The sequence below is a fragment of the Alternaria rosae genome (genome assembly GCF_020736505.1).
Source record: "Alternaria rosae strain MPI-PUGE-AT-0040 chromosome Unknown BKA58scaffold_3, whole genome shotgun sequence".
Lineage (NCBI taxonomy): Eukaryota > Fungi > Ascomycota > Dothideomycetes > Pleosporales > Pleosporaceae > Alternaria > Alternaria rosae.
Genome location: NW_025763572.1, coordinates 3,069,100 through 3,293,700, shown reverse-complemented (window position 1 = coordinate 3,293,700; position 224,601 = coordinate 3,069,100). Strand labels below are relative to the sequence as shown.

The following is a 224,601-nucleotide window of genomic DNA, read 5'->3' as shown; positions in this document are numbered from 1 at the left end:
TCTGCTGAACTCTGGTCTGAACCTCAGACTGATACCTGGAAACGTTGTATTACAATACCTTGTACGGTTCAACAAGGCGGTGTTAAGAGTAACCTTAAAGCCTTAGTTGACACTGGAGCTACTGGTATTGGATACATTCACAGAGACCTCGCGCGCAACCTGAAACTACGTCAAGACCCGCTGCCCTACGTTATTTACCCGACTGGATTTACTGGAACTGTACTCGACGGTGGAGAAGTGTCTCACACTGTCACCCTGAAGCTACAACACAACAATCACAACGAATCTATACGACTCTACGTCACGAACACCGGCCGTCATAATTTAATACTTGGCCAACCCTGGATGAACAAGCACCGAGTAAACCTAGACTACGACAAGGAAGGACTAATCTTCACCGCTCAACGATGTAAAGAACGTTGTCTTAGAACTACTAGAACTCCTGTTCTCTCTCCTGAGGTACAGTGGAGCAACAACAAGCATGATGAAGCCTACCCTCAAAACCCAAAACTTAAGCATGTGCCACGACAACGGCACGACCACTGGCTACCTAAGATGAAGCGCCAGTTGAACGAACTTGTACCCGAACCTGTACCCGACCCTGATAGTGCCCAGCCAACAGACGAACAGAACGACTCGTCGAAGTTGCAGCCAGAACTCGACATCTACTGTATAGGTGCTGCTCCGTTTATGAGCCTAGCACGCAAAAGAGGCTATGAAATCTGTGCTGTTAGCATTGCCGACATTGACAAGGCACTAACTGAGAAGAAGCACACCGATCCACTCACGAAAGTCCCTCAGGAGTATCATGACCTGATAGACGTCTTTTCACGAGAAGAGTCTGATAAGCTGCCTGTACGACGGCCTTACGACCACAAGATTAAACTAATACCCGGCAAACAGCACGGGTTCGGCCCACTGTATGGCATGTCTCAGAACGAACTCAAAGTGTTGCGCAAGTACCTCGAAGATCACCTGTCGAAGGGATTCATTCGCGCAAGCTCCTCCCCAGTCGCCTCCCCTGTTATCTTTGTTAAGAAACCCGGCGGCGGACTACGCTTCTGCGTCGATTACCGTGCCTTAAACGCCGCCACTGTTAAGAACCGTTACCCAATCCCGTTGATCCAAGAGACCTTGAGCCGACTGAGCAAGGCCAAGTATTACACGAAGCTCGATATTATTGCTGCCTTCAACCGATTGAGAATTGCTGAAGGAGACGAATGGCTAACAGCCTTCCGCACTCGATATGGGTTGTTCGAATATCTAGTGATGCCCTTTGGACTAGCTAATGCGCCGAGCACGTTCCAACACTTCGTGAACGATGTACTACGCCCGTTCCTAGACGTCTTCTGCACGGCCTACCTCGACGATATCCTGATTTACAGTGAGAATCTCCATGAACATAAGGAGCATGTACGATCTGTTCTAAACGCCCTTCGAGAAGCTGGACTCCAACTAGACGTAGACAAATGCGAGTTTCACCAGACTGAGGTGACTTACCTTGGCTACGTAGTTGGAGTAGACGGAATACAAATGGATCCGAAGAAGGTGCAAGCTATTGTAAATTGGGAGTACCCAAACAACGTTAAGGACGTCAGAGCATTTCTAGGCTTCGCAAACTTCTACCGACGGTTTATAGACGGTTTCTCCTACCTAGCTGCTCCGCTAGTAGCGCTGACTAAGAAGGATACTAAGTTCCTCTTCAATGACGACTGCCAGAAGGCTTTTGATGCTTTGAAGCATGCCTTCACTACTGCACCAATATTACGACACTTCGACCCAGACCTGCCAATTGTTATTGAAGCTGACGCTTCCGACTATGTTACAGCAGGAGTGCTGTCCCAATCTGGACCTGACGGCGTCCTCCGTCCGGTCGCGTACTACTCGAAAAGAATGAACCCCGCTGAGAACAACTACGAGATCTACGACAAGGAGCTACTTGCTATTGTTCGCTGTTTCGAACAGTGGAGACCAGAATTAGAAGGCGCTGCCTTCCCTATCGACGTGCTCAGCGACCATAAGAACCTGCAGTACTTCGCCACTACGAAGCAACTGAGCCACCGTCAAGCCCGCTGGTCTGAATACCTATCACGATTCCAGTTTACGATTACATACCGACCCGGCAAGCACGGTGAGAAGCCTGACGCTCTTACCCGTCGCTCTCAGGACCAGCTTGCTCAGGAGGAAGCGAGACAAGCTCGGAAACAGACCCTACTGCGTCCTGACCTGTTTCGAGAACCCGTAGCAATTAGACTGGTAGAGACAGATAGATCTATCCAGCAGATTATCGACGATGAGTACCGTCCTACAGGCGATGGGCTACCTGAAGACCTGTTTATTCGAGAAACGCTGAAGCTGTTGCGCGACGGCGCACGACGGTCTAAGACAGTTACACTTGGTGACTGCGAAGACCGTGAGGGTCGCCTCTACTATCGCAACAAGTTAGTGATACCTGACAGCGACGAACTTAAGATCAAGATCCTGCGAACAGTCCACGATTCCCCATCAGGAGGCCACCCTGGCCGAGGGAAAACACTTGAACTAATCCAGCGGGAATACTACTGGCCCCGACTGTTTGAGACCGTTCGCCGTTATGTTTCTTGCTGCCACGTCTGCCGACGCTCGAAGGCTTCTCGTGAGAAGTACCACGGCCTGCTGAAGCCGCTACCCGTACCTGAACGACGTTGGGCAGACGTCTCTGTCGACTTCGTCGTTGACCTGCCAGAATCCGAAGGATGCAAGAACATCATGGTTGTAGTAGACCGCCTGTCTAAGTACCGATACATGATCCCCTGCGATAAGATGGAGGCTTCCGACGTAGCACGTATGTTCCTGCGCTACGTCTGGTGTAATCATGGCCTCCCTGATACGATAGTCTCGGACCGTGGCAGACAGTTCGTATCTGCTTTCCATGATGAGCTGTGTGCTCAACTAAGGATAGACCCGCGCTTCTCAACCGGCTACCATCCTGAGACAGATGGACAAACAGAGAACGCTAATGCTGCGATGGAACAAGTCCTACGCGCGTATACGAACTATCAACAAGACGATTGGGTTCAATGGCTCCCCACCGCTCAGTTCGAAGCCAATAATACCGTCTCTGAGTCTACTGGAGTAACCCCGATGATGGCCTGCTACGGTCAGAATCCCCGAATGGGCTTCGAGCCGCCTACCAACAAGACACGTCCCGCCTACCAAGCTCTCCAAGCTCGTGAGGTGAACGCGATGGTGGATAAGATGCGCGACATTACTGAGTTCATCCGTGAAGAAATGACATGGGCTCAAGCCCTACAGCAAGAGTACGCGAACCGCAAACGCCTACCTGCGCCAACATACGAAATTGGCGACGAGGTATGGTTAGACGCGCGTAACATCCGAACGCAACGGGCATCTAAGAAGCTTGATTGGAAGAATCTAGGCCCGTACCGAGTAGCTAAAAAGATCTCTTCCCACGCGTACCGTCTCGAACTGCCCGATTCCATGAAGATACACCCAGTATTTCATGTGTCCTTACTCCGGCCTGCTGCGCCAAAACAGGAGTACCTGCCAGGACAACTTGTCCTACCGCCCGAACCTGTTGTTGTAGACAACGAAGAAGAATACTTTGTAGAGAGTATCGAAGACCTCCGTTACAATAAGCGTCGTAGACGACATGAATACTACGTTAAATGGACAGGCTATGATGAGATGACCTGGGAACCCGCTGCAGACCTGAAGGATAACGCAGCCGTAGCCGGTTTCCATGAGAGGTTTTCTGACATCTTGGAGCCACCCGAAGTGATGCAAGACAACTAAACTGCTACACTACATGACATGATCTCTACTCACAGGAGCTTAAGAGTAAGAGGGGGGTACTGTTACGGTAACCACCGTGGTTCCCTTAACACCTGAACGCACAGATTTCGGGTGGCTCGCCAGTCCACCCGAAATCTGTTAATTGGCCAGCTAAGGCCTGAGCGCCGCGCACGGCCCTAGCTATATCTTTCACCGCTTCTCATTCTGCTCTGTTCCTTACGCAACGTCTTGTATTACACCAGATATCGTACGTAGCTACAATTAACGCTTCTTGTAAGCTCTTAAACACGTGCTCGTAGCGTCTTGTGACAAGACTAAAGCGGTAGTCCGTGAGGTTTGTCTGGCGATTCTGTGGAAAAGAGTTATCGTGGAATAACTGCAGGTAAAGACAATCCAATTCTATAAACGATAGAATAACTAGTTAACAATCTGTGTAAGAGATGAACTATTTGAGTTGACCACAATGAGTGTAATAATGAAATCCAACACATTCTTATACCCATTGCCTTAGGTCCTGTCCTCCCTGGCCTCCCATCCTAGAGGGAGGTTTGGGAGGACCGTGGCTTCCCTAGCCCCACTGGCCTCCCGGAGGCCTGGTCTTGGCGGGATGCCAATCCTGATCACGTGACCCCGAGCCCCGCGATCATCGTTGCGTTCTGACTTGGTCGTGGTTGGCCTTCAACCCCTTCACCCCATGTCAAGGAGAGAATCCTTTGTGTTACCTGTAACATTATCCCCCCTCTTAGGCGTATCGTCCCGATACCCTGGATTATTATTTTGCCGTGCCGATCGTTGAGGCGTGGGCTGCATATAAGGTCTGCGCGCCCCGGGCCATTGTAGCCGCCTCTTCCTGCCTCCAGCGTCCCTAACCATGCCCAAGGTTCAACCCCCGACTCGCCGTGTCCGTTCGCAAAACTCGACTCAACAGCGTCAGGCCCGGGCTGATCGCGTCCGGCAGCAAGGGAACGAAATGACGTTTCGTTGTAAGCGCTGTGAGGAGAAGAACCTTCGTTGCTTCGTGGACACTGCGTCTGGGCAGTGTGCGGGTTGTATTTCCGTGAAAGCTGAGTGCAGTTTGTTTGTAACCGAGGAAGAGTGGGAAAAGGTTGAAGCTGAGAAGCGTGAGAAGCGTTTAGCGCTTCTCCGTGCAGAGGCCGAGGTCGCGCGGCTTCGTCTAGAAGTCGCGGAAACTGAGGCCTTGGAGCGTTCGTACGCTGATCGAGATCACGCGATCCTGAGCCTTCAAGACCGTGCGAAAGAGCAAGCCGAGGGGAACTCTGCCCCTGGTACGGACTTTCCGACAACCGAACCATCGCTACCCGGACCGTCGACTGACTTGGGCTGGTTACAGGCTGACGCTTCTTTCGACCCTTCTTTTGATTACTTCCTTTCCCTCGAGGACCCGGTCCTTGCTTCTCTGGGTGTTTCCGGTGGTACTCAAGTACCAGTGACTTGCAGTTCGTCAAGCTTTCCTTTGGTTCCCAAGTGTTCTGACCCTCTGGCCATCCTTGCCACTTGACCAAGTATTTCCACTGACGACCGATTTTCCGCAGGTCCCTAATTTCTTCGACCTCGTACTCGTCGTCTTCGAGCTCTATATCCGTTGCTAGCTCGGCATCTGGAGGTGCTGGTTCCAGGAGTTTCTTGTGAAAGACAGGGTGGATGTGCATGCCTGGTGGCAGTTGGAGTTTGTAATTTACTGTGCCTATTTCCTCTAGGATTTCGAATGGTCCTACTCGGAGGTTATCCAGTTTCTTGCTTGGTCGCTTAGTTTTCAGGTTCTGTCGTGACAGGAAAACTTTATCCCCCTTCTTAAAGGTTGGTCCCTTAATCCTTTGCTTATTAGCCGCTTTGGCTGTTGTGAGGTTCCTGTGGGCGATGTTCTTGCTCAATTCCTCGTGTAATTCTCGCATGAGGCGGGCTTTATCATCTGCGCCTACTGCGATGCTTTCTACATCCTTTGGGTCTCGATGAGCAGTCGGCTCATATCCATAGTTTGCGTAGTGCGGCGAGTACTTCGTGGTCGCCGATCTTGTGCTGTTGTAGGCCAATTGTGCTGTCGGCAAGAGTTCAACCCAGTTGTCTTGCAGCTTGTTGGCGTACATCCTTAGATACTGTTCCAGTGTCTGGTTCGTTCGTTCCGTCTGGCCGTCCGTTTCAGGGTGGAAGCTAGTCGATAGCTTCTTCTTTACACCCAGTTTGGCCAGGAATGTTGTCCAATATTTAGACGTGAACAGCTTATCTCTGTCCGTTATGAATTCTTCTGGTATACCATGCTCTGATATCAATGCTTTGGAGACTTCATACGCGCAGTCTTCCGCCGTGATGGTTTCTTCTGTTGGTACGAACTTTGCTCCCTTAGTTAATCGACACACGATTACTAGGATTGTATCACAAAGTCGTCCTGATCCTGGTTCTAACGATTTCGGGAGCTTCACTATGAAGTCCATCGTTACGCTGCTCCATGGCTTGGTTGGTGGCTGTAAGGGTTGTAACAGGCCGTAGGGCTTATGTCTCTTGGGCTTGTTCTGATGACAAGCCAAACAGTTGCCTAGGACATCCTGCACCTTCGCTCGCAAGCGTGGTATCGCAAACACCCTTGATAGTCGCCTAGCCATTTCTTCCAGCGATGCGTGTCCGTATTCCTTGGACTCATGCAGTTCTCTGATGAGTTCTTCCCGTATGGGTGGAGCCACGTACGTTTTCCCGACTTGGGTCATCGCTCTGAGCTCCAACTCATCTTCTTGTATCTCCCGTGGGATTGGCCTTGGTTCTAGTTGCCAGTGCAACGCTTTCCTCTGCCATTGCTGCTGTAGTGTTTCCACCTGCTCGGCCACCTTAGCTACCTTAGCTAGTTCCGGCTGGTTGTATCGTAGTGTGCCATCGGGCATCTTCTTGAACATGGCGTCGTGTGGTTCTTCATGACTTTCTTCTCGTAGGTCAGACCTCCTGCTTAGAGCGTCTGCTGCTCCGTTAAGCGTTCCGGCTCGATGCGTTATCTTAAAGTCAAACTGAGCTAACATCTCAGCATATCGGACTTGTCGTCGGTTGAGTTTCTTGGTTGTCATGAAGCTTGCCAAGTTCTGGTGATCGGTAAAAACCTCGATCGTATGTGGTAGTCCCAGCAAATAGACTTCCCATTGTTCAAAGGCAGCTACTATCCCGAGTAGTTCCTTATCGTGAACGTCGTAGTTAAGTTCTGCTCCGGAGAACTTCCTTGAATGGTAGAACACTGGTCTCCATTTCTTGTCTGGGCACTGCTGTGATAATATAGCACCGAGTGCATAATCTGACGCGTCGGTCTCGACTCGCGTTTCCCGTCTGGGGTCGTACATTTCTAGTACGGGTGCTTCGAGGAAGATCTGTTTGATTCGAACAAAAGCCTCTTGATGTTCCTCGTTCCATTTGAACCCTATTTCTTTCTTCGTGATCTCTGAGAGGGGTGCTGTGATCTTCGAGTAATCCTTGATGAACTTCCGGTAGTAATTGGCAAATCCTAGAAAGGATTGCACATCTTTGACTGTTTTGGGTTGTGGCCACTCCTGTACAGCCGCGATTTTCTTTGGGTTCATCTTAACTCCCTCTGTAGATATAATGAAGCCTAGGAATTCCGTCTCTTTGACGTGGAATTCGCACTTTCCTGGCTGCAGGTACAGCTTGTATTCCTTGAGCTTCCTGAGCACTTTCTTGACATGTTCCACATGTTCTTCGAGCGATCCGCTGGAGTACACTAGTACATCGTCCAGGTACGCTGTGACAAAGATCCCAAGGTACTCGTGGAGAGCGTTGTTGATGACTGATTGAAAGGTTGCCGGCGCGTTCGTCAAACCGAACGGCATAACCGTATACTCGAACAGTCCGTATTTCGTTTTGAACGCTGTCATCCATTCGTGACCTTCTTTAATCCTGATTCGGTAAAATCCTTCCCGAACGTCGAATTTCGTAAACCACTTAGCTCCTTGGAGTCGATCCATGAGCTCTGTAATGAGTGGTAAGGGATATCGGTTCTTCCTCGTGACGCTGTTCAACCTTCGGAAGTCGACACATAGTCGCCACTTTCCGTTAGGCTTCTTTACGAACAAGATGGGTGAGGCCATCGGGCCTGATCCCGGTCGGATGAATCCCTTCTTCAGATTCTTCTGGATGTAGTCCCTTAGCTCAGCATCGTGCTCGGGCGCTATTGGGTACATTGGTCCTGGGCTTAGCTTAGCTCCTTCATCTAGGATGATCTCGTGATCCCACTCCTGATGGTCTGCTAGATCTGTAGCCTCGTTTTCCTCGAAGAGTTCCTTGAACTCGTCGGTTTGATACTCTCGTGGTATTTCTAGTGGTAAGGGTCCTTCCTTCGTGGTCGCGACTTTCCTTATCCAAATGACTCCTATTTTCTGAGGGTCCTTCGCATAGATTCTCGCGATCTTATGCGGTGAGATGCTGCCGAATCTCCCGTCCTGGGGTGAGCTCTGATTCGTCGGGCGTGTCTCGTGGCGTACTCCTGCAACCTTGTGCACAGGTTCTCTTTTGAGTATCGTCCTCATTCGCCAGTCGATGGCGGGGTTATGGGCGTCCAGCCAGTCATAACCTATCAACATATCTAGTCCTCCTAGATCCATGATATCGATGTCCATTTGGCATTCTATGCCCGCTATCCGTAGCTTGGTGGACTCGGTTTCCATTCGTATCATGCCGCTTCCATATTCCATGGGTTTTTCGTCGGCTAGTATTATCGGAATCGGTTTACTCTTGATTCGATATGGTATTTCGTATTTCTCAACCACTCGTGGGGAGATTAATGTCCGTGCGGCCCCGCTGTCTACGAGCGCCTGGATGTTCTGACCTTGTACAGATACGGTTGTGAGCAACTGCCTTGCTTGACCATCGGTATCCTGTACTTTCCTAAGGGTCGTTTTAGGTATGCCCTCGCCAGTGTGACCCTGTTTCTGGCGGCATCCTAGTTTTTTGCCTGCTTACCTTTCCTTTTCCTGGGAAAGTAGCCTGTGTCGGTTTTGGAACTGTAATGGATTGTGCATCTGTCGTCGTAACAAAAGCTCCAATGAAGGTTCTGATGAGGTATCTTTTCCTTGGTGATTTTCTTCCTTGGCTCCGCCTTCTTGGCTTCGTGGATGGGGCAGTCTGTTACTTCGCAGATGTTTGATGACAGGGTGACATGGTAGTAGTCGTCCACTTGTCGTGCTTTCTCGAGTTGGTCGCGGTGGAAGGAACATCCGTTCTTGCACTGTGGCCATAGGAGTCTCTCATGGATTCCTATTTTCTCAGGCTCATGGAGGTGGCAGTTGTCCGCTAGACACTCGTCTGCCCACAGGTTTAGGTGACAGCACCTTTCCTGGTCCTTTCTGCAATCCTCTTTATCCTTTTGGTGGAACTCGCACTCTACTTTGCAGTCGTACCAGCACAATCCTCGGTGTTCTCTGGTGTCCCTTTCTTCGGGTCTTTCGAGGTTGAGAACCTCTGTTCCTGGGTCCTCGAAGTACGGTTGTTGGTGTATCGCCTGATACCCAACTTCTTCGGCGTCCGGGCCGGTTATTACAATTCGGTCCCGCTTCGCACAGTCGTTGGCGTGATGTGCGGCGTCTCCGCATACCCAACACTGGTTCTTTGCTAGTCGTTCTAGTACGACTCTGTCCTCGACTTTCCAGTCGGTTTCCTTAGGTTTCTCCATCGTGAGGATGTCGTCGGCTCGCTTTGGTTGCTGGATGACCTCGTAGTCTTCCTCCATGCGGGCTTCCTCGTAGAGGTCCATGTCGCTAAGGTTGTCATCCGGTTCTATCTGAGCCGGGTAGGGCGTGCCCTGTCTGACCATCCCGATCTTGACAGCTGCTTGCTTACTTGCTTCACCCGTAGGGCAGTCTCGGGCGAAGTGTCCAACTTCACCGCATCGGAGACATGCTTTCTTGTCATAACGCCTCTGGCGTTCTTCCTTAGAGAGACCGTCGTGTCTCTTTCCTCGGGATTTCTTGTCTTTGGCCTTCTCTTGTACTTTGCCGGTCATGATGGCATCGCCATCCCTGTCATACCTTCCACGCTGTCTCTTTATGTTGGCCATGTTAGGGCGGAAGTACTTTTTCTGATCGTTTCGCTCCCATAGCCTGTTGTCGATGCGTGTAGCAAGCTCGATCAACGCGTGTAGTGTTCCGGGCTTGTCGTGGTGTACAAGGCCATCCTTGACATTTTCCTTGAGGCCTGCTTCGAAGACCGTTCGAAGTGCCGCATCATCCCAATCGATCCTAGCCTGTAGTTGCTTGAACTCCGCCGTGTAGGCTGATACAGACTTGGTTTGCCTCAGTTGAGTAATCCGTTTCTCAGCCTGATTCTTCGCGTCTACTTCTCCGAAGATGCGTCCCATTTCTTGTTTGAATTCCGTCCAACTCGCGAACATGGTTCGGGTTTCTTCCTTAGTTCCATGTTGCGTGATATCCGTAAGGTAGTCGTCCACGTATGGCTGCATCCAATTGGAAGCCTTTCCTTTCAGGTACGTGCTTGCCATGAGGATCTTTTCCTGGTCGTTGGGTACTTCGTTGAACTCGCAGTACAAGTCGATGTTGGTGAGGAACGTTCGCAGTTCTTCTCGACTTCCGTCGTACTTCTCGGGTGACGCCATCTTGGGTTTCTTCGTAGTAGATGATCGTTCGTTGGGGGTGGCCATCAGCTGACTTGCAAGCTGATTGATCATGTTCTGCATCTCGAGCATCTGCCGAGACTGAACTTGGGCCTGTTGCCTAAGGTGTCTGAGCTCCGTGGCACTGGGAGTATCTTCTGTCTCCGAGTCGGATGCATCCAGCATCTCATTGTTTGCTGGTGCTGGTGCCGAGGGTCCCGGACCCTGGGCCGCGTTGTTCTGAGTGACTCTTGGGGCTGACATCTTCCTTAATCGGGCAACCTGGTTGTTATTCACGTCCACTGAATCCGATGGTGGTCAAAGTGTTACACGGGGTTAGGCTATACTTCTCTAGGCTCGGTCCGTACTAAGGCGAGGTAGACTAAAGCGGTAGTCCGTGAGGTTTGTCTGGCGATTCTGTGGAAAAGAGTTATCGTGGAATAACTGCAGGTAAAGACAATCCAATTCTATAAACGATAGAATAACTAGTTAACAATCTGTGTAAGAGATGAACTATTTGAGTTGACCACAATGAGTGTAATAATGAAATCCAACACATTCTTATACCCATTGCCTTAGGTCCTGTCCTCCCTGGCCTCCCATCCTAGAGGGAGGTTTGGGAGGACCGTGGCTTCCCTAGCCCCACTGGCCTCCCGGAGGCCTGGTCTTGGCGGGATGCCAATCCTGATCACGTGACCCCGAGCCCCGCGATCATCGTTGCGTTCTGACTTGGTCGTGGTTGGCCTTCAACCCCTTCACCCCATGTCAAGGAGAGAATCCTTTGTGTTACCTGTAACAATACTATGTCTTACGTGCTCTAGCTACCCTAGTATAAAGGCCTCTTAAAACGTTATCTATTTATTAAAGGTAATCTTCTGTGTGTGTAGGCTGTCTAATCTCTAAGACAGCTCTACACTCTTCTCTAATAGCTTGCTAACAAGAAAGACCTTCTTAATATAGAACACAAGAAAGTAGGCATAGAGAAGCTATAGAGCGCTATATTAGAATAACTTCTTGCGGCGTTTTTAACGTTCGCTTCTTAATAGAAGCTCTTCTAGTGCGTTAGCAATAGAGTGTATTACAATAAACTACAACTCCTGCGTAGCAGCTGTAGCTAGCTAGAAGGTGCAGTACTCTAAGTTAAATAATAGGCTATAGATGTGCTTATTACTATAGAGAGCCCGCTAGTTCTTAAAGCTAATAGTTATGTTGTTAAAAAAGCGGCTAGACAGCTGCGTAATTAGCTAGAGCGGCTGTCTAACAATAATAAGAAGGTTAAGAAAGAAGAACAGTATGTACTTATTCTCTAACGCAGCGGCTTAGAAGCTAGCCTTTCTACTTCTATAGTCTATAGTGTATCGCCTCTAGAGCATGTTAATAGCCTAGCTGCTATTAAAAGAGGTGCTCTTAGTGGCTGCGATAAAGTCCTGCGCTACTCTGTTGTTAGCTGCTATTCGCGCTTGTATAACACGCTAACACACCTCTAAACTTATAGTCTTCTTTAGCGTAGTCTATCTTCTAAGAGTACTACTCTACTACTACAACTACTAGTTCTTTATAGCTAAAGCTGCTCTTGCTGTAGTTGTCTCTTAGTCCGCCTAGCAACGCGTTACTATAGAGCCTATTATTGTCTCTAGAATTGTTATTAAGGCTATTGTTACTTTGTAGAGCGTTTGTCTGTTGCGTTACTATAGTAGCAGGCGGCGAACTTAGCTATAGATTAGAAAGTAGACTTAGGTTTATCTATTCCTTGTTAAAGGCTTTAAAATCTATAACAGAACCTGTACATATAATGTACTTTTATTACATAAGAAGGCAAAGCGATCCCCTAGTAGAATAGTTACTAGAGTTTTATGCTATCCGCCTGCCTCTAGAGGTAAGCTATAGCAGATATACATTAGGAATCCTACTATAGTACACAATACGTAGGCTCTATGTATACTAGCGCTAACAGTACTAACTATTAGCTAGAAGCTAGACTGTAGCGTTAGAACTAAAACAGCAGGGTTTGCGTTTCTTTCTAGTTGTTATCTCTAGGGTCTCGCTAAGGCTAACTTTCTCTAGTGTTCTAAGCTAGCAGGCGTGCGTAACAAAAGAGAGATAGACAGATTTAGAGCGTAGTAAGAATCTGTAGTTAGAGACGCAAAGTACACGTAGGCGCGTTACTAGCTAATAGCGCTCTTAGAATAGTATTATTTTTAAAGAGTGTTTAGCCTAGCTACAGTAATGTTAAGTAGCTCTTAGTTTTGTACTTCTATACGCAGAGATGCCCCTGCGTCTAACGTTACTACTAACCTGCGCTTAGGTAATAGAGTAGCGGTTAGCTCCTTAATAGATCTGTGCGTATCTAATCCTTTCTAAATCCTAGGCAGAAGCATACACTTCTGCACTGCCGCTAATAGCTGCTCTTCTATAGTAGCATAGTTACGCTCCCTCTCTACGCACTGCTCCTCTGCTAGAGAAAGAGTAGATAGTTATCTATCTTTGTAGTAGCGATCTAGCACGTCTAGACGTTGCTTAGCAATCTATTAAGCAATCGCTAGCTGCATAATTACAAGTAGCTATTTAGCTACAGTAGTAGACTAAAGCGCTAGATTGTTCGTAATTTTAGAGATCTAATAGATAAGATCCCACACTGTTTAGGTAATAGTAGGCAGACAAATTATGCAAGTGTTCTCTAGCATTAGGCTAGCAAGGTACTTATACTGTAGAGTTAGCTCTACAAAGCTAGTAATAAGAGATAGCACGTCTCTCTACACCTTATGCCTAAAGCGTATACTATAGGCGTCGCTGTTTGCGCCTAGATACTTGTAGAGGTAGTGCTCTAGCGTAGTACTAGTAAAGTTGTTTGCGTTTGTACGTACGTTGTTAAGAATTCTCTACTTAAGAACGCAAGACGTCTTGTTAGCCTTGTTGCTATACTTAGCTTATAGTGCGGGGATTAGGTTCTTCCACAGCGCTAGCTTGTTGTTATTATAGTCTATAACCTTTTCTAGTTCTCTGTTTACCTACTAGCTAACATAAGACATAATAATGCTTATAAGCTTTCCTTTCTGCTTAGTAGTTTTTAGAAGCGCCTAGATGTTAAGAAACTAGCGTGCTAGCTCTACAAGCATAGATTAGTAGAAGGTAAAGTACGTATTATCGCCTAGGTTAGGGAAGAAGTCCTGTTAACGCGTGTTAGAGGGATAGAGTTCTACCTTATACTTACACTTAACACTAGAGTAGAACAGTTCTTGTACAGCGTGTACCCTTCGCTCTTGTAGTAAGCTAGCTAGCTTATTCTACTTAGCTAGAGGAACATCTACGCTATACTAACCTTAGATTTCTAAGGTAGTTTCTATAACCTTATAGAGTGCAGAAAACTAATACTAGCTTGTTGCTTAGCGCAGGTAGACAGAGTACGTTGTAATATAGATAGTACTTACATTGTCTATCCTACAGCTTGCTATCTACTTAAATGTAGAGATATTAAACATTACCTGCCTAATAGAGGTATAGCACTATTAGGTAATTATTAGTCTCTAGCTAATATTTCTCTATAGTATAGCTAGCTGTTAGACAGGGAACTTTACACAACTGCTAAGCCTAAGGTACTCTAGTAGCTTCTGCTCTATAGACCTACTAGAACCTTAGAACAGCTAGCTATAGTAGAAGAACAGAGTGGCTAGCTCTGTCTATATCTAGCTATAGCTATTAGAAAGAAGAATCTCTTCTTAATTAGCCTAAAGCTAGATGCGCAAGTAGGGCGGAAGCGTGTCTATCTTTTAGATTAGCTTCTTAGCTTGCCTAGTACGTGCAGGGGCTAAAACCTTTGTTATAGATACTGCACACCTACTATTACTTCTCCTCTAGCAACTTATAAAATTAAAGATACTTCTTAAAAGCTTCTACTTAATAGTAGCTTATAATAAGCTCTACCTTCTCTCTAATAAGGCTCCCCTACGCTTTAAATAACAGCTACTTTAAATCCCCTTCCGCGCTCTTAGCTATAGTTGTAGTAGTCTGCGCTAGACCCTCCTCTTTTAGGTAGTCTAGCATCTACTACACGTGTGCCTTTAAACAAGCAACCTGCAACTAGTAGCTTGCGTCTTGCTAAAGAACGCCTACCTTGTTAAAAATCTAGTAGAGGCGACGCTTATAGGCTTAGTTAATAGGTCTATTTACTCTAATACTCTATTTAGAGGTAAGCGCGTTAATTAGAAATTAGGCTGTTACTAGTAGGTGCAGCGCAGCGCAATTATAGACGCAGTCTACCTCTCTTATCTCCTTTACAGCTGTATGTTGCCTCTTGCCTACTTCTGTTAAGACGTTTACGCCTTTCCGCTTTATCTCTTCTGCTAGAAGTAGAGAGTATACACAAAGTAGTGTCTGTAAAGACAAAGGTTAGGTAGAGAGAAGCTACAGAGTGCTAACGTAGTTATAGGTAGGGTTAACGTATGTAACTTCTAGCACAGATCTCTTTACCTCTAGGGGTAAGCACTGCCTAGCCTTGTTAGCCCTTGTTAGCTTGTCCCGCTAGAGGTAGCTTCTGTTCTTTGCCTCTAGAGGCAGTCTTTGTCTCTTGCCTCTAGAGGCAGCCTTTGTAGTCTCTTGCCTCTAGGAGCAGCCTTTATAGTCTCTTGCCCCTAGAGGTAGCCTTTGTTGTCTCTTGCCTCTAGGGGCAGCTACGCTTTTCGCCCCTAGAGGCAACCTAACCCTACTCTATCACCACCGTTTCGGCACATAGTATTACGTGTTATCTTACTACACCACAATATAGATAATATAACTACTATTATAACTATTAATAGTTGCTATTTAGTTCCTCTTCGTCTAGCTCTTCGTCTAGCTCTTCGTCTAGCTCTCCGTCTAGCTCTCCGTCTAGCTCTTCGTCCAGCTCTGGATACCTAACCCCAGGGGGTAACCCAGCTTTAGTATCGCGTCCAATTTCCTTGAGGATCTTTTCGTAAATATAACGATTGCGTCCACGCTGCGCATAGGAGAGGATGTCTCCCCAATGCTTTTCGTACTTGTTTGCATTGAAGCCAGACTTTCTACGCAGGAGCAGGAACGTCTCAAAATCCCCTGACTCGGCTGCTGCAAATACTGGCGGTGGGCGTTGTCCTTTTTTGGATTGGACAGACGCGCCTGCTCGTATCAAGATCTGGCAAGTTTCTTCATCGCCATTCTTGGCCGCAAGATAGAGCGCTGAACCTTCGTCAGAGCAGTGGTTGATGTCGACTTTGCTCTGGAAGAAACCTCGTTCCGCGTTGAGTTTTAAGAGAACTTGAACGGTCTCTGTCGCTCGTGCTTTTGAGGCTGCGATCAGGGGATTGACTCCCTTCTTATTCTGCTCGGTGATATCGCAACCACGCCGTACGAGCATCTCGATACCTTTTGCAGGTAGACTACTAGCACCTAAAATGATCGGCGTCGACCTGGAAAGGTCTGTGACCTTGACATCGGCGTTGTTTTCTAACAGAAGCTCGACTATATCGAGGTGTCCTTCAGTTGCAGCTGCAAGTAGCGGCTTCCCGCGATCTCCGTCAGCGTCGTTCACATCCCAACCATTGCTCAGTAGCACCTTGACGATTTCCTTATGATTGCCGGAAACGGCGGCACATAAAGCAGTGCCAAAGCACCCACATGATTGCGTCTTCTTGTTGCTACCTGGCAAGAGCAACTTTACGTTTTCAATGTTGCCCTCGAAACATGCGGCTTGTAGAGCAGTCCCGTGCACTTTGTCTAACATGTTAGGATCTGCCTTTGCATCCAGTAGCATGCGTAAGATCTCAGTCGATCCACTCGCCGCAGCTATTGGAAGTGCATAACTGCTATGGGGTCAGAAATAACATCTCTAAAGCTATGAGACCTTACTCACCGAAGTCCATCACTACGTACTCCTTTGTTTGGATCAGCCCCCATCTGCAAGAGCGACTTGACAGTCGCTGTCAGGTCGCTCTCAGTTGCAATAAAGAGAGCTTCCGCTAGAGTACTGGCTTCCAGCCGATCTTTTGGGAACAGGTCGAACAGTTCGTGTTGTCCGTAACGAGCAGCGTTGGTGACTGGAACCCTCAAATCCAGATCTTGCGCTTTACCCAGCAGAAGTCTTGCGTTTGCGATGTTGTCTCTTCGCATCAAGGCTTCTTCGAGACCTGCTTGTCTGTGTTTTTTGTTTGCCCCATGCGCTATGAGTAGCGAGATTGCTTCCCCATCATGCGCGACACATTGAAGTGGGAAGGGACCGCCCTCACCCTGGACATTCACATTACAACCTCTCTCCACAAGGATTCGTAAGATTTCGATATTACCGGACATACAGGCGGCCACAACAGCATTTCCGTAAGGAAAACCTGCTTTTGTCTCAAGAGACACGTTAAGAGACAACAAGTACGCAACCATCTCGGGGGTTCCCTTCGCCGCTGCAACAAACAATGCTACACCTTTCGGAGCATCGAGATTGGCTTCTTGGCTTACGAGATACTTCACAAGATCCAGTCGTCCTGAATGGATGGCGTCGTGAATCACTGTAAATCCATTTTCCATACCCGTGCTCGTAGCTCGGATATCAGCGCCGTGTTCAATCAAAATCTTAGCAGATTCCAGGTGGCCTTCTCTTACTGCCCAAGATAATGGCCGACGACCAAGTGAGTCTTGTGACTCCAATTGCTGTTTGAATGCCCTGGAATTGAGCAAATGCTCTAGGAGGGATGTATAGTTGAAGTGCGCCGCAAGATGAACGACCGTTAAACCTTCGACAGAGGGTAGGTTCCTGGCTAGCTCTGATAACCTTGGCCACCAAGGGACAAAGGCTGCTTCCTGATTGTGCCACCAGTTGTTTTCCAAATCGAAATCCTCAACAACATCGGTATTGACGGCTTTCATTGCGTGATTGATCCAGTAACTCGAGGGGTAAACAATGGAGGAACTCATTTCCATACCATGCTCATTCAAGAGAGGTCCAACGCGATATTGTTCCATTCCAAACGAGCGAACTTGTTCCATAAGGTAATTGAGGCAGCGCAAAGCGAGCACTCCGTGTTGAGTCTCTTCGCTGGACAGCCCAAGAACGGATGAAGACTCTCGCTGCAGGTACTCGCGGGCGGAAACATCGATGAACTCAACGCGTAATGAGCTCTTATTCTTTGGGTCTCTCTTGTACATGAGAAACGATCCGCATCTATCAATGATCTCCATTATCTCTGCTGTTCGACCGTGCAGTTCATCGGGCAGATTGGCTAGTACAGCGAGCTCCTCGGGCGTAGGATGCTGAACAACGATCATCATCGTTCGCAAGATCTCTTTCGTATATTCGATGGTATCGTGAGCAGTGTGTAGAACCTGAAACCTTTAGTCTTAATAGAAGCATAGACCTTTTGACTTACGCGCTTTTCGATCTGCCGATATAGCGGTGTTAAACCTTGCCTTAGACCCTCTGCAAAGCTTCGGACGTCGATAGGCGATGGCTTGACGCACTCTATCTCATTGCAAGCAAGATTCACCCAGGTCAAATTACCTTCCGCACGTCGAAGTAGCTCGGTGCGTAGCCAAAAGATGATGTCTCGCTTGTAACCTAGTGTCCATGCGAGTTGATGGACCCGCCGTGCAACCTCGGGCTTGAGCGAATCACGCAATCTTTCCGGGCTTCCAAGATCTTCGGAAGTGATGTGTTTTGCAAGCCTCATCGCGTGCTTGATATCAGGGCGTTCTGCCCCCCGGCCTATACATATCCATTTGACCTTTGCGTCTTTATCAATGCTTCCAGGCTGGCCATTCGTCGTAATTGACAAGGAGAACGCGTGCAACAATCTTCTACGATCATCTTCGTCGACCATGTGTATATTGTTGATCAAGATATCGACTTTTCCGATTGACCTGTCTCTTAGCATTGCTAGGAACGGCTGAATCAAGGTGTCTGCATTGTCAAAAGTGACACGACCTTTCGAAGAATTTTGATCCCAAGGTAGATGGAGTGCCAGCCTTCTGGTATGCGCGATCATCTGACGTATGAACGCTTTCAGGATGGACAGTGTATTATTCTTCTTCAGATCTGTGTCGTCGCAAAAGAAATAGCACAGCTGTCGATCGTTCTGGTCGCTAGGATTTCGATCTCGTATGGTCTTCATTTCTTGATGCAACGCGACTGCCGTCATTGTAGTGTCCATTCCTGAATGGAAATCTACCCAGAGGGCACCCTGTTTTTCATTGTTGAGGAAAGACGATATCTCGGGATTTTCTAAAACGAGTTTCGATGCCGCTTCGATAGCGTCTTCTCGATCATGCCCGATTGAGAAGATATCTTCGTCCGGATCGCGTTCCGTGAGGCTCAGTGCATTCATGATCTGATGGTACTTTTCGTCATCGAGATTCTCTGGAAGTACTAGTTCTCCGTGTTAACAAATGAAAATTTGGAATTGTACTGGGTACGTACTGTTCTGCCGACTTTTCAAAATTCTGGCACTTTTTCGTACCATGTCCTTAATCTCGTTACACACAGACTTCCAGTGTTTGTCAGTAGGCCCATCGAACTTGTTGAGTCCACTGTGGTCAAGATTCAACGCGGTTCTGGGTCGACCGCGTAGGGTGGCGACCTCATCAGGGGCTATCACTGTCTGTTGAACGTCAGTAAGGCTCACTCATCATCACGACTTACTATACCCCTATATTGGCGAAGTTCATGAAGCCTCGGAGATATTTGGCACCCAAGTCGGTCTTCTTCAATTCGACAAAGCAATGCGTCAATATACCCGAATCAACGACGATCTTCAAGAAGTCGTCGAGCAGCGACACCAGATGCTGATTACCGGCTTTCAAGACCTCGAGAAGAGAGTTGTATTCTGCTTTCTCTATTCCTTTTGTCGAAAAAGCCCGAGCTACAGTCGCAGCGTATGATTGAGCTTCCGAGCCTGTGAAAGGTGTTCCAAGAAAAACGCAACCTGTGATGGAGTCAAAGATATCGGCGAATTCCGCACCTCCCACTTTGGCCCATAAGATAGTCTGTTGCTTGGTTAGCTAGGTATTAACTAATTGGGACAGGACAGTAACCCTTTCGACCACAATACCTCCCAGTGAATGGCCAATGAAGATGATAGGCCTCTTGGGACAGTCCTACACTTCATGTTAACTATCGCACTCTAGCACGAAGACGATTATAGCGAACCATTCGTTCGTGCTTTAAAGCCCTGGCTAGGTTCTCCGCAACCTGGTGGAGGTATTGATCGACTGCGCCCTCACCCCACCAGTCGGACACATAGTTGAAAATCATGATTCTCGACTTGGGCAACTCGGCCTGAAGCATCATCTCGTCTTCTATGCAACTTGGCCCGTGTTTGAACGTTGGACGATTGGAAGGCTTTCCACTGCCCGGCTCTTTGAGATCAATATCGGTTCGCTTTCTCCAGGTATAGTCAGGATGAGCGCCAAGCCCTGGAACTGCGACAATGTCGACAATCTCATCGACCCCCATGGCATCACCTTTCAATATCCCCTTACGCGGGTCGGCATCAGAACTTCCTTCCTTTGAACGAGAAGACAGAGTGTCATAAACAACTCTCAGCCCTTGTACAAGGTCCGCCTGACCCCGTTTCTTCTTCTCCTTGGGGGCGTTAGCAATTGAGTTGTCTCCTTCCGGCATGTTGTTTGGCGTTTGGCTAGAACTTGTGTTAATAAGACTAGATTGCTTTGTTGCGTAAGCAAATGCAGATATGGTTCTAGTTCGTGAAGTAAAGTCGTTGGTTATGGATGACAATACGAGTTTATAACTTTTGAGGATCTGTGGTGCTGAAAGCTGTGCCAACGCGATGGATCAGCCGCAAAAGCGCCCTAGGTAGCAACTAGTAGTACGCTAGTCCGCAGGCTGGGCCCAGACGCTTCGCGATTAACGTGGCACAAGCGATCGAGGTTCGGAGCGAATCTCCCGAAGGTAGAAGACGTGCGGCTGAGATAAGGCCAAGACATATCAGCGTGAGCTGGATTAATCTCATGCATGATGAGGAGCTTGTGAATTATCCACTCGTACATGCAGTCTACTATTCGCTGCTCGACGTGGCTCTATCGTGCGCTGAACAGCGTACTACGTAGGCTTCTGAGGCTGATGACTACCATCGGACCTCACGCATCACGTTATGATGTACCTTGAAACGACCTGTTCTTTCATTCTGCATCTAATTTGTCTATCTTGACCAAGCTAGGATTCTACAGTGAGCACCATTATACTTGGCTGAACCGTGAATTACAGACTCCGCTCATCAAACACCTTTGTTTGTACTCGACCTCGACTCAGCATTGCGGTTCCTGCGCAGAGTGTACAGGGCGTTGTCCACAAGCTTGTATAGCATTATTGCCGCAGTCAACGTAAGAACAGTAAGCGGCGCCACGATTGAAAAGATCGTGAACCCTACCGCGGCCCTTGTGAACTCTCCACTATCCTTCAAACGATCTGTTCCAAGTCCAACTTGCATTGCAGTAAGTGCGAGGGCCATGTATACTGTCGAGATAGTAAGCCCAGCGATGTTGCGCTCAAGGAACGATCTATAGTCTTGATATCGATTGAAAAAGCCTCTCTGCAGTTGCCCGTCTTCGCGCTTGCTACAAAAGCACAGCCGAAATATCCAGTTGAGTCGCTCTAGACGAAGCTCTCCATAACACCACCGATCGTATATTTTCTTCGTCTTGCCAGGTTTCCCGATTTCGAAGCAAGTTTGAAAAGGCTCACGCGCAATTGTGCGGCTGATTTGGCTCCACCGCTCCCAGTTGAGGTTCGTCGACACAAGCCCTAGCTCGTGGGCGATCTTGAGGTCGCTATTGCGTCGAACGAGCGATACGTAAGTTCTCAGAAAACCAAGAGCATTTCGGCGCAATTGCGCATCAGCTTCCAGGTATGTATCCCAGGTGTGTCCGAGCAGAAACTCAGGACATGGTTTGATAAATATCATGGCACCTCGCCATGTAAGATGAAGATGGCAGCTCTCCACTACGACTATTTCGCGACGGAGAGCCTTCTGCAGATGTAAAGGACGACAACACCCGCGCTGCCCTGCAAACCACAGGTGCTTTTCCATCTTGTTGACTTTGCTAACATCAAGCTCGTATTCAAAATAAGATCGAAGCTGTTGTTTATTTCCGGAGTCCAGAACAGTTATATCTTCACTGCTTTTGAAGATGGGCGGAAAAGTGACCTCTTTCGACATCCCTGAGCTTTTTGTCCGACTGAAGGGCCGCCGCAGACGTGTTCGAGGTGGTTGAGAAGTCTTGGACGAGATTGAACGAGCCAGCGAAGGATGGTATGTTTGTGAAAGAAGGTACTTTATTAATAGAAATGGTGCTCTTCAACGTTGTGGTGAACTGAACCCCCATCAATCATGAGCATCCACTGCGTCGGTCTTGCAGCACTAACGAGGCTTGCCGCTAAACATGAAGGGCTGGAAGGTCTCGCCTCCCGTCGCAATCTAATTTCAACCTTATCTGCACGGCTGGTTAACCGATCTCTTAGTTTGGGGCTACCTGTTCCAGGTGCCGAGAGGCCATACGGCGGTTTAGCCCATTCCATTCTACTCATGCATGTATATAGACTAGTCAACTACACTAGCGTGCTCTGGTGCTAACCGTATATCGCTGAACATCCAAACCAGCAATGAAGTGATCACAGACACATCATTAATATAGCGCAAGATAGCCCCCTAGGGCTATGGATGAACTGAAGCAATAAACATTTGCAGCTTTCATTGCCGAGGACACGCGTAGAATTCCAGTCCTATGAACACGCTACATACAATCATGGTCCGTTCAGCTGCTCCGCAATGGAACGTGCCTAGACCGCGCCACGTGCCTACGTCCCATGCAGCCGGAAAAACAACGCGATTCGACAAAACCTTAATCTCGACTAGATAAGCGAGCGATAGGGAGAACAACAAGATTACGATTGCATCTTCTCTTCATTGACACGACAAGAGTAGGAAAACAATTAGCTAATAAAACAAAAACGGCAATTCTCCATGAGCATGCGCACTGGTATGATGAAATCTGTGGTTCCCTAAAAGCAGTGTTTTGCAAGTTCACGTTGTTCTTCCGGCCGCGTCCGTCCCCGCGTCCGCCCCCGCGTGCGGCTCCACCTCAGCTGGCAAATAGCGCCGATCCGCTGCGCCTACCAAAAACTAATCATCTTAGACTGAGTCTAAGCAATCAATCAGCTACACAAAACTCAGCAAGGCGTCCCACGTGGAGGAAGTCCGCAAGCCTACAACACACGTACCTACCTAGGTAGTTAGTGCCTCACTCAGCTGGACATACAATCTCCACAAGCCTAGTAAAAACAGGTAACTCATCATCTCCCATCATACAGACTCTCATTGGCTAACCATCGATACAGTAGGCGTTTAATGAACGCATCATACTTACCTTAATGCCTAGCGCCTTCAACAAGAATGTTCATCTCCGCACATCTTCGGCTGCAGACCCTCCAAAATCTCAGTCTCAGCGAAGAGCGTTCCCCCCTGTTGTATCGCTTTCCCATGCCTTTATGACTCTTCTTGGGCTGCTGTTCGCCGGCTTCACTGCTCCGATTGCTCTTACTTCTGAGTGACAAAGTAGCGGACATAGCGCCGCTTGCAAAAGGTTTCTATCCTGACGGGCTTACAGAGTTGCGTTGCATGAACTTTATACGATGCTGCAACTGCAGACGACCAGCGCGTAAGCTTTAAGCTATGCTGCCGATGCATATGTTTCCGCATTTATAAGTAACTCGTAGCGATGTAGCGGCACGCGTTGCTAGTACCTAGGTACTACTACTATCCCTCTGCCCAACTCAACGGCAGAGAAACGCGTCTTTTGCTACGCCTAGCTCGGCTATCAACATACTTTATGGCTTAAGTAGCGACGCATCCTTTGGCGCCTTTAGTAGGAGGCCTTTATACGTCGCGAGCAGCTTTTTCGTACTTGCGATAGGGAGCCCGCACCTAGATAGGGCAAATCTTTACACGGACTAGTGAGCACACGCCGTACACACCTACGTAGTAGTAGCGGAAGGTCTAAAGGCAGAAATAAGCCGTGATGTTGCAAGTGATATAGCACAAAAGCTCGCACCTTCAGCAATGCTATGATTGATAATCGTCAAGCGCTATTGTTCGTATGTGAAGTGTCACATGTACCGACCAGTTACTTTAATCCCTTTTACTCCAAGTACTCCGGAGAACGACTTCTCTTTTCGACGATAACTTCGTACAACTCAAGTTGTTATTTTGTGCAAAGCTACAGTTCATTGCCTATGCATTCGCGGGTGATGAACGTGCTGTCGTTTCACGTCACTCCGTAGCCTGGTCAAGTCGAACCTGAGAAACGCCGCCACCACACCACCCGAACTCCCCGGATTTGCCGCCTGCGTAGCCGTCGTACTGTCCTTACTCCCACCAAACGATATCAAGTTCTGTACGCCCTTTGTATTAACATTATAAAGCCTCACCGCGCTTCCAGGCTTCCAGGCTTCCAGGCTTCCAGTCTTCCAAATCCACAATGTTGACCTGGCAGATACCATCAAGACCCAAACAAGCCGCATACCCGGGTCCGTTGGAAAAGACCCAAAATCCCATGCCATATAGCGCAAGGGAACGCGTGTCTGGGCCAGGGATACGGACAGACCACGACATGTAGCACTGGCTGATATTGCCTGAACAGCCCTCGAAAGTGGGATCGTACCAGGTAGCATTGGGTGTCCAGGGATACGGCGCCTGGGGCATAGGCTGCTAGTATGGTGTTTCGACCTGCATCAAGGAGGCCATGACGTTCTGCGCATTGTGCAATGTGTAGCCGTACAGCGTATGGTGCTCGCTACTCGTGCCGACAAGCCAAGTAGCCGTGGTGGCTTCAACGAACATGCCTCTTCCCGTGCCGACGGATGTAGGATTCGCGCCGTCCAGGTCGTGATCAGCGGTCCAGAGCCAGCTGTTCTCAATGTAAGCCGAACTTGTCTTTCTAAGGTGCATGACTAGGAACGCAGCTTTGCACGGTTGCGTCTCCGACTCGCATGCCGTTTCGGTGCGCGAATCGGCTGCTCCGACAATACGGTAATGCGTGTTGTGGAAGGACATGTCGCCTTGAATGCTGCCTCTCATGTTCACTTCGACAAGAATGGCGCCGGGTAAGACGTCGGAAACGGTAAAGAGCATGTCGCTGAGTTCAGCCAGTCCTACCTCGTCTGGTTTGCCGATCTGTATCATAGGTTGGGGATTGGCCTCGTCGCTGACATTGTTGCCCGCAGCGCTGATGACAGACCACGCTTCGCCGACAACTCTACTGCCGGGCGGGTCGTAGATGGTGTCTGTCACGCTGTAGACACCGTGCGGGAAGTAGGTGATCTTGCAGTCTGCGTTGTTTTTGAGTGCAGCGTTGATAGCGGCTGTGTTGTCCGTCTGTCCGTCACCTGTTTCTAATTAAACAAACTAACAACCACTTATTAGAGTTGAGAAGAGTACCTTTAGCGCCAGCATCCTTTACGGAAGCGAAGGCGGACGCAGGGTACTCTGTGTACTGCGGCTGTGGCTTAGTGAAGTAGCGTCCGGAAGCATCAGCCAAACTACCACGATCAGGATAGACTTGCTTAGTACCATTCGAAACTATGGCTTGACCATTGTTGTCCTTGTACACGTGTCCGGAAATGTACGTTTGCCCAACGAGGCTGCCTTGAGCTGTCGTCGTTCCGTTGATAACTAACAGTGGGCCAGAACGCTTGACATCAATATTCTCCAGGACGACGGAACTGGAGCCATTGACAACCATACCACGAGTATCACACCAGCTGTCAATAAGACTGAGCGAACCTGTTGCTCCTTAAGCACCTATTTCGACACAAATACCCACGTTGATACAGTTGATTTGCTGCATTGTGATGACCAAACCGTGCGTAATCGCAATAGCTGTGGCGACGTTGGTGAACTTGAGATTCTTCGGGCTGTACTGTTGGTTCCTGAATTGCAATCCGATGAGGCCGCCAGAGAACGTAAGATCTCCTATGAAGAGGCCCGATCCACCGCCGCTAGTACCTCCGTCCATCTCGATACCGATGTGATTGCTCCCATTGGGCATGTTGAAATTGACATCGATCAAGTTGGTTGCTTGAGAGACTGCCCAGTTCAATGCATAGATCGTCTTGGCTGCATCCGCAGCAGTAATATCGATATTGAAGTTGCGCAGACCGATGTAGAAGTTGTTTGTACTTTGCGTATCTTTATCGTAACCATCAACCACCGCAGTATTGTTAAAAGCGCTGGAGGCAGCTTTCAGAGTCGGCACATTGATAGCATCTTCGATGATCTGAGTGCTGATGTAAAGCTGGATGGTGGGGTAGATGGCATATGTTCCCGGCGGCACGTAGATGAGGGCAGGTTTTCCAGTACTACCACCGTTACACTGACTTCCGGCACATCGACTACCATCTGAATACTGTGAGCAGTGAACACCCGCATCAAACAAGGGTGCGTACAATCAATTGCGGCGTTGAAAGCATCTGTGTCACCATGGACACCATTCCCCACCGCGCCAAAGTCCTTTACGTTACGGTAGACGTGGTAGTTAGGCGCATTGAGTAAGAAAGGACTCTTCCCGTTGTGCGGCACATTCGGAAGCCAGAACTCCGACTGCGCGCCTGGACTCGATACGCCGCATTGTTGGTGAGGTGGGTAGTGAGGAGGTTGGTATGGTTCTAAATGCCACGGGGCTATAGAATCATTCTTGTCACCAAACATACCATGCACAGGATTGGCCGGTGTCCAATTGAGGTGGTATGCGAATGGGTTCTGCCGAGTCGCATCTGGCGGTGCTGGTGTGTTGTACGCGGTTGATAAGTGATGGAGTCCCGAAAACCACGCTAAAACCCGTAAAGACTTCATCGTCGCAGTCAACACCTACTACAAATCAGGGATCGTGATAAACTTGCAAAGTCAAGAGCTACAATCAGCGGATGGAGCCGGAATCCAGCATACTTACAGCAGCGACACTCCGAACGTTGCGCCGAGATGAGATGGATGTGTACGACGCACAGAATCAAGGGGTATCAACGTTTATGCGATACACGCTACAGCGATGCCGCATTTGCCGACTTCACCCATGATCATTCTCTCCAGTCCGCAGCCGCTTGTTGTACCGTTTAACTGGGTCGTGCTCATTGTGGTTCGACAAAGGTGTGGGTGGCAGGGAGATCGAGGCGAGGACTCTGGAGTCGGATTGAACGGAGGCTCTGGACGAGCCGATGGACTTGGTGGTCTTGGATTGCCGCTTGGGAAACTCAGTGCAGAAAGACGGTAGTGCGTCTTTTAGTGAGTGCAGCCGGCTACCTAGCGCGTAATCGATGTGATTCCACAGCAGCTCCCGCGCTTCAAGAAGGTGCTTTTCATTACGCAAGGTGCAGTCGAAGATGCTCTTCATGTAGTATGTCGCATCACCGGCCGCGTCCAGCTCGCGCCAGTGCAGCCAGATGTTGAGCGCCTGGTAATCGCAGGTGAAAGAGACGTGTGCGCATTCGAGCGCTGTCGCAGGTCGGCCATAGGCGATACTGTAGAACTCGTCGAGGTAGCGGACGATCGCGGCGCCATCACGGGCGCTCTGGTAGTGGGCTACAATGTGCGATTCGCCGGTAGCGGGTTTCCACTGGGAACTAAGAAAAGGGAAGACAAGGACAGGGTTAAGTGTAAAGTCGGCGAGCGCAGCCTCTTCGTCGGGCGTAAAGGCGGTCTGCAGCGTGGACTCGTAGGCCTGTGAATTGGACAGATATCCAATGATGGTATCGGCCTGACGCTGCGACAATCGGGGGAGCGTCTTGCCCGGAGGTGACAGGTTGAAGTCAAGTTTGCTGGAGATCATAGGCACGGGATGGATTGCGCTCGGGTCGTCTTCGCCGGCAAAGAGCAACAACGGCTCGAGGCGACGAATGCCTGTGCTCTCATTTTCAAGCGAGGCGGCAAGGCGATGCTGCACGACGCGGCGGGCGTTGGGCGAGCGAGGTCCATCTCGCTTGCACAACAGTACTGTGTCGAGGTGACTCCTAAGTTCGGCCGGCAATTCGCGATGCGTATCGACCTCGACGCGATAAGATTGCAGCGTGACGCGCGTGTCCAAGGCGCTCCGCGTTGGCGACCCAGATCGCGCCGACATGGACGGCGGGGGCCCAGATGGGGGAATAGAGCTACCGGTGTCTAAGACGGGCTCCGGTGGGTGTGAGTGCTGTAAGGATGTGCTGAGGGTATGCTCTGTGAGGTTTTCGCGCGTCAGAGGCAGCTTACACCCCCGAGTATCGAGGTTGCCGTTGACAGGTAATGGCGACAAGCTGCGGGGCGGAGCGGAATGCGCGCGGCGCTTCGTTGGGCCAAAGACGTTAGATTCTGCATTGTAGTCACTGTCCTCAGTCGAAGCAGTGCTACTTCTAGAGTGCGCGCGCTTTGGCATGTTGGCCGTTTAGTGCTGCGTCGTTGTGTTGTGATGCTTTGAGCCGGACGCTACCGTTAGCGGCTTTACTGTAGACTAGTAGAGAGTTTAATATAACGTGAGCGGCAAGCGAAACGCCCGGGTAAGCGAAACGCCCACCCTCTGCCAAGACCACCTCTCTCTATACCTTTCATCTCATGGCTTATCAACCCGATCTTGAAGCGCTTTCTCCTAAAGACAGGATTATCTTAGCTATTCAAGCAATGAAATCAGACGCGAATCTAAATAATCAACGCGCTGCTGCAACCTATAGTGTTAGGAGAAGAACCCTTTGTAATTAACGCGCTAGAACTACTTTACAACGCAATACCCACGCTAACTTATCAAGGTTGCAGAGGCATAAAGAGGAGGCAGTTATACAGTATATAAGAAAGCTTAACGCACAAGGTTTTGCCTCTACACTTAGCTACGTACGTAAAATAGCTAACTAACTACTAGCTACCTATAGTAGTAGCTAGGTTAAAGGAAAATAGGCTAGAAACCTAGTTAAGTAGAAGCTAGAGGTTAAGTCTTAGGTAACTAGACAGCGCGATTATTAGAGAGTTCTATGTAGTAATCTAGCTATTATTAGTTTCTAGTTTAACCTTGTACGCAACGTTAAAGCTAAGTACAGCATTCTAGACAAAGACACCTATAACTTTAACAAGACTAGCTTTTAGATAGGCATTAGAAGATTATTTAAGGTAGTAACAGCGTCTAAGAGACGTCTTAAACTACTTAGGGTCTAGCCTAGTGTTACACGGGGTTAGGCTATACTTCTCTAGGCTCGGTCCGTACTAAGGCGAGGTAGACTAAAGCGGTAGTCCGTGAGGTTTGTCTGGCGATTCTGTGGAAAAGAGTTATCGTGGAATAACTGCAGGTAAAGACAATCCAATTCTATAAACGATAGAATAACTAGTTGACAATCTGTGTAAGAGATGAACTATTTGAGTTGACCACAATGAGTGTAATAATGAAATCCAACACATTCTTATACCCATTGCCTTAGGTCCTGTCCTCCCTGGCCTCCCATCCCAGAGGGAGGTTTGGGAGGACCGTGGCTTCCCTAGCCCCACTGGCCTCCCGGAGGCCTGGTCTTGGCGGGATGCCAATCCTGATCACGTGACCCCGAGCCCCGCGATCATCGTTGCGTTCTGACTTGGTCGTGGTTGGCCTTCAACCCCTTCACCCCATGTTAAGGAGAGAATCCTTTGTGTTACCTGTAACACCTAGTAATAGAGAGTAGGTAACTTTAATTGCCGCTATTAACGCAAAGGGCTAGGTTATCCCACCCTTCTTTATCTTTAAAGCAAAGCACTACAACTAGGCCTAGTACTACAACTCTAAGGACTAGAGAATAGGCGTTAGTAATAGCGGCTGAACAACAAACAAGCTTAGTCTTACCTAGTTGCAGCACTTTATCTAGCATACAGAGGTAAGAATAGTAGGTAGCTACTAGCTATTAATTCTTAATAGCTACAAGAGCTACTAGTTACTTGCTTTCTAGAATCTCTGCGAGGAAAGCAAGATTATCACCCTCTATATACCCTTATACTTGTCGCATATCCTATAGCTACTTAACGTAAGTTGTTTTACGCCCTTAAAGTAGGCGTATAAGAAGGAAATTAATATCTTAGCAGACAGCTACATTAACTATATTAATAAAAAAGCCTTTCTAGCTACCTTTGCATAGGTATTTAAAAAGACATTTTTTGTCACAAGACGCTACGAGCACGTGTTTAAGAGCTTACAAGAAGCGTTAATTGTAGCTACGTATAATATCTAGTGTAATACAAGACGTTGCGTAAGGAACAGAACAGAATGCAAAGCGGTGAAAGATATAGCTAGGGCCGTGCGCGGCGCTCAGGCCTTAGCTGGCCAATTAACAGATTTCGGGTGGACTGGCGAGCCACCCGAAATCTGTGCGTTCAGGTGTTAGGGGAACCACGGTGGTTACCGTAACAGTACCCCCCTCTTACTCTTGAGCTCCTGTGAGTAGAGATCATGTCTCTTACTCTTGCATTACTTCGGGTGGCTCCAAGATGTCAGAAAACCTCTTATGGAAACCAGCTACGGCTGCGTTATCCTTCAGGTCTGCAGCGGGTTCCCAGGTCATCTCGTCATAGCCTGTCCATTTAACGTAGTATTCATGTCGTCTACGACGCTTATTGTAACGGAGGTCTTCGATACTTTCTACAAAGTATTCTTCTTCGTTGTCTACAACAACAGGTTCGGGCGGTAGGACAAGTTGTCCTGGCAGGTACTCCTGTTTTGGCGCAGCAGGCCGGAGTAAGGACACATGAAATACTGGGTGTATCTTCATGGAATCGGGCAGTTCGAGACGGTACGCGTGGGAAGAGATCTTTTTAGCTACTCGGTACGGGCCTAGATTCTTCCAATCAAGCTTCTTAGATGCCCGTTGCGTTCGGATGTTACGCGCGTCTAACCATACCTCGTCGCCAATTTCGTATGTTGGCGCAGGTAGGCGTTTGCGGTTCGCGTACTCTTGCTGTAGGGCTTGAGCCCATGTCATTTCTTCACGGATGAACTCAGTAATGTCGCGCATCTTATCCACCATCGCGTTCACCTCACGAGCTTGGAGAGCTTGGTAGGCGGGACGTGTCTTGTTGGTAGGCGGCTCGAAGCCCATTCGGGGATTCTGACCGTAGCAGGCCATCATCGGGGTTACTCCAGTAGACTCAGAGACGGTATTATTGGCTTCGAACTGAGCGGTGGGGAGCCATTGAACCCAATCGTCTTGTTGATAGTTCGTATACGCGCGTAGGACTTGTTCCATCGCAGCGTTAGCGTTCTCTGTTTGTCCATCTGTCTCAGGATGGTAGCCGGTTGAGAAGCGCGGGTCTATCCTTAGTTGAGCACACAGCTCATCATGGAAAGCAGATACGAACTGTCTGCCACGGTCCGAGACTATCGTATCAGGGAGGCCATGATTACACCAGACGTAGCGCAGGAACATACGTGCTACGTCGGAAGCCTCCATCTTATCGCAGGGGATCATGTATCGGTACTTAGACAGGCGGTCTACTACGACCATGATGTTCTTGCATCCTTCGGATTCTGGCAGGTCAACGACGAAGTCGACAGAGACGTCTGCCCAACGTCGTTCGGGTACGGGTAGCGGCTTCAGCAGGCCGTGGTACTTCTCACGAGAAGCCTTCGAACGTCGGCAGACGTGGCAGCAAGAAACATAACGGCGAACGGTCTCAAACAGTCGGGGCCAGTAGTATTCCCGCTGGATTAGTTCAAGTGTTTTCCCTCGGCCAGGGTGGCCTCCTGATGGGGAATCGTGGACTGTTCGCAGGATCTTGATCTTAAGTTCGTCGCTGTCAGGTATCACTAACTTGTTGCGATAGTAGAGGCGACCCTCACGGTCTTCGCAGTCACCAAGTGTAACTGTCTTAGACCGTCGTGCGCCGTCGCGCAGCAGCTTCAGCGTTTCTCGAATAAACAGGTCTTCAGGTAGCCCATCGCCTGTAGGACGGTACTCATCGTCGATGATCTGCTGGATAGATCTATCTGTCTCTACCAGTCTAATTGCTACGGGTTCTCGAAACAGGTCAGGACGCAGTAGGGTCTGTTTCCGAGCTTGTCTCGCTTCCTCCTGAGCAAGCTGGTCCTGAGAGCGACGGGTAAGAGCGTCAGGCTTCTCACCGTGCTTGCCGGGTCGGTATGTAATCGTAAACTGGAATCGTGATAGGTATTCAGACCAGCGGGCTTGACGGTGGCTCAGTTGCTTCGTAGTGGCGAAGTACTGCAGGTTCTTATGGTCGCTGAGCACGTCGATTGGGAAGGCAGCGCCTTCTAATTCTGGTCTCCACTGTTCGAAACAGCGAACAATAGCAAGTAGCTCCTTGTCGTAGATCTCGTAGTTGTTCTCAGCGGGGTTCATTCTTTTCGAGTAGTACGCGACCGGACGGAGGACGCCGTCAGGTCCAGATTGGGACAGCACTCCTGCTGTAACATAGTCGGAAGCGTCGGCTTCAATAACAATTGGCAGGTCTGGGTCGAAGTGTCGTAATATTGGTGCAGTAGTGAAGGCATGCTTCAAAGCATCAAAAGCCTTCTGGCAGTCGTCATTGAAGAGGAACTTAGTATCCTTCTTAGTCAGCGCTACTAGCGGAGCAGCTAGGTAGGAGAAACCGTCTATAAACCGTCGGTAGAAGTTTGCGAAGCCTAGAAATGCTCTGATGTCCTTAACGTTGTTTGGGTACTCCCAATTTACAATAGCTTGCACCTTCTTCGGATCCATTTGTATTCCGTCTACTCCAACTACGTAGCCAAGGTAAGTCACCTCAGTCTGGTGAAACTCGCATTTGTCTACGTCTAGTTGGAGTCCGGCTTCTCGAAGGGCGTTTAGAACAGATCGTACATGCTCCTTATGTTCATGGAGATTCTCACTGTAAATCAGGATATCGTCGAGGTAGGCCGTGCAGAAGACGTCTAGGAACGGGCGTAGTACATCGTTCACGAAGTGTTGGAACGTGCTCGGCGCATTAGCTAGTCCAAAGGGCATCACTAGGTATTCGAACAACCCATATCGAGTGCGGAAGGCTGTTAGCCATTCGTCTCCTTCAGCAATTCTCAATCGGTTGAAGGCAGCAATAATATCGAGCTTCGTGTAATACTTGGCCTTGCTCAGTCGGCTCAAGGTCTCTTGGATCAACGGGATTGGGTAACGGTTCTTAACAGTGGCGGCGTTTAAGGCACGGTAATCGACGCAGAAGCGTAGTCCGCCGCCGGGTTTCTTAACAAAGATAACAGGGGAGGCGACTGGGGAGGAGCTTGCGCGAATGAATCCCTTCGACAGGTGGTCTTCGAGGTACTTGCGCAACACTTTGAGTTCGTTCTGAGACATGCCATACAGTGGGCCGAACCCGTGCTGTTTGCCGGGTATTAGTTTGATCTTGTGGTCGTAAGGCCGTCGTACAGGCAGCTTATCAGACTCTTCTCGTGAAAAGACGTCTATCAGGTCATGATACTCCTGAGGAACTTTCGTGAGTGGATCGGTGTGCTTCTTCTCAGTTAGTGCCTTGTCAATGTCGGCAATGCTAACAGCACAGATTTCATAGCCTCTTTTGCGTGCTAGGCTCATAAACGGAGCAGCACCTATACAGTAGATGTCGAGTTCTGGCTGCAACTTCGACGAGTCGTTCTGCTCGTCTGTTGGCTGGGCACTATCAGGGTCGGGTACAGGTTCGGGTACAAGTTCGTTCAACTGGCGCTTCATCTTAGGTAGCCAGTGGTCGTGCCGTTGTCGTGGCACATGCTTAAGTTTTGGGTTTTGAGGGTAGGCTTCATCATGCCTGTTGTTGCTCCACTGTACCTCAGGAGAGAGAACAGGAGTTCTAGTAGTTCTAAGACAACGTTCTTTACATCGTTGAGCGGTGAAGATTAGTCTTTCCTTGTCGTAGTCTAGGTTTACTCGGTGCTTGTTCATCCAGGGTTGGCCAAGTATTAAATTATGACGGCCGGTGTTCGTGACGTAGAGTCGTATAGATTCGTTGTGATTGTTGTGTTGTAGCTTCAGGGTGACAGTGTGAGACACTTCTCCACCGTCGAGTACAGTTCCAGTAAATCCAGTCGGGTAAATAACGTAGGGCAGCGGGTCTTGACGTAGTTTTAGGTTGCGCGCGAGGTCTCTGTGAATGTATCCAATACCAGTAGCTCCAGTGTCAACTAAGGCTTTAAGGTTACTCTTAACACCGCCTTGTTGAACCGTACAAGGTATTGTAATACAACGTTTCCAGGTATCAGTCTGAGATTCAGACCAGAGTTCAGCAGAGATTCGGTGGGTGCGCAGTCCCGGGGAGCGACTTATCCTCGGGACGAGGCTTTTCCCTTCTGGGATCGGTTACGAGAACGTCGTCCTCGGGATCGCGAAGGTCGCGAGGATCCTGACGAGACAGAACTAGTAGACTGGGTACGGTCGTGGTCACGCGCGCTATAGGATCGGATATGCTGAGTAGGTAGGGGAGCGCTGCAATCCTTAGAGATGTGACCTTTCTGGTTGCACTTAAAGCAGCGGCCTTCCTTAATCCTCTTCTGTCGTTCGGAGGAACCAGCGGGGGCGTATGCTGATGCGTCTATCTCCATTGCGTCGGGGTGGGTTACAGGGTAGCGTCGTGGGCGGTCTGGTAGGAAACGGAGGTTATTATCGTACGTGGATATCAGGTTAGCGTAATCGTTAAGGTCGCTAGGCAAGGCTTCTCCAACCATTGCACGTTGAAGTTCGTGGGATAGAGAGTTCCGGAGGGACGCGATCAGGCCAATCTCATTTAACCCAGTGTCAGCAGCTAGTCGTCGGAATTCGGCGAAGTGGGAGGTGAAGCTGCGCTTTCCTTGACGGAGTCCGCTTAATCGACTAAGAGCTGTCAGCTCCTTGTTTGGGTCTCCGTAGGTAGCTTCAAGAAAGGTAACAAGCTGGTCTACATTATGGATATCCTTGTCCATAAGCGGGTCGATAAGAGCTACTGCGTCCTTCTCAAGTCTAGAGTGAGCGTATAGCAGGCGGGATCTTTCGTTCGGGTATCGGTCTGCGTTTCCCTCGAGCTTGTACCTAAGCTTGCGGACGAAGGCAGGGAGGTCCTTTCGTCGGCCATTGAACAGAGGCGGGTCAGGCAGACGGTCGGTTCGGGGAAGGTCCTTCAGGTTCGCGTTGGGCGGCGTCGCAGGATTCGAGCCAATTCCAGATAGCTCTTCTAGACGAACTTGATCTCCCTCAGCGCTGGTTCGAGTAATGGCTGGGGTAGCAGCAGGAGCAGACCTAGTCTTAATAGACTCAAGCTCTTGGCGAAGCTCTAGAATCTGTTGAGAGTGTCGGTTTTCTTGTTCAGCTAGATTGGCAAGTAGTGCTTCGTTGCTAGCTTTCAATGCAGCGGAATCAGCTTGGATAGCATTTAGCTGATTCAGGATCAATTGCAACGCGTCAGGTTGCCCTTGAGTAGTCATAGTGGTGTGACGCAACGTAATGTCACAAGACGCTACGAGCACGTGTTTAAGAGCTTACAAGAAGCGTTAATTGTAGCTACGTATAATATCTAGTGTAATACAAGACGTTGCGTAAGGAACAGAACAGAATGCAAAGCGGTGAAAGATATAGCTAGGGCCGTGCGCGGCGCTCAGGCCTTAGCTGGCCAATTAACAGATTTCGGGTGGACTGGCGAGCCACCCGAAATCTGTGCGTTCAGGTGTTAGGGGAACCACGGTGGTTACCGTAACATTTTTAAAGAGAAACATTATATTAAGCTTCTAAGCAACTAGTTTAGTCCTAGATAATCTAGAGGTAGTGCTATTAAAGCTTAAAGTAAAGCCTTATACGCTAACACTACCTGCACTAGGGCTAACCTCTTAGTAACCTAAAATACTAAGCAACGCCTAGAAGATAGAAGCTTAAACAACGCTAATTGTTAAGAGGATAAGAGACTATAAGAGCTTATTACCTAATTCTATTATTAAGATAGTCTTATAGGTAAAAAAAGAGTCAACTTTAAAGGTGTATTTACACGCGTTGCTTAAAGCTAGAGTAGCTAGTCTTAAGCAGGCAAATTAAGCTACAAGTAAGTAATAAAAGCGCAAGAAGAAGCAGATCTAGAAGGGAGGGACCCTATCACAGGCAGAGGCAGAGGATATAGTTAGTTAAAAGGATATTAAGGTTTAGTTAGAAGCGGAGAGGCGTTAAGAGAGGGTGCGCGCTGGTAGTAGTAGAGGGGGTGTTCGACACTGCAAAGGGTGCGGCGAGACAGGGCACAATAAGCGCACATGCAAGAAAGATGTAGAGGTTTTTGTTTCTTACAAAGTTTGGCGAGAGCAGATGCGACTCTTTTTTGGGTCAGACTCCGCCCCGTCCCTCGCTCGAGATTCTCCTGTTGTTTTGGCCAGAAAATCTCCTTGTTGACACAGCACCAGTCGACACAATTCAACACAGTGGCTATCTGAACTTCCGTCCATGGAGAGCCATCCGCTACGGTATGGTACGACTTCATCTCGCAAGAAGAAAGAAAAAGAACGAGTGGATAGTCAGATCCGGCTTTGATAGGCCATAAATAGTCGCTGCGGATGAATCAATACAGTACAAGAAGAGTGTGGGCAGAAAAAAGACAAAGACGCGTGCCTAATCAATGGCGAAGCAAGGAGTTCAACGCGACAAGCATAAACCATCCCTTGAAGTCCGACGCTGCCCCTGCAGGCTGGGGCGGTCCCGAGCCGAGCCCCGGCACCGCCGTCGACGAATGAACTGGGGATCTTCCAGCCCCCACACCCAATTGTGAGGCCATTCGAAGAGGAGCTGACGCCATCGCTATCTGTGAGAACGCCTTCGTGCCAAACATTTGCTATGATTAAAGCCTGGATAATCTCTCCTTCCTGTGTTATCACTTAAGTTTCCTTTCCTGTGAGCAAAAGGTTACGCGACTCGTTTGCAATATTGTACAAGCCTTCAATCTTGTTGAGGACGGGGTTGTCGCTGCGGGTGTGGTGTTCCTGAAGGATTTGCCACTTGTCAACATATATACATGTGCTAGGCAGCAGCGCCAAGACCCATCACGTGAGCAGGCAGGTGTCTCCAGCTTTATATCGATCATCAGCAAAGAGAGCCAACGATAGCCATGGCAACTTCTGGAAGATGGTTTGTGACTGGAGCGATGGCCTTGCGACGCGAGTATATTCAGAGTGCTCCTACAGGTCACGTTCAACGGCCAGACACAGATGCGCGGGATGGTGATGGGGCAAACGAAGGCCGATGTTTGACGCTATACCCAAATGATAGATGAAATTCAGCCAGCCGCTTACATCATGGCGCAATCTAATCTGCGCGCACCCCAGGGGAAACCGGTTCTGCGCTTGTCACCATACAACATGGTTTTGACCACTTACACATCAGTGCCACTGGCATCCCACAGGGCTCCGGCTCCAGCCTTCGACGATGAACACGGCGTCTTATAGTCTTCAAACTAGGCACGAACAAGCCTACCGCTAAGGCATCGGCCTCCCTCTCGACTTCGTCCTCGACAGCACCACCTGCTTCCCACCCACACGCTTGCGTTCGCGATCGGGCCTTCCCTCGCCATCATCCGCGGTAGCCTTCTCTGTAGGAATCGTTCTCAGATGCTCCCACTCCGATACTCTCGCTTTCCCAATACCCAGCGACAGTGCCGACCGTCGCACGTTCGCTTCAACATTGCTTCTATATAATAATCGGTTGTGGACCTAGAGAGGGTGTTGTTTGGCATGAGATCTTTGGGCAGCGCTTGCGAGCTTCTGGACACGCGTTCGTAGCCGTTGTCTGCTGGCCTCATTAGATGTAGCGGCACAAGCATCCTGTTTCACCAGGCCCTTTAAAGATGTCGGAGCCTCCACATCGGTGTTGCAGGCGTTGCCGGTGTCGTTAGAACTTTGCTGTGGGGGTTAGTTGCTGCTGTATGAGCACTGAAACGATTCCGTGGGAATGTACGTGGTCTTTGAGATTCTCTGGTTGTGTGATATGCAATCTAGCTCTAAACAACTTCGTCCATGTCCCTTTACGTGTGGTATCGTCTCTAGCGCACCCATATTGGCACTCACCGGCCGCAGAGTATACTGCTGATAGGCACTGCCGCTCCGCTCCTGCTTATGTTCGCAGCGCCGCTGCTATTGAATATCCTGATCACGTCCTGCGTAATAGCAACACAGCGGACTAGCGCAAGGGAAAGAACTTACTAACACGCGACGCTTACTTACTTCCCGTAAAACTAAACCAGTCTGTAACTCCTGTAGCTATGAAAGAGCTAGCCACTTCTAGTAGCGTGTTCTCTATAGAGATTACTCCTGCTAGCAGTTAGTATTAGACTAAGCTAGTTAGGCTACCAACATCCCTAGCGAGTGCTGCAGCGGCCTCCTCAGCTTAGTATTAGAGCAATTAGCAAACAGAGGCAAGAAAAATTCTCGTGAGGGGACCCTAGTGCCCTGCGCTGCTATGATAGAGATTGCTGGGATGCTATTAAGCACGCAGTTGTACTCCTCTTAACTGATTACGGCGAGTGGAAGCATTAAGAAAAGCGCTGTGGTCTTCATTCTGCAAAGATGTGTTTACGCTGCGATCTAGTGTTAAGGGAACAAGCCTCTTTATAATAGGCGCGTACTAAATGCTTAGTCGGTGTGGCTAGGTCCCAGAACTCTGCCTACCAAACGGGCTCTGTCTAGTGACTTGCGGGAACAAGAACCGCAAGAGCGAGAACAGTTGGTTGGGTCTCACAAACGAGGTAGAAAGCCTCAAATATCAATGAATGTTCATTACGTGTGGCTAGATTGATCGGGAACGTCGCGACGACTTGACTTGACTCCTCCAGACACGTCGCCGAAGAATGCACCGTCTTCAAGGTGAATGTATCTGCCTGCATTGACAGATCTAGGTCCATTGGCCGTTGGAGCAGAATAAGGTAAAGATTGGAAAGGAAGGCCAGGATCGTTAAGTGGGAAATCTCGAAGAGTATGACAGTAGTGTGCATTCAGACATGAGATTAACGTTTGTCGCGTACTACTTCCTGGATGTGCTATATCCGCACGCTGCGGATCTTCCACGTCATCACTCTTGCACTTTGGCAGCATTCATCCAAATGCGCTACTCAAGAGCTTCTTACCCTCCTCGTTCCGGGCACAACCTTCAGTCTCGGAAGAGGTTTCCCCGAGCCCAAATCTCGTCGTCAAGCAGCGGGTCTCTTGTCCCCTTTGCTAAGCAAACTCTGGGCTAATGCTGAACTCTCTCACTATCACGTGCTCTATGAGGGTCATAGGCAGCACGTTCCACTTCGCATTCACCCGCTCACCACAGTCCTGCTATTCTGACCTGCAAACAGTCTACTGCAAAACGCTAGATGACCGCCCCGCGGGTACTTAGGTCAATCCCAAACATAGTAAGTGCATTGTTCCTGGAAGTTGGTTACCCACTAACCGTCCAGGGTATGGTTTCTGGCGAGCACTTGGGACGCTGGTGAGATGCTTGATCACTGTGTGCGATGAGGTGAATGTACCTTGCTCTTTTTATTTCGCCAGATCTGCGACTCCAATACTGCATCCCATGATATGCCGTCACGTGAGAAAACGGGGCGGATGTAAAGAACAAATGCGAAGCTCTATCACCGGATCAACAAGATCTGTCTACTTCGTAGCACCACTAGGTAGCAGTCAAAACCCTTGAGGATTCTGAATTGAAGGTTGACCAGTGCTTGGAGGTGTTGCGGCCAGGTGCCTTTAAGGTATGCTGACAGGCTTTGGTGATGCCGCTATTAGGTGCCCAATATACGCAGATCATGCAATATGCACTGATGGAGTTAACGCTAGACTACATGCGGGTCCAAAAGCATGCAAACAATCAGAATGACTTTTCATACAGTACTCAGGCTGAAATGGTGTCTCTTTGTAGGCCTCCAAACGTCTTGCTGTGACTCGGTGTTGTTGGCTTTGTAATTTCTAGTGAGTGGCTGCACCGCACGAGTGCTCAGGTCGTTGTATGCTCTAGATTTTGTAGATGATAGGAGAAGACGCTTGAGTAGATTCAACAGATATGTCTGTATCAAAGTTTCATGGCTATCTTTTTGTGATAGTGATAGACTGTTCATACCGTACGCTGCTCTACCTCGCTCACCCTCACTCACCCTCACTCACCCTCACTCACCCACCGCTCACCCTCGCAGAATGATCATGAAGGCGCACCCAACGCCCTTGCTCAGGAATATAGCAGGACATCATGGCTAATTGGTCACTTCTTCAGGCCATAAGGCGCATAATCCAATTCGTTCAGCGTGAAACTTCTTTATGTGCATACTACTATCTGATCCATTTACTATCTGCAAACTCAATATCCATACAGAGAGCTGAAACCGCTCTGCTGCATCGTATATCCGCACGTTACGCTTCACAATATCTGCCAGGGCGTTTCACAAAACGATGCAACAGATAACTGGCGCTGCCTAGCCAGTCGCTGAATGTATCGTAGCCCGAACTCCACGGTCACCTGTAAGCGGCGTTGCTGATCAAACAGAACGCCGACCGGGCCCAGAGCTGAAACAGAATACTGTCCCTATCTTCCCATCCTTCCACATCCGCAAAGTCAGCGCCAGTAGCCTACGTGGCATTGCCACCAGGATGTAGCACGACTCGGCATTGCATGGATATATTTGTACATACACATGATGTGCGGCCCTTCCCGAGTGGTTCTGAACGAGTGGAGATGCTGACGTCATGCTTCGAATGATCGCCCAGCTCGGGGGCTAGCGCGTGTAGAGTAGGTCCGTGCGAAAGCCACTGATCGTTCTAACATGACTACTAGGGGTGGGGCGCCTTCGCAAACGCTACTCGTGATAAACATCTATTGCTGAACTGAGGCTGCCACAAGATGGCGCTAGAGAGAAACTACCTGGGCAACGATACCCAAGCGGAACGCCCGACCTCAGCTTGTTGGGACGACCCATGTGTCTGCTGTAGCACTGCCACTCTACGCTCACGTTCAGCTGGGTTCCTTTAGTCACACTAGACGAGCGGCGTAGAAACAGTATGGAAAAGTTTGCGTGGCCGCAATGATTTTGAAACGGTACAGTTTTCATTGGTGTACGTTAGATTTGAGGTGCTGCTGCTGGGGTGTACTCCTCAGCGCCTCCCGTTCGTATCTTCTGTCCTCCGTATAGTATGAAAAGATCTGGTTGTAGAGCAAACCCAAGTAGAATGGGTTGCATACTCCCCCAAGCACATTTCGCCCCTTCAAACCTGCTCAGCGGTAGCCGTGACCAGTGACTTCTTATCTTCTCTGAGCTCTACTGTCGCTGTCAAATCACCCTCAATGGCTCTTGTGTTTCTCAGCCAGGGCGCTTTTAGTCCGGGCAAGGAGGCGACAATAATAGCTAGAGTCAGCTCAACCATGCTCAGGATATCTGTGTAGCGTCGAGTTAGCACACAAATTTCAGTGGTACAGTAATGGTTGTCAAACCTACAAACAAGATTTTCCTGGCCTGTCCCAACTTTAAGGTAGATAAAGCGAACAATGCCTATAACTATAGGAAGTGTTCCTATAGCGAGGGTTAGAACAACTGCAGTAGATGTCTTAAGGATTCCTTAGACAAGGAGGGTTGTTAGGAGCACGTAGATAGCTAGATAGCAAGTTAAGCTAAGCGCGAAGTTGAGGATAAAAGGCTCCTAAGCATAGAACATAGAATATGCACCTTCTTCTTAAGACTACTGTATAGAGATGTCTTTGCCGCAGAAGAAAGTGTTGTTGAAGAGACTTGTTAGATAGTAGACAACAACAAAGGTAGTTACGAATAATAAGAGTTTCTGCACTGTTTGGTGACAGTTGAGGTTAAAGAAGGACTAGTAGAAAGCCAGCATGCTAAGCTTAGGCAGGCCCAGTCCGAAATCATAAAAATAGTTCGAGGCGAAGGAGATCTTTGAGCTGTCAGCGGCTATTCTCAGAGAACCACGCGGCTGATCTGTAGCGATTTGCGCCGTGGCAGAAGGTTGGCGACGGGAGCCTGTGTCCTCCAAACAGCGCGTACCTTGTATAGTCTTTCGGAAGCCTGATAGTCGTCTAATACGCCTATCTGAAAAGTGAGGGTGTTGCAGATAATTAGACCTAAAGCATTAAGGACAGACGCTACTAGCAAAATCTTGGACTAGTTTAGTCTCTTGCGGTGGAAATAAACGTGCGCGTGGATGCGCAAAGCGACGAAAGCGCAGGCGACGACTAGGAAAGTCCATTCTACGACCTGGAGAGTCTCGTCCGTCAGCATTGCTATGTCCAACGGGATTGCACCAGCAACTTACTATGCAGTCTCTACCGCCAATAAAGAATGCCATTGTAGAAAGCAGTGCTGTTGCGACCGACGTGTTGCTGGCGATGTCTTTGAACAAAATACTGTATTATTATCTTGCAAGATCTGCGACCTCAGAAGTCATGGCCAAGCATTATTAGGTCTAGGCGTGGTTGCCCGCGTAGTTCCCTGGGTGGTTCCCCGTGTGGTCAAGCCACAGCGTCTTGGGTGAATCTCACGTCTGCATGGTGCTCGGATCCACGATAGCGGGCAAAACAGCCGGCATGTGCAGCCATAGGAGACACTGTCGGTTTCCGGGCTGGACTGTAGCGCATCTGGTGGGAGACTATAAGAGCCCGAGTCCGCGTATAGATCCGTGACCTCAGGCACAAATCAGCCGAGACACTGTCCACACCATACGATTTCAGAACATGAAGAACATGAAGAACTCTGCGTACTTGCTGATTCTGTCGGGTCTGCTTGGAGTCATCGCTGGTAAGTAAGCCCTAGCGGCTAAGATCGCCCAGCGCTGACGTCTTCTGGATCCTTGTGCGCAAACAGATCCTACTCTAGATCTAGGGTATGACGAACTCTGGCGCCTCTAGCACAAGTTCTATGAGCGATAGATAATACCTAACAATGTAAAAGAAGCGGAGTTAATTAACTTAACTATATTCTCTAAAGACGTAAGCCTATTACTCTCGCACTAAGATGCTTGTATTAATTACTTAAAGATTCTAGGGCGCGTCTCCAACACGCGCACCTTTGCAGGCCGCGAGCTTAATACTAAGTATATCTTTAGGCTTTTTATGCCCTTAGATTCCCTATCTATTATTGGCAATCTAATAGAATACGAAGTGATTTAGTTTGTAGCGGTCTAGAATATTGCTTCAGCAACTACGCGCGTTAATTTTACTTTCCTAGCGTTTAACAATATTTCCCTTCTAGTAGTGATTAACACATAGATGACTTAGAACTTAGCTCGCGAAATAACGCAATATGACGTTGTGTTTAAGTGGTTTGGCAACCTCTTCCAGACTCTTATCCTAAGCTTGGGCGGGTCTTTTAAGGAGGCTAGCGGCAAGACGGTAGACAAGATTGCAACATTAATATGTAACTTGCATGCAAGACACTGCAGCGGCAAGAACGCACAATATAACTCCTAGGAGGATTGCTATAGTTTTCTAACGAAAGGAATATAGGTGAGATAGAGCTTTAAGCTAGGCAGAAACACGCTTATATGCCGTAGTATACACAAGCTTATAGTTAAGTATTAGCCTAAAGTTTACTGTAGCTATATTAGGCCTACAAGAGGAGGGGAGTGTGATAACGCGCTTACGTACGTTGAGAAAGTGGACGAGCGACTGAATGCGAACTCGCCGTGGATCGCTGAGAGATTGTAGAGACTTACTGCTAGAGGCCTGCGGGTGGGCTTTATCTGCACGACTCTCTGTTAGTTTGTAATAGTTTCTGCTCGTGCGTGAGGCTAGCTCACTCCCACTGTAACTGCTTTCGAACTACGTTGTCTTATATCAGGGTCCTTGAACACACGAACAGCGTTTGCATGCACTCGACCTGAATCATGTTCTGTACTCTAGTGGCTTTCAGGCGACTGTCGCCCACATACGGCGAGCCTCTGCTAGCGAGAGCACGACTCTATACATCCTGCCTACGCTGCGCGGACCCTGCTCAGCCAAGAACGATCTCTCACTCATCCTGTGCGACCAGCTTCGGAAGCCTCACTTCTTCAATATCCGCAGTGGGCAGCTGCGTGAGATGTTCGGTCATGTCAATACCCATGCAAGAGTAAGAGAACCGCACGTCCACTTGCAGCGATGACTGGGATCGGGTTCCGGTTCTCGCCTGTAGCTTCTCGTCAGCACAAAGTCATCTTACGAGCTACCTACTCGGCTTTGATCGTTGAGTTGCACACGACCCTGGCACACAATCAACCAAGATCCTAATCATGCCTTTGTGGCACGGCCACGCTATCTATCTATTGTTGGCTGCGCCATGTTCTTTGACATCACAATCGCTGTCACTGGTGCTAAGAGCAAGTAAAACAGTATGAAACTACAGACTGATTCGAGTATGTTTCACAACGCAGATCCTGATTACGTACACCACCTTCCCGCTGTCGTATCTATCTAGCTAGGGTACGGGCTCGCTTTCCTACGGCGACTGGTTGGCCTGCAGTCCAGAAGCAGAAACAACGACGATTGACAGAGTCATCTCGAGCATGCTGAGGATATCTGTGCAGACCAATCAGTCAAGTGACCCCGCTTCTTCCTCTAAGGGAAGGCTTACAAATCAGGTTTTCTTTGCGAGCGCCTATCGTTAGGCATAGGAAGCGAAAGACACCAGAGGCTATCGCGAGAGCACCCAAGACGAAGATCACAAGAAGTCCAGTAGACTCTCGAAGTGCGTGCTGCGATAGCGGGAGCAACGGCCATGCATAGATGACGACATAGCACGCTAGGCTGAGTGCAAAATTGAGGAGGAAAGGCGTCCGGGCATAAAACACAGAGCATGTATCGTCTGCCTGGGACCACTGTACCGACACATTCTTGCCACAGTAGAACGTGTTGCTGAAAAGTATGGCTAAGTAGCAAGCAGCAACGAAGAGACCGATGGCGGATAGCGAATTGCGTATGGCTCGGCGATCTTCGCTCGCGAAGAAGTTCCAGTAAAAGGCGAGCATGCTGGCCTTTGGGAAGCCCATGCCGAAGTCGTAGAAATAATTCGAAGCAAACAGTATCTGTGCTTGTGAGCAGCCCGGTCTCAGACTCGGTCTGGTTCGTAACAGCGATATAAATCTCTGGACGAGGAGCATTGGGACGAAAACTCACCTTGGACAGTTTCTGGGATCTCACATGTCCATCTAACGCGCCCGTTTGGTATGTAAGTGTGTCGCAGATGACCAGAGCCAGGGCATCAGCCGCAGAGACGATCAACAAACAGTCGGCTAGGTTCAGCCTCTTGCGGAGACGAGATAGACGACTGTAGATACGCACAGCGACGGCTGCATAAACGACGACGAGAAGGATCCATTCTGAGATCTGTTTTGCTTCTGGTCATTTCTCGTCGTCCTTCTCTGACTGGAGAATACAAAGATTTGTTGGTTGCTCACCATGCAGTGTTCTCCACTTATGGCATCTGTCATTCTGACCATGTGCAGGCCCAGATATAACGCAGTTCCTGGTGCGCGTGTTGAGAGATGAGGATGGTATGTGCTAGCGGCAACGCGGAACAGGGCAAGTTAGTAGTATAGACAGCGAGTTGTGAGCATATAGTATCTTGCGAGTGGGAAAGTGCTTCTGGCTGGTCAAGGAAGAAGTCGCGTTGCTGCGTCATAGTCATCGCACTCGGTGCAAAGAGGTGCAGACGGCCGCAGTACATTGCCGCCGCTATTTCCATCGCGCGTGCCCGACTTGCACAAACCGAGTCCGCGCTGCCCGACCCAGATCCCATCCAGACCCTCATGTGTCCTGGTCGAAGACGACGAGATGCTGGGACAGGCGCCAAGCCACAAACCACTTGGGATACTGGGTCTGCTCGCAAGTAAGACCAGATTCGTTGCCCTGCACCACAAGTGGTATCCTTGGTGCATGACGTCGGATGCGAGCTTCAGCGATGGCATGGCAAACGCGCGACGACTGGACTGAACGGTCTCGACAGATCGTAGCGGGTCTTTGTATAGACTGAACAGGTGGGGCCACTGTCCGCTGTCGATAGCGGATGGCTAGGCCCATCATCATAGAGGCAGACTGGTGCACGCGCGCTAAGGCGCGCGTTCAGGAGAAACTGTTCCGACTTCAGGTGCATCTGACGGAGGGCGTCCCTTCCCTGTCGACAAGACTGTACTAGTTGTATCGACGCCAAGGGTTTATCCTGATCTTTCTGCAGACCTGCAAATGCGCCTCCAGTCCATCTGTGTCTCACATCATTGCATCGACGACGATCAGATACAGTCACCGTGGATCGCACTGATGTCACGTCAGCGCTTCTGTTGCTATCGATGTCGTTCCAGTCTCTTCTGGCTCGCCCACGTGCACCGCTATCGGATGGGTCCTGCAAGCGAAGCTGCAGTGTAGCAAGCTGAGTGGATGCGCACCCCTGTACTGAGCCTATGTGCTTCTACCAAACCCAAGTGACTGATAACACCCTGGCGTGATTACAATTCTTAGCAAGAGGTGTAGAAAGAGAGGCTAAAATCAAGCGATGTCCAGTCCAAACTCGATCTCTTCGTGCTAGAAACCTCAGTCGCATTTGTTCTTATATCCTCTCAGCCAACTTTGATTATTTGCACGTCGCGCCGAACTCAGTTTTGTGAATTAGCCGTATATCTACTCGTACTCTATTATGCTCTGTCACAGCTTTTTGACCCTCCTTGCCTTAGGGGCTACTGTGGTCTAACCTAAGTGTTATGGAATAAGAAGCGATATGTATGGCTAGTTGGTGGACGGAGCAGATGCAGTCGTGGCAGAATTCTGTGACTATAGCTTAGCTAGCTACTTCGCCGAAGGTTAGGTTAAATATTGTTGCTATGAATTGTACTAAAACCTTAAAGCAGAATTTTGGGTTATATGGAAAGGTTATGGCAGCATGACCTTAAACAGTGAGGACTGTAAAATGCGCCTTAAGAATGAAATCTCAGGATGCAGCCTTGGTGGTGAGAGTGTTGTAGCTGACTGGTCCTTCCGGTAAGCACTTTTGAGTCTCATCACACTCGAATAAAACTAGACTGACTTTAACCTGTAAGCTTTGATCCTAACTGGGGGGACTGTTAAGAGAACGATTGGACTGTGGAGCACACGATATTGTTACAGTGGTGTCGATCCGACTCGCGATAGAATGCAAACAAGAAATTTCACTCTATAATCTTTCTTCTCTCGCATGCCTAAGCTTTATACGAATCCCACCGAGGTCCTGTCAAAACTGGTACAATAGTAATTACTTCGTTTCCAGTATCAATATATTCTTTCGAACATGGGATAGATCTGTCCTGAGATGAATCATTATCTATGAATATTGCGCTACGGAATAGATTGGAATACATGACATAGGAAGGACCTTGACAGTGTTCTTCAATTGCTCAGCCTACGTGATAAGCTCAGCATATCTCATCCCTCTCGAAGATGAGACCTCTCCGAAATTAATGCCATGCGTCTTCCAGGCATGGAGCTTCATGGACTTTCTGTCCGTGAACTTCCATATCTCTTCCTTTTCATTCCGCGCTTTGCATAAGTTACATACCTCATCTGTTTCTGCATTGAACTTCTTCACATGAGTCTGAAAGTGTTTGGTCAGATTACCCGGCGACGAATACGCATGCACACGTTCTTTTACGGGCAGATTCCCATTGCCTAAACATATGAAACATATCGTTGTTCTGTATTTCCCGAAGACCTCTCTTATCGCCGATGCGAGAGCTAGTACATCTATGTCAACAGCATTTCGAGACCTATGGTTGGCACGCAAGTCTACTTCATGGTCTTTTGGCGTGCTGCCTTCCTCAACTTCGCAGTAATTCCAAACTGCTCTGATGGCGTTACTTCGACGATCATTTTCTTCTTCGATAGATCTTCCAGGTAACGAGAAGATTGAGTCAATCAACTTCACATGCGGTTTCGATCGTTCAGACAAGCACCTTGGATCGGTTTTGATCTTTTCCTCGATTATAGCACCGGAGATTTGCAGCCGTATATCCTTCTCTGCCCGCTCGCTGTCCCATTCTTCCCTGATCCGTTTCCTGAGGTGGTACCTCAGGTACTTCTTTTCGTTCTGAATCTTTCTCTGCAGGTCTTTGTATCCTTTTGAGCCCTTGTCGAATGCGTTTTGCTTCTTCTGCATTTCTCTTATGAGCGGTGTCTTTGCGACAGATCGTTTTTGCTCCTTCGTAAGAACACGAGGTCTTTCCAGATCGATGTATCGGCTCATACTGCTTTGCGCTTGCATTATCTTATCTTGAGGCGCTGAGCCTTGTACAACAGCTTGTGTATCTACGGTGATTGTTGTCGATAAGTAATGTTTTAAAAAGACACCTGTGTTGGCATGTTTTATGATCATGTTCCGCAAGGCATTACTAATGCGACCTGTAATTATAATTAGCTTATTCTTTGTTTGCTCGTGTTTGTTGCCTTTGCTTATCACTGACTGTCCTTGTTGAAGGCATTGGCTGCTCTATATTGTAGATTGTACGGTTTGGCTACGCCTTTGAACCCTGTAATTTCACCGACATCCTGCATCCACTGTTTGACAGTGGCGTAAGGCAGTGGTTCGTTACTTATTCTATGTTTTGTTCCTGTTCGCTCGTGTCGACGAAAAACCTAGAGGTCAGCTGCCTCCTCTTTGATAGGCACTTTGAGTATGTTGCACCTATCTCGCGGCTTGAGTGTGAATAAGTTCTCTGGGGTGAGCTTATCATTCTTGAAGACTTTATTGGCAAACATCAAGCCTAGCAAGAAGACGTGAGGGCTCAGGATTAGAGATGGATCGAATATGATCTCTGGGATTGGAAAAACGTTTTTGCTACGTTACTGGACTCCATGTAGTCGCTGGAAACCCGACATACGTACTCTGGTTTGGGCCCTAGGTACGTTTTTGTGAATGCGTATGTCCATCGCAACACGATTCTGTTTGGACCGCTGTCTGGATCTCTTTCTATGACAACCTTGATGTCTCTGTAGCGCAACTGAAGTAGAGTAGCTGGTCGATTCGCAGTGATAAAGCCCCCTTGCAAGAAGAAGTATACCTGTATGCGGTATCTTCCCACCTGGAACATTTTCTTGACAGTTTTTAGCGTTGTTTCCGTGATCTTAAGCACGTCCTCTATGCCTATGGTAGGTTTCTCTCTCTGGTTGTAGCTTAAGCGATACTTTATAGCCTTACTTCTTCCCACCTTGCGAACATGTTAGAACCTTTCTATGTTCTATACTCAACGATTATGCGTTGTGACTTACGTTAAGCGTCGTTTTCATTAACTTTCTATCCATATCCTTCTCTGTATAATCTCTGTATACCCCGAGGAACTGTTTCCGGAACGTATCCAAGGAGGATGCTGTCTTGATTCCAGGGAGCCTCCGGCCTTCCTTTCCTTTGTCTTGGTTCAGTCTCCATTCAAAAAACGAGTCGATATCGCCAATCGTTATGGAATCCATTAGTTCTTGTGGGTCTATTTTCTTAGGCGCTTGTATTGCTTCCGATAGACAGACACAATATCTGTGCAGTATTCAGCACTCTATGACTAGGTTGAAACAGAGACAGACACTGGTGGGGGGAGGGCGGAGAGAGAAAAAAGGGTCAAAGAAGACTCACGCTATCCATTGCTCCTTGACATTATTCTGTTGATCCTTCGTGCTCTTTACACGGAAGTCCTCGGGGTCCGCGTTGTTGACCTCGTGCGCAAGCGCCATATAGTACTCTGCTGATCGGACAGACTTAGTCGGAGACATTCCATTGTCGCTGCGCTTGTCTTGCTGTAATTGTGTCTCGTTTCTGTCATCCCCCTCGACACTTGTGCAATCGGTTTGGTAGTCCGGATCGTCATCTGACGTTGTGATGGACGTCGACCGCGCATTCGGCCGACTGCGAACCATCGCACCCAATCACTGGCGGATTCGTTGACAGTACGAGGGAGCAGTGAACAATGAGGAAGTAGAGTCGATATGATAACAAACCAGTGAATAAACAGTTGGGTAGTTCGCTATGCGAGAGTCTTTTAAAGATGATATACGTGGTAACGACTTATCTTAATATTCCTTCACACATAAGCGGCATCCGCATGTGTTAGAGTAGACTCGGCATGGGATTGCAGGGATTGCTTTTACAAGCCAGTACGGAATGAGAAGATTGCATGCTTACAACTAGTATGTAAAGACAAGGGCACATCCCTGACGAGAGAAAGCGCTAGTAGTTGCGCTAATCTTGATGTGGTCATCCGGAATGCTAGTGGGTCGCTGAGCCTCCGAGCGCAATAGGGAGGTTTGGTGGAATATCAGCACCTGAATCCTGTTTCAGGGTCTGCTAGAAACGGCAGCTAACTTTCTATAATATTTATTAATACAGTAATATATAGTAAGTATTATATCTTGTTTAAGAGCTTAAATTATAAGCTATATCTAAGCTTCTTTTTAGTCTAATACTACGTTACTACGTTAGAGCATAGCGAGAGAGATAGAGTTTTAGTAGAGTGTTACAGTAACTACTATAGTTTCTCTAACACCTAAACGCATAGATTTTAGGTAGCTCGCTAGTTTACCTAAAATCTATTAATTAGCTAGCTAAGGCCTAAGCGCTGCGCATAGCTCTAGCTATATCTTTTACTACTTTGTATTCTACTCTATTTTTTACGTAACGTTTTATATTATATTAGATATTATATATAGCTATAATTAACGCTTCTTATAAGCTCTTAAACACGTGCTTATAGCGTCTTATAATATTATATTACGTTACACTACTATAACTACTTAAGAATAATCTAACGCGTTGTAATTAATTCTAAATTAGCTAAATACTATCTAAGCTAATTCTACTGTATTAAAAGCTAGTAACAAAGCACTACTTACTAATCTAGCTAAATAAGAAAACTAACACTCTTAATAGATTCTAGAGCTTTGCTAAGAGCTTAAGTCTATTAAGACTAGGTCTACTCCTGCTGCTACTCTAGCTAGTACTTAAACTAGCGCTAAGAGAGATTAAGTTTGTCTAAAAGAGCTATCTAGAATTAGCTTAAATTCTGCGACGCTGCCTAATGTGAACCTAAAGAACTGTCACAAGACGCTACGAGCACGTGTTTAAGAGCTTACAAGAAGCGTTAATTGTAGCTACGTACGATATCTGGTGTAATACAAGACGTTGCGTAAGGAACAGAGCAGAATGAGAAGCGGTGAAAGATATAGCTAGGGCCGTGCGCGGCGCTCAGGCCTTAGCTGGCCAATTAACAGATTTCGGGTGGACTGGCGAGCCACCCGAAATCTGTGCGTTCAGGTGTTAAGGGAACCACGGTGGTTACCGTAACAGTACCCCCCTCTTACTCTTAAGCTCCTGTGAGTAGAGATCATGTCATGTAGTGTAGCAGTTTAGTTGTCTTGCATCACTTCGGGTGGCTCCAAGATGTCAGAAAACCTCTCATGGAAACCGGCTACGGCTGCGTTATCCTTCAGGTCTGCAGCGGGTTCCCAGGTCATCTCATCATAGCCTGTCCATTTAACGTAGTATTCATGTCGTCTACGACGCTTATTGTAACGGAGGTCTTCGATACTCTCTACAAAGTATTCTTCTTCGTTGTCTACAACAACAGGTTCGGGCGGTAGGACAAGTTGTCCTGGCAGGTACTCCTGTTTTGGCGCAGCAGGCCGGAGTAAGGACACATGAAATACTGGGTGTATCTTCATGGAATCGGGCAGTTCGAGACGGTACGCGTGGGAAGAGATCTTTTTAGCTACTCGGTACGGGCCTAGATTCTTCCAATCAAGCTTCTTAGATGCCCGTTGCGTTCGGATGTTACGCGCGTCTAACCATACCTCGTCGCCAATTTCGTATGTTGGCGCAGGTAGGCGTTTGCGGTTCGCGTACTCTTGCTGTAGGGCTTGAGCCCATGTCATTTCTTCACGGATGAACTCAGTAATGTCGCGCATCTTATCCACCATCGCGTTCACCTCACGAGCTTGGAGAGCTTGGTAGGCGGGACGTGTCTTGTTGGTAGGCGGCTCGAAGCCCATTCGGGGATTCTGACCGTAGCAGGCCATCATCGGGGTTACTCCAGTAGACTCAGAGACGGTATTATTGGCTTCGAACTGAGCGGTGGGGAGCCATTGAACCCAATCGTCTTGTTGATAGTTCGTATACGCGCGTAGGACTTGTTCCATCGCAGCATTAGCGTTCTCTGTTTGTCCATCTGTCTCAGGATGGTAGCCGGTTGAGAAGCGCGGGTCTATCCTTAGTTGAGCACACAGCTCATCATGGAAAGCAGATACGAACTGTCTGCCACGGTCCGAGACTATCGTATCAGGGAGGCCATGATTACACCAGACGTAGCGCAGGAACATACGTGCTACGTCGGAAGCCTCCATCTTATCGCAGGGGATCATGTATCGGTACTTAGACAGGCGGTCTACTACAACCATGATGTTCTTGCATCCTTCGGATTCTGGCAGGTCAACGACGAAGTCGACAGAGACGTCTGCCCAACGTCGTTCAGGTACGGGTAGCGGCTTCAGCAGGCCGTGGTACTTCTCACGAGAAGCCTTCGAGCGTCGGCAGACGTGGCAGCAAGAAACATAACGGCGAACGGTCTCAAACAGTCGGGGCCAGTAGTATTCCCGCTGGATTAGTTCAAGTGTTTTCCCTCGGCCAGGGTGGCCTCCTGATGGGGAATCGTGGACTGTTCGCAGGATCTTGATCTTAAGTTCGTCGCTGTCAGGTATCACTAACTTGTTGCGATAGTAGAGGCGACCCTCACGGTCTTCGCAGTCACCAAGTGTAACTGTCTTAGACCGTCGTGCGCCGTCGCGCAACAGCTTCAGCGTTTCTCGAATAAACAGGTCTTCAGGTAGCCCATCGCCTGTAGGACGGTACTCATCGTCGATGATCTGCTGGATAGATCTATCTGTCTCTACCAGTCTAATTGCTACGGGTTCTCGAAACAGGTCAGGACGCAGTAGGGTCTGTTTCCGAGCTTGTCTCGCTTCCTCCTGAGCAAGCTGGTCCTGAGAGCGACGGGTAAGAGCGTCAGGCTTCTCACCGTGCTTGCCGGGTCGGTATGTAATCGTAAACTGGAATCGTGATAGGTATTCAGACCAGCGGGCTTGACGGTGGCTCAGTTGCTTCGTAGTGGCGAAGTACTGCAGGTTCTTATGGTCGCTGAGCACGTCGATAGGGAAGGCAGCGCCTTCTAATTCTGGTCTCCACTGTTCGAAACAGCGAACAATAGCAAGTAGCTCCTTGTCGTAGATCTCGTAGTTGTTCTCAGCGGGGTTCATTCTTTTCGAGTAGTACGCGACCGGACGGAGGACGCCGTCAGGTCCAGATTGGGACAGCACTCCTGCTGTAACATAGTCGGAAGCGTCAGCTTCAATAACAATTGGCAGGTCTGGGTCGAAGTGTCGTAATATTGGTGCAGTAGTGAAGGCATGCTTCAAAGCATCAAAAGCCTTCTGGCAGTCGTCATTGAAGAGGAACTTAGTATCCTTCTTAGTCAGCGCTACTAGCGGAGCAGCTAGGTAGGAGAAACCGTCTATAAACCGTCGGTAGAAGTTTGCGAAGCCTAGAAATGCTCTGACGTCCTTAACGTTGTTTGGGTACTCCCAATTTACAATAGCTTGCACCTTCTTCGGATCCATTTGTATTCCGTCTACTCCAACTACGTAGCCAAGGTAAGTCACCTCAGTCTGGTGAAACTCGCATTTGTCTACGTCTAGTTGGAGTCCAGCTTCTCGAAGGGCGTTTAGAACAGATCGTACATGCTCCTTATGTTCATGGAGATTCTCACTGTAAATCAGGATATCGTCGAGGTAGGCCGTGCAGAAGACGTCTAGGAACGGGCGTAGTACATCGTTCACGAAGTGTTGGAACGTGCTCGGCGCATTAGCTAGTCCAAAGGGCATCACTAGATATTCGAACAACCCATATCGAGTGCGGAAGGCTGTTAGCCATTCGTCTCCTTCAGCAATTCTCAATCGGTTGAAGGCAGCAATAATATCGAGCTTCGTGTAATACTTGGCCTTGCTCAGTCGGCTCAAGGTCTCTTGGATCAACGGGATTGGGTAACGGTTCTTAACAGTGGCGGCGTTTAAGGCACGGTAATCGACGCAGAAGCGTAGTCCGCCGCCGGGTTTCTTAACAAAGATAACAGGGGAGGCGACTGGGGAGGAGCTTGCGCGAATGAATCCCTTCGACAGGTGATCTTCGAGGTACTTGCGCAACACTTTGAGTTCGTTCTGAGACATGCCATACAGTGGGCCGAACCCGTGCTGTTTGCCGGGTATTAGTTTAATCTTGTGGTCGTAAGGCCGTCGTACAGGCAGCTTATCAGACTCTTCTCGTGAAAAGACGTCTATCAGGTCATGATACTCCTGAGGGACTTTCGTGAGTGGATCGGTGTGCTTCTTCTCAGTTAGTGCCTTGTCAATGTCGGCAATGCTAACAGCACAGATTTCATAGCCTCTTTTGCGTGCTAGGCTCATAAACGGAGCAGCACCTATACAGTAGATGTCGAGTTCTGGCTGCAACTTCGACGAGTCGTTCTGTTCGTCTGTTGGCTGGGCACTATCAGGGTCGGGTACAGGTTCGGGTACAAGTTCGTTCAACTGGCGCTTCATCTTAGGTAGCCAGTGGTCGTGCCGTTGTCGTGGCACATGCTTAAGTTTTGGGTTTTGAGGGTAGGCTTCATCATGCTTGTTGTTGCTCCACTGTACCTCAGGAGAGAGAACAGGAGTTCTAGTAGTTCTAAGACAACGTTCTTTACATCGTTGAGCGGTGAAGATTAGTCCTTCCTTGTCGTAGTCTAGGTTTACTCGGTGCTTGTTCATCCAGGGTTGGCCAAGTATTAAATTATGACGGCCGGTGTTCGTGACGTAGAGTCGTATAGATTCGTTGTGATTGTTGTGTTGTAGCTTCAGGGTGACAGTGTGAGACACTTCTCCACCGTCGAGTACAGTTCCAGTAAATCCAGTCGGGTAAATAACGTAGGGCAGCGGGTCTTGACGTAGTTTCAGGTTGCGCGCGAGGTCTCTGTGAATGTATCCAATACCAGTAGCTCCAGTGTCAACTAAGGCTTTAAGGTTACTCTTAACACCGCCTTGTTGAACCGTACAAGGTATTGTAATACAACGTTTCCAGGTATCAGTCTGAGGTTCAGACCAGAGTTCAGCAGAGATTCGGTGGGTGCGCAGTCCCGGGGAGCGACTTATCCTCGGGACGAGGCTTTTCCCTTCTGGGATCGGTTACGAGAACGTCGTCCTCGGGATCGCGAAGGTCGCGAGGATCCTGACGAGACAGAACTAGTAGACTGGGTACGGTCGTGGTCACGCGCGCTATAGGATCGGATATGCTGAGTAGGTAGGGGAGCGCTGCAATCCTTAGAGATGTGACCTTTCTGGTTGCACTTAAAGCAGCGGCCTTCCTTGATCCTCTTCTGTCGTTCGGAGGAACTAGCGGGGGCGTATGCTGACGCGTCTATCTCCATTGCGTCGGGGTGGGTTACAGGGTAGCGTCGTGGGCGGTCTGGTAGGAAACGGAGGTTATTATCGTACGTGGATATCAGGTTAGCGTAATCGTTAAGGTCGCTAGGCAAGGCTTCTCCAACCATTGCACGTTGAAGTTCGTGGGATAGAGAGTTCCGGAGGGACGCGATCAGGCCAATCTCATTTAATCCAGTGTCAGCAGCTAGTCGTCGGAATTCGGCGAAGTGGGAGGTGAAGCTGCGCTTTCCTTGACGGAGTCCGCTTAATCGACTAAGAGCTGTCAGCTCCTTGTTTGGGTCTCCGTAGGTAGCTTCAAGAAAGGTAACAAGCTGGTCTACATTATGGATATCCTTGTCCATAAGCGGGTCGATAAGAGCTACTGCGTCCTTCTCAAGTCTAGAGTGAGCGTATAGCAGGCGGAATCTTTCGTTCGGGTATCGGTCTGCGTTTCCCTCGAGCTTGTACCTAAGCTTGCGGACGAAGGCAGGGAGGTCCTTTCGTCGGCCATTGAACAGAGGCGGGTCAGGCAGACGGTCGGTTCGGGGAAGGTCCTTCAGGTTCGCGTTGGGCGGCGTCGCAGGATTCGAGCCAATTCCAGATAGCTCTTCTAGACGAACTTGATCTCCCTCAGCGCTGGTTCGAGTAATGGCTGGGGTAGCAGCAGGAGCAGACCTAGTCTTAATAGACTCAAGCTCTTGGCGAAGCTCTAGAATCTGTTGAGAGTGTCGGTTTTCTTGTTCAGCTAGATTGGCAAGTAGTGCTTCGTTGCTAGCTTTTAATGCAGCGGAATCAGCTTGGATAGCATTTAGCTGATTCAGGATCAATTGCAACGCGTCAGGTTGCCCTTGAGTAGTCATAGTGGTGTGACGCAACGTAATGTCACAAGACGCTACGAGCACGTGTTTAAGAGCTTACAAGAAGCGTTAATTGTAGCTACGTACGATATCTGGTGTAATACAAGACGTTGCGTAAGGAACAGAGCAGAATGAGAAGCGGTGAAAGATATAGCTAGGGCCGTGCGCGGCGCTCAGGCCTTAGCTGGCCAATTAACAGATTTCGGGTGGACTGGCGAGCCACCCGAAATCTGTGCGTTCAGGTGTTAAGGGAACCACGGTGGTTACCGTAACAAGAACCTTCCCTAAACTAACTATCTACCTAACCCGCCTCTGTTTAATAGCTAACAAAAGAACCTCTCTGCCTTTGTCTGCAAGCTTAGGTACAAGCTTAAGGGAAACGCAGACTAATACCTAAATAAAAGATCCCGCCTACTATACGCTTACTCTAGACTTAAGAAGAACGCAGTAGCTCTTATTAACCTACTTATAGATAAGAATATCTATAATATAGACTAGCTTGTTACCTTTCTTAAAGCTACCTACAAAGACCTAAACAAGAAGCTAATAGCTCTTAGTTAATTAAGCGGACTCTGTTAAGAAAAGCGTAGCTTTACCTCCTACTTCGCTAAATTCTAACAACTAGCTGCTAACACTAGGTTAAATAAGATTAGCCTAATTACGTTCCTCTAGAACTCTCTATTCTATAAACTTTAACGTGTAATAGTTAGAGAAGCCTTACCTAGCAACCTTAACAATTACGCTAACCTAATATCTACGTACAATAATAACCTCTATTTCCTACTAGACTGCCTACAACGCTACTCTATAACCTACCCTAACGCAATAGAGATAGACGCGTTAGCATACACCCCCGCTAGTTTCTTTAAACAATAGAAGAGAATTAAGAAAGGCCGCTACTTTAAGTATAACTAGAAAGGTTACATCTCTAAGAATTATAGCGCTCCTCTACCTACTTAGTATATCTAATTCTATAGCGCGCGTAACTATAACTATATCTAGTCTACTAGTTCTGTCTTGTTAGAATCCTCGCGACCTTTATAATTCTAAGAACAATGTTCTTGTAACTAATTCTAGAAGAGAAAAGCCTTGTTCTAAGAATAAGTTGCTCTCTAGAACTACGCACCTACTAAATCTCTGCTAAACTCTAGTCTAAATCTTAGACTAATACCTAGAAATGTTGTATTACAATACCTTATATAGTTTAATAAGATAGTGTTAAGAGTAACCTTAAAGCCTTAGTTAACACTAGAGCTACTAGTATTAGATATATTTATAGAGACCTTACGCGCAACCTAAAACTACATTAAGACCTGCTACTCTACGTTATTTACCTAACTAGATTTACTAAAACTATACTTAATAGTAGAGAAGTGTCTTACACTATTACCCTAAAGCTATAATATAATAATTATAATAAATCTATATAACTCTACGTTACAAACACTAGCTATTATAATTTAATACTTAGCTAACCTTAGATAAATAAGTACTAAGTAAACCTAGACTACAATAAGAAAAAACTAATCTTTACTACTTAACAATATAAAGAACGTTGTCTTAGAACTACTAGAACTTCTGTTCTTTCTTCTAAGATACAGTAGAGCAATAACAGGCATAATAAAGCCTACTCTTAAAATCTAAAACTTAAGCATGTGCTATAATAATAGCATAACTACTAGCTACCTAAGATAAAGCGCTAGTTAAACAAACTTGTACCTAACTCTAATAGTGCCTAGCTAACAGACAAGCAGAACAACTTGTTAAAGTTACAGCTAGAACTTAACATCTACTGTATAGGTGCTGCTTTATTTATAAGCCTAGCACGTAAAAGAGGCTATAAAATCTATACTATTAGTATTGCTAACATTAATAAGGCACTAACTAAGAAGAAGTACACTAATCTACTTATAAAAGTCTCTTAGAAGTATTATAACCTAATAGACGTCTTTTTACAAGAAGAGTCTAATAAGCTGCCTATATAATAGCCTTACAACTATAAGATTAAACTAATACCTAGCAAACAGCACAGGTTTAGTCTACTATATAGTATGTCTTAGAACAAACTTAAAGTGTTGCGTAAGTACCTTAAAGATTACCTATTAAAGAGATTTATTCGCGCAAGCTTCTCTCTAGTTGCTTCCTCTGTTATCTTTATTAAAAAACCTAGCGGCGGACTATACTTCTGCGTTAATTACTGTGCCTTAAACGCTGCTACTATTAAGAACTATTACCTAATCCTGTTAATCTAAGAGACCTTAAGCTAACTAAGTAAGGCTAAGTATTATATAAAGCTTAATATTATTACTGCCTTTAACTAATTAAGAATTGCTAAAGAAGATAAATAGCTAATAGCCTTCTACACTTAATATAGGCTGTTTAAATACCTAGTAATACTCTTTAGACTAGCTAATGTACTAAGCACATTCTAATACTTTGTAAATAATATACTATGCTTATTTCTAGACGTCTTCTATATAGTCTACCTTAATAATATTTTAATTTATAGTAAGAATCTCTATAAATATAAGAAGTATATATAATCTGTTCTAAACGCCTTTTAAGAAGCTAGACTCTAACTAGACGTAGATAAATATAAGTTTTACTAGACTAAAGTAACTTATTTTAGCTATATAGTTAGAGTAGATAGAATATAAATAGATCTAAAGAAGATATAAGCTATTATAAATTAGAAGTACCTAAACAACGTTAAGAATGTTAGAGTATTTCTAGACTTTGTAAACTTCTACTAATAGTTTATAGATAGTTTCTTCTACCTAGCTACTCTGCTAGTAGCGCTAACTAAGAAGAATGCTAAGTTTCTCTTTAATAATAACTACTAGAAGGCTTTTAATGCCTTAAAGCATACCTTTACTACTATACTAATATTATAATACTTTAACCTAGACCTACTAATTGTTATTAAAGCTAACGCCTCTAACTATATTATAGCAGAAGTGCTGTTCTAATCTAGACCTAATAGTGTTCTCTATCTAGTCGCGTACTACTTAAAAAGAATAAACCCTGTGTTACAAGTAACAAAGAAGAATTCTCTTCTTGTTAGAGGTGGAGGGTTAAAGACTAACCAGGACCTCTAACAGAAGGCAATAATTATCACAGGGCTAGGGGTCACGTAATATACTATCCCGCTAAGGCTAACTATTAGAGATAGTAGTACATAAAGAGATAGCACCGCTATTACAGACATCCTATAAAGATAGAATAGACAAGATAGTAGAACCTAAGGTAATAGGTATAAGAATGTGTTAGATTTTATTATTACACTTATTATAGTTAACTTAAATAGTTTATCTCTTACACAGATTGTTAACTAGTTATTCTATTGTTTATAGAATTAGATTGTCTTTACCTATAGTTATTCTACAATAACTCTTTTCTATAGAATTGCTAGACAAACCTTATAGACTACCGCTTTAGTCTACCTCGCCTTAGTACGGACTGAGCCTAGAGAAGTATAGCCTAACCCCGTGTAACAGTCTTGTGACATAGGGTCTTAGCAAAAGCTAACTACTTACTTGTACTAACCACTCGCTATGCATCTACGTTACTTCTTTACTATAGATCTTCTTACCCCTAAACGTTAGCTTACTCCACGTATTACTTATATTCTTAAACTTAAAGGGTCTCTTCTTAATATTTTTAATAATCTCTTCTAATGATATTCGCGAACTTCTACTCTACGAACACTATATACATCTACAGCGAGATTCTCTCGATATCGTTCTTCGCGGCATGCGAGGTAGCAACGTACGGCAACTGATCCTGCAGCGCCTTGAAGTTCTTCTCCGCCTCCCAGTTCCAAATGCTGTCAGACGCGAAGAGCAAGTCAATTTCCTCGAGCGTGCGCTGGTTCGTTTCCGGGTACAGCGCCCAAACCATGGGGATGGTGATGGCGTTGCATGCGGCGAAGATATAGAGCGTCTTCTCACCCAGGGAGTCGAACATAATAGGGCAGAGGAGCGTAAGCCAGCCATTGCCGATGGACCAACCGACGACACCCCAGGCATTGCCCTTGGCGCGCACTTCGAGAGGGAAGATCTCGGCGGGGTACAGCCACGGGACCGTGAGCCATGTCGCGCCGAAGATGGCTGTGAAGATGAAGACCATGGAGACCGCTGCGTTTCCGTATGATGATGCTGCGCTCGTGTCGCCGCGCTTCGTCGCTTCTTGTCCGAGGTACGAAAACCCTCCGGCGAGAGCCATTGCGATGCCTTGTCCTGCCGAGCCCCAGTAGCAAGTCCAGCGACGGCCGATGCGGTCGAGTGTGAAGACGCAGATGAGTGTTGCGAACATGTAGAAGATGTTGTTGAGACCTGAGATCCATTGTCGCTTCGCCGGACTCATGCCCGCAATGCCGAAGATTGTGGGCGCGTAGATTGTGACACCAGCGATACCGACCTATATGATCAAGTCAGTGATGTACATGTGCGAATCATCCGTCTAGAACTTACCCATTCCTGCATGATCTGCAGCCAGACCACAAGCTGAACGCGACGACCAGTATGCAGCTTGCCGGACCCGATACCGAACAGCATGCGAAAGTAGTCTTGCTTGCGGAAGTTGGAGCGCTCTAGCTCGCAAGATGCCACAATCTCCTGGAACTCGACTTCCGCTCTCTCCTTGTCCTCTCCGGTGTCTCCTCGAAGGCGGGCCAGAATGTATCGTCCCTCTGCCTCGCGACCGACTTTGACGAGCCAACGCGGGGATTCCGGGAAGAACATGACGGCAGCCATGAGGATCATGAGCATGGGGATCTGGAAGGCGATAGGAAAACGCCAGATGAAGGACGAAGTGCCGTCGCCATAGAAGGAGCATGCGTACTCAAGCCAGTATGCGATAACAACACCGAGGATGTTGAGGGTAAACTCGATTGCGATGAACTGTCCGCGCGATGTGTGTTCCGCAGTCTCTGTAGCCCAAACAGGAATGATCGAGTTGAGGATACCAGTACCCCAGCCGTTGACGAGACGTGCGCAGATCATCCATTCGTGGTTCATGGCCGAGCACTGGAGGCATGCGCCAACCGTTGCGACAGCTGCTCCGACGAAGATTGTCTTGATGCGCCCGTAGCGATCACCGATTGAGCCACCGACCAAGCATCCGACCAATGTGCCGAGGTAGTATACCGACACGATGCCGCCTTGAAGTAAAGTATCGTCCACGACTGGACCGCCATCTGCGCCTTTGTGTCCGAAACCCATCAAGGTGTAGTAGTCGTATGCGGTATTGACACCACCCATCATTCCCTGGTCGTAACCAAAGAAGAGGATCGACAAGCCGGCGATGCAATTGATCCTGGTGGAAGAATTAGCGACGTCTCGATCGTGTTGTAATGGTTACATACGCGATGAGCAATGCGCGCTTCTCGTATCGATGAACGACATTCCACTTGGAGATCTGGTCCATGGTGGGCAATGGCTTCGCAACGTCAGACCCTTGATTGGGTTTAGTATCGCGAACGTGTGCGGTTCGATGCTTCGCTGAGCGGAAAAGCTTGTCGCGAGCTCTGAAGCCTGGAGGAAGATCGGGCGTACTTATAGCATGACGCCGTGAGCATGGATGGGTTACATCGTGACTTTCGCGCGTGGTCATCCAAGCCTGCGGAGAGCGTTGATTCCCATGGGGCCCCAATTGCCGGCCCCTCTTTTCGTGGTTGGGATGCGGAAGCCTCTCCAATTGCGACCACGGTTGTGTGGATCGTAACCTCTCGAAGGTTTCTTAGTCGTAGCCAAGTCGCGCGACAATGCTCCGGAGGGCAATGGATTACTGCAGGCGGTAAGCCGCCCTAATCAGGTACTGCACAGACGCCGCTGCACTTGCCTGAAGCTTGCCGACACCAAGCCTAGTGCCAAGGCGGCTGCCACGTTCAGAAGCCTTGAGAAGCCTTAACTGTCGGCCTTGTGAAGGCTTCGCGTGTAATCGATGATAGCGCTACACGCGCAATGGAGCACTTGAATGCGGTCACCAGATATCGCGGATTGCTTGTGGAACACAGAATGCAGAGTGGTGACGCATCATGAGTCAAGGTTTTCTGGGGAAGGACCTAACTTGACTTGGGCATGCACGATGCATCGGCCTGAACCCCGACCCGCTTCAATTGCCGACGGTTGAATGCGCGGCAATGCAAGGCTGTACGATGACGATGGCAAGATTTTCGTGAGAACAGTCGGTATTTCTCGAGATCGGGCGCTTCAGTTTCCCAACTTGACGGTCGCAGTGCGCGACAGCGCTCACCTCTCGTGCAGGGACGCGGCCGAAGACGGAGAATGTGGTGGCTTAACCGATAATCCACAAGCACCACCAGACCCGATGCCGGGCTTACAATGTTCACGATCAAAAGAGGGACGTGGACCCTGCGACGCTCACAAATGATGCGCGTGAAGTAGTATGGCTGCGCGACGGAGAAATTATCCGCTGGCGACAGCGGCTTAAGTTGTGTCAATATGGATCAGGTGGATTGAAAGGCTCTGTTGCTTCGGACTTGTTGCGGCGGGCTCTGGGCTGTGTTTTCGCTCGCCTGCTACATGAAGATGGATGTATCGTGGGTATGAAGCAGAGTCCGAGTGCTATCAAGCCGACGCACCTTCGCTGTGCTGCTTTTCGCAATATCGCTTCAGATCCTCGCACCAGAGACCAACCTTGCCCTTTAATGTGTCCTCCATCATCAGCTTGACAACCCTTGACAGCATGCCACTCATGATTTCCCAGGTTCTGACCTCGCATTCGTTCTCGCCGGTGACAATGACCTCGTGGAAGCGCTCCAGCTTGGGCGCAAAGCCGTACATGCCGCCGTTACCCGTCCAACTCACCCTGTATACCTTACTGAGGTCGGCTGTGAACGAGGGGTCTTCGAGGAGGTCGGGCGTGAGGTAGGATGTCGGCGCAGAGGGCGTGCTGATGTCTACGACCTTCAGCTGTGTCTTTGTGATGTCGTTCGGCTTGTCCGCGTTCATGATGACATGGAATTCCATGGAGCAGCCGATGCTCATACGCTCTTGGCTAGTCGAATCGAGGTCGTTCCCGGGGGACTGGATCTCCGCGACGGGTACCCACGTGTTCCATGCTTTGTAGTCTTTGGCGCGGAGAATGGTGTCGAATACGAGCGACGCCGGCGCGTGCACTACCGTCGAGTAGGGGATGGTGAGGATGGCGTCCTTGCGCGGGACGATCTTGGTGGTGAGCCCGTTCGCGGGTGGCCAGGCTGTGGATTCAGACATGGCGTAGTGAGCGGTGCAAGTGTATGCGCATCGTGATGGACCGACGTGCAGATGGCGTTTGCTTATGCTGACGACTGCGCCGCGTTGGCACACCGAAGGACGCGCCTTATCGATAGGCTAGCTTCCGTGGGTGAACGCCGAGGCCGCCACTCTGTCTCATCCTGCACAACCGTACACAGTATACATCGCAACGTCCCACAATGTGGCATCCTCTCGACAACATTTCCGAAGAGCTAATTGACACAATCGCCAGCTTCTGTTGCCGACGCACACTACCAAACTTATGCCGCGTGTCAAAGCAACTCAACCGCATCGCTACTCCTCATCTCTACGCTAATGTCTCACTGCGCTCAGACATAGGTGGTGACGGTGATTTGAGACATCTCCTTCCGCTTGCGCACAAGTTGTTTTTGTCCCCGGCTCTGGCTGCGCTCGTGAAGTCTTTCGCGCTTCCCGACGGTTGGGCAGGTTGCAACGAAGCCGAACGGCTTGCCGGCTTTGAGGTGAAGCCATGGCCCGATTTGGGAACGCCAGAAACCGAGCAGCTGTTGAGGCAGATGTGTTACGACTACGTACAAGATGGTGAAGGGCCTGAAAGGCTTTACAAGAAGATGTATGCAGCTGATGCTGAAGTGGTAATCACAGTTCTCGTCGCGAATCTTCCAAACGTCCACAAATTGGACTTGAACTTCGGGGATTCGCGTGGTCATGAGTTCTTTTGCTCAATGGTCAAGTCATCTGGTAGGCGGCTCCGGGCTATGGAAGCGGCGTCACTTGGTCCGCCAGGACACACCTGGTCTCTAACCGCCCCATTGACAAAACCCATGGACGTGCTCATCACAGAATCTGATGATGGCGACATCAAATATCTGGAATCATTCTTCCACCTGCCGTATCTTCGCTCTTTGTACGCATTCAAATTTGGAGATGGTGTATACAGCGGGATGGCGGAAAGTCCATTTGCCCTGTTGAGGCCACGCTCTTGTAGCGTGCAGTACATTGAACTCCGAGGCTCCACGCTCGCAGAAGATACCTTACAGTATCTGATGAAAGCAACCATACCGGAGAAGCTCAAGACTTTCCTGTACGAGATGGGCGGCCCTTTGACGTTGCGCTCTGCACATCTCCCCCATCTCATGCAATGCTTGGAAGACCATCAAGATCATCTGGAGACTCTAGCACTTAGCTACGAAGAACTTGGGGGCCAAACAACATTTGAAAGGGCGGGGTGGGATGCTGATGCTGATATGCAACCCGTTGTATCGTTCACTTTATTCAGGTCCCTTCGCCGCCTAAGGATAGCCCCTGAAATGATCTGGGGCCATACGCACAACGATATCAACTCTCGAGACGTTGTAGAAGCATTGAAAACCCGGGATATGTTTTGGAAGGCTCTTCCAGAATCTCTAGAGGAGTTTTGGCTCACACGATCGAAACGCCAGTGGGTGCCTGGCCTTCCAGACGATGGTATCGACTTCGTCCCTCACATCTTAATACCTGCACTGTACCGTCTTGTGGAGCAAAGCAGCGAGCAATGCCCTCATCTCCGGTCCATCCGAATCGAACTGTTGCCTTATGATTGGGAGACTGAGTGGCTGGATCTACTGGCTGAGTTTTGCCAAGCTGCCGATGCGCGAGGAATTCACTGCACAATTCTCTTCCTTCACAAATATCATAAGCTTGGACCGTTCTACAAGTTCACGCAGACTTATCAAGTCGAGCGCGGATGGGGCTGGAACGAGGACGTCGATTGGAGTGAGATTCCTTGTAACGCCAACAAAATCTGGCGGAAACATGTCATTCATACAGCGAACGAGCACGACCTAAAGGGTAAGATTCGGGCCCTTAAAGCAGATGTGTTCACGTACACAGACCCAATTCGTCGTCATCTCGCTAAGTCGACCCAAACACCCAGAGGTGATAAGCTCACTAAAGGGTTAAGTTAGTCCGGACGCATCAACCCATTCCAACCGGGACTAGGAACCGGTTCATTATGAAGATGATGGTCGAGCCACGCGAAGCAGACAGTCTACGTCAACGGCGGGTTCAAGGTGTTCTTTTCAATTAGGAAAGAAACATATATACAAGCCGATGGCACCAAATATCGACAAGAAGAGAATACATCGCAACGAGCACGACCTCCAGTGCGCAGACGGAACATTAGACATCAGACTGCGTAGTCGCACCAATAGCAGCGCCACTCTTCGGCACGAGAAAGTCACTCTTTGGAACCCTCCCATCAGCAGCACGCGCCTTCTTCAGCGTCGCAGGATCGACACTAGCGAAACTTGAATCTGACCAGCTGCCCGACTGCCACGAATTACCCGTAGCCTTGATACCCGACGCAGTGAGGCTAACCTGCGAGCTGCCTACGTTCGAAACAGCAATATTGTTCTTCATGGTAGAGCTGGAGCTGCGGAAGTTGAAGCCCACGTCGCCATTGTTCCACGCGGTATTGCGCTCAACCGTCAGACTACCAGGGTTCCCATTGTCGATGAAGCCCTTCTTCGCGTTGGAGAAGGCCATGCAGTTACGCACGATGTGGTTGGCGGGTGGATTATTCGTAATACCCAACTTGAAGCCGTTGCCGTCACCCTCGAAAGAGCTGAAGCCCCAGCGGTTGAACCCATTGCCCCAAGCGTATACCTCTTCCAGTGTAACAGACGAGCCGAACATAAAGAGGTCGAGGCCATCATCCACGTTGTCCCATAAGCGCGCGTTGCGCAGGACGTTTCCTTCGCCTGAGCCTTCTTTGCAGGCGAAGCCGTCGGCGGACTCGCCGTTCTTGCGCGGGTCGCGGTTGCGGTAGGAGTCGAGGTACAAGACGGTGTTGTTGGAGGAGGCGCCTTGGAGTTGGAAGCCTGTCTCGTAGTTGTCGTGGGTGATTAGGAGTTCGTAGTGGTTGTGCGACGCGTCGCGGGCGTACACGCCGTATGGGCCGTTGATAATTCTCGAGCGTGGGTTAGTATATCGAACAACAATGGCGAAAGAGCTGCCTGTACTTACTCCAAATTATAGAACTTCCAGTAGTTTGCATTCTCAATGTGTAGAGCACCGCGTTCTTTGTTTGGCAGAGACTCGTCCAGACCGTATGGCGTTCCGGGCATGCCTTCGCCATCGATGATGACCTTCTCTTTCTCGAAGGAACGAAAGGTGATGGGCTGAGTCCTTGTGCCGCTCTTCGTGATCTGGATGTTGGTCGTGGGTTTGTATGTACCAGCGCGAAGAAGAATCACATCGCCAGGCGCAGCGGCATTGACAGCCGACTGGATTGAGCCAAAAGGCGCGGTAGAGGTTCCTGTTCCTTGGCCTATTGGCGAGACATATATGTCTTTGGTTGCTCCAGTAGCCGATAGAGCAGCAATAGTAGCGGCGAAACCGATCGAGCGCATTTTGGATCGTGTAATGGAGATATAAGTCAGGTGGTAATGGGATGCCAGAGATGTCCAATTGTGACACAGTCGAAAAGCTACGAACCCTATATACCGCTATTTTACCCTCCATCGCACCTTGCGCATCTATGGCTTTGTCGCGTGTCTTACTCCTATACCTCTCGTGTCAGTTGCCAAGGTCTATAGATGAGAATGCGCCGCTGTCAAAGCTCCACCAATGCCTTAAATTTCCGACTCTTCGCTTCCTCCAGCCTGGAAAGGGCGACACTCTTATCCGACCGAGCAAGCATCGCTGTACCCCACACTCGCTTGCGGTAATTTATGGTGTCGCACGTGGTAGTGCATGAAAGTGGATATATGATTGATGGATCGCAAAGTTTCAAAGCATCGCCAAGTGAGCGGAGATTTACGCCATGGGGCTTGCAGGGCAGGCGCCCAATCGCGACCATACGGTACCGGAACAATATCGACCGAGACATTGAACTTGCGACTCGTGGATCGTGATATGCGCTGTTCCGACTCGTGTACATACGATGGTGTAGTGGTGAAGTGGTGTTGATGTAAAGTGTTCAGTAATCGAGGAAAGCGTCGACGAGCGGCAACGGCGGCCGTAATCCGCCAAGCTACCAAGGTAGTCCAAATCTTCTCTTGACCACAACGCCAGTATCAACGCCTACTCGCAATCAGGACACTAGCAATGAACATTCTCGTGAGGGCCGGTCTCGCAGGAGAGGTGGACCTCACGTACCCAAGCCGACTTTAGCGTCCTTGCCGCATCGCCTTCCACGCCTCCACGCCTCCACCTCCTCCTCAGACATCGCACTCATGCCTTTCCACAATCCGTCTTGGGTAAAGTTGAAAGACCAGAAATCGAACGCCATACGTCCGATGTTCTCCTTCTCATTTTCGGTCTGCATCTCTTCCTTCGTTTCGTACAGTAGCTTGCACACCAGCCGCGCCCCATGGCCCTTGATGTGTACGTTGACGAGCATTTCATCGATAGGTGACGGTGCACTCGCACGCGGTATCAGGTGGAATGGCAGGTAGACAGCCGGCCATGTATAAGGGTCTTCAAGGTCCCAGTACTGCGCGACATCGATTGGAGATCGTTCGTCTTACTTCTCGCGTCTCAGTTGGTGTGAGTAAGTGGTCAACCTCGTCCGGGTCGCCGGCCACGAATGTCGGAGAACGACGATGCAACACCGTGGATGGAGTTATTATGAGTACTGTCGCAAGTGAGGAGCCATGAGCTGGCCATAGGTGCGTCTCGTTCGGCTAGCCTTCGAGCGATCCCGGCAAGTCGCGGTAGAATGAGGTAGGAGAGGTCACACGCCACAGAACTTGCGCTGTGGTAACGAGATAGATGTCCTCATTCGGACTGTAATCTGATGTTGACGGATTCAGTGGGCTCGCTCTCGGCGACAGTCCTTTGTCGCAAGCGCTCGATGCGACCCGCATTACACTTCTCTCATCGCTATCATATGCTCCTTGCAAGTAGTCCTCACTCATGCGTAGTGATGCGAACGAGGTGCATGAGGTCGAAAGATCTAGAGGCTGCGTCATAGTCACGGACTTGGTGAGAAGAGTCGGAGACGCGGTAGCCACCTGAAGGCTTAGTTAAGTGTATACCCCAGCTCCACTCCAAGCGCGCTTAAAAAAAGCTCCACAAACAAAAGTGGATATGTAATGATCACTCACCATGCCTAGTCAAGTCGGTGACCTTGCTGCGAGCATGTCCTGTTTGGCGTGTAGCTATTGAAACGCTGCGAGATCGACTTCACGAAATGACGAACATGACGCATAACGAGTAAAGATAGTATACATTGGGAAGACGTAGGGTTTGATTAGTATCTATCTAACCGCTGTCAGCAAGAGACGAGAGCGGTACAAGCGCGCAGTAAGAACTATCGCGTGACATCCCCCAATGCTAACATAACCAACATCAACCACGCAGTGCTGGTTCACGGGGCCAGTGTCCTAGAACATTCCACCGTGAAGATTGCGCTTGCCGTGAGCTGAGTCTTCGGCCGTGTTGCCACCAGTTAGTAGACTCGTCGCGTTGCGGACAATACTTGTCGTAGCTAAGATATTCATGAGAGTGATCTCATCCGACTTCTTTGTCCAGCCCAACTCATTAGGAAGACGCTCATTCTCTGTTGTAATGTCAGCTTCTGGCCCGAAATTGCGCTCGACGATTTTGCAAGTACTGGGTGAACTCACCAAAGAAGTACTCCATCAACGTGCGATTGACAGTACCCTCTTGAAGGGAACCGAAGGCGATGATAGGCGCTGCAACTTCACCCAGACTGAACTCTTCGGTAGAAGCGGTGAAGGTGTAGTTCGGGTTCGTTGCTCGGCTCTCCAACTGACGGAAGATCTTGGAGTTTGCCAGCATCTTAGCTGTCACGACCTCTTCCGTCCACCACTGCTTCGATACATTGTATACTGTCTCGTTGAAGACGTGGTTATTACCAAACGCCGCATCGGTACGCGTGAGACTGGCATCGTGCTCGAGGACATTGTGGACGTTGAGCTGTTCGAGAGTGAAGAAAGTCGCGTTTGGTTCGGGATTGGCAATGATCGCTTGCTGCCACATGAGAGCTCCGAGAGAAGCGTTGAAGTTCAAGCCGTCTTTCAAGCCCTTGACTACGTTTTCTTGGGTGAAGTTACGACCATCACGAGGAAGAAAGCCGTGGTTCGCTAGGGTGTTGAGCATCGGGCATGGGCCTCGGACTGTGGATACCGGCATTAGATCTTGATACCATATATAAGCCTTCAGTACGTACAGTCGTTTGACGATGCCGCCATCCAAGCGTGAGGATCCGAGGGTGCGGCATCGTACTGAGGTCTCGCGAAGGCAAGCGTAGCGGTGGAAGCGACGAAGACAGTAGTAAACTTCATGATGAAATAGTGGGTAGTGGTGATGAATGAATAGTAGTTATGAAGCGAATCGAGTTACTGCGCAGACTGTCGTTGCAATACGACTGACGAGAATGGAGCCATGTCTTATAAGTTTGTTTGAAGACCCCAGGATTGATAGCTCTAAAAGCAACATTAGTAAACACCTTCATCCATATGGTACACGCGTAGCAGGCATCACTAGTTTATGGTACCAGCTTCGCAACCAAGACCAGATAGATAGCCACGAAGTGCCGGCATCCTAGGTGATGCACGCCGGGAAGGGCGCACAGCCAGGCTTCCGGTGTCGACCCGCGGAAGCGCGAAATCTGGTAGCCACAGATCTTTGTTTCAGCGAAATATCTGGCCAATGGTGTTTTCGCCGATTCAATGGCACAATGCATGGAGACGTCACGTCGGAAGCCAAATCGTATCCCGGGAAGAGTACGACTCAGGGGACCGTGCATACGCGGTACGTGTTCGTTGTCGGTCTCGCACTCGCACTCCTAGAATGTTCCACACTTGACGACGACGACGACGACGACGACTTCTCACATCAGCGAACATCATCATACCTTGACCTTCGGAGCGAAATGGCCAGCAAGTCCATCCCTAGGGGATCGGTCTCTGCTGCCGCCGGATGTGACGAGCTGCCCTCTAGGAAGCGAACCGGGACGAGAATCTTCCGCAATGCCGTGGAGGTTGGCTTCGAGCACAGAACGACTGGTACGTAGCGCACCATTCGATAAAGGCTGAAGAGAACATGACATCCATACTTCCCTTCATGAGGTTTCAATCTACTACCAGCACAGTATCGCCGTCGACTGAGGACTGTCGCGGTAGCGGGGGTCGCGTCGCCAGACACTCATGTAAGGTTAAGTCAGCAAATCGTTACCATTACCATAGCAGCAGTCAGCTTTGTCCGAAAGACGTCCGAAGTACATTGGAGAAGTGCTGCGCGATGTTGTGCTTAACGGATGTGTGGTAATGAGTGACCTTGGAAGGATGCAACGAGATGGGTGCTGCTGAGGGGCAGCCTCTCACCTCGCCTACGATCAAGGGGCAGGAACATCCCACAACGACCTCGTGATATCTCCAAGGCGCGCCCACATGACCTAAGCACTGAGCAATGTCAATGTGTGCGCCGAACAAGCGGTCAACACCTCGCCAAATACCATCTCATTACCTCCAAACCCGTACCTGCGCAAGCCTCACCTCGCGCACCTCCGGTCCAACGAAACCGCGTCCCCACGTCTCTCCGCATGCGCCTCACAAAAGACATCACTACCCCTCCACCCCTCGCGACTACCATTCGCTATAGACCCTGATCCTTCAGCGCAAACCTACGCTGCCCAAGGCGAGGCGGCGTGCGGCTCTGGCTCAGTTGTTTGCCTCCTGCGAGCGCCAACGAGGAACGATTGGCTGGACGCTAACGCCACTAACTTTGTCGTGCAGCCAATTCTAGTGTGTACAGCAAGGGTCGCAAAGTGCGCTAATGAGTCCTCAACTCTTTGTGGCCAGCAGGTGCTGCATTTTAGTCGGGATAGGCATGGTAGGAGTGGATAGATGGTCGTTCTGGAAGGTGCAAATAAGGCGTGATGTGGTGCTATTCGTGGCATGAAAACCCCTCATGTTCTTGCTATTGTGACTGACAGCCCAGCATATCCCTTCTCTTATCATTGAATAGAGTTCTCGTTGCTCTTGGTCTGAAGTACATAGACTCTTCGCTCACTACAATACTGTCGTTACACTAAATTCTCCATCTGCTTTCTTGGTTTCATCGTTCCTTTATACCTGACAAACACACGGATTTTGCATCTTCGATCATATTTGCTCGAAGAGCACATCGAAACTTCACAACAACGATTATCGAACACAAAAACACACACAATGGCACCAGCACCAATGCCTACCGCCTCCATCCTCCCCGAAGCCCCACCGGCCATAATCCCCATCCCGAACGCCAGCTCCCGCCGCGATGGCTTCAGTCCGGGCGCTGTAATCGGCATAGTAATAGCCATCGTTTGCCTCCTCCTCGCCGTCCCCATCATCGCCATTCTCCTCCGCCGATACGAGAAGACGCGTCTGCGCGAGACACCCAAGCTCAGCCCAGGGAGCAGTGACGTCAGTCTGCGCAGTGTCCAGGAGAACCATAGTTTAAAGAGCATTCTTGTGACGAAGGAGTTGTCGAGATCGAGTATGAGGATGGAGAGGGTGGATTCGGGATCTAGTATTAGGAGGCCGGAGGAGTGTTATGGGCATGGCAGAGAGAGGGAGAGGGGGTGGAGTTGCACTGAGGTTAGGGGTGGGTGAGAGACTGGAGGGGATTCAAGTTTTTGCTTTCTATGGCGACTGGTCGTCATATCAGATCCTTGCACACCATGCGATGAGTACAATCGACTCCTCGCAGGCCTCGCACCGCAACTTGCATTCATCGAGATGGCGATAGGCATACGCCCATTCAGCCGAGCCTGCGAGGAAGTGTCTACCGATGATGGGAGTGCGTGGGCTTCGCCAAGACTACCAGTCAGTTGGGGTGACTATGTACCAAGGGGCGTATAGTACGTCGGGCGAGAAGATTTTGGCCGAGAAGCTGTACTGAAGACACGACAGAGGCTCCACTGGTGGACATCCCTTCGTGGTTCGGGCTCGCTGAGTGTTGAAGTAAGGAAACCCAGCAGGAAGTGTGAACTTTATAATCTTAATACCCTCGTCGCATACACTGCGACACCCTACAGCTTCCGATAAAGGTGCACCTGCATCCGCATATTCTCCAACTCAATCGGATATCGCAGTCTCTCATCCAACCTATACCATCTACTATCGTCCTCCTTGATCTTCTCCCATCTGACAATCTCTTCCTTGCCGCGCTCGTTCAAATTTCCGCTAGCTTGCTTCAAGAGTGTGTGGTCGAGGAGCCATTGCATTGGGTACTTCTTCTCGGCGCCGTTCAGAGTGACTGATGAGTAACTTCCGGGGCTGTCGACTACAAGGAGTAAAGCGCCGGGCTGGAGGATTGATGTCATTAGGAGTAGAAACTTTTGGGTTAGAGGCAGTGATGCGGTGTAGAGTTCGTTCAGCGTGAAGAGTAATGTAACGAGATTCGCATCGGCAAGTTGCTCGGAGAGTTCCTCAGCCGAAGCCTGAAGTACATCTTGCTGCTTGAATCGTACAGCAACATCTTCAGGGTTAAGAGGTGGGATGTTTGCAGCTCTCGCAGCAGCGGATGCGTATTTCGACAATTCGGCGGGGACCGTGAGTTGTTTGGCGAGGTTCTCCACGACCACACTCCAGTCGGCGATGTCGACGGCGGTAATTTCCACATGGCCCCTGAGACCCTCGCTGTCTTCCCCATCTTGTGAATATGTGGTAGACATCAGCTTTTGCAGGCCGCCCAACGTCACGATTTCCGCGCCTGCTCCACCGCCCAAACACACAATCTTCCGGCTCTTTGGCTTAGCCTGCTCGGCAATGGCTTCTTGATTCTCCTCTTCATCTTCCTCATCAACCCATAAGTCGTCCCTCAATTCCCACATCAGATCCAGATACCCCAACGCGCGGCTCGGACTCCACCTCGCCGCGTACGCCTCCAAATACTCTTTCTTCCCAAAAGCAGTCGCGAAGTCACGCTTGTAGAGATGTCCCTTGACTTCTTGTAACAGCGGTGTAATATCTGCGCTCATTCTTTCTGCGAATGAGTTCCGGAAGATGTTCAATAAGAGTTGCTGGAGTTCGATAGGAATGTAGGAAATCCCAGGTCCTTTTGCGCCATTCGCCTGACGCTTTTCAGTCTTCTTGGGTTTTGCGGGTTGGGTTCCTTCTCTTTGCGCCTTGCGCTTTGCGTTTAGCTTGGAATTGGGCGCCATTCCTGTTGCTGATATTGTTTGCAGCCAAATGCGACAGTCATCGGACTAGGTGGGAAAGGATGGTGAAAGTCTCGTTATCGATAAGTGGTAAGCGAAGAGAGTCGTGATTCGTTCCGCCGGCTCAGTGATCGGAATGCGTTCCGATGTCTCATTGCCGACCTCGGGACATGTGGTGACGAGCACGCAGCTTGACTCATCTCGATCTCAACAAACAGGTGAGCTTGCCTGTGACTCAGGTTGAATCTTCATCTATATATGTTGACGAGTGGCATTCACAATTCCTCGAGCAAAACACGTCCACCAATCCCACAATGCGTCTCCCCTACGTTCCCGACCCGCCGAACTTCACGTCCGAAGAAGACAAAGCCGTCGAACAGCGCGTCAGACAACGGCGAGGCGAGAAAGGGCTCATAGCTCTAGACCGAACTTTGCTTCATGCTCCCCCGGTCGCAGATGGATGGTGAGTTCTCAAGTATTCCATCTAGATGTTCTACGAATCCGCACACGACGGAAGGGCGCATAGCACAGCCATTCACACTCCAACCACCTTTCCACTCCAGTATGCGACATCCTAACAAACACAATCAGGAACTCGTTCCTAGGCTCCATCCGCACAAAAACCAGTCTCCCCACCTCCATCCGCGAAACAGCCATCTGCCGCGTTGCCGTACTGAATAAAGCATGGTACGAGTGGGAGTCTCACTCGCCGATCCTAGAATCGGGTGAAGGTATTTGCCATATCCATTAGCATGAGCCTCTTCTCCTTCTCCTCTTCGTTCGCTGCCTAAGCACCTACTTACATGATGACATCTAGATGTATCCAAAGACCAAGTACTCGCCGTCCTAAACTCTAAACCGCGGGAACCACTGGATGCCTTGGGCGAGAAGCTGGGCGCGGTACTGGCTTACACGGACGCCATGACATTAGACGTTCGTGTGCCTGATGCGGTGTTTGAGAAGTTGAAGCAAGTGGGGTTCAGTGAGAAGGAGATTGTGGAGATTACGGCGACGGTCGCGGCGTACAACTGCGTAAGCCGATTCTTGGTAGCGTTGGATGTGGGGGAGAGGAATGCGCAGACGGGGCCGAAGGAGGGAGGGAAGGAGTAGTATGTATGTATGGACTCATTTCGTAGTTGAATAGATCGTTCGGTCTTGAAGTTTCTTCATGTTCTATCAATACTATCGAGTCGTCTTACATGCATACTCCCCCATATAACAGCATGTTACCAAATCTCCTTCCCGCCCAAATGTTGTCTTCCAATTCCTATCACGCCACTCTGCTCTGCCTCGCAATCTTCCTCCTCTGCGCCAACATATGCGAGAACAGAATGTAACTTCCCGGGACATAGATTGCCAGTATAGCCCAAAGCGCATACCCAAACACTTCATTCCTCTCACTAGCTAGCGGAATAGCCTGATACACCAACCAGCACTCACTCGAGATACCAAGAGGATACAGAACAAGAAAAGTGTTGTATCGCAGCCAAGTCCATAGTTTGGGGACCCCGGCACCTGACAGCGAGAAGACAAAGTAGGAGTAGCGGATTACTTCTGTTACGCTCCAGGCGAGCAGCATGGTGCTGTAGGCGGGGGAGTGGCGTGTGGAGAGAGGGAAAGCCGGGGGCGAAGCGATAAGGTGGACGAGGAGGAAGCGGGATGCGACTTGCATGAGGGTGGTTAGGAGGGGGGCGCGGACGAGACCTGGGGCATGTTGTTAGTAGCTTCTTTAGCTGGTGATACTGGGGGTAGCCGTACCAACTAGACTGTGGAGGACTTCCATCCCAGCGAGCGTCTGCACAGTCCTCGTATAGCCCTCCAAATTATCATACACCTTACCGCTTCCCAATCCCCTCTTGACCGCCGTAAACCAATCGTCGCTGCCAAAGAACTTTCCCGCTTTCTGCGCATTCACCACTTCGTTGCCGCCAATGGTGATGGTTTGGAAGAGTACGCCGGCCCAGAGTGCTGCGGAGACGGCGTTGTAGAGCATGAGGTATGCATTCTTCGCTCCCCCGGATTGTTTGACGGGTCGCTGGTCGTTGGGCGCCGCGGCCTGTGCTGTTTTGGATTTGGCTGACATTTTTGTGGTCTACCGAATCGATCGTGATCAAGTGATTTGAGGCAAAGATGGAAAGGACGACACTGGAGTGACGAGTGTCGATGACAGGATGTGTGCGTGCCTGAGGCCCAAGGACGCATGCAGCTCGGATTTCTCGCATGGTCTCGTTCGCGTACCTGAGGACCCTTGTTCTTGGCGCCGCTGACGCCGGGTTCCACGTGGGATGAGATCATCGTACATCATTTCGCTGTAAGCTCCCACGAGCTTTATCATTGCAATGAAATGCGAAAGCTAGATGTCTCATGAAATTGGGACATGGAACAGGTCAAGGTACACAGACGATCGGTCCGTGGGTCAAACATATTGCGGGTTCATCTCAATCCTTGCACGCTAATTACACCCGATCTCGCATATCTTGGTCTTCTTCTATTTGACCGGGACAATGGGCATGCAGAGGGAATGGACCGCTCATTTATGCCAATAAGCCAGGTGTAAAATGTACAGAACAGCCATCCAAAACGCCATGCTATGCAAATGCAACAAATGCGAATAGATATGATAAGAGCCTGAAATGAGATGCAAGCAAGGGTATCGTCAAAACACCCAATCATGACTGAGCCTAGATATAGGTCCTGAAAAGAAAGATACAGATCCATCTCTTGGACTGCGTGATGTTGGGTGATCACAGAAACACCTGAATCATGCTCTTCTTGTGGGACACGTTCTTGTCGCAGTCCTCGACCACGCAAACCTTGAATGGGTTTGTGTTTGCGGGTCTTTCCTTGCCCTTTGCACTGCGCTTCGCCGATCGATTGGCTGTACACTCGCCGCAGTAAACCTGGTGTTGTCAGCTTGTCGTCGTGCCATCCGTTAAAGCTGAGACTTACATGACCGCATCCTTTGACAATCCACACCTGCCTCTTGATCTCGTCGCTGCCGACACACAGCTCTTCTTCGCAATTGGGACATATGAGTGCTCCTCCTTCTTCTTCCGGGCTCCTCGTGAAGCCCTCTGGGGCTGGTGGTGGCGCGTCATAGGTAGCGGGAGGAGGCGGTGCTTCGCGTACCCGCGGGCCAAGTTCGAAGCCTATAACATCGAAATCCAGCATGGGCGCTTGGAATGCGCCTACTCGTATGTGCGGCGCACGACCCCGAGAGGCACTGCGGGAAGGGGCGACAGGTTCGTGGAAGCGGTTTGCTGTCCGGTTGACCTGTTCGTGGAACCGATCGACCTGGGCTCGGAGATGTGTGAAACGCCCATTCAATGTTCCAAAAAGATCCATGACGTTATCCAGCTGCTCGTTTCTCTGCCGTCTCCGTACCTCTGCCTCTGGTAACGCGTTCGCCCGTATGAACCGCACATCTTCGCCATCGGAGTCGTTCCCGTTGGTTGGTTGAAGGGGGCGCTGACCGTGTATTGTGCGGGAAGAAATGAACTCAATCTCGGGAGAGCTTGCTTGTGGTGCTGGTGGGTCAGGAAACCACTCTTCTTCGCCGTTGTCCAGGTCGATGATGATGTCCATGCCCCTTGGCAAACGAGGTTGGTGACGGCGACCGGGATGCGACTCTGGCTGTCCTCTGTCTTGTTGTTGCTCGTGTGCGTTGTTGCCATTGTGACTCGCCCCGTCGCCCGAATCATCAGCCGTCAGATCAATTATGTCGTCGTCCTGGCTCAGGTCGATAGCCACATCGTCCTCGTCCCCAGTCAGGTCGACAGACGCTGCTGTGTGTTGACTTGCCGAGCCAGCCGGCCGCCTGTAATCGAAGCCATCGCCCGCGAACCGTCTTGATGCCGAAGACGCCAAAGATGCCATGTTGCCCAATCTTGGCAGGTGTAACCCGGCGGTATGTGAGTGCTGGGCGCTTGAGGAGGCGCGTTCTATGGGCGGGCGGGCGTGCGATCGCAATGCAGACTCGAAGCTCGGGGTGGGTTGGCGGTCGAAACGATAGCGGGCGGGTGGGTCGTAGATATCGTTAGCAGGACTCTGCCTATCGTCATAACCGTATCCGAAGGGAAGGCCGTGGTAGGTTGAGGGAGCTTCGCGGTTGTCGGGGAAGGATCCATGTCTCCAGGCAGGCGAGGCAGAGGCTTGCTCGCCGTCCATTTGTGCATGTGAGCGCTGCAGCAGTCGTAGTCAGCGCATGTTCACCCCGTTGCCGCTCACTTTGTCGGTACCACCGCCGACGGCACTCACCTTCTGCTGTCTGTGCGTGAACCCACTAGGTCGTCCTTCTCCTTCCATGCCGGACGTCAGGCGGGTGATGGTATGCGGGGTTCGTGGTGAGGTTGGCGGCGGGCGATAGTAGCACCGGGCGAGTGTCGAAGGAGGAAGGTTGGGCCCGTCTCGTGCCGTTGGGGGTGCTGAGTTCGGCGAAACTGTGGTGGCGCTCCAACATCCATCTGGGCGGCATGACAAACGCCAGAACGTCAAATCCCAAATCATCATTCACCCTTCACCGTTGATTGGAATCGGACAATGGCTATAGGCCGCCATTCTGTCCGTTTCTAACGTCTTCTGTGACTCATCCCCATCACCGTAGCGCATTGTTCTGCTGTGCATGTGCGAGATGGATCGTGACGTAGTGTTTTACAGCATGTGGTAGTATCTTATTCAAATTTTTGGTCGTAAAAACCCCTGCCTAAATGCATTCGCTCGTTTCTGATTGAACACGCTGATGAGACAGCAGCCACTTTATACATCTGACTGCCCTGTCACAAAACTTTACGCCTTCAAAATTCAATCCTGTAGCCCCAAAACACTTCAAACTGATGTCAACACAACCAAGCCACCCTCCGGGTTCAGGGCCACTACGTTCTCGGCCTTGCCACCCCAGGCGACATCCTTCGCTGGAGCTGCCTTCCTCACCAGCTCGGCCCAGCTCTTCGAAGCCTTGGTATATTGTTGCACAGAGACGCTGCCGGTACCAGCAATCGCGAGGAACGTGCCGGTGTAGTCCCAGCTGCAGCTGGTGACTGGGCTGCCAGATTCTAGTGTATGGATGGCTGCCTGCTTCCTGATATCCCAAATCGCAACGCTGGAGGAATTTTGCTGTACGACGGCGAACCACGTTCCATTCTCGGAGAACTTCAGATCCGCAACGGGCGCGCCAGTCTCGAGTTCAGCCATCTTGGCACCAGTCTTGATGTCGTATATCCGAATGTTGCCGTCGGAGCTTCCGAGGAAGAAGAGCATGCCGTCGACGTGGAAGGAGACGCAGGTGATTTCGGCCTCAACGTAGACTTGCGAAACTGTCTTGAAGGTGGTGAGTTCGTGGATTGCGTAGCGCTTGTCGGCGCCGGCAGTAGCGAGCATCTTGCCGCTGGGGTGTAGAGACATGGATGTGACGGCTCCAGCGTGTGATCCGATCTGGGCAACCTCATCGCCGTTGGAGAAGACCTTGACTGTGCCTGTCGAAGTGCCAATAAGAGCGCGCTCTCCCCACCATGCTGTCGAAGTGACCGCGCCGCCAGCGTTGAATGTCTCCAGAACCTTGCCTTTGGCCAGCGAGTAGACACCCGCGGTTCCATCGGCTCCACCAAATAGGACCAGCTCAGCCTCGTTGACAGCAATGCAGCTGCTGCCTGGAAACAGCGATTCGGTCGTCTTGGCAACGTCGTAGTTGGAAATGGCGTCTCCAGAGGCCCAACCTGCCGGTACAGGTCTCTTTCGTCGCGAGCCGAACAGCCTGTAGTGTAGTAGTTAGTAAGGTGGGTCATACTACTTGTGGTCTCCAGGAGGTGCTGATCGAACTCACTCTTTCTGTGTTTCGTCAACGAGGGCGGCAAGCTCCCCAGGCAGGCCCTGGCCGTCCACCTGCATCGCATCGCCCTGGCCGCCGCCTCCACTGACGGTGACGTTGGATAGAGCTTCGCGCGCCTCGTCTCGCTCTTTTGATATGCGCGCAATAACCCGTGTCGCAGCGTCGTTCTGGTAGAGAGCAGTACTCAGCTCCTGCCTCGTTTGCGCCAAGTGCTGCTTGAGCGTGTGTGTCTCTAGTACCAGCGCATCCCACTCGTTCTGGAAGGCGCTGAGCATGGCGGGTATCGAGGTAAAGCTGGGGGCGCGTGGGGTAACGACATTGGGTGACTTGAGCTCGATGAGGTCCTCGGTCGCGAGGTCTTCGCCAGTAACGGGGTCAGTGTGGTGTTCCGAGATGTGCGCCTCGATCAGGCGCTTTTCGAAGACATTGCCCGACTTGCGCGAGGCAACGGGTTCGCGGGGAGCTTCGCCAGAGATTGCGCAAAGCATGGTGACGTGTGGTGATGTTGGAGGCTGCTGCTGTCGCGTTCGTGAACTTTTCGGTCTTGGGCCAGAAGGCGCGCTAGTGTCCTGCACGGATCACCTCCGCGTACAATGCTCCAGAGATGTCTCGGGAAGACGTAGCCCAAACATTGGTCAGAAGTATACACCACTTTCTCATCATTACAGCGGCGACGCGGGATACCACATATACATCACAGGCATTTTTGCGGCACAGTCTCCCACCTGAGTTGCTTCGTACAATAGCTGAGAACAGCACACTCGACAATAAGGTGTGCCCTTCAAATGTCTTCGAATGAAGCGAACCTATCTCCTCTCAAGTATCTGCGCAATGAAGCTTGTTGTACCACAAATGAACAGTACAACTCTATCTTCACATCTGGTCCTCTCCAACCAAACTCTGTCATGCAATAGTGGACGCAACATCCTAGACCATGAGTTTTGATTTGCAGGTAGCCATCCGACGAGGAAAATCTTGAAGAAACAGAACACTGCTCGACTTCCGGGACACAAGCAGAACACATAGAAATTGACGTTCAGACCAGCACTCACGACATGTCACCCAACTTTAGCCTTTGCCTTGGCTCTGTTCAGCCGTCGGCTTGGCGATGGAAGCGCGAAGGCACGCCGGCACCATATGTCGGACCGGCATCTTCCACTCCCGACTTCCATCGAATCAGCGTAACCGCTGTGCGTCGCGCCTCGCACCTGCGTAAACAAACCTGATCGTTTACCCCAGAGTTTTGCGCCTCTTATGTCCTCCATTCGACCCGAACCCCAAACGGGATCCTCTCCGGGTAAACAAGCTCTCCAGAACGTGAATCTGCGGAACCAATGACCCCGCCATGTTCCCTCTCTGGCCCTCGCATCGTTGCCAAGCCATGCAAGACCGACCTCCATGATGACGGTACTGCGGGGGAGCGCGCCTTGGGTGCATATCCGCCTATCCCAGCCATGCAAACGGTAAGTCTGAACCGAGATCACGATGCATGCTTGGTTGTTGTAGTGTCCCAGACTAGTACACACGGCTGCACGCGCTCGAGTATAAGAAGGCGAATGTTCCCTCGGAGGATCAGCATCCAACACGGTCCTGACTTTCTCAATACCTTCAGGCACCATGATCGCTAAAAGCCTTCTCGCTCTTGGGGCGGCGGTACCTGCATTTGCAAGTTCGCTGGTTCAACGTCAAAGCTCTTCGCTTGAAGCATGCCCCGGATACACAGCCAGCAACCTTCAGGATAACGGCTCCAAGGTTACCGCGGACCTCAAGCTTGCAGGCACCGCTTGCAATGTCTACGGTGACGACTTGACTGACCTCAAGCTTGAAGTCGAGTACCAGACTGGTACGTTCTTCACCCTTCCAGAATATCGTTCCCTTGCTAATCAATTTCGCAGCCGAACGCCTCCATGTCAAGATCTTCGATGCCGAAGAGCAAGTCTTCCAGATCCAAGAGTCTGTCTGGCCTCGCCCTTCCGATGACGAGGGTGTCAGCCCCGAGGACTCTGCCTTGTCATTCACATGGACCGACAGCCCTTTCTCGTTCGCCATCAAGCGCAAAGAGACCAACGAGACTCTTTTCGACACTTCAGCTGCTTCGCTCGTCTTTGAGTCGCAGTATCTTCGTCTGCGGACTGCTCTGCCTCCTTCGCCCAACCTATATGGTCTTGGTGAATCGACTGATCACTTCCACTTAAACACTACCAACTACACTCGCACTCTGTGGAACCGTGATGCCTACGGTACCCCAGAGGGGTCCAACCTGTACGGAGCTCACCCCGTCTACTTTGATCATCGCGGCGAGAACGGTACCCACGGTGTCTTCTTGGCCAGCTCCCAAGGTATGGACATCAAGATCGACGACTCTGAGGGCCAGTTTCTTGAGTATAACACTCTCGGTGGTGTTCTTGACTTCTACTTCCTCGCCGGCCCTGGACCAAAGGAAGTCGCAGTTCAGTACTCTGCTCTCTCTGGTCTTCCCGCTATGATGCCATACTGGGGTTTTGGATCACATCAATGCAAGTACGGTTACCGCGATGTCTGGCAGGTTGCTGAGGTAGTTGCCAACTACTCAGCTGCCGACATTCCTCTTGAGGTGAGTTCTACCATGCTACAGAGTATCCATACATCTTTGCTAACACTATCCAGACCATGTGGACCGACATTGACTACATGGAGCTCCGTCGTCTGTTCACTCTAGATCCTGAACGTTACCCTCTTGATCTCGTCCGCCAGCTCGTTGACTACATCCATGCCCACCAGCAGCACTACATCGTGATGGTTAACTCAGCTGTCTGGAGCGGCGACTACGATGGCTACAACGATGGTGCTGAGCTCGATGTATTTCAGAAGCGTGAGAACGGCTCTTTCTTCGAAGGCGCTGTCTGGCCCGGCCCAACTGTCTTCCCCGACTGGTTCCACCCCAACACTCAGCAATACTGGGACCAGAAGTTTGCTGAGTTCTTCGACCCGGCGACTGGTGTTGACATTGATGGTCTGTGGAACGACATGAACGAGCCTGCCAACTTCTGCCCGTATCCGTGCCTCGACCCCGAAGCCTACTCCGAAGAGTCCAAGAACCCGCCTGAGCCGCCGCCAGTCCGCACCTCCGCTGACGGCCGCCAGATCCCTGGCTTCCCAGCAGGATTCCAGCCTCAGTCGAACTCCAGCTCGCTGAAGACTCGCTCAAGCTCTCCTCTTAGCAAGCGCTCCAGCTTCAAGCGTCAAGCCTCCAACAACACCGGAGACCTTGCCGCGCACCCCGGTCTTCCCGGTCGTGACCTGATCAACCCAGAGTACCAGATCGCGAACGCTGCTGGCTCGATCAGCAACAAGACCCTTGATACCGACATCCAGAACTACGACGGAACATACCACTATGATACCCACAACTTCTGGGGCTCGATGATGTCGATCGCTTCACACAAAAGTATGCTTGCGCGCCGTCCTGAACGTCGTCCTTTGATTATCACCCGCTCTACTGTAAGTCTTTGCTACCTCATCATATCATAACGCAGCTAACAAGGTCTCTAGTTCGTCGGTCTTGGTACCTACCTCGGAAAGTGGCTCGGTGACAATGTCTCGGAGTGGACCCAATACCGCTTCTCCATCGCCGGCATCTTGAACTTCAATTCCATCTTCCAAATCCCCATGGTCGGACCCGATATCTGCGGTTTCGCCGGTAACACCACCGAGACACTCTGCGCACGCTGGGCAACACTCGGTGCCTTCTACCCATTCATGAGGAACCACGCTGGCGACACATCAATCGATCAAGAGTACTACCGCTGGCCCTTGACCACCGCAGCAGCCAAGAATGCGATTGCCGTACGCTACAGGCTATTGGACTACTTCTACACTGCCTTCCACCGCCAAACTACTACCGGAGAGCCCAGCTTGAACCCATTGTGGTTCCACTACCCCACCGACTCCAACACCTTCGCGATCGGATACCAGTTCTTTTACGGCGATGCCATCCTCGTTTCGCCCGTCTTGGAAGAGAACTCGACCTCGGTATCCATCTACCTCCCCAATGAAGTCTTCTACGACTACTGGACCGGCGAGCGCATCCAAGGAAACGGAAGCATGATCGACCTGACCGACATCGGTTTCGATAGCATTCCCCTGCACGTTCGCGGTGGATCTATCCTGCCTCTACGCGCCGAATCCGCAAACACGACCACCGAGTTGAGGAAGAAGGACTTCGTGCTGTGGATCGCGCCTAACGCTACTAACCAGGCTACTGGCTCTTTGTACCTCGATGACGGCGACAGCATCGAGCAGCCAGCCACATCGATGATCACGTTCTCCTACGACAACGGCGCGTTCAGCATGACCGGTGATTTTGGATACGAGACCGATTGCGTTGTGAAGAACATTACTATTCTCGGTAGCGGACAGAGCGTCCAGGGCCCTGTCGCCCTCAACGGAAGCTTCGAGTACAACTTCGGTGCTGGAGCTGGTATGCCAGAGTACCAAGGTAAGGCTGAGAAGCGCGGTCTTGGTATCGGTGCGGTATGGGGTGCTGGAATGGGCCTGGCGAGTGTGTTGTTGAACTTGTAGATAGAAGACGTAGTTGTAGTAGAGCCAGGATAAGACATGAAGCGACCAGCGCTCAAACCGTCGCACCAAATATACGTTTGAAGAAGACAACCCGCCAGCAGGCCACCTCCCACAAACCCCCCGTCATCACGTCTCCGCCAAACGGCTTTTCCCCACCCTCTTCCCCTCCCTCTTCGCCCTCATAGCCTCCGGGCTCGTAATCTTTCGTTGCGCAGGCACCAACCCCATCTGCTCATCCAACTCCCCCGCCGGACCAAGATCACCCAACAAGCTTATCCTCTGCCCCATGCCAAACGTTTTCTTCCCCCCTTCCTCCATCCACCGCTTCTTCTTCTCCAAATTGTGCTTCAGCGCCAGTCTCTTCCGTCCAAGCCACTTTTCGCTCGCGAGGAGTTGCCTCTTCGTTGAGGTCTTTTTGATAATGGTGCCGGTTTCGCCGTCGAGCGTGATTGCTGTTGCTTTCGCAACTTGTGCTGGTGCTGACGCTGGTGTTTGTGAAAAAATATAGCAGCGACTCGGCTTCACGTTCGCATGGCTGGTGGACCATTGATGCGGCGTTCCTGTTGGCGGCGCAAGCGGCAGAGGTGCCAGGTTAGGCGCCTGCAGAGGCGGGAGAGCGGGCTTATTGTGGTGGGTGGTGAGCGAGGCGAGGAAGTAGTCCAGCTACCTTTGGGTGGTGGAGAGGTAGGTTGTGTGGGTGCGAAGAGGATGTCAAAATTTTCGAGGAGCAAGATATGAGGAGGTAAAGAGGGTTGTAGGTGTCTGGGTGGGTTTTTGAAGGAGGGACGGCGTGGTTTTGATACCTTGGGGGATGACAGGAGGGATAATAGGAGTAGCAGAATAGAGGTGTAAAATAGCTCTGGAGAATACGATAGGGTTGTAGAGAGGCATGGCTTTGCCATTGTGGTGTATTGAGACGAGGTGAAAGTGAAGGGCAGCCTCGGCAGTCGCAGGGTTAGGAAAAGACCAATTCGCCAGAGTCAGCGAATGGGGAGTCAAAGATGATTTTCAAATAACAGCCCAACCCGTGTCATCGTCTAGAGGAGGGGAAGAGTTTGGAAAGCGTCGCAGGGCAAGTGCTCGGAGGTGCGATTGTTCCGGTCAATCCGACTATCTATGTTTCCATATACATGCTCTCATCTATCCATGGTCTAGGCGGACATGTCTTTACCCACTGTCGATGTAGCTTTCGTGTCTGTGCAACGCTGGCAAAGAAGTCGGTCCAATACGCATTCCATGCCGCTCGCTCACTTTCCCTCTCAGCAGTATGAGGAATGGCAAAATATCTTTCAGATATGTCGATATTCTTCTGGATGCAGAAGCGCAAGTTCGCGATATCGGCGACCACATCTCTACTGACGTCCACCTATGTCTCATCTGGTCGGGCTATTGATTCCGAGTCTCCTTCCTGAGCTTTTAGATGATCGTCCAGTGGGATGGCTTCAAATGCGCAACCGGACCAGGGGGCATCTTCGAAATTCAGATATCGTTGGGGATTGTCTTCGGGCATATAAGACGGAAGTCTACGTTCACCGGCACATGTCAGAACCAGGAAGATGTTAGCCAGAGTAAGCGACAGATTCGGGAGGCCAAAGGGCCAAAGTGAGACGTCCTTCTGCGATGCCTCGTTCTTTATCCTTTGTACCAGGGGCTTGCGCTGTTGCCACATTCTCGTCGTCAGTGGTCCCTGGGACTTGGGCGGTGTAGGCCACTCTGGTTCTGCGGAGGCCGGCTCTTGCAATCGATCGGAACGCACGTATTGCCTGGTTGTCAGGTTGCGGAGTACCCACTCTGTCTCCGTGGAACGCAGATTTGTCCGCCTGAGATCTCGCTCGATCTTCTCCCGGTCATTTAGTGGAATCTCCATCTCATATTTCATCGACTTGATGTCACTCGGTCTTGAGCGTCGATATCTGTAGGAAGGAAGGAAAGAGAGCAAGACGCCAAGCCATATCTGGCAGGCAACTGAAGTGTTCCCATGTCCAAGATTGGATTGCAATCTTCCACGGTATTTTTGGGTGCCCACGACGGTATTCAATCACATCTTCCATCATACCATAGTTGTGCCCTTGCTCAGCGGTGAAGGCAAAGTTGTAGTGGTGAAAGCCAACCTTCTTGCCTGACCAGTTAATCTGGTAGTTCCGGTGAATGCGCTTCAAGAGCATTGGCCACAGGCGAGCAGACGAAAGGCCCAAGATATCAGGTCGTCCAAGGCTTCATCTTGAGCCTTGCTGTGTAGCAGCTCGCTATTGTAGAGATCAAGGTTGAGGACGTAGTCCTTGTGAAGCAGAACATAATCGAATATTTCGTCAATGATTTCGTTCGGAAGGCGTTCGAAGAGGCCTCCAGCCGGGGGGTGAAAGTTTTGAATCCGCTGCGCATCTGGCCTGGGTTTTGCGAAGGTATCGTAAAACCAGGTCTCGTCTTTCGATTCGAAAAACGAGTGAAGTTTGCACCTGTATTGGGTGAGCGGTTGGCGTTGATTGAGCTCTGGGCAGATGAGCCAGTAATTATATGGAAAACACCAAAATTGAATGAATGGCATGGTCTGGGAAGTGTAGATGGATTCGAGTGGGTTGAGCGATCTCGACTGCCCTTTGTTGAAGTGACGCTGCGCCGCAACACAGACTTAGCCCAAAGCGGAAGGAACAGCCCGTATACCCGCCAAACAGACAGCATTAGCCGAAACATAGGATTTTGGAAGGCGAGAAGAAACTACCATCTAGTGTTGCAGCTGAACTTGATGTTCGACTTCTAGCAGCTGCTGAGGCGGGTACATCCAAGTTTTATTGGTTGTAAGAAACGATGAGATGTAGCCTAGAGGTATCTGCGGTAATTGCCTACTCAACACCCCTCGACCCCCGCTGCCACATCAATATCTCCTCCGGCGTCCCCGTTCCCGGTTTTGGCTTGCGAAATGTGCGCGTCGCACCTGCTCACACTCAGCCGCTGCTCAACCCTACTTCCTCCTTCCATGTTTCGCAATCAAGCTTCTTGACTCACCACACAGCCAGATATGCGGCCCGGCCTCACCGTCCTTGAGACCATGATCGTTGATGATATGCTCGATCTGTTTTGCGCGACCGCGGTTGGCGCTCAGGGTGGTGAGGCTTTCGGACCAGCCGTATAGGAAGATGGATTTGTTGAGGTGGCCGAGTTCGGCGGCGACGGCGGTGGCGACGCTGGGGAGGTTGTCGGTGATGGTGCTGACGTTGGGAGTTTTGACGGTTATGGGAAGGGCGAAGTTGGAGGGTACTTCGTAATCGGAGAGCGCGGCCTAGAGATCATGTTAGCTTATATCATGTGTCGTGATGCGATTCTACGTACCCATGCGTCAACGAGCTCTTTCGGCGACCACGACTCGCAGCCACCTTGTCGAAGCAATAGATCCGCTCTTGTCTTCTCTGTATCAGTCGCCAGAGTTTGCACTATCAAGTTCATCTGCTCGACAGCTTCGCGCGTGCACACCATCGGATGTGCTCCAATAGCAGGGTATAGATGTGTTGGTAGCAGGTGTTCTTGGGCCTCCTCTTCGATCTGGGCGCGCACTTCCTTTGGATACCAATCCAGTATTGGACATGGCTTGTGAGAGATATCGGAAATGAGGGCGAGTAGAATAGTGCAGTCGATGTTCAATGTATCGCTTAGAGCGCGTGATCGATCGATAAGTAGGCGCGGTAAAACAGCGTCTATGGAAAGGGCGGGCGGTATGTCTTCACCACACTGTACTATCGCACCTGTGGCGCGTATCTTGTTGATGATCATATCGATGGCTGGTGTTTTTCCAGCAGAGATTCGTGTCAAGACGAAACGCACCTTGGGCGGTCGACCGCGAATAGGGTTTGCGCGCGCAGCTCTTGCAAGACCTCGGGCATTTCGTACCACGTCGATTTGTTCTTCATCGTCATCGTCATCTTCGGGGGGAGGTGGCATGTCTTCATCATCGGAGTCTGAGTCGTTCACCCAACCTAACTTGGCAAGATCGAAGAGAATTCTCTTTTCCGACACGGTTGAAACTCGTATCCACTCGGCACCCTCTTCGGCGACGATATCGACGAGCGCAGAGGTTTTGTTCTTGGCTTGGCTTCCTTTCGCCAAGCTGACTCCTTTTGTTGTAGACTTGCCTGCTGGAGCTTTGTGCCGGTCCCAGAAGAAGTATTTGCGGAAGCTCTGGATTCCCATTGAGCGCTTTGCTGCGCCCCATAGTGCCTCATAGTAGAGGAGATTCGAAGAAACGATATAGTGCCGGGCCTTTTCCTCATCTATAGTCGACCCCGCGATCTTCTGCAGGAAGGCTAGCTCGTTGTGCATGTCATTCCGAAGATTTCGGTATCTAGTACAGTTAGTCATGGTCTGAGGCTGCCGATCCAATTACGAAGCAGCTCACCCCTTCTCAGACGAACCTCCCCTGGAGGCATACGCTATGCTGTACACTGTCAATGTGAAAGCAAACCCACCGCGAACACCTCCAGGGTCATATGAGGTACGCTCTGGGAAGGCGGAGAACCTTCATGTAGGTTACTATATCATGACAATCGCATAGACGTACTCAACTGGATTGTAGACCTTCCCGACCTTTTGCTTCTCAAGAACTGCCGCGATATAGGTCTCTACCTCGTCATTGAGATGGTTGCCACGTGCCACTAGCTCTTGAATTGTAACTTCGAGCTCAGCCCTCGGGATGGGCATTTTGCCGTCAGCCGGCTCTTCTTTCCCAAGACCAATCTGGCTGAAGTCTTGGGTGATCGACTCTGCCATGATCACCTCAGATCAGGAATAACCTGAATAGGCCTGCAGACTACACTATGAGAAAACGAGCAAATCGGAAGGTCTGGCGACAATATAGGCTCCAGAGTGTTCAGTCTGTTCCCTGTAGGAGGTGTGGTGGTGCCACTGTTGTGGTGAGTCTGGTACGTTTGATAGTGCACGCTGGCTAGCTGGAGTATGGCGTAAAGAATGCGAAGGCTCTTTGATTCCAATGCGCTGGCTTAGAATCCAGCGAATACGTCCTCGTCCTATTCAACACCCGGCGTCCGAGAATTGTTCCTGGTGAGTAGTAGTCCGGGGCGGTGGAGAGTTGACGGGAGGGGTAGATTTGGATTTTCGAGATGAGCCTTGACTCAAGCACTAGTCTGGCCGTGGAAGGTTCGAGGGTGGCGCAAGCATCAAAGTGCTGTTGCCTGATAGGTCGAGTCTCGTGTCAGCCCTTTTCTGCATGCTGGGTTCCTGTCGCGTGGTACCTGGATAGAGTCGCGATTCTAGTCTGGCCCGACGATTCCCCGACCGACCCCGCCAAAAGTTGCCCGCATACCGAACCCACGCACCGACCATCATCTCTCATCTTCGACCTCAGACACCCTCAATTCACCATGCCCTACTTCGCGACGAGCCAGGAATGGTACGAGCAGTCGTCGCTCCTGCTCAAAGCGCGACCGACATCCGTATGCCAAGCTCCACTCCACGCACGCACGCGACCCGCCTTCTAATCGAGCTACTAGACACGCATCACGTCCAAATACTCGGTCCTCAAGCCCACAGCCTCCAAGATCAAGAAGCGCCAAAAGTACGAGGAGAAGAGAGCCTCGAAGCCCACAGACACAGCGCGCGCATCCTCGCCACCGCCGCAATCGCAAAATCCCGAGGACGTCACCGTGTTCTTCACGCTCAAGACGTACGACCCCGAGTCAGGGACATGCCTACAATATGAGACCAACAAGGGCGCTGAAGTCGGCAGACTGATCGGAAATCTGGGGAGGCTGGGAAGGCACATGGCAGCACTGCCGGAGACAACGGATGATCTGAGCATGCCAGCTGGCGGCGAGGCCACATCCACACAACAGGTCGACGAAGGCGGGGACGTGAAGATGGGCGGCGTCCCAGCGGCTGGTGCAGGAACAGGAGGCAAGAAAAAGAAGAAGGGCAAGAAATGAGTAAGAGCATATTACGACTATGAGATATTGCACGCGCCGCGCATAGCATTCAAGGCGGACGAAGACACCGCGACGCACGCCCACGATACCACGAGGCTCATAAGCATATCGGTTGCGATTCAATGACTGATACAGGACCGGGGCATATAGCGCGGCCAGTCTGCGAAATGAAGATACCCAATTCCCCATCCAGAATGCCCGTCCGTGAACTTCTCACACCTGCCGTCCATACTAAAACTTTCTAACAGCAGCAGCAGCAGCAGCAGCAGCCTCAGCGTATGAGGCACGCTTCGAATGCTTCTCCGTACGCTTCTCCGCCTTGCGCTCTTCTTTCTGCTTCTCCATCCGCTCCTTACGCTCCGCCTCCTCCTGCTTCTCGGTCACGGTCTTGCCGATGAGGGTCCACTCGTCCTTGTCCAGCTCGTGCAGCGCTTCCTCCTTGTCCACGACTTCCCAGTTGCCGCTGTCGTTGGCGCTCGACTCGGTTATATGTAGACCGGCGTTGTTGGTACGATGGAGGAAGTCCTCGAGGTCTGACTTTCGGCCTTGCACTGCATTGGTGGGGATGCTGGAGGACATAGTAGTAACGTAGTGACTAAAATAGTTTGCTGAGAAGTGTTTTATGACTTCAGTGAGTGATTGTAGGGTCGAGAGAAAGTGTAAGAGCTTAATGTAGTGAGCGTTCGACGATAGTGCTCTACTTGGGTCCTGCGAATGGTTAGGGTGCTGTACTGATGAGAAGCAGGAGGTATATGTACCGGCCAGTCGCAATCACTTCGATTCTGTATTCTCAGTCCTCGATCTTGGCTCAGACGCTGCAGTGAATGTCGAATGTTTCACTGCACAACCATCCGTGCGTTGCAATGCGCCATTGAAAGGCGGCGAAATATGTTCTTCCGACTTGAACCATGGTTCTCACATAATGGGCGCGCGCGCAAACGGACTCTTGGTCATATTGATTGTGGTATTGCATGTCACAACTCCGAACGACGCAGCTAATCGGACCGCACTCGAGAGTGGGTGGTCGATTAAGTAATGCCTGTCCATCAAACCATTTGTAAATTGTCTGATGCTCTACTGCGATGGTTCTCCTACGCTGCTCTCACTGAACGAAGAGAGATCGATCCACTTGCAGTATGCACTACCCAAGCTCAGGTTCGAAGTAATGATCATAGTGTAAGCTATACTGGGATGACCGCATACTGGATTGCATTCGCAGCCTTAACCGTTAACTCGCCTTCCTCCCCAAACGTCCCAGATAGTAAAGCCAGCGCGTAGTACATGCCACGGCGGCATATTGGAGGGTGTTTGGAACTCTCTAGGCGTATGATTGAGCCAGGCTACATGCCATTGCTGCAGTGAGTCGCCCCTCCGCTCGCGCATAATCTCCTCCGGATCGCACACGGTGCCTGGTTGGAAGTCGCAATGAATAAAAGGGTGATCACCATTGGTAACTTGCTCCAGGAGCTCCGGGAAGGTCTCGTATACGTATGCGTTGCGGAGTCTGCGCATGCGCCAATCGGGCTGTGGTAGAAGATGCCGTGCGTAACTCAGGTCCATGGCAGTTTGCCAGGCGGCATCTCGCTGTATGATGTCGAAGACTCGCGTAGTCTCCTCTGGGGCGGAGTCGCATTCGAAGGTTAGCTTGAAAGAGCCCTCGGGCATACCCAGGGAGGGCAATGTAGATGCTTCTGCCATCCACTTCGCAACCGCCCTTGAAACGTAGTTGGAGTCAAGACGGTCGCCTTCCAAGTCTCGCCCGCCTGGCATATACCGTAATATTTTGGTTACAGGGAACGCGTTTGCCCAGAGACTGACACGCCTATGAACGCGCAATTTTGGGTGCGCACGACAAAATGGTATAAACCCCCTGCCATGGCATTCTGGGAATGAGATAGACTCTCGGTCCTCGATGGATTCGATCTGTCGCACGCTCTCACGCGTCTCGATGCGGAGAGACCGAAGGAAACGTATTGCGCATGCTGCTGCTGACAAGGAGTGTTTCACAGTCCCGACACGATTATTAGTCTTGGTTATGTCGACTAGTTGCTGAAGTTCGCGATCGAATGTAGCCACAAGGTCGTGCCTATGATGGTCCCGGGCGCAATAGCCATACTTTCCCTCTTGAACATGTGGGAGTCTGCCCTCGTTAGGCGTCAACCAGGGTACGGGATTCACTTCTCGGAGACTTCGGCGTTGGCGTTCCGAACGCTTCCCGTCCAGTTTGGGGTGGTGCTTGCGGTCATACAAGAGATTCAGAGTGAAGTGAACAAAGTCGCGGTACGTCGAAGGTGGCTCTCCCAAGGTGTACGCGCATCCACTTAGTGTGCCCAGTTTTGAAAGGATCGGTGAGAACTGTGGATACTTGAGGGATACCTCTTTCTCGATTGCTCCAGTCATTAGCCGCGGAGCTTGGACATTGAGTAGATCGAATCTGAGGGCGTGTAATTTGATGAGCGCTCTGTGGAACATATACGCATGCGTTTGCATGGCATTCGTGCAGGTTGTTTGGAAGACGATCTTGTTGAGCTGCAAGGCAAGGCCTCGAAGCTCCAGTGCGACCACACGACATGTATACGTCAACGACAGATCGACAGGAAGCTTGTTGGTTTCGAAATTATATACCAGGCCGTCTTCGTTGAACAGGTAATAGTGATAGATGAGATCTCGAAGTTCCCTGGGGAGGCGAAAAAGGCGCGACTGAAGCTGAGGGTTCAGAAGCGGCATAGTGGACGTCGTATCGCGCTGGACTGCAGATGGTGGAGACTCACAAGACAGTCTGTCGCGGAGAGATAGCAGATCTTCATTGCCCATGTCTTATGTAATTATGAAAGATGTGTCGAACGTTGTTGCCGTGATGAAGATATACATATGGCGGTCAAGTGTGACTCATCAGCAACAGAGCCTGTCAAAGCCGCATCGAGCGTAGTAGACCAAAGACGTGTCAAATACTCTGAAAGGACGTATTCGGTCATTCGTAACGGGTGTTGACCGCAGCCTGTAGGTTACCTCTATATACCGCGGTACGGTGACTCCAGCTCTTTGTAGACAGTAGGAGGGATCGCATCCGAAGGGCGGTTGTAGTCATCATCGCACATCGTGTTGGCAAGATGGAAGCAAAGAGTGAGCAAAGTCCACGATATGGGTGAGCGGATTGAGCCGGTGATTATTGCGATGTACATATGACTGCAATCAGCGTGAGTACGAAAATTTTGTAGTGGGCGCATTACGAATGCGCACGTAAGATTGAAGGGTACCATGGACTTGTAATGGCACAACGGCTGGCGAGTCACCTTCATCAACCCACATCGCAGTATTATAGACAAGTCGCTTTGTGCGCTTCTTGATAACTCTTATTATTACATGCTATACCTCCAACAACCCCTTCACCTCCTTCACCATCAAGCTATCCTCACCAGCCTTCGCTTGAACCTTCCCTATCGTACCCGCAGCATCCATTACCTTCCACGTATCCCTCAACTCGCCCTGCATATCCGCAGCATACACCAACCAACCAACACATATGACACCCATCTTCTGGTTTTCGCTCCACTGCTCTTCAGTGCCAATATTTTCCAGTAGCGACGCCAGAAGCTCGCCTTGCTCCGCCTCCGGTAGCTCCGTCTCCGAAGATAAGGAGGCTGACGGGTTTGCGCTGTGCTTCTTCATGCGTACTTGTTGGTTCGAAGATGCCATGTTCATGGCTAGACTGAGAGCTGAGGCTTTGAGCGCGGGGTGCTTCTCGTCGAGGAGAGCGGTTGTTAAGATGGAGATTAGCGTTGATGAGAGCGGTGGAGAGAGGAGGTGTGGTATGAAGAGGGGTGATGAGAAGAGATTGCATGCGAGATGCAGTGTTGTAAGTCCAAGAGGGTAAGGCGCGGACTCGCCGAGCTTGTCGACGTGGTCCAGCAGATGGTGTATAGTGGCAGGTGTGCCAGTTGCTCCCTTGTGTTCTTCCGCAAAGAAGCCGGCCACGCGGACGTCGGTCAAGGCCACCCTGAGCAGATCTAAGGCCGTGAACAGAAGCTCTGGTGGGAGTACTGAGGTGCTGTTCCTCAGGAAGTTTGCGAACTGCGGAAGATCTCCCAGAGGTGCTTCTATGGCCCCAGATTGTTCGCGAGTCTGTATAAAAGACACGACTGACGAAACAGCTGGCTCCTTTCCTGCATCTCCCATCTTCGCGACAAGCTTCTCCAGTGGCGGCACCTTGGTGAACTTGACAGGCCTTTGACTCTGCCGTAACAGCATGGGTGTGCTTTTCTCGAGATGTGGGTGCGCGGGGAACGCAGCATTAACCAGCATCTCCACGTTGTTCCGCAGCTGCCTCGGATCAGCTCCACTCCACTCGTCTCGCTTTTCGCCTTTGAGGTATGTTATGAATGTTGGGGTTGCGCGAACGTTCGGGTAGCGAGTGTTGATGGAGCGATCGGCGTGGCTGAAGTCGATTTTGATGAAGACACATTTGGTGCCAGTCTCGGCGGCGAGGTCGTCGTACGGTTGGTACACCAACTTGCATGGCGCGCATGTGGAGCTCGTGAAGAAGATGATGGCGCAACGGTCTTTCGCGAGATCGAGAAGGCGGTCCACATCCTTCAGTGCTGTTATGTTGTTGACCCTGCCTGTGTTCATTTCCAAAGCACTACCCCCAGAAGAGACCCCATTGGATGTATTTGCGCTCGACGTTTTCGAATGGGCTTGCGGTTGTACCGGCTGCGGTGTGGGCGCTTGAACGATGGGTCGCATAGCGGCGTCGATTTGCGGTTTGAGCATCTGTCCGAACGGCGTGTTCAAGACGGTCTGTGGGAGGGAAGTGATGTGACCTGGTATTCCTTTGCCGACAAGGAACATGGCGAAGTCGTTCGAGAAGTTGTTGCAGTTGTGTGCGAAAAGATCGTAGGACTGGCTGGTGTTAGCATAGCCACAGCATGCATCCAACAGGCACCTTACCTCAGCAGTATATATCTCCTTTAGAGATTCTAGGTACTCTAATATGACCTCCATAGGGAGCGCAGTCTGCCCAAGGTTGATTACTTCCATCGGCCGGCCATGGTGAGTGGTGCCCGCCCGACATGTCTGCACGCCTGATCCGTAGTAGTATTCTATGCCGTCGAGTACGATTGAGGTGTGATATACGGCATCGATCTATTCGAAACGATGTGTCAGCAGAAGCACCGAGTATCAGAAGATATCTGGCTTACCTGTATGCCCAAGAATTGCCGCGACATGCTTCGTGCAAGACCCTAGATGCCGTCAGCTCTGAACACGTCTAAACAGCGCCGCGAAAGATCGCGCATGTACATCTGCTCCAGCCACTTACTTGAGAAAGGTCATACACATACAGTTGGACGTCCATCTTAGAGAAGGTTTTGCAACGGCTGTAACAATGTCTAGGTGGTAACACGCTTCGTGGATATGTGCAGGCGTTGTTCGGGGCGCTTAGATAGATAAGAAGATGACGTAGAACATTCCGGAAGGCTGACGAACGCTCGGGCGACGCGATCCGCAGTCATCGCGCTAGCACCTGACATCACACACGCGTCGCGCTTTTGCCAATCTACCAATCTCTATCATTTGGTGATCTGAAATTACAATGCCTTCTTGCAGAGATACCAGCGTTTTAGCGCCCACTTTTTCCCATCAGGGCAACAAAAAGACTGCAATGCAGGTGACATCTGGACGACTATGACAATTGCATCAGGGTCCGACAATGAAGAATCAATCGTTAGCAACGCTGCTGTCGTCGGAGCCGCTGTCATTACTGCAATCATAATGACGAACGTGAACATCACGAGGAATGATGAACATCAGCTGCATTCAGATCATTTGGTGGGGATTTTTCAATGCTCGACCTGACCTTAGACCAAAGCAACGAATCGAGGTATGTTTTCTAGACCAATGTCACCTGCTGCACCTTCCTAGTCGCGAAGAACTCATCATCCAGGAAAAGATGATCCTTCTCCCTTTTGACCATCCGATCTTTCATCAATGAGCAAACTGAAACTAGTGGTCCACAGTACTCATACGCATCACCCTTTGGCCGTAGGATAGCAGGCATGCATAAACCTTTCAATGCCCACGCACAGTCATTCTCTCCATGTGTCCGGCTCATGACGTTAGTCTCTGTATGCTTCAAGAAGCACACCATGATTTGCCCTGTGGAAAGAAGGCAGAATCTCGGATCTGCTAGGCGGAGAATCGCGTACAGCAACTTGGGGTCGCGGCAGGGGGTCTGGAAGATGATGTGCTTTTGCGTAATACTCGAACGGTTGAGACCATCGAGGGCTTCTTGGGGGATATCTTCACAGATATCGTGATAGCGTCGAAGAAGTTCTTGCATGCTGTCAAAATTCTTGAAGTTGGAGGGAAGCAAGTCCCCCTGAGCATCTACTTGCTCATTCAGCCAGAACTTAAAGATCTCGCTCTTGGGCTTGCCGGTGATTTGAGACGCTGTTTCGAACAACTCCTCGTCCAAGTACTTGAGATGTTCGCCCATAGTTTCGCCTGGACGATCTGTGCAGCTACACTTAACAATTTCCCCAAGAAAGGTCCCCTCTAGGGTAAGACAACGTCCATCTTCCGAGAAAGAGTGGGGGTTTCTGCCTTTGGAAACAGTGATATGCGTGCTGAGCTGACCCGTAAAACTTGTCGCGTGTGCTGTCCAGCTAGGACAGTCTGTAGATTCATGACTCATAGTGCATTCAATGATCTCCAAATCACCAGTGCTCTCGATGATGTATCGTGTGTATGCCTGGGCTACTTGCTCAACTGGTAGGCTGTAGTCGGGGAGCAGTGATCTAGGCAGTTCGTGGTGGTTTAAGAAGCCCAAGATACCGTAGAATCGGTCTACTGGATTGGTGCACCGCCTATTGGACAGTTGCTGTAGAAGATGGTTCAGTCGCTCGCCTGGTGATAGGCGCGTCAAGCCTCCCTCGGCGTTGCCAACGTATGATGAACCGTGCCATTCCATTCTTACTTCATGCAAAGTGATCAGAGTTGCCGCTTGGCCCACTGTGGCAAAGACGAGGGCTTTCGAGTGCTCGTTCATCAAATGGGTTTCCCGCAACAACCGCATCACCGTACCAATAAGATGCTGCAAATCTAATACAAAGCTCCCAAGAAGTGCGATCGGTGTTCTGGGATTCAAAACGTACTCCTGTATGATCCAAACTCTTGTAAGGTAGGGTTGACTGAGGAGACTTGCTAGCTGTCGTGTAAACCTGTTGAAAGGCGCATGTGCGTCTTCTGATGAGAAGTGACCATAGATCTGTGTATACTGCTGGAACATCATGTCCATCATAGGGCCGGGCTCGAGCACAAACCCCATCGCTCGCAGTCGAACGATCGTCCTTTCTATGACCACTTGACGCTGATGTGCAGCAAACTGCTCTATCAAAGGTGTATCTGGAGCTCTCCTCGTAACTCTTAGTTTGCCAGCAGTGACTTCGCCGTGGTAATAACCTCGTAGTTCGTCTGAAGGGGGATGTTTGAAGGAATCTTGTACACCGTAGTCTAAGCCTCGCTTCAGTACTTCTAGATCAAAGTCTTCGCTGAGGATCTTCGACGGCAACCCCATCCAGATCCATACCCGACTCGCCATCGAATATATGTCGCCCATCCGAGGTACCTGTTCGTTTCTCTCGTTTAAATCGTTCTGGTTGATGCAGATAGCGTCGATCCAGAATCGCGCAGGCATGGTAGCGGGGCCGGTCACTTTGCCTATAGATGACCCGGCGACTGTTTGAGCATTTCCTGTGTTGTAGAGTGTTTTGTAATCTAGGTGCTCGTGGTGCGATAGGAAGTTCGTTTCGTATTTGCGGGTTGTCTCCAAGAAGTCGTGGAGGTTCTCCGTTACGTCCAATCGTTGGCCGTTCACAACAATGGTCTTCTTGTATGTAGAATCGCCCCAGACGTATGACAGCACATGGAAATCAAGCGCATCAGTAAGCGGCACTTGCTCCATAGTAAGTTTGAGCTTCCCGTCCTGCATCGCAGGATCGATAGTGATTAGTCGAATGTCAGGGCCTTGAAGTGGATCATAGCAAAGAGTTTGCATCTCAGCAGCCTCTGGCGCACATTCGTCGGTGTTTTCGTCATTGTTGTCGAGGTCTGCGGATTCTGAGATGTCGGAATGTGGTGGGTCATCGACTGGCCGCTTGTCAGGGGCAGTGGAGGGTTGTGATCGCTGAACTCGTGTATCGTTTTCTGATGTGTTTACGTCCATAATGAGTGATAGTCGCGCAGATGTTTGGTGAGGCTACAAGATAAGGCAAGTGCTGTTCACAGCCACGTTTCCACGACAAAAGACTCTGAACTTGGTGACGTCGCAGCTTGCGAAAACACAGCTTGAGGAAACGGGAGGGGTCTCTTGATGGAGGAGGTATAACGAGATGTTGGGCAAAGGAACGAATTCCAAGTCCTGTCAGCTTCAGCGCTGGAAAACGAGGAGGAAAAGGCTCATAGGAGCAGTGCGCAATCTCACAACCGGTCACGAGGACTTAGGCAGCCATTCTACGTATATACCTGCAGTCTTACCGAACGACGTAAGCAGCATCTGCAGCCTGAGTGCCCCAAAGGGGGCTGTGATATATAGCCAACCGGTGTAGATTAACCCCGCAGCAAGGCTGCGCTCGGGCTGTGAGAACGCTGACACAGCTAAATGCTGCGACATCACAGACGTGAGGTCTGGAAGGCTTCGGAAATATGCAAACACCTGATACATCTGGTATACTGATATCAGAGACGGAGCCAAGGGCACGTTCTAGAAGCCTTGGTGATGGCGCGGATGCGCTGCCTGATCCAGCGTACCGTACGGCGCAGGGGGCTAACAGAGAGATCGTCATGTTAACCTTTCACATGGCGTTATCCCTACGTTTGCTTGCTAAAATTACAAAGACACTGCGCTAGGTGCGATATAGCGATCTCTTTGTGAGCAAAATCCCTCTTCGCGCGCTACAGTATTAAGAGCACTAGATTGTTGCTCGGCAATCTGTCCGAGGTTCAGACTCCCCGTCTGCTCAGCCGTATACAAACAGTCGTATGTTTTTGACCCAACTTTTTAGCCGACCTTTTGCGCAACCAGACTTGCCGCCGACTCTATTTGCGCATGCATGGAAACGATAACGCCGTAACACCAGTCCCTCATGCACCCCTCAACACCATGCAATCACTTCAACTCAAGCTACCTACAATTCGCCGGAAACATCGATGAATGGGTGCGCAGGGGACATTCTTACACACTCGAAGGATATAAACATAGCTATGGTGAAGCCAGATCCATCTGGGACGACTTTGTGGAACACGTTCTGGAGTTGATGTCCGAATGCCCTGACTACGCGGATACTATCAAGGAATTACCGGACAGAGTTGCGCGCTGGCCCCTGAGAGGATGTCACGATCTGTTGCGACTAAAGGACGCACATCTCCAGCCATGGCTCATCCTCGATCATGCTGAGCTCGAGCGCTTGTCAGACATGCTACCGAGCTTCTCGGAGACCGAGCGACCGTACGAGAATACGTGCTATGACTATTCAGCAGCTGCTGTGGCGCTGCAGTTCTTCGCTTCCTGCACCAAGATGATGCGATCTTCCGTCCGTAAGATTATTCTTAAGGAGAACGATGTGTCGGTAGCACAACTAGAATGCCACGGTCGAGGTTTCGTTCCAATATGCCAAGAAAATACATCACTCCGCATTGAACGCCGCGTCAGCCTGTGGAAAGCCGTGTTCTTGGTTTCTCCACGCCGCCATCAAGAGTACATCAAGAAGTATATCACAGCGGCAGAAAGTGACCAGGACAGCAGTAACTTTCAGGACGATCTTTTGCGCGCTTATACTGTCACAAAGTCGATAGGAAAATGGGTGACTGAGGCAATGGCTTTACAATCTCTCGGGATGCCGGAAGGTTCGCATACGCTTGTACTAGAGGGGGACTCCATTCCGAATCACACAGCCAACGTGTTCCGAATCGTACAGCGGGATGCTGCATGGCAAGCTGCACTGGACATATGTTACTCCCTCGATGTATTCGAGTTCAATCCTTCGTGGCTGAGTAGGCGCCTTCACCAGGCTTTTGCCTTCAGCGGGCTGCCTGAAATGGTTTGTACGCTTTCCACGGATAGTGCTCCAGTCAGATGTAACTTCCCATTGCACTCGCCGTTCGATCTCGATAGCAGTGTCCAGGAACTACTTGAGAGATCAGGAAATCTCTCAGGTCATAATCATAGATGGAGGTGGGCGGAGGATTGGGGCACACGGTGGAGCAGACACAATCCGTTAGAATTCCAGACCGAAGCACCGTTGCCTCCGTGGCATATGCTTCGCTGGCGGCATGTTCTGCAACAGATCCCTCCTACGTACTTGAGGCGGTAGCAAATCGAGTACCTTCGGCACGCGGTCACCCATATCGATTACGGGACGTGATGCACACACCTCATGTATTTCAAAAACCGAACGGGTCTGGAGACTACATTAGGATAAAACAAGCAAATTACAAAATCTGGTGTTAATGTAGTTACTCGCTAGTAATTTCTTTTGCTGTGATGGCTAGTACACTCACTGTCTCCTTGCCTGCGTGGTCCATCCCTTCCGGTACAACACCATCACGGTAGCGTGCCCGCTACGAAGTCGCGACGCGGAAAGTGCGGGGCGTGGCCAAAGCGCACGATGGATGTTGACCCGCCACTACCTACAGAAAGGACGCCATCACACCGCCATTTCTCTACAGATGAGATCGCATCCGATGTGCATTACCAGCTTTTCTTGATACCCAAAATAGTTACCATCATCATACCATTGAAACATGTCTCACGTGTGGTCAGTCCATGCCCCATATTGGCAGAGCCCCAATCATGCCAGTCAATTGGTGGTCGACAAAAATCGTGTTTCTCGTGGTATTGTACAGCCGAGACCTGTACAAGTAAGCTGTTGCGCAATCGGTTCTTTTACGAAACGAGACTGACGTAAGAAGCAGGAAAAGCTCAAGAGCATACCAGATGCATTGCCGGCGCTAAAACTCATACTACATGAAGAGCGCCGGAACAGCCTCAACTTCTTCACGAATACACATGGCGTTCGAATCGAGCGCCATGCTATTGCGCATACTAACGGCGTTGTTCAGTACTTCACCATCTCGGAACCAGAGTCAGATGGACACATAGGCAGGCATAGCATCGTTACACGATGGAAGTCCATCAACGGCGAACCGGAGCTCGATATCAAAACCGGTGGAAGTACTGAGTGGATGTGCATGCCTGCCAGATCGTGGCTGATAAAAAGATATGGCGGCGATGTCACTCGTCGCGACTTGTTGGACGAGTGGTTCGATCGTTATCACACGTCGTTTCGATTCATGGACCTTCCGCGTGAACTGCGGTTTATGGTCTTCGAGGCATCGATAGGGCCGGTGTTATGGCCTGATCGTAGAGTCTCTGAAGAGTCGGAAGCAGCTCCGAATGCTGGCTGCCGTGCACATGATGCAGCACCTGCATCACATCATGATCAGAAAGAAACACTACTTGACACATCTGTAGAAGAGGCGCAGTCAAACGTCAACACTTGGCCCAGGGGCATGTCCATCGACGCGCCAAGATTGAGAGACAAAGTATCTTGCCATCACCCACTATCAAGCCGTCCTTACGGATCGACCCGCGAAGCTACCCGTTGGATCAAAACCCTACTGCTCGTCAGTAAAGCATTTGGTTCCGAAGCCCAGAAGACAATCTGGGAAAGCACAACCAAGAAATTCGGCAACATAGCAACTCTGACCAGGATGATCCCCCACCTTGACGCCCTCCCATTCAACACCCTCCGCCGGGTATCACTCACATTCAGCGATCGTGCATACCTCCGTCTCCTCGGATACAAAACCACCGCCGAACTGGCATTCGCGCCACTTCCCACCGAAAAAGCCAACAGCTTGAGCGCTCTGACTTCCATCAACAGCATCGACTACCTCGACCTCCACTTCCAAGCCCCCCTTCCTTTCCGATTCTTTAGCGGTAGAATGCATCCCGTTACGCAGTTCAAACTCGATCCTGTCGTCATTCTGTGTCAGAAAGTGTGGATTGAGTGGTTTCTCACGCTGTTGTATGAGAAGTTTGCGCAAGGGTATCAGGAGGGTAGTAATGTGCCGATGGTGAGTGTTAGTGGAGATGTAAAGGATAGTACGAGGCGGGAGTGGGAGCCGGTATGGGGGGAGTTTAAGCATGGAGTGAGAAGGGACTTTGCGCAAAAGGCGGCAGAGATCAAGGCTACGCCTGCTGCCACGTGGTAAGTATACTCGCTGTCCATCGTTTTGTCGCACTAATGTTGCTTAGTCCACCGATTTGCTACTGCGATAACCCGTGTGCTTGGGTAGAAGCCGCATTGCCGAACCCCGGTTGTGGATGTGAAGTTGTTGCCGAGTTTAACTGCAGGGGTTAGCTCAACATGCGGAGTATATGATAGACATCATCTTGAATCACTGAGAAACATGCCGCCACGAAATGTAAAGTGGATAGATTTCCCATTGGTCTTTTTCGACTACTCGAAGTACGCAAGTCATCTCAGCAGTCCAGACTAACAATCGCGGCACTACTCCACGGCACCTCCACACTCATCATACCCTTGCCATCCACCTTCACACTCTCTCCACACGTCACATTATCCATGCGCACAGGCTTTCCCTCATCGAGCTCGTAGTTGTAGCTGTAGCCATCCCAAGTAATACCCGTGATAGCATCACTTCCATTGGCTAACAGCCTCTGCACCTGAGCTTCACCCTTGCAATCGCTCGGTAGCTGGAAAGAGTACTTCTCTACCGGACGTGCGAAAGGTGTGGTGTAGTTGTTATCAGCGGTTGTGTTGTATGTGTGAAGATCGACGAGGAGAAGGCGGGTGAGCATGTCGTCAATGTGAGCGGCGTATTGGGTTGCGTAGATGGAGGATGAGGGCAGCTCTGAGATCTTGAGCTCAGACTCGGATGAAGGTTTGTGCATGAAGGCTGCGACGGCGACGTTTCCGTAGTATGGTGGCTTCGTTCCGCGAGCTGTGAGGTTTGTTTGTATTGGTTGCCAGGATTGGTAGCTTTGATGACGTTGTTAGCTCACGATGGTTTTAATATGAGAACAATGAGTACACACCGGTAGTTGGTTCCTTGGTGCATGTGAGAGCGAGACAGGTTCTGCGACGCGAGATAGGTGTTCCAGTCTACGCCCCACAGCGCAGCACCGAAGCTGTTGCTGAGACCAGGTCGTCCCTGTCGGGCCAGCGAGTTGTGTTCGCCCATGACGAAGGGGACGTTTGGAGCCAGCGCGTCTCCTAATGCCTTGATACCATCTTTCACGTTGATCTGGTCCCCTGCCTTGGCGAGAACACTGCTGTGGTTCATCAACGTGCCTTGCAACGTGATACCGGGATTGGTGGAGACGCCCATGTAGTTGTGCGAAGCGATCAGACCGATATTCTCCTTCTCGTCCAACCCCTGCTTGAAGACTTCAACGGGGTCCAATCTGAAGTAGTCATTGACTCCGATGCCTGCAAAACTCGGTGCCATGAACTTAGTCCCTGCGAGTTCTGGACATGCGGCTTTGGTGGCTTCTTCAATGGCAGTGGTGCCATTCAGCCATTCAGACACATAGTCCGCCTCAGCCCAGCTGCCGTTTCGGTATCCAGACGCAGTGAAGAGATCGGGCTCGTTACCGTACTCCCAGAACAGCAGGTCACTCCCTATCGTTTTGCAGGCGTGCGGAACGGACGCCCAAGTTGCGGCCCTTGCAGCGCTGGAGTTGGCGCCCATGTTGAAGCCGTGGACGAATCGTGTGCCTTCAGGCATGGTTTTGTAGGACTCGAAGTAGGACGGGCCAATGGTGATGATGGTCGGGTAGTCGGCTGAGATGTTTGGGCGGATGATGCCGACGATGCTGGTCTCGAGCGATTCATCAAAGATAGCGATATCCCTAAGCTTTGAGTAAGCTACGCATTTCCAAATACGCTATGGAGGGGAAGTCTCACTGTGTATTGCCGCCGACGCGAGCAATTGGCATTGAGCCTTGCAGCTTGCCAAGGTTGCTCATGAGGTTGTATGAGAAGGCATTGGGATGCGATAAGTTGCCTATCAGCGACGATCGTCAGTAAGACTGTCGTGACGCTTTAGTATATCAAATGAGGCATACCAGCAAAGTCGGGCCATGACGAGAACTCGAACGAGTACGATACGAAAGAGTCCAAGGGAATGCCAGCATCGTTGGGTGCTGACTTTGGAATCGCAATTGGTTTTGACCTAGAGGAGATGTGAGCAGCCTCGGCCTTTAGAAAAGCACCGAGAGCCGCGACAGCAAGAGAGCGCTTGATTGAGGGTGACATCGTGGGCGTTCGATCGTTGCTGCTACACCATAAAGGCCGCCTGCGCGAGGTTTATGGGCGTCGCCGGCAACGGAACTTTGGCCGCGATGTCATGCGGCAATTGAAAAGCATGGCCTCGGTCAATTTTTTGGTATCTTGGTTGGAGATCTGCATTGTATGCGGGGAATTTACTGGGGTAAATACGTGCAAAGCTGGGGTAGCTGCCAGCCTCTTTTGCTGTCGGTGACGATCGCGTGCATGCACGCGTTGGATTAACCCGGGTTGCAGCTCGAGTTCGGGAACGCTTTGTCGAAAAGAGGATAGGCTGCCCTCCACTTCCCGAATTGCAGTCAAGACAACTTCATATGCCGCACCCAAAATGAATTTGTATCATTCTTGGCTTGCAGCGTTTGCTCCACTGTGACTGCTTCGTACGTAGATTTACTCACGGCATTTTTTCTCGGGTAACATCGAATAATTACACGTGAACGGCTAAGACCGTCTGCCTAGACGCGACTTTGCGGACTCGCGCAATGAGTACCTGTTGACCTCAAATCTCCACCTCGGCAGGCGTTGTACCACTCCCACCCTCAGCATCTAGCTCAGATTCTTCAACGTCTCAGCATCGCTTTCGCCCCATGGGTACACCTCCTCCGCGTTCTTGACCAACTCTCGGCATTTCTCACTCCTCGGTACGATGTTCACACGGTACGGTTTCGGATGGCTTACAACGCCAGGTTCAAATTCGACCCTAGGCTCTACAACCTTTCCATTCTCGACAGGCTTCTCGACATTGAAGACAGCTAGCGATTGCGCGATTGTCGTGAATAGAGCGTTGTCTGCGACATAGCGTCCAGGGCAGACTCGACGCCCGTACCCGAATGTCCACGTGCGTGGATCAGGCTCCGCGGTGTGAGTTGGCGTCGTAATGTAGCGTTCGGGACGGAAGACCATTGGATCGGGGTAGACGGCTGGGTCATGTGTGAACCACCTACATGCTGTCAGTCACGAATACATCTGCTTCTCGCATTATCATACGTACCAGTTGTTAGGCAAGATCATCGCTCCTTTCGGTATTCTGTACCCATTGATGCTATCCTCTTGCGTGCAGGAGTGGGGTATTGACATGGGCCCCACAGGATGCCATCGGTGCGTTTCCTTCACTACGGCCTCAATATACGGCAAGCTTGATTTATCGCTAGTGATTGGTAGTCGCTCTCCGCCAATCACACGGTCCAGCTCCTCTTGCGCCTTCTTTTGAACTTCTGGAAAGACGGCCATGGCCAAAAAGAACGTCATTAACGATGATACGGTGGTGTCCGCGCCGCCTAGGTACATGGATGCAGCGGACCATTTGTTGATGTACTCCATGGACGCGTCTGAGCCGAGGGATTCGATGGCTTGGGAGAGGAAGGACGTCTTCGCTTTCTTATCCTGCATCTGTGATATGACGAAAGCGTAGGGCTCTTCGGCCGTGCGTATCAAGGTTTTTGCCATCTGCCGTGCTGTACGCTTGAAGCCGGTACCTGGACACCAGTCTGGGAGGAAACGTACTTTTCGAAGTCAGCGCGCGCTACTGCATACATGGTAGCCCGATGATAAGGAGGCAAGCTTACAGAAGGGCATGACGTCGACAGGCCATCTTCCCGGCACACTCGAGTCTGCAAACTCGGCCATCGCTTGGCCTGCTATATCTACTAGCGGATCCGGTCCCTTCGCGTTCGGCGTATAGCCATAAGTGACTCTCAATATGACAGCACCTGCTTCTTTCCTGATGTGTTCAAACAGATCGTTGGGAGATTCCATGACATTCAGGAGGAAATGTGCAGCTTCTTCGTTCTGGACGCGATCAAAGACCGCAAGAGACGTGCTGGAGCTGGCTACTTTCGCAATATTGCGACGATGATGTTTGAAGTTCTGATCGGGTTGATGCATTGCCAACGTCTTGGTCCAGCCAATCCTGCGTCTCTGTCAGCCAGTTCCGTTTCGTATATGGTATAAGCGCGTCAGAAGCGTACATGTCTCCACTGAATACCATATGTGGCCTCCCTGAATAGATCGCCGCCCGATTGCTTAGCAGCTCTACTGCTATGTTCGCATCGTTGACGATGACGAACGTCTGACCCAGAACCGTGATCGAGCTTATAGGACCATAGAGGTCTTTGTGTTTAAGCCAATGATGGCATTCGAGGATTCCAGGCTTCGGTAAGTCATTAATGTTGCCAATGAGGGGAATGCCCTGGGGGCCTGGAGGAAGCGGAAGATCATGGCTTTTCTTGCGCAAGAAGAAGCGGCTGAGTGTGTAGAATACGAGAGTGCCAACGACGATGAGAAGAGGCGTCGATGCTAGAAACGCCATATTGAGGCCACCTTACTTGTGCTGGAGACGAACAACGGTATACCAACCGGGAAGGGATGCAACTTTTGTGACGAGACCGAGGAAGTATCTTCACGGACATATTGGAGTTCATGCTGAGTGAGCCGGGCGAAGCTTAGTTTTTTCGCCTTACGCCCGATGGCAGCACACATACTTCGAAAAGCTTAGTGCCTGTGGAGTCGTCGCGGGAGAACCTATCTTTCAAGGCAAGTAGTACTGCGGGTACAGGCATGCTGCAGGCGTAGTTGCTGACAATCAGTGCAACGCAGCCTTATGCCACACTCGGTAAAAGGGCAGTGCGATCGTTACCCAAAATGGAAGCATGTGTAAGCACGTCGCTGCACATCATATAACAACGATGTATGCTGACACCTGATCTAAGGAAAAATTGAACACTCTGGAGCCTACATCAACGTGAACTCATAGAAAGTAGGCGATCTAACGTCAACATAGGCTTTAGGGTGTTCAGTCTTCTTCCTTAAATGAAGTGCTGATATGCTAGAGATGTGATTCGTCAGGTCGGACCGCGGCTGCGCAACGGTGGGCGCCGGGGGACGGGACACGGTGGAGGTGATGTGGTTTCCTGCACCGCTGGTGGGGTCTCGTGAGCCTCGCCCACGCTAGCATGCAGGGCGCAAGAGAGGCAGCCACTCGCAGCCACAACCGCTCAAGGCGACGCAGACTTAAGGGCACATGCATAAGAGAACATCACACAATGTTCAAAGCGAGCTTGGGTGGATCAAATGAAAAACTGTATTGATGTTGTTAAAGCGGGTAGCTGAAAAGGGCTGTTAGCTTTCATCATTCATCAACACCATGCCATTGACATGTGCGATGGCGGACGCGATGCGCCTGGCCATGCGGGCGGAGACTGTACGATTACACAGTCATCCGAGGCCACGCAGCGAGCCAGCGACAGCACAGTGGAGGCAACAGTTGAGAAATGGAACGCTCTGTAAACACCAAAGTGTTGATGCAACAAAAGTATGTCTCCTCCATTCCTCGCCCTTGAGCCATCTAATCGGTTCAACGGAGTTGAGGAACAAAGGCCTCACCACCTTGAAGGGGGTAGATGAGGTTTTTTAATCTTGCTTCACTGTCCACACTTGCTCAACGTGAAAATCCGTAATGGCAAGCTCTAGCAATTTTAGAAGCGGAAATTGGTGTCTGTCCCCCATTAAATAATGGAAGGGATGAGAATCACGGAGGTCAAAGTGAAAAAAGAGAACTCCCTCAAAGCCAACACCTGTGCCAATCCCAGCCTAAGAGGTGAACCAACACATCGCGACACGCCTAGTGCTCAACAGTCGGATGGGATTGCTCCGCGCATGGGACCGGTGCTTGGGCACTCGAGCACTGCGTCCGTTCACCTCCTCGTCTGCGGATAATATCCTCCCATCTTGCAAGACCGGAGGCGCACCAGGAGGAGGGGTGGGTTCAGGGAGGTAGGTAATTCGTAGTGGAAGATGTCGACGCTAATCGCGTCCGACGCGTCTACATTAGTATGCCATGTCAAATGGCGAGCAACAAGAAGACTCCAGAGCCGCAAAAGGAATGGAATAAGGGAGTGTTGAAGAATAGACACGGAGGAAGTCGCGTTGGCTTTATAACCTGACGCGAAGGAGGGGAGTGGGAGCGAAGAATTTAATTGTTCGGGAAGGGGCCTGTGTTCTCCTTGGCGTTGGCCCATGCAGTCGCGTCATCGAAGCGAATGAGATGACGAACGACACCCACCAGCACAGGAGCACGTTTCGATCTTCGCAAGTACGCGACATGGTAAGTTCTGTGATGCATGCTCGGGTTATGGATAGCAATTGACACGTAATAGCCTCCTAAACGCCGTGGTCCTCCCACCAAGCCGCCGCCTGTCAAACGCCCCTCGAAACTTGCGAAAGAGAACGGCATCACCGCGGCGCAAGAGGCGGAGATTCGCGAAGCATTTGGCCTTTTTGCCGTATCGCATCCCGAACATGAAGACTCCAAGGAGGGCGTGTTGAAGAAAAGCGATGTGCGCCGAGTTCTGATGTAGGTCACGCGAATGCGCCCGAGAGCAGCGCGCCCATGCTAACGACTACAAAGCTCGCTGAATCTCACACCCGACAAGTCCGAGATGTCCTCTATCTTATCCACCATCGACCCTCTTAATACCGGCTATGTCGAGTTCATGCCCTTTCTCTCATACGCTGCGATCGCTATACACTCGAAGGAACAAGGGTCCGACGAAGATGACGACGAGGAAGATTTCCAGGGCGAGAGCAACGCAGAAGAGGTTAGCGCGGCATACAAGCTCTTCACACACGGCGCTGCGGGACCGATAACGCTGGGCCATCTGAGGAGGGTAGCGAAGGAACTGCGAGAAGACGTGCCAGATGAAGTTCTGAAGGATATGATCATCGAGGCCAACGGCGGGGTCAAGGGTCAGGAGAAAGACGTGGGAGGGGTTAGTCTCGAGGACTTTGAGAGTGTCATGAAGAGGGCTGGACTATCCTTCGGCTGAAGCGTTCGAGGCAGTTTGGGCGACTCACGGAACGCTGCACTGCACGATCATTGTGAAACGCTTACGAATACCACTGTCGAACTCGCCCATGGCCATCTTGCAAGGCCTCTCGCGAAAGCAATTCAACTTCCCGACTAGCCATCACTCCACCCCACCTGTCCTCTCCATGCTACGCAGACGATATCTGCCGCCAGCGAGCGCACTCAATCTCCATTATGGGAGGCCGGTATACGAGGGAGGGGGCAGCGAAGCCACGGTTTGAGATAGATCACATGTCGGGGAAGATATCTACACGGATTTGGGGACTAGATGTTGTAAAGGAGAAATATATTGTGGCAAGACATCCGTACTGTATCTGTAGCATAACCAAAAGATACCACGCCGTCTCGACTTGAATGCGATGCCAAATATAGCCGCTGCCGATAAGACCGGCGCGATTGGATAGCGGCGCGGCAGGGCTGAAGTGGAAATGTTAGTGCCAAGATTCAGGGACCTCACTCAACAAGCACACGAACACGAATGCAGCAGGCTTGCGTAACGCCAATCGCAATTTCACCTCCTCTCCCACTGCTCTGAACAGTCACTCCTGTTGTACGTTGACTGCAACTGTGTTCGCATTACCACACGTGCCTGGCTAACTTGGTTCCAGCTCAGCTCAATGACCGCGCCCTAAACTTGGACCCTTTTCTCCCCTCGTGTCGCCTAGTCCCATGTCCAGTGGAGTTGAGGTTCCCGGAAGCCAACGACGTCCCGGCATCTGGTCCTACTTTAGTTTCACTGGCCCACGCCGCCGCGTCTCCGTCTCCCTACCACGCAACGTCGACCCCAATCGCGACGCCAGCGACCCCAACGCCAAAGCCGACAGACACTCGCGCCATCGCTCCACGTACTCGGACGCATTCATGAACGACCACAAGGGCAGCGCCGTCATGAATCAAGGGCAGCGGATGCGCTACCTGAAGACAGGTGGCGTCATTGCTTTCATACTGCTTGTGTTGTATTTCGTCGCACCGCGCGATGGCATCTCAAGACCAGCAGGTAGGTTGAGGACACATGCTGGGAGAGACACGTGCTAACACCGTCATCAGTATCCCGTCCAGCAGGCGGCAACACAGCAGCCGGCGATGCAAAGGCCGAATGCACAAAGTCCTTTTCCAAGGACAAGCCGCTCATCCAATATGCCCTCATGATCGACGCCGGCAGCACCGGCTCCCGCATTCACGTCTACAAGTTCAACAACTGCGGCCCGAGCCCTGAACTCGAGAGCGAGAACTTCGAGATGACACCTAAGAGAGACGGAGGCTCTGGTCTTTCAGCATACGGAGACAACCCTGAGGCTGCTGCGAAGAGTCTGGACGTGCTAATGGACGTTGCGCTGAAGAACGTGCCCAAGGAATACCAGTCGTGCACACCCGTCGCTGTAAAGGCCACGGCCGGTCTCCGCAAGCTCGGTGAGCAGAAGAGCAATGCTATTCTCGCCGCCGTGCGCCACCACCTCGACAACGACTACCCATTCCCGCTCGTCTCGGAAGAGAAGAACGGCGTCGAAGTCATGCCTGGCGAGATGGAGGGAGTATACGCGTGGATCACAGTCAACTACCTTCTAGGCAAGATTGGCGGCCCGGATAAGAACCCTACCGCCGCTGTCCTCGATCTCGGTGGTGGCTCTACCCAAATCATCTTCGAGCCCACCTTCCCCGACACTCCCCGCGGCGGACTCCCGACAGAGCTAGCAAAGGGCGACCACAGATACGAGCTCGACTTCGCCAACCAGAATTTCAATCTCTACCAGCATTCGTACCTAGGCTACGGTCTCATGGAAGCCCGCAACAACGTCCACAGCACCCTCCTCGCTGGCCTCCACGAGAACAACAAGGACAACAAGGAGTACCTTCAGAAGCCCATCGTAAACCCTTGCATCGCACCCGGCATGACACGCGAAGTCGAAGTACAAATGCCCAAGGGCCACGCACTCGGCGACTCCATCACAGTCAACATGACCGGCCCCGCCACCGCCTCGCCCACCCAATGCCGTGGTCTAGCCGAGAAGACCCTCCACAAAGACGACGAATGCGCCATTGCGCCCTGTGCCTTCCGCGGTGTCCATCAGCCACCGTTCGAGCAAACTTTCGCGACCGAAGCCGTCTACCTCCTCTCTTACTTCTACGACCGCACCCAAGATCTTGGCATGCCCGAGTCTTTCACCCTCCGCGAGCTACAAGATCTTGCCAACAAGGTGTGCACTGGCGAGAAGGGCTGGGATTCTTTCAATGCTGTGCCCAAGGCGATTGAGGAGCTTAAGGGCAGGCCCGAGTGGTGCTTGGATCTCAACTTCCAGTATGAGCTGTTGAGGAGTGGGTATGGTATGCCGATTGACCGTGAGGTCAAGATTGCGAAGAAGATCAAGGGTAATGAGTTGGGATGGTGCTTGGGTGCTAGGTAAGTTCCTATATACCCTGATCAAAATTGTGAGGACCGTGCTAACATAACAATAGTCTCCCACTTCTTGAGGCGAACTCAGGTTGGCAGTGCAAGATCAAGCAGGTTCAATAGGTGCGTCTTGTACGACCTATTACTATGCTACAGGACGATTTTTAACGCCTTGATCTTTTGGACATCTCTGTCGCGATATGCATTGATTGGCGTTCTTTCTGGGTATGGTTGTGATGCGGACGTGTCAAGTCTCTAAAGGTGGCTGATGTCTGGTCACTAGCCTAGGTGTTGATATAGATAGACCGTAATGAATACCATCATTCTTCACATCTAACTTCAAAACACGTGCTTCTTTTTGATGGTGAGGCTGACATGCGCTCCAGTTACATCTACTGGAACATCCTCCGTAGACCTCCAGGTTCATTGTAGTCGCCATCCATGTAGCGGTCAGCTTTTAGAGCGGCTCCCAGGGAGATTGAACCTTATTGCTGCTCGCCCAGCCGGGCAGAAACCCAAGGGTATGGATCCGAGATCCTCGCTCTTATTACTTCCACGCGTACTGACCTTGACTTGGAGTTTAATCAAGGCGGTGGGATGTCTAGTCGGACAGGTATAACCTCTTTAGCTGGCTGTCGTTGTTGCGCGATCGAGAACGTGCCTTGCAACGCCACAGGATTCATGAATTACATTAGCTAACGGCAATGTCGATGCACATCTCATGACCTATAGCTTGGGAAGGTTTAAAGTCCAGCTCACAGCAAGTTGATTATTCTGTTAACCATCCTCTTGACTATCCTCTTCGTCCAAAGATCGAACTAGAAACGCTAATAGTCAACTACCTACTACTCGGCGAACAGTATGCCAGCTTCGAAAATGGGCCGGAGACTTGGTAGTATAACGGGCGCGTTCGCCGCTCTCACGGCATTGGTATCTTCAACTTCCGCGATTCCCTTTGGTGTACAAATCTATTCATGTACAACGCCTGGAGTTATTGCGTCGGCTTTTGATGACGGGCCGTGGATTTACTCGGAGGATATACTTGATCGGTATAAAAACTCCAAGATGAGATTCTGCGTACCCCTTTGCTGATCTGGACTTCTAGCATGGAAGCAGCGGGGTTTACAGCGACGTGGTTCATCAACGGAGATAACAAGGGGAAGATATACGATTACAACTCTACCCTACACAGGATGGTTAGCATGGGCCATCAAATTGGGTCGCATACGTACGCCTCCCCCTCCACAAACTTCACCCATACAAGAACATCAACTGATCGCAATACTAGATGGAGTCACGCCAACCTCTCCTCCCTCTCCCCCACCGCCATACGCAACGAAATGACATTTCTAGAAGACGCCATGACAAACATGCTAGGCTTCTTCCCCTACTACATGCGCCCACCTTTCCTCGCCGCAAACAGCCAAGCGCTCGGTGTGCTGAAAGAACTCGAGTACCACGTGATCATCAGCGACCTCAACACCAAAGACTGGAAATACCAATCCGCAGATACAATTAGAGAAGCAAAGGAAATGTTCGATCAAGGGCTAGAGAGGGGGTATAGTATTGTTGAGGCGCATGATCAGGCAGAATGGACACAGGGCGAGTTAATTGATTACATGATCAAGGTTGTGCGGAAGAGAAGTATAAAAAGTAAGCCGGCGTCCGTCCACATCTTCACCCTGCTTCTATACCAACACCCACTAACGAACAACCACCGCACAGCCGTCACCGTAGCAGAATGCCTCGGCGAACCCTCACCCTCACAATGGTACCGCACCGCCCGCCTCCCAGATCCCCTCACCAGATCCAAACTTAGCTGCCAAACACCCTTCGCAAAGTGCGAAACCGCGGACGACAGCATCCCATGGGAGAGGATTGCCCCCGATCTGACGTGTGGGAATAAGGGAAAAGGGAAGGGGAAGGGGTATATCTGCCGGAAGGGGCAATGTTGTAGTAGGCATGGGAATTGTGGGATTACGGAGGATGACTGTAAGGTGGAGAGGGGGTGTCAGGGGGAGTTTGGTGTTTGTAGGGGGTAGGGATGTGTCGTTGGGTTGTTCTTCTCGTTGGTGCTGATTTCTAATGGGTGATGGTGAGGCGCATGCTCTCGATCTGTTACCCCAAGGAACTTCCTGAGCACGATAGAAGAGCTCGTCCTTCCTTCGACCCGAGCGGTGTCGCCCTTTTCTATGATGATCATACGTCCTCGTCGCATCATAGTATGACTTCGGGGGATCTGGTAGTGACTTTGTGATGTGAGGTACCAAACCAAGCTCTTGTATTGACGCTACTTCTCTTGTCGAGAGGAGCTGATTGGAAGGGTACATATGGATTCCAGACATTGTGAGTCGCTCGTTCGTGTCGCGCCAAACCAAAAAGTCATGCATACGTACGAGAGTACGCCGCTATCTGACGACCTCTTTCATTGTAACAGACTGGTTCTTATGCCCCACGAAAACGCCGTAATGTCCGACGGATTGCAGATGCTCTCGCAACATGTCGACGACAGAAGAATGAGCAGCTTTTTCTGCGTAGGCAGAGGCTCTCTGGAACTGCGCATGGTCGCGGCCACCTTGTCCGGCATTAGCCCTTAAAAGGCAATATAGAACATCCACTCGTCCGCGGGCAGCAGCACATTCGAGTGCGGTCATTCCGTCGATGACAGCCCCTGGAGCATCTACAGCCGCTCCTTTGCTCAGCAAATACAGCACTATGGCAGTGAACCCGCCATGAGCAGCGAGTTGGAGTGCGGTTGCGCCACCTGTTCTAGCAGGTAGCGCGTTTACATCTGCCCCTGATCCATAGAAGAACTCCACCAGATCGAGACTTCCGATTTCTGCCGCTCGTTGCAACGGTGTACGTCTGATCCTACCGGAGGCAGGAAAGTCTATATCGGCATCTTCCCGCCGCGACAACAAACGAACCATGGTCATGTTCTTCGTACCAACTGCGGCAAGCAAAGCAGTGATCGTTGCGCCAGGTTGGCGGCACTCTTGATGTAGTCGCGAACCAGAACCATGCTCAACATGCAGATCAGATAGTCTGGCAACTACGGTTTGTGGAGTACATTCGAAGACATTAGGCTTGTGCCCGTGGTCCAGGAAGAGTTCTGCCCATGACGTGTCATTGCCTATATCTCGCGTGAGGGCGATGAAGAAAGGTGTGACCATCTGACGATCCCTTGAATCAGGATTGTGAGTAAAGCCGTTGGGATCGGCACCGTGCTTTAGTAGCAGCTCCACTGCAGGTCTGTCGTAGCGCCTAAGCGCGTCACACAGTACAGTCGATGCAAACCCCCCTCCTACTCCAAGAGGATACCTTACTCTGAGAGCATTAAGAATGGCTCCAAACGATGAACTCGCGTTTTGGTAGGCATGTTGTAGTGCTCGCGAGTCGCGCGGATCGGCGCCGTGGGAGAGCAGCCACGTGCATGCGTCCACAAAGTTCCCGCAAGTAGCAACCGTAAGCGCTCCTCCAAGTTCCGCTCCAGCATACCAGAGCCTCTCCATCATCTCGAGGTCTTGCTGTCTCACAGCTTCTAGGAAAGCAGGTGACTCATTTTTTTTTGGTGGATTTAGCCGGGCTCCCGCTGCTAGCAACTTCTCTACCATGGCATGATTCCCGTTTTGCACTGCGAGAAGAACTGTCGAGTGGTGATCATGGGAAAATACTGAATTCGGGTTTGCTCCAGATTTTAATAGAAGCTCGGCAATTTCATCTTGTTCTGCTTTGAGCGCTTGAACGAGAGGTGGGAGAATCTCATCCCGTCTTTCGGATACTGCATCGAGCTCCGCGCCGCCATTCAGCAACTCAATCGCCATATCGTAGTCTCCAAGCCTCGAGACCGAGCTCAGAGCGCATCCCAGATGGTGCGCTGGGATGTTTCGTCGTTTGGAAAGTAGCATTGCGAGTATCCCTTTGTTGCAAACTTTTACTGCGGCCTTCCAAGCATGAAGCCAAGAGTCCCATTGATCGAGACCCTCCAAGGCGTGGTGTTCAACGAGAATTTGAATTATACGTTCGTTTTTCGTACAAATCGCCTCTGAGTATGGGTCTGAGTATGGGTCTGAGTATGGGTCTGAGTATGGGTCTGAGTATGGGTCTTTGCCGTATTTCCTGTCGTTCCTTGTTGGATGGTCGTTGACCGTCGCCCCTTGCTTCAAGAACAGACGTACCAGCTCCTCGTCCTTGCCTCTGATTGCCGAACAGAGACTAGCTTTGTCAAGACTAATCTTTTCATGTAGCAGCCTCAGTACCACAGTGTGATGCCTATTGCTTGCTGCGATGTTGAGCATCCGAGTAGTCTTGGCTACGTCCAGCCTTCCCATGATCTCTAGCATTTCCAAAGCCATCCTTTCTTGATTTATGTTCCGGAGGAATGTTTCCCATATGTATTCTGTCCCGTTGGCGATCTGCCAATCATCGTAGTTAGCGTGAGCAAATTTCTTAAGTACATCGATTAGAAATTTGTGTTCTCTCGCAATCATTAGGATTTTCAAGGTTCTGAAGTCGAATCGGTCCATCCTTCCCAGAAGCGTGTTGAATATTTGAGGATCAAGCCTGTGGCCTCTGGGGCCGTGAAGTAGGGCGCAATTCAGAGCCCCGAAGGCATACATCAAGGTGTCTCTCCGGTCAAATGACTTGTAGACATCTGCACCATGACGGAGCATGACGTCGACCAGAGCTTTGTTCCTTAGCATCGAAGCGCGCTCTAAAGCTGTGTAAGGCTCCCCATCCACTTCGCAAGTCAGCTCGTTAATGTGAACCTGCAACATTCTCATCGACAGAATCGTGTCCACCATGGACGCATTGCCAACCTCGATGCAAGCTCTTAATAGTTGCTGAGTTATCGGTAATCTTAAGTGCCCTCCTTCGGACAGAAGCTTCACGATAACATGCTCGTCGCTTACCATTCTCAAAAGGTGGTAGAGCTGTTGACCAGAGATATTCCCAAGGCCAGCCAGATTGTTGCCGAGTGCGCACAGAAGATGGCGGTGCAGATCCGACATGTGGACGCCCATGCGCATACTTGGAATCGAGTCAGAGCCGGTGTCACCAATTCGGCCCTCTGTACATGGAAGAATCGAGCGCAATGCCGATGTCTTCGACATAAGTCGCTCGTACAACGCTTCGTTCGAAACCTGGAGCAAGGGGAGTCCTCGTTGAACGCGAATATAGTCTCGCAACTCAAGCATGTCGGTGCTGCCCAGCATAGGCGTGGGGCAAATTGGGGTGAAACGCTCGTAGATACAACGTTCTAGAGTCAAAAAAGGCAGATCGATTGTGAGGTCTTCGACACGGTCTTTGAGCTGAGGGCGAAGGACGTATCCCTTCGGTAGCTCTGGAGCTGTTTGTCATGTCAGGTTCAGGTTACAGCAAATGGTAGGACTGAGCTGTCCATACGGCTTGCATTGAACAGCTTGAGGAGAGGTACGTGACTCTGATTCTTGATCCGGTGAACTTCTCTCTCCGGAAGCAGCTCCCCCCATCTGTAAAGTTCGATCTCGTAGCCGGATTGTGCGTAGCGAAGGAGCGTAGTCGCGATTGCTTCGCTAACGTCGCTACTTCCATTCTTCTTCCATGACGCATCTGCGGCACCCCATCTTCTGATCCTGGTTCGATAATCTGCTTCTCTGTAGATATTGAGTCCCAGTCTCCACGACGATAAATATTGACTTACTTGGCGATGAAAGCATACTTGTCTTCTATTTCCTTCATGACTGCCTTCAATGGAAGCTGTCGCACCTTGTACAGCTCCGCAATGTACGGCTTCATCTTCGCCCAATCGGAAGCTTTGGGCCCCCGGCTACTGACCAAAGTTGAAGTCATGTTGCCCGGCGATCAGAGTGATGCGCAAGGTATGTGACAAAGTGAAGTAGGTTGATTCAGCACAAGATGAGCAGCTTCTCTCACGGAAGGTTAATGATTTCGGACCTCCCAAAGAAGGCTGCGCACGACGTGGCATGGTTAAGAGAGGCTGTGACAGCTGCATGACGGGATCGTGTGTTGATTGGTGCTTACCAGACTGTACATCAGGACCAGGAGGACGCTCACACTTTGGTATTTATGGCTGCGAACCAATGAATTGCGCTAGTGGTCCAACTAGTGTCCTTGCCCCACTATCTCACAGTCCCCCGGGACCCATGCCCATCCCAAAACATCGCTTCCTGACTCTCACCGTCTGAGGCAGAACGAGCATTAGGTTTGCAGTCTACATCGAGATCAAATTGTGCAAAGCAGCTAATCCAATGTCAACGTAGGCTCCAGAGTGTTTAGTTTCTCCCTTCGAGACCAGAATGAAAGCGTTGCTACTTGCATCAACCGATGAGGTGACAGCATAACAGAGAATCCATCCGAGTTCTTCGCTAAGATCCTTGGTGGAAAGGCCTTCACCGGTGCGGAGAATGGCGCGTCCACTTACCGAAGTGATTTTATTGGCTGACGCCAGAGTGGTGCTGCAGGTCATCCAAGCGCGCCACTATTTGGTGCATCAACTAGGCAAAGTCATCGCAATCATATCGCACATACAGGTACAATCCTAATAACCAGTCCGAGCTAAGACGAGGCCCCAGTCTGAGTCAAAGGCGCATTCTATCCTTCGCCACTATCTAGTGGCAGCAGGAATGCCTGCTCATCCGATTCATTGATCAAGGCTGAAGTGGTGAAGCGCCCCCTCAGACATGTACAACTTCCAGAGTGACCAGTCCTGTCGGCTTGCTCGTAAGCTTTCGGTCAACCACTTCAGCCTGGCGAACAACGAGCCCTAGTTGGCTCGCGCCAGACTGTTGCAGTTGCAAGGAACCCACCTCATAGTTTGCGAGGAGTAAATCACGACCTTCAATTTTGCTGATTCTCCCTGCTGGGAACCTCACATGGCAAAGACAAGTATAAAAAGCGCGTTTAGAGTCCTCGAGCCGCCATCTTCGCTCTGCTACAGAATAACTACATCGCCTCTTTGGTCCATACACGCATCACGAAACGCAAATGTCGATTTCAGCCGAAGTTCTCGTCGCGATTGCGGCTCTCATAATCACCATCCCAGTATCCGCAATGACAATCTGGAAAGCATACATGCGATGGACGATAGCACGTCGAGCAACTGGTATGTATTGGATTGCGCATAAGGCATCATCAACGCTGCTGAACATCCGGTTTCAGACGGCAAATCAACTGAAGATATTACATATCCAACTCGACGTCCTTCTTTGCTTGTCAGAAGTGGATCACGGGTCAACGTGGCGCGAGAAGAGGCTGAGCTCGAGCTCGGTACGAAGGGGATCAACTGAGATGTAAAGGAGCATCTCGAAAGCTTATGGTAAATTGAGGCGATGGGGACTATGGAGGTTACAGGACGCTATTGCCAAGCTTGACGATGGAATAGAGGATAAAGAAAAGAGCTAAGAAGCCCTAGAGCCTACATCAACGTCGGGCCACCTGCCTTGCATGTTCTTATGTCGATGTATTCTCTAGAACTGTTTAGTGGAGAATACGAAGTTAGTATATGTCTCACATGCGTTTTGCAAAAGTACAACTTACCTGGGTCAGGCAGCGGTTTGTTGACCGGATCGTCAGTAGACATAACAAATTTATCGCCGCTCTTGAGCAGCTTGTTGCCGCTAACAGCCGTGATGCCCCTGTGTACAAAAGGTCTGTAGCCGTCGCCAGACTCTGTTCCGTCTTTGGAAGACTGTGGCACGTCCAGGAGATTGATCTTGGTACCCTCCTCGCGCTCCTCTATTGAGTGTGGAACGTATGCAGAGTAGAGGTCAGTGAGATCGTGTTTGCGACAGTCTCTTTGCCTCTAAACTTCGCTTTGTGCTCGACAAAGATCTGGTCAGACCATGCGTCTACGTCGTCCTTCTTCCAGAACATGCGAAGGGTGGCCCAGGATACCTGTACTCAGAGCGGACCGTTTCGTTTGAGAAGGGACTGGCGTCTCATGCAAGGAAAAAAAGTTGAACAGATTTGCAGACTACATTAAGTTGGAAACATGCAAAGTCGATTGTCTGACCTTAACGTAGGCTCTAGAGTGTCCAGCTTCTTCTTGAATGAGGTGAGCTCGTGAACATGAACAAGTTTCATTCTTGAGAAAACCTGTACAATGTCAGCACTGCTTGAATAATTGATAGAGGCGGTTGTCTCACAGGGACACGCAAATCACCCATTCCTACCCACAATGAGCCTCTGACTACGTACCGCTTGGCCATTCAGGGTCGGACGCCTTCTCACACGGCCAGCACAAGACCTCCGTGGCCTTTGTCGTCCTCCAACAGAGAGTCTATAAAAGGATTTTCCAGATCAAAGATGGTTACAGGAATCCTTCTGTGGTTCTAGTCGGGTGCGAAGCCTCCATGGTCGGGATCGAGGTTAGACGCAGACCGCTTTGGTTTGTAGAAGAGTGTCTTGAACCCGTGTGCGGGGCGTCCAACTCGATCCTGAGTACCGAAGACCTTTGCTCGTAGCGTGAGTACCGGTTGTTCCCCGTACATGTACTCAAAGTGAAACAAGTCCTCCGCCTGCCAATGCGAATCAAAGTTCGTCCAGTCAAGGAGAGGGGAAATGTCATCCTTGTATCCACGGACCTTGGAAGCTTGACCGATCATGGCGTATATGCCACCATATCCATGTGCGTTTGTAACTACTACCATCGGTGGGTTTCCATCGCACAAGAGTGTACCGTTACAGGTTAGAAGCCAGTCATGCGGTCTGGTTCCTGGCGGCGCATATCCGAAAACATGGTGCATATGATCCAATATCTCTACCATTTGACGATCAAAATCGGGGCTTGGGTCATTTGCTGCACAATACAGGTAGCGCATGTGTGAGTCGCCTGCTTCTGGATTCTCATCATCCATACTCATGACGTCACGTAATTTGACACCACGCCACGTGTCTCTCGAATCGTCTTCAAAGTTCAGGTTGACTGTTGATAGACTTTGAAGGCGCGCCCTATAGGCTTCGCATCTAAGTCGTACATCACGTCCGTCGAAGAGGTCCATGTAGCGCTTGTGTTTGTATGGTTCTTGTGTGTACAGGAAGCGCCAAGGTACATCAATCGGGTGATATCGCTCAGCTATCGAGTCTAGTATTGCTGGCGCCCCATACGTGACATTGAAGATTTTCGACAGCTGACGAGGCCATTCAATAGGCGCTTCATGTAATGGCGCAGTCTCCGAGTTATCGAGATATAGGCGTAAGACCTCAATAGCGACTTGCCAATTAGACTTCCTGTAGTCAGGTACAGGGGGTTTGCCGCCTCCCCAATCTACCAGAGCCATGGTACCGAACAGCCGGTCTCGAACGTCGTTACATTGGAAATTCTGCATGGTGTCTAGCACTTCTGCCAAGCGGCGACTTCCCAACGCTCGAACGCCTGAAGCAAGCGTCAGACAACCGCGTTGAGATTCTATGCCTCGGAGTTCTTCTTGCAATATTGAACAAGAACCCTGTCGGCGTGAAAACCACGATTGCCAAGATAAACTGCTTGCCATCAACGAAACGCCACTGGAGAAAGAGTCGGTGTAGTCCGACATGTTGGTCCAGAAGTCCACTAGCATAGCCACACCAAAAAGATAGTCGAACGAACGCCTGTCCATGCCACAACAAAGCGAGATCTTGGGGGCAACATGTAGCTCTTGCAAGATCCAGACTCTTGAGAAGTAGGGACGCTTCATGAAGGCGATGAACACGGATGCTAGCGCTTGCCTTTGGGGAGAACTCATTGCGAACAAACACCGAAGTGTGACCCAAGAGCTCTTCGGGATAGGATTGGACGCTACCCAGTGGCGTGTATCTTTGATGGTGGACCCAAGAGAGAGTTTGTATATGCTGGCAAGAAGCAACCTGTTCTTGTCGATGGACCGAAACAGAGACGTGCTATCATCCGTGTGAGGCCCGACACATGCCAACACGTGCACCGATCGTGCATATATCTGCGCCATCATTCCGACTTGATGACTTCTTTCCATTGTAGTATTTTGATTGATGCAAAGAGCGTCCATCCAGTAGTACTGGCTTGCTTTGGAAGAAAACGCTTGTTTCAGCGCGTAAACGCAATCCTCACCTGCCGGGAAATTGAGTGTGTTGATAGAAATCCAATAAGTTGGGACTGGTGAGCCCCATGTATATCTGATGCCACAAGTGACCGATCAGTATGGAGCATGTAGTCAATGCACATGCGGAAAACGTACGACAGAGCATAGTACGCAGGAGCCCCTGCAACAGGCCAGGTGGTTAGACGGCAGACTACGTGACCATCTGGATCGATTTCTTGGATTTCCAACAAACGTATGTGTCTACCTCCGTCCGGAATGGTATCGTGTTCGAACTGCGCAGTTGACGGGCCTCCCTCCATGGTATCCAGAGTTTATGGGGGATGGTCAATGTGAGAAGTAAGCTGTATTCTGAGCTGGTGAGAAAGTTCAGCCTGATGCGCTTGACGTCACTGCGCGGCATACAGGCCGTATATGATCTATTGTGAGAAGGCCAATACAACATGCATGACTTTCTGCCTGCTGGCGTTCATGATAGGCTGGAAAGGTGTGTGGTAGCACCCGAGCTTGAGGACCGCGACAGTGGATGGGGCAATCAGCGCGACAAGCTCTTCTTGAGCCTCGCGAGTGCATGTGTCGAGACCCCGCCGCCTTAGCCATGTTCTTCGAAGGTTGTTGGGTACTCGTGTATGCGACAACTTGCCGGCTAGATTCGCACAGGGCATGCGATGATGCTATGGCCCGATAAGGCAGCCGAGGCGCCGCGGCAGAAATCCGTGTCACATTCTAAGGTTTGCTGCATGTACACTATTATAATTTAGTAAGTAGGTAGTCTCTAAGATAATGTGTACTTCTAGCTAGACATAATCTTATATCTTTCTCGATAATGCGAAACAAATTGTTGCCGCTTCTGGTGGCAGCAGCGACCCGCAGACCGCATTAGCGAAGAGCGGATGATACGTAATCATAGGTCTGCAAGCACATGAACAGAGCCACCCACAAGAAACCAAGTGCGAGCGCAATACGGGGTATCTTTTATACAGTCTATCAAGAAGAGTCGCCAATTGCCAGTAAAATGTGTCTATGCAAAGGCCGCTCTGGCAAGCCCAACAAGGCTCGCTCACAACAATGTCCTACCAACACCAAAAGGAATCTATACCACCGTCTCAACAAGTTGCCTTCCTCGTCGACAAACCCTATCCAGCAACTAAAACGACCCAATATTCCCCTTACTATACATAGTCTGCCTCCTCTTATGATGCCCCAACCCTTGCTGTCCCTTAACCCCATTACTCAGCCCAATCCCATCACCCAAAATTCCATTGCCCCCCACCTTCCCTTTCCTAACCGCCCGTCTCTTCGCTTCCCTCCTCTTTAGCTTCCCACTCCAATGCCTAATCTTGCGCAATATGCGATCAGCCATGAGCACGAGCAGCGTGATAACCATAACAGGGACGGCAATAACCCAGAAGAAGGCATCGGAATGGTGTTGCACGCCGTTGAAGCGCTCGAAGTTCTGTCCGAAATATCCGACGAGGAAAGTAAGTGGGAGGAAGAATATGGTTACGGCGGTGAGGATTTTCATGGATTCGTTTTGGAAGGCACCCATCATGTTGAAGATTAGGTCGATAAGGTTGTCGGCGGCACGCCGCATTTGATCCAGCGAGGCCGTAATCATGATGCAGTGGTCCTCCACATCACCAAGGTACGTGTGTGCGAGAGGGCTGATGTTGATTTGCGTCATGGTCTTGCGGGTAGCGAGGTTAGCGGTACTCTGGCTCATCATGGTGGCTTGAGCCATGGGGTCAGCCTTGTGATCACGCAGAGAGTTGATCAAGGAGACGATGGGTTGGATGGTGTTGCGGAGGATGGAGAGTTCGGAGGTGAGTAGGTAGAGGAGTTGGGAGTGGTGCAGCTCGGGGTCTTCGAGGACGTCGAGCTCGAGCTCGCCCATGGCGTCTTCGTAGGCGGCTACGACGGGGATGGCGAGATCGACAATGGCGTCGATTATGGCTTGCACTATCATGCTGCTGTCTTGGCTGCGGCGTAGGATGGTGTCTTCGGTGCGGAGACGCTTGAGTATCATGTCTTCTACGTCGTCGGCGGAGTGCTCGAAGAAGGATATCACGGAGTTGTCGGCGAGGAGGAAGATGCTGACTTGTTCGACGCTGACAGTCAGATGCTTCTCAGTGAGGGCTGAGTGCTGCTCAAGGTAGACGATTCGATCGAGATTGTAACCGCCTCGGTAGCGTTGGAGAGTGCGTACGGCGGTGGTGGCTGGTGGAGAGGATATCTTGACCTTCTCGAAGGGCGTGTCGTCGAGCTGTTTCTCTAGGCTGTCCAGCGCGCTCATCATCTCATCCTTGCGTGCCTGCTTCTTGGCTTCGCTCTTGGGGAAGAGCAGATTCTTCGCTTTCTTGTACAGCGACTTCTTCTTTTCTTTCCTCTTCTGGGGGTGCCGGGAGCGGGAGCGGGAGCGAGCCTTGTGCCGTCGTCGCTCGCTGTCGTCGGAATCTGAGTCGGAGTCGCTCTCGGAGTCCTCGTCCATGGGCGTCCGCACGAGTTTGGACAGAGTCAGGAGCAAGAAGGCCTGGTCAGAGTACCAATCCACCTTTGTCCTACTTTGAGTGCTCATCAAATCCTCAATGGCCAGCCTGTGCAGGTTCTTGTGGTTTCCCAGGGAACGAATCACGTCCCAGGACAAGCCATTAACATTGATCCAGCGACACGCCACCCAGTCTTCTTTCGGGTAGTTGAGAAAGTCCTCCAATGTATCGTTGTCCAGCTCATGGCACTCGACCTTTTCGTCGGAGAAGTCTACGACGGTAATCTGGCATCGCGCGTAGAGGTGGTGGTAGTTGTGGCCATCGGTCTCGTTCTTGGTGTCGACACCGGGCTCCGCACCGGGTTCCTGGTGCTGGTACGGGCGTGTTGGAGATTGGTAGTGCTTGACGGTATGCGATCGCGTTATTCGTCGACGCAGGGTCGAGTCTACTGAGAAGCGGTCAGGGGAAAGGATCTCTTCTCGGTTTGTCGATGCTGCAGTAGCCGTGGTCGCAGTTGCAGAGCGGCCGCGACTTCTCTGTTCGTTGAACTGGGTATCGATAGTCAGATGTGGAGGGGCGGCGGAATCTGAGGCAGAGCGCTCTGGCTGGTCGGGCGCGGGTGGAGCGGATGCGAAGTCTTGGACTTTTGTCTCATGGGGAGAGGCGGCCATCGCGTCCGAGACTGTGGAGCAAAAGGGTTGGGTAAATTATTCAGGTTAACGAGAGTGAAGAACAGAATGCTGCAGCCATTGGTATGGGACGGCGCGGATTGGCTGGTGGTTGGGGGGTTCTCCTTTGCAGACCACGTTGTGAGGTCGCAACCTCTGAGCTGCGCGCGAGTTTCATGTGCCCAATGGCCTTCACCATGACGGGACAATTCTGTAAAGACCCTGTGCACCCCGCAGAACTATCCAGTGCCACTGCACTCTCGTCACAGCGCAGGCGTTCTTGGGCCGGAATGCGTGAATAATTCCCTATGATGGGCAGCACGTTGAGTCAGATGCGTCGAGTCCGTAGTGGTGACACTGCATGGCATGGGCCCTACGAGAGGGCCGCCTTTGTCAGCAGCCTTGGTGGCATCGTGCAGCTGGCCGGCGCCCCACGCAGCCTCTCGAGAGCCGCCGAAAGATGCAGGCGCCAGCAGACGCAGCTCGAGTAGTCACAGTTCGCTGGCAATGCAGTGGGGGGACAAGTTTCAAGGGTTCACGGCATTCGCATTGGCAGAGGCAAGGGCGCCACCTGTGGCGTGGAGACGTGTGAGGGAATTTGGGCGGTAGAGAGGGACTCGTGGACGGCGGGGACAGGCGCCCGTGACATGTCGCTACACGTGCTGACCGTCCTCGAGGAGTGTGCTTCCCAATCACTTCCGTAAGCTACACTTGCTGTTGAGTGTCTAGCAGAGGTGAAAGGTGAGCAGTCATTTCGGTGCTCTCTTTTGCCCGTAGCGCATGAAATTAGCGGTTCGAGGCTACCCTTCTGGGCGGTCGGTGCCAATCCTTAACAGTGGGACTAGCTGCTCCACTGCCCATGACCTCTCACCCGAACCGCCTCTCTACATCCCATTCATCGCCGACAGCCTCATCCAGCATCCCATAGCCCAGCCTTACCACCACAACCCGTAGAGCCACACACCAGACGATATCAGTGTTGCGCGGCCCCACTGCGACGCCAGAGAGCGCTCTTGCCTGCCAGCCAGCGGCAGCGAAGCCATCCTGGTCCCCCTAACAACAGCAAACACGCCTCATCTCCCGCCATCACCATCCCTTTCCACCGGCGCCTGCTTTGGTTATTCTGCCCAACAGCCGTGATAGCTTCGTCTCGTCCGAGTCCGGCTGTGATCCGTCCCCACCGCGCTGTCGGGTTCCTTCCGCCCTCGAGCACACGTTTGCTGTGAAGCGCCGTCTGAGCACCACTCTGAGCACACCACCACCACCACACGGGCCCCTCTATTGCGTCCGAGCCTGAAGCATCAACAAACAACTGGCTGCTTCTCCTCTCACCCCGAGCTCCGCTGTTTGCTCGCTCCCAGCCTGCAGCCAAACCCACCTGCTTGCTGCCCACCACATGCGACACTAGTCCTGCACCTCTCCACCACCCAGCTCCCACCCACCTGCGCAGCCACGGCACCACACAGCTCCAAACATGCGCGAAGTTAACTTTAGCATCCCCAACGCCAACAAGGCGTCGGTCGGCATCACCACCGCCCTCTACGACCGCCGCGCTCTCGACTGCACATCGACGCTCCCGCTCATCAACTCGCTCAACCACCTCGCCTACCTCACAACCTCCTCGGCCCGCATACGGGACATTCTCACCGTCGATGGCGGCATCGAACGCCTGATATGCATCCTCAAGGAGGGCCGGAGCAAGGACATGATGGATATGTGGAAGTGGAACCTCGCTTTCCAATGCATCTTCAACATTGGTGTCCGCGGCTCCGAGAACGTCAGGACGCGTGTGGTTGAGGCCGACATGGTGCCCGTCATCGCCTCCATTCTCGACAACTACATCAAGGTCGTCGACAAGATGCGGGCACGAGCTGAGGTTGAGTTCAACAAGTCTGCACGTCTCGGTGCATCGAGCCGACACCACTCCTCGCGGACCGGCGAGGCTGCGTCGAGCTCCTCACACCGAGCTGATCGATCACGGCGCATCATTCCTCCTCCCATTGAGATACCCCAGCCGACTGACGCACCCTTGGCCGACGCGACTCCCATTCCTGCCTTCTCCCTGAGCTCCCCTCCTGAGCGAACGACATTTGCACGCGGCCGACCTGCTCACCACCATCACCATCGCAGCCACGAAAGCCGAGCACAGCTCTTTGGCGCTCCCGGCAACAACACCCGCAACCTTGGCCAGCCATTGGTCACGGCGCTACCCTCCATGGAAGCAACGCCTGATGCGTTTGCGCTACGGCCGGTGCGAGATGCGGATCGACTTCCTTCCATGCTCCCCGCCCTGCAAGGGGAGATCACTTCCCAACCAGAGTCACCGACAACACCGAGCGCCCCACAGGCACGCCAGACGAGCCCAAGAGCGGGGCTAGCCCGGACGCGCCGCCGACCTTCCATCCGACACCAGCTGTCCGTATCTGGAGAGTCGGACCTCGAAGCACAACAAGATGACATGTCTGCAGAGGCTGCAACAGCGGCGGGTCCGTCTGTGAATGAGCCAATCGTCGGCATTCAGAACAATGAGATCAACATGGCCGACATCGTCGACAACGCAGAGATGCTGGATGCTGGCAACACACCAGTTCCTATCGCTGCTCCGTCGGAAGGCACAGACGAGAACAACGAGACGTTCAACATTACTCACCGTCCAGCGCTCGATGGCAGTCTAATCAACCCCACCAACACCCCGCCGAACAATCCCATCACCGGTTTCTCTCCCATGCCGCCCACCATCAACGTCGTCAACACCAACCCACCGCCTCCCTGGCTACCGAGATACCAGCAAGAACGCAATGCGTCGGCTAGCGTGCTCGCAGCTATGCCTCGGGATGAAGACGTACTCATGTCTCTGCAACTACTTGCTTACGTATCGAAATACTGCAACCTCCGGTCCTACTTCCAGAACTCCCATCTGGTGCCTAAGCTCAAGATCGGCACTGAGCTCCTTGATGGAGAAGCCTCGACACCCAAGGCAGAGGAAGAAGAGGAGGAGCTGGAGGAATACGAACTTCCAGACGACTTCAACATCTTCCCTCTGGTTGAGCAGTTTACTGTACGGCACCACTCGTCCGACATGCAGTACTGGGCCAGCGTTGTTATGCGCAACCTATGCCGGAAAGACGACTCTCGAGGCGGCATCCGACAGTGCGCATACTACAAGTGCGGCAAGTGGGAAGAGTACACCCGCCAGTTCGCCAAGTGCCGTCGCTGCCGGCGGACCAAGTACTGCAGCAAAGAATGCCAGAAGAGCGCATGGGTTTTCCACCGCCACTGGTGCGTTGCTGCGTCGTAGGACATGCCGACAAACCTTCTCTAATCCTCTTTTACCAATCATCATCGCCAGTTTGGTTGTTCATCATCTGGCTGCATATTGCATGGCGCTGGGCACACTGCATCTTCTATGTCTTTTTTTTTTCTTACAATACTTAATGAGCGACACGACTACCGGATACCACAAAGCAAGTTCCTACTACCCAGAATGGCTTCTTCTTTGGCAGCGGAGGAGGAAATCTAAGGGAGTTGGAGACTTGCGTGAGAGTGAGAATGAGAGAGAGAGAGTTGGGCCTGCAAAGGCGAAAGCGAGAGAGAGAGAGAGGGGGAACGAGACTATACCATATCATTTGGAGCGAAGCATTATTAGCATATTGGTCTTCAAAAGCCAGGATTCTGGAGTAGTGAGTAGTGCGTTTTTGGTGCAATTGAATGGCAAATGCATCTTGGATAGGTTGTATATGTTCTTGAGGCGATTCTTTTGTGAGCATCGATTCTTTGCATTTGACTAGCGGCATCTATAATCCATACAGAACTAATACATCATGAACTTCATACGCGATCTTGATGTAGTCAGCGATGGTTGCTGTCGTTGCGTGAGGTGAAGCTGATTGGTGGATCGTCAGCTGCACATTCAGCCATGTGTGATACGTTGCGTTCGCGCCAGCCGCAGATGCGACCCGTCTGCTGCGGGGTCAGATCTTCCTTTTTGCTGATCGATGAACTGCAAACTGCAGAAGAAGCAGACATGGCTCTGGGGAAGCGCGCATATGCAAGCCCGCAGCCCACTCAAGAGGGGAAAACGGCACTACTGGGGGCGGAGCTGGAGTTGGTGGAGTCAGTCCGTTCGAGCTACGTCAGTCCTAAAATAGCCTGGGGCAGGCATCATGTGGTGGGTTGAAGGAACCTGAACCTAGACTTTGGTACCGTCCGTGTTGTTGGCGCGTGTTTGAATGAACGACAGGGAACAGTACTGTTTGCGCCTTGTTTGCACCTATGCCTGCGTACCGCAATGTGGTTGTTGTAATCATTCGTATCCATTGTAGTATCGCCGGCGCCGCGTAAAGCCCAAGACGCAAAGGCCCCCAGCGCGGGCATCGACGTCGTAATACCCGCGTGGACAAGCCGCTAGACCGGACTCTGCGGCAAAGGCTGGGGATTTCCTACGATTTTGCGGCACCCTTCTGTAGGACAGCATCGTACACGACAACAGGGAATGACTGGAAATCATGTCGCCGACTGGAGATGCTCCCGATGCATCGAATGCTGGGATTGGAGGTAGCGGAGGAGTAAGAAGGCGTCATTCCGCATCGCACAACGAGGATGACCTGGCACCGACGACACAGAGCGCAAACCCTCCGTATGCGATCGAGACACCCAGAGACGGCGACGATGCGCCACGATCGAGGACTTCGGCGGTGGAAAATACGGGACGCCCTTCGATTGCGCGCCTAACAACTGAAGAGTCGCCGCGCGTTCGCTTCTCGACAGATATTGAGCGCAATGGCAGGGACGAGATTACACACATTGGGAAGAGTCCTGGCGGCAAGCAAAGACCTGGGACGCCAGACTTGTCCATCAACACGCGCGAGGTCTCTCCAGAAGATCAGGCTGAGGCTTCATCCTCACGTACACAACTACCTACACGAAATGGCGCCTCTCGATCGCCGCTATCGCCCACTTCTCGCAACCGCGGATACTCGCTACGCAGCGCCCTGTTTCGGAGGAACGTCCACGATACGGCGCAATCACCGGATACACAGATTGAACTGGAGGAGGGCGTTGGAAGGTCACAACTTACGATGGGACAGGCGGAAGGCTCTAGTGGACATGCGCCGTCGCGCAAGTCTGGAGATGCCGTCATCACTGTCACGCCAGAGCACGTCGACTACGCCTCGTCAGCCTCGGATATCTCAAAGTCGAAGTTGGGAGAAGGGCCAATCGCACTTCCCTGGTTGGAGAGCAAGGGTCCAAGCCGCCGATCACAAATAGTCAAGCAAACGAAAGATCTCGCAGAGCAAGCCCGCAAATTCATCTTCCGCATCAAAGACGTACCGCCTAGTAAAGACGGTCGACACATATACCTCGATCCCACGCGCAGAGAACCTCTCACGGACGAACGTACCGAACAACCCTACACGAGCAACTGGATCCGCTCCACGCGTTACTCGGCATGGAACTTCATTCCCCGCCAACTCGTGGCGCAGTTCTCCAAACTTGCCAACTTTTACTTTCTTGTTATTTCCATTTTGCAAATGATACCCGGGCTTAGTACGACGGGCCAGTTTACGACGATAGTACCGCTGCTGTTTTTTGTTACTCTTTCCATCGCAAAGGAAGGATACGATGATCTGAGGAGGTGGAGGTTGGACAAGGCGGAGAACATGAGAGAGGCGAAGGTGTTGCGCACAAGCCCTGGTTCTGAGACGCTGCAGTGGGAGACGATCAAGTGGCAGGATATCAACGTTGGTGACATCATCAAGCTTGAGCGGAACGACGCTGCGCCTGCGGATATGGCGCTTCTTCATACTAATGGGGAGAATAATGTGGCGTTTGTTGAGACGATGGCGCTGGATGGGGAGACGAACCTCAAAAGCAAACAAACGCCTGCTTCAGTCTCTAAAACCATCATCGATCAGGAGGATGTCTTGAAGACGAAGGCCGAGTTCGTTGTCGAAGACCCGAACCGGGACTTGTACAGCTTTGAAGGTCGCGTGATGGTCGATGAGAAGCAAGCGCCACTGACTCTCAGCGAGATCATCTTCCGAGGCAGTATTCTGCGAAACACACCCGATGCGATCGGCATGGTCATCTACTCCGGAGAGGAATGTCGTATTCGGATGAACTCGAACAAGAACCCTCGCATCAAAGCGCCAGCACTACAAGGCCTTGTCAATCGCATCGTCATTCTCATCGTGGTCTTTGTCATAGCTCTGTCCATCTTCAACGCCGTGGCCTACAAGATTTGGCAGAAGAATGAGGACGACATGTGGTATCTCCGCGGTTCTTCGGTCGCCTTCTTCCCCAGTTTCACATCCTTCATCATCATGTTCAATACCATGATTCCGCTCTCACTCTACGTCAGTCTGGAGATTGTCAAGCTGGCGCAGATGTTCTTTCTGCACACCGACATCGACATGTATGACCCTGTCTCCGATACGCCGTGTGAGCCGAGGACATCGACAATCAACGAGGAACTTGGTCAGATTAGCTACATCTTCTCGGATAAGACGGGTACGCTGACGGACAACTCAATGAAGTTCCGGAAACTCAGTGTTGCCGGTGTGAGCTGGTTGCATGATGCTGATCTGAAGGAAGAGAAGAGGAAGCTGATTCACAAGACAAGGAAGAAGGGGAAGCAGCCTGCGAAGAGTAGGAAGAGTGTGAGATCGGCCAAGGATGTTGCGAATGGCGAACCCATAACGCCAGCAATTGAGACAGTCGAGCAATTGGAGAGTCCTGGGGAAGGAGGACCCTCGAACTGGCAGTCGAGCGCGAAGCCAGGAAAGACATCCCGGGAACTACGCACTCAGGATATGCTTCGGTATATTCAGCGAAAGCCTCACACGCCGTTCTCGAAGAAAGCTCGCATGTTCCTTCTCTCATTAGCGCTATGCCACACTTGCTTGCCTGAGATCCAAGAAGACGGCAAGACACACTTCATGGCTTCTTCTCCGGATGAGCTTGCACTTGTCCAGGCAGCGCAAGACATGGGCTTCCTACTCATCAACCGCGACGTTCATACTATCACCCTCAAGATTATGCCCTCTGGTTCTGACGGAGAGGCTGTCTCGGAGGTCTATGAGATCCTAGATGTCATCGAGTTTTCCAGCAAGCGAAAACGCATGTCCATTATCCTGCGCTTTCCAGATGGCAGGATATGCATCATCTGCAAAGGTGCTGACTCCATCGTCATGCAGCGATTGAAGTTGGCTACGCTGGCGAACAAGAAGATGGTTGAGATCGAACGACGTGCCAATATCCGCAAGAGCATGGAGGCTCAACATGCGATCGCGCGTATGAGCGAACACGCTGAGCGACGGAGTAGTGTTGCCGGTCGTATGAGCAGTGTTGGCGGCCGAAAAAGTATGACTATCGGCCAGGCTGCGAGGGCTAGTCTCAACCTAGGTCGTTCGTCTTTCGCTCCTAGTGTTGGCGGACGAGGCTCCATGTCAGCGAGAGATGAGGTAGACCAGTGGCTACGCGAGCGCGAGAACGACCGCATGGACATGTCGTCTTTGGACGAAGACTCGCCAATGCAGACACCCATGATAACACCTCGCCAGTCCGGTCTCGATCGTTTCAGCATGGCCTTCTCCTCAGCCCGAAGCTCAATGCAACTAGAAGACATGGAAGCCATGGTCGACGAAGGCGTAGCTGGCGACGATACCCTAGTCATCGAACGCTGTCTCCAACACATCAACGAGTTCGCTACGGAAGGCCTCCGAACCCTCCTCTACGGCTACCGTTTCCTGCATGAATCCGAATACCAAACCTGGAAAGCGACCTACCTCTCCGCCACCACCAGTCTCGTCGACCGCACCCGTCTCATTGAAGAAGCCGGCGACCTAATAGAACAAGACCTGGATCTCTGCGCCGCCACCGCCATCGAAGACAAACTGCAAGCCGGCGTCCCAGAAGCCATCGACAAACTACGTCGCGCCCAGATCAAAATGTGGATGCTAACAGGCGACAAGCGCGAAACCGCCATCAACATCGGCTACTCCTGCCGCCTCATCAAAGAATTCAGCACCGTCACTGTCCTAGACCACGAAACAGGTCTCGTCGAACAAACCATCGCTTCCGCCATCCAAGCCATCACCAGCGGCACAGTCGCCCACTCCGTCGTCGTAGTAGACGGTCAGACACTCTCCCGCATCACCTCCTCCCATACCCTAGACACGCTCTTCCACTCCCTCGCCATCCTCGCCTCCTCCGTCATCTGCTGCCGTGCCTCCCCCAGCCAAAAAGCCCAACTCGTAAAGTCTATCCGCAAGCGCGTGAAGAAGAGTATTACACTGGCTATTGGTGATGGCGCAAACGACATTGCCATGATCCAAGAAGCACACGTGGGGATCGGCATCACAGGAAAAGAGGGACTACAGGCTGCGAGAACCAGTGATTACAGTATCGCGCAATTCAGATTCCTGACAAAGCTGCTACTGGTGCATGGACGTTGGAATTACATCCGCACGTGCAAGTACACTGTCGGCACGTTCTGGAAAGAACTTCTTTTCTACCTTACACAAGCGCTTTTCCAGAGAAGCGTAGGTTATACCGGTACATCGCTCTACGAATCGTGGAGTCTGAGCATGTTCAACACGCTATTCACTTCCTTACCCGTCATCTTCATGGGCGTCTTTGAGAAAGATCTCAGCGCTAGTACGCTACTCGCCGTTCCTGAACTCTACACCATAGGCCAGGTGAATGGCGGGTTCAACTTCAAAGTATATCTATGGTGGATGTTCATGGCGAGCGGAGAGGCGATGCTGGTTTACTTTTGCATGTTGGGATTGTATGGCGATGCGCTTTGGACGGAGGATAATTCCATATTTGCCATGGGGAGTATCACGTATACGGCGGCGGTGTGGTTGATTGCGTTGAAGATGCAGTATGTACTCCCCCTTTCTTTCCTTCTCCCTTCCCTTCTCATTCCCTTCATTCCTGACTACGTTGGAGATGGCTTACTAACGCAAAACAGATTCATAGAAACACACACCAAGACCCTCACAAACGCCCTCGCCCTCTTCCTCTCCATCGGCGGCTGGTTCCTCTGGAACATCATCCTCTCCTCTGTCTACAACCCCACCAACCAGATCTATTACGTCCGCAACACCTTTCTCCGCGGCTTCGGTTCAAGTTGGAGTTGGTGGCTGTGTCTCGTGCTCATCTTACTCGCTGTCATTGTCTTCGAACTCGCTGTCAAGAGCGGTGCGGCGGCGTGGTGGACGAGCGACACGCATGTCTTTCAGGCGTTGGAACGCGATCCGGATGTTAAGAGGAGGTTTGAGGAGGCTAGTGCTGGGGAACTGCAACAGGGGTGGGATAGGAAGGGTAGTCAGAGTCGAGGCGAGGGAATGGGCTTGGGCGGTGGAGAGATTAGGGTGGGTGGGCAGGAAGAGAGCGAGAAGGAGAGGGAGGAACGAAGAAGGGAGGGCGAGATTAAGGATTTGATTAGGAATCGGGTGGAGGTTGTGGGTGCGGAGGGCATGCAGGATGGTGGCGATGTTAATAGGATTCTTAGTCGCGGGTTTGGGGATGTGAAGACTACGTAGCGGGGTGGAGAGGTGGGGATGAGGCTCTGGTATTAATGCATTCTCATGCGCGATTTTAATTTCATCGTGTATGTCGAGATGCAGCGCATGCTTGTTTCACACCGCTTGTTGACTATCTCGTATCGTGCAGGATCGCCAAGCATGTGTAGGTAGTATGTCGTCATGCTCAGCCTCGTCACTTCCCCCCTTGTTCTGTGGCTGTGTAGGCTGACCTCTGTTATCTTCAGCTCCGGGCGCTGAACATCTCTTCTTCTCCTCTTCTTCCCACTTGGACCCAAATTTGTATCTTTGCCTTGTTCTCTATCTCGTAACCAGATACCTGCAATTTGCGATACACCAACGACTACCAGGATAAACCACGGGATCCCGACGATGACGGAATGTCTCGATAATGAGGCTCCAATGCGGATGGATTCTCAGGATGACTCCGTTCCGGAGGGCTCGGTACCCCTTCATCGGCTTTGTGATCGGTGTCGCCAGATGTTCGATACGTGGGATAAAACGTGCGAATGGTTTGGGGGAACAATGGGACTGGAACCGTCTCGCGGATATGAGAGATATGAGTTGTGCACCCTGACGGAAATGATGAACTCTCGACAGTCTTGTCATCTGTGCGAGATGTTATACTCGCAGATCAAACAAGATGATGGCATACCGTTACATAAGCCTATAGTGTGCCAAATTGGTCCTTCATTCCGCGGGACTCTACATATCTCGACACGGGGGATATCCTTACTACTGGACGGTTATGTTATTAGCTCTGATTGTATATCCGTAAATAGGGATACTGGTAAGTTTTAACCCGATAATGACTTCTTTGGTCTGTGCAGTTAACCCATCAGTAGGGGAACCAAGGAAACCCATAGGGTTCCCGTCCATAGCAAAGCATATCCCACGTCTGCCGACTGACAACTTAGTTCAAGTACAGAAATGGTTACAAACTTGTCGTGCACATCATGGCAGATGTAACAATTGGTTCCCAAGATTGGATACGAAAGGACGTCGACCAACACGAATACTTGAGCTCTACGAAAACGGTGTTCGACTTCGGTGCGATCCAGAAGTCATAGACAATTTCGAATACCTGGCGCTCAGTCACATGTGGGGCGAAGATCCTTCGACACAACTCCTTCTAACAGCTACAACACTACAGGAGTTTCAAGAGGCCATACCTATGAACAAGCTGTCAAGTATATTCACTGAGGCGATCCGAATAACGCGTAGCCTAGGGTTTTCGTACCTCTGGTTGGACTCGCTTTGCATCATACAGGGCTCCGCAAGTGACTGGACGAACGAAGCGAACATGATGTCTGCAGTCTATAACAACGCTGTTTGTACGATTGCGTTTCTGTTTCCACCGGATGTCGGCTTTTGTCGGGCTAGAGACGATCCACGAGCATCAACACCATGTGTTGTCCGACGGCATATAAGAGATATCTGGATTTTTCCCAAAGAGGAAAATCCATCAAGGTGTGCGTCCATCAACTGGCCCTTATCTTCAAGGGCTTGGGTGCTACAGGAACAATTATTGAGTCCTCGTACGATTCTCTATGGCCACCGTACCATTATGTGGGAATGCGGGAACAGCTTTTGGGACGAGCTGGGCTTGGAATTGACTCACAACAGCGACCGCGACCGCACGATACTAGGCCCGGTGGCTTTGAAACCAACATTACGTATGAACCGCTACAATTTGAGCCATACATCAGAATCAATAAGAGCAGGATTAGGGGCTTACTGCCCCTTTGTTGATTGGGCAAGACTGATAAGAGAGTATAGGAGAAGAGAACTCTCCCGTGCAAGCGATCGAATTATGGCTATCGTCGGAACAGCACGAGCTTTCCAGTCCGAATATGGATTCACGTATCTCGCGGGAATGTGGAGGGAACATTTACCACGATCTCTACTATGGTATATTGAGACTGCGAATGTGCGGAAGATGGCTAAGCCTTTCTTGATTCAGGAACTACCATCAAACCCCGTACCCACATGGTCATGGCTCGCCGGACCTATCTACAAGCATTGCGGTGTTGTCGTTCCTGGAGGAAGTAGTGAAATTTGGGATCCGCAACTATTCGTGGCAAAATTCCTGCACTTCAAATGGTCGAATAGGCCCGTCAATCACGCCCCTCCAACAGCTTACTATGACTTCGACAGCTTGCAAATTACACTAGAACTGGCAACACATATGACCACGATCCTGCTTCAGGAGCCACATGGCGAACACGACTGTCATCGACTTCGCTACGACAGTCTAGAAAAAGAGTTAGCTTGTTGTCTTGGGCTTGGCAGAGAACATCTGGCAGCCTTTTATCATTGCGATGATCTCGAAACATTGTATCAACCTCCGACCGAAGTACGCATAGCTCTGATTGCTGAAGAAGTGGATCTTAACTTTCGTCACGATTTACAAGGACTGGCATTGGCACCCGGGGTTGAAAGCGGTACATGGAAGCGCTTAGGCTACTGGAAAGCGTGGGTTGATCCAGGCGATGACATATGGGGAACGAAGTCAGTGTTTTTACGTCTAGAAGGGGTGAAAATTGAGACCCTTACTCTTGTTTAAATCATGCCCGCATTATGTATCTCGAGGGAGGGGATATCAAGGTAGCGATGTGCAAATCAACAATTCAAACGAGATTCCCTGCGTGAAGTACGCTATGAAGTTCGGTTTGGGTTCAAACAGACGCTGTATTGGTAGTGAACGGAATGGAACATCTCTACTCAGGTAGCTGGCTTATCGGAGGAACCACGGACCTGGGAAGCTCGTTTGTTCAAAGTTGCGCCGTACATATCTAGGGTTGAACTCCAAAACGTACTCTGGACGTATACATCATGTTGCATGTGACTATGTTCTCACAATATAGTGCGACGTTAGTTCTAGAGTAATTCTTTGGTCATGGGTACAACAAGAGAAGCAAGCTTCTGCGTACATGTGGCACAGTTGCAGGGGTGCTCACGCGGGGATGCCTGATGCGATGCACCACCCCGCGATCCATCTTCACACCACATCCCAGCCATCGGCCTACCTCGACACGCAGCCATCAGTTTTCAGTCTGGATGTCGAATATTGGCGCGATGTCAAGCATTCCAATAGCTCACAATGCTGAGACAGACGGCGTGGGTAGCTACACTGCGGGTCTATCGCAAAGTCAAGATACTAACGATTCGGTTATGCTGCATCAACTATGTAATCGCTGTAAAAGCTTCATCGATGGCTGGGAATTGTTGAAATGGGCCGAAGAGGGTAAGGAAGTATGCAACGCCCAGATTGCCCGGCTTGAACGCAAGTTCTACAGAACCGGATACGAGGTTCGCTTTGCTACAGTTGAGCAACTGTTGCAGTCGACAGAACATTGTCATTTGTGCACAATGGTGCTTTCCAAGGCAGATCATGAGACCAAATATCCAAGAATCTCATTTAGGCTTGGTGATTTTCAAGAGGATGATGATAGATCTGGGGGCTTCTTACCTCTGTTTGTGCAGGACTACGATTCCTTGCTAACGGCGCACCTCTATTTGAGATTCTACAATGGTTAGTCTACGTTCCTCGGTTTCCAAACGAATCAACTGACGGCTTAGTATCGAGTAACGACGCAGTAGACGCTGCGCAGCAAGGGCGAAGCGTACCCGCTCAGCCAACAGCCAACCTAGACCAGATCAAGACCTGGCTCGCTGCCTGTCTTCAGAAGCACAGGACCTGTTCGACATGGTCGTCGAACTTGACGACGTCATTCCAGCGACCGACCCGACTCCCCGAACTCACTTCAGACGGCGTAAGATTGCGATACGATACTAGTACCATTGAAGGGCTTCAGTACCTTACACTTAGTCATGTGTGGGGGGATAAAACCCATCGTCTCCGCCTGACACTATCACGACTCGACGAATTTCAAGTCGCAGTGCCTTGGTCAGAGTTACCAAACATGTTCATTGAGGCCTTAAGAATTGTTCGACACACTGGCTTCCGTTACCTGTGGGTTGATGTGTTATGTATCATTCAGGACTCACGATCAGACTGGGAAACTGAAGCTGCTGCGATGACGTCGGTATATAGCAACGCAATCTGCTGCATATCCTTCTTGTTTCCACCTAGGAAAGACTTCATCCGGACAAGGAAGGATCCAAGAACTATGAGTTCTTGCTCTATCCGCAAAGCAACGCAGACACAAAAAGGCATCTGCATCATTCCTACTACGAATCGACGCCTGCCAGGTACGAAGTACCCCGAGAGTTGGAGTAGGCCCTCGTCCGGCGTCTCATTGGACCACGATTATACATCCAGACTGCGCTATCATGAATGGCCTATATTTAAGCGAGCATGGACATTTCAAGAGCATCTACTGAGTCCGCGTACAGTGTTCTACGGGCATGAAACCATCATGTGGGAATGTGTGGAAGAGTTTTGCGATGAGCTAGCAGGTTCTTGGCTTCCAAAGTTCGAAATAGGGGACTATAACAGACGACGACGTAACGGACGAGAGATGACACAGAAACGACATATCCCACTAAGAGATGTTCCTCAGGATAGCGCGCTTCCAATACCGTTTGCAGACTACGAGCACCTTCTCAATTATTTCAAGAACTGGAAAGACCTGATTTGGGAATACAGTACAAGGAATCTAACAGTACCTAGCGATAGACCCATGGCGTTTGCTGGTGTTGCTCAAGCGTTCCAGACTGACAGAAAACTCACTTATCTCGCCGGTATCTAGGCAGAGTCTTTACCAGACGGCTTGCTATGGTTCATGGATTGCACTGGCGAGAGAGTATTGGATGGCGAGGATGTACCCCCATCGCAAACGATACGTGAGCCTGGATCTGTCATGGCGCCGTCTTGGTCGTGGTTCGCAAGTTCTCTTTACCTGGACCACGACATTGACTTCTTTGATGAATACCACAGCTGGCCACAAAACGTCCCTGAAGGTTCGCGCAACAGACTCGTGTTCTTGGCGCAGCTAGTGCACTTCCAGTGGTGCGGCCTGCCTCTCAATCAAGTGCCTTCAACGGCATTTCACGACTTCTCTGGTCTACGTACAACACTTGAAGTAGCTACATACGAGGAAGCACGTCTAACATCCGAAGACGGGTGGAACATGGACTGTCTATCCCTGAAGGAAGGACTTGAATCTTTGTATCATGTCCGTTTCGACGGGCAAGTATACTGCGACAACTTCAAATACTATGAGCAACCGCCAGGGAATGCCATCCTGGCTCTTCTAGTCGAGACTCAGCGTACTCACCATGAACATCGCTATTTTGGAGGTCTGGCGCTGATACCCGGAGAAGAAGAAGGCACGTGGAAGCGCTTTGGTTACTGGGATGCTAAAATGTATTCACTGGGGTATGAAGAGGAACCCCCGGCAAATATGTATAATCCAAAAGGTCCATCGGTCTTCTCAGGTCTCGAAGAAGTAAAGACGGAAAGGCTCACGCTGGTCTGAGCACCGCGTAGCGTCGTCGTCCAAATCAGTATGTCCAAAAGCCATTGCAAATACGCTTATATCTTTCACAAATCATGGAAAAATTACATCGTTGATACGAAATCCTCGAAAGCTACAAAATATCGTTGCCGAATTCCGCATAGTTGACCACCTATCCCAAATTGCGAAGACACGGTCTTGGAGATCAGAGAAGATCTATATTATTACCAAAACCTTTTAGTAGACGTATTCACCTCTTAGTCTGTCTTTGATTTACCCTGACTTGAAGGTATACATTGCTCTCAGAATCCTTGTTGTGAAGTCAGGTAGTGTGGTGTATACTTCAAAGTATAGTTTTGCATTGGTTGATGTATCGTGCGTCGAAGAAACGTTAATATATATTACGAGTTCATCACGCTGAAACTGGTGAGATAAAACTGCCTCATGGTTGCGCGCTGCGGCCCCAAGTATACGAAGCCACTCTGAATATCTAGTTGTGTAGCCTTGTTTTCAACCTGTCTTATTCATGCAGGGTGATGACTGGTCACATATTTATCGAGCATTGGGCACTATAGCTGTTGGGCGATGAAAACGGTGCACTAGAAAGTCAAGACGATAAGTTTTGTGTATTGCCCATCTGCAAGCTTTCGGTTATGAAGGCTCAGCATCTGCATGGAGAGGCCATGAATATAGCTGCGCGTTGTTTCCGCCGCGACGAAAGAAGAGTACAAAAAAAAAGACATAGGTAGAAGGGTATGTACAAGAAGTAAAAGGTATAGTGCTCAGAGGCCGCCTCTCAACTTTACAGGCTTAGAAAGCACCTGTTCATGCGGCATTCACCCACTCAATCGTCCTACGCAGACTCCCTAGCATCCTTCCTGCCCTTCTTCCATGCAGTACTCTCACTAGCCCCCTTAACCTTCTTCGCCAACTTCGCACTAAGGTTGGTAACAACACCCTTCGCAACCGGCTTGCCAAGGTTGTTGCTCATAGGCCTAACAACATCGCACCTAAGCGCCTGCGCAGGGCTCATACGCTCCATCTTGGTGTTGTTTGTCTGGATGAAGAGCCTCTCACGCGACTTGGGACCAGTGTACGGCTTCCACTCGACAGCACGTTCGGCACGGTCGGTGTTGGGGTCGAGGTTTCGGATGAAGCTCGTCCAGTAGCTGCGCACCTGGTGGATGATGGGCGCGTTGGTGGTGAAGTAGCTGGCTGGCTCGCTGTTATCGGTGCGGTTTACGCCCCAGAAAGCGTAGGCGTTGACGGTGTGCCAGGCGCCGTAGCCAGCGGCCTCGTCGGCAGGGTCCTGTACGGCGTACTTGTAGTTCCATGTGGGTACGTCGTCGCTTGCAATTGCGTTCTGGATGTTGCGTGTTGGGCAGTGGGTGCCAATGTCGCCGATGGCATCAGCGGCATGGCGCCAGTAGAGGCCTTTGCCGGGGAATGTAGGCTTCTTGGGCTTCATGTAAAGATCATCAAGGATGGAGATGGAAGAGTTACTGAGACTTGGATCCTGGTTGGCTACCCATTTGACGGCATCAGCTGTGGTGTTGAGATCCTCTGGTGCGTTGTACTTGGTGCCTTCTTGGGCACAGGTTCCCATGATCGTCGGCACCTTGGCATACTTGCCCTGCTCGAAAAGGTTAACGAGTGAGTCGGTGTAGAGGTCGCCGTCGATGTTGGGGTTGAACCAGCAGTTGGATGTTCGGATAGCCGACTCGTTCAATGCGCGCAGGCAAGAGAGGCCGTTCGTCGCATTAGCACAACCCTTATCTTCGAGCAGACACTGATATTGCTCCTCGCCCAGTTCCGGGGTGCGCATCGTGACCCAGCCGCCCGACTCCATGATGCCACCAGCGAACAGCTCCTTGCCGGTGTTGGCCGCTAGCATGAGTGCAACAGAAGATCCGCCAGCACTGACTCCATCAAGGACAACATGGTCAGGGTTGCCGCCGAACTGTTCGATGTGCTCCTTGACCCACTCAAGGAGTTTGATCTGGTCGCGTAGTCCAGCATTGACGTCGCCACCTCCTGCCTTGACCGCTTTACTGCTGAGGAAACCGTAAAGACCCACGCGATAGCTGAACTGAACGAAGACGACCTGACCATCTGAAACGATCTCTGTAGGATCCCAGTTCGCGCTAGACTGCGATGAGAAGCCTCCTCCCTGGAAGAAGACTACCACTGGCAGCTTCGAGTTGACTTTGGCCTTGGAAGGCGCATAGACACTCAGGTAAAGACAGTCTTCCGCGACGTGGAAGCGATCGGTGGCTCCGGATATGGTCCAATCATCAGGACGGTTGGGTGGGCATGTTGCACCGTGCCTAGTCGCGTTGATGAGTCCGGAGACGATGGGGTCCTGCGGTGCTGCGAAACGTCGTTCGCCGGTAGGAGGCGCCGCATACTGGATGCCTTTCCAGGCAGAGACGCCAAGCTGGGAGTCAACGACGGCTCCCTGGTACTTCGCGTAGCCAACATCGACGAGGGTGTTGACGGCCTGCGCAATTGAAGAAAAGCCTGCCCCAGCGGCAAGCAACTGGTGAAAATGCCTCATCTTCGAGATGAGAAAGGAATGGTAAAATGAACGTGGACGAGCAGTGCTCTGGTAAAGAATGGATACGTGCGCAAAAGCACAAAAGTTGAACTGGGTGGGCGAAGGAACGACTGACTGCTGTGTCTACTACGTCTTTACGGTGAGCATATAAATCCACTCCTCCGGATCTTCCTGGATGCGCTCGAAACATATCAAGCCCGTTATCGCCGGGATGTCATATATGTGTTGCGTTCGGACCGCACGCAGAATGAACGTGGAAATTGTGCGTTCATGTTGCTGTGCTATTCAGAGTCGGGCCGTTGAGTGATGCGGCGATTGAGTTGTTTCACGGCGGCATGGCAGGGTATCGATGCATGAGCTGACCTAGCCTCGAGTAGAAAGAGGCCATGATCCAGGGGTTTTCTTGGGAGCCGATCGTGTTCGTCCGCAAATCACGGGCTCTAGTCCGCTGAAGTATGATTCGAGATGGGTTGTTGATGAGTAAACGCGAAGGAGCGAACGCGCGGGGACGCTAGCAGTACCGCATTAGGCATCGTTATGTAAGCACAGGAAGAGATTGGGAGGATCGCCAAGCCGTATCTAGAGTTGAGTCTTCGGAATATCTACATTGTGATTCCGTCCACAACGTAGCGCTGACAGCGGAATATATGTCGCCGTAGAGCCCAACTTTAAGTCCATATGGCTTTCAACTCCAAGGTCCCACCGGCTTATCGTAGGCCCTCTCAAGTTGAACGAACAGCTCGTTGCGGAACTCCCACAATCCGATAGTTGGCTTTGTATATCGACACCAGAACGGGAAACCTTCAGCAAGAGAGTGGTCTCGATGATCACGTTGCGTGTACTGGAGGTAACACCCGTCCCTATAACCAAGCGGTCTCAAGTCCTTGTTCCGTGCGTCAGCTCTACCTTCGTACGTGCTCTCTCATGCGTGTCGGGCCAAGTCTTCGACTTTTTCGCGAATTCAGAACGTCGGTTCCGATCACGACAAGGAGCGGGTCGAACTCTGACATACGCGGCCATATCGTAGTAATAACGTGTATCAACGCAGGCAAACAAGTTGCGGATGCTCGCTGCGTAGTGTTGCGGTAGATTTGGACGTTAGAGTTGGATCCATTCGGCTACACTTCTGACTTCGTCAAACTCCCAAGTCGTCCACATCGAGAACAAGCTTCTGAGCTTGCGCGTGAAGCCTTTCCTAACCCCATGTAGCTTTCGCGTCCCAGTGTAGAGTTGCAACCGGAGAACAGCACGTAGCACACGATGATGCTCGATATCGGACAAGGTATCCGTACCAAAGCGAGGCTGCGAGACTGTTCTCCACCGAGCTACTGCATTTCCTAACGCAATCTTAGTGAACTGATCCGTTAGGACGTCCGCATCGACTAGGCATTTTTGATACTTCATGCCGATAGCATGAGTAGGGCTATCCACAGTCACACATAGGCTTTCACTCAGTAGATTGCTGTTCAAGAACTCAGCTAACCGCCGGCTTGAGCGTGGACTCCTTGTATGCGTCGACAGTAAGGCCGTAGTCGTCAAGATCTGCTTAAGCTGGCTAGCGAGATAGCGGTGCTGTTTGATCACTTTGAACTGCGCATTGAAGTTGCAGCGGACTAAGTCGCTCATTTCCTGATGTTGGAGAAGTTTCTAGTGGGTTTCGAAGTGTTTATCCTTGATGAGAACCTCCAGGATGTAACAGCGCAGCTCAGTCGGCAAATCGAGTAACCGTTGCAAGCCGCGATCAGTCGGATCTTCAGAGTTAGGCGCTGCTGTTGGACCTTCATCTTCTTGTTGCAGCATGGTACCGGATACGAAACCAATGCTTTCGTGCGGTTTCATTGTAGTAGTCGAGTCTCGCAGATCAATGGGGATTTGCGAGAGATGTTGATGCGGACTTGTGCAGAAAGGACGATTATTCAAAAGTGCGCGGTAGCTTGTACCGGTAGCGGGCAGCGAACCACTAACAGCCATGATCACCAACCCGGTTTCAAAGGGAAGCAGACTCGCCCGAATGAGACCGTCTTCATATACAACACATTTGGGCCATTCCGCATAACAAAGCTATCCGAGGAGTATACCGAGGATGCTGAGCCCGCATGCGACGCTCGTTGAGCTGCTCTTTGGGGATTACAGCTCTACTATGCACTGTGTGTTCGAGAACCTAAGTCTTTTTTTTTTGAAGACTACAAGGAGTAAACTCGCCTTCTTTGTACTCAGACTGGACTCATGTATTCCTCGACCACAATTTACATCTGCCCGTCTTGCCTCAGCTGGCGAGAAGCGGCCACTCGTAACACTACTTCAAATCGACTACGCTCCCAGATCAAAATCATCCAACAAAACGCTACACCAGCGTAATCAACACACCCTTCCACTTCCCCGAAAGCACACTAACCTTCGCCCACTTCCTCGCCACATCCCCAATATTACCCCCCTCAACACCAACACCCACAACATTAACCCTCAATTTCCACACTCCCACTCTCTTCCACGTCCCCTCCTTACTCCCAGGAACCAACATCAACCCCGCCAACCGCCTCTGCACCGTATTCTTCCCCGCAGTCCTAACAACCTGACACTCTGACATCAACGCATACACCGCATTGCGAGGCGGCGACGCCCTCCCCGCCGGGTCATCGGGGTAGTATTCCAGCACCGGTTCCCAGCTAAACCCGCGGTTGAAAGAAAGTGCAGGAAGGCTTTGCAACCGTTTCATCTGTGCTGCTAGATCAGCGGGCCAATCCGCTTTTATAGGGAAAACCAACGTTGCAAGTGTGATTTGCAAGCCTGAAAAGTCGAAGGGGCTAGATTCGGATATGCGATCTTGCGTGTGCCCAGCGAACTTGAAGCCTTTGGTCTCTGCCCAGAACATATCTGTCCAGCATACAAGTTTCGGGTCGGAATCGCTTTTACAACGGACGGCTAGTTCGTCATCGCTGAAAAGGTGGTGTATTTGGTAGTGCTTCCATATTGGCACGGAGAACCATGACCAACTTGGTAGTGGTGATGTGGTTTGCACAACTCCTTCTTCGATCTCCGCCGTCCGCACTGAGGCTTTGATCTCGCCGTTTGGTAACCCGTTCTCGCGCCGGACAAGAGGCGGTGCTTTCCTATCGACGTACCATAGCATGGTTATGGGAAGGATTTCCTTCCACAATCCGGCTAGGTAGGTTAGTTGGCCTAGATTGGAGAACGCACTTGCAGTACCTGCGAAGGCTACAATGCGGTCTTTGGAGAAAGATAGTTTGCGACTGCGGTACTCATTGATAACGTTTTGGTAGGAGAGTGCGAAAGAGAGGACAGCTGGGGAGGAGAGACTGTGTGTTTTCCCAAGCGTGTTGATCTCTGTGATGCTGTTGGGGAAATATCGGGATTTACCTCTGTCTCTTCCTTGCTTGGATGACTGCTGCATCGTCGTCGTCGTGGGATCTGTCACCGCAGCTTCCGCAATCGGACCAAGCAATTCATCCCAAAACCCCTCCGAGCACTGCCACATGAGATTCTTATGGCCAAGAAGCAGCGTCCTCGGCGCGAGTAGATACTCCTGAAACGTCCATGCGCGGTTGAAAAGCGGCCAGTTGCGTTGGACGAGCCAGTCTTTTGTCGCTTCCTCTGGAGCGAAGTCGCGTCGGAGCGAGGACTTCGTATGCTCGATGTATATACCCGGTGTATGCGAAGATGAAGTCCGGAGAATGCATGGATTCCAAACTCGTGGGTCATCGCGACGCGATGGCGCGGAGGGAGAGTGGGGTGGGAAGAGGAAAGCGAGATTCGCTGTCGCGTTGCCGTAGACGATGGCCATGCGGCGGGCTTCGTAGTCCCAATCTGGTATTGAGTCTTGGATGATAGTTAGGCTGTCTATCCAGAGGTAGCGGTAGCCGAGGGCGAGGGTCACCCGGATTGCTTCTTTGTATACGTCTGATGCTTCCAAAGTGGCTCGAGGGATCTCTTTTTGGAAGACGTTCAGGTTGGATTGGAGGAGGCGGAGTTGTCCTTCATAATTTGTTCCCCACATGTAGCTCAAAACGAGATAGTCGAAACGCTCGTTTTGCATGTTACAACGGAGGCGGATGGTGGTGGGAGTGATTTCGAGGACTCGCGTGGGTCGTTGGTGGGGGTTGGAGACGGTATTGGTGTGGAATTTGCGACATGCTGTGTGCTCCGAAAGACATGTTTGGAGCCATTGTTTAGCCTTGGAGATGTTATCGCGAGCGAGGAGTGGTGCTTCTTTTGCGGTGATGTGGCTGTTGAACGCTCCTGTGGTGGTGTCTACCCGCCTTCGTCAGCAGCCGATTAAGAGAAGCGGTACGGTCAAACTCACTATCAAAAGTCTGGAACTTGAACATGGCAAAGCCTCTCCCATCCTCCGCACTCCTCATTTCACCTTTAACAAGCCTCATTCGGAGTAGTAACTCTGTCCAGCTCCTCCCGGTTTGGGGACACGCGTATACGCTCATATCGCTAGCAGGGCGTATACCGCGTGAAGCTCCATTCTGCAACTCCGCAAACATCATTTTGCAAAAGTGGCAAGATGGCGCTGACTGAGAGAGTTGAGTGACTGTGCACAAGCGAGAGAAAGGCCATGATGAAACGGGCTGCCCACAGGGCCTCTGCAGCCAATTCAGAGCGCTGCACTCGTTTGAGAATTTGCGACATCGCTCACATAAGTTGTGAAGAGGGACTGATGGTTTGCTAGTGGACGAAAGAGTAGAAGAAGGTTTAGATGAAAGAGTAGATGGAGGCGCTTTCTCGCCTGCGGAATGATGGCGGAATGATGACATGAACGAAGGCATGATTGAATGCTTAGAGGACGAGAAATGAGATGCAACATGGCAAGCCTTACCTTGCGCTGCTACATACTTATATGCAGTTTCCAGATGTTCAGTGGGTTAAAAGTACCCCAAGAACGTACAGAAGGGGGTGGGCGCTTACTAGACGCCAAACCGTCGAATCGCCCATGTGGCACAGCAGCGCATCCACTTCTGCACAAATAGGTTGCGCATGTGTTCCCGAACTGAAGAAGATCGCTGCATCGCTGGGAACGTTTGATGAAGGAGGAAAGTGAACGTGAAGAGATTGAGAAGAACGACAAGCCAGTCTCGTATCATAAGCGAGAAATGTGTGGAGTACTCAAGACGAAGGTCGAAGACAAGAAAGCATGAGGCAAACATCAAGAATGCATGACTGGAGAGAGCAGCACAACAAACCGAGAGTACATCTCGATCAAAAGATATCAGATTGGGTATCCGCCAACACCCTCAACAGCAGGCGCAACACTATTCGTAACAAGTAAGCCCTGTGGCCACTCAGTCTATCCTGAAAAAGCCAGACATGACGATGTAGTCAAGCAGTAAAGACGCCCTTGCAAATATGCAATATCCCGATGCCAAAGTATAAACAAAAGTGCGTCGCTAAATGAGGAAAGATGATAAGGAAATAGTAGTCGTTAATGCGGCGACGAGGTGCGCGAGGCCCATCTCCAAAAGGACTAAGCCCGCCGATGTTGTAGAAAGGTGGGCTAGTCGAGTCGTAGAGGTTGCCCTGTCATCATTTGGTAGTGAGATGAGGAGGGGTAAGGCGACATGCAGAGGTGTCGTGGTGAAACTGCCAGGGTCGGATGGTGGGTGATCTGATGACATAATAGCGCCGATGAACCACCGACGGGAAACAGCGGTGGAGAGGATAGCGCAATCGTGATGAGTATCACAGGTTTGAGGTGGTAGGAGAATTTCGTAAGGCCAGTTATCAATATACTGTTCAGAGGATGCGATGTCTAATAGTTGTTAGTCAATTGATGGGTGGTAGTGATAAATGGAGGAGAGGACTCACTGTCTGAAGACTGTCTCGAGGCTGATAGCGCTGAGCTCTGAATCATCGGGCAGACAATCGATGAGCGGTATTAGGTCTGCGAACTTCTCGCCACCCTTGTATGCTAGCACGGCGGGTACACCGGCGTCCTCGATCTCGGCGTCGTCGTTGTACATCTTGACGAAGCGGACGGTGTCGTTGCGCTTTGCGACCTCGCGCATGACCATCTCAAACTCTTGTGATACGTAGGCTTCTGGCTATGGCATTGTTAGTACAGGCTGTAAGAAGGAAGGGCTGAGTGTATACATACGTGTCTGTTGTAGATGAAGACGACAACGACAGTACCCGACGCCGTCTTATCGACAGCATCGAGATACCCCTCACCATCCACCAACGGCATGCTGCCATATATCCTCCGGCTAGGGCTGTTGGTCCTCGACCGTATCCTTTCGCCAACATTCTGCAGTTCCTTCAACCTGGCCTCACGCCATTGGCGCATGAAGCCCTCGTCGACCTCCTCATCACTGCTCAACGTCTTCTCATCGTGATAGGCACTAACATTGTACTGTGCGGGTGCGGCGTTCTTCTTCCATGTGAATCGTCGTGCTTGCTTCTTGGCCTGCTCAAACGCCTGGGCGTCAGCAATGACACCCTTGGGCCCCGTGTTGGCCTCTGAGCGCATGTTGGGCATGTAGTAATTCGCCCTCATGTCGGCTGGGATGTCGAGCTCGTCGTCGGTATCGATCTTCTCGAGGTAGTCGTCGGCGGCACCAGGGGATTCCGGGTCGGAGATGTCGCTGTCGTTGTGTCGGTCTTCTGGGTGGCGGTCTTCGCGGTCCTTGTCTCGGATCAGTTCGTTGAATTCGTCTTGAGCGGCTGTAGTCATGACGAAAGAAAAAAGAAGAGCGGGACCCGAGGTGACGGGCGCCGGACTGATATATGTGTGGAGAAGGGGGGACGGTCAGCGTCAGCTGTTTGCAGAGTCCGTGTACAGGTCCCGGTGTCTGGTGACGCGTTGGTCTGTGGTGGGCAGAAGGAAAGGGAGTGGTTGCAAGGTTGGGGTCGGTCGTCTGGGATGGTGCTCCGCTAGATGACAGGCCTTGGCGCGCGTGCTTGCAGGGCTATTTTCGAGTACGCGCTGGGGTTTCAGCGTTGCAATTGGACGCGCACGGGAGAATTCCCTCGAGGATTTCAACGTGCGTACGTGGATAACGTGGCCGAGGCGGTACGGTGTTGTAGGGGTGTGCTTGGTAGGTGCTGTTTTAGGGCTGATGCTGACCGGCCGATTGCACGATGCATTAGACGCCCGCACGGGGCCGCATCGCATACCATTGGCGAAGCGCAAAGGCATGTCGGCCTGATGAAACAGGATGCTCGAGTGCGAAACACGCTCACCCGCCTATTCACCGCCCAGTCGAGGGCCGGCGGGTGGCGCGCAATGGCTTGGGGCGCCGCGTGAAAGCCTGACGACTGCTGAAACACCATGCCGAACTATCTTGCTACACGCCTTCTCGACACGTCTGTCGCAGCATCAGCCTGCCCTATCCTCGCTGCTGTTTTGAGGCTACACGTCACAATGACCATACGACTCTGCTAAAGCCCTCATGCGCTCTGGTTGTTTCAATCTCTTCGAGGCACCAACTGTCATGCCACACCAGAGTTCCATGGCACAGCCGACCAAAAGGGGCCGAGGGATCTCTCTTTCGGTCTTGTTTGATATTCTCGTCCCGGCCACATCCCGGATGCGAGTCCCCCGGTGCACATGCAATGTAATCCTTCTGTGCTCGCTTCTAGAAGCATTAATGCCATCCATCGCGTTCCTATTCTCCGATCGACTCCTGCATCGGCTGAAGCGCTTCCTTTTGGCGATTTCAGGGTCCAGTTGCCATGCGGCCTAAGATTGCGGGCATTAGCTGAGGCACGTTAATGCCAAAGACGATGGATGGTTCGACACGTTGATTACTTTTCGAAAATAGATAGACGTTGCATAACCGCCCGGGTGAGAGTAAAGTGCGACGTGGCTCTTGCGTCTTCTGCTCGGTCACTCTTCTGTCATCCATGAAGATCACAACCATATTCTATCAGCCCTGCCCGACGAACGCTTAAAGTACGGTCACGCTACCATCACCGCAATAAGCTCTGATCGCTGATACTCCGGCTTGTCACTGCTTGTCCCGGAGTGACGTCCGGATGGGCAATTGGGGTCCCCTGGGCAACCTAGTCATATGCATAACGGTGTGCGCGCCACTAGATTCGCGAGCGGGTATCATCCCAGGTGGTGCAATCACCTTGGAGCTGTTAATGCCTCGCACAATAGCCTAGGCCAGAATCGCAAAAGTAACTTCTACCGCTGAGAGTGCCGAACAACAGTCGTGACAAGGTCTAGAAGGCACGTTGACGCTGATTCCTTCTTTCACGAGCTGGCCTGGACTGAGCGCGCTCAAACCTTGGAATGCTCGAGACGTTCCAAGGTTCCTTGGAAAAGGCAATATCAAGTCGTCTTATCATCATGCAAAAGCGTTCGATAAACTTAAAAGAGGTATATAGAAACTCGCTGACTACCCATTCATCTTTCACAACCCAATCAAATCGTACACATTGAAAGCCCATGCGCCAGAAAGCCACGATCCGTCCATCCAGTCCCCCACATCCATGGATTCTCCAAAACCATTTGCACGTAGTAGAATCCGAAACATACAGTAATGAAGCTTCCCGTCTTGCACAGCCCCATCTCTTCCCACACAAGTGCAAGTACAATCGGTCGCTTTTAATGATCAGGCAGAACGCAAGGGGAAGACTATGTCGAAGGTTGATGTAGATAGGTGCTACTCATGTACGTAGAACAGCCGGCCCGGACATGAGAACGAGTACGAGTAGTATGCTCGCACCGTCGAGAAAGGAATAGAACAGTGGTATGAAAAGAAAAAGTAGTTTGAGCACAAAAAGATTCCGGGCGCCGGGACATCAGTTGGCACCGTAGCCACATCGACGCTTCCAACAGGTGCGAGTATTATATTCTTAGAGTATGGCAGCGCTCAGTCTCCTGGTTGATAAGATGCAGCAGGGGTATGGTAGGCCAGGAGATGCGGAGATCGCTGTCGTAGGTTGTAGTTTGCCAATATTACGTTAAGGCGCACACGTTCGGATTGGCGTCGTTACATGGCGTCGTGGAAGTTCAGTAGGCTGACGGCACTTATGCCCAAATGCGCAGCTATGCCAAGTCAGTTGTGTGGTACAGAAGGGGGCACAAGAGAACTTACCATTGAGTCCCATGAACCAGTGCATAGACTGAGCGCGTCGTTGCTAACGCCGAGACAGCTGACGCGGTTGTCGTGTCCTTGCAATGTGCCTACGCGTTCGCCGCGGAGTACGTCCCAAACCTGGATATTGTTAGACTGTAGAGCTTGTGGGGGCTGCGCTGACTGCTTACCTTGCACTCGAAGTCGTCGTAACCTGCGAATAGCAGTCTTCCGGAGACGGAGAAGGCTACGGATGTAATACCGCAGACCGGCTCAGGAATCTATCGGCATACATTAGTAATCCAAATGCCAAAAGTGCCAGGGGTGCCATCGAGCGTACCTGGTATGACGCAAGCTCGCGGTCGGCGCGGATGTCGAACAGACGGCAGGAGGCATCGTCGGAACCGGTACCGAAGGCGTTGCCGTTGGGGAAGAATTGGATGGCGTTGATGTCAGAGTCGTGCGCGGCGAAAGTCTGGACGCACTTCTGCTGTCTGATGTCCCAGAGCTTCGCGAAAGCGTCGCAAGCACCGGAGACGAATTGGTTGTGGTCGAGCGGGTTAATGCTCAAGCTCATTACGTCGCCGAGATGGTCGGCGAATTCATGCACCTTGGAGCCAGTCTCCAAATCCCACAACACACAGGTCATGTCACCAGACGATGTGAGAATGCGCTTGTCGGAGATGAATCTGCAGCAACTCAGGTAGCCCGAGTGGCCGGACAGCTCGCGTGCCACACGTGTTGGACCTTCCCGAGCCGACAGATTGTAGATGGAGCAGATGTTATCGAGACCACCACAGGCGACGTAGTTGCCGGACGGGGAGTAGGCGCAGGTCATGACCCAGGACGAGCGCAGAGGGATGGCGTGGACCTTGTTGGTCGTGTAGGCGTCCCAGATGATGAGCTTTCCGTCCTGCGAGGCGGAGACGAGATGTCTGCGGTCGGTGGACCAGTGCATGGCGTAGATTTTAGCCAGATGGCCCTTGAGGGTGCGCTTCGTCTTCATGGTGAGGCGCGGCAGAGCCTCGACACGGTCTCTGGCGACATCGCGAACTGCGCTCTTGTGTTAGCCGTCTACGAGGTTCCGATACGGTGAGCACGCCGGCCGGAAAAAGAACATACGGGTCGTGTCAGCGAGCTCATCCTTCTTGCGCTTTATCCTGTCCTTGAGCGCCTCAGCGTCGCGGCGAGCGAGCTGGATCTTCTGCTGGATCGTTTCTTGGTTCATATCGGCCATGTAAGGGTGATATGCCGTGTGGTGAGGTGCTTGTCGCGAGCGGCGCGAAACGGCGAAGCAGGCGAATCCAGGGGCCTCCTAGGGAGCGCGGCAGCCGGAAGCGAGAGAGAGCGGCGGCAGGAGCGATAGACGGGCAGCAGCAATGGCTAGACGCGCGCAGAGCAGAATCAATTGCTTGCGCAGAGGGAGCGGCGGCTGGCAAACGGTCGTGGGGGCGTGAGGATGGAAGGGTGAGGGCTTGGAGATGAGTGAGGTACAGGAGCGGCCCGGGGTGAGCTTAGCTTGGCCTAGCCGAGCAACGAGCGCTGGAGATCAAAGGGCCTTGGTCCGCCAGTCTGTCGCGAAGATGCCCGCTGCAAACACCTGCCGTGACACGTGAGAGAGTGTGAAGGGCGCGGTAACGTGAGGGAGCCCTGCGTGCTGTCGGGTCCGGTGTTTGCACAGCTGGAGGCGCCAACGTGGTGTTGCTATGCTCTGCTCCTGTCCAGACCTGACGAAGAAGGCGCGCGCTGCAATCTCCTGCAGCACACCTCCTCCTTTGGGGCTGCCGAGGCGACGGACGAATGAGCAGCGAGCAGCCTATAAGGAGTCGGCTAGCACTATGACCCGCGTCCGCCGCTATACCCCCCAGGCCTCCTGTCCTGAAGTCTATTCACCTTACCATTATCGCTTCGAGAACCATCCCCACGCCACCAATACCGCCGTGTTCCCCAGCATGACTGCACTCCCCATCGCGACTGCACACGACCTGCCCGTCGACGCTGCCTTCACCAAGGGCCTGCCTAAGATTGAGGTACGGCTCCAGCCTCCTTGGTCCCTAGTCATCGCGCCAAGGACGCTCAGACTTCCGTTCGCTGCTGGCTAATGACGCGACTCAGCTCCATGCCCACTTGACCGGCAGCATCAGTCGCGACTGCCTGCACGCCATATGGGAGACAAAGAGAGCACGGCATCCTGACTTCGACCTCGCGGATCCCTTGGTCGCTATACCCGCGGGAAAGGTCGATTACGATATCAAAACGTAGGCCGCCTAGCTCGATTTGCTCGTCGTTCGGAATTCTCGCTGTAACACCGGCGTGCCGTTGGGAATACATGGGCCAAGACGATCGAGCAAGCGAGTTCGCGGCCAATATTCCCCTGACAAATGATCGCTACCCACTTGGTCGTCCCAAACAACTGGCTCACCACGCGAACATACTAGCAGACGTCTGACAGCTAGATTAGGTTCTTCCCGCTCTTTTCGTCATATATCTATCGCCTTTGCAGTGATTTGCCGAGCATCCAGTATGTCTGTCGACATGGACGTATATGGTGAGCCGCGGTTGATCAATTTAGGTACTCCACCAGGGCTGTGTTGCAAGACTTCCAGGATGATGGAGTAGTATACGTTGAGCTTCGAACAACCCCAAGAGCGATCCTCGGAGAAGGCGTTACCAAAGATGACTACGTGAAGACCGTTTTGGATATACTCAATGCCCATAACGACGATGCTAATAACACCATGCGAGCTTTCCTCATACTATCAATCGACCGTCGCAACAACATCGCAGATGCGGAAGAAGTCGTCGATCTCGCCATCAAGTATCAGTCCGCCGGCGTTGTCGGTGTCGACCTCTGCGGCGACCCAGCCAAAGGTGACATTCGCATATTCGGCGACAGCTTCGCTCGGGCAAAGGCTGCCGGGCTGAAGATCACGCTGCACTTCGCCGAGAGCGAAGATTCTGCATCGGATCTGGAGTTGCAAACACTCCTGTCCTGGCAACCTGACAGATTGGGTCATGTCATACATGTAAAGGATGAGTTCAGAAAGACCATTGAGCAGCACGGAATCGGCGTTGAGCTGTGCCTCAGCTGTAACGTCCATGCTAAGATGATCACGGGCACTTACTCGGACCATCACTTTGGGACGTGGCGACATAGCAGTGTTCCCGTCGCTCTGAGCGTACGTTCAGCTCTGGAAACTGTGTGTTTCTCGTGACGACTAACGCCCGGCAGACTGATGATGTAGGTGTCTTTTGCAGTCCACTCTCGCAAGAGTACTACCTCGCGGCGCAGCATTTCCACTTGGACCGAAAGGATGTCAGAGCACTTTGCGAGCGAGCCATCGAGTCGATCTTTACGGGTCCAGATGAGCAGGCCCACCTCAAGCGGATCCTCGCGACTTGGGACGGGTGCACCTCATACAACACAGAAAAATAAACAGGTCTAGAGTCTACATCAACGTTAGGTCACCTACTTTGCATGTTTCCATGTTGATGTAGGTTGCAGACCTGTTCAGCCCTTTCCTAGGTTGACGTGGATGGAAGATGTGAATCACCGTTCATGCATCGACCAGTCACTTAATGACAACGTCTAGTCAACGACTCCAATATGACAAAAGGTATACTCTACGTCCTACGCCACAGTCATCGCTGAGTACAAGATCTCGCATCGCGGTTCTCTTCTTCCCACAATCTCTCTTCGATAGACACCATCACGCGAATACCAAACAGCCAACATCATCTCACATCTCTACTATATCTGCATATCATACTTAGTGCCCTGCCATTTTACGGCTATTCCTCTCCCGCCGCTCGTCCTGCAACATGTTCAACGCCGTCAGGAAAGTCGGCTCGTTAGCCATGCCAGTGGTTCGACCGAACGGCCTAATCCTTACGATCTTCTTGATTCTTTCTCTGATCGCAGATGGCGCTGCACAAAGTTCTTCGCAAACGGCTTCGACCGTTTCCCAGGCGGCCTCTGCGGCTTCTCAGGTGGCCTCCGTAGCTTCTCAGGCCAGCTTACAAGCTTCCTCTCAAGTAGGTTCTCAATCACCCTCTCAGACTCTCGCACAAACAAGTTCTCAGGCCTCAGAATCAGCGCTTCCATCAACTGCCGAGCCCATATTCTCCTTTGATGACTCGTGTAAGGCTGAGCATCGAGACATTATTGACAACACGTTCAAAGATGCTATGGAGAATGCCAAGGTCACCGTGGAGAGCCAAACAGCCTATGAGGAAGATACGAGCTTCTTGAATATATATGGTAAAAGAGCAACTGGAAACATTACAGTTGTCAAGAGTGCTTTCCCAGGAGTGCAGCAGCTTCCAACGCCGATTCCGTCGGGGTGCAACTTCGACGGCTCAGTTCCGTGTAACGACCGTACCATATTTCCCGGAATTGCCAAGACAGTAGTTGGCATACAAAAGAGAGACGGCACGCTAAGTCAACAATCGGGGCTTATATTCTGTCGCGAGTTCTTCGAACTTACTCCACTCGACCATAGGGTTCAGATGGCGATTAATTTCCCCTCGAATCTTACGGTTCGATATAATCTAGGATATGTCCATGACAATCAAGGCGAATGATACACACAGTTGCACGGTCTTACAGCTAGATTACTAACGAAAAACAGCTACTACCCTCCTGCGTATGCTATTTCAGTTCCTTCCCATATCGGAGGACCTAGATCGACCCATCTCAGGACCTCTGGGTCAACGTATGGCAACACTACCCTGGTGGAGTAGTCGACACATGGTCAGCCTGCTACGGAATACTCTGCGCCAAGGTTCTGGCTCGACCTGATGATATCTCCAACGACTGGGCATCACTGAACGGCAGGTTTTATCTTTCTCAAGTAGAGCCTTGCCGAGCTGACTTTTCTAGCGGATGACTACGCTCTCTTTGCTTTGTCCAAATACATGGCGCAGACTATTGGCGGCAATTTCCCTTACTTTCCCAAGATCGAGAATGATCCATCTTACGGTGCAGCTGCTGTTCCTTTCAATATTAAAGATGACGTCCCAGTCCAAGTGAAAAACTGGTTTCACTGGCGCGGACTTTCCCAGCCAAACTACGACCCCTCTCTGCTGCAACCCGATAAAACTGACTTCGATATCGAGATTAAGCTTGATCCAGAACGAAAGGCTGTCATCACAAATGCCCCATTCCTAAAAGACGTACCGAACAACTCTGCGAAGGAGAAAGAAGCCTCATGGATCAACGACTTCGTAGAAGCCCACAGTGACCAACTACTTAATAAGGATGCAACATACAACCGTACCTGCTTCGGTGAAGACCAGACCCAGTACTCCAATGCCAAAGAATTCGATGGAGATGAGGCAGTCGGCTTTGCCCAAGAGTTCTGTGAAGACATCATCAAATCTTGAGACGAAACAACCCCGATTCCACCATCTGTGCGAGATACCTCGGACTTCCGTAACGCAAGCAGGGTTTACAAACTCCAGGAAACAAACGCCGGATCGCATCTCGGATTCTTTGCGGTCGCTGATCCCGCATTGTTTATACAAGCTCGAAGTATTAGGTATTTCTTTGAAGGAGCTTCACTGGATGCCAAAGTCGACCACTGTCGCTTGACTTACAATGATATCATACACAACGTAAGACGTCATTGCAATCTTATGAAAATTGTAGTCCAGCTACTGACTAACCCAGTGCGGCGCCGATGCCACCAAAAGACGTGGTGGCGTCCTCAAACTCAACGATCGGCTCTACGGCGTCTATACCACCCCGGATGACCGAGAGAATAATCTTCCCTGGCTCACAAATTACACCCACCTCGATGATCTCCAGTGTGCGAATTACAACGACACAAGCTACTGGCGTATAGCAACATCCATCGAGGGTACATCACCGAGACGGAAAAACTGGAGAGGATCTGCTCGTGCTGGTACTCTACTTATCCGTTCACCTCAGATCTGTTCTGCAAAGGCTCTGCGTCAAAGTGTGGGGATTTGGCGACCGACGACAGAAGGAAAGCGGCGGTTTGGGACAAGTTTGCCTGCTCGTTGTAGGGACTTACGATGTCTTTAGGGTGGCGTCCTGAGCATGAATCATATATTATAGAATGGCTGGGTGCAGTGTACCTATGTGATATCACTCAGAACCCGTCTGTCTCATGTCCGCATGACATCGATGTATAGCTCCTTCCCGTCTCGAACGCCGCGCATTTTAGCGTTGCGCTAGTGGAAATGATGTTCGCTGGCACCGGCCACGTCTGCCCCTCCGTCCATCACCTCTGCACTCGCAGGTACTCACACATCACGTCTCATCAGCCACTTCACAAATGCGGATACAGCAGCATAATATCTTGCCACTCGACTCAACTTCGAACATGGTGCATGCGCCGATGATTTCATCGTACCCGCGTGCACAGCAAATTCACCTCGGCTTGTAGAACGATGGCGCAATACGGGGTCACGCCTGCAGCCACTACGCTTGCAGCCAGGTACCAGCCGTCCTTGATTCAGGCACGACAAACGGCTGGGCATGAGGACGCTACGAGCGGTTGTGGCAATGTGTATGCTATCCCTCATGTATCTAGTCTTCCGAGGTCGCATTGACGGATACTTGCCAAGGCCTCGCGATGATTGGAGGCTTGTACTCTAATACGAGTACCGGCAGCAGGAGTGTGTAGGACCCGCTCGGAGCGACCCTCCCTTCTGATCCTTCGCTACTGCTGCGGATACAGGAACACGGAAAAACAAAGTCCATACAGTATGACCGAACAGCGCCAGCACATGTGTGCGGGAAGTTGTGGTCCTACTTCAGCAGGATTCTAGGTCGATTAGTATCCGACGGGCGGCGCAGGAGCTAACTAAACTTCTTCCACCGCGTATTCACCAATGGTAAAGACCACGAGAATTGATCGCTTAGAAGCAGCTGGACCCTTCCTGATCATTGACGAACCGGCAAAGTTCCCTGACTCACAGGGATTTTCTACGAGTCTAGACACTGTCGCTACGCTCACAAGTTCAACCCCGGGGAGCTGCCAGTGACGATCACCACGATTAGGACGCATATCTACTGGCCATTCACCTGGACTACTACTAAACACCAGAATAGGTGGACTATGCCCTTGCGATTCCCGAGCTCGCCAAGAAGGCAGAACGCCAAACTACCGACGCTACAGGAAAGTCGGCGAATAACGAGAGCCATCGCAAAAGCTCCTATCTGCTAAGCGCCCCTCGATATTAGAAGATAAAGGTCTTGGCTCTTGGCAGCGGGACAAATGATGAATCAGGAAGGTATGGTAAAGAGGTGTGTCTGGCTTCTGCATGAACGGTTATGCCCGTGCGGGGTTATTCCCTAAGGCTGGCACATTATCCGACCAACTCGCTTATCTAACCCTACCGGATCTCTGTCGTATCTCAACCTCCTTCCTGAACGGATTCGCGTACCTGGATAGCGTAGGGGTGCTTGCAGACCGTTAACTTTCGTGTTAAGAGCTGCTACATCGATAGCTCGATGGCTTCGAGGGGCGAATGTCTTGTCAAGTGCCTTTTTGGGTGTAACACCGTGGGGGCAATGTCTTGTGAAGTGCCCTATGGGGTTTACCTTTCCGATACTCTTGAAACGTAGTCCCCCGGGGTAAACATGTCTTGCAGCGGAAGAGGAAGGAGATATTGTGGTTAGCGGTCGATCCAATTTACAGCTCTTGCGAGGTGCCTTTTGTAGACTACCTTTCTGATACTGCAAGCACGTGGAAGCACACCACGTAGCAGATGAGGAAGGAGGCAGTTCGTAGCCGACTATGCGAGCTAGGGCTCTATCCTGCACAGCAATGGACGAGGACATGGTGCAAGTTACGACGCCAGAGGGAAAGGAAGTATAAGTATAGGAGGGTATTCCCGTTCTTTTCAAATCATCACTCTCATCAGTGTCACTCACTCTACTACCTTCGCTCTCGCAACTACAACATCAACGTTCGGTATCTTCACCATGGTTCTCACCAACTTCCTCGCTGCCGTGGCAGTCTTCCTGCCCATCGTCTACGGTGCCCCTACCGCTGCTGCCAACAGCCTGCACCCCGACATCCTCGCTGCCATGAAGCGCGACCTTGGACTTGATGCCGAGCAGGCCCACGCTCGTGTTGCCCGCGAGCTCAAGGCCACCGATGTCATCGAGCAGCTCCGCACCGCCACCGGTGCCTCCTTCGGTGGTGCCTACCTCGTTGACGGTGACCTCACCGTTGCCGTCACCGACGAGGCCTCCGCCTCCGAGGTCGAGGCCGCCGGTGCTAAGCCCCTCCTCGTCTCTGTCCCTCTCTCCAAGCTCGAGGAGGCCAAGGCTGCTCTTGACAACATGGACCTCGAGTCCGCCAAGCGCTCCGAGTCTGGCATCGCCGCCTACTACGTCGACGTTGCCTCCAACAAGCTCGTCCTTGAGGCTCTCGCCGACAGCACCGCCTCCGCTGCCGACCTCGCCAAGAAGGTTGGTCTCACCGACTCCGAGTACGAGGTCAAGACCGTTGCCGCTATGCCCACCGTCCTTGCTACCGTCCGTGGTGGTGACGCCTACTACATCAACCGTGCCGGCCGCTGCTCCGTCGGTTTCTCCGTCACCGGTGGATTCGTCTCCGCCGGCCACTGCGGTACCACTGGCAACACTGCCACCACCAGCGCCGGTGCCACCATCGGTACCTTTGCTGGCTCCAGCTTCCCCGGCAACGACTACTCCTACATCCGCGGCACCTCTGGCAACACGTACCAGGGCCGCATCAACAACTACGCCGGCAGCACCCTCCCCGTCTCCGGCAGCACCGCCTCCGCCACCGGTGCCAGCGTCTGCCGCTCCGGTTCCACCACCGGTGTCTTCTGCGGCACCATCCGTGCTCTCGGCGCCACCGTCTCCTACGCTGAGGGCCGTGTCACTGGCCTTACTCAGACTAACGTCTGCGCCGAGCCCGGTGACTCTGGCGGTTCCTGGTACAGCGGTTCTCAGGCCCAGGGTGTCACTTCCGGTGGCTCTGGTGACTGCTCCAGCGGAGGTGTCACTTACTTCCAGCCTGTCAACGAGATTCTGTCTGCTTACGGTCTTACTCTTGCCCGCGGTTAAACGCTTGGATGTGAGTTTGCTTTTGCCTAGCGATGGATGATGGATTGGATGAGTGGTATGAATGTTTATGAGGGGTTTTATGAGAACTTTGAAGTTGTATATAGTTTGATTGTTGAATTGCAGTTATGATACCAGAAATCTTCGTTTGAACTCTGAGAGTGATGCAGTCATGTTTGAGTGTGACTACTGTCTAGAGCAAGCTGGTCTTTGAGAATCTTCCCCTCACGCATTTTCGCCATTTTTCATCTCTAAATCATTGCACTCAGCTCAGATCATATTTACGCTTCGATTAACTGGCACATCATCTCAAATAATTGGGATTTGACCGCTTGATATTCTAGATCCCTTTTGGCTGTTAGATGTACTTCTCCTCCTACTATTACAGCGAAGTAGATTACAATAAAATTTTACAACCTGTTGTCTCAAAAATCATGCATCATGTTCTACTACCTAATCACATTCACTTCGTTCTTCTGCATATTCCGAATAACACTTGCTTCTCGTTTCTCTCCCCTCTCCCCTCTCCCCTCACGTATCATTTTGTTTTGATTTAGTCGAATGTAATAGAAGAACGAATAAGAAGCACAGCATGCAGTCTGGTTACATCTTTCAAAACTTAGTAATACAAAGAGAACATGTTCGTGTTAAAAGATTCCAGAGGGTAACGTCAAGAGAAAGAGAGAAAATGGATAAGAAGATTCTAGGTTCATGTTCGTTTACTATTGTCTATATCGCCATATCCTTTATCGCCCTTCACTGTACACTATGTATCTATAGATCTCTTATCTATGTACATCTCTACGCTCTACGCTCTACCATTATTAGTTGTTTCATCATAATATTACGACTACCCTCAATATATGTCAGCTCTCAAACCACATGCAAGTAAACGTCAGTAAAACATTAACGCAAACACACAGGTAATCATCCCAAGTCGGAAATTCAACAACATCATCATCATGTCTTCAGAAAAGTGCAATGCCATGTGGACATAGAAAAAGTTTAGTAGTGTAAAAAAGCCAACAGCGAGGGTATTGAATCGAGAAAATTATGGTACAAGCAAACGCGCCGATATGCTCCAAAAGTGCTAAGTAACGTCGTGAAACCAGTAAGATGACGGTCAAGTGACAAGACCGTTGATGAAAAGAAGATGCTGCGTAGGACATATATAAGATACGTATAATACTTCTTTTTACCGCAGCGTCCCTTGTACATCATCAACAGTCCTCTTGAGCACATCCTCTATCCTCCACCTTGGGGGCTTGGGCATCGTCTCCTTGTTGTCATCCGCGGCCTTGCTCATCTCGAGCAGCTCCTCAGGCTCCGCACCCCCAGCTACACCACTGCTGAACTTGAGCTGGAGAAGCTCGCCAACCTGGTCGCAAGCCGTGAGCATACGGTCGAGATCGTCTTTGGTATGCGCAGCGCTGACGCAGAAGCGGGCACGTGATGAGACGAGGGGTGTGGCTGGGTAACCGACGACGACGACGGAGATTTTGCGCTTGAGCATCTCGTGGGAAAAGGCGGGCATCTTAGCGGGGTTGTACAACATGACGGGGATGATAGGGGAGTCGTCGTGGCCGTAGACGATGAAGCCGAGACGCTTGAGACCGAGGCGGAGGTAGCGCGAGTTGAAGCAGAGACGCTGGAGACGCTCTTCACCTTGGCCGGGGACGATGGAACCGTCGATAATACGGAGGGCGGAGGAGATTTGCATGAGGACAGGTGGTGCAGGTGACTCGGCGAAGAGCATGGCGGCGTTGGAGGTGCGGAGCTTGTCGATGATGGGCTTCTCAGCGGCGATGTAACCACCGTTCGCACCGAATGATTTCGTCAATGTGCCCATAAGGATGTCAACTTCCGAGGGGTCGATGCCGAAGTAGTCGCATACACCGCGTCCGCGAGGACCGACACCACCGACGGAGTGGGCTTCGTCGACGAAAAGGTTGAACTTGTACTTGTGCTTCAGGCTGATGATACCGGGGAGGTTGCACATGGTGCCCTCCATGGAGTAGAGACCCTCAACGGCGACCAAGATCTTCTTCCATGGGCGGTGGGTTCGGGGCTGACCTTGCGAGATGGCTTCACGGAGCTTGCGCTCGAGATCGCGCATGTCGTTGTGCTTGAACATTGTGACCATGGCACCGGAGAGACGAGCGCCGAATCGGATGGAAGAGTGGTTGAGTTCGTCAGAGATCATGAGGCAGCCCTTTCCAACAATGGTAGGGAAAGTGGTAGCGTTCGTAACGAAACCCATAGAGAAGACCATTGAAGCTGGCTTGCCGACGAACTTGGCAATGAGATCCTCAACCTCGACGGTGAGGTCCGAAGTACCGCTGTCTGATCGGGGACTGGCCATTGAGATTCCGTATTTCCTGATGGTAGCTTCGGCGGCGTCTGCGCAGGGGCCTTCTGATTGAGCGAATCCGAGGTAGTTGTAGGAGCTCATGTTGAGGGTTTCTGTGGTGGTACCGAGCATCTTGAAGGTGTTGTTGCCGTCGTCTGACTTGCGGTCAAGCACGGTGATGAAGCGTCCAGGCACACCGGTTGTCGGTCGCGAGAAGCAGTCGTTGATGCGCATCTTCAGCCGCCTCGTGTAGAAGTTGTCAAAGTCGCTGTTGAGGGGCGCATATCCGTCCTTCTCCTGCAGATGGCTGTAGTGTTGTTTCCTGAAGCGCTTGCCGAAGAAGTCGCGAACATGTCCGAATACTATTAGGATTAAGTAGCTGATGTATGTGGTGAAAAGGAAATAATATGGCGGCTCGTCCTCGATGGGGTCGCCGAACTCGCCCTCGAATTTGCTGAGGTAGCGGTGCTTCTGGGAGCCAAGGGGACCGAATTGTGCGTGTGCTCGTGCGAGGCGGCGCTGCTCCTCTGGTGAAGGCGGCTGGAAGAGTGTCTTGGGCTCGGTGGGCATCTTCTCACCGGTCGCGGTAGTCAGATTGATGGTCGGGAGCGAGATTTGCGAGGGCGAGGGGTTGTTGAGCAGCGCCTGTTGCTGTGCGACGAATGCCTCACGCAGGAGAGCGGCGTCGGTCCGTGATTTGGGAGAGCCACCGAAGAGGGAGGTGAACTTGTTGCCTTTTGCGAAGGATTGTCGACGCGCTGACTCGCGCTTCTCGGTGGAGGGATCGAGGGGGGGAGTAGGGGCGGTGGATGCGAACGGGTTGATGCTTCGAACAGGCATTGCAGCAATTGCTCTCGGACGGCGGTATTAGAGTAGGCAGGACAGACGGAGGGAGGTGTAGGCTCGAGTATCGTCCCAAGTCGGAGCTGGCGGTGAAGAATGCAGGAGGTCGTGGGAGGAGCTAGACGGGAAAGGGATCAGCAGGCGACTCGAGGAAGAATTGGCGGCGCTGCGTGAGGATGTCGGCGAGCGAGAGCTGGGAGTGCGGTGGGTGGGAGGGAGGGAGTCTTAGTACTACTGACGCGCTCATGCACCCGGAGCATGGACAAAGCCGGGGAGCGGCAGTACCGGATAGCGTGCAGGAGATGGACGAAAGCTGGGAAGGAAATTGAAGGATGGGATTGGGCAGGCGCAGCGGGAGGCCGCGGACGCTTGGAGGAATTGGACCTACGTGGTGCGAGCGGTGCAGTGAACAGAGGCTTGAAGCTGCACGTCAGGCTGATGTACCGGTACGTGGATGGGCTGTCGCAACGCTTTTCGTGTTCCTGAGTGGCGCGGCCGTTTGCTACGAACCACCAAGCTTCTGCGCCGCCGGTCGTGACGTAGAGATGCCGTGAAAGTCCTGGGACGATCAACACCAACAGGCAAGTAATGAGCGACAAGATGTGGGTGTGGTGCGAGAGAAGAAAAGCCGTGGGTCGCGTGCAGCTGGCGGTTCACTTATCAGCGTCGAGGGCAAGGGGTGGTGCAGTCGACACGCAGTGGCCTGCTGGTTGGCCCAACGAAACGTGAAATGAGCAGCCCCATTGTCCCGTTCGGCACCACGCCGCTTGGGGCACAACGTCAGGGGAACTCGATGCCGATCGCTGCCACTTCGCCCTCAAATCGCCCTCCTCGCCTGCCGGACATCGCAAGCCTTGCCAGACTAGACCCGTACCTCGTCCGAGCCTGAAGAGCCTTGCAACTCGGGCCATTCTCGCCAGGGCCCAGAGCTTGTCTTCGATGAGCCTGCGCGCCTGCGATGCCAATGAGACTCGCCGCACGTCATCGACTACAACAGATTTCTTGACCCAGTTCTTGAGCAACGTTCGGTCTGACAAGCCTGACATAATCACCGCATGCTCTGTCATCCACGCATCGCTGTTTGCTTTCTGCTGTCAGCCACGACGTGCTCGCCCACCCGCTTGGCATGCTGTAAGCGTCGCGGGACTCACACCACCACGCATAGTCGACGATCTTATTGCAGTGCTATTTCCTTTTCCGGCTTCGGCTCCAACTTCGACTAGCATACAAGCACATGCGGCCACATATTTGAAGACGTCGTGCCGCTGTTGCGCAGCAGTCACCACGCGACAATTACACTCCTTACAAAACGCATGTGTAGCATGAAATAACATGATACAGCCTTACAGCAGATGATTGGCCCACCCGATTTTGTAATCATCCTGTGGAGGTTCAACGGGCTGGCCCGAGACCACGCTCATTAATGCGCTGTCAAATGGGCTGTGTAGCCCTTCCTAGTGCGAGGATTCGCTGTAAAATTACGATGGACTTTCATCTCGCAACCGGGGATACGAGACAACCTGTCCATCGTAATTTCACTCTGCTATAACATGGCACTTCCCCGCTGCCTGACAGCTCTACACAACATCGCATAGCACATTACTGGCACCATCCCAGGTCGGTTCAAATAATGTAATGTATTTGTTTACTGATCTCGAAGAACAGCTGTTTACCGGAGACCCCTTTGGAAGCTACATACTCAAGCACGCGCAGCGGCTCTGTAATCCACAACAACCCCCGCAGCTCAAGATCTCCTTAAAATGGCAATCCCTCCATCTGCCAGTCGAGCCCGACAAGGAAAAATTCCGAGATGCACGCAACATATGAAACAATGGCTAGCTCGCAACAGAAAAAGAAGAGATGATAGACAATGAAAAAACAATCCAAAAAGAAAAAAGACGACCAGCATATGCTGCTGACGTCTGCCAACACCAGCGCAGGTTCCACCAGTCCGCCATTTCTCTGTATAGTTCCAAGCCTACCCAATCCTGAGCAACGCCGTGTTCAATAACCAGTCCCTGTATGGTGGTCGTTCAACCTGCGTTACGAAGAGTAGTGATGGAAAGTAGTAGAAGGGTGGCTTCCTACAAGCGACGGGAAAACCCCATGGCTTTGTAGTTCCAAGGATTTGAGACCAATATGTGAGAGACGACGACCACATTAAGTATGAGCGATGATGGAGAGCAAGAGTTGCAACCGCCCTGCCACTGTTCCAAGCGGCAGGGCGTACGCACCAAGCTTCCTCGTAAGAAAGCAACCGCGACCGGGTATAAGAGCACGCAAAAGAATAATTGACAAACAGACGGTAGTATGCGAGCTGCTCATTGCATCTGGTGATGCTCCGGTGACATGCTTGAAGGGTCTAACGAGCCGAATGACACCAGGTTCTGCATGTCCAAGTCGTCGACGTTGTCGTCCATCAACGGTGACCGAAACGGCATGTTGAGATTCTGCTTGGCGTACATGTCTGTCATCTGTAGCGCCTCGTCGGACATGCCGTTGTCATGCGACATTGGGTACACATCGTTGTGGTTGTCACGACCGAAAGATCCCAGTGGTGGTGACTGGTTAGCGATGATAGGGTCAGGGTGGTTCATCGCCGGCATAGGCGAGTGGTGAGATGCAGAAGGTGGCGGGCCCATTGGTGTATGTACATAGGGGGGGATGTTGTACTGGCCATAGTTGGATGCCGGGATGTTGTCATTTGACGGACCCGATGTGAAAAAGGAAGGCGTGCCGTACTCCGAAGGCGAGTTGGCGGTAGTGGCGGACATGGGGTACTGTCGGTAGTCCATGCCGTACCCTGCAGAAGTGTCGATGCTCAGGTGAGGACCAATGGGGCCTGCACTCTGGGGCGTCGGCGCAAAGATCTCAGGGTTAGGAACATACGGCGACGGCTCTTGTTGGATCAAGAAAGATGGCATCGGGTTGCGAAGCATAGAGAAGTCCATCGCAACAGGCACTGAACGACTTCGCTGGCGCTTGTGACCACGCGGTTGGAAGGGTTGAGGTGCAAGATGCGTCTCCTGAAACATGCCCATGTGATGCGGGTGCTGGAGGTGGTTTGGTTGGGACGCGGGCCGGTGGTTGATGGGCGAGACCGGTGCCGAGACGGCGAATGTGTTTGGGTCGAACATGTTGTGTCGGTTCTGAAACGACTCCAGTGAGACAAGTTTCGCCAACTGACCGCTCAACACCTTCGGGTGACCACCCAAGTGGTGCAACATAATGTTTGATGCTTGCTGGTCCTCGGTAAAGTCGCCGCATTGGAAAAATCCTCCGGAGCCGGAGGAGTCCATGAAGAAGTTCGGCGGGCGGTTGAGTTCGACAATCAAACCGCCGGGACGTTGTGAAGCGCCTTCGGCGATTGCGGTCATGTCGCCGTTCTCGAGTGAAATGTTTTTGATGTATGAGAATGGGTACTCAATCTTGTATCCCGCAGAGTCGTTGTTGATGTAGTAGGTGATGCAGCACTTCTCGGGTGAGTAGAATACCACCAGGTCCATGGCGCTTTGTCCAACTCGTCTCCAGTTCCCGATGCTGAGGGAGCGGCAAGCAAAGTGGTGGATGACAACCTTGGAGTTGTTGGCGTCGGTGTTGAGGAGCATGCCACTTCCGTATGGCATACCGCCTGCGCGTCCCAGGAAACTAGTGCCGATTGACTTGCCTGACTCCATGGCTTGGAGGGCAAGGTATCGTCGCATGGACTCTGGAATATCATTGCAGTCATCACCGTTCTCGATGCTCTTCTTGGCAATGTTCTTGATCTTGGCACGTCTACGCGATTGTCAGTACTGCGCACAAGCATCACACTGCTCGTTTTTCCTACCTATTCTGGAACCAGATCTGGACTGAGCGCTCGGTCATGTTGATTTCCGAGGCAATTCTTTCGCGGGTAGCAGCAGTGGGCGTGGGGTTCTTATTGAACTCAACTTCGAGTGTCACCAGTTGGTCTTGAGTAGCCCTCTGTCTCTTCTGGTTGCGCTGCTGCTGGGTGAGGGTGCTCTTGCGCGGGGGTCGGCGTGGGGCAGAGCCCTGTGTCGGGGTGGAGGATGACGCCGGTGGAGATGGCGTGGGCGAGACCATTGCGTCGTCGTTTGACTGCATATTGGGTGGTAGGGGTGATCGGAGCGCGAGAGTTGGACTCGATTCGAAGCGGGGTCGGAGATATAGAGGGAGCAATCGAGCTGACACCTCTGTCTATCTTGGTTCGTAAAGTGTCGTGAAGTAATGGTCCAAGCAATGGAGGTGGGTGAAGATAGTGGAGCTATGCGAAGCTGGTAAGAGTTCAATGTCACGGGAGAAGGAATCCGCGTGTGAGAAGCTCGAGACACCGTCCAGGCGCGTGTGAGAAGGGTCAAGGGTGAAGGAAGCTGCTGGCCGGGGAGCAGATGGATCGTCCGAAAGCGAGTCCAAGTCGACAAGAGTGAAGGAAGAGGTGCTAAGGAGCGGACAGACAAAGCCTAAAGGAGGGTTGTGAAGAAAGGAACGTGGGCAAAGGCCGAAAGGAGTGGCGGCACTTCGCAGAAGTCGACAGAGAAAGAGAAAGATGTAGGTACCACACCGACAGCAAAGGTGACGATAGGAATCCGGATAGAGGAGCAGGGCCTTAGATGTAAATGAGCGACCGTGGTTGGGAAAGGGGAGATTAAGGGAAGGGGCATTGAAGCCGGGGGGAAGGTGCGCGCCGGCTAGCTTAGGCTGGGCAGGGCGCTAGCTGGCCAGAGAGACGGTTTTAGCCCAACGGCACCACCGCTCGACGCCCGCCCTGGAGGCGCGAGACCAGTGGTGACGCACCAAAACGCTTATGTTCTGAAGCAAACCATGCTCGTCGCAACACTCTGACCGGATGTTCCTCCGCTCTACACCACGACACAACAGCCACAGCATCCGTCGGTGCGCGTGCGGCGTGCTCTCTGCCCGCCTGCACGCGCTGCCCGCAATAGCTCCGATCAGGGGGACTACTGCGAGGTACCTCGGAGTCGCGCCACTAGAGACGTGACAGCAAGGGTCGACCGACAGGCTCTGTTCCAAGACTCAGGAGGCCGCCGCCTATAGGGCAATCCTTGCCGCGAGGCTGGCCGCGACAACAAACTCGCATCGCGATACCTGTCAGAACAGCACGCATGAATGGTGCTCGTTTATCAAAAAAAAAAGGCCGCGAAGCTGTCATCCTCATGGTCCGCTTTAGCGTGTTCTGACAGGCCAAACGACGCGCGAGCATGAGGCGCTACGGTTGTCGTGTTTGAGGAGCCCTGCGTCTTCGAGCGCTCACTACGGCAACCATCGGGCAAGGCACACCAGAGCGTGATTGTGAGCCAGAGCGTGACTGTGAGCGTGAGCGTGAAAGCGCACAGGCAGGGCGTTCAAGGTATTCCTGGCACGCGTCAGTGTCTGTCGCACCTGGCCTGCATCGCCGTACGCGCCCGCATTCTTGGTGCTGACACTCTGCGGCAGAGGACCCATTCCGGTATCGTGAAGACTTGATTGCGAGCCTCGTGCGGATCGCTCGGGTAAGCCGAGCATGAGAAAAGATCCTGACGAGCATCGGCGCCCGTGCCGTCTAATCGCACCCATCCTGACACGCTCGTCGCTCGGTCAAAAAGCCACGGGATCGAGATTGTTCACATTTGGCAAGCCGCAATAGTTCGTTGATCTTGAGAGTGCCGACTCAGCTTAGCTCGTCGCCCGTCTTGTCGCCCTACAGCTGTCAATCTATAGTACCGATCGCTTCCCTGCACCATTAATTGCAAGGCTTACGCCAGGCACGGCGGTGTGAATGGTGGACGCGTCGGCAAGCGAGTGACAACAACCACCAACCCGGAAACTGACTCCCACCAACAACATCATGGCCCGCGCCGAGCGCGGCCTCGACCGGATCTGCAGACCACTTGCACCCACAACTTGCGGAAGTCCATCATCCGTCTCTGCGTGCTCAACCACCGTTCGCCTTCAAGAATGTCAAGTGTAACAGAATGTTGCGAATCGTGCTACTGCATTGAAAACAAGTCCAAACAGCACCGAAGCAGTGTGACGAGCAGCGTTCATCCCCATACTTTGTTTCAGCGTTACACCGCTCGGGACCAGACTACGCCATCATGCACACTTCGCTACTTACTCGAGTCCTAGCCTGCAATATATGTCGTGTGCAGAAAACACATGGTCGCCCTCGCATGGATACTGTAAGGCTCTCACGGCCCTCGTTTGCGTCCCACTGTTTGACGCCATCGTCTTCTAGAAACATTTCTTGATGCCCTGACCATGTGCGGGAGACGCGTTTCTAGAACAACCGCTGACGAACAGTACAGTGGTCGACGACCCTGGGCTGGGTCGGTTGAGTCAGTTCGGCAGTCGATCCGATGTGCATCCTTCCTTCGCAAACGGTATACTTTATCCTTCTACCGATCGGGATATTGCCGTCTGTGCGTGTTATCGTTCATGAAGAGTACTGCAGCTCAACACCCACAGAACGGACCATCTGCTCTCTCTTCTTCAGGTCCAGACTCGCACCAAGAGTGAATAGCAGCTCCTTGATTCTGCCCTCCCACAATACTCCGATATGCCAATCCTGATCAACTCTAGCCTTGAGCACGCCGGATACATCGTCGTCTGCGGAAGTTGTTGGGCGTTTCCAGTCTGGACGCAACTTCTTGACCGCCCAATCTACGTCGGTCGTGCTGCGTAGACGCCAGAGTTCACACCCGAGCTGCAGCTCACTTTCATAGGAGTAGAAGTTGAAGTCGAAGCGGGAAGACAGGGCCAAGTTGGAGCCAGCCTTGACAGCATACGTGGAAGAAAGATTTCCCATCAACGGGTTGAGCGTGAGCGTCATGGTATACGGGAAGCCCGTATGGTTGGGTAGGGTAGCGAACCTCACCCCTGTGCTGATTCCCCCGCTCTTGTTGAGTATGCCATAGTACAGCTCTGCGCCTGCGCTGAAGCGACCATGCACAGGGTCCACCTGCTCTGCAGCGACGGGTTCTGCGGGCGCAACTCTGGGGCCTGGACCAAAGTTGTAAAGACCCCGGACGCCCATCAACGCCGAGTCTGTGCTGTACATATATTCCGTGCTGTATTTGCCAAAGTCATTTTGCAGTAGCGTCAGGATCGTGCCGCCGTTGTTGAGATTGGAATCGCTCACGGCGGCGATCCTCAGCTGTCGTGTAGGGGTGAGGCGGCGGAGGTACAGGGCTTCGAGCCTCTGCTGTGGTAGGAATATGCGTCCATACAACAGGGTGTCTGTCTCGACTCAGCGGGGGTACGGGAAGGCAGTGTCATCCTGCTCACTCTTGCGGTCTATCCGTCGGCCTGCATGCCAAACCTCCCACGACCACTTCTCGTCTGGTCTCCGCAACTCTTGCACATGCTTGTAGCCTCGTATCACGTTATGGAGATCGATGTGGGACGTCCTAAAGTCCTTCCGTAGTGGCAGCGACGAGTACAGGTAGGATACTGAGCCGTCGACTACCCCCACACTGCCTAGGGTGTACGATGTTGCGAAATTGGGGGCGGCGAGAGAGGAGATTTGCATGCGCAGCCCACGGGGTATGTCAAAGTCGAGCAATGCTGTCACCTCAAGTCAGTATCCAATCCACAACGCGACATCCAGTGTGACGTACCTCGTGCCGACGCGTTCAGTGCGCCATAGGAATTGTCGACGTTCCAGCCCGATGCCTCGTAGAATGCATGCTGCACGCTATCCATGAAATCCAACATCGCTATGTTATCGATTGATCATCTCGAGCGGACTGGGGTGAGGTTGAGTGCTTAGGCATTTGGGATTGTAAGAGCGACATCTGGATCCACAGCGGAGCAGCCGCGGTTGCACCAATCGGGGGTTCGCCAAAATCCCCGCTCAATTTTTTGGAAGTCGCGACCGCAACTTCGAACTTTTTCCTGAGCGCAACCACCAACCACAACAATCCCGAAATACCGCCACCATGCCTAAATCTAAGCGCCAGAAGGTCGTACATCTTACCAAGACGGACAAGAAGGGCAAGGAGCTATCTTTGAAGCTCTTTGCCAATGTCCAGGAAGCGGCGGATAACTTTGAGCACATCTTTGTCTTCGCTGTAGAGAACATGCGCAACTCGTACCTGAAGGAAGTCCGTCAGGAGTTCGCCGACAGCCGGTATGTCTACGGGAGCGATTTCACCCAATGCGCGCACAGCTAACGAAGGCGCAGATTCTTCTTCGGAAAGACCAAAGTCATGGCGAAAGCGCTTGGCCAAACCCCAGCAGAAGAGCACCTCTCGAACCTCTCTGAGCTCACCAAGCACCTCAACGGCAATGTCGGACTCTTTTTTACCAACCGCGAGCCCAGCGAGGTCATTGAGTACTTTGCCAACTACTCGCAAACCGACTTTGCGCGCGCCGGTGTTGTCGCTACACAGACCTTCACAGTACCCGCTGGTGTAGTCCACTCAAGAGGCGGAGAGATTCCCGAGGAGGAGGATGTGCCGCTGCCGCACAGCATGGAGACTACCATCAGGAAATGGGGCATGCCAACGAGGCTCGACAAGGGCAAAATTATCTTGGATGTGCCGTACACCATCGCGGAGGAGGGCAAGGTTATGAACAGCCATCAGACAGCGCTGCTGAAGATGTTCGGCGTGGCCATGGCAGACTTCAAGATCGATCTCAAGGCCTACTACACCAAGGCGACTGAGCAGGTGACAGAGGTTGGTGCTATGGAGGAGTAAGAACAAGCGAGATCAGCGTAGTTCACTTGCATTATGACGGCGTTCCTTAGGCGTTCGGTTTGACCAGGGAAAAGTATGCTAGATGACTTTGACGGAAAGCTCGAGTCAACCCACGAGCACATCACAATATACCCTATTATGTTGGTCTTGAAACCTCACTGGACCTCTGCGCAACTAAATACCATGGCATACCGTGTTTGTTTTCCATTTGCCTGGTCTCTACTATGAAGATATTAAAACCTGCTACAGCATCGCTAATCCAGCTAAAAGTCCTCCTACAATAGCTCCAAATGCCTCTGGGTAATTCGCGACACCCGCACCCGTCTCGGCCGGAACCGACGCACTTGGCGAAGTCTCGTCCGCTGTAGGAGTCGCCGTGCGCGAAGTCCTGACCGATGTGAACGAGTGTGTCGACGAATGCGTCGAGGTATGCGATGTTGTAGAGTTGCGCGACAGCGTTGAAGTCGAGAGCGTGGAGTTGGCCATAGCGCTGCTAGACAGGGAGATCGTAGCTGAGCTGCCGGAGGGTGTGAGAGTCGGTAAGTTTGAAAGTACCGGAGCGGACTCGGTGACGGAGGGATAGACAATCGTGCTAGGGCCAAAGAAAGGCGCGGTGTCCGGGTCGAACATTGGGCCGGTATCTACATCGGATGCTTGATTAGAGTTGAGATTCCAGGCATACTACATGCAAAACTATTGCCCTCGACCAAACTTACAGCTTGAGGTTGAGGCGTCTTGCGCAAGCGCGGCGACTACCAGGCCAAACAAGGCAACGACCACCTTCATACTTTCTTTCTTGCTACCCAATTTGTCGCGTTGTAATGCACTAGTAACGGCAGTCGGCAGTCGTGAAACTCAACAGTAATGCTTGCGGAACCTCGAACGTGTAATGACGAAGATAGTAAAATGTATTAGGAAAGAGCGAAAGAGTCAAAGTAAGGATCGACCGACGACTACAAACGCGATAGAAAGTGAAGCCCAGCACGCGCGCGCATCACGTAGGACAGAAAACTGGTTCACAAGGACTTTTAATCCCCATTCACTTACCCTGCCCCGTCAGCCTGTTCTGGCCCTCTGCCCCTAAAGAGAAAGGATCTCGTAAAGAACAAGCATATCAATACTCTCCCGCAACCCGCCCAATGACGGCCGCCCAGTCAGCGTGCCCAGAAGGCATGGTCATCTCCGTGGGGCTAGACGTGTTTCGGATGGGGGCTCGTGTTCTCGTGTCTACATGGCTGCGAGCCCGAAAGTTAGTGGCGCCTAGTCCTATTGCCGCCTCTGTGCGATGCGAGACGGCGCGGTGAATCTATGGATTGGATTTTGGTGAGCTAGAGGGTAGGAAACGAGCAGCTGATGCTTGCGATGGGGGCTTGCTTTTTTTAGGTGAAGTCGATGGATGGCTTTGTGAATGGATGCTAGTGAGCGTTGGAGGCGCGCATGAGTGGAGATACCCCACATGGCGCCCCTGATGGCTTGGCAGGTACAAGCGGGCAGGCAAGCGATCCGTGGATGTGAGGACGCGTGCATGACGTGCTTCTTTTTCTGAGCCTGTAGCACCACCGCGGAGCCTGAGACCGCTATCACAAAACTGACTCTGGCATACGAAATGACCCCGCGGATCGTTAGATCTGGACTCTGTTCCACAAAACACAATAGGCCTTGCGTGGCCACTGTGGCTGCGGTGTCGCAAACCAGATGGTTTGTCTAGGCATCAACACTTCATCTGCTCTGGAACATTTGTCTTGATTTCACTCTCATGTCTTGCATGGAGTCTAACATCAAGTTGCTTGCTAACAATGAAATTGTCTCGGTGCTCAGCACATATAATGCAGCATCTATGTACAGACTGTAGCGGTACACAGCCAGAAGCGAACATTACCTGACCAGAACTTACAATGAACCATCAGATCGGGAACAGCCCGCTTGGGGGCCTCGGTATGATGGCAGCCCGTCCCATCGAGCGAGGCGAGCTCATACATACGGAAACAGCCTTGGTCTTTTGCGATACCGGCTATTTACAAAGCCGATGGTTGCTACCAGGTACTGCCAACACATTTTTTGCTGCTCAGCGCACAGCACCGATTTCTGTATTGCACTCAGCTGTGGCCCAACTCGAAGCAGCGCAGCAAGGAGTATTTCGTGCCCTGGGCCCACAACCAGGTTATGACAACACACGGGACCGAATTGTTCGTCGTTTCGAACACAATGCGTACGACTTCAATCGTGTCAACAACCCTCGCCGGATACACGTCGTGGTGTACGAGACCTTTAGCCGTATCAACCATTCCTGTGTTCCGAACGCTGCTCTTGAGATCTGGCCAAGGCGTACCCAGTTTCCAGAAGGCCAGGCCAGACTGATAGCAACCAGAGCCATTCCAGCAGGAGACGAGATCTTCGTGAACTACATGCCAAACCATTGGATGGATCACCATCAAACAAGAGTAGCAGCTTTGAACAACCATTGGGGATTTCGTTGTACCTGCGTTGGGTGTACGTCCCCGTTCATACCTATGGATACGTCTGCCCGTAATCTGGCAGTCAGCTGTCACGCCGCAATCGGAGCCATGACAGCTACAGTGACCGAGGAGCAGAAGACTAGCAGTATCATGCACATAGAGACCTACATCAAAACCCTTGTTTCACTGGGTATATGGGACGACAAATTATCTTTCGCGTAAGCTGGAGCATTGAACTTTCATGTCAATATCGCTAACAGTATCGAAACACAGTTGTCTAGAGCTCGCTCGACTCCACTTTGGCAAGTAGGATTACTTGAAGGCGGCGGCATCCGCATTTGCTGGTTCAATGGTTGAGAAGAATTTATATTCTCCAGATCTTACTCCACAGCTGAGTGCGTTGTTCTTACAGTGTCATCAGCGCGACGAAAGGTCGCGTAATGAGTATAACAAGTCTGCGATAGGTCCTTATCCGCTGACATAGCGCATTCGTTCTTGTATTCCGTCTATGTAGTGTATATACCATCTTGCTTTTCACATATCGAATCGTTGTGTTCCTTCCCATACAATGAGTAGGTCAATGGTTCTTTTTCATTCCCAAATTCCGTATGTGCCTTCAAACTAGCAAACTCTCGCTGCTGATAGGATACAAAGGTTGACCTGACTTTCCCCCACCAACTTCTTACATCACCCATATCGATCAAGGTTACCGACTTCAGGACAGTCATGGCAGCAGATCATCCCCAGGTACGAGTACAGTACTGCGAGGCTGTGAAGAGGCTGATATAGGGTTAACCTCCTTTCACTTTACGTGTCTAGCTATTAAGCTATCTGCTACTAAGTGGCTCTATAAGAGTCCATCTGTTCTAGAAACTCTGCCCAAAGCCTGCTCTCTCTTGGATTCTTTCCTGTTTCCCAAGCCTCGTCAACTTCTAGCTGAGTCATCCAGCCTCGCTCTAATTCTCTTTGTCTTTGCCCATCTTCTTCGTTCCAGTCTTTTGAAAGTTCCTTATATAGCTTGTCTATCTGCTCCAGCTCCTTCTCTAAAGTAGTTGCTTTTTCTGCAAAAGCAACCTTCAGCTTATCTGGCAAGATGTCCATTTGTCGTCCTGTTCTCCACTCTTGCGCATGCCAGACTATGGCATGGATTGTCCATTCCCCTGCTCTTGCAAAGCGTGCGCTGCAGCTAGGGAATGGGCAAAAGAAAGGATCATCTTTTGTACCGTCAAAATAGTGCCGATCGATCGCTTCAATTATAAGAGGCCAGAGGGCGTTTCGTTTAAGCAACACGCTTGTGCACCTATGTCCAAGTGCTTTAAATTCCCCAACGGGCCCATCCAATCGCTTTGTTGGCATTAGTACCGTTACAGGAAGCCTGTTTAACCGAGTTCCTGCCCATCCGCCGTCCGCTGTAGCCTGGTAAAGCGACCGGTACCATCTCTCAGCAGCTGGCATTACGCCAGAGTTAACGGCAAAAGGCACTTGCTCTAGGATTAGAGCAGAAATTTCGAGTCCTGGAGGGCAGGATGAGATTAACATACGCACTGGCTGCGCAACAGGGTAAGTGTCTTGCCAACACGGAGGTGTTGTCCAGTTCTGGTTAATTATCACCCTTGTTGCATTTGGAAATCTTTGCGTGAAGCTTCTCCAGAAAGTGGTTATTAGATCATATCGGACCAGGACCGCTCCGTCTTCTTGAGGACATATAGCATCGTCGTTTCTAGGAAGGTACTTGATCTCGACTTGCTGCACATGTTTTAGGAAAGCTAGGTCGTAGCATGTGTAGCCAGGGTAGCCTCCATCTAGCAGCCAGTCTGCTTTGACCAGAAAAAATCGGGTTGGATCTGCCCAAAAGAGCTTTGATGCTTCTACGCGGAGGGTAGAAGACACATGCATGAGCTGGAAGAGGGTATCCGCTGAGCAGAAAGCAAGTATGCGGACCTGGAGCTCAGCTGGAAGCGTACAGAAACGCGAGAGCAGGTTGGGTTTTTTCTGGCCGCAGAATACAACAGGGCTACGACGGACGTAGAGGTGAAATGGTATGCGCCTCTCCCACTGCATTGTTGTATGGAGGTCCCAATCCAATGTAGTTTTCCACGGAGGGTAGGATAGCGTAGCCGCTAAATTACAGACAAATTTTGGAAGCATTCTCTACTGAAATTAGTACAGTGCACCTATACTAAGTGTAGTGTCCAGTGTTAGAAATGAGCAGGACTATGAGAGGCAGCTGTAGAGATAGCTGTTAACTGCCTTTTCGTAGCCGCTGAGTGATTGTAGGTGGTAAGGCAGACTTTGTGTTTAGCGCAGCCAGCCTACTGGTAGCGAAGCGCGCGCCAGTGCTAGCGTGAAACCTGTGCCTTGTTGCTTATAGTAGCAAACTTGTTACACCTCTTTCGGGGCGAAGCATCAAGCTACAGCGTACCTAATACTTAATAGCTAGTACATGTTAAGATTCTGTTCCTGTTGTCTTGCCTCTTATTACTTTCGGTCTATAGCAGAATAACAAGGAATAGTAAGCATGTTAGCCTTTGTTATAGGAAGATAACAGCAACTGTCTGTGCTTTTTATGTACATTCTCTAAGCGACTCTCTAGCCGCTGGAGAATCTACTTTGAGGGACACGCCTCCACTAGTATGCTTCAGGAGGCGCCTTAGCTCTGTCTATGCTACTCTAGACTCTACGCAATTCTTTCGTTTTACTGGACGAACTGGGCGTACGCGACGAGTTGCTATCATACGCGAAAGTATTCGGGCCCAATTATGCTCTTGACGTTATTCTAACTTATCCCATCCAGATACTTTATGCTCGCGCACAACCACTTTGAGCAGGGAAAGTACAAAGAAGCAGCGCATCATGCTCGAAATGGTCTTCTCGTTGAACAGCACTTCTATGCAAGGAGATATCTTGGCCGATTACTCCACGTGTATGGTAAATGTGTTGTCAAGGATAGCAGCATTCATGCTGAGAATGAAGAAAGCTAAGAAATGTACTCATACCTTCCTAGCTGGATCAGGGCTAGTGGACTTGGTTCACACAGTACCAAACTGTCATGCTGGAGAAGATGTAACCAATGCGGGTATGCGATATAGGTTGAGATAGTATATCCAAAATGCCCACCCCAAATATAATCATGACACTGTGATGTACCCTCACAGATCCCTGAGCCCAAAGCGAAGAGTTGAGTAGAAGTAGCAAATCTGCCAGAACGTATCGTCGAAAGGATGACACGCACATAGGCAAATTGATAGTGTTGAGAAGAGGAGCAAGAAAGCAGAGCATGTGTATCGCCTAGTACCTATCATAACCTCCACGTCGCCCATTCAACGGCATCCTAGCATGCCACTCATCGTCTTCATACTGGAAGGCCGAGTCTCTCCTGCCCATCATGTTCGAGTGTCGGGCCGATCGCTCTTTCTTGTCTTGAATGTGCTCAAGAGCCGCATGGATGTCATTGAGTGCGTATCGCGCATCCAGTTCGTCTTGATCTCCAATCGCGCGTGGTTGGGGGTAGCTATAGCCTGGCTCGTGCCTATCTGCGAGGTATGACGAGGCGCGCACTGGTTTAGGTGGGAAGTGTGACTGCGCAAACGGATTATGCATGTTGGGTGGGTTGGGAAGGGTAGCACGGCGATTTGGTAGGCTTGGACGAGTAGTGTGAACTGGGTAGTCATCGAAGTATGACTCTGGCTCGTGCGTGTGTGCGCGTGGGCTTTGGGGGTGTGGGTAGTCGTCTATTGTCTCCTTGTGGTATCTAACCTTTTGTACCCGACGATGGTCAACATCCTCGTCGTAGATGTGGCTGGGGTGCGGTTGGCTGAACGGGTTTGGTGACTTTCTTCCGTAAGAGACTTTCTGACGACGATGAACGTGCGTGAAAGAAGGGCGGCGGCGTAAAGGAGTGTCAAAGATACCGTCATCTGCTGTGTGAACAGATGTAGTGTTCATAGACTCGGTGCCGCTTCCACGCTCTGACGACGAGTAGGAGGTCTCCCTAGCCATACCATGCGAGGTGTAGTACTTTCCAGATTTCTTCTTCTTCTCGTTGAAGAGGCCAACTGGTGAGGCATTACCGGAACGTGTTCGGTCCTCGACGACATTGTTGGTGCTCAGGTGGATGTGAACAGGCGGGACCTTGTTGTGGGAGGACCGAGAAGAGTTCGTGGCGAAGGACTCTGGGCTATGCCTACCATTGCGTTGATCATCAATTATGTCTGAAGTCCGGTGTCGACGGGTGGTCTTTGCAACATATGGATCGACGTTGTTCTTGGGCGCACGGCCTCGGCTACGACTGCGACTGAGGCCTCGAGCTCTGCTCAGTGATCGATGTTTCTGAGTCTTCTTTGATCTCTTGCTGGGCCGCTGACGTCCTCGTCCACGTCGGTCAACATCTATATGATCGTGTTCAATGTTGACAAAGCTAGAGTCTTCCGACTCAGACTCCCAAGAGTCACTGTCGGACGATGAGTCGGAAACATCGTGACGAACCCTGTGTCTTGTCTTCTGATGTCTGAGGTGATCAGGATTCAAGCCTTGGACGTGCCTCATGCCACTTGGCGGCATATGCATCTGGTCCGGAAACGCACCAGGCATTGGCATTTGACTATAGGGCGGGCCATGGTGTTGGCCAGGAGGAGGCGGAAGATGCTGCATGGGCGCGCCCGGCATGAGTTGGCCCGCTCCACCATGCGGCGGGGGTGGTGGACGACCCATCTCGGGTGGTGCAGACATGCCCGGAGGCGGAGGTGGTGGAGGAGGGTTTCCAAGACCTGCCATTGGGTTCATGTGGCCCGGGGTTGGAGGATGCTGTCCGAAGTTTTGCGCTCCAGGATGTTGTGGTTGCTGCTGTTGGGGAGGTCTTTGTTGCGGTGGCATGTTTTGGCTGGGGTTGTTAGAGGGGTTCGGGAACTGTTGACCTTGCGAGTTTCCTGGTTGCTTGTTCTTGTTTGCATCTTGGGGTCCATTGCCCGCACCTCCGACCACAGCTCTCACTTGCATGGGCTCTTGAAACCCAGAAGGTTCAGTCTCCAGAATGATGTCTACACGCACCAGCTGCCTTTCTCGACGGTTGACCGAGCGCCATTTGTTTACAACGCTTGCGAGTCTATACTGAATGGTTCTGTTGTACCTCGCAAGCTCAACGTTCTGGTCCTCAACGAGCTCGTTGATGATCCGGCGACAGTTTGGGGAAGGGATCTCGTTCAACGCCTTCTTGACGTTACCATGGTTTCGACGAAACTTGTGCAATTCACTGTGGAGCCCCTGGAGTGCGACATGTTGCTGCTCGGGTGCTGCATCCTCCCAGGAAGTGGCGTTCCTTGGCTTCTCTAAGATGAAGGAGGCCAATTGGGGATCGTAGTTGGCGTATGGGTTTAGAGGTTGCTGTTGAGGCTGAGCTGGCTTCTGCTGGGCCTGTCCAAAGTTCTGTTGTTGTCCAGAGCTCTGGTGTTGCCCATTTGGGACTTGTCGTGGTTGGCTGACATTCTGATGTTGATGGGGTACTTGACCCTGGTACTGTGCCTGCTGCGGAGTCGCCATTGAATGGTTCATGAAGGTTATAGGAGGTAAAATTTCAACGGAGGAAGTATAGCCGATGGCTAGATGCTCAAGTGACTGAAGACTTGATGCCGATGATCGAAAAGGGAAGAGCAATGGGACGAAGACACGGGAAGTGAACGACAGGGCGAACTAGAAAGTCTAAGGCAGAAACAGGAGGACGTTGACCAAAGATATAGATTGGGAAATTTCTTGTCATACTACAACATTGTTGCTCTTGATATTTCCCCGGAGCAGTAGTAACACTCTGTTGATGCAAGCGAAGCTGTGGTCCCCCTAGGAGTACAAAACCCACATCCAGTCGTTTCCCGGGGGTCATACATGAAACAAGCGTTAATTGGTCGTATCGAAGGGCGCTCGCAAGCCCCACTTCAGAGGGATGTCAAGGCTCTCACCGGTCTCAGCCACCAGGCTGAGGGGAAACCAGGCAAATAGCTCTGCCCTCTCGCGTGAACGCGCAGCATAGCTTGCTTGCTACGTGTATTGAGGCTCAATTTTCACCGGACCAGTTAGGGATCATCTAGAATGTGCATATACGCGATGCGCGTGCATATTGAAGGACTCATAGCGGCTGTTGTTGTATGCAGGCTGATGGTGGTGGTTTGTGGATAAGGTCGCATATGCAACACAGCTGCAGTGTTTCGAATCGCCAGCGAATGATTGATGTGGTTCTTGCTTTTTTTGGCCTGTTCGCCATGGAGCTGAGTCCATGAAGTCGTCGAAGTGTGAGCGACCTTCACGATGCCAGTGCAGAAGCCATCATTGATTGATGGCGCTAGAGCGGGGCGTCATGACCCCACCTTTGTTGGCCCATGCACAGTTCACTACACCCTTCCGCTTCAACCCAGCCAAAAGAAGGCAACTGACCACTACAAGCCACCATTGCAAGGTCTTCGGTAAATATCAGGACCTCTTCTTTGAGTAACTAGTCGCAATGGCTATGACAGTGTCCTGCTGACCTCCAATCCGTTTGCTTGCCCTTCGTGCCGCTCCGCCAGCACATCCAATCATCCGCCGCGAAACGAAGTAAGATCCCGCTGGTTACACTGAAGTCCTTCGGTCACTGGTAATCGTACCTGGTGATACGGATGTGTACCCCTTATCTGTGTCTGCACTTATACCACTCAGCCCCGCTTGCATCACCGCTGCGCATATCGTATGTCAAACATTCTGGCACATCGCCCTTCCGTGTATCGCAGTGCTATTTCGTCTCTACAACCGATGTTGATCCAACTACACTCTAGACTGCATGAGCTTCAGACCGTTCTGTGGTGCGGCTCAGCACACGTTCGCGCAGCGTCGATCTACTACTGCACATCAAGCTGCTGTCGACCTGTCTACTGCAGTTCGACGCCCTTCTATGCGCCTCGTCACGCCCTCCAATCTTCAGCTCTCCGTTTAACCAATGTCCTTGTTGCCGGAAGCCCGCGGCGTTGTCGTATCCGGAGGCCTATCAGCACACCGGATACACCGCATATGACATGCATCTAGGCTGCTGGATGACATCTTTGACACGCAGCCTCAAGCATGGCTGCGTCGAAACACCAAAACCGTGTTCAAAAACTTTTTTTCATAGGTGAGATCGACTGCAGCTTCTGCGAGGAGCCGCGATAAATGTACAATCTCTTACGCTTGATGACATGCGCTCACCGGACGCAGACACCTCTTAGCTCATGCACTTTTATATGGCTATCCTGCATATCAGTTTCGGACCGGATCTGTCGGCTTGTGCTATCTAATCCAGGTCTTCGATAAGCAACGTTCTGTCTCCGACCCGAGCCTTCCGCCACTCGAATGCCTTCCATCGAGTCGAGAATATGAACCCCCCGCAAGCATCGATACAAGCAAGACGAAACGCTCCACAACTCTTAATGTGGATGAGTCTGCTAGTGAACCGATTGAAGTACCTGCCCGAAAGCGCCTAGCCCTGTGAATGGTATGTAGTTACTCTCCGAGCCACACGGCACTTCATAGGTTCGGCATCTCGTTGGTGCGATCTGCGGGTAAGTACATATCTGAGACACGGGCGAACATCACGGCCTGCCTGGCCACCCCGCACAAACGCAGCCTTCCACCGACATGATCTTGGAGGCTTGACCGCCAGATTGATCCCCCGACAGCTTAGCTCTCACATCCGGCAGGTAACGGCAGAGTAAAGATGGCGTGGCATTAGTTGACGATCTTAACAACTCCTTCGGTTACACACTCCGAAGCAGTGGCTGATGGCTTGCGATCAACACTAAATAGCTCAATAAGAGCAAGTTAAGATGACCTTCCAGCAACCAGTAACGCGTTTCTTGATATGATGATCTCTCTGGCGATGTGCCGGGTATACGTGGGAGCATCATCGTGTGTCGCGCAATCGGCGTCGCAGAGCCTCAGCAATCTAAGATTGAAGCCTAGTTGGCTCACATATTGCCACCAACTATATGCTTCGCTTGCGACCATGCATGAAGCAGTAACGAAGGACCATGAAAGAGGAAGATATGGACGCTCTTCGCCCTAGAACGCGGTCTTGAATCAGTGGCGCATGCTACCTAAATTTCATAGCGGCTAGTACGTAACGACAAGTCTAATCGACTAGTAGCCTTGGTTTTGCCTTCTGCTGTGTCGCAGGCAAATTCACATGCGCATCCTGTCCCTTGAACCTGAGCGTTCGAGGACCCCACCTCCCTTCGGCTTCATCCAGTTCGAAAACATCTCCCCAAGGCTCGCCGATATCGACTTCATCCTGTTGGGACACCCTCATCCAAGCATCATCAACTTCCGACGCACTGCTGACGATCTTGATACCCACCTCCTCTGCAATCTTTCTGACATCTTCGGCGGCCTGCTCTGCGCTTTCGTATTCGCTCTTCCAGGCTTTGAGCAAGACACTTCCAAGCCTAGCCTCTTCTAGCACTTGGAGCTGATCACGCCAATCTTTTGCTGGCTTCGGTGGGCCGCCTTCAGGCGAAGAGAATGGATCCCACTCTATGCCCCGTTTCCAGTGCGCTTCAGCCGTGTGAGCGTTGGTCATGAGTTCCCAGACAAAGGTCGCCCAGTAGAATCTGTATCGGAAACATGTAGTTAGCGAACCGCCGCATGCAAGTCTTGATGTATGCGAGAGCAATGATTACTCACAAGGATTCACGATGACTTCCACACGTTCGAGGAAACTCCGTGGGATAGTCGTCGTAGTATATAGCGCCGCCATCTCCCGCCCATTCACAAGTATCCCAACCACCAGAAAAGTCTTCCGGGATCTCTTCTTTCTCATCTTCGCTCTCACCCTCATTCTCGTCCATAGGATATTCTGAAATTGGAGCCCCGGCAGCACGCCATTCTTGGCATCTTCGCTCTCGTCTCTCGTACCGCTTCTCCTTTTTCCATGCCTCTCGTCTACTATCGGCATCAAGCTCTGGCCCATCAACACTGATGAAGCCTGAAATAGCCAGTGAATAATCAGGGCGCAACCACACATTGGTAGACGAGAAGAATGTTAGGTATATAGAGCGAGAGTGGAAATAGCTAATGGCGGACAGCGATTGCAAGGCCCACCGATAGTACAGGGCCAGCATGATGCGGTCCTCTCTGGAAGGCTCTTTGGGAACAGGTAAAGTCATGACAGGAAGATTACCCCAGTGTGGTCCTGGTTCAAGTCTTTCGACGATCACCCCGTTGCCGGCGTCGCTGTACACAAGGCCGGTACGCCTATCATCGCGTTAACTTCAACACAGCACTCTTCGAACCTTACATACCGAACAATCCTCGGATGGCCTTCTCCAAGAAGCTCGTAAGCTTTCCTTAGCCGTTTGATCGCCCATTCCGGTCTAGCCCTTGTATCCTCATCTTTCGGTTCGTAGATGATGATGCCCTTCCCATCTTTGTGAGGTACTGCGAATGCATGTTCCCAGAAATCACAGTACCAGCTTCTCGTGTCTTCTGGCTCTACGCTGGCTTCGAGGGGATAATATGGCGACTGCGTTGCAATCGTTCGCTCTTCATCCTGAGGCAGTGGCCCATTAAGATATGAAATTGCCGAACCCATTAGGCAGCGCGAGAAACGATGCTGAAAGTTCTAAATCGTGATACATTGCGTACTTTATACACCGACCCAGGTGTTGCCGGTTGAGGTAAGCGCCATCGCGCCTCGCGAACCGTGCCAGTGGTGCCTGCTTGGCACATGTAAAATCAACAAAGACCATCAGGCACCCACTCGAACTGTCGAAGCATAACTCTTAGACTAAATGTTTCCTTGAATCAATGCGCGACTTCCAAAAGTATCCCGCATCCTTGCCTTGCCACCCTTCCACCCACAAATTCACATAAACAACAGGCGCAGAAGCCCCATCATAACTCCCATACTGTTCCATCGATTCAAAAAATATCTTCACACCCTCCGGTACATAGATCAAATCGTCGTTGCCGCCAATGGCCCGCGAACACCAGCCACCTCTGATGTCCTCAACCGGGCCTGCGTTGTACATGTAAGCCAGCGATTCCCGGATCTTCTCCTCAATGAACGGTCGATTGACCCAGGCGTGGAATTGGGTGACTACGTCGCGAATGAGCAGCGGGCTGCCGTCTTGAGTCTCGATGACGAAGGAGTCCCAGGCATCTTCTAGGTTCTCCACTCCGTCTTCTGGTTCTTCGAAGCCGTCGCTCCACATATGGCAATTACTCGCATGCTCAGCAAGGTCCTTTGCGGTGAAGATGAGTTTGTTGGCATTGGTTTTTGTTGCTAGTTCTAGGGCGAGGGGGTGGTCGGTCAGGTAGGCTCTGGAGGAGGAAGGAGCATCTTCATTGTCTTCGGCGACTTGCACGCTGGATATACCTGTTGGCTCTAGAACGGACCAGTAGAGGCGATTGAATGCGTCGTGATTCATAATGCTCTTGTGTTCATCGGGGATAACGGGGGTAGGAATTCGCATTGTGTAAGAATGAGAATAGGTCTGAGGTTGTGGGGTAGTGTGATGAAAGAAGGTGTAATATGGACATAGCAATGCGCACGCAAACAACTTTATAATTCGCGCGAAAGAGAGATAGCCTCGAGCGCGAAACCTAGGAAACGAGACCGCAGGCAGCAGTTGAGCTAGAGGCGCCTGGTCTTCGTTCTTAGCGAGGCGAGGTGGGGCGTACGGCAAGTGTTGCCGTTGACAAGGAGAGGAGAAGAAGAGAATATGCCACGACGTGATATGGAAGGAAGCAGGACCGAAATTGGAATGTGAAGGGAAGAGAATCACCAATCACCTCGCCGGCCCCTCCAACGTATTCCGTCGACTAGGCATCCTCGGATCCCTCTTCCCCATAGTAACCTCAAGCGCCTGAATCAAAGCGGTCCCATCATACCTAACAAAGTTTTCGCCCTCATGTTTCTTCCCATAGACGCGAATAGGTTCAATGCCAATACTCTTAAGCTCGTCTCGGTCGACCGCTGGCGTTCCCGGTCCTTGGAGATGGATGATGTGCGTTACGTACTTCTTGTATTGACTCTTTTCGGGGGGCCCAAACACGCCCTTGGAGTCTTCGCATGCTTTCGCGACGGCGGCTATGAAGTCAAGAGCTGAGTATGGATTGGATGACGGTCCTGTCTCGCGATCGATGGTCGAATTGAGGATGAGGATTTTGTAGCGGATTGCGGGGTTGCTGATGGCTTCACCGATGCCCTTGAGGACTAATGAGGGGATGATTGATGTGTAGAGCGAGCCGATGCTATATATCACGGCCTGTGCGTCGTTCAATGCATTGAGGACCGTTGGGTTGGCGGAAAGTCGGATCTCTTGGCCATAAGGATTGATATACCAAAGCCTTTCGATTCTGGCTGGCAATTCCTCTTCATCCGCTTTGGAGAAGGTGATGTACTGCTTTCGAAGAGTCGGTAAAGATCCGGGTAAGTTGGCATCTTCGATTCGGTCGTGTTGTTCTGTTTCGTCGATTGTTGGTGCACCTCCCGATACTAGAGCTGTCGATATGGAAGGGTGGGAGATGGAGTTCTGGCCAGTGATGGTGTCGCCGTTTGCGAGGCTGACTGAGATGTGATGGGTGAAGTTGGTGTTGATCGCGGGTAAGACTGATGTGTGACTGGGCACAGAACATATGCTGGAGAGTAGGTAGATCGCTGACTCAAACGACCCAGTGAAGAGGCGAGCACTGTGAATGTCAGCCACGAAAAGTGCGATGCGGGCGAGGGCGTGGAAGCGAATGCACAATAACAAAAGTAATGGAGACAACAGAGATCGAGCATTGATCGATCATATGGATGAGAAAAAGCACAATGCTGTATTGCATCAATTACATACCCAGTAAGAAACAAGTTACCAATGCTTGCACCTGAGAAGTCAAAGTTGGATGAAGGTCGGCGACGCTTGACAATCTCGTAGGCGACAACGTTTAGTATCGATCGTATGAGCTCTTTCTTCGCCGTCGAGATATTCGTCCAGAGTGCATGCTCAGCCTCTACAATCTGCAGCCATTCATCTCGAGCTGAGGACCGCTCTTTGGGCAATCTATGGTTGAAGAAGGTTTTGATAGCTGCCTTCTCGCTGTCATCGTGATCGGGGTCATCCGGGATAAGGCGGACAAGACGACCTAGACCGGTTAACATCTAGATCATTGTTCTCGAAGAACATTCGCGTACTTCTCACATCACCGATACCTGTGAATGTCAGTGTTGTGTCATTCCTGCCTCAGGCTGCGCATACCTGGCCCTCCGAAGACGCGTATCAGCTCAGACGAGCTGCCACCGTTATCACTGATAGGGATGACATAGCTCAGCGGGCATTTCTTGTCTTCTCTGACTCTCTTGAACACGTCGACTAGATTGTTCGCAGCGCTTCCGCCTGAGAACACAACGATGCCTTTGGTTCTGAGGTTGCCGTTGGACATTGGCGAGGGCGGCGTTGCGTAGTCGCCGTTAGGCGAAAGGAAGTTCTCGGCAGACATGGCGAGATACGTGCAGTGATGGCTGACCACATGGGTCGTGGCGCGAGTTTATCAAGTCATGGTGATGTTGACAGGGTGTTCGCAAAGGTGGATGCCCTTCTATGAGCTCAGAATAGCAGAGGCGGGAGTCATGCACTAATCCGTTAGGGTCGTGTCACGCGTTACTTGACTAGGCAATATCTCGCATTCTGAGCACAATTTGGCATGAGGGGTGTGTGTGTGTAAGATTTTGCATTTGTGGTTGGTTTGGAAATGAAATTTGTACAGAACGAGTCGCCAGCCAAGATGTGGTAGAAGGTTGCTTTCAACACGCATCCAACCCCGCTGATAGCGCATGCCCATGTTCGCTCATCATGGGCGCTGGAAGTAGCGCATGATGGTCTCAGTCCCATTGTAGTTGGGATGACGCTCTGGATGTATGTGCGATGCCCAATCCCAGCTTCCCCTACCCCTCACACCACTGCCTCTTGCCATTGCAGGCCATGGTCGCCTAAGAGGTACCAGCGGCCTCCTCACGCTCCTTCCTCCGCGCTCGCTTCTCGAGTAGGGCGTCTCGTCGGTCGGCTAGGAGGCGGAATTGTCGGTTCTCAACGCCAGTGAGCCAGTAGCCGAAGCTGCCACCAGCGCCAGCGTAGAGGGGGTAGACCCAGAGGGATTCCTTGTTGAAGAGCGGGCGCATCTCAATGCCGAGTTGCCACAGCCTGGCGGCAACGCCTGGTATATGCCGTCAGTAGAGTCCCTTGGGGTATGCGCGGGCGGTTGAGGACATACCGAAACCGCTCCAGAAGAGGATTTTGTGAACCATGTTGAGCGGGTGTAGTCGTGGATGTTGTGTCAGTGTAGAGGATTCCGTTTGTGCTGCTGCAGCAATTGGGGCTGGTGTCGTGAGGGCGCGCTGTCACCGCTGTACCAGTACTGGGTCTCTGGGTTGCGATGCTCCATCGTCAAGCTCCGGAATGCCAAGAACGAACCACCCACGCGGATGCGGAACCAACGTCCGCCGACCTCACCTCCGCGACAATGCCGCTTTCGCGCCTCTCCTGATATTGTCGCTCACTTCTTAGCTTTCGCTCTACAATCCATTCACTGTTACCATTTTGAGCTGGCGCACCAGTCTAGCCTCCTACGTCATTCGCTGCTCGCCAGCCTTTCCCACCCCCGTCTTCATACGCCGGGCCGCAACACAAACGACACAAAACGACTGATCGCAACCACGTTTGATCAACCATGGCAGAAGTCGGCCGCAAGCGCCCAGTTGAAGGCGATGGAGCTGCGACTATGCGCAAAAAGTTGAGGCCATCGGAACTCCCGCTTTCACAGGCGAAGCGATCGGCCATCGACAGCCTAGTGCACATGTTCCGTAAGAAGGGCGCATACGACGACATACGCAGAGACTTGATGAAGCAATATGTGTCAGGAGTAGGTGGCCAAAGATCGATTACTACTATATGCTAGGCTAACGTTCGCGTACCAGCCTGCTAAGGATGAACTGCAAGCCGCCCTCAAGGAGCTCGTCGACCGCGAAACCGACCGTAATCCCTCGCTGCTGTCCAAGGATCCCCGTATGGCGACTACACTTATAGAAGGCGCGGGTGAGCGCAGCGACATCTACGGCAACATTATGAACACGGTCAACACTCTGCTGGACAAACTGATCGATGAGCATGGCGTACCCAAAATGCGCGAGTACCGCATTGCTGAGATTGGCGCTGAAGCGGCTGCTGAAGAGGAGAAACGAGGCAGCAAGAGCGAAGAAGAGTGGGCTAAAGAAGCAGACGCTCGCCGAGAGAAGCGTGAGGCCCGGCGAGAAAAGGAGTTGGAGGCTGAGCGCGAGAGAGAACGTGAGGAGAGGGCAAAGAAGGAAGAGCGCAAGCGCCGCGAGAAGGAAGAAGACGAAGCTCGTGAGAAGGCGCGACAGGAGGAGAAGGAACGCAGGCGCAAGGAACGTGAAGAGCGCGACAAGGAAGACGAAGAGCGCCGACGCAAGGACCGTGAGAGGATCGAGAAGGAGCGAGAAGAGGAGCGTCTACGTCGCGAGAAGGAGCGAGAGGAGCACGAGAAGAGCCGTGAAGCCCGTCTCAAGAAGATTCGCGAAGAAGATGCCGAGCGAGAGCGCCGCATACAAGAGGAGCTTGACCGAGATCGTGGTGGTCGCCATCGCAGTGGTCGTGGCCGTAGCAGGACTCCCGACCGTGAAAGGGACCGGCGTGGACGAGACAGGAGCAGGCGAAGGAGCAGGACAAAGACCAGGTCACCCGAACGCCGTCTATCTGTGAAGGCTGAAGACATCAAAGTGGACGATGACTTGGCATTGCAGCTCCTGCTACAGGAAAGTGAGCAAATGAAGAAATCACGACAACGACGGCCTGTGCTCGAGCGATCAGAATCACTGGAACCACCTATGCGAAAAGCTCAGCCTCCCAAGTCGCTCGTGCCCCGCGATCCCGTGGCTACTCGACTAGCCAGGCTTGATAGCAAGCCCGAAAGGTCACCCGGCAAAGACCCAAAGTCCCCCGCTCCAGGTACGCCAAATGCGGCTGCGAAGGACGAAGATACCACTATGACGGATGCCCCATCCGCAACAGAAGCGGCCAAGGGCCGATGGGATGACAAGCGACCTGAGTTACCTTCGAAGCGTGACAGGTCCCGCAGTGTCGCGCGCAGCACGAGGGAGCGTAGCAGAAACCGATCGCAGTCTCGCGGAAGTCGGTACGACAGGCGTGGCTCGCGCTACGAAGACGACCGCCGTTCTCGACGTGAGGATGATAGACATTCCTACAGGCCCTCAAATGACGGTAGACGACGTGATCGCGACGACCGAGATGAGAAACCGTCCCGTCGCGAGAGTCGCAGTCGCTCACGAGAGACTCATACCAGCCGCCGCAAGTCACGCTATGAAACTCGCAGTCCGTCGCCGCCTCGGGAGGAGCGTCGCAGAGATAGAGAACGTTCTCGCTCACGAGGTGGCCGACGTGAGCGCGAGAGAACACCTGCACCCGGCCGTCGCCGTCACCGTTCTCGTTCCAGAAGCCCCGAGAACATCGACCGTTATGTACCAGGCGGCGGTGGAGGTGTTGGCAGTGGCAGTACTCGGAAGCGTGAAGACAGCCGTGACCGCAAGCGCGACGATAGTCGGCCTCGCAAGCGTGATGATAGCCGTGATCGTGCACGCAGCTATAGGGCTCGAGACTACGACCGTTGGGATGGCGGTAGAGACCGAGGTAGTAGGCGTCTAGAATCGGACTGCTATCAACCTGGCGGTGCTCCCGCTGCTGAGGCCGAGGACAAGGATCGAGAACGTGATCGCAAGCCTAGAGAGAGGAGTCGCGAGCGGAGCAGAGATAGGGGACGTGATGATAGGGAGAGACGTAGGCGGAGGAGCCGCAGCGCGAGGAGCCGTAGCCGGGACCGACGTCGCTGATTGGTTGTGAAGGTTTTCTTCTAGGATGTATGATTATTAGTAGGCATTTAATGTGCGGCTCATAGCACGTGTGTAGAGTGTGCCTTTTAGGAAGGGGCTACTATCAAAATTGCAGGAGGTATGGAATGCTCTTGCTCAACGACGAGTTCGTGTTCAATACCTCATGTAGCATATGTGGTGAAGTGGCAGCGAATATCTATGGTATTTCTGCAATTAGTACTTTTGGTAAGAACACTAAGCAAGTCATCTCTCCTCCTCCTTTGGTCGTGTCAACCCTAGTTCCTCGCCGTCCTCCCCTCATTGTCACTCAAAACATCCATTTCATCCACCATGGTCTCAACAAACTTACCTTCCTCTGCTACCGGCACATCGTCGTCGTCATCGACTTCCAACACCACAAACCTCTTCCGCTTCTCCCTCAGCAATCTTACCTTCTTCTCTCTCCTCGGCGACTCAGACCCAGTATCGGATACAGGGGAAGGCGAAGGAGATACCGGCCTACTCTGACAGCTACTTCTCAGTGCGCTTTTTGACCCTGGAAAAAGACATCTTTCTCGACTCGGCGTAGGCGGCCGACTACCCACTGTAACAACAGGATTGGGGAGTTTAATTAAACCCAAATCTTCTCGCTCAACAATCGGCGTTGCAGGCTCGTCTTCAACAACCAAAACGTCATCGCCAAACTCCCTCTCCCACTTCTCCTTCTGGCAATCCCGCATAAATCCCTGGGTGATACTCAACCACTTTCGTCCTGCATCCGCACTACCATCAGGAGTAGGCATGCCTTCTACATGCCAATACAGAAGATACGTGTAGCTTCCTGCATTCCAGCGTAGACCAGTGAAGTCTTCGACTAGAAGTCCAGTGGTCACGTACCATTCTATGTTTTTAACCTGCAGGGCAGCAAAGGCTTCTGGGTCGCCGATGCGGAAGCGCACGTTGGGTGGCAGGGTCCAGCGGAAGGGGAGGGGTTGCGGTTCATGGAGCGATTTGGCGCGGTTGCGGAGGGAGGTGGGGACTGTTTTGAGGAGTTTTTCGGTTGGGGGTTGGTGGGCTGGGCCGTGGGGGGTGCGGGAGTCTGTCTGGGTCACGAGGAAGGCTTTGACGGATGATGAGGTGCCGGAGTCTAGGGCGTGGCGTCGTGCTCGGGGGGTGGAACCTATGAAGTCTGAGCGTTCATCTTCGTTCACTGTCTCTAGTGCACTGCCTTTTCTTCGGAGTGCGATTGATGCATCTGCCAGTAAACCCAACGTGAACGTGCCAGTTGGGATCATGTCCTCGGGAGCGAAAACATAGTCCACGTCGTTCTCTGCTGAGATTTCTCGGTCGATTTCTGGGATACCTGGGTTATTGCCACACACCATGAGCTCACCAGTGATTGTACGCATCAGAGGAGGAGCTGCTTTCGACTCTCCAAATGATCGACTTTTGCTCAAGAATGACGGACAATGATAGCAAGGTAACAAGGAAACTGCCAAAATAACAAATGGCGCAATAGATGAGGTTGCAAAGGGATTGTGGTATGATGGAAGTTTACCATGTCCATGAGACTGCTGTGAAGGACTGGCAAGGAGATAGAACCCCTAGCTGGCTAACTCTGTTGTTCTGTGTATTGAAGATCGTGATCTATTGGCAGCACAATCTTCACAAAGGCGACTTGAATGCTGAAAATAAACATGGGTACAGTGTGGTATGGTAGTAGTAGATCAAAGCTGGCGGTATTGATTATCTGGATTCAGATGATATTCGTTCAATTCTGTTGTCGCGTACCAGGCTAAGCCGAGATTTGAGTGGAACGTCGCGATTATTACAGCTTGCCATTGAGTTGACTGTCGAGGCATTGACGATGTTTATTAAACGGGCCTTCGACGATACTTGGCGAGTGATGTAAGGTCGGTAGACAGAAGCAGGGACGGGTGCCAAGACGGATAGGCGAGACGATCCCGGTAAGACGTGCAGTGGCGTACAGGCTTGGGGCGTCGCTGGGTCACGTATCTCGTCCATTGCGCGTGCGACTCCTTCCGTATTGGCTGACCGGCCTGCTGCCTTCCTTCGACGTCCTTCTCTTTTCACTCCCGGCTGCCCTTGGCCACACGCTCCTTCACCTCTGCACCGACCCGCCGCGTTTCATACCCGTTTTTTCTTCTGCATACAACCCTGCTTTCACCTACAAACTTTAACTTGGCGCTGCCGTCATGTTCGTCCCCGGAAAACCCAAGATCAAAACGAGAACCGTCCTCGTCAAGAAGGCTCCCGCCCCCACAGCGAACCCCTCACCATCACAGCGCACGCCGCACGCGAGACCCGGCAACGGCACACGCAGTTACAGCGCATCAGGCCCGCCAGCGAACCGATACCAGTCCACGCCGCGCTCGCAGACAGTCTCGCGGGAACCCGCGCGCAAGTCGGTTTCCGTGTCGCGTGTCGAGACCAACAAGCGTAAAGGCACCGACACGCCGCAATGGGCCAGCAGCGATGAGTCGAGCGAGGATGAGGATACCAGTCGGCTGGGCGTCAAGCGACGGAAGACACGGCCAGCGAGTAGTAGCACTGAGCCTATGAGTCTGAACCGCGCACTCGAGCCGGACTTGAAGCGACGTATACGGATAGTAGAGCCTGATGCCAAGGCGAAATCAAACGGTGTCAACGGCACATCGAATGAAATTGCAAATGGCGCCTCGAACGGCACATCAAATGGCGCGTCGGATATGATGAAGATGGCGCAAGAAAACGCCGCATTTAGGAAGAAGAAGGCTGTGTCGGGGAAGAGCACTCTGAAGCACGGCTTGGAGATGACGAAAGACGATGGAGCCAAAGCCTACAAGTCCGCATTCCCCGGTAGCGAGAAGAAGTTCACCGTAGAACTCCAATACCCCAGCCTGTCACGTCCAGAGAAGTTCGAGGCAGTAGCCCGGAAAGAGGTGGATGAGGAGTACAGTCCACTGGAAGACATCTACTTCAGCATAGAGGAGATCATCCAGCACTACCTCCCGCCCGATCTCGCCAACGAACTCTCCTCCGACGCCGAAGGCACCGTCCGCCTCCTCAAGCGAGCCGTAACCAAAGACGACCCAGAACTCTTCAAGCAAGAACTAGCCAAGTTCAACAAGCTGATCAAAGACCAATACGCCAACGGCACGATACCCCGCATCCTCGACGAAATGCACGCCATCCCGCTCAGCCTCGTCAAACGCATCACCGCCCAAAGCTATAACCGCATCGTCTCCCCGCACGCGCACCGCCTCCGCAAAGTCGAAGGCAAAGAAACAACCTATGGCGAACTCCTCACCCCCTTCGTCCACAAAATCTTCGCCCAAACCGGCCTAAACTCCACCCACACGTTCGTCGACCTCGGCTCCGGCGTCGGCAACGTCGTTCTCCAATCCGCACTGCAAACCGGTGCAGAGAGCTGGGGCATCGAAAAGATGAAGCTCGCCGCCTCGCTCGGCACAGAGCAAGCCTCTGAACTCAAAGCGCGGGCTAAGCTTTGGAACATTGCTCTCCCCCGCATCGAGCTCATCGAAGGTGACTTCCTCGAAAGCCCTGAAATCGACGCCGTTCTTCGCCGCGCCGACGTTGTGCTGGTCAACAACAAGGTCTTTGGCGAGACGCTGAATAATCTGCTGTTGCAGAAATTTCTCGATCTGAAACAGGGTTGTAAGGTAGTTAGCCTGGAGAGTTTTGGCGGTGGTGCTAAACAGGGGGTGAGGAATGAACAGAGTATTGCTGGGCTTTTTGACGAAGAAAGGTTCGAGAGTGGGACAAATAGTGTTAGTTGGGCGGGGGAGAGCGTCGAGTATTTTATTGCTACCAAGGCGCGTTGAGGCGTGCTAGACTGAGCTTGGGGATGGATGTTGAGTTTGTATCATATAGAGGGGATTGGAGGTCAACATTGACAAACATGGTCCTTGGACATTTACTCTGGATTTCCCTTACTAGATTTGGACGGAGAGATGGGTGCTTGAGCGAGCAACGCGGGATAGGTTACTCTTGAGCATGGTACACTTGGCGTTTGATTTAACATCAATACCCCTCGATCTATATTCTCTTTCTGTGGCTATTTCAGATCAGAATCTAAAGGCACATACATTCTATCCCTTGAAGTCCATCCAGACATCCATCTACGCTGTAAATACTTTGGCATACCTTTGAGTATGCAACCTTACGTCTACTACACGACTCAAAGCATTCACTCTAATCTGATGTAATCTTCTTGTAATCTGTATCGTCGTATTATGTATACCGAAGGATAGTAAAGAGCAATAATCCGCTCCGTGTATGTATGCTAAATGTCAACCCAATCACCCATCCCATTCCATTCCATTCCACCAAACACCAACACCATATATGCACATCCATCCCCCTTTCCAACTACAACGACAAACTCAAACTCAAATCCATCCACCGTGTATCAATCATAAAGGAGCGTGTATCGGGTATCTGAAAAGACCAATCGAACAAGAAAAAGGAGCGACGTCGCTAATATACAAATAAAGATAGTAAAAGAGCCTGAAAATGCGAAGGAGTCGTGTTTCTCGTTATATATACCCTGTTTTTCATCTCTCTTCCCTCATTCCCTTACTTCCATTCAACAGAGGAGTTGGCTACATGACCTAAAAGAACAAAGCCATAGCGCCCAAGCCCACAGCACCAGCAAACGGCACGCCATTCACGCCCGCAGCACCGGTTTGCACACTCGGCTGCTCGGTTGAATCTCCACCGTTGCCTCCGCTCGCCTGGGTTGCTTGAATAGGATCCACAAACGTATAACTCGTCATAGTGCTAGGCCGGCCCTCTGCATCCGTCGTTGTAATCAACTTGATGCTGCTAACCAGCCCGCCACCAGGTGTGTACGTGGTCAAGAACGTGCTTCCAGCCTCATCCGTCGCAGTTTGTACTTCACCGGCGGTAGGCGCGTAGTCAGCCGCGGAAGTGGTGACGGTTGTGCGGCCTGCGGAATCGGTGGTTGTGCGGATTACGGCGGGGCGGTTTTCGGTCTGAGTTACGGTGCTGCCTTGGGAGTTTGTGCGCACGAGAGTTACGGGGACGGAGGCGGTTACTTCGGAGAGGACGCGTGTGGTGCGGACGACGGTTTTGCCGTCTTCGGTTACGGTGGCTTCGACGGGGATGATGGCCGGGCGTTGGGTGGTGGTTTGGCGGACGGTTGTGGTGGCTTGTTGGGTCGCGGTCTGTTGTTGTGTGTTGGTGACGGTGGAGGGGGGTGAGTCGTCCGAGGGTTGCTGGGTTTGTTGGGGCTGCTCGGTTTGTTGAGTTTGTTGGGTTTGTTGAGTTTGTTGGGTTTGTTGAGTCTGCTGCTGTGTTTGTGTCTGTACTTGGGTGACTGTGGTGCCTTCTTGCGTCTGGACCTGCGTCACCGTGGTCTCTACTGCTGGTGGAGGAGCCTCGCTCGCCTGTGATGAAGGCGCGTCCTCAGTTGTCTGCTGTGGAGTTGTAGCCTCAGTGGCACTCGCTGTGCCATTGCCCGGCGCCTGTCTCTTCTTCAAGTCGTTGACAGCATCAACAATGAGCTTGGTAGCGAGCGCCGGGTTGTTCTCGTGGACATGTTCGACGCCGCGGTGGTGCGACTCAAACACGCCATTCTTGAAGTCCTTCAGTCCGCTCAATGCTGCTTGCAGAGACTCCTCCGGCAGCGCGTTCAACAAGTCCTGGAACGCTTCTTGTGCAGATGCATAGATGGTCTTCGGGTGGTCGTCTCGCTTGTTTGGTGAAGCAGCGACGGCAGTGCTGAACAATGGCAGAGCCAAAACGGCCAGCTGGCAGAAGGAACGCATCGTAGTGGAATCGGCGTACGGAACGAAAGCGAAGGTGGATTCTCAGCGAAGAAGAGCTGGAACTGCTTCAAGCGTGTTAGCAGATCGTCATGACTGGAATCAAGGTCGTAAATTGTGTACAAGAAAAAGAACGCAAAGCGCAGTGGGCTGATGTGATTGCGACGACTTCGCGGACTAGAGAGCAGGCTTACACAGAATCTGTCGCTTCCGAGTGGCTGGGTTGCAGGTATACGACGCCACAGCCCGATAATCGATAACCGCCTGTATATTTCTAATGTTCAACGTCTACGTTTCTTTTCACCGACAAGGAAAAGAAAGCGAGCGTAATTGTTCGTTTGGTCGTTCGGGGTGATCTCAACAACGAGTGTGGTCTTGCAAGAGTCAGTCGAAACAAACGGAGTCGTAGCCGTAAAGTCGGTAAAAAGGCGTTGAAGCGTGATGTGTGATGAGGAGAAACGGCAGATCAGTCCTTAAGGCAGAAGGCGATACGGTTACTGTACGAGTTGAGCACCAAGCATCTTTGGGTAAGGCGCTGCTGATACAGGTGCACTAGGTGCGTCTTACTTGACAGAAACACGAGGTTTGGACCCGCTGTTTGTCATGGATCCCATCGTCACTTTCGCCTCTTGACCCGACCCTAAACCAGCCAAGCTTCAGCATCCCGATTTTCCGCTGAAGATCATGCTCCAGTACTCTCCACTGAACTGGAACTATTTGCAGTTCTAATAGGCGTTCGCGCATACCGAGTCCCAAACTCCTTCCCACCAGCCCTTTCTCTTGCAGCGCAACCGATCAACACTTTGTGCAATTGTGCCATCGAAACCTCGGCCTTGAAACACGAACCAAGAAAAGTTGGCACGTAAACCTCGGGGTCGGTATATGCAACACCCCCTGCAAACGCAGAAACGGTAGGAGCCTGGAGCCTTTTCCGCACCAACAACCTCGCTTGTTGGAAGCCAGAACGCCAGAACGTCATGCATGGACCGAGCGACCGGCGAGACGAACTGGAACGTCCACCCGATTATAGCTTGCCCGCGGTCCGCCGGAGGAGCAAGCGTCGCTCTGTTCGCATGTTGAAACCGTGCTGAGGCTTTCACGGAGCATTCGACGTGTTGATAGTCGCTGCGAGATGTGCATTGCAATGGCATCGTCATCGCAATTTTCGCATTCTTGGTCCAAATAATTGGACTTTGCTTTTCGCAGCCGTCATCATCTCCTCGTGTTCGAAGCAAGACGTGTTCTCGCTCTTCTCGTATCTCACACACCTGTACACCCACTATCCACTAACAAACCGTATCGAACACATTTGTAACTCCGCTCCGCTCCAACTGCCAGCTTGCTGCTCCCCGGTTCCGAGCTAGCCAGCCTGCGTTCCAATCACTGCCTGTCTGGGATTAAAAATAGCCACACGCCTACTGACTGCGCATTGCAAATGGAGCTAGTAGATCAGAACACCAAAACGCGCATTGCGGGACTCGGGCTAGAAGCATCTCACTGGTGGGCATACACCTACTGAGTATGCAACGATGCACAATCTAGACGTGTCGGCATATCGCGCTACGAGTCTATGTGTATGTCGCCACGACGCTATAGCTATTTGTGCTTATGTTGAGGGATTGATGCGGACGCGGACTTCGGCACACACGGCAGCGCCGTGCTGGACACCGTCGGTACTCAACATGAAACGTTATTTTTTCCACTGTACTAATCAAAGTGTGGGGTATTTTGCAATACACCTACTGTGCTCTTTAGCTGTCATGTATAGATGGTTTTGTGGACCAATTTCGATATCGATCACAATTGCTTTTCCCTTCTTTCCCGACATACACGTTGAATGATCTGAAGCTTTGGTACAAGTACACAGTAATCATCAAGAATGAGAATGAATTATGGTTGATATGGCTCAACGCTATGCATCATCGCAACACCCGCACTATGCTCACTAGCAAGCTTCATCGCCTCATCGCACAAAAGTCGTATGCAAAATCTTCCATGCCACATGTACTTTTGTCTTCGACTTAGAGTTCCCTGCTAAGGGTACTGTGCGGTTGATCCACCCATCAAGCTCAATCCCTAAACGCCCTGAACACCTACATCTCCTTCCAAGCTCATGCTTCTTACATTATTGAGGTCGACAGCGGTCGGCCTACGGAGCTGGCTCGCCTCTCGGGACAAACGGAGGTGAAGATTGACCATCAGATGGCAGTGCATCAGAGTTCATCTCTCGGTTCACCGTCTGAGGAGTGACAGTAGTAGTCGAGTTGGAGGATGAGTGAAGAGGCCCTGAGGGTGTTGATACTGGCTGCACGGAATCCAGGGTGGCTGTCGGGGCCTCAGGTTGGTTCATTGCGCCAGTTTCTACGTGCTGCGTACTGTCGATATTTAGGGGCGACGGTGCTTTAGCGAATGACTGCACAGGAGGCGTTGTAGTGACAGGGGACTTGGAATTCCTGTCTGGAGACCGCGCAACGGATCGGGGTTCAGTCAATGCAGCTGGGAGGTCGGTTCGCAAAGCCATGGCAGGACTCATCCTGGGTTTCGGGCTTCCCGGCGTAGGTACATTCGGGGGCGTTGGGCTCATTCCAGTAGGGGTCACGTCGCTCGATTTATCCGCTTTAGGTTGAGGTTCCTCCACTGGTGGTGGCACATCTGGTGCTCGTCCACGAACGGCAAAAGACTCTGGTGGATTCATCATGTTCTGGGGAGAAGGGAGATGACTCGAGCTGCCCGGTGGGCTTTTTGCTCTTTCTCTCCTATCTATCCGCTCCTTGTGATCCTGTCTGCGCTTGTGGAACCAGTCGAATGCACCTTTCTTGTCGGATCTGTCGTGATCAGGGGGACTGCTACCGAATAGCATCGACGTTTCCGAGCCGTGGTTCGACTCGTACTGCCCACTTCTGCGCCCTCCGCCTGTCCATCCAGAACTACTGGCGAACGAGCTCATACTCTTGTCGGCGCCAGGGACCGAGCCATGGAGATCCGTCTGACTTGCTGTCGGCGTTGCCTTACTTTCTCCACGCCTGTGGCCTTTCCAGAAACTGCGCTTCTCCTCTTTTGGCTGTTCTTCCAGTTGCTCGTTCTCCGAGTATTCTGTTGCTGTTGAATGAGATCTGAAACTAGCAGAAGGCGACATGCTAGGTTTGAGTGTGTTCCCGGAGGCCCGCGAGGAGCCTGTGTCTTGCAAAACCTCTCTGGAGCTGTTTGCGTGTGACTGACCATGCGCAAAGGGAAGTGAGGGTGGCTGCAATGGCGAAGGGGGTCCGTGAGAGAATTGACCACCAAACCCTGAATCGCTGCCACCAAGAGAGTGAGTAGAGCTATGCGTGCTCTGGCTGATACTATTGGGCAACCTCTTCTTCTGAAGCTTGTTTGGTTTCCGTCCATCTTTGGCTTCCTTTGACTCATTTGGAGGGGAGGCTGCAACCTTGGCTAGAATTTGGGTAAATGTACGAACAGCAGGAGTCATCTCAATCGACGGACCTGAGTCAACAGGTCCTTCCAAGAACTCTGACCGCTCACGTGTTGGCGTGTGATGCGGACTACGCTGAGGACTACGTGGACCTGGGGTAGTCGACCTTGGAGGCAACAGGTTCTGGGCCGACTGGGCGACGACGTTCGGAGTAGTGGGCTGACTCGGTGGGATGATGCCCGGAGACGGCAGAGGGAAGCCGCCTGGCATGTTGTGGGTGGCAGGTGTAACCGCGGGTCTATTCTGCGGGAGCTCTGCCGGTTGCATAGCCATTCCCTGTTGGGGAAAGGGTTGGTATGGGACCGGCATCTCGATTTTGTTCGGTGGCATAGTCTGCGCACGTTGTGGCGGTGGCAGTTCCTGATCGGCAGGCTGTGTGGCTGGTATTTGCTCCGCTGCGGGTGCGACCGCCTGTGGGGCTTCCTTCGTGCGTATAGGCAGGTCTATCTCCTGCTGTGGGGCGGCATTCTCAGCAACATCAACAACATCTGGAGGCATGGGAGATGAAAGAGGGCTCTTAGTCTCTTCAGGGCCGATTTGCTTTGCCGCAGGGAAGCGGGGACTCCCAAGCCCTGGGGAACGCTTTGAGGGCAACGTGTTGCTTCGATGCACTCCAGATGTCGTGGTCGAGACAAATGAAGGTGCGATTGGGCTGGGCACAGCGGGCGAGTGTCGTGAACGCTTCGAAGACGTGGACACGTTTCTGCGAACACCGCCATACATGCGAAGGCTTTCTGCACCAGCGCTCGAGGTCGTCGAAGCAGACCGGCCAATGCCAGAACTATTGCGGGGAGTGGTGGGTGTCCTTGCCTGTGGGGTAGAAGGCCCACTTTCAATGTGCTTGACGGTACCTTCATCGACAGCTGTGCCCTCCATACCAATTAAGAAGTGATCCTGGTTGTCGATGAGAAAGATGAGTACGTCCTGGCTCAGACGATAATCTTGAGGAGACATGTCGTGCTGCGGATGTGAGAGCAGTCCGGGCTGGAAGATGGCAGCCAGATTGGAGGTTGTCATCTTGTTAACATCAGCCTTGGCGGCAAAGACTGCAAGCAAGTCTAGAATGTACAGCAGCAGTTGTCGGTTTAAAGACGGCAAGGCTTTAATCTGATGTTGATATATGCGCACAGCCGCATCGGGATCGAAGCCTCCGACCGAGGGTTGCTGTCCTTCGCTGGGGCCTACCGCCTCAGCCTGGTGGCCTTTGAGCGGATTCCGGAACGGGTCATAATGTTGCAGCGGTATTATAGGCTCCGGGAGGTTGTTGAAATAGCGGCGCAGAATATTGGCGGCGTCATGTACAGTATAGCCGGACCAATCCAGACCTTTTCCATAGCGGGGTGGGGTGTCAAAGGCCGTCCGGAGTTCCTTGATGCGCTTCTCGGAGCCTGCTAATCGGAAGATGCCTTCTACGTCGGTTGCTGTGCGCTGTTAACAGCTGATGAGTGATGGGATTAGCTTCACTGACCCTTTTCCTTCAGAAAGACACCGCATTTGGCGACCACTATTGGGACGTAGCCGTAGATGTAGCTTTCGCCGTGCTCGTTGAATAGCGATATAGCAACGTTGGCATAGGGTATGCTTTGTATGAGGGGTACACCAAAGATGCCAGGGAGGGCAGGTTCTACATGCGGCCACAACAGTCAGTGATTGCTCGCAACAAGAAGAGGCGGGGAGCTGCAGGCACAGTCGCAGCGCATTGCTGGGCTTCAGCCGCCCAACGAGGCTGAACTCGCGCACTCGACATGTGAAAATGCTGGCAGTGGTGTCGTACCTTTCTCGTCCTCCTTTTTCGCGGGGCGCTTGCTAAACTGCCTCCACCACGATGTCAAGTCCCGACGCGACGAGACAGGTTCTGGCGTCGCTAACGGGGCGGGCTGGGGCTCGCCATTGCGTACGCGCGGAGTGCTGGGGTTGGTGTGCGTGCCTGCGGGAGCCATGGCAGGCGGTGATGTGGAGAGCTTCGCAGCTCCAAGAATGTGATATGGCGGTCGTTGAGCGCAGCGTCTGGCGTGGTGTCCAGGTACAGGTGGGCCCGAAGTGGGCAGGCGGCAGCTGTCTGGGGGCCGCTATGTGACGTCGGAGGGTAGCGAGTCGAGGAAGCAAGGTAGCGAGCGTGCGCAAGATGTCAGCGGGGTCGTGACGGTGTTCCTGTAAGGCGGATCCTGCAATATTGGCGTCTTCCTTGGTGGAAGAGCAGAGCGAGAGAGCTGCTGGCGCGAGTCTGGGTCTAGGACGCGACGGGCGGTTAGGGGTACAGGTACAGATGCAGGATGTCGTCGGAGGGTTCAGCGGCCTGGTCGGGCGCAATATCGAGGCGCGCCTGAAACTGTGGCTCGAGGCGACTTGGGCCTGCAGGGTCGACGTCTGGGAGGGCAATGATCGCAGTCGGGGCGAGGCAGTCGAGTGGCAGCCCGCTGCTGGACTGACCAAGAGCAGCAGGTTAGCGGCCGTGATGTGTGGCTGCGGGCCAATTGTGAGCATCCAAGGAAGACGGCACGGCGTCGCCTGACTGACAGACACAAACGCGAGGCTTGATGCCCCTCGACGGCAAAATACAGCGACGATCAATACGGGTAGCGGGATGCAGCTGGTAATAAGAGGCGATGTTATTGTGTTATTATTTTGCTATGCTGGAGTCGGTTCCAGTAATAACGACCGTCTTGGCGGGGAAAGGTACAGGTCAGGTACCGGTACAGCCATGCAGCGGGAGCCAGACAATATTGGTGCGACGAGACATGAGAGAAGACGCATCCATTGCCACATTCTGTCCAAAGTGCCTTCCAATATTTGTCCCAGATGTGACCCGCTGGATGCGGCTGCCATGAACTCTCCACGCCTGCTTCCCGTGGTTCGGTGACTGGAGAGCGTGGACGGGCCGCCCAGTGGCCTAGCTCGCGTCTACACTTTTGGGTGCAGGCTCGTCAGCACAGCATCCAGACAACCACCCGACGTCATACCAAATTTCCGCGTCGAGCCACCCTTCCGTAAACAATAATCCTGCCACTACACACAACTAAGCATCATGGAGTCGTATGTACTTGCCCCAATTGATCTCACAATGACTAATCGCGTGCAGACTCACAGCATCTGAGCAGCGCGAGCTGCAGTCGCGCATGGAGAAGAAGCAGATGAAGGAGTTTATGAACGTACGACATCCGCATTCTATGCTGCACGACAATGATACTGACTATCATAGATGTACTCCAACCTCGTCCAGCAATGCTTTGATCACTGCGTCAACGGCTTCGAAAGCAAGTCCCTCACCTCGCGCGAAGAGAGCTGCGTTATGCGATGCGTCGACAAGCACATGAAGGGCTCCCAACGATTAGGCGACCGCTTCCAGGAACAGAACGCCGCCATGGCGCAACAAGGTGGCATGGGCGGAAGATAAAATTCTGCGGGTAGATCGTACGTCGCCAGCTATGAGCTGGTAAAAGGCTCAGCGGCGACGGCGTGCTATGTTATTTGGATCACGACGTCTGTACTATAGTAACGAAATCTGGAATCTGGCCTTGGAGCACTTTACCTCCATATGCCTTGGTCAAGCAAGCTATAACCTTGCACTCAAAATCATCAAGCGTTCAGTTGCCGCTGTCACATGTCTCCGCTTGATGCCTATCCTGGACGAAATGTGCGGTGAATGTGTTTGCAGATGGTTAGCTGATTTGTACGCGTGCAAATCGAGTCGCAGCTGACGAGCTAAAGACGCCCAATTGTCACTACTAGCTGTTCACAGCCGCGAACGTCGTCATGAGAGTGCCATGAAACACCAGTTCGGCCCTTTTAAGATACGGTGCTGTGGCGCACCACTTTTGAATGCACTATGGGCAATCTTGAAGAAATCTAGACGCGACCAATCAAGCGCGCACAGGTCTACGAAGACATCGAGGCTGTACTGTGCGCACTCGATGCAATTCTCCATGATGATCGCCTTTAGCGGTGGCTGTGCTGCATCTCCCAAGCCCTTGGCTGCCAGCCTATGACGCAGCAGCTACCGCTTCACCGACCCTGTTCTTGCCCTGAATCTCCCTCCAGCCTCCCACACACCTCCTATATAACACACGCGCTGTAATCACCTTTCCAGCTACACCACAACAAGAACTTTGCACAAAGAAAGCAATTCGCCAACTTCCAAACCTAAACTGCTACTTTTACCAACCAACAAACACAAGCAACCATGGGTCTCATGTGGCATAAGGGCTTTGGCGGCAAGCACGCCGGTAAGTGGCCCGCTTTAGAGCCGTCTGTTCCGGACACAGGCACCAGTTGCTGACAAGATACTAGGTGGTGGTGTTGTCGCTGACCGTCACGGCGTCCGACGCGCACCATTCCGCTTCTCTTGCGGACGCTTCAGCTGCTTCCGTTAAGCTAGTCGCCGACCCTTGACGACAATTCACGACCTGTAAGCTTCCTTCGAGGCATTGTACGCTGAATAGTTCTAACCTGAACAGCTTTCATATCCCGCATTTCGATGATTTCCTCTTGCGACGGCGTTGGTGCGATTGAACATACATGGCGGCGCGTAGTTCAAGGAGAAGTTTAGGCGATACCACGAGCATGCATCTGCGACGCAGTTCCATGCTTCACAATACCCTCAATAGCCTAATAGAACATGTCTGTTCCTCACTGCACTTCCATACCCGTCGCGCGCAACCATCTGTCCCTGTACACACAACAAACAAGACGATCTGAAACATGACGTCACAGCTCACATCCTTGTCACAGCTCCACTTCTCAATTCTATCACGCGCCACAATGTCAAACCTCATGGCGGGGCAACTGCGCAGGCACACAGCTACAAGCAAAGCCAATGGGTGAATATCGAAACGGTGCCAACCCACGATATAGCAAGATGCGGTCCATACTCATCATCAACCCAAACTCCACGGAGCAAATGACCAACGGCCTGAAGCCGCTCGTCGACGCCCTGCAGTTCAAAGACGTTAATCAGCACCACTCACCACACCCATACAGCAACTAACCACAGCTAGCAGACCGCTCACGAGTACTTCACCGCCCCTTCCGGCCCAAAGAGTATCAACAACGAAGACGATGCCGCCGAATCGGTCCAACACTGTCTCCCCGCCCTACGCGAACAACTCTCCCGCTACGATGCTTTCCTCGTCGCATGCTACAGCCAACACCCGCTCGTCCCTCTCCTAAAAGAGGAGCCAGCCATAAGAGATACGAGGAAACCTGTTACGGGCATCTTCGAAGCTAGTGTTGGTGCTTCCCTGCAAGCTATCCATCCCGACGAGAAATTCGGCATAGTAAGCACAGGCAAAGTCTGGGAAACTATCCTCACAGACGCTACAATCGCTTTCTTGGGTACAGGTTCAGACGCGGGTAAACGTTTCGCTGGGGTGGAGACGACGGGACTCAATGCAACGGATCTACATGATGCGCCTGCTGAGGAGGTGAGGAAGAGGATGAAGGATGCTGTCAAGAGGCTGCTGGGCAAGGGCAAGGTTGGCGCAATCTGTTTGGGTTGCGCGGGTATGGCGGGCATGGATGAGATGGTAAGGGAGGCTTGTGTGGAGGAGTTGGGGAAGGAAGAAGGCGGAAGGGTGAGGGTTGTGGATGGGGTTATGGCAGGGGTTGCGTGGCTGGACGGGGCTATTAGGGCGGGATTCTAGGATAAGATCCTATTGAAGTAGCAAACATTCCGTCATGGAGACCTTGAACATGCGCTCCAAATTTGTAGAAACCTTATCAAGCGGCAGCGGGTGGTTGCGGTATCTCCAGCGCTGGTGCTGATCAAAGACGGGATGACGTACCCGGAGGCCCACCAGTTCGGACCCTCGATTATGCCACCGATACTACCTCAACTGTGTGCTTCACGCTTTACTCAAGCCTCGCCAACCACAAACCTCGCGATCGCCATTTATACTATTAGTTATTTACACACCATCATGCAGTCGCTGCCAAACGAGCTCCTAGCTCAGATCGCCTCGCATCTCGCAGACCAAGCCCCATCGATCACCAAATTCAACCACGAGCCATCTTCGCACTTAACACACTCTGATTCCACACCGCTAAAGTTACTCTCCCTAGTGTCATGGAGGTGGAGAAAGGTTGTGCTCCCAATCCTCTTCCAATACGCCCGTATAGCACTGGATAAGGAAGCACTATGGGTACCAATGGATGCGCGACTCGTGGATAGCATGCAGGGGGAGCTATCCAAGTTAAGTAACCATGAGTTCATGATCTACACCAAACTTCGAAGCAAGTTTAAGAGTACTTCTGGGTCTGCTTTCGAGCCGGCTATGGACGACGTGCTTATTCAATTGTGTCGCATCCAGGACGGAGACGAATTCCTCAAGGCGACTCTGCGTGCCGCGTGGATTCCGCATCTTTCGAAGGATTTCGACAGGTTCACGCAATTTGTCACGCATAATGATCTGAAACGCCACGTTAAGAGCTTGGTGGTGCATACGGATCAAGAATACAACTTGTGGCATGTATCTACCGCTCACGACCATATGCTGCGCTCAGTATCCGACATTTGGACAAAGACGTTTTCCTGTGTAGAACCTACGCGTCTCGTTATCGCCGCACCACCAAAAACCATGGCCACGCTGGTAGATTCTGCTGTGGGCAGCAACGACAACTGGGCTTTTGAGATGAAGATGCACTACATCGAGCTTCTCCAGAAAGAGCCTCCACATGACAAGAACTCGGATAGCGAAGTCCGGTATTCTAGCTGCCAACTCCTGCGGCAAAAACCCTGGTACCATCTCGGCTACAACGAGGGCTCTTCCATAACCGTATACAGCACCTACGAATTTCATCTCATGGTGCCGCCCCGGATCCTCGAACTCCTCCTCTACCGTATTGCCAGCTATGCCAAGAAAACAGAAACATGCCGCCACTTCACGTCGTTTAGCTTCACTGCTGTCTTTCCCCTGTTATCAGGCCTCACACCCGTACTGTGCGGCATGCACATGATACCGTCCATCACCAAAGCTACCTTCCAGCTCGCCCCAGGCCCCGAAAGCGACCTCCTCAGTGATTCGAGTAAGCGGCGCAAAGCCCAATCTTCGGATTTCTGGTCCGAGTGGCGGATGGGATACAAGCAGATAGCTGATTTTGGGTTCTTTAGGCAGGGCAAGATGGGGGGCGCGAAGAGTGCGTGTAGAACGTTAACGGAGATTGTGAGTAAGGACTGCTATACGGGACAGTTGAATGATGAGGTTGCGGAGGCTGTGGAGGGTTCTTTGAAGAATGACGTGTTTGGGTGGAAGGGGGATGGAGTGGGGAGGTGGGTTAGGGATCCCGAGGAGAGGGAGCACCTCAAACAAGAAGAAATTTAAACAGACCTGGAGCCTACATCGACGTTGGGTTACTTACTTTGTGTGTTTTTATGTTGATGTAGGTTACAGACCTGTTCGGCCTTTTCCTGGGTTGACGTTGGGAAGTATGGGTTAATGCCGGTTTGGAGGATTTGTATATACGGAAGAAATATGCATTACATATGCCGTGTGAGAGCTGCAGCATACAATGCCGCATACACCATCACAGTACAGCTTAATTCGTGAGAACAACTCGAATTGGGAATACGGACGTCTTCGTACCCCCTGTGTGTCAACGTGTTTAATCAGCGAAGGCCTCGTCAGAATATTGACACTGCAGTCACATCACCACACGAACGCTTGAATACCCATGTCTCCCTTCCTCTCCTCGCCAGCTACAACCTGATAGCCCAACGTTTCAAAAGCAATGATCGAACCCGTAATAACAACAGCCCTCATACTATCCATCTTCGCACTTATCGCCTACTATCTTCAACCACAACGCGAAAGTTACCAACGCTACTACTACCACTACCAAGTTAGACGAGTGCGTGTCATAGCTGATCCCTAGGGTCGTAGCCGTGAAGGTGGTCTGAATGGAGGAGCGGAGTGGAGAAATGAATGGGAGTTGTACGAACAAGAAAATGAAGAAGGAGGTAGGGAAGCAGGCGAGTGGGCGATAGGAGTGCGGGAATTGGGTTTGATTGGGAGGAGGCTTGTTTTGGAAGGGAGTGTTGATGCTGGGGATGAGAAAGAACCTGGTGCGGCAGAATCCGTTTTCGAAGACGCAGCTACCCATAAGACAAAGACTCACAAAGCCACTGCTTCACAGGCTTTATGCCCGCCGGTTATTTGCCTCACCATTCCTGATAGCGATAATTCTTCTACTGTCTTATCGGCGCACGACGCAGAGCACGAAGCTAAGTTTGAGAACTGCGGGGATAACACGCTTGACCAACAGAGCAAACAACGCGTTCAGTTCGACGAGACGCTCAGGATGCATAGTTATGGTGGCAGTCAGTATGTGGGGAGGGTGATGGATGAAGATGTTGAGAGAAAGGCGATGGTGAGGAGGGAAAGGGAAGAGGAGGAAGAGGAGGCGTGGGGAGGAAGTGGGTGATAGGCATGAGTGAGTTGATGCCATTGAGACAGGGTATGTCGGTACTGTCCTGTATCGAGCGTGTCCTCGCCGATGGATGCGTATTGTTTTCCCAGATCTTTAATTTGCAACATCTTAGACGTTTTCTTGAAAGCTACGGAGGCTAACGACACATCTTAGTGATACCGAATGATAGTAGCGTCGTCGTACAGAATGCTCAAATTGAGCCAGACCATCATCCTGGTCGATGCTATTGAAGCGTACTGGCTAGGAAGGAAGGACTGCCTGGTCATGACATCATCTCACCCGACAAGGCTACACATGAAAGCAACGCGCAGCTGCCCCACCACGATACCACCGATGTCAACGACTAGGCTCCTATCCGCTTCGCTTCCGACATCTGAACGTCTATCTGGCAACATCATATTCGGATGAGGCCGTATCCTGGTCATTCTTCTTACTTCCCTATCGTATGCCTGCCTTGTGGTGGAGCTCTGAACGGCTGAACCAATGAGCGACTCACTGCAGACTGACACCCTTTGCGAGCGCTGCAGCCTTCTCAGTTTCGATGATCTCGCAATCGGAGGTCAAGAGATAGTAGGCGAAGACGGTGTTGCGCGACTTTTCTTCCCTGATTCCATTATCGAATTTCGTCCTACAGATTGGCTGAAAAGTCGAGAATTTGACAAGTACCCGCCTTTTTGTCGACTGGTCCGCCTTGATTGGAAGCTCGAAGACACTCTACCTGGAATTCCCCTTTTATCTCGTTCTTCTCAACTTGGTTGTGCATTCTGTCAAGTGTTACACAGGTCGCTGGAAGAGTTACTTGCGGAAGAGGCGAAGGCCTCTTCCATGAATGCTGGTACACTGAACTTGGTTGCGTATCTTTCACTGGCTGATCAGGGTATTGGAGAACTAGTAGTGGAAGTCACTTCTGATCAGACCGACTTTCACAGCATGTTGAAAGCTGACCATATCTTCTTTCCTGTTGAGGCGGCCTCTAGTAAGCTGTGCCATCCAACTAATTACTGGGTCGTATAGACTAACTATTTCTCCGAAGATTGTGCGAAGTGGCTAGGAGCTCAGGTCGCGTGCAGTTCTTCGTACTTGGATCCTATCAACGTTCAAAAGATGTGTCAATTGCTGGAGCATTGCACGTCAGTATGCCACCCTGAGGCTCCATCGTCTTTCTTACCTACGAGGCTCATAGACGTTGGCCATGACGCATCCGTCATACCCCGCTTGGTTCTGTCCTCTAAACTCAGCAAATCTGAGCAAACAAGGTACGCTACCTTGAGCTACTGTTGGGGTAGTGAGAAAGATGCCGAGTCACAGTTGAAGACCGAGAAAGTATCTCTGGAACACTGGTGTGTGCGTCTACCCATCGAACTTATGACGCGGACTACCAATGATGCCATCGCGCTTGCAAGGGAAATTGGCCTTCGCTACCTATGGATCGACGCTCTCTGTATCATTCAAGATGACAAAGATGACTGGTTACGCGAGTCTTCTCAAATGAACTTAGTGTATCGCCACGCTTTTGTCGCTTTTTGTAGTCTAAACTCGAATTCATGTCACGAGAGCTTCCTCAATAAAGCCCTGGCGATAGAGGTTCCGTTCCAGTCAACTATACGGAAAGGCATCAAAGGTTCCTACTTGATTCGACTACGTTCAGTAGACGCACCCTACACACGTCGCAAAAAGTACGCATGGGACAAGAGGTTATCGAAGTGGGGCAAGAGATGCTGGACTCATCAGGAGGAAGAAATGTCGACTCGACTCATACTTTTCGGGAACTTGAAAATGCATTTTTCCTGTGCTAAATACAAATGGTCTGAAGGAGATGAAGCTCCTAGGCCTAGATCTACAAGGGGAGTCATGGACCAAATCATCAGGTTCAGGGACGGCTCTATCTCCTCCAAGGAACTCTACCAATTCTGGAGCCGGTTAGTTCACAAATATGGTTATCGCACAGTGACTTTCGAAAAAGACCGCCTTCCCGCTATCGCTGGACTTGCTCGCATGGTAGGCGAGACACTCCAAGACCAGTATCTCGCCGGACTCTGGAAGGGTGATCTAATCTACGGATTGGCCTGGTACAGCAGTGGTGATATGCTTTCACGCGGTCTTGACGTTCACATACGGAATATTCGGGAACGGGCTTATGTTGCACCTTCATGGTCTTGGGCAGCATGCCCAGCTGTGGCAGTCGTGAGATATCCCGGTGCACGTATAGTCGAAGAGTCAACTGTAGTGAACGTCAATACTGATACCAATCCCAAGGATCCATATGGACAAGTTTCCGGGGGGTATCTTCGAATGCACGCGAAAATGGCTGGAATGCCGAGATGGTTACCGACTGACCAAGGAACCCGGTGGTTAAACACCTGGTACCACATCGTGGGAGACGACGATGCCATTCAGGTTATCACAGATTGGCTTCACAAGGATGAAGAAATAGGACTGGAGATTCTCGTCCTCATGCTTCTCCACCGCATTGAGCGCGAGAATGAAACAGAAGAACCATCCCTACGGGCTCTGTTACTTCATCCTGCCGGTGAAGCGGATCTATATTACCGAGTGGGCGTTGCAATATCTTACGGACACGAGGCGTGCAGAGTGATGAAAGATTGGTTTGACGATAGCCAAGAAGAAACCATTTGCATTATTTGATATGCTGGAATTCTCGAGTCGGAATAAATGTATCTCTACAGCGTATGGAAAGATGTACGTGTGTGTCAATCGCAGGACTTGGTATGCGGGTAAAGTTTGGGACAAGGAAGAGGACAGTGAAGAAAAAGAGGTACTCACTAAGGAGAGAAAATGACCAGGAGAGGAGGAACAGGTTAAGAAACATGAGTAAGCTTGATTCTATCTTGCATGGGTATATAAGTGTAAATGCCAAAAACCACCATCCTCCGTTATCATATCATATATCGTATACCAGTGAGATCCCCGTTTACCGTCTCATGACCCATCATATCATGACCATGTTTCCCAAACAACCAAAACCATAAATGCAAACAAAACGAGACGTCCAACAACCACCTCACCATCTCATCACGTCATACACAACATCTCCTCCCACCCCACCGTCCACCTCACACTCCCCATAACCACAACCAACAACCCCAGTCCAGCGGCTACACTCGCACCCGCATAAAGATACGCACTCCTTCTCCTCTTTGCCGTATCAATTTCCACAATCCACGTACTGACCGTAGTCAAACAGCCACAGAACCCATCTTGGATCCCCTGGAGAACCGCACAACCAATCACACTACCTCCAACCAGCCCTGTACTGCTAAGGGGCACGTGTTGGAGATCGTATGCCATACCAAGGACAGCAGTACCGAATATATTGACGGTGAAAGTGCCGAGTGGGAAAGAAGGCGCAATTGGGTTGAGGAAGAGGGAGATGTAGTATCGGAGTAGACAGCCTGCGGGCGCGAAAACGCATGCGAAGAGGGCTTGGGACCGCCATGTTGAGTAGGGAGGCAGGCACACCATGATGATAGCGCCGAACCATACGCCCCAGCCTAGTATGACGAAGATTGGATCGCAGACTCGGCGCGTGAACCGGAAGGGCAGGCTGGGTGTGAAGCGGTCTAGGGCCAGAGCGAGATGCGCGCCGATGTGGAGCGCGCAGTAACATGTTGCTATGGTTATTATGATGGTGGCGAGGATGGCCATGACGGAGTATCCGCCGTTACGCGGTACTGTGGTGGTCACAGCCGGTGTAGATGTACCCGCAGGATAAGGATGATTTATAGGGCTTTTGAGATCATTCGATAGCGCGAGGAAGATGTCGCGCATGAAACTCGAGAAACTGGTAAATGATCCGCAGAACCCTGTTGCTAGACCAATATACACTGGTATCGTTTTCTTGATCTTCCCATGTCGTGCTTTGTGTTGAGAGTGTTCGATATCATTGGCGGGATAATCGGTTGGTTCGGGGAGTTTCTCTTCACCATCATTACTATTACTGCGACTCCCCCATTCCGCAGCGAAGAGACGGCGGTCTTCGGATAAGAAACCCATTATGAATGTGCCGGCGACATTGGCCCATAGTTCAGAGAAGATGACTGGTGCGCCGGGGTAAAACGTCATGGCTTGTAGACCCAGACGAGCTAGCGTGCCCCATATGGAGAAAAAGATAAGGTAGGAGATGGTGTACAGCTCCGTGGCACATCTCGATGCTTTTTGCTGCCCAGGGGTGCGCTTGGAGCGCAGGTGGCGCTCTGCGTCCGCGTGGTAGTGGTCATAGTGGTGGGTGTGGTCATGCCCATCTTCCTGGACGGGCGACATGCTGGGCAGGGCCGTAATGTCTAGCTGAGACCCTGATGCAGCTCCGGGCGCTACTCGTCCGAGTGGAAAAGAAGGTCTTCTCGATCGGTGTGGATGTGTTTGAGATGCCGGACTACCACCTCCAGGATTCTCCCTCTGTGACGCCCTACTCTGCGCTCGCGTTCTGGGCGTGCACAATGGCGTGGGAAGATTGGGCGAATGCGCGTTGTCGTTGTAGAGATGAAGCCAGGAGTCTGCTCCTAAGAGATCGTCGTCGTGTTTGCTCTCGCCGGCTCGTGAGGAGACTGTACTGAGCGATCGGTGCTTTCCGGCGTTTTTGTCCCACCGCTTCACGCTGCTGTACGAGTGATTCCGCTGTCGCGTATACGGTACATTGGGTGCGGGCGAGGCGGTCGAGGTGGGCGAGGGCAATGGCTCGCTATCCGCGTGCTCCGAGTGGACTCTCTCGAGGTCGAGGTTGAAGTCGTGCAGGCGGCGCAGGTCGCTGCGGGTTCGTGATCGCGGTTCCGGGCGGTGCGCAGACTCTTCGGAGAGGGTGGAAGAACGCAGTGACGAGCGCTGGTTGTTGAAATGCGACTCGCGCTTGGTGGGGACATCGTCGTCGTCAAGCGCAGCGTTGGTCATAGCTGCCGTCCTGGTCCCGTTTGTGCATGCAGCTTCGATGTGCAATGACGTGCGGGTCCCAAGGTGAGCAGTCACCCGTAACTTTGTATTGTATAATCTCAGCTCACGACGCCGTGTGCAACTTGGAGTAACGCGCCATGCTGTTTTCTATGATGCCGGGACAAAAGTGGCGATGCCCGAAAATAAGACAGCACACGTATATCAGCCCTCCTTCGCGTCTCTCCTCCCTCCTGCGCCAAATAAGAAAAGGTCAAATCTCAGTAACCTTTGCTTATGCAAATACTGGGACGAATGGCGCGCGATTCCTTTTTCTCCGATTGGCAGGGGCACCCCAGTCTAGCGGCACTGCACCTGCCGAGGCGTGACAAGATTTCGTGTCACGGAGGCGCCCGACGCCATGGCATCTGTTATCGCCAGCATGTGGGGAGCTAGGCGTGACCACGCGCTTGTCTCATGCACCTTCTTGAATGGACAAGTAGGTGAAGTTGAATACACCGACTATATATTTCAGAATACCAAGACCTGCAATACTGCTATATCTCCTGCTCTTTCACTAGTACCAATCCACCATGTCCGGCATCAACCTCCCCAAGAACGCCCACGTCTCAACACACCCATGTCTCCAGGCGAAGCTCTCACAGCTCCGATCGGCGAGCACAGGGTCCAAAGATGCGCAGACCCTGGTGCATGAACTGGCTCTCATGGTCGGCTATGAGGCTCTGGCCGCTGGCTTAAAGGCACAAGACGCAGGCACCGTACGTTCACCCATCTCATCACGTTCACATTCACCCGGTCACATCATGTCACAAAGTGGGGTGGTACTCCGTGACATATACATAGAAGGATTCCCATATCCCCAAATCACCAAGACAACAACCATAGCAGCAATGCTATACTATGCCATACCATCTGCTAACGTGCCGTCTTCCAGGACAAATCCCCGCTCGGCTACGAATACACCACAACCACCACCTCCCCCTCCCCCACCTCCATATCGCTCGTCCCCATCCTCCGCTCCGGCCTCTCCATGGTCCCCGCGCTTTCCTCCCTGCTCCCCATGCCCGTGCCCGTCCACCACCTCGGTCTCTACCGCGAGAAATCTACCTTACAACCCGTAGAATACTACAACAATCTGCCCTACCACACCCCGCACGCAGCTGGCTCAACCAAGCCCCAACCAGAGCTCGCCATCATTGTAGATCCCATCATCGCGACGGGTGCGACAGCGCAGGCGGCTATTGACACGCTGAAGGATTGGGGCGTTAAGAGGATTATCGTCGTTGCTATTTTGGCGACGGAGGAGGGGCTGCAGAAGGCGTGTGGAGAGTGGGAGGAGGGTGTGGAGGTGTGGGTCGGTGGCTGTGATAAGGGGGTTGATGAGAAGGGTATGATTAAGCCTGGGCTGGGCGATATTGGCGATAGGCTGTTTTTGACGTTGGGGAAATAAGTAAATAAGGGGATATGAATCATGAATGAATGTGATATGGAGCATCTAATGCGAATGTAAACGACGTCACGAGATGTTTTACTCATGTTTATCACGATCCATAATCTTCTTCTACGTCTGGACACGCAGGACCTGGACGGAGAAACAATAGTCCATGAGCGTAATCCATCCTTTCGAGTTGATGTTTCCACCACTGTACCTTCCATTCCTCGAGGTTCAACAAGGCAATCGCTTGAACATCCTCCTCAGGATCAACATCCTTACCAGTGTTGAAGTTGCACTTGATATTCCCGGTTCCAGTACCCAAACGTCGCAGAATATTTGGGAGTTCCTCGTACATGTAGCCGACTCGATAACGTCGCTCCAGCCAGGAAGGTGAAGGCAGAAACTGGTGCTCGTGCGCGTAGCTGATATCCATGGCTGCCTGCCATGTGGCATCTCGTTGGAAGATGTCCTAGAATACTGTGTCTGCTATCTTAGGACAAGCCTCTGTGTATCCGTCCAATATCATAGTGCAGACATCAGGAGGCATACCCAGTGTTTCCAATGCGTTAAGCTCGATGAGCCAGGGCGCAATAGCTTTGGTGGCAGACTTGACTTCAGGTTCAGGGGTGTGCAGGTCGTATAGATAGGGGCATTGAGCTAGGCTTGCTGTCTTCCACATGCTAACTCGTCGTTCGATGCGAAGCTGTGGGATCTCAACGCAGAACGGACTGAAGCCTCGCATATGGCATTCAGGATGCGCGATGGATTGTTCGTCCTCAAAGAGCCAGATTTGCCGTATGTGCTTGAGTAACTCTGATGGAAGAGACTCAAGGAGACTTATTGCGATGGAAGCAGCAGAGTACTGATATGGCACAAATTCGTATCGGCGGTCGAATGCCTCTGTCGATGTGCCACAGACCTCCATGACACGATTGAAAATCTCTTTGTGCGGTATTTTCCAAACTGGTGGATTCAGATCGATCAATCGAGACAGTGTGCATGTTGGCGTCGGCTCATGTGGCGGAATTCGCAGACTGCGCGTCCAAGTCAAATCATCTTTCGGAAATTGAGGATGCCTCAACATCGTTTTCAGAGTATACTGAATGAAGTCGCGGTACACGGATGGTGTCTCGCCCCAATCGTGGCTCTTGGGAAACTCTACAGCATCGTTCTTCAAGCGCCAGTTGGAGAGGATGGGTCGGAACTGCGGATACTGTAAAGCTACCTCTTCTTCATTCGACTCTGTTAGGTATAGACGCGCCATGTGGTCAGCCACATCTTCTTTGTACCTTTCGAGTTTACCAAGGCCGCCGTGCCATAGTTCATTGTCGTGATGTGAGCTGTTGAGAAGACCGACATGGAAGACAAAAGAGTTATTTCCAAGGAGATGGCCAAGCGCCTCTTTCAGTATGGTTTGGCAAGTAAACGCAAGCGATATCTCTTTTGGGCCCTTGTTCGTCATTGTGAACTTGAGTGTGTTTGCATTGTACACCAAATCTCCTTCCGGTAGGTAGAAGTCGTATACGAGGTCGCGGATTTCTCGGGGAAGATCCATGAAGGACAGATTGAGTTGCTTCAATTTCCGGGAACGGGTGTGACGCGGAGGCGTAGAGGAAGCAGGCTCAATACCCATGTCCTTGAAGATGAACATACTGGCCATCGCCGCCAAGCCATCGCAGGCCATGTCGTTCCTGCGCTGGATGTAAGAAGTCGTTGAGATTGAGATAGGCCTCGGTCTTCTGAGAATGTAGAGATGCGTGTATGATCGTGGGGCGTGGCGAGGGCATGCTAATCTGGTAACTGTGCCTCAAGAAGCTATCCCCGGTCGCAAAGCACATGGTCCAATTAGCGCTCGACTGGCTGTTGCGTGAATATCGCACGCTCCTGCATTGGACTTTACTATGCGTTGTTACGGTTTCCCCTCGAGCTCAAAGTATAGCTCCCAGTGGTTTCTGCAACCAGGATTGAATGCGCTTCCGCATTGTGTGCATTTGCTCCCACTATCCATGTACTCGGTGACACTCAAAACATGCTTGCACTGTCCGCAAAGCACCGCGCTCTCATCTCTTCGCGAGCAAGGCCAGACATCAGATTTATGAGACTCACATGCATTGTGACAACTAATGCACGCGTAAAACTTCTCGCAGCAAAAATGCTTGATGGCGATGATGTCGAGTGCGGAGTGCCAATGGGCGCATTGCGTTAGTGGCGTGACTGACAAGCCGTAGACAGTCGGAGAGTCTTGGGTTTCGGATGGCATTGGGCTGGTTGTGGTAGAACCGCAGTACTAAGTGGCCTTGCATGTGGAGGATTTCGGCCGGCTATGAGGCTGAAGGCTAAGGAGCGCTGCGGGATGATCAAGTGGGTGACCCCACTCTTTCGTCATCGCTTCATCCAGTCGAAACCACCAAGTACATGCGTGATCGTGACTGTAAAATGTCTTTTTCTTTTCAACACATATAGCCTTGAAGTATACATCGCAAGACGTAAATGCCGCAAGGCAATGGCATGGCTTCTGTAGCTGCCTGGCGTTGGGTCCCACAAGATGTATAATGAAACGTCGCGACACTTGCCAATTCGCTGAAGAGATTTCCTATTGGATCACCGCCCCCATTGTTTTTCAGCAATGCTTCGATCAAGCCCGAGTTTTGCCGGATGCTCTTACTGTACAGCACAGCTCAAAGTCCTCAGACGTCACTAGCCCCGCGTCACCCCACTAAGCTGTAAGAAGTGCTGCTCCTGCTCAACAACAACAACACTCCGTGCCCTCCTCATTCACAACACTCAATCACAATCCCACACCCTTATACCCTAACACAACACCTTTCCACGCAAGTACAACCAATCAAACCGCAAACATGGCTCGTCAATTCTTCGTCGGCGGCAACTACAAGATGTGGGTACTTTCACAAGCTGTGAGTGCTTGGAGATGATGAAGAGAAGCTGACAAGTCTAAAGGAATGGCGACATTCAGACCATTAAGTCGCTCGTTGAGAACCTCAACAAGGCCCAGCTCGACCAGAACACAGGTACGTCGAAACACCTTTCCAGCGATCCGAGAAAAGCGCAAAGCTCCATCACACCATCGAGAGGACAAAACACTGACTCCAGAACCAGAGGTCGTGATCGCCCCATCAGCCCTCTACCTCCTCCTCGCACGCGAACACCTCCGCAAGGGCATCGAGGTCGCGGCGCAAAACGTCTTCGACAAGCCTAACGGTGCCTTCACCGGCGAGATCTCGGCACAACAGCTCAAGGACAGCGGCATCACCTGGGCTATCCTTGGTCACTCAGAGCGTCGCCAGATCCTGCAAGAGAACGACGACTTCGTTGCCAGCAAGACAAAGACTGCCATCGACAACGGACTCAGTGTAATTCTGTGCTGCGGTGAGAGCCTGGAGCAGCGTGAGGCGGGCGAGACCGTCAACGTTGTTACCAAGCAGCTCAAGGCTGTTGCGGACAAGGTCAAGGACTGGAGCAAGATTGTCGTTGCCTACGAGCCCATCTGGTGCGTTCAATCCTAGATATCCAATCCCTTCATAGTCACTAACAAATAATAGGGCCATCGGTACCGGCAAGGTCGCAACTACCGAGCAAGCACAAGAAGTTCACGCCGCTCTCCGTGAGTGGCTCAAGAAGGAGGTCTCAGCCGAGGCTGCTGAGAAGACCCGTATCCTGTACGGCGGCAGTGTCTCAGAGAAGAACTGCAAGGAGCTCGCCAAGCAGGCAGACATTGACGGTTTCCTCGTCGGTGGTGCTAGCTTGAAGCCTGCTTTCGTTGACATCATCAACGCTAACCAGGCATGAATGCCTCGAAGCGATGCTCGTCTATGAATGATTGGAGCTTGCTTTGGGAGCGAATAGTTATGATCTTATGAAATAAAACAAGACTTGGCTAGGACCTATGTAGATTCAGCAAAATGAACGTCCATGAAGATCATCTGTATAGGTTCTGGAAGTTTTGTGATTCCTGTGTTTTTTATACATTGTTTGTACATCGTTTATGGATTTCCCGGCCAGTATATGCCGCTTACATCTCCTTGAGCATGCCTGAAAAACGTCGGATCTTTCCGCATTTATCTCACAGAAGCAAAAATCTGGCCAATATGCCACTACGCCTTGCCATCATTGTCGCTGGATATCGTCGCGTATAATATTCGTCTTCTTCCGCCTTCCGTTCTTCATATATCGATTTTGCTGCCATGGAACGGACTCCAGATGCCCCTAACGCTCTCGTTCAGACTCTTCACTGGTCGTCCATCCAGCTTCCTGTTCTTCTCTCCTGTGCTGTTCCTCAACATCTCTGCCTTCTCCCTCACACCCTCATTTTGCAGGTTCTTCACGCATATTGATCGTTGCGCGCCGTTGATGTAGTTTGCGATGATTACGGGGTGGTGGCGTGGCCGTGGGCTGACGGAGATTTCGATCTGAGGGTTGCGCTTGGCGAAGGCGGGGAGAGAGGCTTTGAGGAAGGCGTTCATGCCTTTTGAAGACCCCCACCAGTTGCAGTAGTGGAAGGTGATGGACTTGCACGGGAGGACAAAGGCTCCTACGCCGTTCTGTGGTCGTAATTAGCATTCAGAATGACAAATGCGAGGATAGATGGATCAGCGAAGACATACCTGGGCCTTTGCGACCGTCTTGATAGCCGAGAGAGGCATATTGGCGAGCAATTGCGGTGATGACGGCGGTGCTTTCACCAATCTCAAAGTCCAAAGTCGGGCCCGGATCTCACGTGCGGTGGTCGCAGCCTAGGTTTGCGCTAGTGCGAACTCCGCGTCGCAGCTTCCTCGAACGCACCAAGTCCCAAACATCGACTTTCATCGTCGCGCCCTCCACTCCTCATATTCCAACTATTCCACATCGCCGTCTGGAGCGCATTCCAGAAACAAACTCGCCAACATGACGCATCTACTCCCCCCGATGCTGTTGAACTTGTTCGCCCCGCGGCCGCCGCTGCGATGGGTCGAGCCTTCCGACCACGCGCCTGAGAAGCGCTGCACGCCCAAGATTGGCGGCATTGGCCAGTACATGGAGGCGCTGAAGGAGTACAAAGATAACGACGGCTACGTGCCTACCGACAGCTGGCTGCAGAAGCGCGATCGCAAGAAGCTCGAAAAGAAGGAGAAACAGGAGTATCTGCTTACGGAAGGGGTCAAGGATTGTACGACATCACCACGCGCGCAAATTCCATCACGCACGCAATTATCATTTGCTTCATTCACTAACATTATATAGACAAACCCGCTGAAGATCCCAAAGTACAGGGCGACGCCTTCAAGACGCTTTTCGTTTCTCGCCTATCGTATGGCGTCACCTCCGATGACCTCGAGCGCGAATTCGGCCGATACGGTCCCATCGAACGCATTCGCATTGTTGAAGACGTTACCCAACCCGCCGACGCGCCGCCCAAGAAGCGAAAGCGCGGTTATGCTTTCATCGTCTTTGAGCGCGAGAAGGACATGAAGGCTGCATACAAGGAGACAGATGGTATCAAGATCAAGGATCGACGCGTGCTTGTAGATGTCGAGCGCGGCCGCACTGTCTCTGGATGGCGCCCACGTCGCTTCGGTGGCGGTCTCGGTGGACGAGGCTACACCAAGGGCCCGTCTGCTCGTGGGCCAAGCGGAGGGGGTAGCCAATTTGGAGGACCTCCAGCTGGCCCTGGTGGCTTCGGAGCCCGCGGCGGTGGCTTCGGTGGAGGTTTCGGCGGACGAGGTGGTGGCCGTAGCGGCTTCGGTGGTGGCTTCGGGGGTGATCGAGGAGGCTTCGGCGGCGGACGAGGAGGTTTCGGTGGCCGCGGTCGAGGTGACTTTGGTGGTGGTCGCGGAGGTATCGGCTACCAATCCAATGGCTATGGACCTCCCGATGGCGCCCCAGCTGGTCCTCGCGGTCCACGAGGTGGTGGCTTTGGCGGCGACCGAGGAGGCGGAGGTGGATTCGGAGGCGACCGCGGTGGAGGCGGAGGACGATACGAAGACCGACGCGGCGGCGGTGGTGGTGGTGGCTACGACCGAGGATCCAGCGGCGCTAACAACGAACCGCTCGGCAGCAGAGATCGATACCGCGACCGTGACGGTGGGTACGGTGGTGGAGGCCGAGACGACGGCTCGAGGAAGCGCGGTTACGAAGGCGACAGCTACGACGACCGAAGCCAGCGCCGCAGATACTAGGCCCGCTCGATGGCTCACGTATCTTCTGCAAGGGTTTGTCAAAGGTTACCTCCCCTTTCTTCGCCTCACCCTTTCTCGGCACTGAGGGTAAGATCGAGTTTGTTCTGCTCTTGACGTTCGACCATTCAACACAGCGTTACAGGTCAGGATGGTAAGGGTTGTCGACATGTCACCTCTAGGCTTTCGATCGGTCATCACATTCTCGTCGACTAGCAGTCCACGTCTCGATCTCGACTCTTCGGTAAAGCAAAGGTACAGCGTCATCCCTTTAGTCGACTGCAGCAACGATCTTCGTCATCCGAGGTTCGCACAGGTTTGGTAGGCCGGAATGGGTAGGGCAAGGTGAACTTTCTCCCGCATGTTTTATTAGCTTTCTTTCTTCCAAATTTTTCCATCCTTGTTCGCGATTCTGCCTGGGTAGGTATAATGTAAGTTATAAGCACGATGGTTCCAGTAGTGCAAAGACGTCAAGGTAAGGTTAACAGGTAAGGAGTTCACTTCCTCGCTTGGTGATCTTACTGTGATGTGTTAGGTTAGAAAAGCATTCTTTGCCACCTGTGTAGTACGTTCGAGTCCGAGTCCGATGCTCTATGCTCTATAGATGACTTTCACTATCGACAATGTAGTTGAATGAAAGTCTCCCTATGAAGATTGTCTCTCTTCAAGGCCTCACTACCCCTTTCTTTGCACTTCGGCGAATGGTGTACGGACTAGGAGTGGTGCCTCTTGGAAGTGCTCTGCAGAACCTATTTCAGTCTGGTGTTCGCCTTCTTCTCTTAGTGCGTTACTCCTGGAGCACTCAACTAGGTTGTGGTACTACAACTACCAATTAAACTACATCATGACATCACTGCGACGTTCAAATGGTGCTAGCAAGCATGCGCTTCTCGAAATTCTCGATGATCCTACCCTCGAAGCAGAATGCGTGATTATGAAGAAGCCCGTGGACTAGGAAGAAGACGAGGATGGCGAGCTACACCCAATTATCGCATCGTACAAACGAGCCCAGGTCAGCCCACTATTCCCTTTCCTTAAACTTCCAACAGAACTACGTCTCAAGACCTACCGCTACTGTCTCGTGCAGGACGAACCCATCGAAGTGTAACCCAGAGCCGACCATCCAACGGGACTCACCCTCAGTCTGCTCCGCACATGCAAAGCAATGCACGACGAATGCGCACAGGTGCTCTACAGAGAGAACGACTTCCGCTTCTCAGAACGCTTCAACCACCTTGACTTGCTTGGCTTTTTCAGGCACATCGGGCCAGATATGGCTAGATGGTTGAAGCACTTGACCATCAAAATACCATTTATCGATGCTCGCTATCCGGTGCACAAGTACTATAGTCGCCTTTCCCAAGAATTGCGCAACCCGTTCGGCTTTCACGATGTCCACTACAGACATATCTATCCGGAACTAGCACAGCCTCCTCGATACTCCGAGGCGTACGATGAGGAGAAGATTACACGGGGCTATTTATTTAGATCGCTCATCTGTACTCTGCATCCCCTCCCGCAGCTCCGCGAATTGACTCTCGTACTCCCGAATAACTGGTCATACTACGATAATCACTGTCACCCGCCTGGCTACTCCCGTGCGGCCTTATGTCTAGGTACCGAGGAGGTGTGATTCTACTTGGACGCCTTGCTTCGTGCCAAACCATTTCTTCATGTATCTATTGTGCAGGCTTTGGAGGAAGAAGGCCGCAACTTTGAAAAAACCCGGGATGCCCGAAGATACTGCGAAATCGCAAGCGGTTTCTTGCGCACCTTAGGCGTAGACTGGGGGTTTGGGAGGTTTGCCTCGCACTTCATGATGGGAAAACGCTTTGGAAGATGCTGGATCGGGTGGAGGAGGATCCTGATACGTACCTCCGTGATGTGCGCCGTCTTTTCGCCAAACAAACCATGAATTCGGCAATAATGTGTGTCGCATGTTGAAGAAATATTGTTTAAGATGATGTCTTGCCAGAACTATACATTGTCTTAAGACTATTCACTTGTTAAAGATGTAATAGTGTATATGCAGCAAACGTTGGAAAGGTCTTACTCCCATTCAATGCAAGATTAGTTTAACAACTCTGTGTTAATCTTCTGTTGGTGCTAGAGACGGAAATCGTCACGAGTCTTCCTTACATCCGACTAGTACCTTCTGCGCTCCGTAGCCTCCATGTCGTCACGCCTGTACCTTCTGCCCTCCGTAGCTTCCATGTCGTCGCGCCTGTACCTCCTGCCCTCCGTAGCCTCCATGTCGTCACGCCTGTACCTTCTGCCCTCCGTAGCTTCCATTTCGTCGCGCCTGTACCTTCTGCCCTCCGTAGCTTCCATGTCGTCGCGCCTGTACCTTCTGCCCTCCGTAGCCTTCTCATCATCGCGCCTCCACCATTTGTGCTCCGTGGCCTTCATATCGTCGCGCCTGTATCTTCTACGCTCCGTAGCATCCACAGCATCGCGCTTCTTTTGTTGGGGCTGGAGGGCACCAGCCACTGTACTCGTACTAGAGATGGTTGGTGTAATGACAAGAGCATCGGCCTCGATTATTGGGGGTGCAGCGATACTTCATATACACGTCAGCGCGGATATTGATAAGGTCTGCCAGCATACTCACGTGAGGGTAGCTGCCGGTAGGGTGATCGACAGCAGAGCAAGAAGTAAAGCTTTGTGATATCCGAGCATGATTGGAGCGATGGATTGAACTTGTTCGAGGATGATATGCAAAAGACAACTGAAGTGAGGAAGCATACTTGTTCTTGCCTGGCTCATATATACCACGAATGGCACAAGGGTATGTGGTTGACCCGCGACGTATCAAGAGTGTAAGTTCGACTAAATGTTCTACTCAGCCAGCCACCATCGGTCTCGACGGTTCGAGGCCTTTTAGACACTCTTTCTTGCGCATTGGGCCAAGATGCGGCTGGTAGCATATACGCATTAGTCCACTGTCTAAGCTAGAAGTCTGGGGTAAGGTACTACAACCGACGCCCGGATTCACCGATACTCCGACTAACCTTCCTTTCACCTTGACTAGATCAACTGAAACAACGGTCCGGTGACTCCGCGCCAGTAGGGGTACGGCTCGGAGGGGGGGTTTTGTCCAGAGAGAGACGTCGATATACTAGCATCAAGCAGCCTGCAGGCACTCGCTCAACACTACTAAGGCACTCCATCAACTACAATACATATCTCTGTGAGCGTGAGAATGCTCGCTGCCAAACGAGCACGCACCACAGTGCGATGTACTCGTCTTGGAGCGTTTCAACGCACTGGAGCGAGCAGATGTACGACCCTTTGTCGACCCCGGTATCGCCAGCTGAAGCTGATATCCTTATTGGGATGAAACAATATCGCACTAGGCTCCTCTACAGTGGTACGCCTTATACCGATTGGGTTTTCTTCTTGCCGTGGCTGCATGGAGCTTGCGAAACCCCAGACTCTACTACGGTACTGCTAGTGTCCTTTTTTCAGCCTCACAAGGTCGTAGAACGGGCCAGGCCCGCCCGCGTCTTCTCATCTCGATTGCGCGCTGTGCCGCACATCATTGCGGCTACCTCGACACGTGGCGAGGGGTGGTTAGATGTGGATCTCTTGTGGAAGTTAGACTTTGGGCGCGTTAGAGTTCAGGTTGAGCCGGACCTGTGTCTAGCGTTGCTGCTCGAAGCGATCACGAGCTAGCAGTATGGGCAGCATTCTTCACGTCTTACAATTTGTTCTCACTGCCGTTATAAAAGAATTTCCCGCGATATCCTGCTTCTAGTTATAGAGAACAAGTATGTTAAGTTTCACTATCAAGTGCCTTATGCGCAGTGTTATGATCTGCATGTAGTGCTTAGGTAGAGTATAATAAGGATATACGTGACGTATTCTACTACTAAGCAGATTCAGAGACCTTGCTAGTTAGTCATTCGCTCATTTCGAAGATGTTGACTATGATAGTGAGTCCCAGCGTGCGCCGGTTACCGTTCAGAGGCAATGCCTCGGCTTGCCCCGGCCTTCTGATGGTTCTCCATCACCATTCTCTGAGCGGCCAAAGCAGTGACGTGCAATCTTTTGTCAGTTTCTTGATAGCAATATTCATATATCATGTCCGTTAGAAACGCCGGCATTATACGCGTGCATAGTGTATAGCATTACATGAGTCCAGACGATCGACGAAGATCAAAGACTCATCGAAGTTAACCATATATTACATGTCTATCGATAAACCTCCAGTAACATGTGAGATTGTGGAATATCAAAACCACGCCTTACAAGGGCTGCAACATGACGTGCCCCTCAACGGAGAAGGTGCCATGGAGGCAGCG

At 51.5% G+C, this 224,601-nt stretch overlaps 78 protein-coding genes across 78 annotated transcripts; 29 read left to right on the top strand and 49 right to left on the bottom strand.

Annotated features, from left to right (window-relative positions):
• Positions 1–15,194: 15,194 nt before the first annotated feature.
• Positions 15,195–20,024, bottom strand: BKA58DRAFT_438241 (uncharacterized protein; the record flags this gene model as incomplete). Its single annotated transcript, XM_046173575.1, has 8 exons — positions 15,195–16,221; positions 16,272–16,545; positions 16,711–17,731; positions 17,776–18,770; positions 18,822–19,002; positions 19,049–19,387; positions 19,436–19,498; positions 19,551–20,024. 8 exons carry the CDS (start codon positions 20,022–20,024, stop codon positions 15,195–15,197), a joined length of 4,374 nt encoding a protein of 1,457 aa, XP_046028274.1.
• A 558-nt stretch (positions 20,025–20,582) lies between these two features.
• Positions 20,583–21,656, bottom strand: BKA58DRAFT_455467 (uncharacterized protein). The gene has a single exon (XM_046174549.1). It carries the CDS (start codon positions 21,577–21,579, stop codon positions 20,638–20,640), a length of 942 nt encoding a protein of 313 aa, XP_046028273.1. The 5' UTR covers positions 21,580–21,656; the 3' UTR covers positions 20,583–20,637.
• A 1,869-nt stretch (positions 21,657–23,525) lies between these two features.
• BKA58DRAFT_410326 (pectate lyase superfamily protein-domain-containing protein) lies at positions 23,526–26,268 on the bottom strand (the record flags this gene model as incomplete). The annotated part of the gene is made up of 8 exons (XM_046172209.1): positions 23,526–23,601; positions 23,716–23,858; positions 23,896–24,111; positions 24,145–24,803; positions 24,856–25,108; positions 25,241–25,815; positions 25,863–26,024; positions 26,127–26,268. 8 exons carry the CDS (start codon positions 26,266–26,268, stop codon positions 23,526–23,528), a joined length of 2,226 nt encoding a protein of 741 aa, XP_046028272.1.
• BKA58DRAFT_138701 (uncharacterized protein) lies at positions 26,154–27,838 on the bottom strand. The gene is made up of 2 exons (XM_046164538.1): positions 26,366–27,838; positions 26,154–26,286 (listed from the first exon to the last, which is right to left on the bottom strand). Exon 1 carries the CDS (start codon positions 27,818–27,820, stop codon positions 26,480–26,482), a length of 1,341 nt encoding a protein of 446 aa, XP_046028271.1. The 5' UTR covers positions 27,821–27,838; the 3' UTR covers positions 26,154–26,286; positions 26,366–26,479.
• A 14,422-nt stretch (positions 27,839–42,260) lies between these two features.
• On the top strand, positions 42,261–42,800 carry BKA58DRAFT_311230 (uncharacterized protein; the record flags this gene model as incomplete). The annotated part of the gene is made up of 4 exons (XM_046167326.1): positions 42,261–42,320; positions 42,369–42,491; positions 42,516–42,584; positions 42,609–42,800. Coding segments are annotated over 4 exons (444 nt in total), but the record flags the coding sequence as incomplete, so codon positions are not given.
• Positions 42,801–46,656: 3,856 nt separating this feature from the next.
• Positions 46,657–49,232, bottom strand: BKA58DRAFT_455456 (uncharacterized protein; the record flags this gene model as incomplete). The annotated part of the gene is made up of 7 exons (XM_046174548.1): positions 46,657–46,734; positions 46,891–47,729; positions 47,792–47,963; positions 47,997–48,165; positions 48,213–48,535; positions 48,597–48,855; positions 48,952–49,232. The coding sequence occupies 7 exons, from the start codon at positions 49,230–49,232 to the stop codon at positions 46,657–46,659; spliced, it is 2,121 nt and encodes a 706-aa protein (XP_046028269.1).
• Positions 49,233–59,392: 10,160 nt separating this feature from the next.
• On the bottom strand, positions 59,393–61,102 carry BKA58DRAFT_310929 (sugar transporter STL1; the record flags this gene model as incomplete). The annotated part of the gene is made up of 3 exons (XM_046167315.1): positions 59,393–60,094; positions 60,148–60,991; positions 61,041–61,102. The coding sequence occupies 3 exons, from the start codon at positions 61,100–61,102 to the stop codon at positions 59,393–59,395; spliced, it is 1,608 nt and encodes a 535-aa protein (XP_046028268.1).
• Positions 61,103–62,166: 1,064 nt separating this feature from the next.
• BKA58DRAFT_138616 (uncharacterized protein) lies at positions 62,167–62,986 on the bottom strand. The gene has a single exon (XM_046164537.1). It carries the CDS (start codon positions 62,911–62,913, stop codon positions 62,266–62,268), a length of 648 nt encoding a protein of 215 aa, XP_046028267.1. The 5' UTR covers positions 62,914–62,986; the 3' UTR covers positions 62,167–62,265.
• Positions 62,987–63,081: 95 nt separating this feature from the next.
• On the top strand, positions 63,082–64,966 carry BKA58DRAFT_138597 (uncharacterized protein). Its single transcript, XM_046164535.1, has one exon. The coding sequence runs from the start codon at positions 63,114–63,116 to the stop codon at positions 64,857–64,859; it is 1,746 nt and encodes a 581-aa protein (XP_046028266.1). The 5' UTR covers positions 63,082–63,113; the 3' UTR covers positions 64,860–64,966.
• Positions 64,967–66,406, bottom strand: BKA58DRAFT_138608 (pectin lyase fold/virulence factor). The gene is made up of 2 exons (XM_046164536.1): positions 65,920–66,406; positions 64,967–65,863 (listed from the first exon to the last, which is right to left on the bottom strand). The coding sequence occupies exons 1-2, from the start codon at positions 66,303–66,305 to the stop codon at positions 65,074–65,076; spliced, it is 1,176 nt and encodes a 391-aa protein (XP_046028265.1). The 5' UTR covers positions 66,306–66,406; the 3' UTR covers positions 64,967–65,073.
• Positions 66,407–67,958: 1,552 nt separating this feature from the next.
• Positions 67,959–69,330, bottom strand: BKA58DRAFT_138583 (Chloroperoxidase). Its single transcript, XM_046164534.1, has 3 exons — positions 69,092–69,330; positions 68,526–69,038; positions 67,959–68,458 (listed from the first exon to the last, which is right to left on the bottom strand). Exons 1-3 carry the CDS (start codon positions 69,204–69,206, stop codon positions 68,283–68,285), a joined length of 804 nt encoding a protein of 267 aa, XP_046028264.1. The 5' UTR covers positions 69,207–69,330; the 3' UTR covers positions 67,959–68,282.
• A 1,628-nt stretch (positions 69,331–70,958) lies between these two features.
• On the top strand, positions 70,959–71,726 carry BKA58DRAFT_138492 (uncharacterized protein). Its single transcript, XM_046164532.1, has one exon. It carries the CDS (start codon positions 71,094–71,096, stop codon positions 71,514–71,516), a length of 423 nt encoding a protein of 140 aa, XP_046028263.1. The 5' UTR covers positions 70,959–71,093; the 3' UTR covers positions 71,517–71,726.
• On the bottom strand, positions 71,654–73,258 carry BKA58DRAFT_138501 (uncharacterized protein). The gene has a single exon (XM_046164533.1). It carries the CDS (start codon positions 73,067–73,069, stop codon positions 71,936–71,938), a length of 1,134 nt encoding a protein of 377 aa, XP_046028262.1. The 5' UTR covers positions 73,070–73,258; the 3' UTR covers positions 71,654–71,935.
• On the top strand, positions 73,095–74,192 carry BKA58DRAFT_381362 (AhpD-like protein). The gene is made up of 3 exons (XM_046170006.1): positions 73,095–73,529; positions 73,658–73,797; positions 73,884–74,192. The coding sequence occupies exons 1-3, from the start codon at positions 73,381–73,383 to the stop codon at positions 74,174–74,176; spliced, it is 582 nt and encodes a 193-aa protein (XP_046028261.1). The 5' UTR covers positions 73,095–73,380; the 3' UTR covers positions 74,177–74,192.
• On the bottom strand, positions 74,193–75,441 carry BKA58DRAFT_381360 (tyrosine phosphatase-like protein). Its single transcript, XM_046170005.1, has 2 exons — positions 74,825–75,441; positions 74,193–74,770 (listed from the first exon to the last, which is right to left on the bottom strand). The coding sequence occupies exons 1-2, from the start codon at positions 75,147–75,149 to the stop codon at positions 74,337–74,339; spliced, it is 759 nt and encodes a 252-aa protein (XP_046028260.1). The 5' UTR covers positions 75,150–75,441; the 3' UTR covers positions 74,193–74,336.
• On the bottom strand, positions 75,431–77,486 carry BKA58DRAFT_428415 (uncharacterized protein). The gene is made up of 3 exons (XM_046173012.1): positions 77,324–77,486; positions 76,016–77,248; positions 75,431–75,966 (listed from the first exon to the last, which is right to left on the bottom strand). The coding sequence occupies exons 1-3, from the start codon at positions 77,369–77,371 to the stop codon at positions 75,811–75,813; spliced, it is 1,437 nt and encodes a 478-aa protein (XP_046028259.1). The 5' UTR covers positions 77,372–77,486; the 3' UTR covers positions 75,431–75,810.
• Positions 77,487–77,714: 228 nt separating this feature from the next.
• Positions 77,715–79,532, bottom strand: BKA58DRAFT_358031 (WD40-repeat-containing domain protein). Its single transcript, XM_046168703.1, has 2 exons — positions 78,885–79,532; positions 77,715–78,815 (listed from the first exon to the last, which is right to left on the bottom strand). Exons 1-2 carry the CDS (start codon positions 79,376–79,378, stop codon positions 77,891–77,893), a joined length of 1,419 nt encoding a protein of 472 aa, XP_046028258.1. The 5' UTR covers positions 79,379–79,532; the 3' UTR covers positions 77,715–77,890.
• A 975-nt stretch (positions 79,533–80,507) lies between these two features.
• BKA58DRAFT_312219 (glycosyl hydrolases family 31-domain-containing protein) lies at positions 80,508–83,450 on the top strand (the record flags this gene model as incomplete). Its single annotated transcript, XM_046167368.1, has 4 exons — positions 80,508–80,733; positions 80,786–81,483; positions 81,537–82,370; positions 82,422–83,450. The coding sequence occupies 4 exons, from the start codon at positions 80,508–80,510 to the stop codon at positions 83,448–83,450; spliced, it is 2,787 nt and encodes a 928-aa protein (XP_046028257.1).
• Positions 83,451–85,489: 2,039 nt separating this feature from the next.
• On the bottom strand, positions 85,490–86,275 carry BKA58DRAFT_138404 (uncharacterized protein). The gene has a single exon (XM_046164531.1). The coding sequence runs from the start codon at positions 86,139–86,141 to the stop codon at positions 85,650–85,652; it is 492 nt and encodes a 163-aa protein (XP_046028256.1). The 5' UTR covers positions 86,142–86,275; the 3' UTR covers positions 85,490–85,649.
• A 134-nt stretch (positions 86,276–86,409) lies between these two features.
• Positions 86,410–88,208, bottom strand: BKA58DRAFT_400382 (uncharacterized protein; the record flags this gene model as incomplete). Its single annotated transcript, XM_046171588.1, has 4 exons — positions 86,410–86,727; positions 86,778–87,783; positions 87,838–87,957; positions 88,000–88,208. 4 exons carry the CDS (start codon positions 88,206–88,208, stop codon positions 86,410–86,412), a joined length of 1,653 nt encoding a protein of 550 aa, XP_046028255.1.
• Positions 88,209–88,819: 611 nt separating this feature from the next.
• BKA58DRAFT_312103 (signal recognition particle 9 kDa protein-domain-containing protein) lies at positions 88,820–89,380 on the top strand (the record flags this gene model as incomplete). Its single annotated transcript, XM_046167365.1, has 2 exons — positions 88,820–88,891; positions 88,949–89,380. 2 exons carry the CDS (start codon positions 88,820–88,822, stop codon positions 89,378–89,380), a joined length of 504 nt encoding a protein of 167 aa, XP_046028254.1.
• A 231-nt stretch (positions 89,381–89,611) lies between these two features.
• BKA58DRAFT_310446 (uncharacterized protein) lies at positions 89,612–89,959 on the bottom strand (the record flags this gene model as incomplete). The annotated part of the gene is made up of 1 exon (XM_046167292.1): positions 89,612–89,959. One exon carries the CDS (start codon positions 89,957–89,959, stop codon positions 89,612–89,614), a length of 348 nt encoding a protein of 115 aa, XP_046028253.1.
• Positions 89,960–90,601: 642 nt separating this feature from the next.
• Positions 90,602–92,107, bottom strand: BKA58DRAFT_310657 (uncharacterized protein; the record flags this gene model as incomplete). The annotated part of the gene is made up of 2 exons (XM_046167298.1): positions 90,602–91,429; positions 91,511–92,107. 2 exons carry the CDS (start codon positions 92,105–92,107, stop codon positions 90,602–90,604), a joined length of 1,425 nt encoding a protein of 474 aa, XP_046028252.1.
• Positions 92,108–92,342: 235 nt separating this feature from the next.
• BKA58DRAFT_138380 (PPPDE putative peptidase domain-containing protein) lies at positions 92,343–94,885 on the bottom strand. The gene is made up of 3 exons (XM_046164530.1): positions 94,579–94,885; positions 94,328–94,522; positions 92,343–94,279 (listed from the first exon to the last, which is right to left on the bottom strand). Exons 1-3 carry the CDS (start codon positions 94,603–94,605, stop codon positions 92,747–92,749), a joined length of 1,755 nt encoding a protein of 584 aa, XP_046028251.1. The 5' UTR covers positions 94,606–94,885; the 3' UTR covers positions 92,343–92,746.
• Positions 94,886–94,952: 67 nt separating this feature from the next.
• On the bottom strand, positions 94,953–97,804 carry BKA58DRAFT_381340 (heterokaryon incompatibility protein-domain-containing protein). Its single transcript, XM_046170004.1, has one exon. The coding sequence runs from the start codon at positions 97,599–97,601 to the stop codon at positions 95,268–95,270; it is 2,334 nt and encodes a 777-aa protein (XP_046028250.1). The 5' UTR covers positions 97,602–97,804; the 3' UTR covers positions 94,953–95,267.
• A 541-nt stretch (positions 97,805–98,345) lies between these two features.
• On the top strand, positions 98,346–99,808 carry BKA58DRAFT_455430 (uncharacterized protein). Its single transcript, XM_046174547.1, has one exon. The coding sequence runs from the start codon at positions 98,521–98,523 to the stop codon at positions 99,745–99,747; it is 1,227 nt and encodes a 408-aa protein (XP_046028249.1). The 5' UTR covers positions 98,346–98,520; the 3' UTR covers positions 99,748–99,808.
• Positions 99,809–100,089: 281 nt separating this feature from the next.
• BKA58DRAFT_467937 (uncharacterized protein) lies at positions 100,090–101,856 on the top strand. The gene is made up of 3 exons (XM_046175083.1): positions 100,090–100,294; positions 100,349–101,646; positions 101,694–101,856. Exons 1-3 carry the CDS (start codon positions 100,178–100,180, stop codon positions 101,797–101,799), a joined length of 1,521 nt encoding a protein of 506 aa, XP_046028248.1. The 5' UTR covers positions 100,090–100,177; the 3' UTR covers positions 101,800–101,856.
• A 12-nt stretch (positions 101,857–101,868) lies between these two features.
• On the bottom strand, positions 101,869–104,107 carry BKA58DRAFT_467936 (uncharacterized protein). Its single transcript, XM_046175082.1, has 4 exons — positions 103,530–104,107; positions 103,369–103,468; positions 102,498–103,313; positions 101,869–102,441 (listed from the first exon to the last, which is right to left on the bottom strand). The coding sequence occupies exons 1-4, from the start codon at positions 103,717–103,719 to the stop codon at positions 101,922–101,924; spliced, it is 1,626 nt and encodes a 541-aa protein (XP_046028247.1). The 5' UTR covers positions 103,720–104,107; the 3' UTR covers positions 101,869–101,921.
• BKA58DRAFT_138337 (cytochrome P450) lies at positions 104,066–106,315 on the bottom strand. The gene is made up of 4 exons (XM_046164529.1): positions 105,717–106,315; positions 105,315–105,658; positions 104,741–105,251; positions 104,066–104,689 (listed from the first exon to the last, which is right to left on the bottom strand). Exons 1-4 carry the CDS (start codon positions 106,055–106,057, stop codon positions 104,296–104,298), a joined length of 1,590 nt encoding a protein of 529 aa, XP_046028246.1. The 5' UTR covers positions 106,058–106,315; the 3' UTR covers positions 104,066–104,295.
• A 1,533-nt stretch (positions 106,316–107,848) lies between these two features.
• On the top strand, positions 107,849–108,572 carry BKA58DRAFT_400373 (EF-hand superfamily Ca2+-modulated protein; the record flags this gene model as incomplete). Its single annotated transcript, XM_046171587.1, has 3 exons — positions 107,849–107,851; positions 107,904–108,100; positions 108,155–108,572. 3 exons carry the CDS (start codon positions 107,849–107,851, stop codon positions 108,570–108,572), a joined length of 618 nt encoding a protein of 205 aa, XP_046028245.1.
• A 552-nt stretch (positions 108,573–109,124) lies between these two features.
• BKA58DRAFT_335851 (guanosine-diphosphatase) lies at positions 109,125–111,331 on the top strand. Its single transcript, XM_046168248.1, has 3 exons — positions 109,125–109,610; positions 109,661–111,011; positions 111,068–111,331. Exons 1-3 carry the CDS (start codon positions 109,283–109,285, stop codon positions 111,123–111,125), a joined length of 1,737 nt encoding a protein of 578 aa, XP_046028244.1. The 5' UTR covers positions 109,125–109,282; the 3' UTR covers positions 111,126–111,331.
• A 422-nt stretch (positions 111,332–111,753) lies between these two features.
• BKA58DRAFT_419603 (uncharacterized protein) lies at positions 111,754–112,655 on the top strand (the record flags this gene model as incomplete). The annotated part of the gene is made up of 3 exons (XM_046172719.1): positions 111,754–112,051; positions 112,108–112,186; positions 112,235–112,655. Coding segments are annotated over exons 1-3 (687 nt in total), but the record flags the coding sequence as incomplete, so codon positions are not given.
• A 533-nt stretch (positions 112,656–113,188) lies between these two features.
• BKA58DRAFT_455420 (ankyrin repeat-containing domain protein) lies at positions 113,189–115,492 on the bottom strand (the record flags this gene model as incomplete). The annotated part of the gene is made up of 2 exons (XM_046174546.1): positions 113,189–114,362; positions 114,432–115,492. The coding sequence occupies 2 exons, from the start codon at positions 115,490–115,492 to the stop codon at positions 113,411–113,413; spliced, it is 2,013 nt and encodes a 670-aa protein (XP_046028242.1). The 3' UTR covers positions 113,189–113,410.
• Positions 115,493–115,654: 162 nt separating this feature from the next.
• Positions 115,655–116,834, bottom strand: BKA58DRAFT_295358 (uncharacterized protein; the record flags this gene model as incomplete). Its single annotated transcript, XM_046166882.1, has 3 exons — positions 115,655–116,352; positions 116,409–116,638; positions 116,686–116,834. Coding segments are annotated over 3 exons (1,077 nt in total), but the record flags the coding sequence as incomplete, so codon positions are not given.
• A 2,463-nt stretch (positions 116,835–119,297) lies between these two features.
• BKA58DRAFT_381318 (uncharacterized protein) lies at positions 119,298–120,484 on the bottom strand. The gene has a single exon (XM_046170003.1). The coding sequence runs from the start codon at positions 120,329–120,331 to the stop codon at positions 119,336–119,338; it is 996 nt and encodes a 331-aa protein (XP_046028240.1). The 5' UTR covers positions 120,332–120,484; the 3' UTR covers positions 119,298–119,335.
• A 414-nt stretch (positions 120,485–120,898) lies between these two features.
• On the bottom strand, positions 120,899–121,806 carry BKA58DRAFT_357989 (heterokaryon incompatibility protein-domain-containing protein; the record flags this gene model as incomplete). The annotated part of the gene is made up of 2 exons (XM_046168700.1): positions 121,196–121,806; positions 120,899–121,133 (listed from the first exon to the last, which is right to left on the bottom strand). Coding segments are annotated over exons 1-2 (399 nt in total), but the record flags the coding sequence as incomplete, so codon positions are not given.
• A 19-nt stretch (positions 121,807–121,825) lies between these two features.
• BKA58DRAFT_138208 (uncharacterized protein) lies at positions 121,826–124,396 on the bottom strand. Its single transcript, XM_046164527.1, has one exon. The coding sequence runs from the start codon at positions 124,212–124,214 to the stop codon at positions 122,205–122,207; it is 2,010 nt and encodes a 669-aa protein (XP_046028238.1). The 5' UTR covers positions 124,215–124,396; the 3' UTR covers positions 121,826–122,204.
• A 1,289-nt stretch (positions 124,397–125,685) lies between these two features.
• On the top strand, positions 125,686–127,509 carry BKA58DRAFT_311259 (MYND-type zinc finger protein MUB1; the record flags this gene model as incomplete). The annotated part of the gene is made up of 2 exons (XM_046167327.1): positions 125,686–127,394; positions 127,449–127,509. The coding sequence occupies 2 exons, from the start codon at positions 125,686–125,688 to the stop codon at positions 127,507–127,509; spliced, it is 1,770 nt and encodes a 589-aa protein (XP_046028237.1).
• Positions 127,510–128,653: 1,144 nt separating this feature from the next.
• BKA58DRAFT_138213 (uncharacterized protein) lies at positions 128,654–133,810 on the top strand. Its single transcript, XM_046164528.1, has 2 exons — positions 128,654–133,098; positions 133,189–133,810. Exons 1-2 carry the CDS (start codon positions 128,717–128,719, stop codon positions 133,760–133,762), a joined length of 4,956 nt encoding a protein of 1,651 aa, XP_046028236.1. The 5' UTR covers positions 128,654–128,716; the 3' UTR covers positions 133,763–133,810.
• A 225-nt stretch (positions 133,811–134,035) lies between these two features.
• Positions 134,036–136,572, top strand: BKA58DRAFT_335828 (heterokaryon incompatibility protein-domain-containing protein). The gene is made up of 2 exons (XM_046168247.1): positions 134,036–134,552; positions 134,608–136,572. Exons 1-2 carry the CDS (start codon positions 134,135–134,137, stop codon positions 136,326–136,328), a joined length of 2,139 nt encoding a protein of 712 aa, XP_046028235.1. The 5' UTR covers positions 134,036–134,134; the 3' UTR covers positions 136,329–136,572.
• A 208-nt stretch (positions 136,573–136,780) lies between these two features.
• On the top strand, positions 136,781–139,297 carry BKA58DRAFT_419597 (heterokaryon incompatibility protein-domain-containing protein). Its single transcript, XM_046172718.1, has 4 exons — positions 136,781–137,297; positions 137,345–137,977; positions 138,122–138,390; positions 138,478–139,297. Exons 1-4 carry the CDS (start codon positions 136,823–136,825, stop codon positions 139,204–139,206), a joined length of 2,106 nt encoding a protein of 701 aa, XP_046028234.1. The 5' UTR covers positions 136,781–136,822; the 3' UTR covers positions 139,207–139,297.
• A 495-nt stretch (positions 139,298–139,792) lies between these two features.
• BKA58DRAFT_381311 (Alpha/Beta hydrolase protein) lies at positions 139,793–142,204 on the bottom strand. Its single transcript, XM_046170002.1, has one exon. The coding sequence runs from the start codon at positions 141,740–141,742 to the stop codon at positions 140,039–140,041; it is 1,704 nt and encodes a 567-aa protein (XP_046028233.1). The 5' UTR covers positions 141,743–142,204; the 3' UTR covers positions 139,793–140,038.
• A 1,185-nt stretch (positions 142,205–143,389) lies between these two features.
• Positions 143,390–143,713, bottom strand: BKA58DRAFT_438203 (uncharacterized protein; the record flags this gene model as incomplete). Its single annotated transcript, XM_046173574.1, has 1 exon — positions 143,390–143,713. The coding sequence occupies one exon, from the start codon at positions 143,711–143,713 to the stop codon at positions 143,390–143,392; it is 324 nt and encodes a 107-aa protein (XP_046028232.1).
• A 373-nt stretch (positions 143,714–144,086) lies between these two features.
• On the bottom strand, positions 144,087–146,088 carry BKA58DRAFT_438202 (heterokaryon incompatibility protein-domain-containing protein; the record flags this gene model as incomplete). The annotated part of the gene is made up of 2 exons (XM_046173573.1): positions 144,087–146,011; positions 146,064–146,088. The coding sequence occupies 2 exons, from the start codon at positions 146,086–146,088 to the stop codon at positions 144,087–144,089; spliced, it is 1,950 nt and encodes a 649-aa protein (XP_046028231.1).
• A 1,441-nt stretch (positions 146,089–147,529) lies between these two features.
• On the bottom strand, positions 147,530–148,838 carry BKA58DRAFT_381308 (phosducin). Its single transcript, XM_046170001.1, has 2 exons — positions 147,861–148,838; positions 147,530–147,807 (listed from the first exon to the last, which is right to left on the bottom strand). The coding sequence occupies exons 1-2, from the start codon at positions 148,434–148,436 to the stop codon at positions 147,568–147,570; spliced, it is 816 nt and encodes a 271-aa protein (XP_046028230.1). The 5' UTR covers positions 148,437–148,838; the 3' UTR covers positions 147,530–147,567.
• Positions 148,839–150,555: 1,717 nt separating this feature from the next.
• On the bottom strand, positions 150,556–152,445 carry BKA58DRAFT_138049 (heterotrimeric G protein beta subunit). The gene is made up of 5 exons (XM_046164525.1): positions 151,912–152,445; positions 151,130–151,842; positions 150,981–151,070; positions 150,811–150,930; positions 150,556–150,761 (listed from the first exon to the last, which is right to left on the bottom strand). Exons 1-5 carry the CDS (start codon positions 152,024–152,026, stop codon positions 150,744–150,746), a joined length of 1,056 nt encoding a protein of 351 aa, XP_046028229.1. The 5' UTR covers positions 152,027–152,445; the 3' UTR covers positions 150,556–150,743.
• Positions 152,446–152,651: 206 nt separating this feature from the next.
• Positions 152,652–154,044, top strand: BKA58DRAFT_381303 (uncharacterized protein). The gene is made up of 4 exons (XM_046170000.1): positions 152,652–152,819; positions 152,905–153,047; positions 153,251–153,310; positions 153,362–154,044. The coding sequence occupies exons 1-4, from the start codon at positions 152,742–152,744 to the stop codon at positions 154,002–154,004; spliced, it is 924 nt and encodes a 307-aa protein (XP_046028228.1). The 5' UTR covers positions 152,652–152,741; the 3' UTR covers positions 154,005–154,044.
• Positions 154,045–154,258: 214 nt separating this feature from the next.
• On the top strand, positions 154,259–155,515 carry BKA58DRAFT_138062 (uncharacterized protein). Its single transcript, XM_046164526.1, has 2 exons — positions 154,259–154,283; positions 154,383–155,515. The coding sequence occupies exon 2, from the start codon at positions 154,612–154,614 to the stop codon at positions 155,371–155,373; it is 762 nt and encodes a 253-aa protein (XP_046028227.1). The 5' UTR covers positions 154,259–154,283; positions 154,383–154,611; the 3' UTR covers positions 155,374–155,515.
• Positions 155,516–158,492: 2,977 nt separating this feature from the next.
• On the top strand, positions 158,493–160,160 carry BKA58DRAFT_138033 (trypsin-like cysteine/serine peptidase domain-containing protein). Its single transcript, XM_046164524.1, has one exon. It carries the CDS (start codon positions 158,747–158,749, stop codon positions 159,860–159,862), a length of 1,116 nt encoding a protein of 371 aa, XP_046028226.1. The 5' UTR covers positions 158,493–158,746; the 3' UTR covers positions 159,863–160,160.
• Positions 160,161–160,560: 400 nt separating this feature from the next.
• BKA58DRAFT_381290 (serine palmitoyltransferase 2) lies at positions 160,561–163,463 on the bottom strand. The gene has a single exon (XM_046169999.1). The coding sequence runs from the start codon at positions 163,047–163,049 to the stop codon at positions 161,055–161,057; it is 1,995 nt and encodes a 664-aa protein (XP_046028225.1). The 5' UTR covers positions 163,050–163,463; the 3' UTR covers positions 160,561–161,054.
• Positions 163,464–165,293: 1,830 nt separating this feature from the next.
• Positions 165,294–167,337, bottom strand: BKA58DRAFT_137967 (homeoprotein). The gene is made up of 2 exons (XM_046164523.1): positions 166,882–167,337; positions 165,294–166,829 (listed from the first exon to the last, which is right to left on the bottom strand). Exons 1-2 carry the CDS (start codon positions 167,157–167,159, stop codon positions 165,374–165,376), a joined length of 1,734 nt encoding a protein of 577 aa, XP_046028224.1. The 5' UTR covers positions 167,160–167,337; the 3' UTR covers positions 165,294–165,373.
• A 1,997-nt stretch (positions 167,338–169,334) lies between these two features.
• BKA58DRAFT_137923 (uncharacterized protein) lies at positions 169,335–170,888 on the bottom strand. Its single transcript, XM_046164522.1, has 3 exons — positions 170,672–170,888; positions 170,340–170,618; positions 169,335–170,291 (listed from the first exon to the last, which is right to left on the bottom strand). The coding sequence occupies exons 1-3, from the start codon at positions 170,766–170,768 to the stop codon at positions 169,489–169,491; spliced, it is 1,179 nt and encodes a 392-aa protein (XP_046028223.1). The 5' UTR covers positions 170,769–170,888; the 3' UTR covers positions 169,335–169,488.
• Positions 170,889–170,947: 59 nt separating this feature from the next.
• BKA58DRAFT_357948 (mRNA turnover protein 4) lies at positions 170,948–171,930 on the top strand. The gene is made up of 2 exons (XM_046168699.1): positions 170,948–171,183; positions 171,238–171,930. The coding sequence occupies exons 1-2, from the start codon at positions 170,993–170,995 to the stop codon at positions 171,752–171,754; spliced, it is 708 nt and encodes a 235-aa protein (XP_046028222.1). The 5' UTR covers positions 170,948–170,992; the 3' UTR covers positions 171,755–171,930.
• On the bottom strand, positions 171,876–172,716 carry BKA58DRAFT_137921 (uncharacterized protein). Its single transcript, XM_046164521.1, has 2 exons — positions 172,471–172,716; positions 171,876–172,395 (listed from the first exon to the last, which is right to left on the bottom strand). The coding sequence occupies exons 1-2, from the start codon at positions 172,538–172,540 to the stop codon at positions 171,998–172,000; spliced, it is 468 nt and encodes a 155-aa protein (XP_046028221.1). The 5' UTR covers positions 172,541–172,716; the 3' UTR covers positions 171,876–171,997.
• A 269-nt stretch (positions 172,717–172,985) lies between these two features.
• On the top strand, positions 172,986–174,432 carry BKA58DRAFT_455406 (uncharacterized protein; the record flags this gene model as incomplete). The annotated part of the gene is made up of 2 exons (XM_046174545.1): positions 172,986–173,003; positions 173,662–174,432. 2 exons carry the CDS (start codon positions 172,986–172,988, stop codon positions 174,430–174,432), a joined length of 789 nt encoding a protein of 262 aa, XP_046028220.1.
• A 269-nt stretch (positions 174,433–174,701) lies between these two features.
• On the bottom strand, positions 174,702–176,476 carry BKA58DRAFT_381281 (uncharacterized protein). Its single transcript, XM_046169998.1, has one exon. It carries the CDS (start codon positions 176,356–176,358, stop codon positions 175,048–175,050), a length of 1,311 nt encoding a protein of 436 aa, XP_046028219.1. The 5' UTR covers positions 176,359–176,476; the 3' UTR covers positions 174,702–175,047.
• Positions 176,477–177,403: 927 nt separating this feature from the next.
• On the bottom strand, positions 177,404–180,014 carry BKA58DRAFT_137913 (uncharacterized protein). The gene has a single exon (XM_046164520.1). It carries the CDS (start codon positions 179,755–179,757, stop codon positions 177,499–177,501), a length of 2,259 nt encoding a protein of 752 aa, XP_046028218.1. The 5' UTR covers positions 179,758–180,014; the 3' UTR covers positions 177,404–177,498.
• A 2,288-nt stretch (positions 180,015–182,302) lies between these two features.
• BKA58DRAFT_137907 (uncharacterized protein) lies at positions 182,303–183,888 on the bottom strand. The gene is made up of 3 exons (XM_046164519.1): positions 183,504–183,888; positions 182,887–183,456; positions 182,303–182,813 (listed from the first exon to the last, which is right to left on the bottom strand). Exons 1-3 carry the CDS (start codon positions 183,791–183,793, stop codon positions 182,336–182,338), a joined length of 1,338 nt encoding a protein of 445 aa, XP_046028217.1. The 5' UTR covers positions 183,794–183,888; the 3' UTR covers positions 182,303–182,335.
• Positions 183,889–183,983: 95 nt separating this feature from the next.
• BKA58DRAFT_438190 (uncharacterized protein) lies at positions 183,984–184,676 on the bottom strand (the record flags this gene model as incomplete). The annotated part of the gene is made up of 1 exon (XM_046173572.1): positions 183,984–184,676. One exon carries the CDS (start codon positions 184,674–184,676, stop codon positions 183,984–183,986), a length of 693 nt encoding a protein of 230 aa, XP_046028216.1.
• A 157-nt stretch (positions 184,677–184,833) lies between these two features.
• Positions 184,834–186,767, bottom strand: BKA58DRAFT_137832 (uncharacterized protein). Its single transcript, XM_046164517.1, has 4 exons — positions 186,447–186,767; positions 186,383–186,400; positions 186,045–186,333; positions 184,834–185,895 (listed from the first exon to the last, which is right to left on the bottom strand). The coding sequence occupies exons 1-4, from the start codon at positions 186,685–186,687 to the stop codon at positions 184,992–184,994; spliced, it is 1,452 nt and encodes a 483-aa protein (XP_046028215.1). The 5' UTR covers positions 186,688–186,767; the 3' UTR covers positions 184,834–184,991.
• A 410-nt stretch (positions 186,768–187,177) lies between these two features.
• On the bottom strand, positions 187,178–187,492 carry BKA58DRAFT_310273 (uncharacterized protein; the record flags this gene model as incomplete). Its single annotated transcript, XM_046167286.1, has 2 exons — positions 187,178–187,401; positions 187,459–187,492. 2 exons carry the CDS (start codon positions 187,490–187,492, stop codon positions 187,178–187,180), a joined length of 258 nt encoding a protein of 85 aa, XP_046028214.1.
• A 341-nt stretch (positions 187,493–187,833) lies between these two features.
• BKA58DRAFT_137841 (complex proteins associated with Set1p component shg1-domain-containing protein) lies at positions 187,834–190,368 on the top strand. Its single transcript, XM_046164518.1, has 2 exons — positions 187,834–188,106; positions 188,162–190,368. The coding sequence occupies exons 1-2, from the start codon at positions 187,915–187,917 to the stop codon at positions 190,106–190,108; spliced, it is 2,139 nt and encodes a 712-aa protein (XP_046028213.1). The 5' UTR covers positions 187,834–187,914; the 3' UTR covers positions 190,109–190,368.
• Position 190,369: 1 nt separating this feature from the next.
• Positions 190,370–191,496, bottom strand: BKA58DRAFT_455390 (uncharacterized protein; the record flags this gene model as incomplete). Its single annotated transcript, XM_046174544.1, has 1 exon — positions 190,370–191,496. One exon carries the CDS (start codon positions 191,494–191,496, stop codon positions 190,384–190,386), a length of 1,113 nt encoding a protein of 370 aa, XP_046028212.1. The 3' UTR covers positions 190,370–190,383.
• Positions 191,497–192,207: 711 nt separating this feature from the next.
• Positions 192,208–194,159, top strand: BKA58DRAFT_137761 (histone-lysine N-methyltransferase). Its single transcript, XM_046164516.1, has one exon. The coding sequence runs from the start codon at positions 192,304–192,306 to the stop codon at positions 193,930–193,932; it is 1,629 nt and encodes a 542-aa protein (XP_046028211.1). The 5' UTR covers positions 192,208–192,303; the 3' UTR covers positions 193,933–194,159.
• A 562-nt stretch (positions 194,160–194,721) lies between these two features.
• On the bottom strand, positions 194,722–195,900 carry BKA58DRAFT_311118 (uncharacterized protein; the record flags this gene model as incomplete). Its single annotated transcript, XM_046167321.1, has 2 exons — positions 194,722–195,297; positions 195,484–195,900. The coding sequence occupies 2 exons, from the start codon at positions 195,898–195,900 to the stop codon at positions 194,722–194,724; spliced, it is 993 nt and encodes a 330-aa protein (XP_046028210.1).
• A 1,992-nt stretch (positions 195,901–197,892) lies between these two features.
• BKA58DRAFT_137720 (uncharacterized protein) lies at positions 197,893–201,631 on the bottom strand. Its single transcript, XM_046164514.1, has 3 exons — positions 201,144–201,631; positions 200,838–200,993; positions 197,893–200,790 (listed from the first exon to the last, which is right to left on the bottom strand). The coding sequence occupies exons 1-3, from the start codon at positions 201,307–201,309 to the stop codon at positions 198,047–198,049; spliced, it is 3,066 nt and encodes a 1,021-aa protein (XP_046028209.1). The 5' UTR covers positions 201,310–201,631; the 3' UTR covers positions 197,893–198,046.
• Positions 201,632–202,315: 684 nt separating this feature from the next.
• BKA58DRAFT_381266 (mitochondrial import inner membrane translocase subunit tim9) lies at positions 202,316–203,007 on the top strand. Its single transcript, XM_046169996.1, has 3 exons — positions 202,316–202,402; positions 202,449–202,518; positions 202,569–203,007. Exons 1-3 carry the CDS (start codon positions 202,395–202,397, stop codon positions 202,761–202,763), a joined length of 273 nt encoding a protein of 90 aa, XP_046028208.1. The 5' UTR covers positions 202,316–202,394; the 3' UTR covers positions 202,764–203,007.
• Positions 203,008–204,224: 1,217 nt separating this feature from the next.
• Positions 204,225–205,008, top strand: BKA58DRAFT_410280 (Asp/Glu/hydantoin racemase; the record flags this gene model as incomplete). Its single annotated transcript, XM_046172208.1, has 2 exons — positions 204,225–204,314; positions 204,367–205,008. The coding sequence occupies 2 exons, from the start codon at positions 204,225–204,227 to the stop codon at positions 205,006–205,008; spliced, it is 732 nt and encodes a 243-aa protein (XP_046028207.1).
• A 276-nt stretch (positions 205,009–205,284) lies between these two features.
• Positions 205,285–206,685, top strand: BKA58DRAFT_438179 (uncharacterized protein; the record flags this gene model as incomplete). The annotated part of the gene is made up of 1 exon (XM_046173571.1): positions 205,285–206,685. One exon carries the CDS (start codon positions 205,285–205,287, stop codon positions 206,683–206,685), a length of 1,401 nt encoding a protein of 466 aa, XP_046028206.1.
• Positions 206,686–209,155: 2,470 nt separating this feature from the next.
• On the top strand, positions 209,156–210,436 carry BKA58DRAFT_357911 (heterokaryon incompatibility protein-domain-containing protein; the record flags this gene model as incomplete). Its single annotated transcript, XM_046168698.1, has 1 exon — positions 209,156–210,436. The coding sequence occupies one exon, from the start codon at positions 209,156–209,158 to the stop codon at positions 210,434–210,436; it is 1,281 nt and encodes a 426-aa protein (XP_046028205.1).
• Positions 210,437–210,622: 186 nt separating this feature from the next.
• Positions 210,623–212,984, bottom strand: BKA58DRAFT_381256 (CrcB-like protein-domain-containing protein). The gene has a single exon (XM_046169995.1). The coding sequence runs from the start codon at positions 212,693–212,695 to the stop codon at positions 210,824–210,826; it is 1,872 nt and encodes a 623-aa protein (XP_046028204.1). The 5' UTR covers positions 212,696–212,984; the 3' UTR covers positions 210,623–210,823.
• Positions 212,985–213,024: 40 nt separating this feature from the next.
• Positions 213,025–214,369, top strand: BKA58DRAFT_137663 (uracil phosphoribosyltransferase-domain-containing protein). Its single transcript, XM_046164513.1, has 2 exons — positions 213,025–213,450; positions 213,627–214,369. The coding sequence occupies exons 1-2, from the start codon at positions 213,265–213,267 to the stop codon at positions 214,140–214,142; spliced, it is 702 nt and encodes a 233-aa protein (XP_046028203.1). The 5' UTR covers positions 213,025–213,264; the 3' UTR covers positions 214,143–214,369.
• BKA58DRAFT_455372 (uncharacterized protein) lies at positions 213,823–215,811 on the bottom strand (the record flags this gene model as incomplete). The annotated part of the gene is made up of 2 exons (XM_046174543.1): positions 213,823–214,566; positions 214,606–215,811. 2 exons carry the CDS (start codon positions 215,809–215,811, stop codon positions 214,234–214,236), a joined length of 1,539 nt encoding a protein of 512 aa, XP_046028202.1. The 3' UTR covers positions 213,823–214,233.
• A 112-nt stretch (positions 215,812–215,923) lies between these two features.
• BKA58DRAFT_137658 (zinc finger CHY domain-containing protein) lies at positions 215,924–216,450 on the bottom strand. Its single transcript, XM_046164512.1, has one exon. It carries the CDS (start codon positions 216,385–216,387, stop codon positions 216,037–216,039), a length of 351 nt encoding a protein of 116 aa, XP_046028201.1. The 5' UTR covers positions 216,388–216,450; the 3' UTR covers positions 215,924–216,036.
• Positions 216,451–216,541: 91 nt separating this feature from the next.
• On the top strand, positions 216,542–218,070 carry BKA58DRAFT_381250 (Triosephosphate isomerase). Its single transcript, XM_046169994.1, has 4 exons — positions 216,542–217,023; positions 217,086–217,156; positions 217,245–217,635; positions 217,688–218,070. The coding sequence occupies exons 1-4, from the start codon at positions 216,986–216,988 to the stop codon at positions 217,932–217,934; spliced, it is 747 nt and encodes a 248-aa protein (XP_046028200.1). The 5' UTR covers positions 216,542–216,985; the 3' UTR covers positions 217,935–218,070.
• BKA58DRAFT_357896 (thioredoxin-like protein) lies at positions 218,071–218,878 on the bottom strand. The gene is made up of 2 exons (XM_046168697.1): positions 218,750–218,878; positions 218,071–218,686 (listed from the first exon to the last, which is right to left on the bottom strand). Exons 1-2 carry the CDS (start codon positions 218,786–218,788, stop codon positions 218,309–218,311), a joined length of 417 nt encoding a protein of 138 aa, XP_046028199.1. The 5' UTR covers positions 218,789–218,878; the 3' UTR covers positions 218,071–218,308.
• A 151-nt stretch (positions 218,879–219,029) lies between these two features.
• BKA58DRAFT_297783 (U1 small nuclear ribonucleoprotein of 70kDa MW N terminal-domain-containing protein) lies at positions 219,030–219,802 on the top strand (the record flags this gene model as incomplete). Its single annotated transcript, XM_046166898.1, has 2 exons — positions 219,030–219,291; positions 219,366–219,802. Coding segments are annotated over 2 exons (699 nt in total), but the record flags the coding sequence as incomplete, so codon positions are not given.
• A 2,640-nt stretch (positions 219,803–222,442) lies between these two features.
• Positions 222,443–222,976, bottom strand: BKA58DRAFT_438171 (uncharacterized protein; the record flags this gene model as incomplete). The annotated part of the gene is made up of 2 exons (XM_046173570.1): positions 222,443–222,857; positions 222,909–222,976. 2 exons carry the CDS (start codon positions 222,974–222,976, stop codon positions 222,443–222,445), a joined length of 483 nt encoding a protein of 160 aa, XP_046028197.1.
• Positions 222,977–224,601: the final 1,625 nt, after the last annotated feature.

Excerpts from the sequence above, each read along its gene's own strand:
- BKA58DRAFT_137761 (XM_046164516.1), top strand. The coding sequence starts at position 192,304 with ATGTTCGTCCCCGGAAAACCCAAGATCAAAACGAGAACCGTCCTCGTC.
- BKA58DRAFT_455467 (XM_046174549.1), bottom strand. The coding sequence starts at position 21,579 with ATGTCGAAAGAGGTCACTTTTCCGCCCATCTTCAAAAGCAGTGAAGAT.
- BKA58DRAFT_381318 (XM_046170003.1), bottom strand. The coding sequence starts at position 120,331 with ATGCAGAATTTCCAATGTAACGACGTTCGAGACCGGCTGTTCGGTACC.
- BKA58DRAFT_137921 (XM_046164521.1), bottom strand. The coding sequence starts at position 172,540 with ATGAAGGTGGTCGTTGCCTTGTTTGGCCTGGTAGTCGCCGCGCTTGCG. Across the intron at positions 172,396-172,470 it reads AGACGCCTCAACCTCAAGCT|ATACCGGCCCAATGTTCGAC; the intron begins GTAAGTTTGGTC and ends CATCCGATGTAG.
- BKA58DRAFT_138062 (XM_046164526.1), top strand. The coding sequence starts at position 154,612 with ATGTTCAACGCCGTCAGGAAAGTCGGCTCGTTAGCCATGCCAGTGGTT.
- BKA58DRAFT_138583 (XM_046164534.1), bottom strand. The coding sequence starts at position 69,206 with ATGAAGTTTACTACTGTCTTCGTCGCTTCCACCGCTACGCTTGCCTTC. Across the intron at positions 69,039-69,091 it reads GGCGGCATCGTCAAACGACT|TCCGAGGCCCATGCCCGATG; the intron begins GTACGTACTGAA and ends CGGTATCCACAG. Across the intron at positions 68,459-68,525 it reads GTTGATGGAGTACTTCTTTG|AGAATGAGCGTCTTCCTAAT; the intron begins GTGAGTTCACCC and ends ACATTACAACAG.
- BKA58DRAFT_138492 (XM_046164532.1), top strand. The coding sequence starts at position 71,094 with ATGGCACCAGCACCAATGCCTACCGCCTCCATCCTCCCCGAAGCCCCA.
- BKA58DRAFT_381250 (XM_046169994.1), top strand. The coding sequence starts at position 216,986 with ATGGCTCGTCAATTCTTCGTCGGCGGCAACTACAAGAT. Across the intron at positions 217,024-217,085 it reads GTCGGCGGCAACTACAAGAT|GAATGGCGACATTCAGACCA; the intron begins GTGGGTACTTTC and ends ACAAGTCTAAAG. Across the intron at positions 217,157-217,244 it reads CCAGCTCGACCAGAACACAG|AGGTCGTGATCGCCCCATCA; the intron begins GTACGTCGAAAC and ends CTCCAGAACCAG.
- BKA58DRAFT_138213 (XM_046164528.1), top strand. The coding sequence starts at position 128,717 with ATGTCGCCGACTGGAGATGCTCCCGATGCATCGAATGCTGGGATTGGA. Across the intron at positions 133,099-133,188 it reads TTGATTGCGTTGAAGATGCA|ATTCATAGAAACACACACCA; the intron begins GTATGTACTCCC and ends AACGCAAAACAG.
- BKA58DRAFT_137907 (XM_046164519.1), bottom strand. The coding sequence starts at position 183,793 with ATGGGTTCGGCAATTTCATATCTTAATGGGCCACTGCCTCAGGATGAA. Across the intron at positions 183,457-183,503 it reads GGCCATCCGAGGATTGTTCG|GCGTACCGGCCTTGTGTACA; the intron begins GTATGTAAGGTT and ends ACGCGATGATAG. Across the intron at positions 182,814-182,886 it reads GGAAGTCATCGTGAATCCTT|ATTCTACTGGGCGACCTTTG; the intron begins GTGAGTAATCAT and ends TTTCCGATACAG.
- BKA58DRAFT_381266 (XM_046169996.1), top strand. Across the intron at positions 202,519-202,568 it reads AGATGAAGGAGTTTATGAAC|ATGTACTCCAACCTCGTCCA; the intron begins GTACGACATCCG and ends TGACTATCATAG.
- BKA58DRAFT_138380 (XM_046164530.1), bottom strand. The coding sequence starts at position 94,605 with ATGTCGCGGCAATTCTTGGGCATACAG. Across the intron at positions 94,523-94,578 it reads GGCAATTCTTGGGCATACAG|ATCGATGCCGTATATCACAC; the intron begins GTAAGCCAGATA and ends CGTTTCGAATAG. Across the intron at positions 94,280-94,327 it reads AGGAGATATATACTGCTGAG|TCCTACGATCTTTTCGCACA; the intron begins GTAAGGTGCCTG and ends AACACCAGCCAG.
- BKA58DRAFT_357948 (XM_046168699.1), top strand. The coding sequence starts at position 170,993 with ATGCCTAAATCTAAGCGCCAGAAGGTCGTACATCTTACCAAGACGGAC. Across the intron at positions 171,184-171,237 it reads CAGGAGTTCGCCGACAGCCG|ATTCTTCTTCGGAAAGACCA; the intron begins GTATGTCTACGG and ends ACGAAGGCGCAG.
- BKA58DRAFT_138616 (XM_046164537.1), bottom strand. The coding sequence starts at position 62,913 with ATGTCTGAATCCACAGCCTGGCCACCCGCGAACGGGCTCACCACCAAG.
- BKA58DRAFT_467937 (XM_046175083.1), top strand. The coding sequence starts at position 100,178 with ATGTCTCACGTGTGGTCAGTCCATGCCCCATATTGGCAGAGCCCCAAT. Across the intron at positions 100,295-100,348 it reads TACAGCCGAGACCTGTACAA|GAAAAGCTCAAGAGCATACC; the intron begins GTAAGCTGTTGC and ends CGTAAGAAGCAG. Across the intron at positions 101,647-101,693 it reads GCTACGCCTGCTGCCACGTG|TCCACCGATTTGCTACTGCG; the intron begins GTAAGTATACTC and ends AATGTTGCTTAG.
- BKA58DRAFT_381256 (XM_046169995.1), bottom strand. The coding sequence starts at position 212,695 with ATGACCAACGCTGCGCTTGACGACGACGATGTCCCCACCAAGCGCGAG.
- BKA58DRAFT_137967 (XM_046164523.1), bottom strand. The coding sequence starts at position 167,159 with ATGCAGTCAAACGACGACGCAATGGTCTCGCCCACGCCATCTCCACCG. Across the intron at positions 166,830-166,881 it reads CAGATCTGGTTCCAGAATAG|ACGTGCCAAGATCAAGAACA; the intron begins GTAGGAAAAACG and ends ACAATCGCGTAG.
- BKA58DRAFT_138033 (XM_046164524.1), top strand. The coding sequence starts at position 158,747 with ATGGTTCTCACCAACTTCCTCGCTGCCGTGGCAGTCTTCCTGCCCATC.
- BKA58DRAFT_419597 (XM_046172718.1), top strand. The coding sequence starts at position 136,823 with ATGTCGAATATTGGCGCGATGTCAAGCATTCCAATAGCTCACAATGCT. Across the intron at positions 137,298-137,344 it reads CTATTTGAGATTCTACAATG|TATCGAGTAACGACGCAGTA; the intron begins GTTAGTCTACGT and ends CTGACGGCTTAG. Across the intron at positions 138,391-138,477 it reads ACAGTACAAGGAATCTAACA|GCAGAGTCTTTACCAGACGG; the intron begins GTACCTAGCGAT and ends GCCGGTATCTAG.
- BKA58DRAFT_137841 (XM_046164518.1), top strand. The coding sequence starts at position 187,915 with ATGGCAGAAGTCGGCCGCAAGCGCCCAGTTGAAGGCGATGGAGCTGCG. Across the intron at positions 188,107-188,161 it reads TGAAGCAATATGTGTCAGGA|CCTGCTAAGGATGAACTGCA; the intron begins GTAGGTGGCCAA and ends TTCGCGTACCAG.
- BKA58DRAFT_335851 (XM_046168248.1), top strand. The coding sequence starts at position 109,283 with ATGTCCAGTGGAGTTGAGGTTCCCGGAAGCCAACGACGTCCCGGCATC. Across the intron at positions 109,611-109,660 it reads TGGCATCTCAAGACCAGCAG|TATCCCGTCCAGCAGGCGGC; the intron begins GTAGGTTGAGGA and ends CACCGTCATCAG. Across the intron at positions 111,012-111,067 it reads GGATGGTGCTTGGGTGCTAG|TCTCCCACTTCTTGAGGCGA; the intron begins GTAAGTTCCTAT and ends ACATAACAATAG.
- BKA58DRAFT_138501 (XM_046164533.1), bottom strand. The coding sequence starts at position 73,069 with ATGGCGCCCAATTCCAAGCTAAACGCAAAGCGCAAGGCGCAAAGAGAA.
- BKA58DRAFT_137923 (XM_046164522.1), bottom strand. The coding sequence starts at position 170,768 with ATGTTGGATTTCATGGATAGCGTGCAGCATGCATTCTACGAGGCATCG. Across the intron at positions 170,619-170,671 it reads ACTGAACGCGTCGGCACGAG|CATTGCTCGACTTTGACATA; the intron begins GTACGTCACACT and ends TTGAGGTGACAG. Across the intron at positions 170,292-170,339 it reads CCGACGGATAGACCGCAAGA|ACACCCTGTTGTATGGACGC; the intron begins GTGAGCAGGATG and ends GAGTCGAGACAG.
- BKA58DRAFT_137720 (XM_046164514.1), bottom strand. The coding sequence starts at position 201,309 with ATGGCTCCCGCAGGCACGCACACCAACCCCAGCACTCCGCGCGTACGC. Across the intron at positions 200,994-201,143 it reads GAAAAAGGAGGACGAGAAAG|AACCTGCCCTCCCTGGCATC; the intron begins GTACGACACCAC and ends GGCCGCATGTAG. Across the intron at positions 200,791-200,837 it reads TGTCTTTCTGAAGGAAAAGG|CAACCGACGTAGAAGGCATC; the intron begins GTCAGTGAAGCT and ends AACAGCGCACAG.
- BKA58DRAFT_381303 (XM_046170000.1), top strand. The coding sequence starts at position 152,742 with ATGACTGCACTCCCCATCGCGACTGCACACGACCTGCCCGTCGACGCT. Across the intron at positions 152,820-152,904 it reads AGGGCCTGCCTAAGATTGAG|CTCCATGCCCACTTGACCGG; the intron begins GTACGGCTCCAG and ends GACGCGACTCAG. Across the intron at positions 153,311-153,361 it reads AGTGATTTGCCGAGCATCCA|GTACTCCACCAGGGCTGTGT; the intron begins GTATGTCTGTCG and ends TGATCAATTTAG.
- BKA58DRAFT_381311 (XM_046170002.1), bottom strand. The coding sequence starts at position 141,742 with ATGAGGCATTTTCACCAGTTGCTTGCCGCTGGGGCAGGCTTTTCTTCA.
- BKA58DRAFT_357896 (XM_046168697.1), bottom strand. The coding sequence starts at position 218,788 with ATGCCTCTCTCGGCTATCAAGACGGTCGCAAAGGCCCAG. Across the intron at positions 218,687-218,749 it reads AGACGGTCGCAAAGGCCCAG|AACGGCGTAGGAGCCTTTGT; the intron begins GTATGTCTTCGC and ends TTACGACCACAG.
- BKA58DRAFT_137663 (XM_046164513.1), top strand. The coding sequence starts at position 213,265 with ATGTCCGGCATCAACCTCCCCAAGAACGCCCACGTCTCAACACACCCA. Across the intron at positions 213,451-213,626 it reads AGGCACAAGACGCAGGCACC|GACAAATCCCCGCTCGGCTA; the intron begins GTACGTTCACCC and ends GCCGTCTTCCAG.
- BKA58DRAFT_137832 (XM_046164517.1), bottom strand. The coding sequence starts at position 186,687 with ATGTCTGCCGAGAACTTCCTTTCGCCTAACGGCGACTACGCAACGCCG. Across the intron at positions 185,896-186,044 it reads GGTAACTTGTTTCTTACTGG|TGCTCGCCTCTTCACTGGGT; the intron begins GTATGTAATTGA and ends TGACATTCACAG.
- BKA58DRAFT_381340 (XM_046170004.1), bottom strand. The coding sequence starts at position 97,601 with ATGGACGTAAACACATCAGAAAACGATACACGAGTTCAGCGATCACAA.
- BKA58DRAFT_381290 (XM_046169999.1), bottom strand. The coding sequence starts at position 163,049 with ATGCCTGTTCGAAGCATCAACCCGTTCGCATCCACCGCCCCTACTCCC.
- BKA58DRAFT_138597 (XM_046164535.1), top strand. The coding sequence starts at position 63,114 with ATGTGGCATCCTCTCGACAACATTTCCGAAGAGCTAATTGACACAATC.
- BKA58DRAFT_138208 (XM_046164527.1), bottom strand. The coding sequence starts at position 124,214 with ATGGCCGCCTCTCCCCATGAGACAAAAGTCCAAGACTTCGCATCCGCT.
- BKA58DRAFT_137913 (XM_046164520.1), bottom strand. The coding sequence starts at position 179,757 with ATGAACCATTCAATGGCGACTCCGCAGCAGGCACAGTACCAGGGTCAA.
- BKA58DRAFT_455430 (XM_046174547.1), top strand. The coding sequence starts at position 98,521 with ATGCACCCCTCAACACCATGCAATCACTTCAACTCAAGCTACCTACAA.
- BKA58DRAFT_335828 (XM_046168247.1), top strand. The coding sequence starts at position 134,135 with ATGACGGAATGTCTCGATAATGAGGCTCCAATGCGGATGGATTCTCAG. Across the intron at positions 134,553-134,607 it reads ATCCGTAAATAGGGATACTG|GGGAACCAAGGAAACCCATA; the intron begins GTAAGTTTTAAC and ends ACCCATCAGTAG.
- BKA58DRAFT_467936 (XM_046175082.1), bottom strand. The coding sequence starts at position 103,719 with ATGTCACCCTCAATCAAGCGCTCTCTTGCTGTCGCGGCTCTCGGTGCT. Across the intron at positions 103,314-103,368 it reads CGCGTCGGCGGCAATACACA|GGATATCGCTATCTTTGATG; the intron begins GTGAGACTTCCC and ends CTCAAAGCTTAG. Across the intron at positions 102,442-102,497 it reads CACCAAGGAACCAACTACCG|CTACCAATCCTGGCAACCAA; the intron begins GTGTGTACTCAT and ends ACGTCATCAAAG.
- BKA58DRAFT_381360 (XM_046170005.1), bottom strand. The coding sequence starts at position 75,149 with ATGTCAGCCAAATCCAAAACAGCACAGGCCGCGGCGCCCAACGACCAG. Across the intron at positions 74,771-74,824 it reads AGTCCTCCACAGTCTAGTTG|GTCTCGTCCGCGCCCCCCTC; the intron begins GTACGGCTACCC and ends AACATGCCCCAG.
- BKA58DRAFT_358031 (XM_046168703.1), bottom strand. The coding sequence starts at position 79,378 with ATGCTTTGCGCAATCTCTGGCGAAGCTCCCCGCGAACCCGTTGCCTCG. Across the intron at positions 78,816-78,884 it reads GTTGACGAAACACAGAAAGA|GCTGTTCGGCTCGCGACGAA; the intron begins GTGAGTTCGATC and ends ACTACACTACAG.
- BKA58DRAFT_138701 (XM_046164538.1), bottom strand. The coding sequence starts at position 27,820 with ATGCCAAAGCGCGCGCACTCTAGAAGTAGCACTGCTTCGACTGAGGAC.
- BKA58DRAFT_137658 (XM_046164512.1), bottom strand. The coding sequence starts at position 216,387 with ATGCCATCCGAAACCCAAGACTCTCCGACTGTCTACGGCTTGTCAGTC.
- BKA58DRAFT_381308 (XM_046170001.1), bottom strand. The coding sequence starts at position 148,436 with ATGACTACAGCCGCTCAAGACGAATTCAACGAACTGATCCGAGACAAG. Across the intron at positions 147,808-147,860 it reads TCTTCATCTACAACAGACAC|CCAGAAGCCTACGTATCACA; the intron begins GTATGTATACAC and ends ACAATGCCATAG.
- BKA58DRAFT_381362 (XM_046170006.1), top strand. The coding sequence starts at position 73,381 with ATGCGTCTCCCCTACGTTCCCGACCCGCCGAACTTCACGTCCGAAGAA. Across the intron at positions 73,530-73,657 it reads CCCCCGGTCGCAGATGGATG|GAACTCGTTCCTAGGCTCCA; the intron begins GTGAGTTCTCAA and ends AAACACAATCAG. Across the intron at positions 73,798-73,883 it reads GATCCTAGAATCGGGTGAAG|ATGTATCCAAAGACCAAGTA; the intron begins GTATTTGCCATA and ends GATGACATCTAG.
- BKA58DRAFT_138049 (XM_046164525.1), bottom strand. The coding sequence starts at position 152,026 with ATGGCCGATATGAACCAAGAAACGATCCAGCAGAAGATCCAGCTCGCT. Across the intron at positions 151,843-151,911 it reads TGAGCTCGCTGACACGACCC|TTCGCGATGTCGCCAGAGAC; the intron begins GTATGTTCTTTT and ends ACAAGAGCGCAG. Across the intron at positions 151,071-151,129 it reads GCGAGCTTGCGTCATACCAG|ATTCCTGAGCCGGTCTGCGG; the intron begins GTACGCTCGATG and ends GTATGCCGATAG.
- BKA58DRAFT_138404 (XM_046164531.1), bottom strand. The coding sequence starts at position 86,141 with ATGTTTCGGCTAATGCTGTCTGTTTGGCGGGTATACGGGCTGTTCCTT.
- BKA58DRAFT_138337 (XM_046164529.1), bottom strand. The coding sequence starts at position 106,057 with ATGGCGTTTCTAGCATCGACGCCTCTTCTCATCGTCGTTGGCACTCTC. Across the intron at positions 105,659-105,716 it reads ATGGTATTCAGTGGAGACAT|GATTGGCTGGACCAAGACGT; the intron begins GTACGCTTCTGA and ends ACAGAGACGCAG. Across the intron at positions 104,690-104,740 it reads ATGATCTTGCCTAACAACTG|GTGGTTCACACATGACCCAG; the intron begins GTACGTATGATA and ends GACAGCATGTAG.
- BKA58DRAFT_428415 (XM_046173012.1), bottom strand. The coding sequence starts at position 77,371 with ATGGAAGGAGAAGGACGACCTAGTGGGTTCACGCACAGACAGCAGAAG. Across the intron at positions 77,249-77,323 it reads TCACGCACAGACAGCAGAAG|CGCTCACATGCACAAATGGA; the intron begins GTGAGTGCCGTC and ends CGACTGCTGCAG. Across the intron at positions 75,967-76,015 it reads TTGTCAAAGGATGCGGTCAT|GTTTACTGCGGCGAGTGTAC; the intron begins GTAAGTCTCAGC and ends TGACAACACCAG.
- BKA58DRAFT_138608 (XM_046164536.1), bottom strand. The coding sequence starts at position 66,305 with ATGCGCTCGATCGGTTTCGCCGCTACTATTGCTGCTCTATCGGCTACT. Across the intron at positions 65,864-65,919 it reads TGGAAGTTCTATAATTTGGA|AATTATCAACGGCCCATACG; the intron begins GTAAGTACAGGC and ends CCCACGCTCGAG.
- BKA58DRAFT_381281 (XM_046169998.1), bottom strand. The coding sequence starts at position 176,358 with ATGCTTCCAAAATTTGTCTGTAATTTAGCGGCTACGCTATCCTACCCT.